Here is a 246,704-nt window from a genome sequence, read left to right on the forward strand (position 1 = left end):
TGGGAGCTGGCATTCTGGAAAGAAATGCAGACCGTGGTGGCCAGGCTCGTCAGGCAGTGGAGATCAGGCTCTGAATCTTGCAGCTGTATTCCTTCTCACTTCTCTTCTTGCTTCATAACCCTGAGCTCAGCCCCTAAGCTCACAAAGCTGTCGCCTTGCCTTGGGGGCACAGTGCCCTTGGGGACCACATAAGCTTCAGTTAAGCAGAGTATCCAGTTCCTGTCCCTGCCCAGGATAGGTCACCCCCGCAGATCTGGGGAGCTGGCAGACTCAAAGCAAACTAAAGTCTGGTCTCTGAGGCCACCCCCTTCCATCACAGGCAGAGTGCTCCCCCAGCTTTCCAGAGGAGTAAGCCCCCCAGATCTCTGTCTCTAATTCAGGATTATTCTGTCCAGATCTACCCCAAAGCCTTTTCATTTCAGGTTTACCTGGCTCTGTCACACTAAGGGCCACCTGCTCTTCAGCTCAAGCCTTGATTTCTTAGATGAGAGAGGACACTTCTGCCAGAATATTTCTCTCCTACCTGCCCTTACAGGTGGACTGGCTGTTCAGGTGGGGTGTCCAAGGAGCAAGCATTGTCCACTGACAGCATTGACCTCGGTTTATGTCACTTTCTAACTTTCCATTTCAACTCTGGGATGTTGGGGGGCAGGAAAGCCCAAGTACCTGCCCATCTAACCACTTTCCTGTGTAACTTGAGTGGGTCTGTTTGGTTTCTTGAGTCTCCATTTCCCATCTGTAAAATAGATGATGGGTGTTTCCAGTCATTGTCTGGGTCCCGAGGGCAGGTTATAGTGGTGCATTTTGTGAATCCTGAGCCTGCCTCTCAAACACTGGGCTTCTGAGCCCAGGACATGTCTTCCAGGCAGTCAACTTTGACAGGTAATGCTTGGAAGGCTCTTCCTCGAGGCCAGAGGGTAGAGGGCAGCATTCCTGGCAGCTTGCGGGTATGGCCTGCCAGATCCCCTGGCCCCGCCCAGCAGTGTTCCAGTTTCTGATGTCAATTAGTCCTGCTGACTTCATCAGGGAGGAAGCTTGGGAAGATAAGCAGGCAGGCCAGAGTGTAAACAAGAGCAGGAGCTCCTGGAGGGGAAGGGACTCAGGGCCCAGAAAGGACTAAATCAGAAGGTGCTGCAGGTGGCTGAAGACCTCTCCCATGGGTGAGCCAATGGGAAGGACACTCACGTTTAGAGGCAATGTGTGGGACTAGACAGGACCTCAGGAGGCAGGCAGCCCATGTATGAGAGAACACCCAGGAGAGAGGGTGCTGGCCACAGATTTACATGACCCGGACTATCAGGTCAAAAGCTGAATGCTTCCACTTGTAGACTGGACATATGATGGGGGCTGGAGGCAGGCAGTGTCTGGCTCAGGAGGGCTCCAGGCTGCTTGGGCTGAGCCTATGCCCCTGGTCTTCCTGTTACCCAGGGCCCCTCTAAATCTGAAGCCAGCTGTGCATGAACGAGGCCAGCAACATGCTGGGGCATCATTGGCTGTAAGGAGCCAGGCACAGGCGAAGAGGTGGCTGTGAGTAAGGCGGGTGGGTAGGAACCTCCCAAACAGACATGTAAGAAGGTGTTTGGACCAGCGCCCAGTAAGGGAAGAATATTCCAGTCAGGGACGAGATGAGCCAGGTAGCTTGGGAAGCCATCAGGGGAGTTGGTTGTGCATCCCAGTGTAGAGGCCCACCTCCCAGGGCTGATCCAGGCTGTGTGGGTGTTGCCAAGGTTCTGGCAGCTGCTCTGCCATCTGCTTTCACACCCAACAACTGATGAGCCCCAGGGAATTCACAGGCGGCAGGGGCCTGCCAGCTGTTCTGGACACAGCAGCCTCCCTCCTCCCTCCCTCAATGCTGGGCTCACTATGGTCCACAGCCTGGAGAGTCTGAGCCCGTCATGCCTACTGCCCATCTCAGCTGCACAAAGTGTGTCTTCCTAGAACATAGCCCTCAGTGGGCTGCCCTCCCCTGGGCAGAGGCTCCCCAGCCAGTCCTGGAACTGCAGCTACCCAGACTGGCAGGCTAATGCACTAGTTGGCCAGGGCCGCCACAGAACCGCTGGACCCAACCCCTGGTACTGTTTCCTGATTCTGGCTCACAGAGGCTGGGAACCCAAGACCAAGGGTCCAACCAGGCTAGTGTCTCCTGATGCCTGCAAGATGGCCATTCCTCTGGTGCTTTTCATAGTTTGTGTTCTGTGTACACAGCCCTGACATCTGGGTTCAAATCTCTCCTATACTACGTCTACTACTCAAACTGGATTAAGCCTACCCTGATGGTCTGACTTGTCTGTACACATGTTCATATGTGTGTAGGTGCACATATGTGGGTGAGTGTGTCTGGAGGCCAAGTGGAAATCTCTGTCCACGGACTAAGCTATTGCCCCACCCCCGAAAGGGCTCATTTAATCACCTCTTTAAAGGTCCTGTTTCCAAATATGTCACTAACTATGGCATTCAAACTCAGAGCTTCAGAATTTGAAAGGGGGGTACACTTCAGCCCACAGCAGCCACTGGGGGACCCTGGGTCTCATCAGTGGGCTGTAAGTCCACATAGGGACTCCTCTTCAGGTTCTCTGGTGTTTTGTGGTCTGTGTCTTCCTGGAAGGAGCTCCTGTAGGGCTAGCGTGAGGTCAAGTCCTCTTGGGGTACCCTGTCTGGCTACAGAATTCTGGGGTCAATGTGGACATTTATAAAACACTGAATGATTTTCCAGGCATGGTGGCTCATACTTTTAATCTCAGCACTTGGGAGGCAGAGGCAGGTGGATCTTTAAGTTCGAGGCCAGCCTGGTCTACAGAGAGAGTTCCAGGACAGCCAGGATTGTTACACAGAGAAACCCTGTCCAAAAAAAAAATAATAATAATAACAACAATAATAAATAAACCGCTGAATGATTAAATGTGAAGGGGCAGGAAGTCCAGAAGAAGAGGCTAGTGTTTTAGAGTATCTAGTCCTTGCTGCCCTTGCCTGGCACAACCCCTCACATATAACTGTGGTGGCATCACCCACCAGGTTTCTGAAGAGGTTTCATGTCCACATTCTCCAAGCCTGATCATGACAGCTGCGGAAGGAAAGAACTGGAGCAACCCTTGCTACAACTAACCACTGAGCTAGATCAGTTCCAGCTTGCTCAAGGGTGGGGCTAGGATTCTGCCTGGGCCTAAGCAACACTGTAGAGCTGTCCTGGAGCCTAGAACTGGGCTGGGCTTCCAGGAAGTGAGTGATTCATGGCTGTTACTGCCCTGCAGACGGCACTGACAGGATCAGCCCTGCACCTAAGCCACCCAGTACCAGGCACAGCAGCAAGGCAAGGTAGACTTAGCCCCTCTGTCTCAGTCTGCAGCAGCAGCAGAGCTGCGGGGGTGGGGACGACCCGTGGCTCTCTAGCCTTCTTGAAGGCAGACTCTGCTGCGAGGCTTGGCTCTGTCACATCAGAGCTGCACTCTTGGACTATGTAGCAGACTCTTCGCTGGTCAGATGTGAATAGATGCCATCGTGCAACCAACATTTGATTAATAACGCTATGTGCAGGGACCATTTTAGACATTGGAGACAGTAAGGAACAAGTCCATTTGCCTATGGAATTTTCACAGAAAGCAGCGGGCATGCTTTGAGGGCAGTGCTGAATACAGCCCTGCTGTGCCTTGGGACCCTTTAGCTGGAGGGGCGGGGTGGTGGTGGTGAGGAGTGTCCAGGGAGACAGACCTCCCTGAGGCTGACATGTTGAGCTTGTCCCACGTTAATTAGCATCAGGAATAGCAACTCAAGTTCCTTGGGCCTGTTAGAAAGGGAACGGTCAAGTGACTGACACGAAGACACCATCCCTTGTCTCTCTGGAGGCTGTAGACCCACATCCATCCACAGATTCAGCTTCCATGCCCGTGGAAGGTAGCCCTCATCCTCCTCGTCCTCCTAGCCTTCCCTTGCCTGCTGGGGCCAGCCTGCAGGACTCTTCCCAGCCGCCAGGAGACCAGGACCTAAAAAAGAGACGGATGCCCAAGGTCACATCGCTCGTGGGCACACACCGGCAGTTCCAAAGCCTCCCACCGCCAGCTCACGACTTCCTGGGCAGCATTTCTGCGCTGCTGGGGATTCTGCCTGTCATTACAGCCCTCCCCCGGCCGGCGCGCGTGCAGACCCAGCAGCGCCCAGGAGCAGCGAGAGCCACAGCCTCGCGACGTTCAGCGCACCCGGCCGCTTCGATCGCCTTCCCCACGCCCGGGCCCCTCTGACCCCTCCCGTTTCTTCCTGGGCCCTCCCCTGCTCCCTAGCCTAGGCTCCCTGGATCTTCTGCTCCTTCTCTGTCCCCCCAAGTCCAGCGTCTCCTGTCCTCACCCTGGTCACCTCCTCCCGGGTCCCCACACCCCGCCCCGGGTCCCCGCTGCCCTCTCTGCGTACCGGGTGACGCAGCGCCGCCTCCCGCTCCCGCCTCCCCGCGACTCCGCCGGGCTGACTGCAGGGGCCGCTAACGGTCCCGCGCCCCCCCGGCGTCCGCGCGCCCCGCGCCCGGCGGACGAGGCCGCGCCGGCGGCGATGGGCGCGATGGGGGCGGCGGAGCCGCTGCAGTCGGTGCTGTGGGTGAAGCAGGAGCGCTGCGCCGTCAGCCTGGAGCCCGCGCGGGCGCTGCTACGCTGGTGGCGGAGCCCGGTGACCGGGCCCTGCGCGCCCGATGCTAGTGAGTGTGGCGGTCCGGGGCTGGTGGGGCCGGGCGCTGCATCCACCCTGGGCCTGCGCTTTGGGCAGGCCGGGGTTGGGGGAACCCCGGAGGGACGAGGAGACTCGGGGCACCGGGAGAGGCGGCCAGGGCACCCGAGGCGCAGGGGATCCGAGGTGCAGGGCCCTGGTGCCGGGCGGTCTCAGAATTTCGCGGCCGCTGGCGGGGAACCGTCCCAGCGCGGAGGGCCCAGACATTCCAGGAACTGGGATGACAAAGCCTCTGGAGGTGCTGGAGGGGGAGGGGAAGGGCGAGCGTCCGCAGCCCCAGAGCATCCGCGGGATCCCAGGGGAGGTCTGTTGCTGCTCAGGCACACCTGGACAGGACTGGTTCTGGTCACCCCCTTCCTCCAATACAGTGAACCCAAGTACAGACACATGCTTCTGTACAGGAGAAGGCCAGAAGTGCCCTGGAGGGACTTCCTGTGCTTAGGCAGTTGAGCAAGGGGTTTTGACTTTCTATTGGGGTATGCACCATGCTCAGAGGTCCTTAGGACTGAGAGAAGAGTCGCTTAGATAAACACGGGAACTCGCAGTGGCTGAGATGGCACAAGGACTCTGGAGCCTCTCCGGACTTTGTTGCAGGTCTGTCCTGGTGGCCTAGGGATTGACAGAGGTTTATAAAGATGTCATTAAGTCCTCCTTAAAGGGAGGATTACAGAAGATTGTGTGTGGACACCAGGGGTGAGGGCACCCAGGGGTGGCCTTGTGGATGTATTCTATTTCATTCATTCATTGCTTTTTGTTTGTTTTTGGTTTTCCCTGTGTGGCTCAGGTCAGCCTCAAGCTGGGATCACAGACATGTGCCACCAAGCCCAGCTTTAGTTTTCTCTCTCCCTCTTTCTTTGCTGGGGATGATGGACTCCAAGAGCTGGCTAAATACAGACTCTACCACCAAACAGCAAGCTTGCCCTCCAAGCGTCCCTTGAGTGCCTACCTGCTAGGGATGAGCCTAGGGATCCTAGCCTGGGACACATGTGAATTCTCTGCTGCAGTGGAGGCCATTTTCCATTTAAGGAGGCACAGAGGGACACATGGGGATAAATGTGTCAGGACTTGGATCCTGAGAAGAGCCTCTGAGAGTAGGTATCAAGGGTCAGCCACAAAGGGACGGTCACTGACCAGTACAGGGTGGGCTGAGCAGGACTCACTTATATGATGGCATTTGCCCAGACAGACCTGGAGAGACTGAGTGCTGATATGCACATTGGGGGGGGGGGGCGGCTGATGTGCACGGGAGGGGAGGCTGATAGAGGCAGGAAGAATCTCAGGGCATGGGTGTGTCAGGGTCAAGGCTGATGGGGGAAACAGCTGAAGAACAGGGTCTAGGACTCCTGCGGCCTGGCTGGCTGAAGTGGGCACTGACCTTTATTGTGGGTGTCAAGGGACCCCCTGGAAGGTGGTATCCAGCTTAACTTTTTGCAAAGACTTGATGACCTCTTCAGGGAGAGAGAGGAGGGACAGGAGAGAGTGGAAGGGAGGCAGGCAACCCAGTCTGGGTGGAGATGGTGGAGGTAGGGAGGGTTGGGAGTAGTGGGATTGACCGTCGATTTGAGACGGGACCTGTGGAAGAAGGTGGATTTTTTTTTTTCTATTAAAAATTGTCGAGAGTGGGAGTAGTGTGAGTCAGGACCCCCTGGCGGACATTCTGAGTTTGGGCCGTCGATCATCCGTTCACTCATTCAATCCAGAATGGCTTTTTGGTGTCCCGTAGGTCGCTGGAGCTGTAAGTAGTCTGACCTTGTGCCGAGAGGCTCTGCAAGACTGAGCTTTGGGTAGGTAGGGCTAAGGTGGCCTCAGACTGGTGGCCAAGCTGGTTGCTGGCCTTGGGATCAAAGCAGCATTGTCTTTCAAGTGCCTTTGGATGGCTCAGTGCCTAGGCCTTGATTACCCTGAAGTCTTCCTATGTGCCCCCGGCCCCTCCCGGAGTCCCTTCTCTCTTGTTCTCTGACTTGACCACTGTTTTGCCTAGGCCTGAGGGGGCTGAGTTTCAGGTCAGCAAGCCCCCGCGGCCTAGAGCCTAGGCTTCGGATAGGGTGATGGCATGGGGTGCTCAGGATGTGCCAGCTGCTGGCCTCTGCTGTGTCGTACACACCCACCGGCCTCCGAGGTGGGGGAGTTTTACCGGCCCCCCTGGGGCTTGCAGCTGAGCAAACCCAACTCCGTGAGCCAGCGCTGCCTCTTTTGGGTCTGGGAGGCCACGAAGGCACAGGAAGGGCCCCGCCTCTGCTTCTTGAGCTGTGGGGGTGGGACATCACCCGTGGCCTGTTGTCAACGTGGGCACCGTTGTGGTTTCTGGTGCCCACATTCAAGGTTTGGTGTGCTGGCAGTGTCTACTTTTAGCCTGCTTGTTTTTGCTGGCAGGTGGCTTCCACAGCTGGCCAGCTCTGTGTCGTGAGTATTGTGTTGCCCCTGTGAAGTGTGTGGCTACTTTTGTATAGGCTCATCCACAGCCATCTGGTAGCAGTCCAACAGACCCGGCCTCTCTAGGACTGTTGTGAGGGGCCAGTGGGTAGGCTGCCTCAGAAAGTACCCTGCTCACTTCCCCTTCTCTGGTACTCTCCACCTCTCTGGAAGTAGAAAAACAAGTTGGCAAACTCTAGCTTATGAGGGAGAGGGGAAGGGAGATGCCTTCTCCCTCCCTCCCCTCCCCGTTTTCAGCCCCCAAAGAATTAGGCCTACTTTATAGAGGGAGGTGAGCTCGAAGTCTGTGGAGTCAGGCGATCGGGCTATGAACAGTTCTTGGCACATTTCATTCAGTTAGCCAGGGGCACTTCCTACCTGCCACTCCCCCAGGTGTGTCTGGACACACCTGAATTGCCTTGGTTGGGAACCATGGGCAGAGGATTGTGCAAAAACAGATTGTAGGACGTGTGAGAGGCTGGCAACCTTGGAATTCCAGGACGGCCCTTAGGGGCATTGTGCACCCAGCTGGGTATTTCATCAACTCTTTCATTCTATTCTGCTTTTAGACGTGCAAACATGGGCCGATTTGCTTGTTCCCTAGGTGCCTGGTGAACAGCAGGAGTAGGCTTTGAACCCAGGCACACACTCTTTCTGGGGCGGGTGTCACACTGGCTGCCAAGTGCCCAGCAACAGAGATAAGGACTCAATCTTGGGAAAGAGAGAGAGGGATCAGCACTGGAGGAAGCTGAGCCAGCAAGTGCTTCTCTAGACCGCAGCCTGAAGCGGAAGTGGGGGCAGACTGAAAACAGGAAATGGGGGGGGGGCTTCTCTAAGTGGGTCACTAGTTGAACTTGAGGCAGCCCGGAGTGATTGATATCTGGTCTTCTCCCCATGGCTGCAGTAAGGCACACTGTCACATTAGTTCTTTCAGAGTACGGGCTGTGTGTCTGGGTGTGCTGAGGGCTCAAACATGGCATTGGGACCACTGCCTAGGCTCCACCTTTGTGGGGAGAACCTCCTTTATCTTCTACCAGCCTCTACCAGCCTCCACTGGGGTGCCCCAAAGCTGGCAGTAAGTTCATGGGCAAGTCACTGCTGTCTTTGCCTACATCCTCATCACATAACCCTCCCACCATGGGTCAAGAATGAGCAAGCTTACAAAAATAAACCATGGGACCGAGGGTAGAGCTCAGCTGGAGAGTGCTTGCCTAGCAGACACCAGGCCCTAGGATGGGCCACCAGCACCCCCTTGCAAAAAAAAAAAAATGTGTGTGTTGATTTATTAGAATCTTGAAAGCAGAGGCTGGAGATACAGCTCCGTAGCTGAGAGTGTGTACTGCTCTTGCAGAGGATCTGAGTCTGATTCCCAGAACCCACGCCGATTAACTCACAACCACCTGTAGCTACAGCTTCAGGGGGATCCAATGCTTCTAGAGTCAGTGGCGCCTGTACTCACCTGCACTTGCTCTCACACACACAGTCATACTTTTAAAATAAAAAGAAATCTTTTTTAAAAAATCTAGGAAGCAGAAAAATTACTTTATAAATTATGCATACAAAGTGCTTAATGCTTGGTGTGATTGTGTATGCAAATATGTATGAAAGGAACGCTGAGGAAATAGCTATCGGCTATTTTCCATATTATCTTGCTATTGCCAATATGGTTTTTTGTTTTAAAGAGCAGCTTCACTGAGATCTGAGTCTCCTGCAATCAAATCCTCATATTTTAAGGGCACAGTTCCATGTGTTTTGATAACTCTGCACCTGTGTAAACATGGTCAAGATAGGGCACAGGAGCCACAGCCCAGAACCTTCCCCTCCCCTCCCCCTGTGCAGTTCTGGGGTAGATCTCTGCCCAGCAGTCTCCAAGGGATGGGTTTCACTCTGCAAGTGGTTCATAGAAATACAGCCACACAACTCATTTTACTGGTTTTACCTATCTATCTATCTATCTATCTATCTATCTATCTATCTATCTATCTCAAGACAGAGTTTCTCTGTGTAACAGTTCTGGTTGTCCTGGAACTCTGTTTGTAGACCAGGCTGGCCCCAAACTCACAGAGATCTGCCTGCCTCTGCCTCCCGAGTGCTAGGATTAAAGGTGTGCACCACCACCACCCAGCTCCTTACTGGTTTTAATCACCATGTAACCGTGATTAATTCTAATTTAATAGTTTAAAGTGTGTGTGTGTGTGTGTGTGTGTGTGTGTGTGTGTCTGTGTCTGTGTTCACCACATGCATGCACACACATAGCTTGTACATCGATGCCTTCTTGGACTTGTTTCCACCTTTGGCCATGTGAGTAAGGATTCTGGGATCCTTTGGGGGCATCTGCCTTCCTTTCTCTCATGTGCAACTTTAAAGGAGAAAGCAGGATCAAGGTAGATGGAAGAAAAGGACTGTGTTGAGATATGCTTTTTACTTGTTGTGTTTGAGTATGTGAAAAATCAGTACTACACTTTTGTTGTTGCTGTTTTGAGAGTGGGTCTTACTTTACAGGCCAGCCTGGTCTATGTAGCTCAGGTTGGCCTCACACTTGAAGTAGTCCACCTACCTCAGCCTTCCAAATGCTGGAATTATAGGCATGAACCATACAGGGCTCTCAATACCTTTGTAAATGATTAGTGGGAGGAAGTTTCTTAAAGTCAGAGTCCAGGGAATTACAGGTGTTTATATAAAAGCAAATTCTTACAAGAAACCTGAGATGCTGTGGATGAGGGACAGGTCTTCCTAGCCTACATGGAAACAGGAAAGGCTAAACTATATGACTACATGAACATTGTAAGACATCTGTAAGATGTTGGGCAACAGTGGCACACACCTTTAATCCCAGCACTTGGGAGGCAGGGTCAGGTGGATCTCTGAGTTAGAGGCCAGCCTGGTCTACATAGTGAGTTCCAGGACAGCCAGAGCTCCACAGAGAAACCCTGTTTTGAAAAACCAACCAACCAAACATATAAACAAAAAACTTCTGTAAGATACTAAAACTGGGCTGGAGAGATGGCTCAGAGGTTAAGAGCACTGACTGTTCTTCCAGGGGTCCTGAGTTCAATTCCCAGCAACCACATGGTGGCTCACAACCATCTGTAATGAGATTTGGCACCCTCTTCTGTATACTTAATAAATAAATAAATCTTTAAAAAAAAAAAGATACTAAAACTAAGAAAAAGGGGTGTGTGTGTGTGTGTGTGTGTGTGTGTGTGTGTGTGTGTGTGTGTGATGGCAAAGCTTAAAAAGTTAAAACCTTTTAAGCATCTATGAAAATTAAAGTCAGGTCTCATGGTACATATCTATAATCCTGGCACTTGGGAGGGAAGGGAATGACCACCAGGACCACCTTGGACTATACAGTGAGTCTCTGTTTCAAAACAAAGCAAAACTGGTAGGAAAGAAGAACCAGGTGTGGAAATACACACCTATAATCCCAGCACTTGAGAGATGGGGGCAGGAGGACATGAGTTCAAAGCCATCCTGGGTTACATAGTGAGACCTTCTCTCCAAAAACATTGAAAGACATAGACACTCCATCAGAGCAATGACAGTGAATGGGAGAATAGATGATAGACAGCTAGGCGACAGAAAGATAAATTACTGATAGATAAGTAGATGATAGAAAAATAGGTTGATAGGTGGTAGATAATTGATGGACATATTCATAAAAAGATAACTGATATATAATTGACTGATAACTTATTGATAGATAGGTAAATAATAGATTATTGATAGGTGGGTAGATGATAAATAGATAGATGATTGACAGATAGATGTCATTCACAGGAACAGATTCCAGAGTGGATGTCACAGGGGTGCTATCCTCAGCCTGTGGACTGGCTGCAGAGTTTCCCTGCTGACAGTGCTTCAGGAACCCACCGGGGTGGGCACAGTTGGAGGACCAGAGCAGTCACGGCTCTGCTGTTTTGGGAAAGCAATCTCAATATCTTGAAAATATGAAAACCATTGTCTTTGACTTAGCATCTAAACTTTTTTCTTTCTTGGTGCCGAAGGTGGAACCTAGGGCCTCACACATGCTAAGTGCCTGCTTTGCTGACGAACTACACTTGGCTCCACACCTTAAATTCCACTTTTGATTATGTATCCTAAGGAAAGCAAACATGAGTTTGTAGGCCACTGCTTGCTCTTGAAGATACAATGTCTGTGTTTGTTGAGACCTTGCTGATATTTTTTCTTTGCATTTCCCCAACCTGCCCACATTCTTATCAGCCCTCTCCTCTGTCTGGCAATTTATTAACATAGATTCTTTTGTTCTGAGGCTTTTCATTGGCAGCTGCCACCTGTCCAGTGCCTCTGTCCAGATCTGTCCCTGAGGTGGTTAGCTTGAGGACATCATTCTTAGTCCTTTTCTTCCATTTTTCAGCCCCTGTAGGGCTTGAGGGCCACACTCTAAGTGGCTAGGCCTGACAACGATTTTTCTGTGGACCGCCATAGATCTTGGTCTTGGAGCCAACTCCAGTACTGTCCGTACAGGCCCTGTGGTGTGGGAGTGCCTGGTGTGTGGAGCCAGTTCTCATCATAGGGAGCAAGTCTGTTATGTCTGGACAGCTTGACTGTGTCTACCCATCTGGGGACATGAGGAAGGCTGCCAGAGCTCTGACACTCTTGCTGGTTTAGCCTCTTACCGTGACTCCAGGCATCATATGGCCTCCACGCTGCCAGCCACGGGAAAGAGCTGTCTCTGCCGTCTCTTAAGATTTGGTTCCGACTGTTGAACTGGAGACAGCCAACATCTCACACAGCACGGGACCGTGAGCTGGCTGCCCTTGTAGGTGGGCTCTCTGTGTCGGCTTTCTCCGACCTCATACCTCCTCTCTGTTCTCACTGAACCCAGTTCTGTTCTTTTGGCCACAGACCGGTTCAGACAACTGCTGCCTACAAGTTCATTGCCCTCTAAGCTCTGACCTTGGCCTTGGATCCTTTAGGTTCTGTTCTCTGTGTCCTCCCCTTGGGACACTCCTGTGATGGATGAACTCCAGACATCAGGATGGGAAACTTGAAAAAAACAAGTCGGCCTGTTCCGTCCGCCCTGCCGGCTTGTCGGAGCTGTGGATGTCTGACATCCCTCCGTGGAAACACAGCTGCCCACCTTCCAAGGCTGCACCTTCTTCCATGACGCGACCCTGACCTTAGCTCACCTCCCCCTGCACCTGCTCCCCCAGCACAGCTGAGCCATTAGCGATGTCCTGGGTACCTGGCCCTTCTCAGCGTGGTCCTCTCTAACCAAGGTGTCCCCCGAGTCCGTCCGTCCCCGTCCCTCCCCCCATTCCCCCCCCCATCAGCCTTCCCCTCACTCCAGCCCAGTGTCCTTCAGGATTCAAAATGTGCTTTGCCCTCCAGGGGGCTTTTCCTCTGCTAGGCATTTCTTTTTGTGTCGTCTTTTGTGGTGTGTTCCTCTCGACTCCTTCCTTCTCCGGGGCAGGCTCCTTGCCAGAGTCCTCTTCCACCGGCCTCCTCACTCTTCAAGGGCCCCTCCGTCTGTCCGTCCTCTGAGTAGACGGGGTGTGAAGGACAGCTCACCATCCCTGCTCAGCGGTGCCCTCCCTCCGCCAGGAGGACTTTGGCCCCTGGCTCAAGTCCCCTGGTACTCTCTCGTCAGGGTGGGAGATGCAGAAGCTGCAGTGGTGGGGTGACAGAGGTCGTCACGAATGACAAGCAGGAGAGGGAAGGGGGGGGGGTTCTGGTGATTTCTTACGCCCACTTTCCTTCCCTCTGAAGCAGCAGTTCCCAACCTGCGGGTCGAGACCCCCCTTTAGGGGGTCAAACAACCCTTTCACAGGGATTGCACATCAGGTATCCTGTATATCCAGTATTTACATTATGATTCAGAACAGTAGCAACATTACAGTTATGAAGTAGCAATGAAATAATTTTATGGTTGGGGGTCACCACAGTATGAGGGACTGTATTAAAGGGTCACAGCATTAGGAAGGTTGAGAACCACTGCTCTGAAGGAATGTGGGTTGGAAGGCAGCTGGGTGTGAGGAGGCTGAAGAGTCTGTGCCAACCCCTGCACTGCCCTGGCATGAAGGGTGCTGGTGCAAAGTGCTGTCTGTGAGGTGTCGGCCTAACAGGGCTGTGCGGACTTCATTCATGTCCCTTTAGGAGGTCAGAAGCAACAGAAACGGTCAGTTGGCATAAAATCGATGACACCCACATTTCCTCTGCGTATCTGCACAGGAAATAAATGGCAATCGTGTCAACCTATGTCGGAAACAGTCTCCTTCCAGATCAGTCCGGTGAGCAGGGGAGACCTTTGGATCAGAGGCTTCTCGCCCGGCCGAGGCTGGGAGTCAGCATCCAGACAGCAGCCTCTGCTGATGTTTCAACGGCTCTTGAGAGATAACAGGTCTCAGCCGTCCTTGAATGGTCAGAGACTTGTAATCGTTCTGCCTGGGTTTCGTGGTTAGCTTTTGATGATCTAAAATAGGTCAGCACATGGGTGTGGCGTTCCCTGCCTACAATCCCGGCTCTCCCGGCCTAAGACAGGAGGCTTGAAAGTGCCAGGCCACCTAGGCCAGCTATGAGACCTTTTCTCAAATAAAAACAATGTGCCTTCAAGGCAAGCATTGTCTAAATGGAACTAACAGAAGTTTCTTTGGCTTCGTGGGCCATCCAGGTACTCAGCCCTGCTCTTTGAGTGTATAAGCTGCCACAGACACTATATCAACCAAGGGTCATGGCTATGTGCCAATAAAGCTTTATTTACAAAGGCAGCCAGAGGCCTGAATTGGGGCCGTGGTTGTAGGCGTCAATCCCTTGTCAGTATTTTAGCAAAGAGGGACTAACAGCATGTTTTCTTGTAAAAGCAGTGAATCCAGATGGCTAGAAACAGTTTAACCTAAAAAAAAAAAAAAAAAAAAAATCCAACAACGGATGTCTGGAAAAATTTCTGCTATTTGGGGGAACTGGTTCACTTGGGGTAGCTGTGGCAGGTTTCTACAGAGGATGCCAGGGTGGACTCAGCCCCTCTGAGGAACAGCACCTGTAACAGTGGGACCTTAGGCCCCCTAACACCTCTCAGGCCCCCTAACAGCTCTCAGACAAGTTCGGCTCATAGATACTTAAATCAATCAAAGTTCACAATCAAGGCGTAAGGGCACACAGAGCAAGAGGCGTCCCTGGTGTGCTGGGGTGCAGTAAGAATTTTCATCGTCAGGGGGACCTAAGTAATGTCACGCCTTCTCCTCATCAGGTCCTAATGACAAACCAAAGTCCACTGTACCAAAATTCACCCTGGGGACCCAATGAGCTTATTCGGTTTACTTAGAAAGCATCGGGGAAAGGTTATTGTCAAGAGTGTGCGTGATTCTACCAAAGCAGCCGATCTGGAAGGTCTGGACCCAGGACGGATGATGGCTCCCTCCCCCTCCCCTTACCTTCCCCAGCCTATACACTCTGGCCCCTCCCCAGAACCACCCCATCTTCCACCAGTTCCCATTGCAGCAAAATCGTGTACAAATGGCTGAATCTCTGGAGGGCTCCAATGACCCTCCCCCGCCCCCTCCTTCTCTGAGGAAATGTCAACCGTCCACAGGCACAGCTGATGTCACGGTGGTGGCTGTTTTGCTCAAGGGGGGGATAGCACTGTACAACACAAGGGGCTCCTCCGCAGGTATATTTTGGGGTCTCCTGCTTAGATAGATGGCTTTGAGAGACTGGGAGTGAGACAGACTCCCTGTTGAATTGACAACTAGAGAGAGAGGCCATGGCTAGGGAATCAAAGTGGCGAATTTCCCAGATGGCCGGCCCCTCCCTCAGCTTCTTCCTCACCCTCCTGACTTGAAACCGAAGTCTGGCAGCTTAAAACAAATCTTGTCCCTGCACCAGCAGGCCCCCGGCTTATGGACTGGCTCCACAAGTTCAAGGCCTGCGCAGGACATGTCACATGATAGTTTTGGGCCAATCAACCAGCGTAGCTTTCTTCAAACTGACCAACCCTAGAGTAGAGGAAGAAAATCCTTCAGAGGCTTTAACTACCCCCCTCCTCCGAGACTGGATTTGGGACAGAGGGTCTGTTTCTATGTGTTTTCTATGTGTTTCCCCACCCCCAATAATCGCCAATTTTCCAGTGCTGATTCTGCCTAGGGTGCTTGAGGTATCTCTGCTGCTACTTGTCTTGCTTCAAATTTTTCCCACCTTTTAATTCCTTAAGTGGCAGAGAAAATGAACCCGATCAAGACCCCCAGATTGTATCAGTTTGGGTGTACGTTTTGATAGCTCCCAGGAAGGATGTGTCCCGCCGCCTTTAGAGGAGCGTCCTTGAAGCTTGGAGGCAACGTCGGGTCCTGCCTGCTTTCCAGTCCATTGTTCTGTGTGTCATTGTGTGCGGGGGACAGTTAGAACTCATCTATTTCTCCCATCAGTTCTGTCTCCACCTCACACATTCTGCAGCGGTTTTTAATGCACGCACGGAGACTTGCCGCGTCTGTCTTCACACGATGGGCCCTCCATCTCTGGAGACTTTCTCTGGTTTGAAGTCTGTCTGCTATTATCAGGGCCACCCCTGCTTCCTTTTGACCACAGACAGTGTTTCTAGCTTCACTTCTAATGGGCTTACATCTTGAAGCACAGTTCAGCTGGCTTGGTTGGAAAAGGAGGGCTGGCCTTTTCAGTGGGGCGTGGTGGTTCTTGTTCCAGGCTCTTCCCTGAGAGGCCACCTCTGCCCTGCCCTGTGGCTGCAGGGGGCTGGCCTAGCTTGTTCTTTCTTTCTTTCTTTCTTTCTTTCTTTCTTTCTTTCTTTCTTTCTTTCTTTCTTTCTTTCTTTCTTTTGAGACAGGGTTTCTCTGGCTGTCCTGGAACTCTGTAGCTCAGGCTGGCCTCGAACTCACAGAGATCCGCCTGCCTCTACCTCCTGAATGCCGGGATTAAAGGCGTGCACCGCCATGGCCTGCCTGGCACGCGTTGTCTGTGTACACTGGCATTTCCAACTGTGGTTCCTTCCACTCCAAGTCAGAGCTCTGTGGTGCAAAAGAAAACCCACGGGTCCCTCTCCTGCCCTCGAACCCCAGGCAGCTGGCTTGTCCCTCTGCCTCTCTGAGCCTTCTTCTTATGTGAGTTTCCTATCTGACATCCAAGAGAGAAGAACAAGGAAAGAAGGTACATCCAGCCCATTCCAGGAGTCGAAGGTGCCTGTGTTTTCAGAATAGATTGTTCCCACTGACCCACTTCCTGGGCACTGCCTCTCCTCGTTGCTCCATATTCTGTCGCTGAGGCCAGCTCATAGCTTTAACCTTCAGACACAAAGCCTTCTTCAGCCCTGTAGTGGCTCTCTCCTGAGAGCTTCCCTCTGGGCACCTACTCAAAGGCTCCTGGCGTGCCTCAGCAGGTGTGGAGGCCACAGCCACGCAGAGCTTCCCTTTAGTGACCCCTGAGTCTGGTTCTCTTTGTTGTCTGTTGGCAGTTCCCTTGATGATGCAACAGGCGGAGCTTGCATCTGGATGGAAAAGCCCGGCAGCGGCAGCGAGGGAATAGACCGACTGGCCGCTCTCAAAAGGGAATTGTTACTCAGAGAGTCCGGACCTATGTGGTATTTCTGCATTCCCCGGGGCCCATGCGCGGAGTACTGACCTATGGTTTTAATGACGACCGGCTATTCACACTGCAAGTACTGTGGAGTGGCCTGTTGCCAGGGAAATTTGAGTCCTACCTAATTGCAGGGCAGTGAAACATGTTCCCCCATCCAGCTCTCTTGGGCACTCTTGTTGCTCAGGTGCCTATACAGAGTCGGTGCCTATACACAGGCCAGGGTGCTTGGAGCCACTTCAGACCTATTTTCCATGGGGATGTAGCCTCAGCTTTTGCATGACCTGTGGTAGGGTGCGGCTCTCTTGTCCCAACTCCTCTTCTCCCTCTCACATCAGAGTTCACGTGGTTTTTGTTTTTTTTTTTTTGAGAGCCATGTGCAGCACTTGTGACCTTGATAATAAATTTCTCATCCTCTTGCCTCCAATTCCCCAGGCTGGGATTACAGGTGTGTGCCATTGTGCCCAATTTGTTGTCTTGATCTCTATGCCCTGGGCTTCCCAGGTGGCCATGGGAGGCCCCACTGAGTGGCATAGTCCCATCATCTTGACCCTTGTCTGATAGGTGTGGGATTTCATGTGTGTGCACCTGGGTCACTGGTGAACCTTGCTGCCCTTGAGGCCTGTGGAAAACCTAGAGGCCTCTGGTATCACAGCTGACTGGCTGGCAGCAGACACAGCTCACTGTGACCACAGTGCACACTAACAACAGAACCAGCAGCAAGTGCTAGAAGCTCCATGAGGCTCTGTGATGACTGCAAATACCTCAGCAGGCTGTGGAGAAGGCACTGGTCAAGTCCCCCGATGACAAGAACCAGCAAGCCAGCCTCACCTGCCAAGGGCAGCTGATTTTTCTAGAATGGGATGGCTTTCGTTGCAGGGTGAGCTGTACACCCACATGACTCACCCTGGCGTGAACAGAAGGGTAGAAGAATTTGTCTGTTGTCAGCAAAAGTGTTCAGAGTTTTAGCCAAGATTCATTTACAGATTTGCAGTCCACGTTTGGGAAGGTTTATCAAACAGGAACAGTGTTGAATTTATGACATTGTCCTATTTGAACCAGTATTGCTTTGCTTTTTAATTTATTTGTTTTTATTTTATGTGCATTGGTGTTTTGCCATGGGTGTCGGGTCCCCTGGAACCGGAATTACAGACCGTTAGGAGCTGTCATGTAGGTGCTGGGAATTGAACCCAGGTCCTCTGGAAGAGCAGTCAGTGCTCTTAACCACTGAGCCATCTCTTCAGCCCCTCAGTGTTGTTTTTAACATGGATTGTCTTATTGTCAGAAGATGAACCGTGAACAGAAACGCTGTACAGATGCATCCAGGTTTAGTTCTGCTGTCTGGAAATGAGAAAGCGCTTAGCTGGTGTGGCAGGCTGTGGCTCCATCATGGTGGGAGACAGCTGTGTGGCAGGCAGTGGCTCCATCACAGTGGAAGACAGCTGTGTGGCAGGCAGTGGCTCCATCGCATTGCGAGACAGTTGGTGTCACAGGCTGTGGCTCCATCACCGTGGGAGAACTAGGCAGGAAAGAGAGAGAACAGCTCTTGGACTTGGGCAGACAGTTCTGACATCTCTGAGCTGAACTCCAAACGTGAAAACGGTTGAAAATACGGTTTTGTAAGATGTGCCAGGCCGTGTTAAGATAGCCCAGCCTGAAGTGTTATCTAGAAGAGTATCCTCGTAAGCAAAAACCTACGTCCTCCTGAAACAGAGACCAGACCTCCAAGCCATTTGCTGTTCTTCCCAACTGGAGTAGTGTTTTTGAAAACAAAGACTCTGTGCATGTATGCATGGCGGTGCAGGTGTGTGTGCATGTCTGTATGCATGGGTGCATGTGAGAGAAGCATTGTGTGAAGGCACACGTACATGTGTAGAGACCAGGTGTTGACATCAGACCTCCTCATTCACTCTCTGTTTTTTTTTTAATTAAAAAATTTTGTATTTATTTTATTTTATGTGCATGAGTGTTTTGACTGAATGTATGTTTGTGCACCATGGGTTCCTGGTGCTTACAGAGGCCAGAAGAGGGTGTCGCATCTCCTGGAACTGTAGTTAGAGATAGTTTTGAGCTGCCAGGTGGGTGCTGGAAACTGAACCCATATCCTCTGCAAGAGCAGCTAATGCTCTTAACCACTGAGCCATCTCTCCAGCCCCCCATTTTATTTTATTTTATTTTGAGACAGAGTCTCTTCCTGGGACCTGGGACTAGACTGACTAGCCAGTGAACCTTGGGGGTCTTCCAGCCTCTACCCACCTACCCCAAGCCTGAGGGTTATGAGTATGTGCCACAATAATCGGCTCTTTAAGTAGGTGCTGGGAATCGAACTTGAGTCCCTATGCTTGCCCAGCAAACCCTTTATCTATGGAAGCGTCTCCTCAGACCCCTGGAAGACAGTCTTCCTCACCCTGCTTATGAATTGTTTTGCAATTCGTGTCACTGCTGTGGTGGTCTGGTGAGAAGCTGGAGTGGTGGTGGTGGGGGGTTCATGAGGTAAGGATGTCTGAAAGGGGCCCCTGGGAGGAGGTGCCAAAGCTCACTTGGCCTGTGCAGTGGAGGCGGGAGGAGGCAGGTGGCACTCTGGCCGGGTGGCGCTTGAACCTCTAGATTCTGAAAGAAAAGGGTGTTTGGTAGATTTCTCCAAAGACAGTGCCAGGAGCTGAAACTTGCTCTGGCTTGAATGAAATAGTGACTTCTAAGTGCTTGTGTCCTCGTGACACCGGCAAGGAGGTGACACTCGGGGGTGGACCTCATCACTTTGACTAGGTCCTCTGGTCAAGTGTGTGGAATGGTTTAGACACCATTGCTGGTCATGAGGAGTCCAAGGCTGAACCCAGGGTTGGGCCAGGCTGACGGGGAGACATCCAGAGTTCCAAATGGGGCAGGCAAGGACATCTGTGAGCGCTTGGCTTCATCTGGGCAGTGTTTGGGCACTGGGGTTAGAGGGAAATGGCCCTGTCGCCACAGCAGGTTGGGGGCCCTGCTTTCGTGTCCTCAGGATGACAGCACCATAAACTGGCACCTGGAGCAGCACTGTGTGTCCCTGGGGCCAGGTGTGTGCCCAGCACAGTGAGTGGCAGGCTTGGCTGGGTACTGTGGGGCCTAGGTGGGGACAGGCAGGAACTGCTTCGTGGATGTTTGGGTTTGGTCCTGTGGGCTGTGGACCAGAGCATCTGTCATCCAATGTGTGTCTTGGACACCTCCCTGCTCCTGCTCTCAGGCTGACCCCGAGTCTGACTGTGGGACCCTGGGAAGGATTTTAATATCCTTTGTGACGAACAAGGACGTTTGGCTCCCAGTTACAGCAGGCCATTATTTTATGAAGGGAAAGGGGCTCATCTAACGACGGTCAACCACTGCTCTCCTGCGATCACAAGACCCTGGAGGAATACCACTCAGCACAGAAGCTGCCTGGCAAGCTCCGAGTGTGGACCAGGGAGGAAGGAGTGAGAGTATTGGCAGCTGTGGACACATCCCAGCTGCTGCTGCCTAGACAGTTCGGGACACCATCCTTGGACCAGATGAGCTATGCCTAGCCCTGGCTTTCTCCTTCCTTCCCCTTCCCAGATCCCCGCAGGGCGGCCTGTTGCCAGCGTCACGGTCACACAGACCCGAGGTTGCCTAGTCTGGGAAAGTGGCACTTCTCATTTCAGGCCTCTGTGGACCTCCTAACCTTGCTGGCAGCGTATGAGGACACCTACCAGAGAAATATTAGCACTGTCTAGGAACAGAAAGGGCCCAGAGTTCCCACTTCTCACTTATTTGCCAATGTTCCCCACCCTTTCTCAGTTGCTGTGGCTAATGTCATCAAGTGTCCACAGGGCCATCCTGGTGTGTGGACACCTCTCCATACGATCTAGAGACTGCGCAGCAGAGCTCATGTTGGAGGGGCAGTCTGCCCTGAGAGGACCAGCTACTGTCTCCTCCAATGCTCTCTCTTCACCTAATTGTCCCCATTGACTTTTATGACTGACAGTATCAGTTTCCTGTAACATGAGATTGAGTGCAGAGGTGGCCTTGTCTGCTACACAGAGATGCGGGCCTGCAGGAGGCAGAGCCCCAGGGCTAGACCAGTTTTCTGATTAGAAAGTCACCTGCCATTGAACTGTCCTTTTGAGATTGACAGTGCCTTACCCCTTACCTTCGGCTCTGCCCAGTCCCTAGCAGGGTGATGCTACTGTCTCATAGGCCCTATGTGACATCCCTGTCTCTGAGTCCCTCTGTCCTTGCATACACACACACACACACACACACACACACACACACACACTGGCTCCTTGTCCCTGCTACCTCCCCCCCACCTCCCCCCCGCAGCTCTCTCAGAACCTCCTGAGCCACCCGCCTGACCACAAGACCTCTCCTTCCCCTCCCTGCAGTGCTGGAGTCCCTCCTGACAACTCATGTGACTTACCCTAGTTCTTTATTTTTTGCCTCCCCGGGCACCCTTGGGTTATGCTCGTGGGTATCTGAGCAATGCTGTTTTTAGAGCTTTGTTCCTACCAAGGGACAGTGCCAGTATCACATGAGCTATGGTGTGGCTTGTGTGCCGCAGCAGCTCTGGAATGCTCGTGGGCTGCGTGGCTTTGTGGTGTCCCTGGTGCAGCATGGCCTTTGGGGTCTGGCCAGCAGAGCATGTGACACATTAGGACACTGTTCTCTTCTTCCTTGGGTTCTCCGAGTCTCCCTCTGGATCCTCTGAGTGTGTTGAGATGAAACATGATTCGTGGGCACTTTTTGTTGTTGTTTTGTTTTGTATTTTTGAGACAGGGTTCCTAGCTGTCCTAGAACTCACTCTGTAGACCAGGCTAGCCTCAAATTCAGAGATCCACCCACCTCCGTCTCTGGAGTGCTGAGATTAAAGTCATGTGCTACCATCGCCTGGCTCATGGGCACTCTTTTAAGTGAGTTGTCGCATGGGTCACTGGTGCCTTTTATTTTGTGATGTAATTCATGACCGTCACCTGCCTCTCAGTCCTCTGAATATTGGAAGCGTGTCTTTACTCCACTGTCGTGTTTAGCAGTTGTGACATCTGTCACCTGTTTCTTATGAACAGTCACCATGGTGAGGTGGAGATGCTTGAAGATGGAGACGTTAGAAGCCTGCTCTCAGGGATCCTAGATTCAAAGCACAGGTTGTTTATCAAATGGCCACTGCCTCACCACTGTTCTGTCCCTACTGCGGGGCACCTGGCAGGTGAGCCTGGCAGGTGAGCCATACCCCCTGGTGTGGCAGGAGGTGGACAGTCAGAGGCCAGGTGAGTCCAGGAGATTGAGTGCAAGGTTACAAATAGTGCAAGATCTGGAGGGGGCTCCGTGGGGCCAGGCCAACACCTCTAGAAATGGCGAAGGCAGGTAAACTGTGGAAGAATGGAAGGGTCATGTGGGAGAACTGACTGCTGGTGCCAAAGCTACTTGCTGTGTAGGTGTCCAGCTATCTGCCACAAGGGCTGTCCTGAAGAGCACTCACCTGTGCAGGTGTGGAGAGGAGCTCTGTGTGTGTGTGTGTGTGTGTGTGTGTGTGTGTGTGTGTGTGTGTGGTGGGGGCGGGGAGTCAGGGAGGGGAGAATGAGAAGCAGGTAAAAACTGAATTTTGGAGACGCGATGGTGAAAAAAACGGGAATCCCAGGAGGCAGCTGCCTGTGGAGAGCTGAGACCCAGGGTGGTACAACAGGCTCCACAGGGCTTGATTCTGCTCAGCTCAGCCCCTCCCCAGTGTGTGTGCCTCTGGGGATCCCAGGGACAGGACTACAATCCTTTCACAGCTCAGGTTGCACCTCCCCAGGTTCCGATGACCCAATTTCCACGGCAACAGCTTGGAGACTAACACAAAAGGATCAAGGCGCTACACAACATTCTTTGCTAATTTAGCTGTGGAAGAGTTGGGGAATTTTAGCTAGACTGCAGGGTTCAGAGCCAACCTCGGGAGCCAGCAGGCAATGTTCACCCATACAAAAATACACCATGATTCATAAAGAAGCATTCTGGAGTCCAGCCTGTGTTCAAAGAGGGCGTTACTGTCTATAATCTTCTCTGCCTTTCCTGACCACACCACTTGAGCCCACAGCTTCTGTCAGAACCTGTTATTTCCCACGGCTGCGTACCCAGCCAAAAGAACTTCCTTTTGATCCGAGCCAAATAATTGCGGCATGCTTCAGGCAAAGTTTGGGTCCCTCTGCCTCTCTCTGGGCTGCCGGGTTAGAGAGATTGTTTGGTACCGGGCATGCTGGAACGCACTTGTAATCCCAGCACTCAGGAGCCTGAGGCCGGAGGGTTTGAGAGTCCATGGCTAACCTGGGATACGTAGTGAGACCTTACTTATCTCAAAACAGCAGACTCAAACCTGAAGGTTGTTGGGGGCTGACATCCTCTTGATCAGTGCTTCTCAGCCTTCCTAACTCTGCTACCGTTTAATACAGTTCCTCATGTTGTGGTGACCCTCCCCAACCATAAAATGATTTCGTTGTTACCTCCTAACTGTAATTTTACTACTCTTATGAATCATAATGTAAATATCCAATATGCAGGATATCTGATATGTGACCCCCAAAGGGGTCATAGACTCACACACAGGTTGAGAACCACTGCTCTGTCTGGGCCCATCCAAGGCATCCTGTCTTTCTGCTTCCAGTCAGACCCCAGCCTCTCTGGAACCCTTTTCCTCGGGGTTCACCCTGACTCTCACATACTTGGTGGCCCTGTGTTATATGTGTCCCATCCCACTTGGGTTTCTTTTTTTTTTTCTTTTTTTTTTTTTGTTTTTGTTTTTTGTTTTTTTGTTTTTCGAGACAGGGTTTCTCTGTGTAGCTTTGCGCCTTTTCCTGGAACTCACTTGGTAGTCCAGGCTGGCCTTGAGCTCACAGAGATCCGCCTGGCTCTGCCTCCCGAGTGCTGGGATTAAAGGCGTGCACCACCACCGCCCAATCACCACTTGGGTTTCTAAGCCAGTTTCTACCCATCAGAGCAGAGAGCATGTCCAGAGCACATGTCACACGCAGTACAATGGTTGGCTCAGAGAGATCAGTGCTTAAATGGCCGAGGAGACCCCTCAGCACTTGTGGGTTAAATGGCTGAGCAGACCCTGTGAAAAGTCATAGCCTGTACCTAATCCTCTGATGACACCAAGCTACCTCTTGTTACTTAGCTCAGAGTGACACATCTAACCTACCTTCTTTTCTTTTAAATAATTACATTTTATTTATGGGAGGGGACTTATGCCATGGTGTGCATGTGGTTGTCAGAGGACAACTTGTAGACGTTGGTTTCTCCTTCCACCCATGCAGATCCCAGGGATTCAACTCAGATCCCTCAAGCTTGTAGGCAGGCACTTTGCCCTGCCGAGCTATCTCGCCAGCCCTAGCCTTCCTTTCTTTTGGGGGTTCCTAAGGAGAGTAGGAATGAGTATGCGCAGCTTTTGGAGTTGCAGGTGTCTGTGTCGCTCTGATGGGTCCTCGGCTCTAAGTGTGGTGTCTTTGCAGATGCCTGCTGCGTGCCAGTGTCCGAGATCATCGCTGTTGAGGAAACAGATGTTCATGAGAAACAATCCTCTAGTGGCCGATGGCAGAAAATGGAAAACCCGTTCGCATTCACAGGTGAGAGAGCCTGGGTGCTTGCCAGGCCCCCCCTTTAGCTCCATGTAGACTACAAAGAAGGGTACAGATCAGGTCAATGATTGGCTTATCTTCATAGACTCTTTTTCTTTCTTTTTTTTTTTTTTTTAAGATTTATTTATTATGTATAGTGTTCTGCCTGCATGTATGCCTGCAGGCCAGAGGGGGGCGCCAGCTCTCATTACAGATGGTTGTGAGCCACCATGTGATTGCTGGGAATTGAACTCAGGACCTCTAGAAGAGTAGCCAGTGCTCTTAACTGCTGAGCCATCTTTCCAGCCCCATAGACTCTGATAGCAATTTTTTTTTCTTCTGTGAAGTGAGGTCTCTGGTCTCAGGGTAATTGTTAGGGGTAAGTATCATACCTTTTAGCACATAGCTGATGTTCCTTTTTCTTTTTTTTTTTAAGCAAAGAGCCTTTATTTCCCCACCACCACCACCCCTTCCAGAGCTGAGGGCCAAACCCAAGGCCTTGTGCTTGCTAGACAAGCGCTCTACCACTGAGCTAAATCCCCAACTCCCGATAAAGATTTATTTATTTATTATGTATACAGTATTCTGCCTGCATGTGTCCCTGCAGGCCAGAAGAGGGCACCAGATCTCATTACAGATGGTTGTGAGCCACCATGTGGTTGCTGGGAATGGAACTCAGGACCTCTGGAAGAGCAGTCGGTGCTCTTAACCACTGAGCCATCTCTCCAGCCCCCTGATAGCAATTATTTAGCATCAACTTTCTGGGCTGGGAAGAAGGCTCAGCGCGTAAAGCGATTGCCATGGGTCGCTAAAATTCTTCCTCCTCCCAAGGTCCCAAGGACACAAACACAGGCAGTTTAGCGCCAAAGGTCGCTCTGGGGGAACCAATGACTTTATTGGGCATCCTTACAGAACGTAGGTGAGGGGTTACTTACAGGGGTGTGGGTGCCTCTCGCCCTGTGGGCTGTGCCGGGACAGCCTCATCCGACAGGGGCGAGGACTTCCCTCTAGCCACAGAGGCTGAGCCCCAGCTTTAGTTTCCTCCCCTTTATATAGCCTAGCCCCACCCCCTGGCCTCAGGCCACACTGCCAGGTGCTAGCGGGGCCGCTGGCTACCCAGGTGAGACGCTCTTGCCCTCATCTGGGCCTCTCCGAAGTGGGTGTAAACTCCCTACCCCGCCCAGCTGGGATGATCTTTTGCAAGGGGGCACAGCTGAACTCCCCGAGACGGTTGCTCGGTGCCCCCCTTGCACTCCAGCAGTGAGAGGACAGGCTGAGACACCCGTGGAGCTCCAGCTAGCAAAGCCCGTGGAGCTCCAGCTAGCAAAGCCCGCGAGGTCTCGCTTCCCAGAGCTGCCGGCCGAGCCTGCTGACCCTGCTAACCCGCCCGTGTTGGTTTCCGTGCAGTGCACTGTGTGAAGCGAGCGCGCCACCACCGCTGGAAGTGGGCACAGGTGACCTTCTGGAGTGCCGACGAGCAGCTGTGTCACCTGTGGCTGCAAACCCTTCGCGAGCTGCTGGAGAGCCTGAGTACGTGCGCGAGCGTTCGGATTTGTTGCCAGGCAGCACCGCTGTGGTGGCAAACGCAGGACTCAGTGACCTGACCCAGGTGGACGTGATGGATCCCTTTGATTTGTTTTTCTGTCTGCTACGTAGAGGGCCGCAGCGCAGCGGCGTCGCCGAAGTGTGTAGACTCCGCAGCCGGAGTCCCGGCCCAGCCCCTGCTTACCAGCAGTGAGACTGAGGCACATCCCTTAGGCCCCCCCAAAGCCTCAGTTTCTTTCTCTGTCAGTGGAGTGGATACAAATACATTCCAGGTACAAATGAGGACTGGCCAGGATGTGGGGGGAGCCACCTCCTGTCTTCCGGGAGTGTGGCCTCTGAAATGCAGCAGAGCCCAGTGCCAGGTTAGTGTGTGCTAAGGGACTATTTCTCTGTCACCTGTTTTTTTTGCACCTGTGACACCGGGTTATGTTATAACCTTATGCACAAAGGCCACAATTATGCTATAGACGTCGACTATAGATACAACATTGCACAGGTTAGCATTTCACCTTTTGGGGGTTAAGTTGGCATATGCATTTTAAAAAGTAAATTGTAGGAGGCCGGGCGGTGGTGGCGCACGCCTTTAATCCCAGCACTCGGGAGGCAGAGGCAGGCGGATCTCTGTGAGTTCGAGGCCAGCCTGGGCTACCAAGTGAGTTCCAGGAAAGGCGCAAAGCTACACAGAGAAACCCTGTCTCAAAAAAGCCAAAAAAAAAAAAAAAAAAAAAAAGTAAATTGTAGGGCCAGTGAGAGGGCTCCATGAGTAAAGGCACTTGCCACCAGCACACGGGACCTGAGTTCCACCCCCAGGATCCATGTGGTGGGAAGGAGAGAACCACATCCTTCAAGCCATGCTCTGACCTCCACGCATTCCACGTGTGCACTTGAGTGTACGAACTCGTGAGCACGTGTGCACACACACACACCAAATAAAGGAGTAAAAAGTGAAGCAAAAGCAAGTGAAAAGTGAATTGTAAAAGGCCAGCACGCGGACTGGAGAGATGGCTCAGAGGTTAAGAGCACTGACTGCTCTTCCAGAGGTCCTGAGTTCAATTCCCACATGGTGGCTTACAACCATCTGTAATACATAATAAATAAATAAATCTTAAAAAAAAAAAAAAAGGCCAGCATGCCCTTGTGGTTCCAGCCCTTAGGAGGGAGGCAGGGGGATTTCTAGTCCCACACTGGCCTGGACTGCCCAGTGAGACTATCTCACAGCACTGAAAAAGAAAAAGAAAGAGAAAAGAGGGCGGCCACCCGCCACCCGCCACCAGGCCGGAGAACTTCACTTCCGTCTCCAGAACCTGTCTGCCAGAAAGAGACTATTCCTTGAAGTTGGCTCTTCTCACTTCCACACATACATGATATAATAAAAGGGGGGAGGGAGGGGAGGAGGGAGGAGAGGGGAGGAGGGGAGAGAGGAGAGAGAGAACTGGGTTATAAGGTCTTTGAAACTGCTCAACTCCCAGGCCTATTCATGAAACACATCTCTGGATTACCGGAGGGTGGTTAGAACTGTTTTTTTTTTTTTTTTTTTTTTTTTTCTGAATTCTATTTTCCCCTGGTACTGGAGTTCCCCACCCACTGCCCTTTTTAAGATCACCCCGAGTTTCTAGATCTTCTGTTACCAGCTCTGTCCCTTGGCTGCTACTCTCTGGGCTGCCTCAGTTTCTCCTGCTTTCTCCCCTGGTCTCCTGACTCTTCCTCCTCCCTCCCCAGCCCCACCCCCCTCCCTGCTTGCCTCGCCTCCCACCAAGTCATGTTTCTACCAGGCTGGGTCATTAGTCAGGCTTGATCCTACAGGCTCGGACTGCCTTGGAATCCTGGAGAATTTATTATTTCTCTGTCGCTCACAGGAAACTCCCACAGCCATCAGATGGCACACGAGCCTCTACGATCAGCTGCTCTAGTTTTAGCTTCCAGTTGTTATCTCTGCATGTGTGTGCCTGTCTGTCTGTCTGTCTTTGTATCTGTATGTGTGTGCACAGGTCGTTATGGAGACCAGAAGACAACCCCAGGCGTCATTCCTCAAGCATCTTCCAACTTTTCCATTGGACAGTGTCTCTCACTGGCCTGATATTCACCAAATAGGTCGGCTAGGCGGCTGGCCCCCAGAGGTCTGCTTGTCTCCACCTCCTCAGCTCTGCGGTTGTGTGTGTGTGTGTGTGTGTGTGTGTGTGTGTGTGTATACCAGCACCTGGCTTTTGAAAAACTATGAACATGGACTGAAATGATCTTGCTGCTTGCTTTGAAAGCTCTTTACCAAATGCACTATCTCCCCAGATGTTTAATGTATTTTTAACATTCTTTTTACACTTTGTGTGTGTGTGTGTGTCTGTGTGTCTCTGTGTGTGTGTCTGTGTGTGTCTGTGTGTGTCTCTGTGTGTGTGTGTGTGTTTTGCCTGCTTGTATGTGGGTAGACCGTGTGCATGCCTGGTGCTCGAAGAGGTCAGAAGAAAGTGTCGGACTCCCCCTGGATTGGAATTATGGGTGGTCGTGAGCCACCATGTTAGTCCTGGGGGTTGAACCCGGGTCCTCTGCATGAGCAGCAAGTGCTCTAAACTAATGGGCCATCTCTTCAACCCTAGCCCTTTAATGTATCTTTTTAAAATGTTTTATTTATTTATTTATTTTTATTTTATTTATTTATTTTTTTTTGAGACAGGGTTTCTCTGTGTCATTTTGGTGCCTGTCCTGGATCTCATTCTGTAGACCAGGCTGGCCTCGAACTCATAGAGATCCACCTGGCTCTGCCTCCCGAGTGCTGGGATTAAAGGCATGCGCCACCACTGCCCAGCTAAAAATGTTTCATTTTTATTTTATGTATGAGTGCTTTGATTCCATTTATGTGTGTACAACATTTGTGCACAGTGTCCACGGTGGCCAGAAGAGGGTGCTGGATCCCCTGGCACTGAGCTACGTGGGTGCTCTGCCTATGCAGTACACTGGATCAAGCCAAATTGAAAAACTATAAGAACAAGTTTATTTGAGCAAAGCAACTCCCAGGCAGGTTCTCCAGTCCCAGAGATCCAGGCCGGAGAAGCAAACTAAAGCAAGGAGACTTTATAGGTTGTAGGTGAGGGGTGATGACGTATCCTCCACAAGCTGGGTTTGTGCTCAAGGATGATCAAAAGCCGAGCACTTTAGGCCGGGACTTGAGTGGCTGGCGTCTTCAGGGGAGGAAGCTGCAGTAGCCACCAAGAATGTGGAACTGGGCTTTTTGGTGCCTTTCCTTTGTTTGGGGACTCTCTGAGTGGGTGGGGTTTGGAGAGAGAGAGAGAGACAGGAATGGGGCTTTCCAGATTATGCAGGAGTGAGCTGGAGGATCCAGCTGAACACAGACACTTAATAAAAGTTCATGATTCTCCTTATCACACCTACTTATTAGTTCTAAGGCTTGCATGGACCACCTTCTTTTTCTTCCTTTCCACACATGCAGTGTGACCGCAACATTGGTGACTCAGTCCTGACTTTGGGGATACACCACAAGGAACGAAAGGGCTCCGTTAGCTTCATCACGTAGAGGGAATTCTCCTTTAAGGATCCCGATTTGACAAATCGGTTTGTTTGTTTGGTCGCGGGTGTTGGATTTAAGAACTGTTAGTAAAACGCCCTCAGGTCTGGTTGTTAACACTCTCCCTACTGCAGCAGCCATCTCGCCTGTGACCTTCAAATCCTTTCTATATCACTGCATCTGACTTCCTGATGCCTCATTTAGGAGTTCGCACCTAGGCTCAGGGAGAAGTAGGCTTGTGACTTCCTTTCTGAGACATCCCTGTCTGGCTTTGCCTCGAAGGTCACAGTGACTTCTTTCGAATCACTCGGAAATGCTTCTTTTCCTGTCCTTTGGAAAAGGTCACACATGATGGAGACTGGGTTTCTTAAGTAGTTTGAGGGACTTCCGTGAAGAAACTGTTTAGGCCTGGGAATTCTTAGTAGGAAGGCATTTATTTATTTGTGTGTGTGCACATGTGTGTGGAGGCCAGAGGCTGACTTCAGACCAGGGTTCTCTCTCTGTCACTCACTATTTTTGGAGACAAGGTCTCTGGCTGAACCTGGAGCTCGATGATTTGACTAGACTGGCTGGCCAGCCAATCCCAGCAATCCTCCTGTCTCTGCGATCTTCCCAACTCTGGGTCTTCACCTGGCTTTTTTGCTTTGTTTTGTCTTCTGTGTTTTGAGACAGGGTCTCTCTTTAGATAGTAGACCAGGCCAGCCTTGAACTCAGATCTGCCTGCCTCTGCCTCCCACGTGCTTGGATTAAAGGTGTGTGTCCCTATGCCTGGCACTTCACCAGCTTTTCTGTGAGTGCAGAGGATTGGAACTCAGGTCCCTCATATGTGCCCAGCGAACACTTACTTTACCAAGCTATCTCCTTGGCCCTGTACCTGGCTTTTCTGAGACAACTTGAAATGATAAAATATGAAACAAACCTATTCTAAGTTTCTTCATTTGGGATTTGTTTGTTTTTACCTGTTTATTTTGAGAGTGGGTCTGATGTACCCCAGGCTGGCCCTGAATTTTCTATGTAGCCAAGTCCGGCCTTGAACTTCTGATCTTTCTACTATTAACTCCCAAGTATTGGAATTACAGGTGTTGCACCACCATGCCTGGCAGATTTTGGAAACTGCATGCCCCCTGAAATTCCCTCCAGGTTTGGTTTACCTGCCTGCCTGCCTGCCTTTCTTTCTTCCCTCTCTTTCCTTTCTTTCTCTCCCAATCTCTTACCTTTTTTGGTGTAGAAGCGGAACCTAAGGCCCCGTTCAGGCTCCACAAGCACTCTGTCACGAGCTCCACTCCCAACACACTATATTTCCATTTTCTCTAGTTAGAAGAGCATCCTCCCTCCCAATTGGCTTTGTCTTTTTTCGCCACTAGAGTCTAGTGTAAATGGAGTCACGGGGGTGAGCTATCTTGTATACATCCTGGACCCCAGCCTGGTGCTTTTCACATCTGTCTACTTGGTGGTGCCCTACCTATGGGCATGTACCCCATGGTTAGTCGTTAACCACTCACCCACTCTCTGGGTATGTGCCCCACAGCTAGAGGTTAGTCACCCACTCATCCCATGGGTATGTGATCCATAGTCAGCTGTTCGCATTTACTCACCCCCTTGGATATGGGGCAGCTCTTGCTGGCTAATCTAAATAGTGCAGTGATGAACACCATGTCCTGGTTTGGACATAGACTTTCATCTTGGGGTTCCTTGGGCATCTTCCTTCATGTTACTGTGATTTGTTAGATGTACGTGGCAGAATATACTTGAATCAACCAAAATAGATGTATGGGTGTGTAGCAGGAATCTTAAAAGTTCTTATTAATAAAATCAAACTCAAGGCCAGTTATCGGGGTCAATGCTGGTAGATCAGAGAGACAGAATAAGCCACAGCTATCTCACCTTGCCGGATCCTCAGCTGGTCTTGTCTCCTCAGACTGGAGGCCTCTGAGTCCTCATCCGGAATGGGTCTCAGCTGAATTACTGCTCAAAAGCTTGAATGCTTAACCAGCCAAAATCTTAACCAGCCAAAATCTTCTAGTTTCTGGTCCTCACGCCTTATATATCTTTCTGCTTTCTACCACCACTCCCTGGGATTAAAGGCTGGCTTTCTGGGATTAAAGGTGTGTGTCACCATGCTTGGCTATTTCCAATGTGGCCTTGAACTCACAGAGATCCAGAGGGATTTCTATCTCTGGAATGCTAGGATTAAAGGTGTGAGTGCCACCATTTTCTAGCCTTTGTATCTAGTGGCTGTCTGTTCTCTGACCCCAGATAAATTTATTAGAGTACACAATATTTTGGGGAACACAATACCACCACAATGGGTGTTTCATAGGGAAATAGGGGTGCCTCAAGAAACCCAGATGTAGCAGGATTTTTCTGGGCCACCAACCAGCTCTCAAATCATGACATGGAGACTTATTAGTTATGAATGTTTGGCCTTAGTTTATGCTTGTTTCTAACTAGCTCTTATAACTTAATTTAACCTGTTTCTCTTCATCTACATTTTGGTTGGGGCTGTATGTCCTACTTTTCCTGCTACTTCCATGTCTGTCTGTCTGTCTGTTTGGCCCCTGGTGCCTTCTCTCTCTCTATCTCACCTAGATTCCTCCTCCTACTTATTGTCTCTGCCCACCAATCGCACCTATCCCTCTCCTGCCTAGCTATTGGCCATTCAGCTTTTTATTAGACCAATCAGGTGCCTTAGGCAGACAAGGTAACACATCATTACATTGTTAAACAAATGTAGCATAAATAAATGTAACATATCTTTACATAGTTAAACAAATGCAGTGTAAACAAATGCAATACACCTTTACATAGTTAAAGTAATATTCTGCAACATAAAGATGTAGCACATCTTTCCATAGTTAAAATAATATTCCACAACACCCAGGCACTGGCTAAGCCTGAAGGAAGGGCTGGGGCCAGGCCTAGGATGCTGTGGGAGCCTCTCTTCCCATTGTCTGCCCAGTTGACTCATCTGTCTCTCTGTGTGTCTGTCTGCCTCTCCTCCTGCCTCTCTCTGTATTCCCATCTCTTTCTTGTTCTCAAAAGCCTCGTCCTTCCCATGGGCAGACAGAGCTACAGCCATCCTTGCTCATGCCAGGCCAGGACCTTCCTGATGCCCCACATGTGTGCAAAGCCCCACCCTCATCTCAACGGCCGGTCACTTTTCTCCCTTGATGACCAAGAATTCTTTGTCAAAACCCATCAGCTCTTCACCAGCAGCAGGCTGATGGAGTTTGAATTCATTGCACTCATTGTGACTGACCTCTGTGGATGTTGTTTTGCAGCTTCAAGACCAAAGCACCTGCTGGTATTTATCAACCCTTTCGGAGGAAAAGGTCAGGGCAAGCACATCTATGAAAAAAAAGTGGCACCTCTATTCACCTTGGCTTCCATCACCACCGAAATCATCAGTAAGTGTATTGGGCATGGGGTGGGAGGGGGGTGTATGCAGAGGCCACCTTGAGAGAGACTCACATGCCACCGCTGGAGGGGACTTTAGCTTAGATGATCATTTCAAAACTCAGCTGAAGTTTTACTCTCAGCTGGAAGAATGCAAAAGAAATAATGTACTTAATGTACTTTGCCTATAAAGTACTCACAGGAACAACGAGATTAAAGAATAGAATTTGAGGGCAGGAGGTCCTTGCAGGAAAAGATACGAGCAATGAATGTCTGAGAATGTCACACATGGGTCATTTTGCAAAACATGCCTTAACCCCATGTCATAGCACTCCGTCATGAGTGCAATGCTGGCTTCAGAGGGGAGACAGACATGGTCCACTGCTCCTGCTGCCCTTCAGGGGCTTGCTACAATCCTGTTAGCAAGACACTTAGTGCAGCTGGCCCTGGCTGTAATCCCAGCACTCAGGAGGCTGAAGCAGGAGGACTAGGGGTTGGAGGCCAGCCTGGTCTCATAGTAAGACTCTGCATCCCAAAAAAAAAAAAAAAAAAAAAGCTCATTATAGCAATATAAGTCAAAAGTTTTAAAAAAAAAATGAAGAGGTTATCCCGATATCCCATGCTTCCCAAATCTGAGCACAGTCAGAAACACACCAAGACTGAAGCACTCAGGTATCCCAGCATTGCTTCATGATAACAGGATACTGGAAACAGTGCAGATGCCCTCAGCAGGAGATGTGAACATAGAATCATGGTGAATCCAGAGCAACAGTATACGGCAGCTTAAAGGGGCATTTTCAAAAGATTCTAAACCATGAAAAATTGTGATAGCCAGGTGGTCACACACACCTTTAATCCCAAACATTCAGGAGACAGAGGCAGGTGGATCTCTGAGTTCAAGGCCAGCCTGGTCTACACAGAGTTCCAGGATAGCCAGGGCTACACAGGAAAACCCTGTCTTGAAAAACCAAAAACCAAAAACCAAACCAAACAAACAAACAAAAAAGATTGTGATATGGGAAACTGCAGACACAGAATTGAGTGAGCAATAAATTTCACTAATAATTTTGCTTTATCACACTGAGTATAAGGATTGTGGGCTAGCCTTATCTTCTTCTTTTTTAAAGATTTATTTAGTTATTATGTATACAGTGTTCTGCCTGTATGCCAGAAGAGGGCACCAGATCTCATTACAGATGGTTGTGAGCCACCATGTGGGTGCTGGGAATTGAACTCAGGACCTCTGGAAGAGCAGCCAGTATTCTTAACCTCTGAGCCATCTCTCCAGCCCCCCACTTATCTTCTTCCATTCTGGTGCATTCTGAAAAGTTTAAAGTAACTCGTATACTAAGGAATAAGTGTAACAGAAGCTGCACTTATTCGAATTACTGTCAAATCAACTATTTGTTGAGGCTGGAGAGATGACTCAGTGGTTAGGAGCACTGGCTGCTCTTGCAGAGAACCAGGGTTCAGTTCCCAGCTCACAACCCCCTGTATGTAACACTTGTCTTGAGGGATCCACTGACCTCTTCCACGGGCACTGCTTGCACATGGTGCTCATACATACACACGTGCAGGCAGACACTCATGCACATAAGTTGAAAATAAAAACAATCAGTTGTTGACAAGCGTGAAGAATGTCAGGTCTCGCCTGGTAGAATGGATCCTAAGATGGGTGTTTCCCATAGAGGCTGCTTTACTCTTCCGTAAGAGGGAGTGAGGTGAGTCGAGATGGGACTTACTCTTATAAAATAACATCCGTTGGCAGTTTGCTTACACACGGGCTCCAAGATGTGAAGATGAACGGTCCCGTGTTATGTTTCCCCCACAGTTACTGAGCATGCCAATCAAGCCAAGGAGACCTTATACGAGATCAACACAGACAGCTATGACGGGTGAGTTACACTTGCTTTCCTCTTGGTCACAGACAGTGAATGCTAGGCTAGCCAAGACCTACCCTGTGGGAGCCTTCCCTCCACGTCCTGGGACATGTGTCCTCCACACACATGCACAGATTTCTCCATGCCTCTGTGCAATCATCCCTAGCCCTGGAGAGCGCACCAGAAAAACCTGTCCTGCCCACACCTCTTTCTCCCCTCAGCTTCCCTGACTCACTTCTTTCGCTTGGTCCCCTCTGCTCCTGTTTTCCGAGCTCCCGAGACTGTGCCCAGGGCTGGGGTTGACAACAGGAGCACTGGTCCCCTTTCATCTGGGGTCCCCTGCTGGGCACAGCAAGGCCGCCCAACTGGACCAAGAGAAGAGAGGGACACCATATGTCATCCCCTGCCTAGGAGAGCCTCCCAGCAGTAGGAATGCTACCACACTGAGGTGGTATTCATGTCCAGCAAGCTTGAATCTCAATATTCAGGGTTTTTTAACCTTTAATCACTATTTTTTTTTTCAGTACTGGGCACTAACGCCAGGGTTCTTTGTGTGCTCTGCCACTAAGATATCCCAGATCGAGCTATAGTTTTATTTTTTTAGTCATTATTTATTTTATGTGTATAATGGTTTGTTTGCATATATGTAGGTGTGTGTACCATGTGTGTGCCTGGTCCTTGGAGGGCAGAAGAGGAGATCAGATTCCCAGGAATTGGAGTTGTAGACTGTTGTGAGCTGCCATGTGGGTGCTGGGGATCGAACACCCTGGAAGAGCAGTACATGCTCTTGACCACTGAACTATCTTCCGAGTTCCCAGACCATAGGTTTTCGATGATGGCTGACCAAGGCTGGGCACATGTATACCTGCTCAGAAACCACCAAAATGCTACAAAATGCAGGGAAGCCAGGGTCTGTGAAGAATCCTGTTGTTTGGAAAAACAGAATAGGGGAGGCTGGCAGGACCTCATCGCATAGGGAATTGTTCAGGCACCGTTTCTAGGGGTCTGACAGGCCAGTCTTGCAAGCCGACCCCAGGACTCGAGGCTCCCAGCTGCTGCAGGCAGAGGACTGGTGGGCTTGACAAACCTGTGCTCCTCCTGCAGCATCGTGTGTGTCGGCGGGGATGGCATGTTCAGCGAGGTGCTGCATGGGGTGATCGGGAGGACGCAACGGAACGCTGGCATTGACCCCAATCACCCCAGAGCCGTGCTGGTGCCCAGTACCCTCAGGATTGGCATCATCCCTGCAGGTATGGTACACATATGGCTTTCTCCAGTCATATGGTCATACCCCCACCCCCTTCATTAGTAAAACTTCCCTAGGATTAGGGCTTCAGATGGGGGGATAGCATTCCTGGTTCATCCTTCATTTAAATTAGGATTCTGCAATCAGAAGGCAGAGAAGAGGGTCAGGAGTTCAAGATCATCCTCTGTTACATAGTGAGTTCAGCCTAGGCCACGTTAGACCCTGTTTTTTTTTTTTTTTTTTTTTTTTAAGGTGATTTTTATAATTTCTCATAACTATACTCTTTCTGTGAGATAAGGTATGAGTAGCAGAAAGAACACGACTGTGTATCTGGGAAGACCCTTATCCCGGTGCCCTGAAAGCCCAGCAGCACACAGGACAGTCTCTGCCAACAGTTGGAGGCCAGTGGGGCTGCCATCCTGGAGTCAGGAGAGGTACCTGGCACCCGGGGACAGAGACGGGTTATGGGGGTGGCTGTCTGGAAGAAGTGGCTTTTAATTGACCTGAGAGCTGGGATCTGGGGCTGGTGTGGGCTGAAGAAACCTGCCCAGGAGTCCTGGGACCTTGGGAAGGGACCCAGATGGGGAGGTAGTTGGCAGAACCCAGGACAAGACTTCGCTCACTTTGGGAGGAAGGTGTGGCAGCTAGGCTGTATCTTGAGGGTGTCCATCTAGCTTGGCATGTTTAATGCTTTTCTAGAAAGTTCCTAGTTCTTAGAAAACATAGTGTGATGATCTTGACTTTTATTTTTTATTTATTTTTTATTTTTTTATTTTTTTTGGTTTTTCGAGACAGGGTTTCTCTTGTGTAGCTTTGCGCCTTTCCTGGAACTCACTTGGTAGCCCAGGCTGGCCTCGAACTCACAGAGATCCACCTGGCGCTGCCTCCTGAGTGCTGGGATTAAAGGCATGCGCCACCACCGCCCGGCTGATCTTGACTTTTACATCCCATGGACTGAGAGCTTAGGAGATTGGGAAAGCACACTCCTGGGTGTGTCTGTGAGGGTGCTTTGAGGAAAGCTTTGGTGAGATATTTGCTGGGCCTGAGGGCGGAGCTTCATCAGCAGGCTTGATGAGAGCGTTACCAGAGACCCAGTCCTTTGAGATAAAGGCAAGCTGGCTGAGAGACCCTGAGGGAAGACAAGTTGGTTTCCTAACCAAAGATGTGGAGCCCTTACTGTTTGCCAGTCACTTACAAGTCATCCTTTGGCCATCAGAATGGCCTGTGGAGTCCCTGATTCTATGGAAATTGCTACTTGAATAGCATGTGATGCTATTCAAAGAGACTCAGGGAATTGACCTCTGCTTAGTAGGGGCCATGTCCAAACCACCATGTGCCACCAGGGCTGTGAGCTCCAGTTGGCTGCTGGCCTGCGGGCTAAGCAAGCAGAGAACCTCCCGCCATCCAGTGTGTAGGGAATGCCAGGTGTTCCTGTGAGCACAGATCATTCTTTTCAACCTGGCCCTCAGCGCTAAGGTCGCGCCGTCAGTAGGGTGGTGAATGAAAGCCCTCAGAGCCGCGTCCAGCCTCTTCACAGCAGAATCCTGCTAGCAAATGGACACGTGGACGTGTGAACCGCTTGTCCCTGGGATGAAATCTGAAACGATGGCTTTGTGTGACCTCCACTGGATCCAGCTGGTTCAGAAGTCTGATGTCTCTTTCACTTCATTAAAGCACAAAATGAGTTTCTCTGGTAGAACGCTCACATGGTGCCGAGTCAGCTCTGACTTCTGCCCAGCTCTGTTTCAACCAGGTGACAGCTCCCATGCTGAGTAGCACACAGGCAGCAGAGTCTCGCTTGACGCCACCGTGGGGACTGCAGGACAGTCCAATAGGGATGGGGGTGGACATGAGCTGCTGAACCCTTTTGCCCCTCAGCCTTGATGTCAAGGAAAGTTCTCAGGGAATTGACTATTCGGTGCAATCATGATCACCTGGGGCAAGGCGAGGCGCTGGTCAGGCTGAGCAAGCGAGGCGGGGCCAGGGGCCTGGGATGTGAGACTCTCTCTCCCCTGTGCGCCCAGCAGAAAGGATGGGGACCGTGCTCCAGCAGAGCTGGGGTCGTCACAGGCTCTAGTTCTAGTTACTTCTTTGTTCCCGTGGTAACACACTGTCACCAAGGGCAGCTTAGGGAGGAAAGGGTTGATTCAGCTTACACTTCCAGGTCACAGTCCATCGTTAAGGAAAGTCAGGGCAGGCACTCACTCAGGCAGGAACTGAAGCAGAAACCATGGATACTGCTAATTAGCTTGTTCATTGGCTCGTGCTTAGACAGTTTTCTTAGCCAGCCCAGGTCCACCTGCCTAGGAATGGGACCACCCACGGGGGGGGGGGCTGGGCCCTCCCACATCCGTTAAGGTAAAACCTCTCACAGACATGGCCACAGGTCAGTCTGGTTGAGACAGTTCTTCAATTGAGGTTCCTTCTTCCGAGGTGACTCTCGGTTGTGCCAAGTTGACAATAAAAACTAAGACCTTCACAGTTCACTTCGTTTGCCGTGGACTTCCCCATGACAATGCTCTGTGCCGGACTCCTGTTGTTCTCAAGGTCTAGGCTGGGCTGGGCAGCACTACTGGCAGCTACATAGGTGTGGGCAGGGGCCACACACCTTCCAGAGCTTTCCAAGGGAGGGAAGTGGCTGCCTGCATTGCAGACATCTCTTAGAAGTTCCAAGAGGGTTCGAGATGCTCTCTGTGTCCGGGTATGCTGCAGGCCACTTCATGGAGGGATGTGTTACCATAAGGCCACTTTTACTATTTTCAGCCTTCATGTTTCAGGTGAAATTCTTGTTTCTCTTTATTCTCTAGCTGTTCCAGGGTCACAGATGGGCAGGATCAGCAGAGCAGAAGTTAGTTATAGTTTTGGCCAGTTACATTAGCACTGAGAGCTTTCCTGTCCTCTTTGCAGGGTCCACGGATTGTGTGTGTTACTCAACAGTGGGCACAAACGATGCAGAGACGTCAGCTCTGCACATCATTGTTGGTGAGTCGAGGCTTATTTTCCTGAGTTTTTTGTATTTCATTTTATGTATATGAGTGTTCTGTCTGTGTGTACATCTGTGTACCACGTGTATGAGAGTGCCTGAGGAGGAGGTGAGCCTTCATGTGGGTGCTGGGAATCGAACCCAGGTCCTCCTCAACAACAACAAGTGCTCTTAACCGCTGAGTCAACTCTCCAGCCCCAAGTCCTGTCTTACACATGTGGCTGCCCCCTGCACAGACCCCAGGCCCCAGCTAGTGTCGTGTGGCCCTGCTGTCTCGTGTTCTCCCTTGCTCTCCTCCCTTGGCTGGCTGCCAGGACTAATCCTCATTGCAAAACACCTGCAAGGCTCCAGGCTGAGTTACTCCTTTGAGTGACAGACACACCCAGCCCCTGCTCCAGTCCCAAGTGAGAACCCCCCCCCCCCGGGCAGGGGGGAAGCTGTGGGGCTTCTGAGAAATGGCTGGTGTCCCTGCGCATCACTCTTTACAGGGTCCTGTTTTACTTACAGTCATGGAAATGCTTTATTTTAAAATAACTACTTGGGATTTTATTATTGGTTTGGGTGGTGTTTTTTGTTTTGTTTTTTGTTTTGTTTGTTTTTGAGACATGGTCTCAATATGTAGTAGTTCCAGCTGGCTAGTACTTATTATGGTGACCAGAGTAGTGTCAAACTCACAGGGGTCCTACCTGGCTCTACTTCCCAAGTGTAATTTTTTCTTTTTCTTTTTCTTTTTTTTTGAGACAAGCCTTTTCTGTATCTCCTAGGCTGGACTCAAATTCACAGTCCCTTGCCTCAGCCTCCTGGGTATGGGGCTTGCAGGTGTGTGTGTACCACCACACTTGGCCGATTTTGTGTTTTAAGTGTTGCATACCTCTTTTCAACCCCAAGCCTGCTCTTGCCTCCGTCCATGGTAACACGGACAGCCCTCCTGGACACGCTCTGTCCTGTCCCTTCAGAACAGTGCTCAGACCTTGCTTGGAAATAAGTAGGAGCCCAAACTTGTCATCGGGGGACTTGTTTAGAGGTTCCGGCACGTACCCTGGGCCCAAGAACGGTCCTCCCCTACCCAGGGAGGCTGTCCTCTCCGACCGGGAGGGATGCAGATGAAGCAATGAGGAAGGGGACACCCACCCAACCAGCCGGATAAGCTGAGTCCACCCCGGTGTGTGTAATGGTGTGACAGATGTCCCAGCCAGATAACCGTCGTCGTCGCATCTGAGTTTTTGTTGCCCAGATTGCTGCACTGAACGCGTTCTGTCTCCTGTGTTTGCAATAGGCAGGCCCCTCCTGTATGGGAGGAGGCAGGGCAGAGGAGGTCAGAGTGGGGACGGGGGGCTCCCTGATAGTTCTCCTCTCTCTCCCCCAGGGGACTCACTGGCCATAGACGTGTCCTCTGTGCACCACAACAGCACGCTGCTGCGGTACTCGGTGTCGCTGCTGGGCTACGGCTTCTACGGGGACTTGATCAAGGACAGTGAAAAGAAACGGTGGATGGGCCTCGTCAGATACGACTTCTCAGGTATGCGGGGTCCACAGACATTGCGTTCATCCCGGGGGGGGGGGGGGACCAGACTCCCGGCCTTGCTTTCCGGAATGGGGGCATGACCCTGAATCTGGCTATTGTGACCCCGATCGCGTCAGAACTAGACTGAGGGAGGAGGCCCTGTGGACTGGGAGCTTGGCTTTATCAGATGTCGTGTCAGTGGTACTAAACCCGAGAGATCAAGGCAGGTGTTTTCAGGGACCAAGATGTCGCTGTGAAGAAGGGCAGCAGCCCTGGGCATCTGCCCTTCAGACTCAGGCTCACTTCCTCCCTTCCCACAAATGCACCGGCTTCCCGAGCTTCTACCGCCGTAGCGGCCATCCGCCGTCCAGCTACACCCGTGAGCACGCGTAACTGAGCAGGACAGGAGAGGTCTGAGGTCTGCACCTGCTTCGGCGGAACTCCAGCAGGGACGGGGAGGACTGGACCGGTGGGTGTTCCCCTTCCTCCCTGCCCTCCTGTTGTGCAGCAGGGACTCGGTCCCCATTTCACAGTTGAGACAGCAGGCAGGATGCTTACGTGACTTGCCCAGGTCTGGTATCACTTCCTGCAGGTCACTGGCTCTCAGCGGAGGTAGGCATCAGTGTCCCTGGGAGGCTTGTTAGAGCCCAGACCTCACTCGGGACCTTCCCAAAGTACAGCTGGAGTGAGGCAGACCTGCAAACAGTGCCCTGGGGATGCAGATAGGGTCCCCGGTCATAGCCATGTCCCCTCTTACGTAGTCACCAAGCTAGGATGAAGGAGAACAGGTCAGCTTCAGGCTGCACCCAAAGTTACCACCTACTGGTTTCAGGTAGGGGGTGGGTACTCCTCCCACCCCCATTGGCTTTAAAGTACCAAGGAGAGGAGCTTAGGGGAAAAATGTGAAATGCAGGGTGTGGTATTCTGGTGGTCCAGGTGAATCCTTTTCCTGGGTTTAGTGCATTCCCCTTGTCTGGGCCCTGTTCTGAACAGTCTGCTTTTGGCAAAACTGTAAAATTTAATGACTCTGAGCACCAGAACCTACCCCTTTCACGAGGAAGGAAGGCAACCTCTGGTGTGGCAGAGATACAACATACCCAGCCCTTCGGAGAAGGACTCTGGGTGCTGGGCAAACTGACCATTTCCATATTGAAGTACTGCACCTGCCCCCATCTTCTGGGATGGGGAGCCCCTGCTGGTCCAGAGCCTCTGGCCGGTGCCTTCCTTCTCATTCCTTCTCAGAACACATCTGAGAAGCCCCATCCTTCCGCTCAGGTGGAGCAGCTCCCCTGGTCTTTGTTCCCACCGCATCACGGTCCTGAGAGAGCCACTTGAGGGTGTTAGCGCACACCACACGGGTGGATGTTGGTGTTTGGCTGCAGTGAGGTGGCAAGTTGTCCACTGTGCTGGGCAGCTGAGAGCTTTAGGAAGGACAGCAAGGTGTGAAATGAAGCATTCTGTCCTTCGGACATGCCAGGGCTGGCTGACGGCAGCTGAGGTGGGAACCTAGGGTTTGGAAAGAGGTCTCTGCTTGGGATGAGATAGCTGTCCCCAGTGTCCTATTAGAGCTCAGCATTGCACACCACACACAGCTACCAGCCTGCTTGCTGTGGGTCAGCGCCTCCAGGGCGCCGGACACTGGACATCTCCTGGGGCCCACAGGGAGTAAATAGAAAGAGAAGGTAGCTGGGCGGTGGTGGCGCACGCCTTTAATCCCAGCACTCGGGAGGCAGAGGCAAGCGGATCTCTGTGAGTTCGAGGCCAGCCTGGTCTCCAAAGCGAGTTCCAGGAAAGGCGCAAAGCTACACAGAGAAACCCTGTCTCGAAAAAACCAAAAAAAAGAGAGAGAGAGAGAGAGAGAGAGAGAGAGAGAGAGAGAGAGAGAGAGAAGGTGGTGCCAACATCCAGGCAGAGGCAACAGATGCCCCATGATCCAGAGCCACTCTCCACAAAGCTCCCCCTGGCATGCTTCTAGCACCCAGCCCCTGGCATAGGGGACAAGTACCTGGAGGGGCGCCCAGAATAAGGTGGGAGGAACCAGGACCCTCCTCCCCAGGGGAGGCTTGTGGCCTTGTAGGCGAGGCTATGATGAAGTGGGGCCTGGCCCCTGTGTGGAATGGGAGGGCTCGGTGTCCTAGGGTTTAGATGGGGTGGACTCCTCGCGGCCAGCATTACATCACAGCATAAACTAGACAAGGAGTATGTACAGGACCACAGCAAGCCCAGCTAGTCCCAGAGCAGGTGGTCACCCTAGGACATACCTGGACTCCCCTATGCCTCCTGCCCACTCCCTGCTATCAGAGGCCCATCGGTCCAGCCTGTCGGCCTTGCTCAACCTGACATGCACCATGCAGCTGGTACCATGGATAGCACCGCACAGTAGGCCCTTTAGCAGGCAGGCGGTACCACCGTGACCTGGGTCCTAAGGTCACCCAGGAGACCCCTAATGTTGTCGATGATGACAACTCTGGTGAGGGGCTAAGCACACAGGAAGCAGGGGGCATTGCTGATCGCATTGAAGAAGGGTGGTAGAAACCCTGAGCCATCAGGCCACACCACTGAGTTCATGCAAGGTCACTGCTGCCAAGTACCCTGCTTGGCAACTTGAAGGCAGCCTGGATATGTGGCCAAAGCCCCGACCACACCTCTCACCAGTGGTTTTGATGTGGTGCTGGTAGTTAGGCCATTGTGGGGAGGGCAGAATCTGCATCTCCTTCTGGTACAGTAGCAATGTCACCTGGTATGGTAGCAATGTCGCCTGGTATGGTAGCAATGTCGCCTGCAAGGCCCCTCCTGCCCCCTGCAGACTCGTCGGCTTCCTGTCTTCTTTTTTTTAAAAAATTATTATTCTGTGTGTCTGAGCATTACATAGATGTCTGGTGCCTACGGAGGCCAGAAGAGGGCGTCAGATCCCCTGGAGCTGAAATTACATATGGTTGTGAGCCAGTGTGTGGGTTCTGGGACTCCAACCTGGGTCCTATGGAAGGACAACCAGTGCTCTTTACTGCTGAGCTACCTCTCTCCAGACCACTGTCCTCGTGGTGGTGGTGGTGGTGGTGGTGGTGGTGGTGGTGGTGGTGGTGGTGGGTGTAAGGACACTTGTAACCGGGCACTGACACATGGGTGTTCTTTCTCCACTGCTCTTTTCTCCAGGGTTGAAGACCTTTCTCTCTCATCAGTACTATGAAGGTACAGTGTCCTTCCTCCCAGCACAGCACACAGTGGGATCTCCACGGGACAAGAAACCTTGCCGGGCCGGGTAAGCAGGTGCATTTCTGCATGGGTTTCCATTGTAAATCACTTGACCTATGCAGGGCTGTTTGGGAGCCTTGTTCCTGTTAGGACAGGGGATGCAGAAGGACTTTCTAAACACAGAGGGAAGACTCTTAAGTTTTGTGTGGGGCTTCCCAGTTCACAGATGCTTTCAGAAGAGCTGGCTCAGCATCTCCATCCTGGCCATGTGCATAGCAGCCATGTTCTCCCCATGGCGCAGGCTCAAGGCACGGGTCCAATACTAGGCCAGCCGCACCCACAGCCAGATGATACACTAAGTCAGTGGCTCAGCTCTGAGTTACTTACTGACCGGAGCATAGGCTCATCACACTTGTTACCTGAGATAAGGGCATTTTCACTCTAAGGCTGCTTGGTGGATTTTTCACATTCCCATTGATGCATCCCAAGCTAGGCAGGTGAGCCTGTCCTAGAGACGTTTGCAAGCCTTGGAGAAAGAAGCTGCTGATTGACTGATGTGAATTTCGGTCTAATCTTGAGAATTCAAAAGTGGTAGGCCAAAGAATTTCTGTTGAAGCCTTTGAAACTTGAGCCTTTCATCATCTGAAAAGAGCTTACATGCTTTTCTGTGTGTGGAGACCAGGGGCTTCGCTGTTGAAATGTGCTTGATGCATGCCCTAGAGGCGCGGTGACCATGCTGTCTTCCAGGTGCTTCGTGTGCAGGCAGAGCAAGCAGCAGCTGGAAGAAGAGCAGAAGAAAGCCCTGTACGGCCTGGAGAACGCTGGTAATCACTGCGTGTGTATTCTTGTGTGCGGCTCTCGGTGCGCGGCCTCCTCTGGCGGTCCAGCCTATCTCCCTCTTCGCCTGGTTAGAGTGTGTCAGTTTTATCTCTAGCTCTAGGCAGCATCAAGTCATTGCAGCTTTGGAGATGCTAGGGAACCTAGATATTTGTGGGAAGGCCTTCAGTCGCTGTCACAAGGCTGACCAGAGCCAAGGCTGCTGCTGTTCCAGCTACTGTGGAATAGGGATTGGCAAATATCCTCTTTGGGCCTGGCCGAATGAGCACCTTCTGCTATGGTCACCAAAGGCCTTTGTTACATCTCTACCCAGCAAGAATGACAGCTCCAGTGGGTATATAAGTGGGTGTGTCACCGTCCTAGAGCATTGCCTATGACCTCTGAGATTGGAGTTTTGTGTCGTATTCACACGCAAGCTATTGTTTTTCATTTTTTTTTAGACTATTCAAATCTATGATAAGCATTCTTGGCCTATAAGCCATATAAAGAGAGATGCTAGGCCAGATTAACCCCTGCAGAGGTCTGCTGCTGTACCAGGCTTTTCCTTTTGGGCCACCAACCAGCTCCCAAATCATGGCACAGAGACTTCTTATTAGTTATGAATGCTCGGCCTAGCTTAGGCTTGTTTCTGGCTAGCTCTTTTAACTTAACCTGTTTCTCTTTATCTACCTTTTGCCTCAGAGCATTTTACCTTTCTTCCTTCAGTATATCTTACCTTCACTACTTCTTGTGTCTGGCTGGCTGGTGGCTGCCAGGTTTCTGGCCCTGGGTGTGTCCGCCTTCTTCTCCCTCCCTTCCTCTCTCTGTGTCTCTCTTGTGCTTAGATTTCTCCTCCTATTTATTCTCTCTGCCTGTCAGCCCCACCTATCCTTTCTCTCTGCCTAACTATTGGCTCAGCTGTTTATTAGACCAATCAGGTGCCTTAGGCAGGCAAGGTGCAACAAACGTAACACATCTTTACATAGTTAAACACACACCCTTACATTGTTCAACAAATGCAGCATAAACAAATGTAACACACCTTTTCACAGTTAAAGTAATAGGCCCCAGCATACACAAATGTAACACCTCTTTGCCCAGTTAAAATAATATCCCACAACAGTCTGCTCACCCTTGTTAAACTGTTGTCCAAAAGTGCTCTTATGGGGAATAGGGAAATGATCTGCTCGGGTCCTAAAGTGAGTGGGTAGTTCCATGGCATGTCGTCAGGCCAGAATAAAAGCCAAGAACCACAGCAAGAGGGAGAGCGGCTACCGCCCCCTGCGGCTGTGCCACGTTGACCACGGCACCCATCCTCTGTCTTTCCCCAGAGGAAATGGAAGAATGGCAAGTGGTGTGTGGGAAGTTCCTGGCTATCAATGCCACCAACATGTCCTGTGCCTGTCCCCGGAGCCCCGGGGGCATGTCCCCGGCTGCCCATCTGGGAGATGGATCTTCCGACCTCATCCTCATCCGGAAGTGCTCCAGGTTCAACTTCCTGAGATTTCTGGTCCGGCACACCAACCAGGATGATCAGGTGAGGTGCACTCTTGCCCCAAGGTCAATTACATTTGGGCAATCCCTGCTGCCCTGGTTTGTAGGATCTGTTGTTAACTCCAAGGAAAGAAGACCTTTGGATGTGTTATCTTACTCGTTAGCCTCCTTATCGGTTCCTTCCTTCAACTCAGCAGTTTTAAGAGCACTGGTAGTCCTTGCAGAGGACCCAGGTTCAATTCCCAGCACCCACATGATGGCTCTCAATTGTAACTCCCATTCCAGGGTATTCAATGCCTTTTTCTGGCCTGCATGGGCATCAGGCAAGCACATGGTACACAGACACACATGCAGGCAAAACATACCCCCACACACATACAATTAAATAATTTATTTTTAAAAGTAGAGAATTCTGCCAATCACCACTAATGAACCACAGGATTCTTTCAAGGACTCATATCTGTGGAGGATTTTAAAAAATTGTGTGTGTGTCTGTCTGTCTGTCTGTCTGTGGATACGTGCACGTGAGTGCAGTTGTCTGTGGAGATCAGAAGTGCTGGATCTCCCTGGAGGTAAAGTTACAAGTAGCTGTGAGCCATCTGATGCAGGTGGGTGCTGGGAACCAAACTTGGGTCCTTTAGAAAAGCAGTCTGGGTTCTTAACCTCTGCGCCATCTCCCTAGCCTCAGACTTGAGATGTCAAAGGTATCAGCAGTTGTCTGAAGCTCCTGGGCGGGTAGCACACTTGCTGTCTGTAAGCTGTCACACACACGAAGAAGACTGGTGGCTCGGAGACACCACTCTATGTGTCTTCATAAGACCACGAGTCCCGGCTGGCTGAAGCCGCAGAGCCGGAAGGTTGGTCTCACTGACTGGCCGCCATGATGTTTGCCTCGGCAGTTCGACTTCACTTTCGTTGAGGTTTACCGAGTCAAGAAATTCCAGTTCACGTCGAAGCACGTGGAAGATGAGGACAGTGACCTGAAGGAACACGGGAAGCAGCCGTTTGGGCAGATCTGCAACGACAGCCCCATTTGCAGCTGCTCGACCTCTAGGAGCTCCTGGAACTGTGATGGGGAGGTCCTGTACAGCCCTGCCATCGAGGTCAGGTGAGTGGGCAGGACCCCAGCCCCCTGACCTGCCCAGACTGTCTGTCATGAGTGCTGTGTCTGCCAAAGTGAGCTCACTGGGTTTGTGGCAGAAAACAAGAGGCATTGTTTCCCCCCGTCCTTACGCCAGGCTGTCCTTACGCCAGGCGTGGAAGCTGTGTGTGGTCTGAAGTTTGCACGGGGCAGGTGTATTTTAAAAACGGCGTCCGGCGGCGCTCAGGTGGGAGCCGTGGGGAGAGGTACACCATGCAGACTGCACTCACATGCAGAATTTTATTGGGGTAAGGGAGAGAAGGGAGCTGAGGAGAGAAGACAAGAAAAGGAGCACGGGATGGGGCAGAGAGGAGGTGCAGACGCAACCTTGTAGGGGTGTGGGGGAGAGAAGAGAGGGGGAGAGAGAGGAGAGGGGGAAGGGAGGGAGAAGAGAGGAGGGGGAAGGGGAGGGGAGAGGGAGAGAGCAAGTCAACAGCCCCGCCCTTTTATAAGGGGACAATGCACATTGGCAGAGAGACCATACAGCAATGAGCGCTGTCGTCAGGACCCTGAGTGGGCCAAGGTATTGGTTGCCTATTGGCCAGGTGCCCGAGGAGCGGGTCTGAATGCTATCAGCAGGTGCTGACTTTGTGGTGCTGGGATTTGCAGACATGTTGATCCTCCTCTGTTCTGGTCTCTTTCTCTCCTGTACTCTGTATTCTGCCCCTGGTCTCTGTCATATTCACACACACACCCTCTCTCTAGTTAGAAGAATCATCAAAAGTAACTGGCTTCATGGGTACTTCCTAAGTCCTGGGTTCCCCCGAATGTATCTGGCCTCCGTGGCCAGGGATAGGTGTGCAAGCTAGGAATGAGCAGCACCAGGCAGGAAGGAGTCAGAGGTGTTGAGAAGAACATCCTGAGGCTATCGGGAAAAGAGGGAGGTGGAGTCTCAGAGGGACCTGTAAAGGCCACACAGCCTTGGTGACCAGCAAGGACATGGGCAAGAGCCCAGAGCCAGCTGGCTGGCTCTTAGTGACTTCACCCATTCAGTCACGTAGTTCCCCAATGGGAGCTCAGAGTCACTCTTAGCCAAGGGGAGGCTCACTCACACGCCCACTCTTGCTGGCAGGGGGCATTTCTTCCCCAACTTGTGGTATTGGAATAGAACCCAACCGAAGAGAGCAAAGCAAAGTCTTTCCCCATAGAAAGAATAAAGCAAGTTGTCTTTCGAAAACAGACTTATTGATTTAGTGATGTGCACATTCGGAGTCTAAGGGAGAACGGTAAGGTTCTGGTAGGTGTGGGGCTCAGGTCGGCTATGAGTGATGGAACACACGTGGAGTTTAAATGGAGCTGTTTGTCTCTGCAGGGTCCACTGCCAGCTGGTGCGCCTCTTCGCTCGGGGAATCGAAGAAAAGTCCTAAGCAAGCCTCCCAAAGCTGAGAAGTCGACCTTGAGCTTGGGGAGTGTGAAAATTACTTAAGAAAATTTCGACAGACTAATTATGTTGATATATCCATTTGAATTTAGAAATTTATTTTTGATAGGTAAATCTTGGTTTTTAGAAAAGACAGCTTTGTCAACAATTCCGTATACATACCTGGCACCCTCGCCTCGGTTCTATGTGCATCTGAGTCGCTTTTCACGTAACTTGTTCTCAGCAAATGGCACTTGCTGGTCCGGGGGTTGGCTTGCTAGATCTTAGCCATGCCGACCATGCAAATTTCAAGACAGCCCTTTCGTGGCTATACTGCAATAATTTTAGGGACATTATAATATGAATCCTTCCCAGGAATCAGGTTACACCATCTGGACACACACGGGTAATGGCCCGGTCACTCTGATCCCTTTGTGAGACTTTCTCTGGAGTTGTTCGTGACCAGGTTTGGGAAAGTAGATGGCTCTCTTTGCCTTCACTTTATGCCAACCTCCATTCATGATCAGGATGTTGCCACGTGGCCCCTGCTGTACGCCACAGCTGTAACGCGATACAGTGAGATCCTCTGCACAGCTGCGCCTCCAGAGCGAGGCCACGCCACTGCGAGAAGACCCCCAGGGTGACGTCTCCTCCTCAGGATTCTTCCCCACCTGGGCTGCCATCTGCTGCCATCACAGCTGCATCCTCTGAAACAATCCAGCCAAGTACCCACTGGAAGTTCCGTTCTGTCCACCCTGGTAGCCCGCACACTCTGGCCAGGGAAGTCTGTGAATCACTGGCCAAAGGGAGCCTCCATTTGGAATCAAAGCATTTGGCACAGCTGGGCTTTGGGGGGGGGGGGTTGGGGGGTGGGCAGAGGGCAACTGGCATGCACAGAGGGTATTTTGGAGATTCTAGACCACCTCAGCCTGAGTGTCACCAGTGGGATGGTGGATTGTCCCAGGTCGCCCCCAGGTACTTGGTGCAAGCCCTGTGTCCATTCCCAGGGTCCACGTCCATTCTTCCCTCACTGTGGGTCCTCTTCTGTGTATTTATCGACAGCTTTCTCCTTGTCTATCACAAGGGTATCTATTCCATGCCTTGGCTACTTGCTTTGTCTCCATGAGGGGACTGCTAGCTGCTCTGGCTGAAACCCTGGGCTCATGACCAGTTTTCTCTGAAGGCATTCCTACCCGGAGCTTCTCAGCCACACACTATGGCCTGTGCTGTGTCTCCAGACTGATGCATCTGAGAAGTGTGGACAAGAGTTTTATGTGAAATTGAAGAATATGCAGCTTACACTAGGCTTGCAAAGAGGGAGGGACGCTGTTACAAGAGTAGGTTTTAGGTTCTGTATTGGGGAAAGCGTACAACTCACGCAGATCCCATTAGTCAGTATGGAGTTCTGCAGGCTGCCCCTGTTTCTAGGTGCTCTTGCGTTGACTTCTATTTTGAAGCATACATGAAATTCTCTGTTTAGCATTCAGTCCCATCCAGACAAAGGGGCAGCTGTTAAGGCTTAGGAACCATGTTAAAGGTAATTATGGTAGTGGTGCTATTTAATGATTGATGGCCGAGTGAAAAGGCTGGATCGAAAGAGTAAATGCACCTAGCAATTTCTATCCAGGTCTGTTCCCGGGTGGGCAGAACCCAAAGGTGTCAGACTAGCAGCTCTTGGAGTAGGTAGGTAGCCCTGGAGCAGTGTCAGGGCAGACGCCTGGGTGCCCACCTCACTGTCCACTCACCCCTGGCATTCCAGAGGGGCTCAGGACGTGAGGCAGCTGTGGGTGCTCCCAGCTCTCAGGAACTGTACTCTCCCACAAATTCAGGTCTTCACTGGCCTTGCTACATGCTGCCCATGCCCTGGTCCACCCCCGCCACGGCCAGTTCTACCGGAGGGGTCTAGACAGAGGATGCTCTGATGGCGGTTAGCAGTGCAAGCCATGTTCAGAATCTCAACCTTGGCACTATCATGGAGCATCACGAGGGTCAGACACTTATGACCTTTGATACTTGTGCACAGGATGGGAGGGAGCCCCCCTGACATTCCCAAGCAGTAGACTACAGTCTCCATGATGCTTTTTAGATGCAATACCCCAACCCCAGGCCTTAGGCATTTTAGGAGGAAAAAAACAAAACAGGAGTAGAGATTAGACAGTGGCAACGTAGGATCCCGTAGGGGGTCTGGTCCACGTTTGAACTCCCTCTGGGGACCACTGGTGCACAATTAGGCAGCAGTCATATGCGGTAACTTATTCTTGTTTATCAAAATGAAGCCGTGGGAACGGGGAGCGGCTGGTTTCCCTGCATCTGCCTCCGTCCTCAATACGGTCGGTCTCCTGGAACCAGGAGCCCTGACATGAGGAGGGCCCAATATGCCTCCTGATCTTGCTGGCTTCAAGATTAGCAAGTGGCATATTTGCTCTGATATGTTTGAGATGACCAAAAAAAAAAAAAAATAAAGTTAATTTTGGGCAGAATTTGGCGTCACCCACACTCTTTTTTTTTTTTTTACATGCTCTTATTTTCAAAGCAGATTAAAAAAGAAAGAAAACATGGTTTGATGAATCTTTGCTAAGAGACTGAGTGATTGTACCCTCCCTGAGGAATCTACCCATCCCTCATCCCCTTCATGGATTGTTCTGCTGCCATGTTAACATTTGAGGAGTCCCTTCCTGGCATGTATCTCACATAGCATAATTACTTAGCTAGTAGGTCCTGCCATTTGCCTGAAAGAAACGCACCAGGTGTAGCTTCATGACTCAGTTTCAGTGAGGCCGCTGTGCTCCCAAAGTACAGCTGTGCCGGGTTGAGCATGAGCACCCTATCTCTGTACAGTCAGCCACGGTAGCACGTGTGTGTGTCTGCATCCATGTGTCCTCATCCGCTCCACCTGGCCTAAGGGAACCAGATGAGGGGCTCAAACAGGACTAGGCATGATGGTGCTATCCAGCTGAGAGGCCATGCCACCTGCAGGAAGGACAGCTGCAGAGGGTCAGGAAGGGTGAGTGACAGCGATTAGAGTGTCACAGTGGGGGAGAGCTCAGAGTATCTGTCTGCCAAGTTCCCAGGGAACTTTGTGCTGTATCCCAGCACCAAAAGCCAGTGTATGCTATGGATGGAGGGACAGAGAAATATGGATGGATGGGTGGATGGATGGATGGATGGATGGATGGATGGAGACACAGAGAAATAAGATGGATGGATGGGTGGGTTGTTAGAGAAAATATATGTGTATGGAAGAATGGATAGGTAGATAGATGAATATAAGGATGGGTCAGTAGATAGATGATATGTGGGTGGATGGACAGAACATGCAGATGCCCAACCTCCTATGGCCACATCCCTGAGTAGACACTGGTTCTAGGCCCCTTCCAAAGAGGTCTTGGCAGCTCCTGCTTACTGGAAGCTCATTTGGGGTAGGGGTGGAGCCAGGCACCATCAGTGTGCCTTTCCAGGTTTGATTCTCAATCCCTCTGTAGCCCCCCCCCCCCCGTGTCCAATGTCAGCATCTGAATCGATAAAGTCATAGTGTTGCCAGAGACCCTTCTGCTCAGGACCCCAGGCTGGCAGAGACCACAGCTCAACAGGACCAAGGCTTATACCGCAATCCCAAGGCATTGCCTGGTCCAGACTAGGCCCTCACATACCCAGGGCCAGCCATTTCTCCTCTGCCCTGTCTTCCGGGACTAAGGGACTACCTTCTGTTCCCAGCATCCTCCACACCAGGGGCTGCAGTAGAGCAAACAGCCTTCATTCTCCCAGGCATTTTGTGCTGAACCTTGCCGCAATGGTGGCCATGAGGACTCTGGTGGGGTGTGAGCCTGGAGGTGGGGGTGGGGGTTGGGAAGGGGTCACTTAGCTCCTCCAACAGCCAACATCTACACACTGCCAAAAACAGAGGCCCCCAAGCCTTAGCACAGAGCATTTTAGGTTTATTAAATAAAAATTATAATTTATACAAGACTTTGTATCTAAACAAGATTTTTCTTTTTTAAAAAAAAAGTGACAGATTTTTTTTCCCTATCAGTTCTTTATAGAATATTATCCTTTTGTAGAACAAAAGTTACACCAGTAACAATTATATACAGATCCAAAACAGACTCAAGCTTCAGACATACAAAATCAGACATTCTAGGTCAGTGATTAGTCAGAAATTAAACATCTGCTCAGATCACACAATCCAGTGCAAACTCCAGTGTCTCTGTAAGTATGCCTAGAGCCTGCATAGGGCCCTGGCCCAGCCCTGTCCCCCTGGCTCGTGGTCAGTCTTCATCTCTCTTTCCAAAAGAAAGAGACTCAAACTAAACCGCTTGCTCCACCCTAAAAGCCTATTCAGCTCAAGGCCTCTGTGTGGCACCCCAGTGGCATAATTCACCAATCTGGGCACTGCCAGGGTTCAGAAAGTGTTAACTACTATGTCTGGGCATCACCCATATAGTCATTCCCAGAGACATGTCAGAAGCCATGCTTTCTCACCTCTGGCATGTTGGGGATGCCACTAGGTCCTCCCTTATCACACTCCATGCTCTTCAGAGCATGAGCATATTACAGGGGCCCAAGCCACAGCCCTGGGTGGAGGAGGGTCCTGCCTCCATGTTCAGACTTCTCCATCCATGTACTTGGAGCTGTGCGGCCTTGGCTACACATCTGGGGTGGTATGTGTGCTTGATCTGGCTGCCTGGCAAGCCTTTCCCAACCCCAGTGTGTGGCCTGAAGCCCCTGGGAATGGGGTGTCATGAGCCCAAGCCACCAGGCCTCACACCCATACCAGCAAATGAGGATTGGAGCAAAGGTAAAAATTACATTTGAAAAATGATACAAAAATAAGAAAAACAGCTTGCTCTCTGTAAAAAATATAATCTTCTGTTTCTTCAAAAAAACAATCTCAGGGACACCTGAAGGGCTCAGGACTAGCTGAAGGAACCAGAGTGATCCACCCGGAAAATGCACGGGTGGGGTGGTGGTTGCACCCTTCAGAGGCCTGGGCCTGCAAGATCACCCACCCCTGCAGTCTCCGCTTTTGATGGGGCAGGAAGCATGGGTAGGGTGGGTCTGCCTGGCCCTTGCTGAGCATGTAGGAAGAGGGAATACTGTCAGATGTTAGAAGTACAGGGCAACTCAGGCCCCCAACCTCTAGGCTCTGCCCGCAGCTGTCTCCTGTGGCACAGGGCTTCTCCCCTATCTCCCTAGAAGCCCCTCAGGCCAGCTCCCTGAACCCACCCCACTACTCAGAGCGACTGCAGCCTGGAGGCCAAACGCCAGCCAGACCACCACGGATTCTCACTGAACAGCAGCAGCTGGAGTGGAGAGAGTGCCCTCCCAACCTTCCTGGAGAGTAAGGTGTGAAAAAGGTGTGCTTTTTGCCAACATGCCATTCTGGACCCTCGCTGGCCTGGTCTCTTGGCTGGAGTGTCAAACCAAGATGAGCCAGATGAGTTATGATAGCTCAGGCCCAGACACCGAAAATGGAGGGGGAGGTAACCCTAAACACACCAAGCCCCGAGAGGCCCTACCCACAGCCTTTCAGTGCCCACAGTAGGTCCAGCATGGAAGGAGGGTCTGGGGGCCAAGTGAGATGACTGGCCATTCTTCACCGGAGAGGGGCCTCCCCACCACTTCTCTCGGTGTTACCATCCTGGCCAGAAGGGGCCACATCCACTCCCAGCTATGGTTTTGATGGAATAAAGCCTCTAGCCTCTGGAGAACAGGGGTCATGGGATCAGAGAGCCTCTCCGGATGGCAGGTGCCGGGTCTCTACCCAGGCTGGGATGGAGAATGAGGAGCTGTGCTTAGCAGGGCCTGAGGACGAGTGTCTTGTGTGCCATCCTTCAAACAGGTTGAGAGGATCCTCTGCCCACCTGTGTCCCCAGGTGTCCACGAAGGGGCTTCACGCGCTCAGCATGGGCCAGCCCAGCACCATCCGTTGAGTCCCAGCCCTTTGGGTCTGCAGAACCCAGGCCACCATAACCAGCCACAGTCCAGGAGAATTATTGCCAAAGATCACAAGGACATCCCATCTGATCCTCTATCCAATGATTAGAAAGGATTCCAGCAACACCTTGCAGTCAATACTAGCTGTCACCGCCAGAGGCCGCTGCAGCCGTGATTTTCATGTACTGGCTAAAAATGGTCTCAAAGGCTTCATCTCTGTGCACCATGGCACCGAACACCAGGGGCTGGCGGGAAGAAATGGAGGGGGGTGGTGAGTGCTTCATATCCAGGCTGGGGCTAGAATGGCCCCTGTCAGATCAGGACAGCAGTCTGGCCGGGGAAAAATGACCAGATAGTTCTCTCACCCGGAAGGCTCCAGCCTATAAGAGGACTTAGCCTTTTCTCCTTGGATGAATGCAGGATCCATTCCTTCTGGAACTCACCAACCTGTCTGTTCTGTAACTATGGTGCCCAGCCAAGCTAAACTTTCTGGACCTTGACTCCATGCAGCAGGTTTCTGTGCTGGGGGAGAAAGGAGTCTCTACCCAAACTAAAACCACATCCCAGGGAGGCTCACTCAGGTGCCCTGGTGGCCGATGGGGTGGGGGCGTGGCAGGGGCGTGGGGGCGTGGCAGAGGTGGAGTCATCTGCCAGGCACTTACTTTCTGGGTTGATGGCGTTGATACGGCTATCCCCATGCCTGAGCCTGGGAGGACGGACAAGACTTTGTACTGAAAGACAAGCACAGCCATTACCACTAGCCTCTCCCAAGGACAGGGTGAAACCAGTGCCCTACATGCCCAGGGCATTCTCCTCTGCCAGGCACACAGACACCAAGACCTGTGGAGGCTGGTAGGACATACCAGCCACAGGAGGTAAGGGCTGCGTCTCCTGATTTTGTGGTGTCCCTCACCCACTCCCGCTGGTTGATAGTCTGTGTGAGGCCACACAGCATGGCTGATCCCTAAGGGGAGGCTAGGATGACCATGGCCCTAACTGGATGCCTTCTGATTACCTGGCAATGAACCTGGGGGAGTGACCAAAAAGCCATGGGCTAGCCAGGCAGTGGTGGTGCATGCCTTTAATCCCAGCACTTGGGAGGCAGAGCCAGGTGGATCTCTGTGAGTTCGAGGCCAGCCTGGGCTACAGAGTGAGTTCCAGGAAAGGCGCAAAGCTACACAGAGAAACCCTGTGTTCTCGGAAAAAACAAAAAAACAAAAACAAAAAACAACAACAACAACAACAAAAAGCCATGGGCTGAACTAAGGCAACAGAGGGAGAAGACCCTGTCTAGTACTAGAACTATTCATGTCTAGGCTGCTGGCCGACACCCAGCCCACTCAGTTGGGGAAGCTGATCATAGCCCCCAGGCCCGATAGATCCTTTCTGTTCCAGAGAACAACACTCCCCATGAATGCCCCCTCCAGGCACCGCACACTCCACATGCCAATCCTCTAGGGAAACTGCTGGGCCTCACTCCATGGATACAAATCTCTGTGTGCTCATTCAGAAGTGCCTGTGCCAGGAGCCCAGTGTTTCAGGGATGGGGGTGGGGGTGGGGAGGGGAGGGGAGGGAGAGGTCTCAGACACAGGTGGAAGGAAGGTCTGTGGCAAAACTTCTCAGACTCTCCCTTCAAGTCACGGCAAGGGCTGGGACGTAGCCCAGCTGGCAGAGTGCTTCCTTAAAACGCCCTGTCCCAGCAGCACAAAATAAACCGAGTTCCAGCTCAGCCTGGGCTATGTGAGATCCGTTCTCAAGGGGAGGGAGGGGAGGGGAGCATGGCAGGTCAGGCATACTTCGGTGCTGCTGCCCTCTCTGCATGCCTAATAGCGTCCAGGCCAGCTGCTGACTCCCAGGAATGTGGGAGGAGGGAGAGTGTGCCTCGTGGCCCCCCAGGTACACGACTACCTCAGAAGGAAGCTGACAGGGCTCTGCAGAGACTTCCAGAAGAACACTGCGGGTGGCAGCGCCCGAAGAAGTCTCCAGATAGCATCTCCCCCGATCCTGGAATCATATTCCGCCCCCAGGCTGGCAGCACGGCAGGACGGGTGGGCACCCACCTTCTGGATGTCTGTGATGTCCACCAGCTTGATCACCTTGTTCCTCTTTGAGGAGCCAGACTTGGAGCTTTCGAAGCACAGGTAACTAGAGGCGGGGGTGAGAAATGCAGAGGCACAATATGGCAGCCAGACCACAGGGGCTCCCGCTAAGCAGGGTCCTCCCCGGCTGCCTCCACAGCCCGGTGCGATGGTTAGTGACCCACCACACTCAGCACCTGGAAGAAACTCAACGCCCTGCTCTGTGCTACATCCCGGCCTTTCTCTGCCGGGAGATCCCCAGCGGGAGTTTCAGGGAGGTGTCCTGAAGCCCCACCAGGCTCTCTTGGGCCAACTTCTTTGGCAGGGTGAGGAAGAAGGGACTTGGTTGGGGCTTTGGCTACTGCTGCATGTGTGGGAGGCAGGATGGTAAAGGGCCCCGTGAGGATGACCGTATACCCTAACCCCGTGGTGACCCTCAAATCCCATGGGGGTACTGAGGCAGGGCAAGGACAAGGTGCTGTGTAGTCCCACATAGTGGGGAAATGCCAAAGCTACCTTCAACCTAGCCTCAGACAGCCAGTAGTCATGGACTGGCCATGGCTGTCCCCTTCCTGAGAGATTATACTCCTTGCCCATCTGAACAGCCTTGACCCGGCATGAGCATCCCGGATGAGAGAGCCCATCAGCCCACAGGAGTGGGGTGCTGCTGGTCCAGGAATGGGGTCAGGAAGGCCAGGCAGCTGGGTGGCGTGGGGGACAGAGGTTAGGCTGCAGCACTGCAAAACCAGCTTGCTGGACTTGGGCTTGTGTCTGGGACCTGGGCAGCGCCCTCTCCCACCTCCTCCCCGACAGACAGCCCCTCCTCAGTCTACGGCATCACTCACTTCTCTGTCACGTACAGAACCCCGTTCCGGATGTAGTCCGTGGGCATCTTCCGGTCTCGGTTAATGAGGCAGCAGCGCCAGCCATTCTCACACACTGAAGGAGAAAACGGACCTGGGGTTTCCTTCCTCTGGGAATACCCGAGCCTTGACCTATGCTGGCGCCTGTCTGCACCGACTTGTTCAAGATGCACCCACATCCACAAGGGTCCGTTGGAAAAGGTCCAAGTGTGGCCTGATCGGGGGCACAGTGCTCACCCAGCACAGGGCCGCCCTGGGTTCCATCCCCAGCACCCTGAGTCCACAGAGTCCACCGCTGGGGGTGGGAGGCCTGCCAGGAGTGAGATCTCTAGTGTCTGGGGGAACGGCCTTCCTCTCACGGTAACCAAATCAAGCCGGAGTCCTCACTGCTTCGACAGCTTTCCACACATCAGGCCAGTGATGTGTGGAAGACTCTCAAGAAAGGGGCCAAGGCCCAGAATGCATCTCGGGCACTTACTGAACACTCTTCCAGAAGGCTGACTGTCTTGAGGTACCTGTCACTGGTGCACACTCAAACCAAAGTGCCAGAACACACCTACGCTAAGGAACAGGCTTCGGGCTGGCACCTTGATGCTAAATGATATGGGACTCCCCAGCAGATGGGCAGGGCTGAGCCCCACTCCCTGGGGATTCCTGCTTCAAGAAGGTCTACCTGAATCTATGCAGATAGCACAGGAAATATGATGCCCTACCTCTTCCTGATTCCTGGAACAACCCAAGACCCTACTCCTACGTTGCCTCTCCTGGGAAGTAAGTGTGGGCCTTTTCCACACAGGTCCCTTCAATCTTGAGGTGGGGTCATGTCTCCTGCATGGGCTCAGACCCTGCTCCCATCTACTTCTATCCACTCCATGACTGGCCGGGTCACACACGGACTCATCACGCACTTACCTGCTAGTGGGCGCTCGTTTTCAGTCAAGTTAAAGATTTCATGGAAATTGCCCTTCTTGGTGCTGTGAAAGCGGCCAGCCTCCTCGTCCTTGCTCAGGCCAGCTGGAGCACTGGAAACATAGCTCCGTGACGAGGTTGTCTGCAGCTGCCAACGGCACACAGTCCTGATCAGGCTCTGGGGAGAAGCAGCTGGACCCGCCGCTGGTACCGGGACACACTGACCTCCCGGCCTGTACCAGGCGCAAACGGACTAACTGACAGGTTCTATCCTTTCTGGAAAATGTGAGGTGCAGCTCCCCCATAGGCCCCTCTCAGTGCTGGCCCAGCGCTAGATAAATTCCACTTGCTACCCCTGGGCTAGATGGGCGGGGTAGGCGGGGCGGGCATTTTCCCCGTGGAGATGCTCACGGTCTCCCCAGGCCCACAATGCTGGAACTAAGCCTGGGCCCCGGCACACAAAACACAAGGACAAAGTTGCCTGGCATGGGTTCTGCACCAGGGCAGTTAAGATTGACATTTCAGAAGTCAACTGGCCACACAACTCTAGAAAATCATTCACGCCACAGCAACGCCACAGCATCAGCTCACAGCAGGCCCAGGGGACTTGCACATGGACACAGTACCTTGTCATGCCCTGACAGCTGGCCAGAAAGGAAACAACAGACACACAGGTGACCATCACGAGAGGAAAAAAGGGGGCACACGTGATAGGAAGCTGTAAGCAAAAAGAGCTGCGCATAACTCAGCCCAGACACACGGGGCCTGCGGGACACAGGAGACACAGGGAGGTGGGGTGGCCTCCGCCAGGATGTACCAGCCACATCCTAGCTAGTGCTACATGGTCATAAGGCCTAGGAAGTCCCTGACCCAGCTACTCCAGGGCCAAAATAGGTCCTCAAGTTGTCCCAAAAGGCAAAGCTGTGTCCTGGGGTGACCTCTACCTGTGGGAAAAGAGTCAGCAGGGCTACTCCAGGCCTGGCTGCCTCTGGCCTCTGGCTGATCTCAGGTTCCCAACAAGCTATGCTGTCCTGGACCCCAGCGTATGCCCCTCCCAACTCAACTCAGTACTTCACTCCCACAAAAAGCTGGGGATCACTGGGGCTCCCCCTCCTGACGGAACACTCACACGGAGACCGTACGCTAATGTAACTCCTTACACATCCAGGGGAGCGCTGCTGGGCCTGAGCACCCCACCCACCCAAGACCCTGAGGAGGACACACCGGCCCTCTCCTCCCAGGGCTGGCTGGCCCTGACCTATGAAGGAGGTGGTGACAGGGGAAAACTCCACAGTACTTTCCACCATCCATCCCCAAGGCCGGGTAAGACCCGGAAAACACCAGGCTTCCGGTGAGCAGATGTAGAACAGGAGGCCAGGGTCCATCAGCTTCATAGTTCTGCTCGCACCTTCCTCAGGGTGCTGGGGGGTTGGGGAACTCACCCTGCGTGACACGGTGGCACCAGCCCGCTCCTTGAGCTGGGGGTCGGTGGGGAGGTTCTTCCAGATGATATAGGGCGTGTCGTACTTGGCTCGAAGTCTCGGGCAGCGTTTGAAGATAAAGTCGATCAGGAAAAACTTGATGCCAGCATAGAGGCCTGAGGGGAAAGCGGGGATATATCCGTGCAGACCAAGGGTGGGCACTCTGGCTCACTGCCCCCTCCTTGTGTGACATTCCCACTAACCATCTCCCGAGACAGCGGCGTTTTTTCCCTTACCGACAGCGAGCCCCACCAGGCGGTACGGGAAGAAGCAAGAGGCCAGGAAGGCGGCCCACAGAGCGACATAGAGCTTCTGCGTGATCTCGGGTTGCACCCACATGAACAAGCTGAAAGGAAGGGTGGGGGTCAGGTGGGGTGGTGCGCACCACCCTCGCCGCGGGGGGACAGCCACTTACTTCTTGATCTTTTCCAGAATGTCGGCCATCTTGCCAAAGAGATTCTGTGTGAGGAAGAAACCGCAGTGTGACCGACCACACACCCGGGTGCCTGTCAGTCACACAGGCACACCCAGAGGGCTCCAGGGAAAGACACAGCCCAGGGCCACCAGAACCCTGTGGTCCTGCCCCGCCTCCCCCAGGTCTGAGCGTGTCTGGTCTAAAGTTGGAAGTAACAAGGGGGCAGACCAGGCTGAACCCCGACTTCTGGGACTGCTCAGCCCTGAATTCTAGGGGTGCTGAGCCCTGGTGGTGAAAGGCTCCATCCACACACGGCCAGAGATTCATCAGGAAGCCATGGTCCCTTACTACCCCACCAGAGTAAGAATGACTGACTAGGACAGGTACGGAACTGCAGGTCAGCCTGCAGCAGCCACATGAGGGTTCCCCCCGTCCCGGGGTAACGGACCAGCTCAGAGGTGGTACCTGTGCTTTCTGGGCGACGTCCAGCACCAGCTGGAACTTCTCAGACACGGTCAGATCTTCCTTTGCAGGTTCCTTCAGTCAAAGGGGAGAGAGAATTTTCCACTGAAATTTAACAGTTCAGAAAAATTACCGACGAAACAGCATGAAGGCTCCCAGCCCCAGGGATCTGCGGGTCCCTGCTGTCCCCATACAGCCGGAGGACTGGGCGCAAAGATCTGCCGGGCTAAGGGTGGAATCTCCCCCTGTGCTTTGCTGCCTTACCCCAGTGCAGAGGGTGGACAGGCTGTGGGCCCCCCCACCAGGGGCAGCAGACCAAGGCTCTGACTCACTCTCCCAGCTCACTCCAATGGTATGTCCCGTCCGCACCGCCCCCGCTCACCCCTTGACAGGCAGGGTAACTGAGCCCCAGGCCTGTGTAAAGGTCATAGGACTATTGCAGTAGTTCTCAATCTGTGGGGGCACGAATGCTCATCTGGACTCGCCACAATGTGGCCCCAGGTGGTGAGTCCTGACTGATTAAGAGAGAGGGACGATGTGCCGCCAGGACTCACCACAGCTTCAGACACTTCCGGCACAATGCTCCACTGTATCCGCCAGCCCCTGAAAAACAGAAGCCACCCAAACCATGAAAACAGTAGCTAGCACCTCTGGGGAACAAAAATGGAGCCTCCAGCTGAGTTACAAGCTAGAGTAGGGGGCCATCTGCCCCTTCAGGGCTAGCCATACAGAAGAGACTCCTGGAGCTGGGCTGCTCGCCTCTGAGGCCTCACTGGTCATCCATGCTGGTTCCCCTCTGCTGGGGCATAGGCAACAGCAGCCGCTGGGTGTAGGGAGAAGTTCAGCACTGTGCTGGCTAGAGTAGCCACAATGCTTGTTGGAGCTCACTGTGTCCTCTGACTGGTGTGTTCATAAAGTTTTATTAACATCAGCAATGCCTCTTAGTGGATTAATGGTGATTAAGGGCTGTGGATGAATAAGGACTTTCTTCCTTTAAAGGCATTTCCATGTTTCCTGCAAAAATAATTTTCATAGGAATTCCTAAGGCAGGCTCAGAAGGGGAGGGAATAGACTGGTATGTGGACTTGTCATCTTCCGAGGGGCTGAGAGGAAATTTGGAGCCAAGGGCTCTTCCACAAGCCAGGGCAAAAAGCTAAGGTTCACTCCTAAGAGCAATCCCAAGTAAAGTCCAACCCAGAACTGCAGGCAAGGGTTCACCCCAGATGTGGCTTCCCCAGATGTGGATGTTCAGTGAGGACACAGAATAACGGAGGGAGGCGCCTCAGCCTCGGTGGAGTGAGGCGCCCATCACGCAGGAGTAAGGGTGCATGCTGCTTACACTGCGAATTCCAACTTGGCCCGCTCAGCGCTTCCTTCTCACAACCAAGAACCATCAGGACATTCATGGGGCGCAGGGCCCTGCACCTTCACCCACCCACCCACCCCAGGGTTGGGGAGAACTTCCTGCCAAACACACAGCACCCCAGGGAAGGAGGGGGATGGGGGTGCCGCTGCAGCTCAGCCACCCACTGCCTGCTCCCTAAAGTCTCCAGAGCCTCTCAGAGGACCCCCCACAGACAACAGGACACGACGGGACTTGTGTTAGAGCAGTATGGGACACAGCGCAGCAGCCCTGTGCAGTGCAGCCACACGACCGCCCGGCTCACCTACCTGGCGATGAGGTAATTGAGGGACAACCTCAAAATTGCTAGGAACAGGAACATGGGGATGGCCCAGCCATGCCATACAGCATTCATGTACACCTGAGGGTGGGAGGTGAGGGACACGGTCAGGCTGGCCAAACAGTGGTCTAGTACAAGATGTCCCCTGCCTGCTTCCTCCCAGCAAGAAGGAGACCCTTCCTTCATCAGGGAGACCAGTCCCAGCTCTCCAAACACCCAGGTTGTTGAACAAGGGCGTGGGGGGGTGGGGGGGCTGCTTCCGGTTTAAGAGAGAGGTCCACTCGGGCAGGCAGGGGCTGCCCTGTGTGAGCAGGGATCAGAAGAGGATGGCGGGGCCCCATGAAGATGCCTCGCCGGTCCCCAGTGTGACTCCCATACTCGGGTTTAGCTGAGAAGGAGGCTCATCACTGCTGAGGGCTGCAGGTGAGCTGCCATGGGGGCCCACACGGAGCCCGGGGCCCAGAGTAATACTCAGACGGGGCAGGTCAGAAGGTGGGCCTGAACAAAAAGTGTGTCCCTTAGGGAGACAGCATGTGGTCCTCAGGCGGGGAAACCTTGCGGAGCATTTGTGAGGGTGGCAGGGGAAGGGACCTGGGGGGGGGGGGTCCGGATGGGGTGGAGAAAAGTGCATGTCTCTCTGGTGGGCAGTGAGTCCCTGGGAGGGAACCAGGGGGCCTGACACAGGCTTAGGGTTGTCTTAGAACCCTCCGAGAGTAAGACTAACTGGGCAACCCACCCCCTACAGGTGGGCCTCCTCAGGAGGGCACGATCTGTGAATCCCTTGGAAGGTGCCCAGGCTGTGGCCCCCGTCTGGCCTGGAGGCCTGGGCAAGTGGGTGGGTTACCTGCAGCCTTCTGACACCATGCACTTGTCAGGAGCCTCCCTGGTCCCACCCTGGGGTCCATGTGGCCAAGCCTCAGGTCTTAACCAACCAGTGAACCAAGAGGCTTTTCTTGAGGACACTGCTTTGAGGTACATGCCATGCGGAGACAGCGGTCATTACATCCCCAGGGGCCTGTGATCTAATACTGCGACCACTACACACACCCATACTGCTGATGGAGAAAACTGAGGTTGAGCACATCCAGAGCCCAAGGAAGAGTTTTGCCTGGGAGCTGCCCTCTGGGGGCCTCACAGGGAAGACTGGCCCAGACATCCCGCCGGCCCTACCCAGCCTGTGAGAACACTCACGGTGAAGGCAATGGCAGAGGTGTAGATGGAGTACCAGTCGGATAAGGCAGACAGGTTCTTCACAAAGTTAGTGACCGGCTTGGCGCCACGCTCTGGGGACAGAAGAGACTGCAACGCTCAGCACGGTGCTGGCCCGCCTCTCAGCACATGAGCAGGGTCACATGGGCCCCCCAGCCAGAAGCAAAACCAGCTCAGCAGTGCAAGACCCCCAACCCACGGAAGGCCCCTGCTGCTAGTGTCCTTCCTGATCGTTAACCAGGGTCCCCAGAGGGAGATGCCACCTGCCCCTAGCACAGGCCCACAAGTAGCAGGGAAAGGGGAAGGGAAGAGACAGTGAGGATCACTGCCATTTGCATTCCGTGGGGCCCGAGGAGTATCAGAGAAGTGAGCCATAGTTCACCCTAAATCAGCAGTTCTCAACCTGTGGGTCTCGACCCCCGTGGGTGTCAAATGAACCTTTCACAGGGGTCGCCTAAGACCATCAGAAAACACAGACAATCATATTACGATTCATAATGGTGGCAAAATTACAGTCATGAAGTAGCAAAGAAAATAATTGTGGGCCGGGTGGTGGTGGCGCACGCCTTTAATGCCAGCACTCGGGAGGCAGAGGCAGGTGGATCTCTGTGAGTTCAAGGCCAGCCTGGTCTACAGAGCAGAGCAAGATCCAGGACAGACTCCAAAATGACACAGAGAAACCCTGTCTCAACGCTGCCCCACAAAAAAAAAAAAAAAAGAAAGAGAGAGAGAGAGAGAGAGAAGAAAAGAAAAGAAAAGAAAAGAAAAAAGAAAAGAAAAGAAAAGAAAAGAAAAGAAAAGAAAAGGAAAGAATTGTGTGGTTGGGGGTCACCACAACATGGAGAACTCTATTAAAGGGTTGCAGCATGGGGAAGGTTGAGAACCACTGCCCTAAATGCTGAGCAGGCTCAGCTCTCCATCAGCCCCTGAATGTGGTTATGTCTCAGACACACATCCACGACAAGCTTTTATCTCAGGGAGGACAGGGGAGGAGTTGTCCTTAGATGTTTTTCTGGAGAGTTCTGTTCAGCTCCCCTCTCCTCCCTCGCCCACATCTAGCCCCACAGTACTTACTCAATCGTCTCATGTTTTCAGTTAACCTGAGAGAGGGAGAGAGAGAAGGCTCGGTGTGGGGTCACCAGCATGCTGCGCGTGCCCCTCTGGGAAAGCACCGCTACTACATGGGCTGCAAGGGAGACATCCAAGTCCCTGGGACCCTCAGGCCTGGAGACGCATCGTGCACAGCGACACAGAGCTCAATGCTGAGTGCCCTTGCCGCTGGATCCTAAGTCACGAAGATGGGGGTGACTCCACAACAGACCTTGATGGTCCAGCTCTCTGGAGCCCCCGGGGTCTATGCGAGTGGCTGGTAAGGGGAGCCACTGTATACCGACCAGGTCCACGAACCATCAAGTGATCCATCCCTACCGTGGACCCTGGGCACACACGACCTTCACGTGACTTTTGTCACAGCCCACAAGTGACAGTGTGGATGTGATATGACTCCACTCTCCCACAGACCCTTCAGAGGAGGTGCCCCAGAAATATGGGCAAAGGGGGCTTCTAGGAGCTTGTGGCAGCCACTTCAACAGGATATCAATGCTGACCAGTCCACCAAACTTAGCGCAGGGCCCGGGCCCTAGCACACAGCTCCTTGGGCTTGGTGAGGCCCCCCTACCTGCGGGCGCTGAGGGGCTCCTCCGTCTCCACCGTGTTCTCCTCGGGCTGGAAACGGAAGTCTTCGACATACTCCCCAAACCTCTCATAGAACCACTTCTGTACACGGGACGACAGCCCCTGGCTGCGACGGTCTGTGGTAAAAAAAAGTAGAGATCAGAGAGGAGACTGCGCTGTCCACACGACCCCTTCTGAGGCTGGACCAGGGATGAGGCCTCACAGAAAATGCCAATGTCGGTGGGGATACCGGAAATGTTTAGAATGACGGTTTCACTGTGGAGCGAGATGTGAAGGGACCCAGCAAGAGAGGCCTTTGAAGGGCTCAGCTCCCTGAAGATACTAGGTGCAAACCAAAAACTGCAGGCCAGAGCCACCCTAGCCACAGAAACCCTCAAAAGCATGATGTCTCCATCCTCATACTTGACCCCAGAAATCTCCAGATCTCAAATTTCCAGCAGCCTTGGGCTTATGTCCAGGCTATGTCAGACCACGGTGAACACCCAAGTGGAAGAATGCCAGGGAGAAAGCTGCCCGGCCTGAGCCCTGTGGCACCCCCAGACTGCATCCTAAAGAAAACAAGACGTTGGAGGTCAGGCCCAGGAGTGGTGCACACCTTAGTCCCAGCACTTGGGAGGCAGAGACTAGCCTGGTCTACAAAGCAAGTTCCAGAACTGTTAACACAGACAGGGCTGTTACAAAGAGAAACACTGTCTCAAAAAAATGATAATAGGGCTGGAGAGATGGCTCAGTGGTTAAGAGCACCGACTGCTCTTCCAGAGGTCCTGAGTTCCATTCCCAGCAACCACATGGAGGCTCACAACCATCCGTAATGAGATCTGGTGCCCTCTTCTGTCCTGCAAGGACACATGCAGGCAGAACACAGTATCCATAATAAATAAATAAATCTTTAAAAAATGACAATAATCAATTAATTAATTAATTAATTAACTAAACAAAAGAAAACAAGATATGGGGTTGCCTGCAGGAGACACTGTGTCACCATAGTTTAAGAGAATGGGAATGGCAGGACATGGTCACCAGACACCAGACACAAACACATACAGCTATCATGTGTCAATTAAAACCTTAAGAAAACACACCAGGTGTGTTGTAGACCCAGGGCAAGCAGACAACAGTCAACATAGGCTCAAGGTCACTGGGCCTGGACAGAGTAGAAGGACACAGGCCAGCAGGGGATGAAGTGTGTGCCCCCTGGGGCTACCCAGGCAGGGGGCTCCTTTAGGCTTATCTGGCTCTCTCACAGTCCACCAGGGTTTTCAGGTGGCTCTCGGTAGGCAGGCAAAAGACTGGCCAGCATGGGCTTCCATTGGACTAGTTAGGGACACTGGACTCACAGAAGATTCACTTACTGAGAAATAATCTTCCTTATGTTTTCCTCAACCATTTAAAGACAATAAAAGCTATTTGAACATGTAAATCCAAGCTGGACATGGCGCTGAACATCTACAACCCAAGCACTCGGGAGTCTGATGCAGGAGGATCAGCCTGGGCTACATAGAGAGACCCTGTCTCATGAAACCCAAAATGTAAAAAAGGAAAACCAGACAGGGTCTGTGGTTTGTGGACTCCAGGTCCAGGGAACGCGACCAACTGCCTGAAGGGGGCAGTCAGTCTTCACCCAGCCCTAAAGCCAACCCAGCCGGGGAGAGCCTGAGCGCTCCCCCCCCCCCCCCCGCGACTCCCATTACCAAGGTGGGGGATGCTTTCTCCCATGCTTTTCAGGGCTAGCTCCTAGGAAGGGAAAGGCCTGAGGTGCTTCGTGACAGGTGAACACCTGAGGTTCAGGCAGGCCTGAGGCAGGCACACACCGGATGGCTGGCTTCCTTCATTTATCTTGGGAACGGCAGAGCTGGGGTACAGTCCCTCTCCCCTGCCACATCCTCCCTGTCTTGGGGGGTGACCAAGGGCCACGGTGTAGAGAAGGCACAGTTCCACACAGCCCACCACACCTGGAGACCATGGCCATCAAGAGAAAGGCTGGAGAGACGGCTCTGTGGTCAAGAGCGCCAGCTAATCTTCCAGAGGACCCAGGTTCAATTCCCAGGACCCGGGTTCAATTCCCAGCACCCTCATGGCAGCTCACACCTATCCCAAGAGGCCCAGTGCCTTCCTAGCCTCCTTGGGCACCAGTACTCATATAATACACAGGCTTACATTCAGGCAAAACACTCATACACACAAAATAAAAATATTTCTTTTTTAAAAATACAAAAAAAAAAGAGAGAGAAAGAAAAACTAGGCCTGGCCTTGACAAGAGGACAAGGAGTCCCCAGCCCTGTGAAGTGAGCTTCTGACCGCACACTTCTCCATCCTCACTGTCACCAAGCGCTAAGGCTCTCTCGGGCTGCTCCTGACTTGGTCACCAAGATCCACACGCTAAGGGCTCTGCATCTAGGCCTGGGAACCGGCCAGGCATCCTCCGGATGGCCCGAGGAGGCCACGTCCCAGGGGATGCCCCTGCCAAACCTGCACTGGGGCCGGCTGCCAGGGGGTGCGGTGAGGCTGGATCTGGGAAAACCTTAGGAGAGGCCTCCTCTCTGGGGCCTCTTCCCGATTGATGCAGGCAGCCGGAGGCCAATGACCTAAGCCACGGTGTATGCCAGGCTTGCTGGCGCAGGAAGCGAGAGCCCGGCGAATGGTCAGCATGCAGAAGGGACACTGTCTGTGCCCACAAGAACTGCACAGAGAATGGGTTCCCGTCTCCTCTGGAGGACAACTTCAGAAGGTGAAGTACGAGGCAAGATGGATGTGGGCACTAAGGCGGGACGCGAGGGAAGGAGAAAAGGCTTGCTCCCTGCCTGGGAGGTTAGGGCATTCCTTGCCATGGCCTGCCACAGTCCCCAGCTGGGATGGATGACTAGTCACAGGGAACAGGTCACCAAGTCAACGTACTGTAACCAGCGTGCCTTTGGGTACCCCTCAGGAGGCCGGGCCAAGCTAGACAACATGTCACATTTTGTGCAAGGAAATGAGATCACCTTTGGAGTGACTTGGGCCTGTGTGGTGACTCACAGGCTCACAGTGAGAGACGCTAACCCCGTTTTGATGGCAGGAGATTCCCACATGGGAGAGGCCTGGCGGGGGGGGGGGGGTCCCTACCTGTGCCCGCGCCATTGCTGGCCTGGCTCTGTCCCTTTGGCGGCTGCTGAGGCTGTGCCGGCTGCTCCTCCGACCTTAAACAGGAGAAAGGCAAAGCTTAGGAGTGAAGGCCTGCAGCAGCACCACATGGAACTCAACGTCAGCGACAGGTGGGGTCCGCCGGCCCCCGAAGCCCCCCTGAAGTCTGGAGCGCTGGTGAGGACAGAGCCCAGTACGTGCAAAGGTGCTTGCCCCATGGTGTACACTCTAGTTTTCAATGGGCAAGCATTGTCTCCTGAGCAAGAAGTTCACCTTTCCTATTCATTTTAACACAGTTACTCATTTAATCCTTAAGCTCAGGAAAAAAAAATAAAAAATAGCTCACTAACGAGAATACCAACAAACCTCTTTATCCAGCACCACGCGAGGCCACAGATGGATGATACCCCAACATCCCTGAGCTGGGTTCCACGCCAGCCATCTCCCTGGCTTCCTGCCCTCTGCTCGGTACAACATCATAATAGTCTTTACTGGGCCTAAGGGCCCCCTCAGGCTCTGCCTTCACCTGGAGTCTTGCCTGTCTACCTCTCTGAGCCCGACTGTCACAAATACTCAACTGCACACCCTGAGGGAGCTATACCCCCAACAGCAGGCTGGGTCACACCCCTTGGATGGCATCTCTACCCCATTTCTCCAGCCAGCGATGCCCTCCTCCGGAGTGTCATGGTATCAGCCATCTTGCCCTGCACTGGCTTGGATCACAGGCACACAGGAGTTGTTCCTGCAGCCCATAGTTCCTAGCCTCTGTCTGCAGCTACCTGCAGCTTCAGGGTGCAATGTGAGTACCCATACGTGTGTCTGTGGGGATGTGGGTGATACATGTACATGTGTTGTGTGGTATATGGATGTGTGTGCTACATGTCCCTACACAGCCTCTCCCTGACCCCAGTTCACTAACATGATTAGGAATGAAGGAGTCTCCACCTGGAAATGTCTCTCCCTCCAACCCCTCCACTTTCAGGCTTCCAGGAGGCTCTTATACCCTTCCCCATCCTCAGCATGAAGCAGGGAAGAGGCCCCCTTGGTTCTCCTAGGACCTTCCATTTCTTCTTCCTGGGCTACAACCTGGATGTTCCTTTCTCATCTGCATCTGAGTTGGACCCTCTTAAGTCCTTAAGGGCCTTGCAAGCTCACTCACCAAGGAAGGAAGGTGAGAGAGGAGGGCTAGATCCTTAGAGTGGGGGCTGGGGTTGGGGGAAGAGACGGTGGGCAAAGAAGCTACGGCTTCTGGGGAGGTAGCAGGGATGGGGTCGGCCTGGAGCTGAGTGCTCCTGCTAGGACCACCAGGGGTGGCCTGGCCTTCATGGGAAGCTGGGGAGGCAGCATGGAAAAATGGCATCCTATGCATAATGGAATGCCATTTGACTTCTGAATCTCTAAAGTCACAGTCCAACCCAGGAGAGTTCTGGCTGAGGCCTCTAGTGTGGGGACCACACTTGCAGCCAGGACTAAAAGGCAAGGCAGGGTCGTCCTCCTCTCCAAACAGGCCCCATGGTGAGCCCTACCCTTGATCTGGGTTCGGGGACAGGGCAGCCTGACTAACAGCTGCCATAAAGCACAGGAACTGTCACCAGGAAATGTCAGGACAGGGAATAGGCAGCTTCACTTCCCAAGACCTGGGCTTCTCAAAGCTGCTACTGTGGATGGAAGTGGATGCGGCCACACAGGAGCCTGGCACTCAAGACTGAGCTGTGAGCACTATGACCAGCCTGGCTCATACTAGAGGGGCACTTAGTCCCCATGGACAAGCGTGGTCCGGTTGGGGTATTCCAGAGGCCGTAGTGTGTGTCCCACAGTGCTGAGAGTCATTCTCTATGGCCTAGCAGGGACCAGGACAGGGGTTCAGAGTTCAGTGGGGTGAGGGTGGTGGGTGCCAAACTGGGAAAACTGGGGGTCCTCGGCCCGCAGCCTTATCTTCCAGGTGGCACTATGGCTGCTGTGCAGAGGGTGTGTGCCAGTGCCCACAGTTTGGTCTTGTCGCCTGTGTGATGCTCTGTATTGACACGCTTCCTGCCAGAGGCAGCCAAAGCAGAAGCCTCCACGCTCATGAGAGTGGTCATCGGAATGAATGAGGAAGGAGGCTGCGGGTATCCAGCGGACTAAGGGCTTAGAGTACTTATCCAAGGAAAAGCTGTCACCTGTAAAGATCACGTGCGGAAGCGGAGGCGGCAATGTCACCCACTGGGTGAGCCTGTGAGATGAGGGTGTGATCTTGGTAGGCTGTATACAGTGAAGGGGGGAGGGGGGGGCAGGGTGCTCAGGACCCCGCCCTCGAGCTGCAGAAGCAGTGAAGCCTCTGTGTGAGCCACAGGGCCTGGGCAGGGCTGCAGCAGCCTCTGGGGAAGGGTAACGAGTATAGAGAAACACAAGGCAGGGTCAGGGAATCAAGTGTCCCCAGAAGGTCCCAAGAGGCTCAGCCAGCCCTCTGGGGCTAAATAAAAGGGTCAGAACAGGGCCCACGGGTCAGGAAGCATCTTCTAGCCAAGACTGGAGGGTTAACTGATGGTCTGGTGTCTTTAGACCATCATGGGTCACAGCTCTCTACACAGGCCTGGCTGGTGACATGATCACCCACACTAGGCTCCCCACCTCCCAGAAAAACATTTTTTCCACACCGTGGCTTGGACAGGCTCAGGCAAGACTCAAACTTGGGGAGTGGGATCAGGCCAGCAACACAACTCACCTTTGTATCCCTTCAGGGACCAAGAACAGTATTTCTCAGATGGTCTAGTTCTCACTACTCCTGACCTATGGCTACATCAGGGATCCGAACTGAGGGTCCAGGAAACCCTGCCCCCTGAGGAGGGGTGAATGCTGTGGTTTAAACTGCAGCCTCTCTCTCAAGTGTTCATGAAGCTCAGTTCTTGGTCTGATGGTGAAGGGGTTGGGGGAACCTTTTAAAGACTGAGCCTGGTAGAAGGTTCTCAGGTCCTAGGAGCAGCCCTGGGAAGGAATTCATGTAGTTCTCTGGGACCCTGAACTAGTTCTCACCAAAGGGTCATTAAATGCGTTTGATCCTGCCCGGCCTCCAGGAGGATGTCATCTCTCTCCTGTACACTCTCCCACCATGAGCCACGAGTCCCCACCGGGGCTGAACCAATGGCAGCATCGTCTCCTTCGAACTCCGGAACCATGAGCTACATGAACATCTCTGTGCTTGTTAAGTACCAGACTCGGGGATATTGTTACAGTAACAAGAAAAGATGGACGTGGGTGTCACCTGGCCTTCAGCACCTCCTGTATTTTCTGTTCCAGTTCTATCCGGCGCTGCCGTTCCCGATCGAGCTCCTGCCGCAGCATCTCTGAGTTGGTCTCTTCTCGAAGCTTCCGGAGCTCCTCCTCTGTGGAGAGAGGAGCCGGGTGATGAGTACTTAGGCCCACTGTCCCCTCTGACTAACGGCAGACGGGTTCCTGCTCTGTAAGGGACCAGAGCACTTGAACTTCCTCACGTGTGCTGAGTGCTCAGATGGCAGGCATGCTCTGGTCCCGTTCTGCTGTCTGTGGGGACACCGGCAGCTCTCTGACCCCTTCTCTGGGGTATACACTGTGTGTATGTGTGTGTGTGTGGGGGGGTTCTTCACTGGGATTCCTTTCACACGAGGCAAGGCTGGGGCACAGCATGGACGAGGGCTTTTACTGTGCTCAACAATGGTGCCAAGGAGAACTACACAAGCCATCTAGCCAAGCCATCACCACACAGGACACCTTGGGGCGCACACTACCACGTGACTGGGTCAACACAACTGTGACAGGAAGGTTAAAGGCTCCAGGAGGTGCCCGTAGCAGAAAAGAGGCAAGGCAGCCTCAAGCCGCCCCAACGCAGAGGAGCCCGGGGCTAGTATGAGGTCTGGGAAGCGGGTGGGGTACCCCTGGGAAGACGCTCACTGGGACAGACAGGAGTCAAGCCCTGCATGAAACTTCCGGAGCCAGACTGCAGATGGCTGGGGGAGGGGTGTTAGGTGGAACCCTTGGTAGCTCGGAGGGCAGAGGAAGCCAGGAGCTGAGGCAGGCAGTGGCCTCCAACTGCAGATGTCAAGACATAAGGTCAAAGTCACTGCAGAATTGCCCTTTGTTCTGAGGACATGAGAACTCCCTCATGTCACAGGCTCACAACTGCGAGAGGAGTGTCCCCCTCCACTTTTTCCAATGCTGGCACAAGAAGAGGGGTCCTAGTTAGCACCCCTTTCTCTCTCTTCTTACATCCCACTCAGGATCACTCAGCTTAATTAAGGCAGCCAGGATTCTGGCGGTGACAGGCCATCACCCTCAACACACTCCTTTTGTGTGCTCAGTTCCCCTGTGGTCCCCACAGACAAGGCTGAGCCAGAAGGGAGTCTTGAGCGACAGCCCTTGGCCCTGCTCCTGGCAGTCTTGAATCCTAGCAGAAAGGTGGAGAGGAACAGAAACATCCCTCTAGGAGCAGTGAGGGTAGGGCTCGGGTAGAGAGGAACAGAGGTCCCTCTGCCCGCTGACCCTGCCCCACGGGGCAAAGGTACAATGCAGAATGGAATCAGGAGCAGAGTCCTAAGGTGTGCTCACCAGGCACCCTCGGCGTTCCATGATCCGTCACACGTGTAGGGAGACCTTTACACACTCTCCCCTAACTTTGACCACGCAGGATACTACCTCAGGGAAGGGAGGCGGTGATGCTCCTCAGGGCTCTGGGTGAAGTTTGCCAGAGACCACACAGGTCCTTGGAGAAGGACACAGCAAGCATGGCCTCCCTAAGAGTATGTCTCAAGTCACACATCTATCTGTCTCCATATCCATTCATGGGCTTCTCTGACTCCACTCCACCATCCCAGGAGGTTCCAGAGAAAGGACTCTACTATCACTGTCTGCTTCAGCCACAGGGCCTGGTCCAGCTCAAGATTTCAAGGATACAGTAAAAGGATGTCAGGTGAGAACTCAGCAACATACATAGGTGATTTGGTTACAGGGATACATACACTGGACTGGCTAGTCTGTAGAGGAGAACAGTGATGGTGGGTGAGGGATGATGTGAGTTTCACAAGGTCCATGGCCCTGACCACTTGAAGGGCATATGTATACAGCACTGCCAGGGCCCTAGACATCAAGCATGCTGACCCTGGTCTTGTACTGGGATTCTTGGGGACACTGACCCAGGAGAATGAGGGCACTAAGAGTCCATGATACCTGCAGAGGGCCCTGGGCTTTTGGGGGTCCACAGCCCTAGGCATCACAGGGCACCCCACACATCCCACTTCTAATCCTAGCTAGGAGGTAAGGCTACCTTGATCCCCCATTGCCTCTTGGAGCAGCCGTGAGGACCCAGCTACACCCAGTCTCAGTGGCAGACACTCGCTGAGTTCCTATGCCTTAGCCTCTGTCAAAGTTCCAGGGACACTAACTGGGGAGACTCTGATGCCCAGAGCAGACATCTGGGTGGGAACTGGAGAACAGCCTCAGGCATATGAATTAGGCCCATTGGGTAAGCCTAGATGCTAGCCCTTGCCTGCCTGGACTCCTAGTAGGCAGAGCCTTGCCTATAATGTGAGGGGAGACCATGTTAGAAAGCTAAGAGAGCCTGGGCCTCTTAACATGGAGACTGTACGATCACTTGAGATGGATAGGCCATGAGACAACCTCCACCGGACCCAACTCTCAGCTGCCTGGCCTCTCCTGCAGCCTGGGATAGATGCAGCAGAAGACCTACTGGGACTCACTAAATGAGCAGGTGGCTAGACCAACCATCTGCTAGCCTTCACTAAGACGGACCAATGAGCTTTCTCCCGAAGGTAGAAATCTACCTGGCTCAGCCAACTCAGGGCAGACAATCAGGCCAGGTCAAGAACCAGGTGTGCAAATAAATCTTTTTTAAAAAGGGGGGGTGGGAATGCCCGAGAGATGGCCCAGCAGTTAAGAGTGCTTACTGCTCTCGCACAGGACCCAGGTTCTGTTCCCAGCATCCACATCAGAGAGCTTATCACCACCTGTAATTCCAGCTCTAAGGAACATGATGCCCTCTGGCCTCTGGGCACCGCACTCATGTGGTGTACATAAACTCACCCAGGAACACATGGACTGTCCTGGTTAGGGTTTCGATGGCTGTGATGAAACATTGTTAGTGAAAAGCAAGCTGGGGAGGAAAGGGTTAATTTGGCTTACACTTCCACATCAGAATCCATCCTTGAAGGAAGGTAGGACAGGAACTCAAACAGGGCAGGGACCTGGAGGCAGGAGCTGGTGCAGAGGCCATTGAGGGGTGCTGCTTACTGGCTTGCTCCACATGGCTTGCTCAGCCTGCTTTCTTATCGAACCCAGGAACAACTGCTCAGGGATGGCCCCTCCCACAATGGGCTGGGCCCACCTGCATCAATAACTAATTAAGACAATGCCCTACAGCTGATATTATAGAGGCATTTTTCTTAATTGAGGTTCCATCCTCTCAGATGATTTTTAGCGTGATTTTAGATTTCAAGCTGATGTAAAACTGTCCAACACACCGTACATATAAAAATGATAAATGAATCTTTAAAAAAAAAATAAATTAGGAGAACCAGATGTGTGAACAGACTCGGCCTGGGGCATTCCTACCTCCTATCTCTGTTTCTATACAGACGATGCTTTCACCACAGGATAAACAGAGCTGGGAAACCTTACATCATTGGCTTTGCTGGGGGGGGGGAAACTGAGGGAGCTGGGCTGAGGCTGGGGGGGGTGTCTGATGCTTTCCTGCCTGATCATCTGATCCCTTACCACCCCCCATCACTCCATGGCCTCTTGGATCCCAGCCCATGTGAGGATCAAAGCAATTCTCTCTCCACACCTTAGGCGGCTCAGCCAGGAACAGGAAATTGGGCTTTCCTTAATTGGCCTCCCCTGAATGTCGGTGTCTTCCTGGTGTCACTAAATCATGAAAGCTCCTCACCATGTTCCACTCACGGCAGATGATTAGCCAAGGGCGGCCAGCAGCACTGCTGAGACAGATGTGGGCACTTCCCAAGATCCCTCCCCAAGATGGAGAGGGCGCACAGAACGTTCTTGCCAGGGTGGAAGGGCATGCGTGCAGCCCCCTAAGAGGAACTGAGGACCTATTTGTGTATTCCCTACCAAATACCTCTAGCCCCACCCCCAGGACCCCAAGAGCAGGAAGCTCAGCCCTGCAAGAGTACATCTGTGCCTCCATGTCACCTGCCCTCCCCAGCCATTAGAGGCTCAGCTGCAGGGGCAGGTCCACTGCAGCCCTGCCAATTTAACAAGTCAGCCTGTCTGTTCCCTAGAGAGCGCCAGAGACTTTGCACTTATTTCCTGGTGGCGCAGAGAGCTAAGCACAGAGAACCAGCTGGGTTTCTGAGCCTTTCTTCCCATGAACTCTTTCTCCCTCAGCTAATGGCTCCCTGTAAAGCCCTCTCTCTGCCACTAAAATGATGAGGCCCGGTGTCTGGGTAATGTGGGCCAGCTTCCACCCCACGGTGACACATTTAGGTCAGATGCGGCAGCGCAATACAAACCTAGTCATTGGTTTCTCCTGCTCCTCCCTTAGAGGAGGAACAGGGGAAGGCTGCCTGCCTGCCAAGCGGAAAGCGCTGAGCTGGCAGCCTGTAAGGCCATCCTTGCCCTGCCTCCCCATGGAATGGAGTCTCTTAGGACCATGAGGGCCATGGTAGCCAGCCTCCATCCTCAGAGCCTCTGCCTTAGAATTCTGACTGTGGCCTGTTAGCAGTCCCAACTTTCTTTGGATCCCCAGTACTGTAATTCTGTCACTGCCAGGACTCTGGGGTTCCCCAGCCTCTAATAAAACCCCTACTGTTCACAGAGGCTGCTGATGCTGGACCCACCTAGGACAGACCATGGAGATACGTGGCCCCTGATCCCTTAGTCAGGGGGTGAAAGTCTCCCACAGAGTGAGGGATGGGATGATGGAGTCTCTTGAATATCTAAGCATTTGTTTCTTGTGACTGCTACTACACGTTCTTACTTAATACAATAGTCACTATCTTAAGAGTTTTAATGGTGAGGAGATCAAACAGGTGTTCTGGGCTAGAACAGAAGTGTCAATGGCCAGTTCGTCTGGAAGCTGGTGGAAAGACTGGGCATATTCCCTCCTTTCCATCTTCCAAAGGAACATGCTCTGCTTGGCTGGTGATCCCCAAAGAGCAGTGACTTCGTGCTGATGCAACTCCACCCTTCCCAACTCCGTCTGACACCCCACACCCCCCACCCCAGCTTCCTCCTTGTGATTGCTCTGCACAGATAATCTTGGATCTCCTCACATCAGGCTGACAACTCAGTCACATCTGCCAAGGCATGGTCGCACGCATAGGTTCCAGGGATTAGGAGGCGAACACTCCTGCGGAAATCGAGATTCTACGTACCATGTTCTCCCCTGAGATAATACAGGGCAAAGGAGTCCCCAGTAGACAGAGGCCCATAGAGGACTTTCCAGCCTCGAAGTGTTCTGAGCATCGCAAAACAAGAAGCCCTCCTTCGGTGGGCATAATGGCCTTCCTGGGTTCAGGGACACCCCCAACTGGAAGGGTCCTCCTACCTCACTCTCTTGTCTCTCTCCAATTATGCCCCCAAACAAATTAAACAGGACTCCCCAGCACCCCAATGAGACAGCTCTGGCAATGAATGCTTACACAGACTTTCTCAAAACCCAGAAATGAAAGGAACCAATGATTAGGATATCACCAGAGGGAGGCAATGGGTGTGCCATCCTATAATATGCTCATATAACCCTGAGCTGTAAAACAGGAAGACACCTGCTCTCCAGTGCCCCCTGTCCTAGGACAGAGATGCATACAGACTCAGAGGCTGTGGCTGACTGTCCTGTCCCCCAGTTCCCACAGGGGGCTCTCGCAGGCCCAGTCAAGCAAGCAAGCCATATAGGGTCTGTGTCTGAGTCACAAGTGAGGAGTTAGGCAAAAGCCATGGCCTAGCACATAAGACCACAGAGTAGAGTCAATGCTGCACAGCTCTGAGACTGCTCATCACATGCCACCAATGGTGTGGCACAGCTCCTAGCCCAGGGTCCTGCTTTTCTCACAGGACTGGGTTCTGGCCATAACAGACTCCAGGCCCTTCCTTCTTAGGGTCCCTGAATGACCCAGGTTAGGAAGATGGCCAGGGAGCCTGCAGAAGGCCAGGGGAGTGAGAACACCTGCTGAAGATGAGTCAGTCCCCCAGATTTCCAAGCCCCAGGGGTGTACCTCCAAAGAAGAGTTCAGTGTCACCATTTAGAAGTCCCAATTCTAGACTTCTGCTCACACAACACCCATGCAAGCACACCAGCAACCCAATTACCAGGAAGACAAGCAGGATGACTCAGGTGCACAGGACCAGAGGGAACCAGGACAGTCCCCGAGGGACAAGGTCCACCCCCAATTCCCACCCACATAAGAGCTGTTGAGGCAGCAAAACGCATGCAGAGGAGAGAGAAGGCCAGGGGACTCTTTCTGTGTCTGGGTACACCCTTACATCTGCACGGATCTAAAGACACCAGGTCACCTGTGATAGCAACCTTCAGGGACCCTAAGAAGGAAGAGACATTCTGATCCCCGTGCCCAACCCCATTTGGAGACTGCCAGACATTTCCAAAGTCAAGAGGCAAAACGAACTCAAGAGTGTGAGCCCCTGCGGCCAGAGGGGCCTGGGATGGAAGAGCATGCCTTGAAGAGCACACCTGACAGAAGCTATGGGAGCCTGGCACAGCTGGGCCACCTGTCCACCCATCTGGTCCAGGTTTTGGCCTCCCCAGGGTCTGGAAGGTGAAGGGCAGGTGATTCATGGACCCCTGACCCCAAGAAACCTAAACCTTCCCTCTCAGTATGCTGATTCAAGGGGATGTAGAGAAGATACTCAATGCAGCCCATGGTCACGGCCTGCCTAGGTGGCGCAGCCTCCATGGCTCCTGGCCCACAGGGAAGGGAAAGGACTTCAAAGCTATTTTCAAATCTGCAAAAGCAGATCTCTCAAGCAGGAGTCCCTTTGGCACAAGATGCAACAGGCCCAGCCTCAGCCAGAGGTTTAAAAAAAAAATCAAATGATAAGGCTTAAATAAAATCTCTCCCCACCCAGCTGGAGCACACACAGAGAAGCCACCCAGAGGGAGAGAAAGCTGTCTCTTGCCAGGCTGGGCTGCATACCTGGGCACCTGAACAGATTTCTCCCAGCCCAATTTAACCTTCCAGTTATCGTGAAGGACTTTTCTAAAAGACAATGCCTTATCCTCCCCCAATGGACCAGGTATAGGTCACCTCCTGAGCTCAGGGCATACCTTTACCGTCAGCCCCAGAGAAGCAGCAGCTGTGTGAAGAAGCTTTTCTCTCCTCTGGCCACTCCACTCGGAGGGTGTCTTGCTCTCTAAGTCCGCCGCAGCCAGCCTGCGAGGTTTCCCAGCGCCTACTTATCTCTGTGTTATTCACTGTCCTGCACAGAGGTGGCATTTACCGCATGATGAACTGTCAACACCAAGCTTAATGATCCTTCGATCAGGCAGTGTGTGGCCAAGCTCTGGGTGTTTCACATTCTAACATGACAGGCTGCTTGGGCTTTGGTGTGGGTGAGTGTAGGAAATCAGTCATGGGACTAGGGTGGTGCCCTGAGATTTTTTTCTTTAAATGCAAAACAACAACAACAACCCAATAATGAAATAAGAAAGAAAAATAAATGGGATTCTAGGGAGAACTACTGCTCAGAAGGGCTGGCTTCCAGACCCACCCACCATAGCCCTTCGGTATGACATGGGGGGGACTGAGGTGGCATGCTGCCTCTGATCTCTGGAGCTGGACTAGCTCTAGAGGCCCTGGCTAGCACTGGACTGAGAGACGTAAAGACTCAAATGTGCCTGCCCTAAGGTCTGGAAGGAGAAGGGCAAGGGCTGGAGAGATGACTCAGTGGCTAAGAGCACTGGCTGCCCTTCCAGAGGACCCAAGCTTGAGTCCCAGTAAACACAGGGTGGCTCCCAGCTGTCTCTAACTCCAGTTTGGGGGATCCAATGCCCTCTTCTCGCCTCCATGGGCTCCAGGCATGCATGCGGCACACAAACATACATGTAGGCAAAAACCCATATATACAATTATTTTTGGTGCCTGCTCCATCCACTCCTGTGGATGCATCCCTCCAACCATGCACCAGCAGCCAAACTTTCTCCGAACATCAAGCTCACTGCTAGACACCCGATTTCTGCTTAGTATGGGCAGGAGGGCAGGCAGGAATAACCCATCACCAGCAAAGTGAGATGAGCCCCAGGGGCTCTGCTTGGGTACACATGCTAGGGAGCAAAGGCAGTAAGGTCAAACTGTGCCTGGGACCAAACACCGCTGGAGAATAGCTTTGGGAGGTGCTAGTAAGGTCCCAAAGGATGTGCAGAAAGGCAGGCCTGGGGGTAGGGCAGCACCTCCATCCGTCTATCCACTCATCCCATTATCTACCTGTCCATCCATGTGCTCACCACTAGTTGATACAGTCAGTGGTCTGCTGAATTATCCATCCATCCATCCACCCAGATGTGTACTGAGCACCCTGCAGCTGCCAGGCTCTGGGTCCTCACCCATACAGATGAGGTAGCAGCTGCCTTCTCTCTCTCCCATGAAGTCCAGTTGGTGGACGCCAAGGTGGACAGGTGATTGTGCTGCCCCCTACGGGGCTAAATCACACACCCCACAGGCCACTGGACAGTGTCTCTGCCAGATGAGGCTTCCCACAGGGGACCACTGGGAGCAGCAGAAGATGGAAGGCTGGAGGCCCAAGTGACTTCTCTCCCCCCACTGCAAACACAGAAGCTCTGTCACGCCACCTAGAAGCAGGGATAGGATGACATCCTCTCATAGCCCTGGGAGCTGATGCCGTGCTCACGGGGCAGGATGGGAGTCCACAGAGACGGACAGTGGCTTCTGATTGGAACACTTCCATGAAAATCAATTGTCATTGCCCAAAGCACTCTGCCAGACCTGGGACATGGAGCCCTCAGCATGACACAACAGATGAGCATGTACAGCCTATGACTTCATCATCTCACCCCCAAAAAAGCAGGAGCCCTGGCCCTGGGAGCGGCACCAGGGTATTTGAGTTTTTCCTCTGAAATATATGAGCTACAGGCAGAGGCCAGGGGTTTGGGGGGGCTCAGCGTCTGTGCTCAAAGAACTCCTGTCCTGGGCAATGGGAAGTCTTAGGGCCAAATATCTCAACTGCAGTGAGGACTTCAAGAGTTTGTTTTACTGGGCAACAGAAATGATCTAGAAAAGCAAAGGCTTTGGGGTCCTCCCCACCCTAGTACTGGGTACAGATCCCAGGGCCTCACACATCTTAGAAGAGCACTAAGCCATGCTGCCAGCCATAGAAATATGACACTGTGGACCTGACGGATCAGGTCCTCTAATTTTTCTTAGAGGCCAATGTCATCATTTTTCCTGGGAAAATGTCTACAGGACCCGTGTCTAGCTCATCTCGGTCTTCTGCCCCATTTCGTGACCTCTTCTTGCCACTGGCTACACTCCCTAGGGACAGAAGCAGACCCACCCAGGCCTTATCTTTGAGCTCCACAGCACTTAACTTGTAGGAAGAGGCAGAGGGAGGAGGACAGGAGGATAGCCCTCCTCCCCCACCCCAGCAAGAAGTCTGTCTGCTGGCCTGGGTCTGGAGGAGTGGGCCCAGGCACATTTGTCAATGGTACTCCTCGCTCTGTCTCCAGCTGGCCTCAGGACTGCTGCGACTCTTCAGAACACTGGCGGCACTCAGGTGGCTCGAGAGCCTCCTGATTTCCAAAAACTGACAGTGAGGCAGTCCTGCTGGTCTCTAATCACCTGGATCAGCCACCCCAGGTTTCCTTGTACTCCGTGCCCTGAAAGGCAAGCGGCCACCACCCAGCTTCTTCCGGAAGTCTTCCCACAGGGCAAGAGTCAGCCACTCTAGCCCCTCATGTGTTGAGCAGGAAGGAGGTGACCAGGAGTCTATCGACAGCTGTGGTGCAAAAGCCTCCCCCTCTCTGATCCCATGCTTCAGGAATCACCGCTATCCACTGTATAGGTGGCGGTGGCTGGAGACAAGGCACAGCCCCTAGAGGAGTCCCCTCTAGCTTGATCGGGGAGGTGTCAGCATTAGTGACCCCAGGGAGGCGTCAACTCAGAAGAAGGGACCTCAATCCACAAAAAGTTCTGCAGCCCAGCCCAATAACCAGGAGGCCCCTGAAAGGCCTGAAGCACTTTCCCCTCCAAAACCCAACCCCATGCCAAGGCGCTTTGGGGCAGAGGCTGCGTGCATGCTTTACAATACAGGCGGATCTCACTTCTCAGCGCCTGCGTGCGGCAAGTCATCAGCACACAATCAACACTCGGTGATAAATGCCTTGGAAGGAAATGCACTGGTGTCCAACAAGTGATAATCCAGGGAAATGGATCCCACTCAGTCACTTACGGTCTCTAACAAGCTTAGGGCCCTGCCTCTGGCCGTAGCTAAAGCACATTTCAGCTGTACCTTCTTCAGCCCATGTCATTTTCTCCCGAGAACATCTGTACCCTTCAATATTTAATCACCGAAGAAACCTATTGTGCACTCGGGCTATTTCTCTCCTCGCTGGAGAAAGACAGTCTGTTGTCAGAGAGAAAGGACAGCCGAGAGTCGAAGAGAACTTGAACACTAATCACTTGGGCACTTAGGGATGGAGCCAAGCAAGGCCTCAACAGCTCGTGCAGAGCTGTTAGGAAAAGGAGGAAATAAGAGCTGGAAGCTTGGGTCTCAGGGCCAGGCTGCAGTTCTCTCCACCCTACACACAGTGTTTCCCCTACGGGCCAAGAGGAACAGGAATGACCAGACCAGCACATGCTGTATAGGCTGAGTGACAGCCAACACACATTTGTGTGTCTCAAGACCCTACAACACTGTGTTACCCTGGGAACTGTGACGGATGCCATGCTGGGAGGAGGCACAGGCTCCTCTGTGCAAACTCCACCTCTGCCAGGCTTTTCTGCCATCTCTTCAGTCACTCGGCACCCACTACACCCAAGACGTCAAGCCTGGGGTATAAAAATAGGTCCCACCCTAGCCACAAGGTGCAGATGGCCTGGGAAGAGCTGCCTCTTTCTAACACCCGGTGCAGAAGGCTGGGGACGGTATAATCAGTCACCAACAGGCAACTAGATTGGCCACACCCACACTGGGGAGACAGACAGAAAACAGATCAGGGACTATCTCTGGTACCAACCTAGAGTGACTGCCAGGACAGAACACAAGTGTGTGCAAAGTGTGAGTGTGCTAACATTTATCTATGGGGGGGGGGTAATGACACAAAAATCAGTAGAAGGAATTAGTAAATTAGAGGAAAATTGGGACTCCAGAGAGGATGCGAGCGGGACCCAATTTCTCTAAATATAACTTGATAGTGCAGCCAGATAAAGCACGCTGTATTGTCTGCTTTTGAGATGGGGTCTCACTGTGTTACCGGGGCTGGTGTTGAATTCCAGGGCTTAGGTGACCTCCTGGCTCAGCCTCCCTAGGACCACAGGCTTACGCTACTGTAAATAGTTTTTTTTGTTTGTTTGTTTTTTTTGACTGGGTGTTTACCCCCTCTCCCAGTTCTGAGGAAGGCACCCAGGGCCTCCCTTGAGCATGCCTGGCAAGCCTTCTGCCCCTGAGCTACACCCCCAGTGCAATAATTTTAGATAGCGACAAGAATTTAATCTGACAAGGAACTCTTGGCATTGCAGAATGAGATGAGACAGTATCTTGTACCTCCTGACCGGCACTGGGGATGCACTATCATGTCTGCGACACTCAGGGCAAAACCCACATGATCTGAGTCTCTATTAAGCTACAGAGGGCATCTAAACCCAAGCCCATTCTATGGGCAACCGACCCGTATGCCTCAAAAAACACCTGGAAACAAAGGCTGAGAAAAGAAGCCTCAAGAGGCTACTCGTGACCAGAACTTTCTTGTGCTATAAAGAACATTAATAAGACGATAGTGAGGCTGTGATAAGGTCTCATACCAGATAATGGCATAGCAACATTGTTTCCTGGTTTTGATCGCTGCACACTGTGGCTAGATTCGGAACTCAGAAGCACTGTGTCTGAAACAGACCATCAGGCAGCTCAGAAAAAAAAATATAAATAGACAGACAGATGGATGAATGGATGGATAGGTAGGTGGATGAGAGATGGATGGGTGGGTGGGTGGGCAAGAGATGGATGTGGGTGGATAGATGTGTGACTGGGTGAGAGATGGATAGGTGTGTGGGTGGGAGGATTAATGGGTAAGTAGGAGATGGACAGATGTGTAGATAAATGGACGGAAAGGTGGAGAGGGACGGATGGATGTGTGGGTGGATAGATGGGTAGACAGATGAAAGATAGATGGATTTGTGGGTGGGATATGGATGGACATGTGGGTGGATGGACAGACAGAGGAGAGGTGGATGGACACGTGGGTGGGAGATAAATCAATGGGTTGATGCGCGCTCAGATATATATAAACATATGGACGGTTAGATGGTGGGAAGGGGGGCTTGGCGGATAAAAATCACTGACAAATAAGTGCGGCAAAATGTTACCCTTTGAGGAATAACCATGTGAAAAGTCCGCGGAAATTCTTTGTGCTATTTTTGTAACTCTCTTCTAAGTCTGAAATAAAGTCAAAATAAATTCAAGCAAAACAAAGGCCATCTCCATAAACACCAGGAGTGGGAGGAACAAACAAAGCTGGCCCGCTCTCCTTGACGGCAGGACCATGAAGGGGGAGGAGCCTTGCAAGTGGCATTCCCGTGAAGGAACTGATACTTCTGCAGTGAGATATCCTCTTGGGGACAAAAACAGCATGACCCACCCAACACAGGCTGGGCTCAGTGGTCCCAAGGTTGGCGGTGGCCCTGGCATTTTGTTTTATTTTTCAGACAGGGTCTCACTGTGTAGTTATGGCTGACCTCCAACACACAGCTGTCTGCCTCTGCTTCCTAAGAGCTGGTATGAAGGGTGTGTGCCGCCACACTGGGGTGTTTGCAGATGTTGGTGTTTGTTTTGACAGGGTCCAGCTCTGTATCCCAGGATGGCTTCCAATTCTACAGTCCTCCTGCCTCTGCCTCCTGAGTGCTCCTAGGGTATGTGTGTGTACCACCATGCCCAGCTAGTCCTGAGACCTGCATCTATCGTTGTCAGGTAAAACAACTGAGTAAGGCTGGTGCTGCCTCTGAGAAGTAGACTGTCATTACGTGTTGAAGACACAGTAAAGACCCACTGAGGTCCAAAAGACACCCAGGAGTCCTGGAGGTCTGCTCCTACAGAGTTACCTATCTGAACTCATATGGTCCAAGCCTTGGTCACTGTAATGGTCAAGGCATGGGGACTCACAGCTATAGGGCCACCCTGTAATCCTCACTTGTCCTCTAAAGATTACTTCCACTGAAAAGAACCAGGGCTGCCTTGAACAACGGTTATCCAGCACTGGGACAGGAAGTGTTTGTGAAGGGGCTCGAACATCTTGTCCTGCTGCAGGTAGGCTCAGAAGCCAAGGGCTGAGGGCATCTACAGCCCAGAAGCCAGACTAGGAGCACACACAGGCCGCAGCCCCATGATCCTGCTTTGTTACCGGGGCTCCTGATGACACTGTTCTAAAACACACAGCAGGCACCCTCTCTGGTCTCAGGTGAAATATTCTGTGCATATTTAAAACGGCGACACAAAGGGAGGAAATCCATGTACCCTGCCTCTCCCCCGCAAATCACACCTCAAGACGACCAGAGAGCAGAGAGAAATGTGTTTTCAGAAATGCGTTGGTTGGTCAACGGAGCAAGAACTACAGATGTACCAAAAATGACCAGTCTAAAACTCCAATGAAATGACAGAAAGGATCGGCATCATCCCAGGACACCCCAAGGCCAAGTTCTCAGCACAAAGGGGATTTATTTGCCCCAGAGAGACAGAGGGCAGGGAGTAAGAGACAAAGACAAGAGACAGAGGGTGAGGGAGAAGGGGAAGGGAACAAGGGAGGGGGCAGGGGTATTTGTACTGGGGGGGGGGCGGTGACAAAGGACTGCCTCTGGACAGAGAGGAGATATGCGGCTCATAGGCCAATGGTGGCTTACACAGGTAAAGGAGGAAACCCTGTGTGAGGATGAGGGGCTTCATTTTAATTCAGCATATTAATTAGGTGAGCCAAAGTGGGTTTTTGATTGCTGGACTTCAATACTTCGATAGCTGGACCTTAGGGAACAGACCTTGGTAACTAGCTTTAGGAATGCTATCTAATGGTTTTTAGCAAGGCAGAGGGAATAGGGGAGAAGGGCAAGGCCTGCCAGAGCCATGTCTGCCACACTCTAGCTGGCAAGAGTCCCTTCAATGACTGCACTTCGCAATTGCCGTGACATCAGAGACAGCATATCTCAGGCCAAGAGACAGCAATACCATCAAAGGTCTGCCCCGAAGACCAACCACAGCCACCACCGTGGAGGAGGGGCGGTAGACACGGGGAGTCCACAGGACACTATCCACAGAGTCCAGGGGGGAGCTCCAGCCTCGGTGAGCTAGCCACCCGGGGTGAAGGCATTAATAGAGAGCGAAGGCACCATAAGACTGGGGAGACACACCAGCCGCTCCCACCCACGGACCCTGATGAGTATCAATTCAGAGCTGTCGAAAGCCAGGAGCCTATCGGGGAAATCCGAGCTCCAGTCGGTCTCTGGTGCAATCAAAGAAAAGCTGTCTGTTGTTCTGCTTGCCATCTTGGTCTCTCAGCTTTTGTCATTAAAACATATTGAGCTATCTACTAAAATATTTACAGATGATGCGATAGAGCGCTGCTTGGGCTTCGCCCAACACACCCAGGGAGGGAGGGGAGAGAGGCAGCCTGGCTTAGAATCTGCTCCTACAGAAGCAGGGGTGAGGGTCAACAGGCGCCTCCGACACCCCCCTCTGCTCTGTTTCTGTTCATATTCAAAATCTTTCATAATTAAAAAAAAAAAAAAAAACCCTGCCCAGAGCTGCACACCCACACTGTCAGGGTAAATACCACACCACACCTTAAGAGTTACCAAGGAGGCCGGGCGTTGGTGGCGCACGCCTTTAATCCCAGCACTTGGGAGGCAGAGCCAGGCGGATCTCTGTGAGTTCGAGGCCAGCCTGGGCTTCCAAGTGAGCTCCAGGAAAGGCACAAAGCTACACAGAGAAACCCTGTCTCGAAAAACCAAAAAAAAAAAAAAAAAAAAAAGAGTTACCAAGGAACAGGATGAGACAGCTCCTTGGGCAACACTGAGAAAAGAATTGTAGGAAACGATCCTAGGATGCCAACGATGCTGTCCTACCGAGAAATGGCCGATTATGCACTTCAGACATTTTTCCTCATGATCCGTCACCCTTAGAGTCCCCCACCACCTCATCCCCATGGGCTCTGGCTGGTTCCACACTGCACCTTCAAGTTGTTCCACAGCAGCGTGAGTACTCAGGCAGCCCTACACTTTCCTGCCATTGGCCCGGACTCGGGTTCACAGTGACCAGCTCTGGGCCAGCAGGAATGACGCTTCTCTTCCTGGACTTGCTTCTCAAAAATAGCCTCAGTTCCTGCAGAGCATCAGCTGTGATAACACTGTCACACATCGGGGCCACGAGCATGAGCTCTGGAGCTAGCCAGGCTGGGTTAAGTCCTCACTACTCTCACCACATGGTAGGCTGACTCAGACATCTGTGCCTCAGTTTACTCCCCCCCGTAAGACTAGGAGGACATGGAAGTTAAGAGAAAGACCCAACATGAGATGCTATTGGGTTGTGACTCTAAAAGCTTCTGTTCTGCCCAAACCACCTCCTCCTTACTCCAAAGGTCAAAAATCTGGCCAGCAGGAGCCATGAGGAGAAGGCCGGCAGACAACTGGCTACCAAGTGCTCCCGTAGTCCCCCGTACGTAACCGAACAAACTGCTTCAGTTTCCTCCAAGAAGCTCTGAAAAGTCTGAGTTAACTGTACTCGAGTCACTAAAATCAACCCAGTTTTCACAGACTATGTCACGCCTTCCCCAGACTCCAGCTGCTCCCTCATCCTACCTGCAAAGCACAGGCCAGGGCTGGCTTCTGTGAGGCAACAGGCAACAGACACATATTCAGAAGGAAAATGTCATGTGAGGACAACCAAGTCCCCATCTCTCTTGGTCCAAGCCTATCCCCTGCACACATCTACGTTCGCATGCCTGCCCCCGCCCACGCCTTTGCTCATACACACCTGTCCCACGTCCATACTGTAGCACCCCCCTCCCCAGCTCGGCCCTCACTCAGCGGTGGCCCATCCCCCGCCCCCCCATAAGTACTTTCTTGTACTCACGAAGAAAGTGCTTTTCCAGTAAGGCGATTTCCAGATGACCCTTGATCTCATTCAGCCGATCGAACTCTGTCCTGCTAAAGTCCTGGACGCCTGCTGCCATGATGAGGGTCCCTGGACCAGCCTGGAAGGAAAAGACCAAGTGTTCAGAGGGCCTTGCTAAAGCAGCCTTGCCTGATCCCAGTTGGTCAGAGAGGGCCCCAGAGCCTTGCGATGGCAGCCGCCACCTCTGGTGTTTTACTGCAGATGGATCACAAGGAAAAGTATATTACAGTCAATACAATGGCCCTAGGGCCCCCAAGAGCATCCTCCTGAAGATATGGGATAAGGAAACATGGGCTCTACAACTGTGTACCAGCACACCCAATTACCTCAGGATCTCAGACAGTGTGGATCTTCTCAGCCCTGACACAAGGTCTTTTTTTTAAAGATTTATTTATCACATATACAGTGTTCTGCATGCAGGTATGCCTGCATGCCAGGAGAGGGCACCAGATCTCATTATGGATGGTTGTGAGCCACCATGTGGTCGCTGGGAATTGAACTCAAGACCCCTGGAAGAGCAGCCAGTGCTCTTAACCCCTGAGCCATCTCTCCAGCCCCCTGACACAAGGTCTTAAGAAATAACACAAAAATCAAAACCCTACATGAGGACAATGCTCAGTGGTTAAGATGCTCGCCACACAAGTATGAAGACAGAGTTTGGATCCTCCGAGGCTATAGAAATACCAGGTGGGCATGGTAGCCTACTTGTAATTCCAGCCTCAGAAGGCAGAGACAGGGAATCTCCAGGGCAGACTGGTTGGCAAGATTCACTATCAATGAGCTCTGGGTTTGACTGAAAGATCTTGCCTCAGTGAGTAAAGCCAAAGAGCAACGGAAGACGATTCCCGAGATCAACCTCAGGCCTCCACATGCACACATGGGTACACACACTCACACACATACACCAACACGTGCAAACATGCACACGCACACCACACATAACCACTTAAAAATGGAAAGGGAGTTTAAAATACTAAACAAAGCGTTAAACTTCATTTCTGTTGTTTTGGTTCTGAGATGGTCTCAGAATACAGTCCAGACTAGCCTCAAATTCATGATCCTCCTGCCTCAACTGCCTGGGTGTGTATCATCATGCCCAGCTGGCACTAAGCCTCTTGATGATAGCAATAATGACTGTGGTACTACAGAGGGGAAAAAAAAAAAACCATGACACCATCCTGGTTGGGATGCCTGGAGTACCAGGGCAGTTACCCTCCTAATGGAAGCCCAAGAGTGTCTGTCCCACAACTGAGGAGATCGGAGGGGAAAACAGTTTCTAAGCAAGGCCTGTGAGGATCCAAAGGGAACACACTCCACACCAGGTCCCTCCAGTTGGCTCCCCAGAGAGCAAATTCTACCACTGTCCTGTCCCGGCGGCTAAGGACTGGCTCTAGTCACAGCCCCCACTGCCAACGCCACAGACGCTGGACACAGCTCTGCATCCTGCTGACCACAGGGAAAAGAAAGCAGCCCCACCCAGCACTGCACAGCCTCCCAGGCCATAGTGGGAACTCATGTGGTCATCTCCACAGCTGCACCCTGCTATTGACATGACAAAAATGGCACCCAAGAGCCCTGTAAGCCACAGAGCGGAACTGACCACCTTGCCTGGGCCCCCCCAACTTCTCCTAGGCAACAGGACGTACGTACAGACAAACCAGCTGGGATAGCACTGTGGATATGTTCAGGGCCATAGCCTGGGATGGAGGGGGCTGGCAGAGACCAGGGGCTCTGCACAAAGCTCTCCAGTCCGTGAATACCCTGCCCGGGCACCTGGCCTGCAATTCTAGCTGTCTGTTTAGCAGGACACAAGTTTATGGGGATTTGGACCTTGGTACAGTGGCATGTGAAAAGTCTGGGGTGGCTGAAGACACAGTAACGTCTGTGGTATGATCTACCCAAGAGGCGCTGTGGGTATCACTCCCCACATCAATGCTGAAAGATGAAATCCAGCTAAATAGCACCTTTTCTAGAAAAGCTAGGAGCTCCTAAGTACCCCAGCACTCCAACACCCCTGTCCAGGACCAGAAAATTCCCAAAGAGGACATGCATCACCTGTCTTCCAAGTCACATGGACAGATGACCCCCAGCCTGGAAACACCGGGCAGACATCTGTCCAGAGGTGGTTCAGACCCAGTCAAGCCCAAACGAAACATACTGAGCCAGGAGAGAATCCACTGAGACTCACTTCGCGGGGGGCCTGTGTGCAGGACTCTATATACGCAAGCTATCAAACCTATGGCCAAACCCCAACATGGCTGCCTATCTCCAGCCCTTAACTGCTCCACTAGCCCCGGACACATCAAAGGCTGATGGGTAATCAGATGCCTGAAGTGGTTGTCCGTGAAGGGACCCTGGAAGTCACACAATCTCAAATGCAAACTTCAGGAAACGTGACTTTTTTTTTTTTGGTTTTTCAGGACAGGGTTTCTCTGAGTAGCTTTGGTGCCTGTCCTGGATCTCACTCTGTAGCTCAGGCTGGCCTCGAATTCACTGAGATTCCCCCTGGCTCTGCCTCTCAAGTGCTGGGATTAAAGGCGTGCGCCACCACCGCCCAGCATGTGACGTGCTCATCTTTAACCCAGCTCTGGGCCCCATGACCCATGGTCCTGGCCGGCACCTAATTCCTAACTCTCCCCGCTCCTCTTGATCTCCTACAGCTTCACCACCTCCGGAACAGGGAAACAACCACACGCTCCCTCAGAGTTTCTACGCGGGCTGGTTCTAACACGTGCACCCTGACTTCTTCTCTGGCCCGCTTGTCTATGCACCTTCTACAAGTTCTCCTCATTCTCTGTGTGTTTGAGTCACACCTAGCCTCCCTGCCCCCATCGTGTCAGGACAAGCCCTATCTTAGGAAGGAGGTCATCATCGATGCTGAACTGAAATGGGATCCAGCAGCCCAGGAGCTCTGCAGCCTCGTTCCCATCTCGTCGCTAAGAAATGCCCCACACTCTGACTGCAGTCTGATCTAGCCTACAAGGAAATCGTTAAATATTTCACTAGCTCCGCTCACAGCCCCGGCAGGCTTACGGCAGAAGTACTATGTTGGGCTTGGCAGGCCCGGCGGCTGCCCCATTTGTCAAGGACCCTACGTACGGCAGGAGTCTTCGGGGAGCCAGGCCACAGGAGTGGGCACAGCCCACGCAGGATAAGTGAGGCCCTGCCCAGGAAATACCCAGCTGCCGGGTAACTGTTACGAGTTATACAGCAGAGACCTCATGTGCAAGAAAAGCATTACCCAGCACAGATCATGCTAAGGGCAGTCCACCTACTCTGCTCCGCTCAAGCCTTGCCCTCCCTACAACTGATTCCTCCCAGGATTCCCTCAAAGGATGATGGAGGGAAGAGGGACCCTGGGAGTCCTAAGAAGCCAGTGGGCTTGGCCTCTGTCACCTGAGGGATCTGGTCTGGAGCAAGGACACTAACCCTAAGGAAAGTCAGTGGAAGGCTGGAAGCCCCAACCGGCCAGGTTCTGGAGTGAGTGTGACCTTCCTCTGATGGAGCTGTCACTTGGCTCCAAGTAGCCCTCACACAGCCATGTCCATGGGGGTAGAAGAAAGTGAGGGACCGTCAGTTGCTAGTGGGAACGAAGTTAGGATGTGTACCCGTGTCTCCTCATCCTAACCCCCCTGCTTTGACCATTGGGGGATGCCTTGGAGTGTGGTCCCAAGACAAACTGCTCTAGACAAATCTGTTCCCACGGGCAATACCCCAAGGCCCCAAATCAAAAGAATCCCCACCTATGAATAGAAGGGGATGGGACACAGCAGCTGGAATGGAGGAGAGGAGAGGGGACCCTGGGTAAGGGTCAGTATGTGAAAGGAGAGAAGAGTCCAAGAACCTCCAGACCCTGTGCTCAGTGGCTTATGTAGGGCTTTAGAACCTCATGCCTAGCCCAGCATGCTCCTCCATGGTAGCCTGTAGCATGACCTTGGGAGTAATCCCCACCGAGGGCATCAGTCTTCTTATCTAGATGAGGGTCCCAGGAAGGAGCCTCACTGTGCCAGGCATGGCACAGACATCCTAGAGCTCTTTATGCCCTGGGTGTATGCACTAACCCTCTAGCAGCGAGGCCAACTCCAGATCCCTGGCGGTCACTGTTATGGCGTCTACAGGGAATACCAGTTTTCAAAGCAGCCCAGGAAACCAGATTCGATGATGCCACTCTGTTCTCGGCACGTCAGGCTAGGAAGGGTGAATCCCAAGTGAAGAGAGTCAGAAAGAAGCTTGGAGAGCAGCCAGGGCCTCCCAGCCTGTAAGCCAACCTTCCTGGAAGAGAGCGGGGTAGCCACACAACAGGCAGGCAGCAGGTGCGGAGGCTGGCAGGAAGGGCAGAGGGGGCAGAGACAGATCGGTCAACCTAATGTGCTCAGCAACCTCCTGCCAAAAGCAGCCAGTTCATCTCTTGATGGCTAGCTACACTTGACTGCACCCATTTACATCCCTGAATGGGTATCCCGACACCCGGCCTCAGGGTTTCCACTCAGCACGTGAATTCTAGGGGCCTCAATGCAGAAGAAGCCACAGCTCAGGGGAGTCCCCTGACCCCAGCAGCAGTGAAGGTAGGCCTAAGGGGCCTGGCCGAGAGACCAAGGTCTCCAACAGGGGTAACAAGGCCCCAGGGTACTGTGCTGAAGTTCTGATCTGAATCCTGCAAGCTTCATGGCTCCCTAGCTATCCTTTCTCAGACTCAGGAGGAGTGACTGCGACCTGGAAGCCAGGGGCCTGGACATGAACTGAGGCTGGGACAAAAGCACTGTAAATGTAAATATAATCAAGTGAGTGTAAAAAGCCAGGCAAGCTGAAGTGTCATTTTTTTTTGCCTGAGTTAGCAGACACTGGAGCTGAAGGGAACCCAAGGTGGGGGCGAGGGAGCATCGGCCTCTGGGCCAGTCCTGGGGATGAACTGCACAGCCTGGAGGGGGGCCTCTCAGCAGCCATTGGAGGGCCCCCCATCACTCTCTCATAGGAGTGGGATGCGGCCTATGCGGGCATGTGACTCACAGACCAAGCAATACTACAAGCTGGAGGGCACCAGTGTCCCTCAGTGGGGAGGGAGGTCACTAGAAGCAGCAACACACTCCACAGTGGGAGCTTGAATGCCCTCGGAGTGAGGCAGATCAACAGCCCTCAGAGAGCTCCACAGAGCACTGGTGAAAGGGACGTCTGTACCACCTCGACCAAGGGAATCCACAGACCCCGCACTTGGGAATGGAAAATGGCCTCCTCCTCGTTGTTGTCGTCGTCGTCGTCGTCGTTGTCGTCGTCACCTGGGAAAAACATCATAGCAGTCCCTCAGAAGCACAGAGCCTCCACAAGACCCAGGGACTCCAGATGCAAACAGCTGTTTGTGAGAAACTACATTCCCAGCTGTTCTGTTGTTTGTCAGAGTCCCAAGGCGGGAACAAACCTAACGTCTACCAGCGTATGCGTGGATAAACAAACGTGGTCCATCCAAAGCCTGGAGCTTGTTTATTTTAGAGCTTTGTCATTGTTTTCTTTCATTTTTGAGGGAGAGTCTTGTTACGAACGTAGCACTGGCTGGCCCAGAACCTGCCATATCACCTAGGCTGGCCTTGGGGTAATCTTCCTGCTTTAGCCTCCCAAGTGCTGGACTTAGACACATGCCACCACTTCAGAAAAAAAAAAAGCATATGGATACACTTGGGATTGAATTCAGGGCCTTGTACATGCTAGGCAACCACTCCATTGCTAAGCTATATATACCCCCTGACCAAACCACAGAACATCATTCAGTCACAAAAAGGGAAAAAAAGAAAAAAAACAAAAAACAGATTCCAATGGCTATACACTGTGCCAGTCCTTTTACAGGAAAATGTACAGACCAGGCAACGCCCGGCCAGTGAAATGGTGCATCAGGAAAGGCACTCACAGCAAGCGTGACAGCCTGAGTTTGAATCCTATGGTAGAAGGAAAGAATCAACTCCCACAAACTGTACTCTGACCTCTATACACATGCCACGACAATCACAAGAACATACACACATAGATAGATGAATGGTGATTGATAGATAGACCGATGATAGATAGATAGATATTGATGATAGATAGATAGATAGATAGATAGATAGATAGATAGATGGTAGGTAGACAGATAGATAGGTAGGTAGATAGACAGATAGATAGATGTATATAGGCTGTTCTTGAACTCACAGAAATGTCTGCCTCTGCCTCCCATGTGCTGGGATTAAAGACATATACCACCTTTCGCTCAGTGGCGGTGGCACATGCCTTTAATCCCAGCACTCAAGAGGCAGAGCCAGGTGGATCTCTGTGAGTTCGAGACCAGCCTGGGCTACAGAGCAAAATCCAGGACAGGCACCAAAACTACACAGAGAAACACTGTCTCAAAAAAACAAAAAACAAACAAACAGACATATACCACCTTTCCTGGGGGGAAATTTTTTTTTTCCTCAGAGCTGAGGACCAAACCCAGGGCTTTGCGCTTGCTAGGCAAGCATTCTACCACTGAGCTAAATCCCCAACCCCAAAATTTTTTTAAGAATAGGCAAAGCCACAGAGACGCAGCAGACCAGCAGTGGGCAGAGCTAAGGCTGGGGGATCCACCAGTGACCATTAAAGCACACACAGTCCCTCTTGGGCTGCACAATATAAAGCATACATTGGAGCCCACTGAATCAGACTCACATAATGGCCCCCATAATACTGTGAGGCTGCGGCTAAGAGGCCGGCATCAAGCCAACCAACCACTGAGGCCTCCGTGCTGGTCCCTGGGCTCCCAATCTCTCCAGGAAGCTGCACAAAGCAAAGGACCGTCACCCCCAAAGGAGCAACAAGGGCGTGGGAGAATATTTACCACTGCACCCTGACCCGGCGGAGTCCCTGGGGAGGACTTATTGTAAGACCAAGGCCCTGCAAAGGACCTGGCCTGGGAGGAGCCTCTGAGCCACTAGTTTACGGGTGCTAATATCTACCTACATGGTAACAATGGGCCAACTAGTTACCAACCTCATGTAAACCTCAAACCAACAAGGCTAGCCTGGGCTACAGAGTGAGTTCCAGGAAAGGCTCCAAAGCTACACAGAGAAACCCTGTTTCAAAAAAAAAAAAAAAAGCCTCAAACCATGCCCAGAACAAACACCAACATGTCCCCTTTTTAAACTGTGGGTACTGAGGGGTAGGTTAAGGGCAAAAAGCATCACCTGGTCCCTCTATAATCAGTGACCTGACACTCTGTTAGGGCTGAACCCATAGCAGGGATTTCCCATGATTCCTAGCATCCAGGTCTCTGGAGCAGTTTCCCCACAGGGCTCCCCAATTCCAAAAGGTCCAAGAGCCTAGGTCCCAGGTCTGACCTCGTCAAGACCTCTGCAGTAGCTGTTCTCAGCTGCGGCCCAGGATGCCAAGCCTACCTCCCAAATCAATACTTCTCCTGGGACCTTCCCGCCTCACAGGGAGTTTCCTACACATCAGAGGCGGCCCATCCAACTAGCACCATGCCCAGGCATGTCCCTTCTTGCTCTTCTGCCACCCTCCAGAGCCCACATTCTCCAAACTATACCTCTAAGCTAGTCACCCTAAAACAACTAGCTTGGGCACCATCCCTCTTTCGCAGGGGCTCCTCGTAGCCCCTAAATCTACATACTCTGCCTCCGGTTAACACCCCCATATCCTGCAAGCTCCTCTCCCATTTCTCTCGTCAGCATAGCACCCACACCTGCTGAGCCAGCTCCCTTCTGCCTAAGGTCAACTCAGCCACCATGGCACCCCTGAGAGCTAAAACACACACAGGGACCTTCTCCTTGCGAGGTCAAGACAAGCAAGCTACGAAGGATATGCAAATTTTAAGGTCACAGGTTTACCTGCCTTCTCCACTCAACCAGGTGTCTCAATCTAAACAAATGTTGCCCAAAGTAGCCACAAAATCCTGGCCTAGAAGAATGTGCCACTTCCTACCTAACTACCATCAACTAATACCCAAGCCATGTCTGCCATGAGGGTCCCCAACCCTGCATGTGGCCATGGGCTTGCCACAGCTTCAGAATCTTCTGTAAGACCCACGCTTAGCCATGCCACCAGCAGGAGGTCCAGGGCTGGCCAGACGTCACAGGGTGGTAGACCACGTGGGGTAAGAGCACCTACAGTCTGTATAACAGGAAACTGCATTCTACCTAGACCCTGCAGCTGGTAAGTGGCCAAGTGAGCCTGTGACTTGGGGTGGCTCTCCCTGGAGAACCATATACCACTCTCTTCTCTTCATGCCACCTCATGTTACTTCACACACACACACACACACACACACACTTAGGTAGGTGGGACCAGGCCCAGTTCAACTCTACTACACAATCCTGGCTAGACACACAGATGGGCAGACAGAGTGACAGCCAGGAGAACAGCCTCTGAGTGGATTTCTTCTGACACTAAACTATGAATCTTGTAGCGCGCGCGCGCGCGCGTGTGTGTGTGTGCACGCGTGTGTGCGCGCACACACAAGTGCGTAGGCACACAGATGTGCATGCATGTGTATACATGCATGTATGTATATATGTGCATATATGTATGCATGTGTACATTTGTGTGTACGTGTGTGTATAGATATATGTATGCATGCTTGTGAATATGTGTGTGTGTGTGTGCGCGTGCGTGCGCACACACAAGTGCGTAGGCACACAGATGTGCATGCATGTGTATACATGCATGTATGTATATATGTGCATATATGTATGCATGTGTATATTTGTGTGTACGTGTGTGTGTATAGATATATCTTTGCATGCTTGTGAATGTGTGTGTGTGTGTGTGTGTGTGTGTGTGTGTTCACACAGGGCAATTCTTGAGCATTCCTGAGATGCTCAGCCCGAAGACTTTCATTGTCTTGCACACCTCCACACCAGCACTGGAGAAGATACAGTTTTTCTGTCCTCTATTGCTCTGTATGTCACCTACAAAAGGGGACACACCAAGCTAGATGCATGGCCTACCCCTAGACCAAAAACAAAAGGACTAGCCACGGCCTTTGAACTCTGGGAACAGCACCGGTCCAATATACCATGAGGCTGGGTAGGAAGGCAAATGGCCCCACCCCCCTGGCCAGGCAGTCCAGGGCACACAGCCAGGCTCTTAGGAGGCAGCGCTTGTAAATTATTAATCTTGCCAGGAGCGGTACACAGTCACCGTCCTATTATGAAGCATTAATAATACAGGAGCTAGGGGAAGGCCAGTGATCGCAGCCACATCTGGAAAGATTACCAGGCTCAGGGGCCGAGAGGAAAACCAATGTCCATTAAGTACACTCAAGGACTCTGGGGTGGTAGGGAGGGGATTGAGTAGACGCGCACACCACGGCCAGCCTGAGACTGAAGAGGCCTGTCCCGAGGAAAGACGGCAAGGTACGCACTTGCCCAGCTCGACTCCACACTCCCCTGCCCCACACACCCATGAAATACAAGCTCTGGAAGTCAGGGGCCCTCAGTTTGTTCACACCAAAGCCCTGCCCTGGCTAAGGTTCTCAATTGATATCTGATGCCTGGACAAACAGCTCCTTGCCACTGGCCACTGTGTGGCCCCGATGAGGGCTCAGCCAGTGGCTGGGTCAGTGACACACACCCTGGCATGGACAGACAAGCTGGGTGCCAGCAGCCTCACCCGGCCCCACCCCCACATCAATGTTCCTGGGGTGGGGGGGGTCAGGCCAGGCTACAACATTGTGTTTATATGAGACGTTTCCCAAACATCCAGAAAAACCCTCAAATAAGACAAAGCAATGCAGCCTCTAGACACAGCTTGGTCTAGAAGCCCCACCCAGACAAGGATCTGTCCCAGGGGGCTCTTTGGGTTGCAGTACCCAGGTAACAGGAGCCTCTGCATATGTGTAAAGTGCCTAGTCAGGCACGAATCTTCACATGTCCATCCTCAGCTTGGCCACCGATGAACTGGGCATCATATCCTTGCTGTCCACATCAAGGGATGTAAAAGACTCAGGGACTGGCACATACTCACAGGGTCCCTGAGCTCCTCACTGTCCCGGGGTGAGGGCCGTGGTGTCTTCAGAGGGATCTCGTCTCCACACTCGGTGTCCGAGGCATTTGGGGACTCGGCTAGGTCAAGGAAGTCCTCTCTCTTGTGGCCTCTGAACCTGATCCTATCCAGTCTCCTGAGCATGTTCAGCACGGCACTCCTCGGCCTCACCTGGACATGACGGGAGGGTTCCCTGCAAGAGAACAGAGCACATCATTGGCTGCCCGCTGCCTGTTAGCCCTGCCACGTTTGCTCCCAGCTCTGGATTGAGGCTCACGGTAGGCACCTGGCTCTACCGTGTTTGGCCAGATCTCATCAGACCAGCCACTACGCAATCACAGACGCCCTGCCCAGCTGCTGAGGTTCCTTCTGTACAAAGTCCTAAGAGAGCAGAAGAAAGCCCGGGTTCTCAGGGGGGCCCTCCTGGCCACACAGATGGTCCAGTCCGGGTCATGGTGGTGTGACAGACTTAAGGGCAGAGGGACAATTAGAGCTGGGAAAGAAAAGGTTGACCACTCTCCAAAATGCTAAGAGTTGAAACTGGAAACTAGTTTACATCCTTCCTGGGACAGTCCCCAAGGCTGGGCCCGAGGGTCACCTCTGCCTCTGCAGACACCCTGCAGAAAAGTGGGCAGGGAGGGACTCCATCCATCCTTTCGCCTGCCCAACGTTTCCCCCCTCACCCTCAAACACTGGTTTGGCCTTGGAGACTCGGCTCCATAACAAAGCCCTCCCAGAAACGGACTCAGTCAGAAGTTGGGCAAAGGCCTGGTGCCATGTCCTATTACACACTGTGTGCCGCATACAAAGCTCATGTAAATGAACAGACAATGTGTACCAAGTGACAGACACCCGCTGGAGTGAGGCCTGCTCTCCACCCCTCTATCCTAACTGGACCAGGAGAGCCATGGCAACCCTCAAAATCCCCAGGAGGCAGGGGGGAGGGCTGCTTTTCCCCAGTGTCCAGCTGGCCTCATTCCCAGGCCCACAGCAGGGCTGACTAGGCAGGGAGGGCCCCAGCGTCAACCACAGCTCCAGGTCTAGGGCTCCAGGTCAGGGCCCACAGGCTGCCCTTCCTACAGACCCTGCCCTGACATCTTCAAGAGCCCTGGGACCCCAGGGTGGAGAACTATGAAATGCCTGGGCTCCAGCCTGCTCCATCGCTCACCTCCTTTCTGAGCTGAGACTTTTGTCTCTGAAACAGAAATGATCCTGATCAGGCCAAAGCATTCTGGGAATTCAAGATGACACATGCTGAGGGCTTGACCCCAGGCCTGGGCCTAGGCCCAGTCAACCACAGGATTGTTTTCACGCAAGGAAAACCGGGGGAGTGAACTGGGTGGGTTCTGCGTAGCAAGGCGGGAAGAGCTTCCTGTTTGGAGCAGCAGCACGGAAGCCCTCAGTGGACAGATAAATCACAGCCTGGACACAGCCTTGCAACAGACAAGCCTGCCTGCTCAAGGCCTACGTCAAGACTTACTAATGGTGGAACCCGTAAGACCTCCGTCCGAGTGCCTCAAAAACTGTTCTGGAGGTCAGGGGGAAATAGCTCAGTTAGAATGCTTGCCTAGCATGGATGGAACCTTGGGTTCAGTCCCTAGCACAGTGGTGATACACGCCTGTCATCCTGGCATCTGGGAGACGGAGGCAGGAGGGTCAGAAGTTCAAAGTTATCCTCTGCTACATAGCAAGTTCGAGGCCATCCTGGACTCCATGAGAGATCCTGTCAGGAAAGAAAAAGAATTTGCTGTGCTCTGGACTGCAGAATAGTGTAGACGTGCAGCCTGTCAGAGGGCGTAAGTGCAAGCAGACCCCCAGGGAAACGGGATCTAGCCTCCACCCAGCTGTAGGCAGTGTAGTGGGTGGGGCAAGCAGTCACTCAGGAGAGGAGCACATGCCAGCCACATGGGAACATACACATACAGGAGCTAGGAATTTCAGGGGGATCAAAGGGACGTTAAACTCAAAAACCAACACAGCAATCACCAGAGAAGAGACAATGGTCTACATTGAGAGACAAAAAGTCGGGGCTGGAGAGATGGCGCAGCGTAGTTAAGAGCACCGGCTGCTCTTCTAGGGGACCAGTTCCCTGCACACACAAGATGGCTCACAACCACCTGAAACTCCAGTTCCAGGGGATCAGGTACCTTCTTCCGACCTCTGCAGACACCAGGCATGCACATGATGCACACACATACAAGCAGGCGAAATGCTCATATACATAATATGAAATAAATAAACCTAAAAAAAAAATTTTTAAGGAGACTGAAAAATAAATTCACAAAGTAAAAAAGTATACAGACTACTAGACAAATCTAAAAACAAAAAAAGCTCTAATTTGTTTAAAAGTAAAAGCATACACATGCTGTAGAGAATGAGGGTAGTCAATGTGAAGGAGAGATTCACATTTTCCAGGGCAGTGTGACTAATCGGGGGTGGGGTGGGGGACCACTTCCTAGCTCACACAAAAAATGACCGTCTTAACTGAACAGGAAACTAATGCACACTAATACTGCAGGCTCTTTGGGATCCTAGAACACAGATGTCTGCAAAGCCAACGGTCCACCTTGTGGGAGATCTGATCCCACCATCAAATGCAAGAGGAAGAGAGCACACCTTGTATGTGGAAATCCTCAATGTGTATCACCCTCACCCACTACCAGCCATGCACAGGGCAGGGGCAACGGCCTGTCTATTGTGGCCTCACACAGGACACCAGCTGCAAAGCGTCACAGCCCTGTGGTCACACTGTGCAAACAGATAAGAGAAGAGACATAACTCCACCGGGGTGCTGGCTTACAGTGACTCCAACAAGTGTCTCTCCAAATGCCCACAGTGCTTTCCAATGGCTTTGTTCCAGCAATGTATTTACTATGGTGAGATGTATACACCATAGAATGTACTAAGTACTTCTAAGTGTGCATTCAGTGCTGTCAACTATATTCATATATTCACCCATCCTAGAACGCTTAGTCTTGTAAAACTGCAACCACCTTCCCTCAGTGAACACCAGCTCCCCACCCCACTTCGGGGACTTCGGTGCCTATGGCTTTAATTGAAAAAAACTAAGATGGGGGGCTGGGGAGAGGACCCAGGGTGTGTAAGTGGGCTTGCTAACAAGCACAAGGACCCGAGTTCCAATCCCTAGCACCCATGGAAGAAGACCAGCTCAGCCACACGCACACCTGTGACCCTGGTGCTATGGGGGCTGGAGACAGGTCGCGCACTGGGGCTTGCTGGCTGCCAGTCCAGCTCCGGTTTTAGTGACAAACCTTGTCTCAAAGGAAATAAGGTAGAGTGTGACAGAGGACGACATCTGACGTCCTCCTCTGGCTTCTGCGCGCGCCTGGGTATACACACAAGCAGGCATGTGCACACACAAAAAGAAAGAGAAGAAAGGAAGCTGGACGGCAGAGCAGGTAGAAGGGAGGCTGGCAACCTGACGCGACCTCCTTTTGTTCTGGGAAGGCCCAGCCCCGTTTCTGCTGCTGGAGGCTGCAGAGAAGGGGGATGGGGGGGGGGACTGCCAAGATGCTGAGGCCATGGGCACCTGGATGCAGGAGGGCACAGGCTGTCTAGAGGCTGAAGAAGGCAAGAAACTCGCTTTCACGTGGAACTCCTGGCTCCCTTGAGGGCTCCCTGGAGAGGGCTCCCCTGTCTGAGATTCTGGAGTGCCTTGGACCTAGGACCAAGTTCTCCACTAAGCTTCAGTAAGCAAATGAGGAGAGGGGACAAGAGCACCCCCGAATCTAGCCTGCCGCCACCACCCCCCAAACGGAAGGCACGGCGGGCTGGCTACCCGTGGGAGCTCAGGCTCCCAGCCACCTGCTCCGCTCCACACACGTACTGTTCACACAGGTACTGAAGGGAGAACCAGGAAGTGTAGACTCTTCCCAAGCAAGGGGGACCAGAAGGCCTCTGCCCGGTCCCACTGCTCTCCTTTTGGTACCCCTGAGGTCCCTCAAAAAGATGAACTCCTCAGGCTTCAGTGGCAAAGGACTAAAACTCAAGCCACCAGACACAGGTTCCCTTCTGACCTGTGAGGGTTAGTAGACATGACCCAGCGAGAGACATCTGCCACGCCCACATTGGCGTGCCCTGCTGGCTGGAACACCTCCCCAGAGTGATCACCCCTCCTGGACAACAGCTGCAAAAAGACATGAATTGGAGGACACTGTTCGACTCCACACACCACCTGACTTACAGAGGAGGAAGCCTGGACCAAGGCTGCCCTGGGGCTGCCCACGCTCCAAAGCTGGGTCTTGATGCCAAAGGCACAAGCATGGCCCCCCCAAGCCAACATGGTGCTCAAGCCTCACCTACTGCCCTGATTTCAGCTGCCACACACCCTCCACACGTCCCTCAGCCCTCCCCATGTACATCTGACCACCACCCCTAGGCCATGGAACGGTGACTCTGGCCTAGAGCCTGGCTGCTCTCCCCACAACGGGACCCTCTCATGCATCCACAGGAGCTCTGTGTACCCCAGACCACACACACACACCCCAGTGTGCACCCCAGTCCTCTCTGCAGCCACCTCACACCCTTCCCCTTTGTCCTGTCAAATTCCGCACAGTGCCACTTCCTGAGACGGGACAGTTCCTTTGCTGGTTCCTTTGGTGCCGCTAGGTTCTCACAGGGCCTCTCCACCCCTCCTCAGGCTTCTCCCTAGGCTGCTGCAGACTCTGCCCTGACCAACTGACCTGGAGGGGAGTGTGCCTTTCCCTCAAGATCAAGATAGCTCCATACGAGCAGGTGCCCCCTGGAACTCAATGCCCCACAGCAAGTCACAGACTCCCTCAAGGCAGTGACATACACTCCAAGCGCAATCCACCATGCCATCAGCCGGGCCATCACTGCACCTCTAGCTGGAAGGGGGCGTGTTTAAACACACCCCCAGCTACAACTGTTCAGGTGCATGTCTCAAGGACACAGTAACTGCCAGCCTCGGAGCTAACTTGGCACCAAAGGTTTTGATGACCCAGGATCTGCAGACCCTAGCAGGGAGGACGGTCGGTGCTCTCTGCTCTCCAGGCTCCTCCAGCTCGGGTGACATCCTGCCAGCCGCCCAGCCCCACTCTGCAAGTGAGCCCTGGAGTGTTAACTCACACCGCATTGGAAAGCCACTGAATGGCTTCCAGACACACAAAGGAGCAGTGTCTGAGAACCCCGGCCTTGGGAACCACAAAGGGCTTTATTTCCCTTCCCAAGCCCGAAACTAAGAAAATAAAAGCGGCTGCCAGTCTCAGCGCTTGCCTTGAGAGCTGCTCTGGCTCCAGCCTTCCCCTCTGAATTCAGAGTCTGAGCTTGGATACCCAGGTCTGTAACCCACGACCCACGAGCTGAGGCCCGGCTACACACTTCAGCCCTTCCTATCTGGTAGCTTTCCCCCAGATCCCGGGATAAACCACATCCTCTTTCCCATTGGACGCCAACCCTTGCTCCTGCCTAACAATCCCAGGAGCCCCCAGCTGCTGAGCAAGACGGAGCCACCTGGCCCTCGGCCAAATCTCTGTCTTCTTGGGAAGGTGGCCCCTAAGACTCGAGAACATGAAAAGGGTTAGACTTCCCATGGTCAGGCAACCACATCAGTCGGTGATGTGAAACGCTGTCCCCAGAGCCTAACAGCATGGCATCTTCAGCAGAGCAGCTGAGACTACTAGCAAGGGAGCCTTTGCTGAGCTTCCCTCACAGAAGAGGGTGGAGAGGGTTGCTAGATCACCTCAGATTCCACCAACTCCCTTCTGCACATACCTCCAGCTGTAAGCCATTCAGCCCAAGCTGCATGTGATCCTGCGGTCTAGGGAGGTGATAGCATATAGAGAGTAAGGAAGCTTAATTGAAAGGGAGACTCCTTTTATGCAGCTATGGAGAAACTGTCATTGGTTCTGGGTTCAATTCCCAGCACCCACCTGGCAGCTCACAACCATCTGTAACTCCAGCCCTTGAAGGATCCAGCGCCCTCTTCTGGCTTCTAGAGGCACTGCATGAATGTGATATACAGCTATGCATGCAGGTAAACACACACACACATATAAAATAAAAGAGAAAGAGCCGGCGGTGGTGGCGCACGCCTTTAATCCCAGCATTCGGGAGGCAGAGGCAGGCGGATCTCTGTGAGTTCGAGACCAGCCTGGTCTCCAAAGCGAGTTCCAAAAAAAGGCGCAAAGCTACACAGAGAAACCCTGTCTTGAAAAACCAAAAATAAAATAAAATAAAATAAAATAAAATAAAATAAAATAAAATAAAATAAAATAAAATAAAATAAAAAAATAAGCGGGAAAGAAAGGACGAGACCAAGCACATAACGCCTCTGCTTGTGTTCAAGTTTCCAGCTCACAGAGACATTTGGGTGACATAGCTGTTTAGAGGTCACCCACACTCTTGTAGGCAGTAACCCCTTCCCCACAGTCTCAAAGAAAACCCAATAAACTCATTGGCTCACCAGGCTGGACCTTGGTGGAACTGTAACTTTGTTTTGTCATCGGTGGCCTATCTGGGGAGAGTAGTATTTGTCTACGTCTCTCCAAGAAAATGTCCCAGCAGCAACTGGAAGGGAGGGGGCGGGGCAACAGTGGATCTCTGGAAGGGAGAGGGCGGGGCCACAGTGGATTTTCTGGAAGGGAGGGGGTGGGGCCACAGTGGATTTTCTGGAAGGGAGGGGGTGGGGCCACAGTAAATTTTCTGGAAGGGAGGGGGTGGAGCAACAGTGGATTCTGAGGCTCTGCATGGTAATGGGGTCAAGGAGCAAGCAGTAGGCAAGATAGGTTCTAATTCACCTCCCAATCCTACCTATGCCTTGCTGACTGCCCCTGCAGTGACAGACACAGGCACCCCAACACACACACAAAGCTACCAACCAGCCCATCCCCCCCTAGACCAGTATGCATTCCTTAGGCCAGCGGGCCCCTAGGGTATTATTACTCAAGATCCTGTCCATACACTCCCATCTGCCCCGGCCACTGTCATTCCAGTACCAGGTTTCGGATGTTGACTCATACCTAATGGCCTTCAGGTCTGCCCAAGCTCAAGGTGCATCAGGGAGACACCTCCTGCACCCTAGATTCATACTTTGGCCCTGTAAGCTGGGCAACTGATGCGAGCCCTAACGCACCTGACTTGGCCCTGAAGTTAAGCTGCTGGCCCTGTTGGAGGAGGTGTTATCATGGGCAGGCTTGGAGGTTTCAAAAGCCCAAACCATAGGAGCATGGTGGCGAATGCCTTTTATCTCAGCACTTGGGATCTCCGTGAGTTCCAAGCCAGCCTCGTTTACATAGTGGGTCTCAAAACAATACAAATTACATAAAAAATAAAAAACAAACAAACAACCCCCACACCATTCCCCGTTAGCACTCTCTGCCTGTGGATCACGATGTAAGCCCCAAGCTACTGCTTCAATGCCATCCTGCCTGCTTGCCGCCATGCTTCCCGCCATGATGGCCATGAACTAACTCTCTGGAACGGTGAGCCCCCAAATTAAAACACTCCAGGCTCACTGCACAGACCCCAGACAGAACCTCTGTGGCTGAGCAATGGGGACGACAGCATGTTTAGAAATCCTAGCACTGTTCTCACCTCCTCCAGGCCTCCACGGTCCCTGAAACCAAGTGGCCTGAGCCCAAGGAGAGAACCTTCCTCCAGTCTTCAGAGACTACAACCCTCTTCGAAACTTCAGCAAAGCAGCTATGGTTGGAATGTTGTTGATATGCATCGTCACTCCAGGACTTCTATCCTTGAGCCTGAAGGCCAGCATCTCACCTGTTGGTCCCTTTCTCAAATGACAAGAAGCAGAACAAGCTCCCCAACCATCCATCCATCCCCCCCACATCCACCAGATCTCCTTTAGTCCTGGTCACCACACTGAGGGTGGCGGGCTACCGCTAATCCAATAGACAGACAGGGAAACAGGCTGGGGAGGCAGACAGGGTAAGAGGTACTTCAGCAGTAATGGAAGTGGATCCCAACACACTCCAGAGCTCCGAGCCCAGACACCCCTTCCCAGTATAAGCCTCTCCTGACGCATCCACCCCAGGTCCCTCTGCCTTGGAGACTGAGTGGGAACCCAAGCAGAGCAGCCACACGCAGGTTCATTTGAGAAAACAAAGCTTGCGGGAAAACCTGCATTCCCGCAGGTAAGGAAGCAAAATCCCCTCTTACATAAGTGATTACGCTCAGCAACAGGAAACCCACGCAAGAATTCCTCAATAGGGAAGCATTCTTTCCCCATCTCCAGCCATCCTCCAAGCAACCAGGACCGGGGAGGATGGAACCGATGAGACATCTGGAAGGAGACACCATCTGCAGTTCCTGGATACAGCCTGTCTCCCCGCCATGGCCCCGGGCCCACATTCCAGAAAGCAGACTGTTGCAACACCCTTGATCTGAAAGAAAGCCATGCAGCTCTCTACAGGAGCAGGGCTCCACAGATGCTGATATGCGAAGCCCAGTGGCCAGGTGGGATGGGGGCCATCCAGCCCCTGCCCAATATCTGTCACTGTGCCAACAGGCATGGCTGTGTGCCCAATAAACATTTACAAAACCAGGCAGGATGCAGGTAGCTACACATACCTTCTGTCCTAGACCAGTGCATCTGTGAAGAGCAAGAACTCCCACCAGGGTCCTAGGAGTTACTGACCCACTAAATGGGTAGGTAGGCCAGCAAGAACCTCAGCCCCGTGACCAGCACTAGGGTTCCACTTTTGAAGGCCTGAGGAACACACACACCCTGAAGGAAAGGAGCAAGGCCAGGCGTGGTCAACATAAATCCAGGCCACACCGAGACAGAAGAATCCAGTAAAAGCTCACACGCTGCCACTTACCCTCTCATACTTCCTGCGCTGTGGGCTAGATAAGGAAGCAAGGGAGCCTCTAAGAACAGCGTCAGTCATGGGTGCAGGGGGGGACAGACAGCTGTGGACAGTCACAGTGCCTGAAGGTGACAGGGGCTGTGTCTTACTCTCTCAGCCAGTCACACAGTAAAGAAGACGTCATGAGACCCAGCCCAGACCAAGACAGGACAGCCACTTGAGGGTTCAGTCAGAGGCTGGTCTACTCAGGGTTGACCAGCGCCTTCTCAGAGGGCCAGCTGGCTCCTCTGTTCACGGTGGCGGCATATGTTGGACACCTGCTAGTCAACGAGGTCCAGAAGGGCATTGGCTCAAGTGCCACCACTTGGAGACTCCAGGCCATGTTTCCGGGCCCCTGCACAGGCTCTTCCATGTCCCCAGGGCACACTGACTGGCCAACTGGATCCAATGGCTTGTGGACCTGGCCAGCTTCCCAGTGTGCATCTCTCTCTCTCCAGGTGTTATGTAGAAGATTGGAAACACTCCCTTCTGCAAGGAGGAGGGAGGTTTGTGAGACCCAAAGCTAATGTAACTCACACTGTTCAAAAAGTTCAAAGACTCATAAGGCCCCTCTCAGAGGTGGTAAAAGCAACACTTCCTGGGGAGTGGAGACTTTCCAGCTGGCCAAGCTGTCTGCGCTGTGTAGGGAACTCCCAGCATGGTAGCTTTCTTCTGAGTCACCACCATGCTGGGGTGGGCTTTTTGATGATGCAAATGCCTTTGAGACACCCCTGCTCCTGTAAGTAACCCCAATAAATTCACTGCTTCACCACGTGGGACCATTTCTTCGGTCTTCTGTCCACGCCCTATCCGGGGTGAACAGAGGTTTGCTCAGGTCTCCTCCTATACAACCGGACACAGGGCTAGCACCTGGTGAGTGAGGAGCCAGGTGGAGTTCAGAGCAGGTCCAGTGAGTCCCTAATTGAACCGAACTCCAGCCTTAAGCAGCTTCCCAGGTGAAGAGCCTGTGAGCCCCCAAATGAGGTTCTTCCCCTCCACTTACTCCCGATTTTCTTAGCTTGGCTCAGCTGTAGCCAGAGGCCATGCCAGCCTGAGACTCTCGCACAGATCACGCTTAGACTCACACCCAGATCAAGCCCTGAATATACACAGGCCCAGCACTGCCAGCATAGCTGTTACCAAATATTACATTCTAAAACAACACAGGGTAAAGGAGGTTGATTCCCGCCTGCCTGGCAGCCGGGGACCCCTCAGCACCCCTCACTTCTAGTCTCAGGCTTTAAAACTCAAGTTCCACAAAAAGGAGGAAAGCTGAGAAGCAAATTTGCGAAGCCCGGCAGGGAAGCCTGGCACCTTCCAGTCCAGGTAAGTTGAAGGCTGCATGATGCAATCGGGCTGGCCTTAAGGCAGAGAGTCTTCTGGTGGCCTGAGGGCGGGTGGCTGGAAGACACCGATCCGATCTGTGCCTGCAGCAGGCTGAGCAGAGACTGCAGAGGCCGCCCCCAGCCAGCCAGAAAAGACAAAGGAAGTGGGTGAGAAGGCCACTGCGCAGGAACACTAAAGACAACCACCTAATAGGTGCTCTGGGTGCACCTAGTAATGCCAGGCAGGCTGCTGCTTTTTTTAAAAAAAATTGTCCTTGTTTAAGGCAAGATCTCACGATGGAGCCCAGGCTGACCTGTGCTTCAGACTAGCAGCAATCTTCCTGCCGCCGCCTCCAGAGTGCCAGGAGTAGAGGCATGAGCTTAGGCACACTTGATTGTTGGTGCTGGGGTGTGGACAAGGTGAGGGTGATACTCCTGGAGCTGTGAATGCTGGTCTCAATAAGGAGAAGAGCACTCCTGGCCTGACGGATAGACAGTGAAAGCCGGGGGGGGGGGGGGGGGGGCACCTTGCGCAAGGCCATGCCACTGAGGTAAAGAGCCAGGCGGTGGATACCCAGGGAAGGGAGTGGCCAGTGTCCTCTTACCAAAACAAACCAGAGAGGAAATGGCAGAGGTAACTTTGTCAAGGATTACTGTAGTGGGTAGCCATTCCAGCTTTGACCTGGAAGTTCCAACCCCCACTGAGGCTTCAATAACGGTCACGCCTACAAGGCGGGGCTGAGAGAGGATGCTGAAGACCAGAGATCCAGATGCACTGCCTTCTCTTGGTTCCTGGATCCTGGATGCTGGAGGTAGACGGAGCAGAGTTCTCCAGAGAACACTGCTGGACTGTGCCACACCTTTCCCAGACCGTATAACTTATCCCTTCACTTGTAAGTTACCCCACAAAATAAACCTCCCTTTTAACTACGTGGAGTGGCCATAATAATTTCACCAATAGAGATTATCTCACTGCAAACACAGCATGAGAACCAAAGTGACCTGTGACCCACAGTGGAGAGAAGACAGTGGTCCCCCCAAGTGACCTGTGACCCACAGTGGAGAGAAGACAGTGGTCCCCCCAAGTGACCTGTGACCCACAGTGGAGAGAAGACAGTGGTCCCCCCCAAGTGACCTGTGACCCACAGAGGAGAGAAGGCAGTGGTCCCCCCAAGTGACCTGTGACCCACAGTGGAGAGAAGACAGTGGTTCCCCCAAAGTGACCTGTGACCCACAGAGGAGAGAGGCAGTGGTCACGATTCAGGAAATGAAACACAGGTGGTGGACATGGGTCCAGCAGGCAGCTCGGGGGTCATCTGGGAGGCTCAACCAGACTGCACAGGGCAGCAGAGGTGGCAGGCATGGACCACAGATACTCACCCCATCCAGCCTTCAGCAGTTCCTCACCGCTGGGGACAAGTACCTGCTTGGCATTTCCCAGGCCATGCCTCAGTGAAGCCCATGGGCAGCTGGTTCCTGGCGCCTCATCTCTGTCTCTGGATCCGACACTCACTAAGAAAATCCTGGAACTTTCTGTGGTGATTCTAGTCACCTTCCTTTTTTTTTGTTTTTTTTTGGGACAGGGTTTCTCTGTATAACAGCCTTGGTTGTCCTGAGACTCCTTTGTAGACCACGATGGCCTGGTCTACACAGAGATCCACCTGATAAAGGCATGCACCACCATGCCCGGGGTGGCCTTCCATTTTAAAGAGATGAAGAAATAGGACCCAGGTAGGGAAGACACAGCCATCACAAGGTAGAAGATGGAATCTGGCCTTGCTGATCTAGTCCTCCTCTGGGGCCCAGCCAAGATGCCAGTTCGGGTGTGAGGCTGGCAAGTGGTGGAGCTGAAGAGCCTGTTTCTAGGCAGCTGCACTGTGGGGGCTTCTAGAACACACACACACACACACACACACACAGTCACAACCACAGGGGACCGTGAAGAGCATCAGGAAGGCGGTCCCTCGAAAACTGAAAGACCCAGTGACCCAGCAAGCCGATTTCTGAGTTCATTTTAAGCAAGAGAATGGGCAGCGGGGGCTGAGGTGCACGCACACCTCTGCTCACAGCAGAACACCCACAGAGGTGCAATGGCCATCCTCCAGCCTCCGTCACAGAGGACCCTGTGGAGAGCTGTCGGGCACCCCTTCACTGTTTTCCTTGTCTCTTCTGTCAGTGAACTTGTGCTGCGTATCCGACCCATAATGCGGCTGTTGTGGACATGTTTCAATAAGCTAATAACTATTTTTGAAGTACCTCTAGTTTTCATTTCTGGTACAAGAGGTAGCCAGAAACACAACCCACACAAACACAGCCCTGGAATGTCCTCAGCCCCTGAAGGCTGCAAAGGAACCAAGGCCGAGGCGGGGACGAGCAGGAAGGAGTGGGAGGTGGGAGGGGTGGAAGGCAGACTCGGGCCTCCCAGAGAGGTGCTAGGCAACCACTAGACAGCCCACCAGTGACCTCTGACCCGCCACCTAGGTCTTGGAGGGCTGAAGCGGGTCCCACAAGGGGCCGTATCCAGGTACAATCTCAGAGAGAAGACAGTGTCAGGAGGGTCTTACTTTATAGAGTAGGAAGGTAGAAGAGACCAAGAATGTCACTGCTGTCCCAGGGCCAGCTAGGGCAGCCATCTCCTTTCCGGTCACAGCCAGAAACAGCCCTGATCCAATCTCTTAAGTTACTAAGATATCAGGCCCTCTGGTCTGCCTCATGTACCTAGCAGGGGACCCAAGGGTCGGGGTCAAGGCGGGTGGGTGGGTGGCTCTTTGTACAAACTTCACGGTAAATGTCCTGTCAAGAAGGACACAGCTCAGGTTGGCTCAGCAAGTGGCCACCGTCCACAACACACGCTGATAGGCAGAGCCCGGGAGAAGCTGGCACCCAGGGGTGAGGCCAAGGAAAGGTGGGTGTTAGCCTGGAGGCCAGCAGGTGGCTTGGACAAAAACAGATGATGCCCGGATGGAAACTAAGGGGGGTGGAGAAAGTGTCAGGGCCAGGGCACCTCCCTGTCCTGACCCGAGATCACTGTGCGTAAGGGCTTCTGGGAAGGCGAGACATATCTGGGACACCTCCAGGTCCTCAGTAACCCCAACTTCATCCTCACGTATCTACCTGACCGAAGCCACCCACCTCGCCCATTACCAAGAAACGGAACACAGCCCCAGCGAGACAGGACAGCGTCCTCCTCCTGGTCAATGCTTCAGGCCTCCACCCCACAGGCTCCTGGCCCCGTGGACCTCATGCCAGTGCTCACGAGCCTTCACCCTCCTAACCACAGCGTGTCTTTGCTCCTCCCTAACGCGAAGGCCAAGGGTGGAGACCCAGAAGGGCAGGTGGCCCCTCCAGACTTCTGGTTATCGTCCATGTCACCACCTGCACACAACGGCGGACAGACCTTACGCTGACAGCCCTATGCAAAGACACATACCCCTGCTATGCGGAACTGCCCCTTCCTCCTGCCTCCCCGCACAAGGCCTCTCCTCCAGGAAGTCCTCCCTGACTCCCACAGTCCACACGAACCTCTTATCCTCGGTGCACAGCAGTCCTGAGGTGCCTGCACACCTCTGTGGGCTCCTACACCTGTATGGGGTACCTCTGTGGGCTCACTCAGCCATGTGGCACCTGCTCCCTAGCACCGCGCTCTCTTCCACATCCTTCCTATTGCCTGCATTATGCATCTGCCCAAGCCCCACTTCCAGCATCCTCCCTCTCAGTGAAGACCCAATGCTTTCTTTCCGTCACCAATTACCTGCCCACTGTGAGGGGCTGCCACTCTCCAGCTCGCTCTGGAGACAGCAGCCGTAACTGTAAGTGAAATCCAGCCTTTCTGAAAAGGGGCAGTACAATATAGGAGCTGGGAAGTACAGCCGTCCTGGGAGACAGGATGGATGCAGACCAGGATGAGGCCGGAGATGAGACAGGAAGAAGCCGCAATAAGGAAAATGGGGGACCAGAGACCTTGGCCTGATACCCCATGCAGCTCCATGCCCACCCTTCTCACCCTGTGACTCCTCACATGGGGGCAGGCCCTAGACAGGCTCAAGATGCGGCCACCAGAAGAAGGTGACAGCTCTGGGCGGCAACTTCAGGAAACTGTTAAAATGTCAGTGGGAGCATATTATGGCGGGCACAGTTATGGCTAGCCTTAAGTAACTGGGCAGGAAACAGTCAACTTCCAAAAACAGTTTGAGAAGAACGTTTTATGAATAAAGAGCGGGACTCGCTCACAGAACCCCTACCCATTGCCTGTTACAGGGCACTTTGGCCCATAAACATCCTGCCTCAGTTTCCCTATATCCCAGTGAAATTAGGAAATGGAAACTGGCAAAGAGCAATGGGTTTATTCAGAGTGATTTAACAAGAGGGACAAAGAAATCTAAACCCCACATGTGTGATCTTATGATTTACAGAAGGTTTGAGGTAAAGGCCGGAATGTAGGCAGACATGGGCAGAGAGGGGTTAACAGCCCTGTCTGGTGGGGGAAGACACCTGCACTCCAGGTTGCCACAGAGCTGTTGATTCAAGTTCAAACCAAAGGAAAGAGAGCATTAAAGATTCCCCCAATCAAGAAAAAATTGTGGGGCTGTTGTAGGATATTTGATTGCAGTGAGACTCCGAGACTGTTAGTAAAGTTTAACCTTGAGGGGGCAGAGTTAGCAAGTAGCTGACCAGAATTAGCGACAGAGGTTTTGGAGGACCCAGGATACATATAGAGAGACACAGGAAGTAGTAGAGAAGGGCTTAGAAAGATTCACAGGCCCTTTTGGATAGGGGAAGGAGACAGAAAGGAGGTCACTAGTTGCTTCTCTGCCACTTCTCTGACCAATCAGGTTTTTACCCTGATATTTGACTCCCAAGTTTTATTAATAATAAAAAATTTAGAGAAACTCTTCATCTGGCAGTTCAGCCTAACAGACTAACCCAGCCAGGATTTCAGATAAGCCCTGCACTTTCCCATCACTGAGACTAGACAACAGCCAGCTCTCCCAAGACTTGACCATTATCTCAATTTTCTCAGGGTCCCCCAAAGATGTTGTTGCCCCCAGACAAAAGAAAGTAATTTTTAAGAACACGACACCCACATTCCCAAAAGGTAGGGTTTGGGGCCTTTTGGTGAGTTATGGATGTTTTTCAACATTTGGGGAGGTTGGTTGCAAACTGTTATTGGTCGTGGTCAGGGAGGAAACTAAGCAAAAGAGATTAGATTCAGGGATCTCATTCTGAACGAAAAAAGGGGTGATATAGAAATAATAGAAAAAAGAATGGATTATTGAACCTACTTTTAAACAAAAAAAAAGCAACTATTAGTCTTAGATATTTTACATTGGTGTGAATTTTTGTATACTGATACAAATTTAAGGTTCTTTTTTCTTTTCTTTTCTTTTTGTGGTTTTTCGAGATAGGGTTTCTCTGTGTAGCTTTGCACCTTTCTTGGAACTCACTTGGTAGCCCAGGCTGGCCTCGAACTCACAGAGATCTGCCTGGCTCTGCCTCCCAAGTGCTGGGATTAAAGGTGTGCGCCACCGCTGCCACCACCACCCAGCCCTAAGGTTATTTTTTCTACACTGTATATGTTTCTACTCTTATTAAAGGTATTTTTGTATATTGATACAAATTTAAGGTTATTTTTGTTATATTGTATATATATTTCCTCTCTTGTTTAAGGGATTGTACCTACGCATCTCATCTAACAATGTAATATATTATTATTAATATAAAATTATTATTATTATTATTATTATTATTATTATTACAAACTATTTAGGATAATTAAGAAATGCAGGTTAGTAGCTAGTCATCTATAACAATCAAATTTGTGGCCATGTTAGGTATGTTTTCAAGGTCAAACAAACATATTTTAGATAGATGGATGACCTTCAAACACTTCAGAGACCTACAAAATATGGCATTTAAGATGTTTTAGTAACATAAGACTTTTCATGACAGTGAGACACATCTACTCCTGGCAGAACCAATTTACTTCAAAAACGGATGTTGGGCATCAAAGAACCTCCATATGGAGTTTTCTTTCACTGTGGCAAAGTTTTCCATTGGGCAAGAAACTGCCCTTGCCTTGACTGCTGACAGTATGCTGTCCAAATTGGACAAGCAGGACACAAAAGAAGGAGACTGCTAAACTTTGCCAAGACAGTCCTTTAAAATTTCTACTTCACAGAAGTCTCCCAGATATTCTAGGCCTGTAGGCCAAAGATGGATGCCCCAATATTGCAGAGGAAATTGGGTGATTGTCCAGGTAGCCACATTTCTCTGTCATTTCTGTAGTTTTGGAAGTTTGCTCTGTACTTCCTGATTTCCCAGGTAAAGTTATATCCTTCCCGGGCCTCTCATGGGGTTGAAGAACGGATAGGTATAGTCATAGTTTCCCTTGTTTCCAAATTCAGAAAAGAAACTCAAAAGATATGTAAAAGTTGCAATATAAAAGCTTAAGTTGTTTATCTAAGAATATGTTTTAAGGTCTAAAAAGATAGTTTTAGGTTGGTAATGCAAGTTATGATAGAAAGTAGCTTAGGTATAAAACTCTGAACTTACCAGATAAGATAAATAATAGAATACTTTCTCCAAATTTGCCAAATACAGATAGGCTGGACATTGTGAATGTAATTCTTACCTGATAATTGTTCTTATTGTAAATAGTTTTATTATGTCAGAGTTAAAAAACTTTCTTTTTTATTTAGACAGAGAGAAATGTTGAGGGATATTTGATTGCACAGTGACACTCCAAGACTGTTAATAAAGTTTAACCTTGAATCAGGGGGCAGAGTTAGCCACAGAGGTTTTGGAGGACCCTGGATACATATAGAGAGACACAGGAAGTAGTAGGGAGGGGCTTAGAAAGATTCACAGGCCTTTTTGGATCGGGAAGGAGAGAGAGAGAGAGAGAGAGAGAGAGAGAGAGAGAGAGAGAGAGAGAGAAGAAGAAGAAGAAGGAGGAGGAGGAGGAGGAGGAGGAGGAGGAGGAGGAGGTGAAGGAGGAGGAGGAGGAGGAGAGAAGGAGAAGGAGAAGGAGAAGGAGAAGGAGAAGGAGAAGGAGAAGGAGAAGGAGAAGGAGAAGGAGAAGGAGAAGGAGAAGGAGAAGGAGAAGGAGAAGAAGAAGAAGAAGAAGAAGAAGAAGAAGAAGAAGAAGAAGAAGAAGAAGAAGAAGAAGAAGAAGAAGAAGAAGAAAGGAGATCATTGGTTGCTTCTCTGCCACTTCTCTGATCAATCAGGTTTTTACCCCGATATTTGGCTCCTGAGTTTTTATTAATAATAATAAAAATTTAGATAAACTCTCCATGGGGTTTATGGGAATGTAAGATCCCCACCTGCCCTGAGTCTGGCAGTTCTTTGGCCCTTGGTAAGTGTGGAGTGGCAGCCTTTTGCATCTTGTGTGGAGATCAGCTTTAGCTCCCCCATTCCCGTAATGTGGATTCTAAACAAAGGCGAAGGAAAACCACAGGAGACAGTCTCACTTAAACTATCTCCTCTCCTGTCAGCGCTTCACTGACACTCATTTCATAAGCAGCAAGCTCTCCAGGCACAGTCCAGGCTACAGAGAGAAAGGTCGCTGATGGCCAGACACAGCTGAGAGGCTCACTAACTTGCTGGCTAGGAGAAACCCCACCCTCCAATGGGAAATCCCTGCCTAGCAAGGCCTATCACACACCCACCCACACCTTTGTCCAGCCAAAGCCAGGATGGAGCAACCCCGAGATAGGTGGGGCTATCTCACTGCAAGGGACTGATGATTGACATGTTCCCATCTTCCCTAGGGCACTGAATCTTATGTGAAAGAACAACGTTCATTTGGTTAAATTTGGGTTGCCAGGTAATCCTGCGCTAGGCGGTATTAATTCTTTAACAAGGTGACTACCTAGACAGGAAAGCCAACAGCCAGCTCTGCATCAGTATCCCACAGTGCGCAGCTCCCAGGGCACCAAGGACCACACCCACGCAGCTCAACACCCCTCAACAGGAGAAAGACCTGCCCTGCACCCCTACAGGCAAAGATCTCCAAGGGCCTACAGCTTGTATGCTCTGGATTCTCTTAAGGTCTTGGACCACGCTGACCTGACCTCACACCATCTCCTGTCCCCAGGATTTTCCATGCACACCTCCCGTGGTTCATTCACTCCTCCCTCAGTCCCAGCCTGAAATTAGCCTGAGAGCTGGCAAGGGTTGGTGCTTCAAGATCTCCTGAGTCTCCTGAGTCCACACAGCTGTGGCCTTGACTTTCAGCTCCTGTTTCCGTCTCAAGTAATCCTGCTCTCCAGGAGCTCAGCGCTTCACCAAGGCCCTATCACCAGACGGTTCCCCTAGCCTATGCTTTTGGGAACTAACCGACCCTACATACTTCACCCTACACCCAGAACATCCACAAACCAAGACCCAGCAGCTGGCAAATCCAAAGCTATACAGTGTTACAGAGCTCCAAAGTAAAGACGAAAGAGTACCTCGGGGCTGGAGAGATGATGGTTCAGCGGTTAAGAGCACTGGCTGCTCTTCCAGAGGATCCGGGTTCAATTCCCAGCACCCACATGGCAGCTCACAACTGTCTGTAACTCCAGTTTCAGGAGATCAGACACCTTCACACAGACATTCATATAGTCAAAACACCAATGCACATAAAATTAAAAAATTATTTTTTTTAAAAAAAGAGAAAGAACAGCTCATAGATCCAGACCAGGACTAGCCAGGACTACCTGGACCATGTCTTGAACCTTCTATAATTAGAGCCCAGTGACAAGCTGCAAGCTGACACCTCCCTCCACCATTACCACCCCCCTCTCCACTCTACTCTCTCTCCACCGGCCCCCACCGCCCCTCCACCCGCCCCCACCGCCCCTCCACCCGCCCCCATCGCCTCTCCACCCACCCCCATCACCTCTCCCTCCAACAACCTTATCCCCTGGCTCCCCTCTACACAGCAGCAAGAGGAGCCCAAACATCTTAAGAGTCATCCACATCTCACCAGAAAAAGGCCACCACACCAAACCCTAATAAACTAAACTAAATAAATAAATAAACTAACCAACTAAATAAATAAATAAACGCATCTGACCAGAACGGGCAGCCCTCTGCCTCCAAAGATAAATTCTACAGGCAGAGGCAGGTGACGAACAGCAGCTGGAGCAGAACAAACCCCGTGTCTCAGGTAAACTTGTCACAGACAGTAACTTCAGATTTTTTTAAAAAAAAAAAAAGTGCATTTGTTTTGTCCCAATGAAAACTACTCACGAAGATCGGCCCGAATGGAAGGGGGGAGGCAGGAGAGGAGAGATCTCTGCCAACAACACCCAAACTCACCACATTGTCTCATGTCCACAGGCCTCGGGGTTAAGACTGTTCTCCGCCTGGGAAAACCCAAGCTCTGAAGCATGAAAAGCCAACTGTCACACAGCCTTGCCTCCTGGCATGTCTCCTTCCAGAATCACCCCGCAGCTCCAAGGCCACACCTGGCGCCCGGCGGAGGCCTCCTCTCTCTCTTTCCGGCAGGGACAGCCCCCCGGGGCCAGGAGCCCAGAGCCCAAAGGTCTGGCCCTAAGTCCCAGGGGAGGGCAGGTCTCAAGAAAGCAGACGTGAAGACCTAGCTGGGCCGGATGAACAGGTTCAGGAGAAATGTGGAGAAGGGAGGCTTCCACCAGACAGCAGCTGAGTCAAGCGTGAGGCAAGGAAACCTTACAAGGGGAGGTGGGGGGGACCATGAGGAAAAGGTCCCGGGATGCCAAGAGAATGCTGTGGAGCCTCACCTCCCAATTCCAAAGGTCCAATTAAATAAATCGCTCAATCAATCCTGCCCACCAGTTAGTTGAAATGGGAAGACCAAAAAAGCTGGGCTGGTCACACACACCCTGAAGCCAGAGAGGTAGTCGCCTCCACTCCCAGAGGGGATGGGTACAATACTATATCATGCTTCACATGGTCCTACATCAAGGGTCCTATCAAGGCTGGACCAGGTGACACCTGTCATCATGCCACATGCATACCTGTAGAGACTGATGTCCGACTCAGAAATGCCATCTAACCGGCTAACTCCACTCCCTGGGTTTCCAAAGTGCAAATCGAGTCCTTACAGGAGGCATGGAGCTGGGCCTGCTACCATGTCCTCATCATCGGCCCAGGCACCGGCAGTAGAGAGAAACTTCAGTCTAGTGGCCTCTGACTTCCCCTGGAGGTGCCAATCAGGGGCCGTGACCATGAGTGCAGCAAGCCACCTCGATGTGCAGGCTACCAGAACTATCATCAGGACGGTGACATGAGGAACCCTCTGCACACCCCACAGCCAGCTCCTGCCCACTCCCGATGTCCACCTCTTCATCCCCTGGATGAGCAGTGAGGTAGGTGGTCGAGGCATCCAAAGGATAATGAATTTAGGGTCAGGAACCTGAAGAACACAGAATGCACTAGCCATGGATCCCTAACGACCCATGTGTCTCTCTGCCCTTTACCTTGCAGACAGGGTAGCCACCTGCCATGTGTTACAGGCTTTGTGATTCTTTAAATGTTCCTCTCTTTGCCTCCTGACAGGGCACAGCTATTCCTCTCATGGCTAGGAGGGGGCTCTGGGGAAGGGCCTGGGGTGTGGAGAAGGAAGAGGGGTCCCCCATGTCTGTGCAGAGGCCGATGTCCCACAAGGGCTGAAGTGTCTCAGTCAGAAGCCCTCCTTTTCCACTCAAAATCCATAATTCTCTGCCCTTAAGACGCCAGTGTCCCTAAGGGCCACTGGCCCAGAATATCGGGTGTCAGCTCATTTTTCCAGGTCCATAGCCTGCCATGGTTGAGAAGAAAGGGTTGTTGAATAAACTTTTTCTAGGGAAGACATAACCAAATGTCTGCTCCCCACAGATAGAGCACCAACGACAGACCCAAGTACTACTCTACCAGTGTCCAGCCTGAGGAACCAATGAGTTTATTGGGCTCACAGGGCATGGGTGACCCCAAAACAGCCACACACTGGAAAGTCTTAGCTCAGCATGGGGATGGTGACTTGCCCATAGCTGCATAGGTGGCATCCCCCTAGAATTAACCCTCCGTCCCCAATATACTATAGCCCCTTCCCAGACTACAATGCTACCTGGAACCGGGGCAAAAATCCTACACAGAGCTGGCTGGAGAGCACAGGGGTGGCTGGGATCTCAGAGTAGGGTCCAATGGCTCTCCTTACTCCCTTCTATACAGGAATGCCAACGGTCAATAGGTCCTATCTCAGGGGTCTCTTGCAAGTGGTCCCAGCCGCTGTCTGAAGATGATGGCTGTTACACTGTGAGGATAGTATTCTACACGACGGGCCATGCAGGTAGGGGTGTGTGTGTGTCTGTGTGTGTGTGTGTGTGTGTGTGTGTGTGTGTGTGTGTGTGTGTGTGTACGTATGTGTGGTGGGGGCGGTGTTCCCATCTCATGTGGCATTAAAGAGAGTCACAGAGCAGAAAGCCAGAGTGGGAAGAGATATTTGCTTTGGAAAGCAATTAGGTTAAAAAAAAAAACCTGCTCTGCTGGCTGATACCACACACCCAAATCACCTCTGGGTGGCTGCTCCAGGTGCTGTGAGCAGAGTGAAGTCCACCCATGAGTGGGTGTCACTCCGACACAGGGAAGGGGACATTTTCTGGGCCTGGTGCTGGGGGTACAGAAGCCTGCGTCTCTCACTCCTCTGCTCCACGGCTGTGTGACACGGAGCAGACGGGCACAGGAAAAATGGAGCTGGAGCTAGATCCACACCAAAAGGTCCTAGTTGCCTGGTGTGTACACACATCAGAGGGCCACAGGACGGCAAAGTAGGGAGCCCGAAAGCCTGCCTACTCCCCCCAGCCTGGTTCCTTATGCCTTTGCATTCTGGGGGGGGGGGTCTCAACTTTCCCCTAAGGGAAGAAGTTCCCAGGAGATGCTGTCTCATGAGGGACCAGAAGAACCACAGGCCTCCAGTCCCATCAGGGCTGACTGCCCTGCATCTAACTTTGCTGTGTCTCCCCAAACACCTTGCCCTGCCTAGAGCTGCCCGCAAGGTCTCTCCCTGACCCAGAGAACATCTCTTCCTCTGCCGGGAGTCCCAAGAGACCTGGAAGCTTCCCTCTGACCCTTCAGCTCCCCACTTAACGCCTCAGGCCATCCACCCCAAACATGCCTACACATGCCTGGTTCCTCCATCCGCAGGCTTCTACACCTGTCCTGGCCTAAAATGTCCCTCTCTTTCCCTCGCCCAGCCAGCCCTGTCTTGAGGAGACCATGTTTGCCGCTCTCCAGCAGGAAGGAGCAGGGAGTGGGGCCAGCCAGGTGGGAGGAAAGCCGACCAGGCAGGCGCCAGGCTCTCCAGACAAGCTGTGATATGTACTGTGCATATAGAGGCCAGAGTCTGACTCTGGGTGTCTTCTTTGATTGCTCAATTGAACCCAGAGCTCACTGATTTGGCCAATCCACCCCACCCAGCTTGCTCGAGGCCCTGTCTCTGCCTCCTGCCCACTGGAATTCCAGGCTGGCTCCGTTCCCTCTCACATGTATGTGGTGCTGGAGGTCCGTGCTCCAGCCTCACACCTGCATGGCAAGCCCCTTATCCCCAGGGCCATCTTCCCAGGCCCAAATCTCTTTCTTTCTTTTTGGGGGGGCCGTTTTCAAGACAGGGTTTCTTTATGTAACAGTCCTGGCTGTCCTGGAACTCCCTTTGTAGACCAGGCTGGCCTCAAACTCACAGAGATCCGCCTGCCTCTGCCTCCTGAGTGCTGGGATTAAAGGCGTGTGCCACCACCGCCCAGCTCCCAATCTCTTTCTTAAAGACCTGCTCTACCACTCTAGGCAACTCTAGGTGGATTCACCTACACCTGCCCTGTGGGCACTCCTCAGAGGGCAGGAGGGAGGGAGTCACCACTTGCCCTCACATGGGGTAGGCCCCACAAGTGTGAGGCAATTGGAAAACAGCAGAAAGTGCCACACATTCCCTTTCCTCACACATTGCCTCACTTTCTATGCCCTGTGGAGGCTGGAGACTGCCTGCTGTGAGAGCATTCCAAGAAGGCAGATGTTCACACTCAAGGTCTGGGGACAAAGAACACACTGGTGAGGAACCAGTGAGAAACCTTGGGTCCCTCAAGTCGGGAGGTTATAGCACTCCAGTTAGATTTCCTTTGTGTTCCTGGAAAAGAGAAAACACCAACAAATCGAACAGAGGTAACAAGCTCCAGTGTTACTTAAGCAACTCCATTATTCCCCGGCATCTGGGAGCACGGTAGATAAAAATCAATCCCTTTCATGGTTATTCAAACACTCTCCTCTTTTGAAAACACCTGCAGAGATAGCTCTAATTTAGGTTATGTTGGTGAACCAAAATAATGGCCGAGCGGGCGTTTCCACTCTTCTAATTACACGGAATTTAGGACAAAATATTCGTGTAAGTGATTCCGAGATACTCGATAAATGGGTCATAACGAGTTCATTCGGCTGCTGAAATCCTTCACGCTCAGCACAGCAGAAGTGACTCCCATATCAGGAAGAGGTGGCAGGCGATGAGGCAGGAAGCCAGCAGCCCGTCCCCGCCTCCTGCAGGCTGGTGCATCCTGGAAGTGAAAACCAACTACAGCATCCATGCAAACCACTGGACCCGAAGTCCCTTGTGGTGGGAGGCGTGCCTTGACCAGTGTAGGGGGCTGAGGCTCCCCCCCATCCACCCCCAGGCCTATGCAGTCAGCCAATCCCGAGATGAATGAGCAAGGCCTCAGTGCAGCGTTCTGAGTCACAGCAGCAACACCCTGCACTATTTTCAATCCTACCATTAAATACTCAATTACAAAAGAGAGAGAAAAAAAAAATACACCCTCGCCTACCTTAAAGAACAATACTTATTTGTCAATTAGTAAGCGGTTGGGGATGGGGTATGACAGGGGAAGTTGGGCCTCCATCCCCTGGCAACAGGATCCTACAGAGACTCAACCATACCTGTTGCACAGCCAAGACAAGCCCTGGTGGCCTGCTGAGCCAGGCCCTGGGGACAGGATTTGTACTCAGGCAACTGGCACCAGTGGGTTCTCCTCAGACATTACAGTGTCCTCAATGTCTGTCCCAGGCCCTCGGCCAACTGCTGGGAGGAGGGGAGGAGGCACCTGCCTTGGCGGCGCCTGCTGCAATGGGAAGAAAGGGTGGCAAACTGGCCAGTCCCCAGGTTGGGGCGAGGCCCGATAGCCCATCAGGGTCACCTGACGCCTCTGACCGTGCCCGGCTCAATGGTGAGGGCTGGGGATGGCCTTTCCGTGGGACGTAACTCACAAAGGTCTGAACGGGCTGGGAGGTTCTGGTGAATCCAGGTTTCCATCGGTAAAGTCCTTTTACCCCAGGTCATGTCAGTGGTGGCATCTGGAACTGGTGGCTGAGCATCTCCCAGAATCCCTCCTTTCCTCCAAAGTAAGTCCTATGACAGCCTCTAGTCTACACCAGCCTCTGGCTCGGCCACTCAGGTCGGCAGTGGGGACACACACAGGCTTTGGAGCTCCCGCCCACACAGCTTTCTGGCTATCTGGCCTTGGGGAAGGAACCTGACCTCTCTAAATCAGTCCTGCAGCGTCACCTACCATCAAGTGCCACAGGTCACAAGCAGTGGGAGGGTCCTAGAAAGGAATGGGAGATCATGGGGCGGTCTACCTACCACGCAGACGCTGTCTGCTAAGAGGTTCCCCAGGGCAGGGGAGGGGAAAGAGGTTCAGGCAGATACAAGGGGGCCTGCAGGGGCGACTTGAGGGTTATTCCTCAAGGCCAGTGCCCGAGAGTAAGCGTGAGGCCAGGACTGACCTTTGGAAATACACAAACCGGATGGGTCACTGGATGACAAGAGTGTGGGCCTTGCCAGAAGGCAAGGTGGGACCTCTCTGATACCCACTTCCTCACCTGCAATGTGGAGACCACACGGCACCTTTGGGGGTCATTGGGGGGCGGATGGCAGCCTCTTCCATGCATCCTCTGGCCCCTTGCAGGTGTTACTATTACAGAACCGCCCACCCACTCTCTGCCTTGGGCAGCCTCAGGCATCCCTCCCCCGGCCCAATCAACCCAGCCCCCATACTGCCATCTGCCCTTGGGCTACCTGGGGCAGAGATTCTGCTATCTAGAGCTCCCTAACATCCAGGGCCCCCCAGCAACCAGGACTCTTCTTTTATGGAGGTTCCGTGGCTTCGGTCGCTGCGGAAGAAGGTCCCTCACTGTGGAAGGGCTCACCTCCACAGCACTGTAGCAGGTACCTTGCTCTACCCAGCAGCTGCCCTGGATGGCTATGGACCACCAGGCGGTAGACCCGGGCTTTACACGGTCTCACAGCTGACACTGCTCGGGTGGGCACTTTCCACGTGACATCTCAGTGCCTACAAGCACTCTGCAGTCACGAACCTCACTCGGGACAAAACATGAGAGACACTCAGAGAGGCTCGGCCACTTGCTCCAGGCCCCACCACCACGGCATGACTTAGGACAGAGGGCTTTGGCAGCGGTCAGTCAGGGCCAACGGTTGCCACCCAGACTCATCCGATCCAATACTTTCCCCACACCTCGTGGGAACACCAAGGCCTAGCCCAAGTGACAGGCAAGGAGGGGCAGGGGAAATGTCACTAGAGTACCCCAGGGTGGGAAAAGGGAGAGGCCCGGGGCCTGGAGGACCCGGAGCAGGCTAAGCAGTAGGCCAGAGGAATGATTGGCAACTTTACAGCTTTGAGGACCCCAACCCCCAGGCCCATTTGTGGATGGCCAGTCCTGAAGTGCAGAGCTGGCTGGCTGTGCGGCAGCAGGTCAGCTGGGGTTTTTAAAAGCCCACAAAGTAGTTGGCCAGAGCCCAGCTCCCCTTTTCCTGCCTATAAGCATCCCACCCCGCTCCGCTCCATATACATCAATCTAAACAGAGCACCCACCCATGGCTATGCTGGGAGGCAGCCAGCCCTCCCCTCGTCCACACAGCTTTGCCGGTCTCCAGGGGCTGGAATGCTTGCCTTCCTCTCCGGGGGCTGGCCTTTGGGCCTCCCCCACCCCCCACCCTGATATTTAATAGCGACATAAGGCACCTGTCACCTGTTGGCACTCAACTGTCCTGTGCAGATTTAGAACCAGCAGACCTGGACCACAGGGCCTGCCCCTCCCAGGGAATCCCATCTAGTCCCCAGGGCCATCCACTCTGCGAGTCACAGTTCTGGATGTCCAGCTCAGAGAGCCATGCTCAGACGGCCCGGACCAAGCCTGACACAGCCTGACCTCCCGAACCCAGAGGACTAGATACCACCCACTTCAGCCCCCTTCTCTGCCCTGGTGCCCCACCTGACCAGGCCCTGGTCTCTTGCTATTGGCCTTCCAACCCAGTGAGGGAAATGGGGTTCCCAGCAGGGCACGCAGAGTGGGGGGGTGGGGGGGTGTAGGAGGCCATCCAGGCCATCCTCCTGGGGCTCCACCCTGGTGCTGCGGTGGCTGACTCATGCTTCATTTCCTCTCTACAAAGACAACTATGTGTGTGGTAAAGTCGCACGTGGGCCGCTCCCACCGTTGGGCAGTGGCCCTGAAGACCAACAGCAGACACTGACATATGTCATCGCTCTGAATTCTACCTCCAGCACCTGTGAGTCCCCCCCTTCTTCCACACCCTCCCCCCACTTCTCAACTGTATTTAAACCTTCTGACGGAAATGCTTTCTGAAGTGATTCACACACCCCTGCACTCTTCAGCAAGCTGTTGAACAAAATGTCACCTCCTTTCTTAATCCAGGATCTACGAAGCCTGCCTGTTCCACGTTCTTTAAGGCCACACCACCTCTGACCTCCATCCCATCCCCATCCCCGCTTCCGGCTCCCCCCACCCCCATCCCTGGCCACCTCTCAGCACTGCCTTGAGAAATGACACATGATCCCTCCCTTCTTCTATCAGACCCCTGACCATTAACTATGGGTAAAATGGGTAAGGAAGGGGCAAGCTCCAGAAACCAGCCGCTGAAGCTAGAATAGGACCCCAAAAAGGCATAGTCTGAAGCTCTCTAGGGCACAGACAGCATCGCTTTCTCCTATGCTGAGGGGTGTCACTCTGGACAGCTGGGCTTCCAGCCAGCCTCCCAACCATGCCCACACACACTCCAACCTCAGGTTCCACTTCTCCTCAGACTTGTGAAATGACTCATACACCTCCCTCTATGCCTAGCAGTGGCTAGGGACAAAAAAAAAAAATAAAATAAAAATAAAAAATAAAAAATCATCTCCTCTGGCTCAGGGTCCCTTCCCCAAGTCCCTGGCTCATCAAAACCCAGAAGGGTCTTTTGTACGTGACTGAAAACTTCTCTGGGGCATGGATTAATCCATCCTGTTAGAAGTCTATGGAAAACAAAAGATGGGCACAGAGCGAGCCAAGAAATGCCTCTTAGCTCGTGGCTTTGCAGCCACTCCAGGGGCAGCTAGCTGGAGCAGGCCTCTTCTGAAAACAGAATGGGTTCTGTCACACTGACGTTGTGTGGACATATTTATTTATTTATTTTTAGTCTGTACTGAGTATTGAACCGTGGAGCCTCATATATGGTAGGCGACAGCCATACCACTGAGCTCCATTTGCGGCTCACTGAATTTTGTTTTGAGACAGGGTCTTCCGGTGTAGCCCAGGCTGACTTTGAACTCAGTCCTCCTGCCTGAGCCTGAGTCTTTTTTTTTTTTTTCTTTAAGAACTTGAGGTGTTTTTTTTAAAGATTTATTTATTTTTATTTTATATGTATGAGTGTTTTGCCTGCATGCATGCGTGGTACCTACAGAGGTCAAAAGAGGGCATCAGATCTCCTGGAACTGTAGTTAGAGACAGTTGTGAGCTGCCATGTGGGTGCTGGGAACTGAACCCTGATCCTCTGCTAGAACAGTGGGTGCTCTTTGTCCCCGAGTCTTCTCTTCACCCTGAGCTTCAGAGTTTTAAATGCCAAACTGTTCACTCAATGGACCACCTGGAGTAGTATGCCTGCCTGACATCATGGGTCCCATCCCAAGTGTCCTCTGAGCTACATGCCTCAGCAACCTGCCTGGGCTGAGGAACAGGACAACTAGGTACCTTCCATGAAGGACCACAGACCTTCACTGGCACAGCCATGCTTACCAGGTCTGCTTTCTCAGGCCACAAACAGGCCACCATTCTTCCTCCACAGGCCCCCAAAGGACAGTGGTGACACTCAGTACTCTCTAGTGTCCAGCATGGAGCAGGTCCTTGATAAACATGTCCAGAGAAAATGCTGGGTGTGCAGATGAAGCTAGGATCTTTTGAACCAGGGCTTCTTTTTTGTTGTTGTTGTTTTGTTTTGTTTTTTGTTTTGTTTTTCAAGACAGGGTTTCTCTGTGTAGTTTTGGTGCCTGTCCTGGATCTCACTCTGTAGACCAGGCTGGCCTCAAACTCACAGAGATCCACCTGCCTCTGCCTCCCGAGTGCTGGGATTAAAGGCCACCACTGCCCGGCCTGAACCAGGGCTTCTTAAAGTGCAACCAGAAGCTCTCCCCCTAGATCAGTATTCAACAGTGGGAGAAAAAAAAAAAATCCTTCTAAGATCCTAAAAAAAAAAAAAAAAAAAAAAACAAAACTATAGAGAAAACAGAAGTCAACATGTATAGACACCAGTGTACATTCCCTTCCCTGTGATTGTAGACAGTACAGATCACATACGCACACACCCCATCCCTTCTATTACCTCCATGTCCATCAGGGATAGGGGTGGCATCTACCCCTGGACACACAGGGCTCAGCCTACATCACGCAGAAAATAGAATCCCAACCCCTGAACGGTGTCATTGAGCCCAGCCCAGAGTCTTCTGAGTATCCTGTCCCACTTCAGTCAAGGGGACAGCGATATGAAATAGAGGTGCTATCCAGGCATCTCCTGAGGCTGCACAGGTAGGTGGCAGCTTTCTTCTGAAACATCAGCAGCATCCCTCAGCCCTGCTCTCGGGCCCTCATCAGGTTTGGGACCTGTCTACCCATACCTACCCACCCATTCAGCTTGTACCCGGCTCACTTCCAACCTACACAATTTCTGTTTCAATAAGCTCTGTGTGTGCATCCCCCCTACCCTGCTACAGGCACCCGCTGCTGATGACCTGAACTGGGACAGGGCAGTGACGACCATCGAGTCCACTCTAAAGAAATGGAACCAAGCAAAGCCCAAGTCAGCAAAGACGGAGTGCCCACTCTGTTCCCTTTTCCCGCCATGGGAGGCCAGGGTGCATGTGTGGCACTTCCCCGGATGGTAGGCAGGTGCACCTTCTGTGCTCAGGGAACCATTCAAAGACTCCTCCCTGCTGAAGTGGCAAGCTCAGAGGCAGAGAGGAGACAGACCCAGCCAGGATTGAAGTCAAAGCTCTCTGAGCGACAAAGGAGCCAGCCCTGACAGCCAGACTATGGGGATTCCTTCGAAAGTGGGGCCCCACTCTGACAATTCAAAGGAACGTCCCAGTCTGTGCCCATCCCACAGCCAGGCTGTTAAGCACAGCAGGGAAGTCCCTCCTCACACAGTTACCCCCCCCTTGTCCTCCCTCCCATCACAGAACCAGTCACAGAAGCATCTCTGGGGAGGTGGCTGCCCCTCCCTAGGCTCTGCAGGTCCAAAGTGCATACCCTCTTCATGGGCTGGGAAGGCTCTGGGTTGGCAAACTCGCCTTGAGCACTGTAAGGTAACAGCTCTGATCCCCAACTTGTGAATTCTAACACTGAAGGATTAAGCATATGAGTGGCTAAGGGAGAGAGAGCCTAGCTCCATGCTGCTACGATGGAATGGTATTGATTGACCCACAAGGAAAAGAGACCAGAACCATCCATGGGGTGACCAGACAGAAGCTGGTCATCTGTGAACACAGGTCCCCTGTTATAGATGCAGATGGCCATGCATAGATGTGTGTTCATGGACAGATGCAGGTGCACGGGGGTGGGGAGGGGGTGGGGGGTTGGGGGAGTGAGAGTTCACACATGCACTTCCTGTTCTTCCATTTGAAGGGGCCTGGAAGGAACCAAACTCCAGGAGCAGACAATGCCCCCTACCTAGATCTGGGTTTCTGATACTGGTCTCCAGGGAAGGAACCTGGGCCCCTATAGAATGGGCAGACTCCAGGGCTGAACCTGGAGCAGCCTGTGGGCCAAACGGCAGTGAAGTGCTCAGGCTCTCCCAGGGATACGGTGTCCATGGGACCCAGGCAAAGAACAGCAAGGAAATATGGAGTGGAATCTCATGGTGAAGTGTAAAATAAGCATCAACACGAATAGAAATCAGTAATTAGTAAGCAGCTAAGTGAAGAAGAAGAGACAATTCCCAATTCCACAAATAATTCAAGTACTTGAACCTTCAGCGGGTAGCACGGAGTCCCTTTCGCTCCTCAGTTGTGGAATGCACTGTGAATTCCCTCTCAAGAGTGAGGCAGGGAGGGCCTTGACACAGAGGCCCCCTTGACAACTATACCTAGGCCAGGGGTGCCCCAACAGCGATGAGTCACACTGAAAGACAGAACCCAGGCATCGAGAATGCTGTGGCCCTTCCCAAGCCCATCAATCACCTCAGGCTCATCATGACAAAAACATCTACATTTCAAGAGAGGATTCCCAAGAGATACGCAGACTCCAACACGTAACCCTGCACCCCACCCAACTCCTCCAGGAGTCACCCAAAGTCTGAGACAGGGTCACAGTCAAGAGGAGCCTAAGGAGACGGGACAACTAGACATATGTGGGACCTGGATGGGGTCCTGGGACAAAAGCAAGGACATGGGGCGAAAATGAAGACAACCTGTCAAGCAAAGGACATCGTTAATAACCATGTATGGGGCTGATGGCAAGATGGCCACTGACCCTGGTGACCTGAGCTCCATCCCTAGGGACAGAGACCTACATGGCAGAAGGAGAGAACTGACTCACAAAAGTTCTCCTCTGGCCTTCACATGGAGGCTGTGACATTTGGTACCCACAAATACAAACACAACTAAATGTAAGACACCGGTCCACAAGCGGTAACAAGGGAACCACACCAGTGGGGTGGGGGTGGGGTGGTCGCAACAGGCACAATTGACACCACACATCCACAATGAACACGGAAAGCTGACCCCAAGAGCCACCCCGAGTGTGATCGCAGGGACAGGAAGAATCCACAGATAACCTAGCATGGTGGTGGCCTCCGCTGGGGAAAGAGGCAGTGGGATGCCAGCTAGCTGGTCCTTGCCTCATTCTGGAAACATCCTTTAGCTTGTGATGATGGTTGACAAGATCATGAATGGGTTAGAAAGCAGTAAATTGTATCTACAAAGGGTGGGTAGTGTGGTGTGTGAATTACACCTCAACAAAGACACTTGAAAAGAACAAACTCTCTCCTGGGCTTGTTCCCTCCCTGCGGCAGCTGCCAGAGCGCCCGGCCCCTCCCGGCCACACAGCCGGGCTCAACTATGAATGGACCCGCCAAATGACCCAGAGAAGACAGAGCACAATGCCCCCTCGGTGCCACGACAGCTCGCTAGAGGCTGTGGGACACCAGGGACATGGTGCTAAGTGGGAGCGGAGAGACTCTGGCTTTGAAAAGCCCACCTTCCTCTACACAGGAGGCAAACAAGAGGTGCCGTTAGTTATTGTGAGATGGAGCCCACCCCAGCACGACCTTCAGGAGTTACAAAAATAAACCACGAGAACGTCTCAGCAGAATGTCACCAGGCCCTGCGAGAGATACGGCCGTCCCTTGAAATACCACATGACCCCTCTAAACTCAGCCTTACAGGAGGACTCCCATGGGGCCCTGGGGCTGCTGTGCCACAAGCCACCCCGCGAGCTCAAAGCCTAGCTCTGCGACTGACTTCACCAGCACTTTGAGCAAGCCCGCGCCCCTCCCTCTCCGTGCCTCAGTTTCCTTACCTGGTGACAGGAGCGAAAGTGCATGGGTAAGGCGATCCTTGAGAGGCACACAGGGCGGGGGTGGGGGTGGGGTGGGGTGGTGCGTAGACTGACTGATTTCTCCTACTAGTATTTTTTTTTTTTTTTCTCAGACAGGCCAATACTTCCTGTCTTCCTGTATAACCACAGGGGACTTTAATCACAGGCTTAAGTCTAATCACAACCCTGGTTATAACTCAAACACCAAACAGTCTTAACAATGGTTTTTAGATGTCAAATATTATCAGCGGTGACTTACAGCCTAAAGTCCCTCCTGGGCCTTCTGTACTGGCCACACGCAGACACCCCAGGAGAAAAGAACATTTTTCTACAATTAGGGAAACCCTGGTCTGTCCCATCTATTCTTCTGCTTTATAGGACATTTCTCCACCAGCCTGAGGCTCTTGCCAGGTACAGTTGCCCTGGGCCCACCCCACCTGGGCTGGGCTGGGCACAGAACTCCTGGCCTCCTCCCTGCAGCCAGCCCATACCTGGCTGAGGAAGACTTGGACTTTCACCCCCGTCCTAAGCTCTGTTTTCTAGTTCTGCCCAGAATGAAGAGAAAGCAGGAAGAAGCCACCAGTGCCAAACCAAGGAGACAGCAACCCCAGAGCCACTGGGGTCACCAAAAAGCCCCCAACCAGCTCACAGGGCTCACATACCAAACCTTCCAGAGCCTACATTTATGGTCAAACAGCCCTGGGGTGTCGGCCTTCCTGGAAATGGCCACCTGAGGCCATGGAAAGAGGATCTACCTCACAGCAAGCCCATCTGCATTCACCTGTGACTCCCTTCACATGGCTCCCATCTTATCTCCCTGGATTCATGATTACGGCTCTCCATGGCAGACACTCTTGACACAGTGCAAAGCCGTCAGCGGCTGTCCCAGCAGCCACCTACACCGGCACAGACACGCCTCCCACTGCTCACAGAGCCGGGGCCGCACCCTCGAAGTCTACTTCGCAGGGAAGAATGTAGGAACTCTGAAAAGGTGGCCGGACCACTCGCCAGTCACAAGCATCTCCCACTAACAGGTGCGCGCCACCGCAGACACTAAGGGTCCCCATCCTGATATAAAAAGAAAGCCAAACACCAGAGCAGAGAGGCCAGGGCCGCTCAGGAGGAAAACCTACCCAGCTTCCCAAGAAAGGATGACCCCCCAAACACGAGCCTCTGGCTGGAGATACATCAACCCAGAACGAGCATTCCCAATCCTATAAAAGGCTGGTGGATCAGACTTCTAGAGAGAAACCCTACCAAACCACAGGGAACCGGTTGGGGCTTCCACGTATTGTCCCCAGAGAAGGAAGGGACACCAGGTAGGTAGCACAGTATGCCAATCAGAACACTGAGCCTTTGGTTCTCCAGACGTGGATTCTGATTCTGTCCAGATGTGGCACGGCTGGAGCTGGTGGTTCTAAATATCTGTAACTTCCCTGCAATCCTCTCCTCACAGAGAGCTTATGCTGAGGCCACATCCCCACTGCCAAGAGCATGTCAGGGCCTCCAATGACACTTTCCATTGTGCAAGCGCTCTATTGTGAAGCAGAAATGTTGATTCAGGAAACAGGTCTGAGTCTCCTCTTTCTAGGTGGTGAAGGTGAAGCCCGGCGAGAATGAGGACAGCAGAGGCCATCGCTGCTGGCACTGCCAACCGCTGTGACTGCTGGCGCCACTCCGGGTGAGCCGGGATAACAGATAACAGAGGGTACAGGGGAGGTTTGGAGAGAGACACCATTGGTCCTTCCAAGGCACCCCTGCCAAGCCCCTCGGCCTGCCTGGGATAAACAGGTGCCCCAGATGGTGTAGAAACAGACCTCAACTCTGAGACTGCCCCAGGCAGTTTACGGGAAATAAGTCCAAGCATTGACTCAGACATCACTGGGACCAGTGGGGCCAGCCACGCTCCCTACCATCAGTCAGAATGGCAGAGGGAAAACAAGCGGAGCTGGGAAATGGTGGTCCGCAAAGCATGTGATCCCGGGCATCCAACCGCCCAGTCATCAGCACCTAGCCCACACTCGCTGCGAGTTCAGTAGTCGGTATCCCAGCAAAGGCAGGGGATTGTTCCAACATCCAGAGAGGCTTGGAAAGAAGGAACAGGCATACTGACTGAGATCCCCAAGTTGGGGTGGCCCAGAGAGCATCTGTGGGTTGTGGTTTCACCCTAGCATGGGGCAGGGATAATAAATAAAACACCCTCACAGGGCCAGACTGTGTGTCCCCATACCGGCCTGGGAACAGGTTGGGCCATGACAGAATGAGAGAAGGTCCACTAAGGCCACCTGAGAGGCAAAGGGCAGGACAGCCTGGCCTGACTCTTGACCTAGGGTGTGTCTGGCCAGCATGGAACCCACATCATAGCATCTTTAATCCTCTTATCTTAGCCTTCGTCACTCACTGATGAGGAAACTGAGGCAGGGGACGCTCACTGCCTTGCCCAATGTCACAGAGCAGGTACATGAGAAAAACTACCTTCCAACTGTCCCTTACTTCGAACCCTACAGAGCCCAGACCATGACCCTCCTCCTGGATCTGGCCCTAAAGCAAGGCCCTCTGCCTAGCTGGGCTTCAGCGACACTGGGGAGGGCTGAGACTCAGGACCTCAGAACTTGAATTTTGTCCCTAATCTACACAAGGCAAGGAAGGAAGAGAACCCACCCTGAAAAAGGTCCCCCCCAAAACTGAATCTCTCCGACCTCTGGAAATGGGGCAGCTCCGAGGTGTACCAGCTTGTCTCTGGCCCTGGAAGCCTGCTCTTCACCCTACCACTGGGCCACAGGTAGGGACAGGGGAACGAACATCCAGACTGGCCCCTCTCCACCGTTCAGAGGTGCTAGTCTCGCTGTGGACAGGTGAGGGCTTAGGCTGGGGACTGCCACACAGCACCCCACCTTAGCGGTTGCAATAAACACACAGGCCTAAGCTCCAGTCAGGTGCCAACTGTCCCCAGAATCCCACAGGCTAATGTCCAAATGAAAGGGAAAAAGCCACACAGAAAGCAGGGCGTGGAAAAGGGAGCAAGCGCCCACAACTTTTCCCCGGGTCATCTCTTGAGCCACACCGGCCTCGAGAGCTCTCCTCCTTTCCAGTTCACCCACCCCCACAAGAGTGGGTCAGTAGGACGACATTTGCTGCTCCCTCATCCTGTCCCCCGCTAGCGGCCTAGGCATGGTGACCCATCCAATGACTCCCCCACACCGTAGTTTGGGCCCTGCGTCCCATCGCCGTCTGCCTCTCGCCCAGCAGGACCCTGACCCGCACAGCGCCCGTGGTGCGCGCGAGGGGTGGCCGTGACGCGCGCCCCGGGGGCGTGTGTGCGGGACGCGCCCGCGCCGGTCCCCGTCCCCGAAGGGAGGGTCGCCGCTGTGGGCCACCGAGTGCGAGCAGCACAGCGCATAGGGTCGCGGCCCGGCGGCCGGGACAGAGCGTGGCGAGCGTCGCCCAGGTCGGTGTAGGAGTCCGCGCGCGCGCGCCGCTTACCCTGCGGGGAGATCGGGGCCAACTCTCATCCACCCGCCGCCGCGGTGCCCCCCTGGCCGGCCACCCGGCCCCGCTGCACCTGCCGCCCTCCCGGGAGCCCAGCGGCGCCGGGGAGCGGGGACTACGCGGCCCCGCGGGTGCCGGCCACGAGCGCGGAGGCGGCGCCGCGTCGCGCGCTCACGTCCTGCTGCGCGGAGTCTGCGCGCTCCCGCCCGGGCCTGCGCAGCCGCCGCCCCGCCCCGCCCCGCGCCTCCCAGCCCGCCCTACCGGGTTCGCGCGCGCGCGGGTCCGATCACGCGGCGCCGTCTTTGTTTGGGTGACCCACGTGGGTCCTCGCCGCGCGTACCCACGCGCACGCGCGGCCGCCTGCCAGTCGCAGCCGCGGACACAGTCGCGCACAAGCATGCACGCCACGCCACGGTCGCTTCGCTCCGGTGTGTGGGCTTGACGGTTGCTGCCAGTGGTGACCCGCACTTGGAGTGGAAAGACTTGTCCTGGCGTCGCCAGGCTGGACTCAGAGCACGGCTCCACTTTGAGACAAGGACGTGGAACCTGCACCGAGAGGGCCAGTGAGCAACTGTCCTCCCCCACGCAGTACCTAGCCGGGAATGGTTCCACACACCTTTAAATGTCTTCTTAGCCACAGGAAGCCTCATTCAGCCCAGGCATTTCCCTTGGAAACTGAGATCCTCTAATAGACACCTCCTCCTTTTGACTCACCTTTCAAAAAACAAGAGTTGACAAGCTCCCGGAAAGATAACTAATGGACCAGGTAAAGACAGCGCCCTCCAGGAACCCAGGCCCTAACCTGGTTGGAAAACCAACCATCAGCACCCTATGGGGTCTGACCCAGGAGGCCAGCTGCAGAGTTGCACGGGAAGGCAGGAGAAGCTGACAGAAGGCACACCGGCCTCTAGGCTTGCTCTGCTGGCTTGGCCTGCCTCCCTCCACCAGGGTCATGCAGGCAGAGGCCTGATGCTCTACCTCCCTCCACCCTTGGTCGCTGAGCTTGCTACAATCAACCTCCAACCCTCTCAGTCCAGAACTGCCCCCCACTTTATGTCTCAAGCACCCCAGCTCAAGGGCTCCTGAAGCTTCCTGGGGGCAGGATTCCAGGCCCCTTGTGTCCTCCAGCATTTCCTGCCTTCCAGACAGCCCTTTGTATCGGGGTGAGGGGCTGGCATTCAGATGGGCTCCAGTGGGTGAACCCTCTCCTCCCTGCAGAATGAGAAGCAGTGGTTTCCGAAGTACCCGTGTGCAGCACAATGTGGGGTCTATCCCATAGCTCTTGGCTGGCAGCGTGAGGTGCCTGGGTAAGCTGCCCGCAGGGCTTTGGTCTTGGCAAGATGAGAGCTACTTCGGGCAGGAACCTCCTCTGAGTCACCTTTGTGCGGCATCCCAGCCCAACACCATGCCAATCTTGCTGGCTCCTCCTGTCCCTGGCTTTTCCTGTCTCCTCTTTATCTCCCAGCAAAACAGGACTCCGGTCCCCCCCCCCCAAAAAAAAAAAACACAAGCTCGACTTTCCTGCCTCCAGACCATTGCCTTAGCCATATCCTCCCGGAGAGAGCTTCTCTACTCTGACCCTTACCAGCCTGCTAGGCTAACTCCAAAGATTCAGTTCCACAAAGCCTACCTTGGCCAGCTGGGTCAGAAAACAGCCATAGCCTTCAATGAAGCCAGAGTTCCCAGGAGTCATTTCCCCAGCCCTCTCCTATGAACTCAGCTGGACAGCGTCTACAAGGAAAAGCCCAGCACATTTGTATAGGTGTCCCTAAAGGCACTGCATTACAATCTTAGTCCCCAGTGCAGTGTGGTGTTGTGTTGATTACTTTGAAGGGCTCTGCCCTCAGGATAGTTTTAATTTGTTTTTGTTTGTTTTGGTTTTTGTTTTTCAAGACAGGGTTTCTCTGTGTTGTTTTGCACCTTTCCTGGAACTCACTCGGTAGCCCAGGCTGGCCTCGAACTCACAGAGATCCGCCTGGCCCTGCCTCCCGAGTGCTGGGATTAAAGGCGTGCGCCGCCGCCGCCGCCGCCGCCGCCGCCGCCGCCGCCGCGCCGCCGCCGCCGCCGCCACCGCCGCCGCCGCCGCCACCACCGCCCGGCTGGTTTTAATATCGGTGCTGGTTTTACATGACTGGGCTCCTGATGGAATGTGTGGTGCTTTGAACGATAACGGCCTCCATGGGCTCATATGCTGGAGTGCTTGCCCCCCCCCCCCCCCCCCCCGCATGGTGACGCTGTTTAGGAAGGATTAGAAGGTGTGGCCTTGTTGGAGGAGGGTTTAAGGTTTCAAAAGCCCACACCATTCCCAGTTAGCTTTCTCTCAGTCTCATGGTTGTGTCTCAGGGTGTTAAGCTCTCAGCTACTGCTCCAGCACCATGCCTGCCTGCCTGCTGCCTGTTGCCATGCTCCCTGTGAGCCCCAAATTAAACACCCGTCTGTAAGTTGCCTTGGTTGTGGTGTCTCATCAAAGCAATAGAAAAGTAACTAAGACGGAAGGGCCATTCCCTGACACACACTCCTACACAGCTCTCAGAAGGATCACACAGGGACATGCTGAAGCTGGCCAGTAGAGGGCGCTCTGCAGGGGGTTACAGGAAGGCCCGCCCCTCACTTCCACTCACTCTCTCTCTCTCTTTCTGACTTCCTGTTCCTCCCTCTGTCAACAGGCCCTGCCCCGAGCTCCTGACCCCAGTGACCCCAGGGAGAATCGTCCCTGGCTTTATTCCTCTACCATATCTCATTCTCTGCTGTTTCCGGCTCAGCCCGAATGCAGCGGTGGCTGGGGGGGCTGGGGGATGCTGGGATTTCCTGACAAGCTGAGCCACCTGAGACCAAAGCAGCACCCCCATCGGGAAGGGAGCCAGCAGATACACGTGGCAGCCCCCACCCCGGCATAATGCAGAGGAGGCGCCCAGAAAAAGTTCTTTGCCTGACTGGCTAGGATGAGGAGATAAACAAGAGCCCAACAAGGCAGACAGACTTCCAGGGCCTCCCCAAGATCCCGATCCCTCTCCTGCTGTAGACAAAACATCCCTTGAGGGCCCACTCCCAGGCACTTACTGGTGGGGAACAAAACTGGTCAGTAAGTGGTGCATTCTAGAAAGACAGACTTGGACATACAACTGCCCCCCCCCCCCCCGGAGAACTTGAGGTTACTATGCCCATCATGTACTCAGCGGCTCCTCACAACCATGGCCCCTAGTTTACTGATAAGGGTTATTGTGGTCTGGACTGTGTCTCGAAGATCTGGCTATTGAAGTCCTAATCCACCCGACCTCAGAATGTGACTGCATTTGAAGGCGTGGTCTTTACGGAGGCCGGTAAGGCCAGTGGGATGACATGGGCCAGCTCCAGTCTAGTCCGCCTGGTTCTTATAAAAGGACAATAGGATGCACACACACACACACACACACACACACACACACACACACACACACACACACGGAGGGATGGCCCTGTGGAACAGGGAAGGTGGTGACTCCAAGCCCTGGAGCAAAGAAGCTTGCCCTGCTACAGCTTGACCTTGAACTTCGCCTTCAGGGCTGTGAGGAAATCTCTGTTACACCAGCCGCCCTAGAGGTCACTTGATGCCAAAGGCCACACACTGAGAACCAGCGATGTCACCACTGACGCGAGCTAGACGTGGGGGACAGCAAAGGTCGGAGCCACACCAGCAGGTACTGCCAAGCTCCCGAGCCTCATTGGCATCTATGGGAAGGCAGCTAGAACCTGTTTACACTCTGTGGCCAGCTGGACCCTCTTGTTCCCTATCTCCTCGCCTCAGAGGTCTGAGGAAGGAGAGTGACGCCATCTTCTGATTTCGCAGCATAAGAGAACAGCGTAGAGCGAGAGAAGACAAACTCACTTCTACAATAACTCCCTGGGACAAGGACAAGCCCAGCCCACCAGACAAGCCCAGTTTACAGCTTATTCCATATTCTTACTCCTCAAGAGAGACCAGTGAGCTTGATGTGACTCAGCTCACACAAAATCCAGAACCCTTAGAGCAGTGGTTCTCAGCCTTCCTAACGCTGCGACTCCTTACATACTCCTGTTGTGGTGAGCCCCAACCATAAAATCATTTCATTGCTACTTTATAACTGTAATTTTGCTACTGTTATGAATTGTAATATAAGTATCTGATATGCGGGATATCTGATGCGTGACCCCCCCAAAGGTATCGTGACCCACAGGTTGAGAATCGCTGCCCTAGAGCCTCAATTTCTGTCTATAAGGTGTGGAAGTGAACGGCTCTCTGTAACCAGATGGCAACTGGGACTGGGTCTCAGTCTCTATTCCCACTGAAGAGGTAAGCCGCAGCCTGTGGGGAGATCAGGGCTCAGGGTCTCCAAGAAAGGGTTGGGAACCAGGAAGCCTGTGCCGTTAGGGCTGCAGTCTGGTGGTGCCAAGCAGATTAGTGTGTGTCTGTTCCTCTCCCCATCATATGCACTCAGTGAGTAGGGGCCCAGGACATGATCAGATGTCATCTAGAAACCCAATTTACATATTTTCTTGACTTTAAAATGCCCTCTGGAGTGAGAGGTCCCACCAACATAACAGCTGTTTTTTTTTTTTTTAAGAAAACCCCAAATCCTGATGTGTTGAGTACACTCCTGTTCTGGGTTGTTCCCATGACAGCATGACAAAGAACTACCGGGCATCTTGGCTGAAAGGAGCATAGACGTGATGTGACATGACCGGTGGAGGGCTCTGCTCTAGATTCCCTGTACCCCCATTCTGGTTGTGACCCTTAGAGACTCTGCCCCTGGAATAAAGGGTGTTCTGTACGACCTTGCCAGGCCTCCTTGGGGTGGCAGAAGGAGGCTCTGAGTTGCCAGCCTGGCAGGGGAGCTGGAGGTAGTGAGCCAGTGCAAAGGAAGGGGATGAGGGAGCTGGAGAAAGTGAAAAGACAGCCCCTTGGAGCCAAGTTCTGAAGAAGTTAGGCTTCTGGCTTCAGAGCTGAAAGGTGCTCCACCTTGTGGCTGCAGGTGGTAGCACAGCACAGGGAACAGATGTCACTTTTCCTGGATGGCTCACTGTGGGGTCATGTACCAACTCCTTTACCCTCTCCCTACCCAACAGCCTGCTAAGCTCTGGCACTACGTGGCGCCACTTGGCAGGCTCTCTCTCTCTTTTTTTGTACCTCTGTCTCTCTCCACATGGGGACAGACTGCTGCTTCTGATCTTGTGTAGGTTCTGAGTTTCACCTGCTCGGTGACCTTGGCAAGTAAGTCCCTGTAAGCTCTCAGAGCCTTAGTTCTTTTACTTCAAAGGATGGTGGCTGCCTCCTTACTTTTCCCCTATTCTTTTCTCCCTCCACAGTCATGCACAGAGGCCCAGGACCAGCAGAGCTGGCTCCTGAAGACTTTCTGAGGATGAAAGACCAACATGTGAACCATCTGCCACATGCTCACTAGGACTGGAGGACTGGAGGGATGGCCTGTCCTGGTGTGAGACTTGGGGCTATCAGGAAAGGGAATTTTAAAACCTAGGAAGGCATCTGAGGAGGTTAGACCGTGGAGGGGTGACAACCTTCAGAATCTTTAGGTTCTCGGGGTGGACAGGGTGCAAGTAAGACCTGGGCTTGGGGACCTGAGCCAGTGCATGAGCAGGTGAGGCAATTTGGACATTAAAACAGTAGTGTGAGGGGCTGGGGGCAGTGAGTCAGTGCAGGGGTGTGAGGGGCTGGGGGCAGAGAGTCAGTGCAGGGGTGTGAGGGGCTGGGGGCAGTGAGTCAAGGCAGGGGTGTGAGGGGCTGGGGCAGAGAGTCAGTGCAGGGGTGTGAGGGGCTGGGGGCAGAGAGTCAGTGCAGGGGTGTGAGGGGCTGGGGGCAGTGAGTCAAGGCAGGGGTGTGAGGGGCTGGGGACAGTGAGTCAGTGCAGGAGTGTGAGGGGCTGGGGACAGTGAGTCAGTGCAGGGGTGTGAGGGGCCGGGGACAGTGAGTCAGTGCAGGAGTGTGAGGGGCTGGGGGCAGAGTCAGTGCAGGGGTGTGAGGGGCTGGGGGCAGCGAGTCAGTGCAGGGGTGTGAGGGGCTGGGGGCAGAGTCAGTGCAGGGGTGTGAGGGGCTGGGGCAGAGTCAGTGCAGGGGTGTGAGGGCTGGGGGCAGCGAGTCAGTGCAGGGGTGTGAGGGGCTGGGGGCAGCGAGTCAGTGCAGGGTGTGAGGGGCTGGGGGCAGTGAGTCAGGGCAGGGTGTGAGGGGCTGGGGGCAGAGTCAGTGCAGGGGTGTGAGGGGCTGGGGGCAGAGAGTCAGTACAGGGAGCTAAGGAGCAGTGAGCTGTGGGGGAAGTGAGAGGTTACACAGAGAACGTTGGAGGAAGTTGGTACATGGAAAGGATGAGAAGGCAAGATGACAGGGGCCTCTTGAAAGGCAAATGTTAGGAGCAGGTTTCATGGGCCCTGTACCTGGTTGAGGAGGGGACTTCCTGGCCCGTGGTTCTTGGTGGTTTGGGGAGAGCAAGGTACAAGATCTGTCAATATGGACAGTCTAGGCATGGAGGACCCCAGACATGATTTCTTTCCTAAAGATACATCCTTGCTCAATCCTCCCGTACAGTCTATTTAGAGGCAAACAGGAATCACAGGGGCAAAGGAACAGGGCCGTCCAGAAGCAGAGAGGAAGTGGGCAGACAAGACAGGTCTCCAGGACAAGAGCCTCTTGTCTGTGGGAGAACTACAAAGGAAAGAATGAACAAGAGCAGGGGCGGGGAGGCGGGGAGGTGGGGAGGTGGGGAGGTGGGGAGCCATGGCCAGCAAAGTCTTCCTGGGCCCTGTGATCGCTGAGAGCAGAGGATGTAGACGTGAACTGCAGCTGGGCAGTAGTGCACACCTTTAGTCCCAGCACTCGGGAGGCAGAGACAGGCAGATCTGTGAGTTCGAGGCCAGCCTGATCTACAGAGTGAGTTCCAGGACAGCCAGAGCTACACAGAGAAACCCTGTCTCAAAAAAAAAAAAAAAAAAAAAAAGCAAAACAAAAACTAACCAAAAACAAAGAAAGAAAGAAATGAACTGTAGACAGGATGGTAGTCCATTCTATAGACCAGCACTATATTCTATAGAAGTTTCTAGCATTACAGACGTGTTCTACAGCTAGTCTTGTCTATAAGGTGTACCCACTAACCACATGCGCTACTGAGCAACTGAAATGTAGCTAGTTCAAGGAATGGGGACTTGCAATTGTGTTTCCGTTTAACAGATTCAAATGCAAACAGTGTGTGTGGGTAGTAGAGGAAGCAAGCCTGGACATGGAGTAGAGCAGAAACACCGGACTCCTGCAGTGGAAACTGGAGCCAAGGAAACCTCGAAAATGATGAGTCTGTGAAGGGACAGCATGGTTCAGTGCGAGAAAACGAATGAGCCGATCAGAGGAAAACTGTACACTGGAAGAACAGGGAAATAATCAGAAATGAACAGGGAAATACTTTTATAATGCATCAGTGAAAACAGAACGAAAGGAACACACAAATGAATAAACACATTACGCCGTACCTTGAGATAGAAAAAGCCAAAAGGGAGAACTTTTAAAAAAGAGATTTATTGTATTTTTTAAAGATTTCATTTATTTATTTTACACATGTGAGTGCTCCATCTGCATGTACACCTTTATTCCAGAAGAGGGTATCAGATCCCACTGTAGATGGTTGTGAGCCACCATGTGGTTGCTGAAAATGAACTCAGGACCTCTAGAAAAGGAGCCAGCGCTTTTAACCATCTCTCCAGCCCCCGACTTACTTTATTTTTAAATTATATGTATGTGTGTTGGGTGTGTGTTGGGGTGGGGTATGTGCATATGAATGCAATTTCTGAGGAAGCCAGAAGAGGACATCAGATCCCCTGGAGCTAGAGTTCCAGGCAGTTGTGAACCAAACTTGGGTCCTCTGCAAGAGCAGCAAGTGCTCTTAACTGCTGGACTATCTCCCCAGTCCCAAGTTTGGAGGTTCTTTTTTATTTTATCCTTTGATCTCATTGTTTTTATTTTGTGGGTATGAGTGTTTTGCCTGCGTGTATGTATGCATACCAACTGTGTGCATTACCTGCACAGGTCAGAAGAAGGCATCTGGTCTCTTGAAACTGGAGTTAAGCATGATTGTGAGCCACCATGTGGGCACTAAGAACCAAATCCTGGTCCTCTGGAAGAGCAGCAAGTGCTCTTAGCCACTGAGCCATCTCTCCAGCCCCTCATAGTTCTTGACACAGTTCCTAATCCCCAAGATGCTTTTCAGTGGTTGGCTAGAGAACTCACCTGGAACTTCAGGACCAGCCTGAGATTGTAGAGCACAGCCATTGGTGTGCTTCAGGAGGCTGGCAAAGTACACCCGAAGTAACATCCATGTGCCAGCACACCAGGAGTCACCAGGATGCCCAAAGACGTGTAGTCACCTGGCCAGATATACGGAGAGTGGAAGTGAAGGTAGGTTTTTGTTTTTGTTCTTCTTTGTTGTTGTTTATTCTTGTTTTGTTTTTTATGAAGCTAGCTTTAATGGCATTTTGTAATTTGTTTTGCAACGTTCCTTTTTTTTAAAGATTTATTTACCTATTATGTATACAATGGTCTACCTGCATGTATGCCTGCAGGCCATAAGGGGCACCAGATCTCATTACAGATGGTTGTGAGCCACCATGTGGTTGCTGGGAATTGAACTCAGGACCTCTGGAAGAGCAGCCAGGGCTCTTAACCTCTGAGCCATCTCTTCAGCCCCTGTAACATTTTTTTTTTTTAATTTGTGATTTTTTTCTATAGGAAACTGCTTATAATAAGCTGCCTTGTGTTTAAGTCACTCTGGATGAGTGGCGTGAGCACTGGGTCTCAGCAGGAATGAGTAACTGCTTTGCAGAAGGGATGGTGGCATCTCTTGCTTCTGGTGACGCCTGTTTCTGTATGTTAATGACTTGAAGGGGAGCCATGAAGGACTGAAATTGATAAATAACTATGTACAGGCTGCCTTTTTTTAATTGGTCATGACCTGTTACAGATGCTGATCTGTAACAATTGGGACTTGGAGTCTGATCCTAAAAACTGTGAACTTGGGGGGCTGGAGAGATGGCTCAGAGGTTGAGAGCACCGACTGCTCTTCCAGAGGTCCTGAGTTCAATTCCCAGCACCCACATGGTGGCTCACAACCATCTGTGATGAGATCTGGCGCCCTAAAATAAATAAATAAATAAATAATTTTTTTTAAAAAAACTGTGAACTTGGAAGCTACAGACTACATCCGGTGTGTTTATAATAGCTACTTTGTATATCATAATGGCAACATTTTAGATGAAATGTTTTACATTCCCAAGTGGTAGGGAGTCTTGTCACTAGCTGGGTAACTTAGAGTCCAGTTGCCTTTTTTTCCTAACTGGACTGCACTTGTTTTCACAGTAGTGAGAGACTATGCTTTGCATAAATCCTTATTCTAACGGTCACTAGCTGACAGTGCAAACACTCATTGGGGCTTCTGTTTAGAGGGAGTCCAGAGGAAACTCTGACGTTCTTCAGTCAGCTTACTTAGTGCAGCGTTTCCCTGGGCTGTGCTTGATCTCATATCTAGCTTGCTTCTTCTCCAGAGAGGAACTGTGGTGCTCGTCAAAACCAATAGCCTCGTGTAGAAGAAGGAAACTGGATCCTTATCTCTCACCCTGCGCAAAAGTTAACTCCACATAGATCAAGAACCATAAGACCCAATACCCTGTCTCTGAGAGAGGAGGAAGTCGAGAATAGGCTTGAACTCACTGGAACAATAAAAGGACTTTCTGAACAGGACCCAGGGAGGGCAGGTATCATCAAGACCAACAATTAATAAACAGGGCCTCATAAACAAACAAAAAAATCTGCACAGAAAAGGACAGCCTCACTCCAGTACAGTAGCAGCCTACTGAATAGAAAAACAAACAAAAAAGCTTTATCAGCTAGGTGTTTGACAGAGGGTTAGTATCTAGAATATATGAAAAGCTCAAAATCTTAAACAAGAAAACAAGCAAATAATTTAAAACAGGTCTTAGAAATAAGCAGAGTTCTCACGAGGTGAGTTATAAATTGCCAAGAAACACTTTTTTAAATGGTCAGTGTCCTTAGCCAGTGGTTCTCAGCCTGTGGTTCTTGACCCCTTTGGGAAGTCAAAAGACCCTTTCACAGGAGTCACATATCACAGATTTATATTACGATTCGTAACAGTGGCAAAATCACAGTTATGAAGTAGCAACGAAAATAATTTTATGGTTGGGGGTCACCACGACATGAACTGTTTTAAAGGGTTGCATTAGGAAGGTTGGGAACTACTGTCTTTGGCCATCAGGAAAAGCCACAAAGCTTCTTTGAGACTTCATCTCACCCAAGCCAGAAAGATTAAGGTTGAAGACAATGGTGACAAATGCTAGCGTGGATGTGGGGAGAGGGGAATGGCAGTGTTAGCATAGACGTGAGGAAGGGAAAAAACGTATTCCCTGGCGGGAAAGCAAAATGGTGTGGCCACCATGCAAATCAGTGTGGGGATTCCTCAAAAAGCTAAAGCTAGATCTGCTATAGGATTCAGCTAGCTACTCTTGGTCGTATACCCAAAGGACTCCATATCCTGCTATAGAGATACCTACTCATCCATGTTCACTGCTGCTCTACTCACAATAGCCAGGAAATGGAAACAGCCTAGACATCCATGGTGATAAATAGATATGGAAAATGTGGCATAGTCACACTGTGGAATATTATTCAACTAGGAAGAAAAACAGAATTATGTAGTTTTCAGGTACATGGACGGAGCTGGAGACAATCGTTCTGAGTGAGGTAACCCAGACCCGGAAAGACAAAACACCGTGTGTTTTCTCTCATCAGTCGATGTTAGCTTTAAATCTTCAGGGGTGTGTGTGTGTGTGTGTGTGTGTGTGTGTGTGTGTGTGTGTGTTTCATTTAGAGTATCCAGAGAGGCCAGGAACTACTAAAGAGTCATGGAGATGGGTGTGTAAGGGCAGGGTAATACATAGTATAAAGGGTTAAAAGGGAATAATAGAACAGGAAGTGTTATACTGGGCAGGTTAGAGGAGGAAGTGTGGGGAGGGATAAATAACACCAAAGACCTTTCAAAAATACATACAGAAACCTACTACTGTAGAAGCAAGCTTCCTGGAAATATACACACAAACACACTATATATTATGTATATACATACATAGAGAATGAAATTACTCATTTTTTAATTTTTAAAGTTTTTTCTCATTTTTAAAAGACTTACTTTATTTTTTTACTTATGCTCATGTGTGTCTATGTGTCTGCCACATGTGTCTCCACACATGTCTGTGGAGGCAGGGAGAGGGAGGGCATCAGATTGCCTTGTAGCTAGAGTTACTCTGTTCAGGCCTCCAGCTCCTGCCATGGCCTGAGGGCACCAGAAACTAATTGCTGCTGAGAGCTGAGCTGGAAGTCTCAGACCTGCCCAGGCAGAACCTAGCCCTGGAGTCAGCGTGTTATAGCGGTTCTCTGGAAGACATCCGGGATCTTCAAGGGGTTGCCGGGAATACTCTCACTTCCAGCTCACTATGACATTGGGCAAGAGCAGCCATGCTATTCCCTTCTGTGGGGAGCCTTTCTGACCCGCAGGTGGCCGAGATCTTCCTGGAACCCCCCAGCCATGGAACCTTCCAGTGCTTCATGGTGGATTAAGAAAGTATAGATGAGCCGGGCAGTGGTGGCGCACGCCTTTAATCCCAGCACTCAGGAGGCAGAGGCAGGTGGATCTCTGTGAGTTCGAGGCCAGCCTGGGCTACCAAGTGAGTTCCAGGAAAGGCACAAAGCTACACAGAGAAACCCTGTCTCGAAAAAACCAAAAAAAAAAAAAGAAAGTATAGATGAACCTCACAAAAAAAGAAAGAAAGAAAGAAAGAAAGAAAGAAAGAAAGAAAGAAAGAAAGAAAGAAAGAAAGAAAGAAAAAGAAAGTATAGATGAGGCTGGAGAGTTGGCTCAGTAGTTAAGAGCACTGACTGCTCTTCCAGAGAACCTGGGTTCACCTCCTAACACCCACAGCATGGCTCACAAATGTTTGTAACTCCAGTCCCAGGAGATCCAGCGCCCTCTTCTGGACTCCATGTGTACATGGCACACTCATGGTGCACAGACATACATGCAGGCAAACACACCCATACACATGAAATTAATTTAAAAAAAAAATTATAGATCCAGCAGCTCACACTGGCTCCATCTGAAACAACTTTATTTATTTATCTATCTGTTTGTTTATTTTTGGGTCTCAGTCTTACTACATACACTGAGATCCTATCCAGCTTTGGCTGTCCTAGAACTCACTATGTAGACCAGGCTGGCCTCAAACACACAGTGATCTGCCTGCCTCTGACTCGAGTCCTGGACTGTGGCCTGAGAGCTGGGGAGGAGAAGATATGCAGTGAAATGGAACTGACCACACCGCAAGCCCAGCTGCCCACCTTGTGTAGCTGGCAGGGGTGGTGTGCAGAGACCGTGTGTCCACAGATGCCAGCACAAACAAGGACTACAGAACAGGGGGCTTTGGCTTGTGTCTCAGGGTCTTTTTTTTTTTTTTTCAAGACAGGGTTTCTCTGTGTAGCTTTGCGCCTTTCCTGGATCTCGTTCTGTAGCCCAGGCTGTCCTCGAACTCACAGAGATCCACCTGCCTCTGCCTCCCGAGTGCTGGGATTAAAGGTGTGTGCCACCACAGCTCGGCAGAATACTTTTTTTCTTTTTTTCTTTCTTTCTTTTTTTATTTTTTATTTTTTCCTCAGAGCTGAAGACTGAACCCAGGGCCTTGTGCTTGCTAGGCAAGCACTTTAACACTGAGTTAAATTCCCAACCTGTATCTCAGGGTCTTAGCAAACTCTGTTCCCGCTGCCTTTGCCTTCCTTCCTCACCCCTTAGGACTGCCTCACTTTGTAAGTCTGGAATCCGGGAACTCCACTTAGATACATCCATGCTCTCTCAAATGACCCTCCCTGCCTCCTTCCCTCACTCTTATCCTCTTTCTATGATTTACACTAGGCGATTTCTACAACTTCATCTTCCAAGTCGCTAATTCTCTCTTCAGCTGTTCCCATGGTTTCAACACTTATATTAGCACTCAATTCTCAAGACTCTCAGGTTCTCTTTAAAATGTAGTCTTTCTCTAATATTTTTCCCTTTAAAATATTTTTTTCTTATTTCATCTTTTATAACTCCATCTATTTCAAATATTTGAAGATTCCTAAGTGCAAATCTACTATTTCCGTTGATTTTCTACCCTGGGTGGCTTGTTCTTGTGTTTGCTGTTGATTTTATTATATTTTTGTTTTTTAAACATGATTCGTTTTTAAATATTTATTTTAATTTTAATTAATTAATTTTCTTCAACACAGGATCTTTCTATGTAGCCCTGACTGGCCTGGAACTCACTCTGTGGACTAGGCTGGTCTCAGACTCATAGAGATCTGCCTATTTCTGTCTCCCGAGTTCTGGGATTAAAGATATACATCATATTTGGAACTAGTTTATTTTATTTTATTTTATTTATTTATTTTATTTTATTTTATTTTATTTATTGAGTTAGGGTCTTTCTATGTAGTCCTGACTGTCTTGGAACTTGCTATATAGACCAGGCTGACTTCAACCTTAACAGAGATCCACCTGCCTCTGCCTCATGAGTGCTAGGATTAAAGGTGTGCGCCACCATGCTTGGCCTATTTTATTTTATTTGTGTGTGTGTGTGTGTGTGTGTGTGTGCTTGAATGTATGTGTATACACCGCCTGTTTACAGGTACCTGTAGGGGCTGGAAAAGGGTGTTGGATCCCCTGAAATTGGAACTACAGATGGTTGCATGTTACTACATGGGGGCTGGGAACCAAACCCAGGTCTTCTGTAAGAGCAGCGAGTACCCTTACCTACCAAGCCGTCTCTCCAGCTGGTTTCCTTGTGTTTGGATTCCTATGAGACCAATCTTTGTTGGGAGAAGTCTGAGGCCTCCCTGGGGTCTCTCCAGGAAGGGCTCGTGTTTACTTCTGCCGGTATAAGGGAGTGCTTTCAATCTGAAGCCACTTTAATTTCTTGAGTTGGGATTTCCCTGCCTCTGAGCAGTGAGTTTTGACTTCCGCAGGAAGAATAGAGATCTGGCCTATGATCGCACATTCCTCAGGGAAACTATCGTCCTTTTGAAGTATCTTTACCTAGGGTTTGGAAGCAGAGGCCCACAATTCCTGGAGGGCTCTCTCTATTGACAGGCAGGTTTGGGAACCACCAGGTCCCTAAGAGATGACACTCTCCCCCACTTTGAAGTTTTCGGTTTGACACAGGGGTTTTGTATCCTCTCCCTAGCCCCCCACCACTCTGCTTTGCAAAAAGAACTGCTTGTCACTTGTCTCTGGCTCTAGCTGTTTCTCTGGTGTCTTCCTAGAAGGCAGGCTTTTGTCTGACAATGCTACCTGTGTAGACATTTGCCTATGTCAGGGGAGGAAGCACTCACAGGGGAGAGATTCTCCTCACTGTCAAATGTCAATCAACTCAAGGCTCACTCTGGGCATGGTAGGAAGGTGTTCTTGGCTGCCAAGACAGCTCTTACCTTGCTTGGAGCAGATTTAACTTATTGCATTTGTTTATTTGTTTTGTTTGTGTGTGTGTGTGTGTGTGTGTGTGTGTGTGTGTGTGTGCATGCAATGATGCACATGTGGAAGTCAGAGGTCAACTTGCTGGAGTCGGTTCTCCCTTCACTATGGGTGTCCTGGGAGCTGACACCTTTCCCTGATGAGCCATCTTGCCAGCCCTGGAGCAGGTATTTAAAGTGAACTCAGGATGTGAGTGTTTGTGGGTGGCCTGTGGAAGGGGGCTGGTCTGTGCCTGCTTCTTCCTCAGTTTTGGGCTTTGGCCTGCCAGTGCACCCTTGCTGGTCATCTTGTGGACACTTCTGAGGATGCTCAGGACCAAGGAGCAGCTGGAGCACAGGAGAAAGAACCGTGGATGACTCGCGATAGGGGGAGAGTCGTAGGTTCATTCCATCTGGATTGGACAACACCTGAAAACCAATAGCTTCATTCTCTGTTTTAGTGGGTGTGTCTGTGACCAAACGGAGCTCCTTGGAAGAAATGTCTGTGTCCCACCCTTAGGGACAAGCCCAGGCTCTGCTTCTCCTGAGCACTCTAGCCCCACCCTACACAGTTCTTCCTTCCATCTCAGGCTCATGCTTTCTCTGTTCATTTGTCTCAGCTTCTCAGAAATGGCTCCCCTAAGGCTTGGCTGCCTGGAGGCTCTGAGTTCCAGGTTGAGCCACGGCAACAAAGAAGTCCACACCAGCTGTGGTGCTCGGCATGCCTCGTCTCCATCTTGTCCCCGTGCCTCTTACAGCTCACTGACCAGGTTACCTTGATGCCCTATGTTTGAACGACACGCTTCCAGAAGATTCCAACAGAGGCAGCCTCAACCTATCTTCCAGCCTCTGCCTCACTGCCACAAGCATTGCTTCTCTGCCTTCCACACCTGGCCAGGGTTTTGTTTCATGAAAGGTTGTTGTGGCCTGTGAGAGCCCCCATCCCAGGGACAGACCTGTATGTGGCCAGTGTCTCACCCCCTTCCTCCACCCTGCTTTGGGTCCTAGCTTTGCTCTAGGGAGCTGAGGAGTTCTCCTCAGCACCTCTAGGTGGTGTTTATGCCTTGGTGTCTGAAACCTGAGCTGTTATAGAGCCAAGAGTCCCTCACAGGGGATTCTCGTGTAAGGCATGTTTGCATTGCTCAACAGCTGACTATGAGACAGACAGGGGAGGACCCTGTGTTGTCTGGATGGGCCCAGTGTCCAGAAGGATTTGGTCTGGTGAAGGAGGGAGGCAGGGGCCAGCTTCAGGAAGACAAAATATAAGATTCAACTTGCCATGGCTGACTCTGAAAATAGAAGAAGGCTCAGGGGTTGGGGGGAGGGTAGTGCTGGAGAGATGGCTCAGTGGTTAAGAGCACTGGCTGCTCTTCCAGAGGACCTGGGTTCAGTTCCCAGCACCCACAGGGCAGCCCACAACTGTCTGTAACTCCAGTTCTAGGGGACCCAACACCCTCACACAGATATACACACAGGCAAAACACCAATGCACATGAAAATAAAAATAAATAAATTTTAAAAAGAAAAAAATGGAGGAAGGGGTCAAGAGCCAAAGAAGGCAGGTGGTTTCAGATCAGAAAGTTGGACAAGAAAAGGTGTTCCCTCCCTCTCAGGCTGCAGAAAGGTAGATGGCACGCCTGACATCTGATGTCTGTATTGGCTGAGACCCATTGCAGAGTGCCCAACCCCAGGACTATTAAATAATCCAGGACTATTGTGTTCAAGTCCCAGGAGTGTGAGATTTTGTTACACGAGATACAAGAGATGGAGATGGAGGCCCAGAGAGAAGAGAGACGTGCCTGAAACCATCATGAGAACTGTTTTAAGAATTATTTTTTATTTATATGTTTGTGTGTGTGCTTGTTTGTCATCTGTCTGTGCAAGGTGCATGCAGGTGCCCAAGGAGGCCAGAAAAGGGTGTTGGATCTCCTAGAGCTAGAGTTAACAGGTGGCTGTGAGCTATCCAGTGTGGGGGCTGGGAACCGAACCCAGGTCAACTACAAGAGCAACAGGTGCTCTTAACTGCTGAGCCATCTCTTCAGCCCTACACAGCCAGGTTTTTCCGCTGCTACCAGCACCACTCTTTCCAGAGGGCAGGGACATCATAGGCTTCACCCACTCTTTCCAGAGGGCAGGGACATCATAGGCTCCACCCACTCTTTCCAGAGGGCAGGGACATCATAGGCTCCACCCACTCTTCCCAGAGGGCAGGGACATAAGCTCCACAAACAAGTTCATTGTTGGCTCTGGGAGGCCAGAGGATGGACTTTGAGTGGATTCTGTGGCCAAGAGAAGCCAATGGGCCCTCAGTCATGTAAAGAAGGCAGTCAAGAGGCTGGGGAGATGGCTTAGTGGTTAAGAGCACTGACTGCTCTTCTAGAGGACCTGGGTTCAGTTCCCAGCACCCACATGGCAGCTCACAACTGTCTGTAATTCCAGTTCCAGGGGACCTGACACCCATGGCAAAACACCAATAAACATAAAGTAAAAATAAATAATAAATAAAATTTTAAAAAGCCAATCAACCAACTGCAGCAGAAGTCAGAATTTAAAGGAACCAATCCCTCCAACAATAGCTTCCTGGGTTCCCCTCTCCCTCGCAAATGCCATGACTGTGAGCTTGGATGTGCAGTTCTGGCTCCTCCAGCACTTAGAACATGTACCTTCTGGCCCCCAGAGGCTGGCTGGGGGCTCGAGCCCATTTGTAGTGTCCTAATCCATCTTCTTCTCTTTTGATCAGGGCAGGGTCTGAGCGTCTCTTCCAAGCTGCAGATCTCAGCATGCTCAATAGCATTCCATCTCAGCCTGACTCATTGTTTGTGCCCCGTGGGACCACGGCCTCTGCCAGCAATGCTGCTGGTTCCCCGGGGCTCCCCCACTGCCCAAATTTCAGCAAGCTCTGCAGACTCTGTGAGGCAGTCTTCATGATAAGAGGGCCTCTTTAGCCTGCCTCTTCTCCCTGGGGAGAGCTGCATCACGGAGCCCCTAAGCACTGGTGGTTCCTCAGGGTTGGTATTTCTTGCTGGGAAGCCATGCATGGCCAACCCCTGCCCCAGTTCTTTTCAAACTGGGGGTTCTCTTTTTCAAGGGCCTCTATTCATGCCGACAGCCAAGCAGCCTCTTGGACTTGGTCACATGTTCTGTCCTAGCATTTTGGAGAGGGTGGCCCTTGCCTGTACTTGGCAAATGTCCTCTACCCTCTCCGTGTGATCAAAGTCAGGAGGCCTGTGCTTTGTCTCTGACACATCCCTGTAGGGCGGCTGGACTCTGGCACTGAGAGCTGTGAAAACGGGAGTGGAGAGATATGGGAAGGACATTCCCTGGTGTGACAGAGATCCAAACAGCCAGACGTTTTTGGTCACTGGAGCTGACCTGTCACAAGTGTTTGTCCTCCTCCACCATGCCTTAGTCTCCTGGATATGGCCACCAGTGTCCCAGGAAGGGAACTCAACAGTAGCATCAACAGGAGTGGTTCTCAGCTTTGAGACCAGAGCACTATGGTTCTCATTGTGTGTGTGTGTGTGTGTGTGTGTGTGTGTTTATTTTTATTTAGTACAAAGGCCTCTCTCATGCTAGGCAAGTGAAGCACTACTGAGCTACATGCCTCAGTCCTCTTTTAATTTTTATTGTTTTTGAGACAGGGTCCCACTCTCGTATAAGCTGGCATTCAGTTCACGATCTTCCTGCCTCTGCCTCTCATGCAGCTGGGATCACAGAGCTGTGCCACCAGGCGTGTGTTCGTATGTGTGTCAGGGCAGTGTCTGAGTAGTCTAGAAGAGGGTATGGGAACCCATGGAGCTGGATTAATAGGCAAGTGTGAGCCACTGGAACTGAACTTGGCTCTTCTTGGAAGAGCAGCATTTAACTGCTGAGCTGTCTCTGCAACCCTCATTTTATTTTTTTTTTTAAGCTGCTGTAATTACAGGGTTGGGATGTAACTCAGTCAGTGGAGTGCTTGCCTAGCATGCATGGTTATATCTCCAGTATAAATCAAACGTGGTGGCAAATGGTTGTAATCTTTAAAAGCAGGGCGATCAGAAGTTCAAGTTCATCCTCAGCTACAGAGTGACTGTGGAACCAGCCTGAGTTACGTGAGACCTTAACACACACACACACACACACACACACTAAAATTCAGATATGGCTGTCAACTTTACCTTTTCCATACTTTCCCCATCCTCTGTAGAACCACTGAGAAAATTATTCCTGCCCACATCACCTATATTCCAGAAGTCTTACCAGTTGAACCAAAGAAATCAACAAGAAAGGGCCATCACGTGCATGTGTCCAGCCATGTCTTCCCTGCAGAAGCAAGTAGGTATTAGTCAAATTTTCTTTGAATCACCAGCTCCCAAACGACACAGAGACTTTTTATTAATTCTGAAAGTTTGGACTTAGCTTAGCTTAGGCTTGTTCCCAACTAGTTCTTATAACTTAAATTAACCCATTTGTATTCATCTATGTTTTGCCACATGGCTCATTACCTCTGCTCAATACCATGCATCCCACTTCCTCCATGTCTGGCTGGTGAATTCCCCCCTCTTCTTCCCAGAGTTCCTATCTCTGCCTGCCTGGAAGTCCTGCCTGGTTTCTCCTGCCAAGCTATTGGCCATTCAGCTCTTTATTAAACCAATCAGAAGGTGCCTTGGCAGAGACACATCTTCACAGTGTACAAAAAAATATCCCATATTTTCCCCTTTTTGTCTAAATAAAAAGGAAAGGTTTTAACTCTACATAGTAAAACTATATACAATAAGAACAATTATCAGGTAAGAATTACTTTCACAATGTTCAATCCATTTGTATTTGGCAAATTTGGAGAAAGTACTCTATTACCTACTTTATTTTGGTGAGTTCAAAGTTTTATACCTAAATCACTTTCTATCATAACTTGTATTACCAATCTAAAAATATCCTTTAGACCTTAAAACATTTTCTTAGATAAACAATTTAAGTATTTATGTCTCTCAACCTTATTCATGTTACATCTCTTTTGTAAGTTTCTTTTCTGAATTTGGTAACAAGGAAAAGAGTAAAACTATAACTGTGTAGGTTTCAGCCCCCATCAGAGACCCCAGAAGGATAACACATTGCCTGAGTAAACAGGAAGTGCAGAGCAAACAACTTCCAAAACTACAGAAATGACAGGGACAGCTGGCTGCCTGAACAGTCACCCAAGGTTCCTCTGCAACATTGAGGTATCCATCTTTGGCCTGCAGGTCTAGAATATCTTACAGACTTTTCTGTGAAGCAGGAATTTTGAAGGACTACCCTACCTTGTCTTGGCAAAGTTTAGCAGTTGCCTTCTTTTGTGTCCTGCTTATCCAGTTCTGACAGCATACTGTCAGCAGTGGAGGCAAGGGCAGTTTCTTGCCCAGTGGATAATTTTGCCACAATGAAAGCAAACTCCATATAGAGGTTCTTCAATGCCCATCATCTTCTTTGAAGTAGATTGGTGCTGCCAGGAGCAGACATGTCTCACTGTCATGAAAAGTCTTATGTTATTAAAACATCTTAAATACCATATTCTGTAGATCTCTGAAATGTTTGAAGACCACCTATCTATCTAAAATACATGAGGCTAAATAAAGCCAATTTCTGCCTACATCTAAACTCTTACAAGTTTGATTGCTATCTTAATTAACCTAAACAGTTTGTAATAATAGCTTTCAAGGATTAAAATTTTACATTACAATTTTAAATGAGTTGCATAGTCACAAACTCTTGCAGTATGTTGTAACAAAAATAACCTTAAATTTGTATCAATATACAAAACTCCATGCCAATGTAAAATATTTAAGACTAGTAGTTGCTTTTTAGTCTAAAAGTATATTCAATAATCTACCCTTCTATCCTATCATTACTATAGCTCCCTTTTTTTCTTTTCAGAAAGAGATCCCTGAATCTAACTTCCTTTGCTTAGTTTCCTCCCTGACCATGACCAATAACAACTTGCAATAATCGCCCTAAACAATGACAAACATCCATAACCCACTGAACAACCAAAAGACACCCACCCCGCCTCTCAGGAAGGTGGGCATCATGTTCTTAAAATTACTTCCTGTTGTCTGGGGGTGATAACATCTTTAGAGGACCCCGAGAAAATTTGGATAATGGTCAAGTCCTGAGAGAGCTAGCTATATCTTTTTTTTCTGTCCAGTCTCCATGTGATAAAACGTGAAGAGCTTATCTGGAGTCCTGGCTGGAGTAGTCTGTGAGGCTGGACCATCTCAGCTAGCAGCTTTTTTTGGAGACAGGATTTCTCTGTGTATTTTTGGTGCCTGTCCTGGATCTTGCTCTGTAGACCAGGATGGGCTTCAACTCATGGAGATCCACCTGGCTCTGCCTACGACTGCTGGGATTAAAGGCGTGCACCACCACCACCCGGCTCAGCTAGCAGCTTTGAAGTTGTTCTGGATGCAGATTTTTGAAGAAACTGCAACAGAGGCATTCTGAGAGGCTAGCTCACCTGGGCTGCTTGTCTTGTCTTCATTGACATCTGGTCCCTTTGTTCTGAAAACACACAAACTTTTAAAGGTGACATAGATATCTGCATTAGTACAAGTATGAAATGTGCAGTGTGCACAGATCTGCTAAGGATGATTCTCTGTTCTATGTTTGAGCAGGTAAAAGGCATCTGTTAACTTACAAGTCCATTTGGACTGAATAACCAAATTATAATATAAATCTCCATCCATGCCATGTGGAAGGATGGCATGTAATAAGTCATGAGGACTCTGTAGCCAACAAGCTTTATCATATCTCATCCAGTCTCAGAGCTGTTCCCATGTAGAGGGATCAGCATATACATCACCTGTCTTGTAGTTTTTCTTGGTTTCTTCTTCTATGTCTGCAGCCAAGATTTTCAGGTTTCCCCCAGTCAAATCTGATCTTTATTAATTTTGAAGAAATCCTAGCTTTTCATTTCTTGCAGAAGCAAAGGCATACATAGCCTCTCCCCTGACACAATACATGTCCTGACTTCCATTCTGAAGTTAAGACATCCTTAAAATATATAGGATGATTTAATTTAGTATTTTTTCCCACAGTCTAATATCTCTCAGGAGCTGTTGCTTTTTGTTCATTAGTATTTAAAAATTTTTAAAATAATAAAGCACTATATAGGATGCAGACATCCTGTGTTATAATATTTCTCATCTTTACACAGCTCATTCTTTTTATAATTACTTTATTCTCTTTATTATTTTTAAACTATTTATTGTTTCTCTGTGGCTGTCTTTACTCATTTTCTTTTCTTTCTTCAGCACCTAAACACATTTTCAAGCATACTGTATCTGATCAGATGTTTTCTTGGTTTGGATCTGGCTTTTTTATGTGGCTTTCTGCCTGTGTGAGCCAAGCCTTAAAGGGCCAGGATACCTTCTGTATGGCACTGGTGGCTGGCTCCGCCCCCCTCAGGTGGGTCCATCAGGCTACCCCACTGGTTCTGGGCCACAGCCACTGTTTGCCTTTCCATGAGAGCCTAGCCTCATGCTCATGGGCACCTGCTGGGAGCCCTGTTTATCCACCTGGGAAATTGCTGGGCTGAACTGTGGGAGGCATTTCTACCTAATCTCCCCCACCCCACCCCCACCCAGAGTATTGAATCAGCTGCTCACAGTCCCTATGCTTGGATTTATGGGCCTCCATGCTGGACACCAAATGTAGTCAGATTTTCTTTGGACCACCAGCTCCCAAACAATGACACGGAGATTTCTTATTAATCATGAAAGCTTGGTCTTAGCTTAGGCTTGTTCCCAACTAGTTCTTTTAAATCAACCAATTTATATTCATCTATGTTCTGCCATGAGGCTTGTTACCTCTGCTCAGTACTGTGTGTCCCACTTGGTCCATGTCTGCTAGGCGAATCCCCCTCCCTCCTTCCCAGAGTTCCAATCTCTGCCCAGAAGTCCCACCTATCCTTTCCTGCCTAGCTATTGGCTGTTCATCTCTTTATTAAACCAATAAGGAGATGCCTTGGCAGAGACACATCTTCACAGTGAACAGAAAGATTATCCCACAAGTAGGCTATCAGAGAACCCCGGCCGGAGACCCTTGGGGGCCACTCCACCTCCTCTGCATCAGTGGGTAGGAAGGATGCTTGAGTGAATTGTCACCTGATACCTGCAGGGCTTCTGCAGAGACAAGGCTTCTCCACTGAAGCACCAGTGTGTGCTAGTCACAGGGTTAGAGGGACAGGGGAAGGGCTTTAACATCTGGCTCAGTGACCTAGACTCTGATTGCTCTGTCACCACCCAAGATGGTGAGGGACCCTTGATGTCTCACTCCACAAGCAAGGCCCACTGAGTTGTCCTAAAACTCCAGCCCAAATATGACCATTTTTATGTTCTCCACAGTCCCCTAAGTCCAGCCACAAGTATCAAGGACAGTTGATGGTGTGGAGCAGGAGGCAGCTAAATCCCCTCAGACACCACCAGCCTGCCTTGCCTTGGGTCAGCTTTAGCATTCCTCTGTGTGCCCGTCAGGGACAAAGGAAAGTCCCCAGGGTAAGTCCCTGATGGAGTTGTAGCAATAAAGTAAAAAATGGGAAAATAAAGAAATTCAAAGATTTTCATGTGCAATTTTGTACAGAGAACAGTATCTTGTTCTTTTTGCCACACTCAAAAGGAAGGGAGAGTCAGGTGTTGCGTAATCCTAGTACTTCAAAATCGGAGGCAGGAGGATGGTGAATTTGAAGCTAGCATGGAAGGAAGAATAGGAAGAGGGAGGAAGAAAGGAGGGAGGAAGGGAGGAAAAAAGAAGGGGGGAGGGAGGAGGGGGAAGGAAAGAGGGAAGGAACAGGAAACTAAAAGAAAGGGAAAGATTACTCCAAACAGTTAACATTAATTAATTAATTAGCTAATTAATTAATAATTAATTAATTAGGGTAGAATCAATGCCCCAGTCCACTGATGACTGGCTAATTGGACCGTGGAACACCCACACCACAGAGACTAAGCCTTCAGGGAAGGATGTAAGAGCGGATGTCGCACTGAGGGACAAAGACTTGGCACACAGGCAAGCGTCAAGAGCTTACTATAAAGCTTCTGGACTAGACGGATCCAGACAGGAGGTGGACCAGCAGGTCTGAGGGTGGAGGGGGATTAGGGTGTGGAAGATTGGACTTGATTTGAGGTTGCCTGGGGTGATGAAAATGTTATGGAATTGATGGTAAAAGTAGCTTAAGCTGGTGAATAAGTTCACACTCACCCAGTCATAAGCTTTGAGAAAGGTGAACTTCTGCCCACATGAGGTCTTTTCTTTTTAAAATGTTAAGATTTTACTTACAAAGCTTCTTGTACAGCGGGCTAAAAAACATTAGAATCGTCATGTAAGTGGTAGCTGGAGACATCACCTCGCCCATCCTAGCTACCATGCTACAGCAAGTCTTAAACCTCTCTTCACCCAAACGGGAAGTGCGGAAGGAAAGAACACCATCAAGCAAGACAGTGGTACCTCTCCCATGTCAACCTCACGGGTGTGTATTTGATGGGGACTCGGAGATAATAACAGCTGTAACACCAGGGACAGGAATACAGGGACGTTCGGTCCTGGGACATAAGCAGGGTGGTTGAGGCTCTGATTGCATACTGCCATCTTCTTTCTGCAGTTTCCAATCCATCCCAGATGGCTTTCCTTTGTGTGGTTTCCCTCAGCTGCAGCAGCTGACCCTTCCAGGTGCTCTGGTACATTCCTTCCTCGGGCTAGCAACCAGCTCAGACAGCCTGCAGTACACTCAGAGCCTCAGTTTGCCACTGTTCACAGTAGAGCTGGGCACCCTTGGGCAGCAGGCAGACCTTGAGAGGCTCAAGAATCTCTGGAGCAGGGGCTGCATGTTCAGGGGATGCTTGAGATGCAGGTTTTCGCCCCTTGGAGTGCACACTCCATCTGGAGTGTGGTTCTCAGTGCAGCAGCCTGGAGCCCAGGCTATTGTCCTTGCCATCTCCATGCGCTCCAGGGCACTTGCAGGGAATAGGAGATGACGCCTTGGAATATTCTGAGAGGCAGAGACATCACTCAGCCACTAGGGGCCAGTGCAGCCTGGAGATCGGTCCTATGCAGGGTGTACTAACCATGAATATTGGGGACCTAAGGAGGCAAAAGCTAGGGAAGGTGTGCAGTAGGGGTGAGGAATACATTGTCTTCCCTCTCCACCCAGAGAGATTACAAGGAGGTTCTGGACATGAGTTGAGTTGCCCTGTATTCACCCCATTTACAGTCAGTGGGAAGACAGCATTTCTGCTTAGGCCGTGATCTTTTTTGAAGCTTGGGTTTCCCTAAAAGTTATACAGGTGGATAAGGGGCTGGCATCTCAGGGGACACCTGAGAGATCCAGTCCCATCGGTCCTATGCAGGGACCCGGGGTAGCCACATCTGTGATGAAGTAGAATGGTGGTGCTAATGTTTGGGCTGGTTCTGTGCCTTGCTAGCAGGACATTTTTTTTCCTTTTTTGTTGTGAGTTATCCCAGTCTCTGAGAAGCCAGGCCAGAAGACACGGGTGATTAGGATCTAAATCCCTTCATTCTCCTGCCTCTATTAGCATCCTAATTAATTCAGGGCTCAGTTTTTGTTGCATGTTGCAACTTTCATGATTTTCCATGAATCGAACCCCACCAAACCATGAGAGTGCCAGTGCCTGGTGGGTGGTGGATGGACCCAGCTCTGTTTTCCCAAGAACAGAGGACTCTAAAAGCAGAGGAGTGGATCACACCGCACCTGGACTGGCCCTGCAGGATGGTCTTGGAGGGGGTGTGTGTTTGCTGTTCAAAAGCTGGTTCAGAAATGCACCATGTAAGGAACCAAGGCCAAAGTTCATGTGGGTCTCAATTCAAGCCCCCCCACAGAAAGTACTTTGAACACACACTCAACTCTAGAAATTCATAGTTTCTGCTTATTATTTTTTATTGTTTCTATTTTTAAAAACACTTGAGTTCATACAAAATACCTTGGAGTGCTTGCAAAATAGAAACATCAGTTACAGCCCCCCCCCCGCCGGGGGGGGGCGTTCCCCTGAGGATGGTGGCAGCAATCTCACACATGTCAATCATCACGAACAGGTGGCCTCATGTAGTCAGCTCAAGGGGTCAGCTCAAGAAGGGCATGGCCCGCTCCAAGGCTTCTCTTCAGCCTCCTGTGTCACCAATACAAGGAGGCCCTAAGAGTCGAAGGAGGCCGCAGAGGGCTTGCAATGTAAAGGAGAACACCTTGCTCAAAGCCAGCTTGAAAACCAAAGACATATGAGCAAGATAGTGGCCAGCTAGAAACCCAGGCTAGGGGATATCCTCCAGCCTGTACCCGATGAGGCCACCTCCCACTTTATTCCACATCCCTCTACAAAGCCCCAGGCGTATGCCTTCTTTTCAGTAAGTACCTGGGTGACTGGATCATGGCCTAGCATAGACTCAGTGGGAAATGGGATGAAAGCTTAAAGCTATAGCCTCCCTCTCCTTGGTCGTGGACATATGATAAAGTGTGTACTCTAGCATGTAGCCATATGCCCAGGCCCCGATAGATGACATTCATTTTCACAAGGAGTCTGCATATTTTATTATTATTGTTATTATTATTATTATTATTATTATTATTATTATTATTAGTGCTGGGACTAGAAGCCAAGGCCTAGAGCATGCTAGGCAAGCGCTCTACCTCCACCACTGAACCACACCCCATTTCTGTCCCTAGGATGCTACTGGACCTCCCTGCAACCCCACCACAAGCCACAGCCTGTCTGTTTATCCCTCCCCTTTACACTCTTTACCTGTGCACGCTGTGGACCTGAGTGTGCACAGGGAAAGAGTGTGCAGCACGTGCAGTTGGTGGCACCATGAAACCAACTCTGCCCGGACCTGCAGGTTCAGAAAAGGGGCACCCGCTGCCCCCACCCGATGGACGGGGGCTTGCTCCTGATCTGTCTGAGAACAGAAAACTCTTGTCTATTGGCTTCTGCTGACAGCATTTCAATCCAGTTTGCCCTTGTGGTCTGGCCTGGTCGCTGGGACCAGGAAATGTTAACTTGCAGCTTGCAGGTGTCCGATTCCAGGAAAAGCGCCCACACCCAACTTACTCGCTACATTTGAATTCCGTTTATTTAAACCCAACCCACCCTATTTAAAGCCCTATTGCAACATGCACTGCGGTGGCGGTGTGTGTGTGTGTGTGTGTGTGTGTGTGTGTTCTCCAGCTTTCTCCCTCCCACATCTGGGAGCTCTTCTTCTTGAGGTTCCAGGACCTTGACTTTATTACCAGTCAAGTGCAAGTGCACACCCAGTAGTCGGCTGGGGTAGAGTGGTCCTGGTCCCGTCCTTTCCCGTCTCTCCTCACACACATTTCTAGAACAGGGCTCCCAAGCTTTACAAGGGTCCAAAACAACTCTATTTTTTTTAAGGTCAGTATTATGTCCTCAATTGTTGCCAGTGGGAAGAAAGGATCGTTTTCAGCAACTGGGGAAACCTGGAGGCACATCTATGATACGTGTTATAAATACTGACGGGAGATCCCTTGACTCATTTCTAAAGCCATTCTGTCCTCTGTTGCCACCATGCTGGTCCCTGACTGCATTGAAACCCCAACTCTGATGGTGACCAAGCAGCCTTCAGAGTCCTTCCTTCAACTGCTCCCAGGAGGAATCTTTCAAAGGCAAGAGGCCTGCCCCAGTGCGTCCATGACTGGGGCTGTTGTGGGCTTGGACCCCATTCAAGGGGGTGGGGGAAATGTTGCAAAGCTCCGCCTCTCCGCTCCCAAGTTCTAGGCACCGCCTCCAAGGTGTGCTCCTAAAAAGTCTGGGCGTTGTCTTGCATCTCTAAAGCCACGCCCCACCCTTTCACGAAGAGCGTGAGTGATTGTCTCATCTTCACAGGCTCTCAGGCCCCTTCCCCTTGTTTTCCTCAAGCCCTCATAAAGCTTGCCCCAGCGTGGTGGCTTGTCCCCTGATGGGCAGTAACTAGTAGTTTGGTGACAGGTGGTGGCCTCCACCAAAGTTTAGCCCCCACAGCATGCGCTGTCACCTCCAAACCAGATTCTTTTTCTTTCCATTTAAAAGTTAAACTTTAAAGTGGGACCCGAATCCGGTTAGCTGCCCATTAGATTTCAAAATCTAAGGAACTTTGGCCCGGAGTCAAGCTTTTTAGCCACCATGTGTCTCGAATCTAACAGTCCCCAGTCCCCTGCTACCGCCTAGACTACCGAAGTCCTCCGGCATCTCTGTGTCTTGCAACCCTGGGTCTAACCCTCAAGACGCCAGGGACGGCTATCTCGATGATCAGCCCTGCCAGGTGCGGTGAGAGGCTTTGGACCGCACCCGGCCCCGGGAGGAACTATGCCAGCGCCTCAGTGGCAGACACGGTCCGGGACCCTAGGGCAGTAGTTGAGCGCCAGTCTCCCAGGGCCCCGCCTCCCGCGGAGGCTGGGTGGGGAGGCCGCAAGGGAGGGGGCCGAACCCCAGCCCCCGCCCGGGCCGCGCCCCCACGTCTCCATGGAGATCATCCGGGCGCGCACCTCCCGGCTGCCTCCCGCTCCCCACCACCTCCATTCCCGGCCCAGGGCTGAACAATGAGAGACTGGGAGGGGGCGGGGCGGGGCCGGGGGCGGGGAGAGCGCGGGCGGCGGGGGCGCAGGCGAAACACACCGCCCAGCCAGCAATCCGCCGCCTAGGTCTGCAGGCCGTGCGGTGCTCGCAGCCCCCGCCCCGCCCCGGGCCCGCCCAGCTTCCCACGCCCGCCCAGCGGAGTCGGTGCTGGGGCCACCTGGAGCCGCCTGGAGCCAGCGCTGCTGCAGGTTGATGCGCGGCGCCCTCCCGGGACGCGCCGAGGAGCCATCTTGAAACCAACTTGGCAAACTTTCGCAAAGTGCTCTCGAAGTGGAAGCTGCGCGGGAGGCCGGGCGCGCGGCCCCCGGTGTCCTCGCCAGGGCCCCCGGGGAGGCAGAGCGCGGGCCGCCCCGAGGGCCCGGCGCCGGGCGCGCGGGAGCCGCCCCCCGGCTGTGCCGGGTGGATGCGGAGGTGCGCCGGGTGCATGGATTGTGCTCCGGCGCCCGGCTCGGGCTGCGGCTCCGGGCCATGGCGCCGTCACCGCCGCGCGTGCTGCCCGCGCTGGTATTGCTGGCCGCCGCCGCCCTGCCTGCTCTGGGGCTGGGAGCAGCCGCCTGGGAGCTGCGGGTGCCCGGCGGGGCCCGCGCCTTCGCCCTCCGACCGGGCTGGATCTACAGGTTGGATAGCGCGCGCACATCTCGGGAGTTGCTGGACGTGAACCGTGAGGGACTGGCGGCGGGTCGGCGGCGTGGGCCAAGCTCGGGGACTCGGGACTGTGCGCGCTTGACAGGGAGGCTGCTGCCGCTGCAGGTCCGGTTGGTCACCCGCGACTCCCCGACGGCCCCGAGCCTGGTACTGAGGGCGCGCGCCTACGGTGCCCTCTGTGGGGTCCGGCTGCGGCGCCGCTCGGTCCGCGGTGCGGAGGTGCGCTCTCGAGCCGTCCGCTCCGTGCCCGGGCTCGGTGATGCGCTCTGCTTCCCGGCCCCAGGCGGCGGCGCAGCCTCGCTGTCTTCGGTGCTCGAGGCCATCACCACCTTCCCCGCCTGCAGCTGCCCGCCGCTGGCCGGGACCCGCTGCAGGCGCGGACCCATCTGTCTGCCGCCGGGAGGCTCAGCGGGCTTGCGCCTGGTGTGCGCCCTGGGCCGCGCGGCCGGCGCCGTCTGGGTAGAACTGGTAATAGAGGCGACCTCCGGGACGCCCTCAGAGTCGCCGTCGGTGTCGCCATCGTCGCCTAGCCTGCCCCAGCCCCGGGCGGGGGCGGTGCGACGGTCCAGGCGGGGCGCGGGCAGCAGCACGAGCCCGCAGTTCCCGCTGCCCAGCTACCAGGTGTCAGTGCCTGAGAACGAGCCCGCGGGCACTGCGGTCATAGAACTGCGCGCACACGACCCAGATGAAGGCGAAGCCGGACGCCTGAGTTACCAGATGGAGGCGCTGTTCGATGAGCGCTCCAATGGCTACTTCCTCATCGACGCGGCCACGGGCGCAGTGACCACAGCCCGCGCCCTGGACCGCGAGACCAAGGACACTCATGTACTTAAAGTTAGTGCTGTGGACCACGGCTCCCCGCGGCGCTCAGCTGCCACCTACCTCACCGTAACTGTCAGTGACACTAACGACCACAGCCCAGTCTTTGAGCAGTCTGAGTATCGAGAGCGGATTCGAGAGAACCTCGAGGTGGGCTATGAGGTGTTAACCATCCGTGCCACCGACGGGGATGCGCCTTCCAACGCCAATATGCGCTACCGTCTGCTGGAGGGCGCGGGTGGTGTCTTTGAGATAGACGCACGATCGGGTGTGGTGCGCACCCGGGCTGTGGTGGACCGGGAGGAGGCGGCTGAGTACCAGCTGCTGGTGGAGGCCAATGACCAGGGTCGAAACCCAGGCCCACTCAGTGCCTCAGCCACCGTCCACATAGTGGTAGAAGACGAGAATGATAACTACCCCCAGTTCAGTGAGAAGCGCTATGTGGTTCAAGTCCCGGAAGACGTAGCTGTCAACACGGCTGTGCTTCGGGTCCAGGCCACTGACCGGGACCAGGGGCAGAATGCAGCCATACACTACAGCATTGTCAGTGGCAACCTGAAGGGCCAGTTCTACCTGCATTCGCTTAGTGGGAGCCTGGATGTCATCAACCCCCTGGACTTTGAGGCCATCCGGGAGTACACCCTACGAATCAAGGCGCAGGATGGGGGCCGGCCTCCTCTCATTAATTCCTCAGGGCTGGTCTCAGTGCAGGTGTTAGATGTGAACGACAATGCTCCCATCTTTGTGAGTAGCCCTTTCCAGGCTGCGGTGCTGGAGAATGTGCCCCTGGGCCACTCGGTGCTGCACATCCAAGCAGTGGATGCGGATGCAGGGGAGAATGCCAGGCTGCAGTATCGCCTGGTGGACACCGCGCCTATCTCGGGGGGCGGCAGTGTTGACCCGGAGAACCCTGCCTCTGCTCCAGACTTCCCCTTCCAGATCCATAACAGCTCTGGTTGGATTACTGTGTGTGCAGAGTTGGACCGTGAGGAAATAGAACACTATAGCTTTGGGGTAGAAGCTGTGGACCATGGCTCACCACCCATGAGCTCCTCCGCCAGTGTGTCCATCACAGTGCTGGATGTAAACGATAATGACCCAATGTTCACACAGCCTGTGTATGAGCTGCGTTTGAACGAGGATGCAGCTGTGGGGAGCAGCGTGCTGACCCTAAGAGCCCGAGACCGTGATGCCAACAGTGTGATCACCTACCAGCTGACAGGCGGCAACACCCGGAACCGCTTTGCACTCAGCAGCCAGAGTGGTGGTGGCCTCATTACCTTGGCCCTGCCCCTGGACTACAAGCAGGAACGGCAGTATGTGCTGGCTGTGACTGCGTCGGATGGCACGCGTTCACACACTGCACAGGTCTTTATCAATGTCACTGATGCCAATACCCACAGGCCGGTCTTCCAGAGCTCCCACTACACGGTTAGCGTTAGTGAAGACCGGCCCGTGGGCACCTCCATTGCCACCATCAGTGCCACAGATGAAGATACAGGAGAGAATGCCCGCATCACCTATGTGCTAGAGGATCCAGTACCACAGTTCCGAATTGACCCGGACACCGGCACCATCTATACCATGACGGAGCTTGACTATGAAGACCAGGCTGCCTACACACTGGCCATCACAGCTCAGGACAACGGCATTCCTCAGAAGTCAGACACCACCTCTCTGGAGATCCTTATCCTCGATGCCAACGACAATGCGCCCAGATTCCTGCGGGATTTCTACCAGGGTTCTGTTTTCGAGGATGCCCCCCCATCTACCAGTGTCCTCCAGGTCTCTGCTACTGACAGGGACTCGGGCCCTAATGGCCGCCTCCTGTACACTTTCCAGGGTGGGGATGATGGTGATGGAGACTTCTACATCGAGCCCACGTCTGGTGTGATCCGTACCCAGCGCCGGCTGGACAGAGAGAATGTGGCCGTGTACAACCTTCACGCTCTAGCTGTAGACCGGGGGAACCCTAACCCCCTCAGTGCCTCAGTGGAAATCCAGGTGACTGTCTTGGACATCAACGACAACCCCCCAGTGTTTGAGAAGGATGAGCTAGAGCTGTTTGTGGAGGAGAACAGCCCTGTGGGTTCAGTGGTGGCAAGAATAAGGGCCAGCGACCCCGATGAAGGTCCCAACGCCCAGATCATGTATCAGATCGTGGAAGGCAACGTGCCTGAGGTCTTCCAGCTGGACCTACTGAGTGGCGACCTCCGTGCTCTGGTGGAGCTGGATTTTGAGGTCCGGAGGGACTATATGTTGGTGGTGCAGGCCACATCTGCTCCTCTAGTAAGCCGGGCGACCGTGCACATCCGTCTCCTGGACCAGAATGACAATCCACCCGAGCTGCCTGACTTCCAGATCCTCTTCAACAACTATGTCACCAATAAATCCAATAGCTTCCCCAGTGGCGTGATCGGCCGCATCCCAGCCCATGACCCTGACCTATCCGACAGCCTCAACTACACCTTTCTTCAGGGCAATGAGCTGAGTCTGCTGCTGCTGGATCCCGCCACGGGAGAGCTTCAGCTCAGCAGGGACCTGGACAACAACCGGCCTCTGGAGGCCCTCATGGAGGTGTCTGTGTCAGGTGAGTGGCCTGTGGGGAGGAACTGCTCCCTTGGGCCTCTTAGAGAGCCTCGGGGACCCGCCAATGGCCGCCAGGGCATGCCTAGACACATTTGGGCAGGGCCCCGGCAACCATCCTGGCGTTTGCGGTTATGATTGGTTGCATGCTGGGGGTGTGCTCCCCACCCCAGGCCCATGGAGGAGGAGGAGGGGGAGGCCCCTCATTGCCTCCCTCAGCAGTTTTTTCAGGGAGCAGGCCTGGGCTACTTCAAGTGCAGGGCTTTCCTGTGCTTTTCCCAAACCATGCTGTTAAAACCTGGCCTCGGGGTTATCCAAGTTGTCTGGTAAGCCTGCTGCATGCATGGCTGTCTGGAAGGATCAAAGGTCACTCCCTGCTCCATGTGCCAATTAGTTCCCCGGGTGGGACCGTTGGAAATTGCTGGATGGTCCCTGAGTCACCCTGTAATATGGCTGGTGTTCCCTTGGTCTAGCTTTTCTGTCTCCTCTAGATAATAACAATCGGGCTCATGTGTGCTGGCTGCCTCTGGGGTGGACTCTTTGAAAAGCACAGCCCTGTTTGATCTCGGCTCCTGTCCCTGGACTCGGGCTTGTAATTTGGGAGTTTGTTCATAGGCTGGTCGACTTAGTGTGAGAACCAGCGAGCCTGCCGGGGAGGGGCGGGAGGATGGGCGGAGAGGAGAGGAAATGTCAGCTCAACCATCACGGGCTGTGACAGAGCCTGGGTGCCGGGAGACCCAGCGGGGAGAGGGTTGAGCAGGGGCTAAGGGACAATGAAAGGGCCCCAGTGACTCTGGGAGGGGTTCATGGGTGTAGATGCTGGTTCAGGTAACTGACCAATATACCAGAAAGTATGGCTCAGGTGTGTGGACTCCTGAGTCCATGTTTCATGTGGGCACTAAGTTATGGGATATGGTATCTCCATGGGAACAGGGAAAAACTGAAGGTCGATTTTCTACTTGTCTCATCAAAGTGTTGGCTGATATTCTGCCCCTCCCCGCCCCCACCCCCGCCCCCGAGACAGGGTTTCTCTGTGTAGCTTTGGTGCCTGTCCTGGATCTCGCTCTGTAGACTAGACTGGCTTTGAACTCACCGAGATCCGTCTGGCTCTGCCTCCCGAGTGCTGGGATTAAAGGTGTGCGCCACCACCGCCTGGCTTGGCTGATATTCTTATGTACTGGGGGCTGGGGGTGACTAGCTTCCCTTCCAATGGTCTCTTAATACTATCTGGGACATCAGGGCTTGGTTTTGAAGCAATGGTGACCCAGCATGGCTTTGGTCACAGTCTTTTGGGGAGAAAGTGTAGAGATCACTACGGAATGTGCTTATAGGTTATTAACCAGGGTTGTGGTGACTCTTGGCAGATTCTGGTTTCCTATGTGGCTATATATCTTCTAGATAAAGCAGAGTAGAAAATTTGGCAAAATGGTCAGGCTTAGATTTGGGGAGAGTATAGAGTATTAATGGGGAGCAGGTCCATGCTGGGAACAGAGGCATTTGTGTGTCTGCAGTGCCCCCCCCCCCAGGTGTTGGCATCTGTGAGACTCGAGGACAGGCTCCCATGAATCGACTCACAAGAAGCTGGTTCATAGGACACGTGTGGGTACATAGTCTGACCACAGCTGTGGCTGTTCAGGGCTCCTACTGCGTGGTGACCATTGGTGATTTTTTTCTGAGGTTGCTTTCTGCTATGAACCTGTGTGCCTCTCCACATCATGTGTGATAATGTTTACATCTGGCTCTGGCTCATACCTCTGGCAACTGGAGGTTTACACACCAAGACACTGAGGCTCAGTGGTGTGAAGCCACACCTTCACAGTGGAGCCTGGGCTTGTGATCATCATGAAGCCACCTCGTCCTTCCCCCTTCCCTTTCTTGCCTGAGCTGCTGAACTGACTTTATTCCGCTGTCATTGGGGTGTTCTGTTGGGATATGCATGCTGCCATGCCGCAGCCCTTAGACCATTTGGCTTGTTCCCTTCTTCAAAGACTGCAAGGCCTGCAGGTCTCAACAGCAGGCCCGCGAAGAGACCTAACCAGGCCTCGGTTCCCCCGGAGGCGACTCTTATATTTTATTAAGGAACAGTGTGGGAAAGCTGTTGATTCAGCCTCACTCAGCACTGTTTTCGGTGCCGAGTAATTGGCTCCACAGGATTTACAGCCATGCCCTAAAGCCTTTGAAGCGCTATTACCGCCCTGGAGTGCTAGATGTGAGGCCTGGCAGTGATTGGGTCTTGTGGGAGCCCTTCCTGGAAGGGCTGTGAGCCCTCGGTCAGGAGAGGAGACCCTTGGCTTGGGGAGGTGTCTCTGGGGGCAGGACCCAGAGGATGTGCAGGATGTTTCCGGATGTGCAGGGGAGGGAGCCCTGGGTCTTGCATGGTCTTTTTGGCTGGAAAATGCTTGTTGATGGTTTTGTGGCGCTCCTTAAAGACAAAACAGTTTTTAAAAAATATTTGAGTCTGTATATGATCATTCAAACAGCAAGCATTTTTGTATGTTCTTTCTAGGTGTTTATTTTCTATGTGAATGTTTGGATGCCATTTTCTGTCCTCTGATGGGGACTTTTTCTTATGGGCACTGGGGAAACCTGTGTTGGCCTTTCTCTAGTAGCTAGCCAAGAAGCTCAAATGCTGAGGACTTTCTCCTCCTTGGTCTTTTAGTGATGCTGACATTCCATTCTATTCCATTAGTTAGTTAGTTAGTTAGTTAGTTAGTTGTTAGTTAGTTAGTTAGTTAGTTAGTGTGTGAATGTGTATGGGTGTAGGGTGCTATGGTGCCCATGTGAGTCCCAGGAATTGAACTCTGCTTGTCAGTCTGGGTAGCGAGCGTCTTTACCTGGCGAGCCTTCTCATAGGCCCCCAACACTGACATTTCTAACACACCTGGAACGTGTAGGTGCCTGTAGGTTCAGGGACTCAACCTTGCCTTGGAGAACCTGGCTGTTGGCAGGAAGGCACAGTTCCTGCCGCTGCTATTAATGTGTGTCACGGACCTGTGGATGTGGGAAAAGTAGCATTCGTGGGGTAAAAATGAGTGGCTGATGAGTCATGTCAGGCACGTTAGAAGACATCAGGACTCAGCCAAATAATGGGGTTGGGTAACCTCACTATTTGCCCTAGTGGGGAGTGCACGGCACAGAGCCGACTAGGCTTGATCAGCTTTCGAGAGTGTTTGCCCCAGTTAAATACGGGATATCGAAGTGACTTTTCTATAGGAGATTACAGACAAGGAAATGAGCAGATGATTGTACCAGGCATGGTCTGGACACGCTGTGCTGTATTTCCCCTAAAACTCAACAGTTAGCAAAGAATCAGAGGCACTTAAACCACCCCCTGGGCAGAGCTGGCCTCACCTGCTGCCACAAACCACCAGGAAGAGTTAGGCACTTTGGGCAACCAGTTAACTGTTTGAGGACTCTGATAACTTGGAGTATTTGTTTGGGACTGAGTCTCTCTATGTAGTCCTGGCTGTCCTGTAACTCATTATGTAGATTGAGACTGGCCTTGAACTCACAGAGATCCACCTGCTTCTGCCTCCTGAGTGCTGGGACTAAAGGTTGGCGCCACCACGCCCAGCTAGTGTTTATTATTGAATACCTACTGTGTGCAAAAATCTGGATGAGTCAGTGTAGCCCCAGACCGTCTAGAGATGGATGGAGATGGATAGGCACAGAGGGCAGGGAGGACTGGAGGAATAATGGAGGAGAGGGCAGTGTGGACCGGGCAGCAGATGCCTGGTGGGGAGACCTGGAGTGTCATGCTTCCTTCCATCTGGAGAAGGCTGACCATAGACGCCATCAACCTTTTTCTAGGGCATTTAGAGCAACGGCTGTGCCATGTCCCACCTGCCGCTGCTGGGGATATGAAGGAGACTAGAGGAAGTTCAGGAGGCTGGTCTCGCCCCTTGAGGGTGCGCCCGTGGAGTGTGATGGGCGGGGCAGGGATGTGCCAGGCTAGGACGTCAGATGCCAGAAGACGAGAACGTCAATGGCAGTTGGCTGCTCTGTGTCGGGAACTCTCTCTCCAGGCCTGTCAGGGCCTATTCCGTTCTCAAGCTGCTGCTTCATGATGCAGACAATACTGTCAGCTTCCCATCCCAGAGATAAGCAAGGGCAAGGCGCACAGGGCGCTTAGCCTGTGGCTGGCAGTAGGGTCTGGTAATACACAAGATGTGTATTCAGGACAGGGCCCAGGCCTCCCTTTGGGAACCACAGCCTGAGTGGACCGGCAGCTTAGAAAGGGCTGTGTGAATTGGACCAGGAAGGGACACACAGAGAAGAATGGAGGGGGGGTGACCAATGGCACATGGAGTCAGGGAGTCGAGGTTAGTGGTATGGCTAAGGTGAGCCCGGTGCAGGTCCTTGTATTTCCGTAAGAGCTGGTGAATAGGGGACACCATTTCTGGGGGGTAAGGTATAGAAAGGGTTAAGTCTTGGTTGGGGGTGGGGGTGGGGCACGATGCCAAAGTGAGGTCAAGAAAGGATGACAGCATGCACAGGCTGCCATGCAAATGTTTACCTGTTGAGGGGCCTGGCAGTACCTTCAGGGGGTTTGGGAGTTGGGGTACCTATCACTGCTGGGGAGTAGTGCTGTGTCTCTTTGGGTCATTGCATAAGGAGGAGGGGCCTGGGATGTGGCCCAACCACCAGTCACAGGGAACCTGGATCCATTTGGACACTTACCTCAGCACTGGGTATAGTGGCAGGCAGATGGAACTCAGTGGGGTGACCTTATGGCCCTTGACAGCAGTCAGAGAAGGATATGGTGAGATGCCTCGAAAGTGGTCCATGCGCCTGGAGACACCAGGACTCACTCAGGATCTGCTGTCACCGTTGAAAAGACCACTTGGGTTTGGGCTGACGCACTTCTATCAGGATCCTGTTGGGGAAGTAGATGGGTGGAAGGTGGGGGCCCCTGGCAGCAATGTGTGTGCCTGGGGCGTGGTGTGTGGCCCTGTGCCATGGGCCTCTGTCCCTGCCAGCACTAGGATTCAAACAGGTAGATCTTATCGTGTGAGGCAGAGCATGTGGAAAATACTCATAAGTTTGGCATGACTCTTTCAGCTTGTAGCCTTGGGGGAAATAGTTTACTAAGTTTTTTTTTTTTCCCCTGTAACTTGAACACAGGTTCAAATAAATGTCTAGAATTAAATTCTTGGTTTAGTGTGGGGCAGGGGTACAGTGAAAGGTCTTGGCTTCCTGCTGCCTCCCAACATGGCGACCTGTGCTTGAATGGGTAAGAAGAGGCCACCGGAGGAGACATGGAGGGCTGGATCCTTCACTGCAAGGGTCTGAGAGACCAGCTGCTCAGCTAACCTGTGTGGATTGTTTCTGGAATGAGCTAGCCATGCATCTGAAGGGGTTCCAGGGCAGAGCTCCTGCTAGGTCAGGGATCTGCAGGCCTCCACACGGGGGATTGAAGGCAAGGGTACCCCCCCCCAAGACATCTTCAGTTCTTCTTTGTGTGCAGGGGCACTTGGCCATGAAGGACAGGGCTATGCATTCCCTCCCCCCAGGAAATGGTGGTTAAATCTCATACATATACTTCTGGTAAGAACCTGGGGACACTTTGGTCCACTTACCTTTGGGGATGTGACATTCCAAAGGTACGAAAGTCCATACCATCCCCTTGTCACAGTCGCTGCTATAGGGTCTGATCTCTTGAAGACCAGGAGAAAGGCCAGGGGTCATTGTGTACACACACACACACACACCAGGGTCCACTTTAGATAGGGTCCACCTCAGCCATTCCAACACAATTTTAATTCCTTCCAGTGGCAATGAGGGGGGGGGGCAGACATTCTGCAATCCTGCAGAACACAGAGGGTTTCTGGGAGACAGTCTCATTTGGGGGCTTGAATGTGTCCCCAGTACCTCAGGGTCCCGTATAAGGGAAAGGAGTCATGTTGACTCCTAGCTCCTTAGACTGGTCAGCTGACATCAGGTGTCAAATGTGCACAGTATGTGACATGTCACATTCCAGAGCTGTTGGAATAGGTATATTGTCTTTGGGGGCATTGTGCCTGCATTTTCCTGGGGTGCTGCTGCTGGTGAAAGTGAACTTTGGGTGAGCAGGCGAGCCCTGAGTGCCTGTGGCTTTTCCATCAGAGTGACAGCTTAGCTCCCTATTCTCTGGACATGGAGATAGCCTCATGCCCCCAGGTCGCTATACAGATGTTGCGAATGTCAGAGGACAGATAAAGCATGGCTCACCCAGGCCATACCAGCCTCTTTTCTCTGTCCCTGCATTGGGTTTTCCTGGCTTCCTGTCAGCCGTGGGGTTGCTCTGCTGGGGTGTTTGGATGTTGCTGGTCCCCACCAAACACAGGAAGCTGTGGATCCTGGTTTGGGGATTAGTGGCTGCTGAGGTCTCAGGAGAGGGCAGCTCCCTAGGGTGGGAGTACTGCCTTTCTTGGACCACATCCCTTTCATCTCCAATGTCCTACCATTTTACCTCCCGCCTGGATTCTGGAGCCGGGAGGGTGCTGCTGATGGAGGGGGAGACAGGTAGCATCTGTCATCTCCACCCAGACCTGGGCACAGGGAGCTGCTAGCCGTGGGGAGGTGGGTAGAGGACAGAAGTTTAGGAGGTGGCTCAGAGATTGGTGTGTGGCTGCCTCTCCTTTGGGCCTTTGGGTCCACTTTGCCCCCTGGCTCATGTGGCATGTGGAGATCAGGGTCTGTCTTCCTGAGGTACCTCAGTTACCTCAGTGCAGCAGGACTGACAGGCACCATCTGTAGGGGTATGGTGAGGGCTGCTAGAGGTGCTAAGATGTGATGGCATCAGGGACTGTGGGTGCCACACTGACTGGACTGAATGGGAGGGGCTAAATTCCTTCCAGTGGCAATGGGGGTCTGGTGAGCAGTCTGTGGGGACTGCTCTCCCTTACTGCTCCACTCTCCCATCTTTGTGTCTGTCTGTCCTTTCTGCTTCCAGCATGCCAGGACCTCAGGGGTGTCTGTCCACTCTAAAGAAGCCTCACTGGCAGCCAGCAGAGACCTTGGGCAGTTAGAATGCCCCTTGAGCAGAGGTCGTGACCACAGAGCGAGGGAAATCGGCTTGGTTGGCACCGTTTTGAAGAAGGGTTGGTTCTGGGACCTCTCTGCACCTGTGTTAACTTGTACTGAAGAGTGTGGTCCAGCTGAGGGTGGCCTTGGCATGGCTCTGCATAGCAGTCTGCTATCAGTGGTCCAGAAGGTGTGGAGCAGGACCCTGTGTCTCAGTCCGTGGCTTCACACTGCTTTCCAGCTCTCCCTTCACTGAGCTAGCATGGGGGGGGAGAGAGAGAGAGAGAGAGAGAGAGAGAGAGAGAGAGAGAGAGAGAGAGAGAGAGAGCGCACACGCGCGCGCACCCGTCTGTCTGTCTGTCTGTCTCTGTGTCTCTGCGTGTGTCTGTTTGTGTCCATTTGTGTGTGATAGATGACATTCTATCAATACCAGAATATAACATCCCCTCTCACTCTCAGGTATAGCCCCAGGTACTGGGTGATCTTGTCTTCCGCCCAGGTACCTGGTGGATGCCTCCGCCTTCTTCACTCTGCACCCCTTTGGCTTGGTCTTGCCCTTGGCACAGTGCCCCTTTCCTGCCCCCTGTACTCTCCCTCCCTTCCCTGACGCCTCATGGTCATGTGGTCAATGCCTGTCTTTTGCAGAGGGGGTGGTCTTGGCAGGATCGCAATGGGGGAGGCTGCAGAGCTGGGTAGCATGCATAGATGTAGCCCCACGGTATGAAGTGCAGAGCTGAGGGGCTAACACTAGAAAAGGGGGTCTTGGGGAGTTGACTCTGTGTCTCTGTGCGCACTTGTTTGAGGAACAGCCATAGGAAGCTGTGGACTTCTGGGTGGAGGCACCAGGTACAGGGGTGCAAATTTCTTGGTGTGGGGCAGCCTTTCGGCCAGTGATGTTCCTTTTGAGGTTTGAGGAAGCATACCCAAGTTCATGCTGAGCTGCACAACTGCCCTCTGAGGCTGTCTCCCTCCAGACTGTGAGCCCCTCCTTTTTATATTTGCTTATTTATTTATTTGGGGGGTGCATGTGCATGCTGTGGCATGTGCAGGTCAGTCAGAGGGTAACTCGTGGGGGTCAGTTCTCTCCTACCATGTGGGTCCCAGGAATTAAACTCAGATTAGATCATCAGATTTGGTGGCAAATGCCTTTACCAGCTGCTCCACCCCTTCTTCTTGTCTTCCCCCCTCCCTCCACCTTAGTTACCTTTCTTCCCTTTCCCTAAATCTCCCTCTCCCTCCCTCCCTCCCTCCTTCTCCTTCCCTCCCTCCCTCCCTCCATTCCTTCCCTTCTTGCTTTGTCCAGGCTGGTCCAGAACTGACTATATAGTCCAGGCTGACTTCAAACTCCAAGCCATCCTCCTGCTTCAGCTGCACAAATGTTGGATTAGAGGTGTGAACTATTATACCCAACTTATCTTTCTTTCTTTTTTTAATAGTCTTTCCTCTGCCAGTTCTGTGTTTTTATTTAAAGACAGTTTCAGGATGTGGTTCATATCTAATCTAAATGACGCTTGGTTAAGGTAAACTAACAGCTTCTAACGCAAATAAACCCATAAGGGGTGTGTTAGCGTTAGGAGATAAGCGTGCTCCTGCAGAGCGGTGACCAAAAGCAGTGATCTGGTGGTGGCCCACGGTTCCCCTGAGGGAGACTGCTGCACCACTCACACTCTGGACATTGCTCTGTAAAGCCCTGTGTGTGTGTGTGTGTGTGGGGGGGGTGTCAGAAGCCAGACTGTGCAGGCTCCTGGAGAAAGTGTCTCCTGGTGGGAGGAGATGTGGGTGGGTCTTTAGGAGATGACTTCTGGGCTGTACCCTTCTCTTTGTCCCTTGCTGATACCTCTGGGTCTCATAGGGGCTGGTGGTTCCCCTCCCCCTTCCTGCCTTTCTCTAGGGTAAGAATGAGCAAAGCAGAAGCCTGCAGGTGGCCCACTGTGGCTTGGGAGCCTGCCTTCTTAGTCCTGTATACTATAGGTGCTAATGCATCTCAGGAGAAAACTGTTGTAAGGGCTGGAGAGATGGCTCAGTGGTTAGGAACGCTTCCTGCTCTTCTGGAGGACCCCCGTTTAATTCCTGCCACCCTCATTGGGTAATTCACAGTGCCAATAACTCCAGCTCTAGGGGTATCCCATGCCTCTGACCTCCAAGAACACCTGCGCTCATGTGCACATACCCCCCCCTCCATAGACACACACGTATAATTAAAAATAATAATAACAAATCTTAAAACCTGCTAAGAAACGTTTGCAAACTGGTAGGTGGTGAGGGAATAGCAGGCAGAGTGTGTAGAGAACGCCAACCCAACAAGAAAGTAACTTGATTTTAAAAATGGATGGAAATGGTAATCGACATTTTTCTAGTGGGTGCCAATAGTCCGAGACCGCCCTGTGCAGGCCTTCACTGTTGCCGGCTCTCCCCACCTGTAGACCGAGTCCTGGGTTCCAGAATCCCTGGGAATGCATTCTAGTTGATATTTAAAATATTTAGCAGTTTGGCTCAGTGTTCCTGGAGCATGAAGACCAAGGGGGCTTCTCGGGGCACAGAGGGAGGAACCTGTAAGCTTGATGTCTGAGTCCTCCTCCACCCTTGTCCTCCCCTGATTAGAATGAGTGTCCCACAGCATCAGTTCCCCATTGATAGTGTCTCCACAGACTTCCCACCCCCTAAATAACTCAGGAAATGATGGTGCTCTGGGTTCTGAGGGAATATTGTGCTTCCAGGTGTCCTGTAGGGCGGGGATGATGCTGGTCACATGGCGGAGAGCATGGGAACGGTGCGGGAGCATTTAGGACAGTAAATGTGCCCTCCCTGTGTCTGGAAGCCAAGTTAACCCTCTCTCTTAAGCGTGGAAAAATTCTGATGTGGTGAAAGCGCCTCCCATCTTCAGAGCACAGAGAATGGAAAAATATGAAGGTTTATTGTTCTCAGACATTTCCTGTCTCTCTGGCATGTGGTCACCAGAGGTCAGGGGTACATGCATGTGTACAGGGCAGGAAATCCAGGGGGGAAAGTTATGGCCTGCTGCATGCGCTCCCCAGTGTGAACACTTGTGCCTGGGAAGGCGGCACCAGGAGCCAGGCTAGGGCAGGCAGTGACCAATTCTGCCTTCTGGAAACGACCTTGTGCTAAAGGGAAAATGACCAGTGCCGGATGGAGTTGTTGGGGACAGCAAGCCAAGGTGGCCTCTTAGGCAGGAAGCTGGTGGCTTTAGGGTTGTCATAGCCATCTAGATCCCCGGTTTGGTCTGGGAGATCTATGTATTTGTAGCAGGAACTTTGTTTGTTTGTTTGTTTTTTGGCTCATGGGCCTGGTCTCTTTTGAGCCAGAAGCTCATAGACTAGTGTGAGCATCAGGCTAAACTTTTCCATGGCTAAACTTGTATCAGGCAGAGCCCTTCTGTCCTCTGCAGCCAGGGAACTGAGGCACCAAGGTTGGGAAGGGTGTCCCTGGGTGGGAACTGCCTTGGCCAGATACCAGGGATCTATAGATGGCATGATGAGGGCACAGGAACTGATGCCTGGAGGTCAGAGTTAATCTGTGTGTCTTGTCCAGTGGCCCATTGTTTGGCTTAGCATGGTCTGGGGCCACCGATAATGACATTAGCAGTTACTAAAGGACTGACTGCATTCACTATCTGAATTTTTGTTTCTCTCTCTCTCTCTCTCTCTCTCTCTCTCTCTCTCTCTCTCTCTCTCTCCCCCCCCTCCCCTCTCTCTTGACTCACTTATTCTTATTTATGTGTCCGTGTGTACGCTTACTCATTTGTCTGTATACCGCGTGTATGCGGGTGCCCGCAGAGACCAGAAGAGGGCATCAGATCCCCTACAGTTAGAGTTATAGGTGGCTGTAAACAGCCTGATGTGGGTGCTGGGAATGAAACCTGGGTCCTCTGAAAGAACAGCGAGTAGTCATAACTGCTGAGCCGTCTCTCCAGCCCCACCCCCTCAAATTTCTGATTCCTGAGGCAATCCAGTTTACCTCTAATTTTAAAAAAAGAGATTTATTTATTGTGTATAAATGTTTGGCCCATATGTATGTCTGTGTACCATGGGGGAGGTTCTGAAGAGGGCATCAGATCTCCTGGAACTGGAGTTACAGATGGTTGTGAAGCACCAGGTGGGTGCTGGAACAGAAAGTGCCCTTAACCATGGAACCACCTCCCTGGCCCTACCTCTCTGTATTTAACGGTGGCTCAGCTAGCAGCTCACAGAGCCATCAAAAGTGGACAGTGTGGAGGCGGTCAATACATTCACATGTTGCATGGGCCCCAGCTCCAACTGAATACCTGCTGTGGAGGCCTGTGTTCTCCCACTGTAGATCCCTGAACTCAGGGTCATCTGTGTCCTCTGGGCCTCACTTGTCTCTGGGATACAGGCTGCCTATGTTACAGAGTGGACTCCTGGACCAGCATATATCTGTTTCCTCTTGTATCTTTTATGGGCATCCTGCTTCATCCCCTCTTTCATCCATCTGATCTTTCCCAGCCATCCATATAAGGACATGTCATTTCTGGGACTCCTGGCAGCCTTTGCCTCCCTAGAGTTGGGCACTCATGTCTGCTGCTCACTGTCTCTGTGCTCAGGAGGTGCTGGGATCAGGCCAGACCATGTGAATGTGTGCTTTCTGAGAGCCTCTCTTACCAGATAGAGGAAAACCCCATTCTTCAATGTTTCCCACACTTCCCTTTTTTGAAAATCTAACTTTATCAACTAGGTCCAGTAGTATGAATCAAGCCACTGTAGGCACTTATTTCAAGAAGAGAGGGGTTCAGGACTCTCCTCACCCTTGGGCAGCTGCCCTGCAGGAGGCCCGTGGACTCCCTGTCTAGCTCCCAGCAGGCCCCAGCAATCTGTTCCAGCCACTGGACTATAGCCACAGCCGCAGTAGAATGGCTTCACTCTTCCTAAGGGGTAGCAGTGTCCAGAGGACCTTCAAGTCTACAGCCTGGCAGCTTGTAGATCTTTAGATCCCTGCTCTGCAGAGAAGCACAAGGCAGGCCTAGCACCCAGGTCCCACTGGGATCAGCAATAAAACACTAACTTTTGTGCAACTAACACAGTAACGTAGGAAGGAAGAGCCTCTCATCCTTCTTGCCACCCAGGAGTAATGATTATGAACACAGTGCATCTTAACAGATTTTTTTCCCTAGATACTTATTCATATGGGTGTGTGTGTGTATATTTTTTTATAAGTCATCTTATGTAAACTGTTTTGTGACTGGCTCTTTTCACTACAAGTCTACCGTGAGATTTCAGTGACTAAGTCTCTGTCATTCCCTTTCAAATGATGAAATGGCATCTCTCTGGGCCAGTTTTTAACTAATTGCTAGGATCCATGTCCTCTGTGATGGTAACTTCCTAGGAGTAGACCTGGGGGGCGGGCAATACTGATCGTTTTCTGTTCCAGCTTTCATTTCTTCATCCTTCCTTCCCCCTCCCCTCTCCATGCCCCTCCTCTTTTTGAGTCAGGGTCTCAGGTAGCCCAGGCTGGTGTCAAATCCACTAGGTAACTGAGGATGACTTTCAACTTCTGATCCTCCTGCCTCCACCTCTGGAGTGCTGGGATGACAGGCCTGTGCCATCATGCCTGGTTTATGTGGTGCTGGGGATCGAACCCAGGGCTCTGTGCGTGCTCAGCAAACTATCTGCCAACGGAGCCACATACCCAGCCCTCTGGTCCTGCTTTCTTAACCCATTGACTATGCCATGGAAGGTAGCTGATGTTGGGGACCTTTGGAGAGGGCTGACTCTTCTAGTCGGTCCCATCCCAAGGGCTGGCCAGCCCATACTGGCTGCTGTGAGCTTAGTAATTATGTAGATAATGCCTGCCTTCTGGAGGAGGGCCCGGTAGGATGTACAAAGCCTTGTCAACATCTGTGCCCTGAGTCTTCACTCTCCTTAAGGGCTGTATGTAGATGGAGCCCTGTCCCCTTGTCCTGCACCCCCCAGCTTCCATCCTAGGCCCAGGGCTCAGCCCTTCCAGACCTCTTGCCACCAGGAATCACAGACCGCCCAGCTTTCTTGTGTTCTGTCTAAAGATGTAATGGAGTAATGAATGGAGTTTGTGCTTGAGATGAACCTGTTTCTTATCTTAATGACCCACCCTGGACCATATGATTTGGGACAATCTGCCAATAAGCCATTTGGCTCCACAAACTCTGGGACCAGCGGTGTGTGGTCCTAGCTGCCCAGGCCTCTCCTGGGGGGTCAGGTGAAGGCCAAGAGTGGGTAGGCAGAGACCTGGAGTTTCACTGTCTGGCCAGAGGACTGACTGACAAGCGAAAAGGTTCTCTGTCCATCTTGTGCACCAGGAACGTGCCCTTGGATCTGTCCTAGCATCAGCCAGGGCCACAGCTGAGCGGGTGCTGTGTAGAAGGGGCTACCAAGGCCGTTAGGGTGGGGCTTAGGACAGAGCCAGCACCCTGGGCAGAGGTGGGGTTTGGAGGAGATGCCAGGAGGCTCCGAGTAGGTCTGGGATGTCCACCCCCGAGTCTGAGGGCAGGATTGCTGGGGTACAGGCAACACCCACCCCCTGGATGAGGGGGAGCCTCGGGGCTTTCTTGCTGTAACTTGCGTGGGGATGACTCAGAGAGGTGGGTGAGGCGGGAAGTTCATTCAGAAACAGCTCTTGCTGCAACGCTGAGGTATGAGGTGAGGCCTGGGATTCAGCTGACCTGGAATAGAGATTCTTCCAGAGGTTTGGATGACCTTTGACATAAGGAGGAGGGACCACGGAGCCAGTGTGGCCTGAGGAGGAGCTGGCAGACACTGGGTAATGACACACAAATGCCGTTGTGGTATCATCAGGCCGTGTCCTCTATCACTCGCGCCCCCCCCCCCATCTCCACCACTCTAGGTCAGACTGACAGGCAGCCGGCCAGGCACAACCTTGGCCTCCCCAGAGGGAGGAGGACCTTGGGCCTCACTACTTATATGTTGGTGGCAGGCAGGCTGTGGTGGAGGTGCAGTCTGGAAGCCCTGGCCCCAGGAGCTTTCTGTGCCTTTATCCTGAGCCCTGGGGGGACTCCCACCAGATGCCTGCCCACACCTCCATCTGTCTAGCTCTTGGGTCTGAGGGTGGGCACCTCAGACATTCACTCCTCAAACTAAGCTGAACAGGGCCCATTGGGTAAAGGGAGACCCATGGTCAAGGTTGTGGGCGATCCCAGCCTTGACATTTCCCCAACAGGAGTCCGGAGAGGGATGTGAACAAATGAGGGAAAGAGCTGTGGCAGCTTACACGTTACAAACAGTAGTTCACAGTTTACAGAGTCACTGTGATTCCAGCCGCGCGTTAATGAGCTTTCCTACAGGGTCGCAGTGCAGCCAGGGTTCATTGGGAAGTTCTTTGTGCAGGTGAAGTTTGAATGCCCACGTGGCATGTCTACCATGGGTCTGGCCCCTCAGCAGGGCGGAGAATGATACTAATTACACTGCCCAGGGGCAGTATCAGGTTGATCTTGCCTCTCAGATTCTGTGGCAGAGGATATTGTTCACATGCTCCAGCTGTAGCTGATGGGTGCTGGCTCACTCTATTTCGCTGTACATGGTTTTCTGTCACCATGTTTCTTTGGACACCTTGGTGTGGACAAGGATCTGTAAGACTCGGGGCCCTAGGTAGGGATAGGTAGGGATGGTTTTGAACCTGGGTTTATTTGTTTGTTTGTTTGTGTTTTTGAGACAGAGTTTCTCTGTGTAACCCTGGCTGTCCTGGATCTCACTCTGTAGACCAGGCTGGCCTCGAACTCACAAGAGATCCTGCCTGCCTCTGCCTCCTGAGTGCTGGGATTAAAGGCGTGCACCACCAATCCCCGGTGAGCCTGGGTTTTAAGTCTCCATGGAGAATCACAGAAGCTCTTCCCGTTGGGTGTCTGCTATCTAGAGGGACAACTGTTGTTCCCCTCAAGGGACTCACTCTTATATTCTCTGTCCCTGTTACAGTGCTGGGTCCCAGTTTACTCCCAGCCTGGTTGGCCTGAGTGGTGTGATTCTGAGACGTAGCTGTGGAGGTGCACAGACCTCAATTTGGTTGAAGCTCAAGGTCGCCACTCAGTTCCCCCGCCTTTTGTTCAAGTTTATTTCTTTTTATTTTATGTCTATACGTGTTCGTCTGCATTTATGTATATGCACAATGTGTGTGCAATGCCCACAGAAGCCAGATGAAGGGCTGGACTGGGGGGGCTCGTGGCTTTGAGGACCCTAGGCCCTGGATGAGTTGATGTCTCTCCAAGAGTTGGCAGAACACAAGGAGAAAGTCAGAAGTGACTGTCTTAACATTTTTGTGGCCCTGGCAGAGGACACTCCTCTGTGCTGTGCTGGGCTGAACAGTAAACAGAGAGGCCAATAATTGTCTGAGAATTGCTCTTAGAGATTGCACGTGTATTGGGCATGATGCCTCATCCCGGGGCCACCCCTGCTGCCCTTGACCCTCCCAACCTGCTCTCAGCACCTCTCCCCATAAGGTCATCACACCTGAGGCCTTCTAAGGAGCCCTGCGTAGGCTCTTTAGCCTCTAAGGGGCTCTGTGTAGCCAATCCCACTACTTACCCTGGGCTTCTTGTGGGCCGACTTCCCATGGTTCTCTATGCCGTAGGTGCCGAGCCCAAGTTTAAGGCGCAAGAAAGACAGCAATGGTGTCATCAGCCCAAGAGAGGGTGGGTTTGCTCACATCATGCTGTTTGGGAGAGCTCGGATACCCGGGTAACCCTGATGGTTCCAGTTGGGATTTAAGAACCTTGGGGGTGTGTGGGGCATGCATGGCAGGTGTCCTGGGCTGCTTGCTGGGAAGCGGGCTAGATGGTCTGTGTCACTCTGCTGAGTGGACTGCAAGGCTTGTGGGTTCACTGGCCATTGCTTTGTCCCATGACCTGATTCGGGAGCCTCCAGCTGGGCGTTTCCGGCCCCTCCCTGCTCTGCCCTACTGCACTGTACACTCTCAGGTGGAAACCGACGGGGGGGGGGCGGGGGGGGGCGGGGGGTGCTGCAGGGTAAGCACAAGGTGGAGAGGCCCGGCACTTCCTGTTTGTCATTTTTTTTTTTTTTTTTTTTTTTAGGGATCGATTATGACCCTGCAAGTTGTTCTTTGTAATATAAATAGTTTGGGTCTGCTCTGTTCGTAAAGATAAGCATGTTCACGTTAGAAAACTCCACCAGCTCTGTAAGCGGGAAGCAAGAAGTTCCCCAGCTAGTCTCCAGGCCCAGAGACAGCTCTTGTGACTGTTGATCTGTCTTAGGCATCAACTCCCCAGGCTTCATAGGCTGCGTTCTTGCTCACGTGATGAAGGAGACCTTCCTGGCTTCGGCTTCTGGGGTGGGTGGTATCCAGGGGTGCATATAATGTTGGCAACTCCTCTGTTGCTTTGGAACTCAGCCTCCTCCAGGCCCTGGCAGCAACAGGGGTTGCCATGGTGATGGGCCTCTCTGAGCCCATGGGAGGCACCTCAGGGGGGGCCCTCACATTGAAGAGCTGGTCTTTTGTCCAGGAACAGTGGGGCCCTGAAGGGCCGTTTGTATATCAAGCTCACTTTAATTACCTCCAAGGGGCAGCCCAGGAAAGGGGTGTTCTACCCTTCAGGAACGAGCCTGGTGGGTGTATTGGAATGTTCCAGCTTGGAGCTCTGGTCTTATATCAATGACCTCATACCGGAAGACTTAAGTTTGTAATAGACTCTAGGGAGCTACCTGCAGGTCCTCACTCACTGGGCCCAAAGGACAGAGCCAGCCTTACTGGGCCTGTCATCTTCTGTCTCCACCTGCCATGGAAAGGGACTCGTCTTCCTGCCTCTGGCTCTCTCCCTCGCCTGTGCCATGGTCTTCGGAGCACTGACCGTAGATGGGAAGGTGGCTTTGCCCTGGGAGGGGTGAGCACTCTCAGTCTGTGTACCTGAGCGGGTATCGGGCTAAAAAGTGTCCTTGGTCCCTTACCAAATGAGTCGTGTTGTGTTCAGTAAAGGACCTACGGACTGCGGGTCACTGGACCAAGCCCTGTCTTGTGGGGCATGCCATGTAGCACCTTCCCTTGTTAGGTCTGTCTCCTCAGTTCCCTGGGGACAGTTCCCCATGTGCCCTCAGGACCACTTCCTTCCCCTCGCCCGCTCCTCTGTCTGATCCTGCGGCAGGTGTCTCCCTCGGCACTGTTAATGCCAACTGTGGGGCAAGTGTTGTAGGCACTGTAGAATGATGAACAGTGTAGCAGATGCCAGTAGCCATGATAACTCGAAATACCTCCGTATGTTCCCAAAGCCCCACTTCCCCCTTACCTCCCCCCACTGAGATGATTATCACAGAACTGAACTGGCACTCTGAAACAGAGTCCACTCTCATGCCTGGTATAGCTCCTGGCGCCTCCAGGGCACCCCAAGACCACTGAAGGTCTAGTACAGATGGCCAGTGGTTTGGGTTGGGACTGGGGGACTAGCCTGGAGTGATTGGTGCCACCAGACAGTGTTATAACTTGTGGGTCCTGGGCAGAGGGAGGCTGGCTCAGTCTGACTCCACCTGGTTGTGTGCTTTGAAATGTCCGTTGTATTTTCATCCCCGGAAGAATGTGGTAAGTGTCACCTTGCAGGTGCCGTGGACGCACAGGGTCATTGGAGCATCCACTGCAGGTCTGCACCCCTACCCCTCTGGCCAGCTTGGGTCCTTATCTGGAACTTGACCAGGGTGGACAATGGGGTGTCCTTGTCTACCCAAGCCTTCTCCCACTGATTAGAGTTGGGACAACAGGCATGCAATAGGATAGAGGGAGGTCATTTTTATCACATGGAACAGGGCAGGGAACTACTGAAGGGGCCTGCCCTCAGCCAGAACTATACAAACTCTAGACCTGGTAGAGGGCACCACCCCTGTGCTGGAGCCTCCCAAGAAAGCGGAGTTCACCATTCACATCCGTCTCTGGCTGGGATGGAGGAAACAGCTGGATCCCACACAGCTGGCCGTGTCACCTATTATCATCTCTGTCACCATCTCCGGATGGGCGTGTCAGCATCTCAAAGACCTGTCCCACCTGCAGGGGTGTGGCAGTGTTTCTGTGGGGGATGCTGCTACTTACAAACCATTGGACAGACTCATTTCTAAACAGACATTTCTAAATTCACACAAACGGAGCATCCTGCAGTCTTCAAGGGAGGCCACAGATAGAGCTCTGACGCTCAGTGAGGTAGCCTCCAAGGATGCCCGCGTGAGTGGGAATGAAGAGGTGGGAGGTTACTCGGAAGGGCCTGTGGGAAAGCTGGGGTTTGGCGAGGAGGTAAAGGTTATTTCCTTGGGAGAGGGGCTGGGCTTGTGAGAAATGCCACACAGTGAGAAGGCTCCTGCAGGAGGCAGGGTGCTGGGCAGAGGATGTGTGAGCAAAGAGATGTCACAGCCACCAGTGTGGGCTGGCGTCCACTTGCATTGCACGGCTCCTCCGATTGGTCCTTGGAGCGCCCCCTCACAACTGACATGGCGTCTGTAAAAACAGAGCTGGCCTGCTTCCCGGAAGCCTTGGTCAATGTCCAAGATCAGTTTGCTATTCTGTTTTTTTTTTTTTTTTTTTTTTTTTTTCTGAGACAGGGTTTCTCTGTGTAGCTTTGCGCCTTTCCTGGAACTCACTTGGTAGCCCAGGCTGGCCTCGAACTCACAGAGATCCACCTGGCTCTGCCTCCCGAGTGCTGGGATTAAAGGCGTGCACCGCCACCGCCCGGCTCAGTTTGCTATTCTGACTGTGGGGGCAGTTACAGTTAAGAGCAAGAGCTGGGTGGTAAGGTCTGGTCCGGCTGGTTGGGACCCAAGGCTTCCTGAGGTCAGGACTGTCACTTTCTTAAATGCCCATGGAGCTCCTGTGAGTGCCCAGACCCTGTGTGTGCTAGAGGACTCTGCCAACCTATGTTCTGCACACCGCCTTTCCTGGGGACTGGGAGATGGATCCTCAGCAGAGAGAACATGGGTGTCGTCCACCACAACATCAGGCTTCAGGCTGGGGGACTGCACCTCACTTGCTGATGCTCGTGCTGCTAAGGCAGAATGGGGCCACCCAGGCCGGAGCCTGGTCATAGACCCTGTTCATCCCACACCGGGCAGCTATTTTACAGGCCTCATGAATGCCCAGGACTACTGTGCTGACTAGTATGGCCTCTCCTTACACCTGGTGGGTCCCATGTGTGGTTTTTTGTTTGTTTGTTTGTATCTGAGACAGGGTTTTCTCTGTGGAACAGCCCTGACTGTCCTGGAACTGAGTCGTAGACTAGACTGGCCTTGAACTCACAGAGATCCACCTGCCTTTGCCTCCTCAGTGCTGGCATTAAAGGTGTGCACTACTACCACCCAGCCCTGTGTGTGATTTTTAAGTGAAGTGTGGCTCCCTCTGAGCTCTCAGCCACAGCTTAGAGAAATCCCACCTTTGTTTTTTTGAGTTTGGGGAAAAAATGCTTCCCGTACACAGGTGGTACATTGGTACGCGGCAGCCTGTTCTCTGGCGGGCAGTGAACCTTCCCTGGAGCCCTGCAGCACCCATTTCTGCTCGTCTCAGCTGCTGTGCCTCCTTAGGGCAACAGAGCCCTGAGTCAGTTTCAGAAGTTAAACGTGGGATGGTCTAGAAGCATCCTTCTTCAGATACAGTATTAGCAGTAAATGGGTAGGGAGGTAGGACAGGTGTCTGGAGGCGCTAGTCAAGGGCACAAAAGGAGAGACCTGGGGGCTTGGTAGGTGGGATACTAGGTGATGTCTGTTATGCTTCGGCCTGGTGCCAGGACCAAAGATGAGGTTGAGGAGTGGGTCTGAAAAACCAAGGGAAGCCGGGCAGTGGTGGTGCACGCCTTTAATCCCAGCACTCGGGAGGCAGAGCCAGGCGGGTCGCTGTGAGTTCGAGACCAGCCTGGGCTACCAAGTGAGCTCCAGGAAAGGCGCAAAACTACACAGAGAAACCCTGTCTCGAAAAAACCAAAAAAAAAAAAAAAAAAAAAAAAAAAAAAAAAAGAAAGAAAAACCAAGGAAATAAAGAAAAGGAGGAGAAGGGAGGGGCCTCTCAGTGCCATGCTTGGAGGCACCACACTGGATGCCTGTCAGAGCCACCCAGAACCCAGCAGTTGTCAATGATGGTTTCCAGGGGAGGGCATGGATGGGTAGGATAGTGGGTTATGTTTAGAAATCCACAAAGATCTTGTTAACTCAAAAACCAAAGCCACCTTGTAGGCACCCAAACGAGTACAGGCGCACAGAAGATAACTCAGCGTTTGTGGGCATCCTCACACTTTACAAGACATCATCCAGTCTGATCATGTACGTTTCATCCCGGGACTCACGTGGTGGAGGCAGCAAGCCAACTCTTGCAAGTTGTCATTACACACACACACACACACACACACACACACACACACACACACACAGTGGCATGCATGTGTGAATTTTCACGTGCACACACACACACACACACACACACACACACAAACAGGATAGGCACAAAGCTACACAGAGAAACCCTGTCTCGGAAACAAACAAACAAAAACCTAAAATCTTGAACAAGTGTGGCTGTGTTAGTGGTCTAACACGGCCTGGTTGTGTATCACAGCTCCACTTCCCCTCACACGGGTAGGATGTGGTCCTCAGTCAGTGCCCTCCTGCTGTATGTATGCTTGTTTCCACATAGCGTTTAGTGAACACGCCTGTGGTGTGGGCACATGTGGAGGCCATGCTGAATAACAGATTCCCGGGAGGGAAATGATGGGTACAGTTTTGAACACTCCGAAATGAGGTGACCTTGGTCGAGTGGCCTTGGGAAGATTTGCACGGTTTTTTCAGAGTCAGCAGTGCGTGGAGCCCTCCAGATCGGAGGAGACCAGAGGCTCCCTTGTCTTTTTCAGCCCTCTGGGGTAAGTGTCCTCTCCGCCTGATTTGCATGTCTCTCTTGAGTGGCCGTAAACAGTTTTTATTGGCTCTCATCCTCTTAACACTGCTGTGAACTGCCTGTGTCTTTTCAGCCAGACACTTATCTTTTATTAGTTTACATTTCTCTTTGTAAGGTCTTGTTGTGTAACTCACTGCAATTTTTTTTTTAAAATAATCACAGAGTTTTCCTTTAAGTAGACAGTATCTTTTGCCATGTAGATCTAGTACGGACTTTACTATGGGAAGTTTGTCTTTTCCGTCTGTCTCTAACTCCAGCTCCGGGGGATCCCACACCCCCCACAGGCACCTGCACTCACATGCGTACAATTCCCCATACACCTACTGAAAAATAAAATAGCAAATCTAAATAAAAAAGGAAGAAGGAGAGAAAGGCAGAGGCACTCAGCAGTGACTGCTGCAAACCGTGTCTTCTGCCAAGAAAGGGAAAGCTGGAAGCCGAATCCCCGAATCCCCGGCACCAGCTCTCAGCCCTCAATGGCCGCACAGACAGTGAAAGTGTCTCGTAACTTGACACCCCTGACAGGTTGGATTCCCGAGTGCCTGCTGTTCCCAGGGAGGGCAGGCTATAAGCCTGCCAGTTCTTAGATCCCATTTCCCTCCCATGGAATTGTTGTGCTGAGAACTCTCCACCCAAAGCCACCAGGGGAAAAAAAAAAAAGCCCCTCCTTACCACTGAGTGACAGAGGCCCTGGAGCTGACGGGGCAGAACTGAGGGCAGCTTGCACGTTGGAAGTGAGACTTCCCGGACAGTCTCGAGATGCTGACAGAGTGCAGCAGGACTCAAGTCCCCAGTGGGGACCCACTCCTCAGGTGTAGCCACTCATCGCCAAGAGTCTGAGGTTCCCTTATCTAACGTGTTTCTGATTTCAGAATTTTCCAGATTTGGGAGTTTTCACACAGTTGAACCTCTCGGCATCCGAAATCCAAACTGCTTCACAATCTGCGGGGGGGGGGGGGGTACTGACATCCATAATCCGAAACTTTGGGGGTACTGACACTACATTCTGATGCTCAGGCTTTGGAACATTCTGGACTTTGGATGTTTGGATTAGGAATGTCCAACCTGTACTGCCTCTTTGGGAACATACATTTTTTTATTTAAAAAGTGACTTGTTTGTGACTTAAAGTTAGTGGGGCAAAAGTCAGAGAGGCTGGAGATGATGAAGCTGTGACTGGGTCTGTCACAGACCTGAGACCCTCGGGTGATAATGAGGTAGTGGGGACTATTCCACAAGTGTTTGCAAAACGCAGTGGAGTTAGCTCACTGTCATTGATGAGTGGCCTTGCCACTGATTTCCCTGATTGACTGTTCTGTGTTTGTTTGTTTTTTGAGTAGCTGATAAGAATGTAATGGTTGGGTCTGGAGAGATGGCTCAGTGGTTAAAAGCACTGGCTGCTTTTCCAGAGGACCCAGGTTCAATTCCCAGCACCCACATGACAGCTCACAACTGCCTGTAACCCCAGTTCCGGTGGATCTGACACCTTCACACCAATGCACATAAAATAAAATTAAATAAATTAAAAAACGAACGTAATGTTCTTCCTCCATTCCTTCAGAGTAAAGGAGCCACACAGACGCCCTTCTCTTCAAGCTTAGGAAGTTTAGGAGTAGGAACAGATCACAGAACAGTTCTTCCTGAAGAATTACTCTGTGAGTTGGGGAAATGGTTTTTCCTCTGAGATGCTCAAATGTCAAAAGAAGTGATGTGATTCAAACTAATATTAAGCTTATTTAAAGTAATGTAAAAACTAATATTTGGGGCTGGGGAGATGGCTCAGCAGATAAGAATAGTGACTGCTCTTCCAGAGGACCCAGGTTCTATTCCAAGAACCCACACGGTGGCAGACATACATGCAAGCAAAACATCCATACATGTAAAATAAAATACATTAAAAAAAAACAACCCCAAACTAACATTTGTCAGCACACACCTTTAATTCCACCCCTCAAGAGGGAGAGGCAAGTAGATCTTTATGAGTTCAGGGCCAGCCTGGTCTAGTGAGTTCTAGGCCAGCCAGGGCTGCATAAGACCCTTTCTCAGGAAAAAAAAAAAAAAAAAAGATAAATAAATAAAAGAAAAAGCTAGCATTTTTAGGCCAGCCATTTGGTTCAGCATGTAAAGGCACTTACCACCAAGCCTGACAAACGGAGTTTGATCCCTGGGACCCACATGTGGAAGGAGAGAACTGATTCCTACAAGTTGTCTACTGACCTCCATATATATGCAGTGGTAGACACACACACACACACACACACACACACACACACACACACACACACACGATAGATAGATAGATAGATAGATAGATAGATAGATAGATAGATAGATAGATAGATAGACAAATGGGATAAAAACTAACATATTAGTTCCACCACAGGAGGATCTTAAACAATTTGACTGTAACAATGTTGCATGTAGACAAACTGGCCGATTCTCAGCGCCTGCTGGCCAGCATAGTTCGGTGGCCACAGGGCTGGTCCACCTATGGAATGTGAAGCTGTGTATTGCAGTAACTTAGTTTAGTAAGTGGCCAGCCATTGGCCACCCGGCTGATTTCTGTTAGAGAGACCCGGGCTGCAGAGACGGGGCGGCAGCTGAAGGGAGAGACCAGATAGCTGTTATAAAGTACACTTGCAGAAAAATGGCATCTGACAGAGGCCTGCTGAGTCATTGTTGCGAATTCTGGAGAAGATCAAAAAGCACAGGTGTGGGCCAGCCACCGGCCTCTGTTCTTTTGTGACAAGTTATGGGTGTCATTTACGCCCCCTTTGGAAGCTGCCGGAGCCCCTGTCATTTTGCCACTGGCCTTTGTGCTGGCCCCCATTCAGAACTGGGGTCATCTGAATAAGCGCAGAGGCGCTGTCATTGTCCCGGTGGTTACCCATCAACCATTTATCGCCTGCACCCGGCTGCCTGTTTCCATGGTTACCGCCACTGCTGTCAGTGGAATCTGAGGTTTAGGGGCAGGGGGCCATCGGCAGCTACATGTGAAAGGTCATCTGCAGCGGGGGCGGTGGAGCAGCAGCAGGCTTTGCTGGGTCCCTGGCCTGTGAGCCCAGCTTTTCAGAGATCACTGGGGTTGCCAAGGCCCTGTGTGGGCTGCTAGGGGAGATCATTGTGCCCTGACTATGAGTGGAGGGAGATGGATGTTCCGGGGCAGAGAGAGGCCATGGGGTGATTGTAATCACCCCCCAAGGCTGGTGGGTTTGGAGGAGAAGATGGGGCATAGTTTGGGAGGTATTGGTTGGTTGGTTGGTTGGTTGGTTTGTTTTAGGGACATTGATTTTTAGGCAATGGAGAGGTTTTAAGTCCTGTGTCTGAAGGATCCAGAGGGAGCCGGCTGAGCCAGCAGCTGCCAAGACGGTTGGCACCTGATGCTTGCAATCTTAGAGGTGAAGCCAGGGGATGCTGGGAGTGACCTGGAGTTAGTGGGAGTGGGGTGAGGGTGGGCATGGGGGCTCCCTGGATACGGTGCATCAGCAGTCACCACCAGGCACCTGGCTTGGGGCTGAGGTCAATGGGGGTTTAGGCTGTGTTCTATCTCGTGTGTTTCTTTGTATCCTAACCAAGTGACTGTCCTTGGGACGAAGGCCTCTGTATGTATCCCAAGATTTCTTGAGGATGCATGTGTAGACATTCACTTGCCGCTCTGTGGGCACATCGTGTTTAGATTTGGATCAAATCACTGAACGGCCTTCTGCAAACGCTTCGCTAACTGACATTCTTGTTGCCGTCGGCTAAGCGTATCCATGCGTACCCTCTCCAGCTTGCTCTTTACCTTGTCTGATGGCGAACAGGACGTACTGCACTTCCCCACGTGTCTCTGCTTGCCTCAGGTGGGGCTGTTTTTTCAGCCTTCTTTCCTCTGAGGTCAGCTGGCTCCCACCCGCCTTGCTTTTCCTTGGTGGCTTGGGTTTTGAGGGTGAACTAACTGAACTGGGGGGTGTCACCTTCCCCAGCGCCCTGTGCTGTTCTTGAGATCTATCTGTTGGCACCGTGCCGACTCCTTCCCTTATGGAGTTAACTGAGAGTCGGGGTGGAAAGTGACACTCCAGTTCTGTAAGTTCTATGCGAAGCCCCCACCCCCACCTCTCCCGAAAATGCCACCTTTGTCACAGACTGCATCCCACAGGCACTGAGGACATCTCACGGGGCTGTTTGTTTCTAGCCCACAGTGCCATGGTGCCTCGGCTGCCGGTCACATTCCAATAGATTTGGCGGGGCACTGAGAACACATTTCCCGGGGCTCACCATGCCCTCCCTGCTCTGTTTTTCTCAGGCTAGTCCTGTGAGTCCTGTGGCTGCTTTCCGATAAGGACTTATAAGGGTCTGTTGGATTCAGAAAGCACCCCCACCCCACCCCGGCCAGCCCAGAACTTCTGTGAGAATAGCGTTGGATTTAGGAATTACTCGTGTAGTGAGTTGCAGAGAGAGTGCTCAGCCTGAGACAGGCCCAGAACTTAAAAGAGACTTTTTTTCCTTTGGAAAAGGGATTTTTGCAGATATGTTTAAACCGAAGATCATTCCAGAGTAGGGTGGACCCTAAGTCCAGTGGCCTCTTAAAGGAAGAGATGGGTGGGGACAGAGCTCAGTAGTGGAGCATCCGCTCTGCATGCTTGAGGTCCTGTATCTGTCCCTGCCCTGGGAAGGGGTGGGGAGGGGTCAGAGATAGAGGAGAGAAGCTATGTGAAGATGGGCTGAGATCAGGAACGCCCAGGACTCTTGACTCCCACCAGAGATGAAGCTTGGATGGATTGTGAAAGCAGTCTGCCCACGGCTTGAACTCAGACTTTTCAGCCTCCACAACTGCCAGCAGGATTTATTGTTCTAGTCTACCAAGTCGCTGGTAATTTGTTACAGTAGCTGTAAGAAACTGATACCCTTTGGGGACATAGCAGCTCTTTCCTAAAATACCTTTTCTTTTCTTTTCTTTTTCTTTTTTTTTTTTTTTTGTTTTTGTTTTTCGAGACAGGGTTTCTCTGTGTAGCTTTGCGCCTTTCCTGGAACTCACTTGGTAGCCCAGGCTGGCCTCGAACTCACAGAGATCCACCTGGCTCTGCCTCCCGAGTGCTGGGATTAAGGGCATGCACCACCACCGCCCGGCCTAAAATACCTTTTCTGTTTAGAAGCATGGTGTGTATCTTCTTTGTTTTCTTTCTTTCTTTTTAAAATATCTATTTGTTTGATGTGTGTGTGTGTGTGTGTGTGTGTGTGTGTGTGTGTGTGTGTGTATACAGGTGCCACAGTACACATCTGGAAGTCAGAACACAGCTGGCAGGAGTTGGTTCTCTACTGTGTGGGTTCCAGGCATCAAACTTGGGTTATCAGGTTTAGAAGTGTCCACCTGCTGAGCCTTCTCACCTGCTCGATCTTTCTTTTTCTTCCTCCCCCCTCCTCCCTCCTTCCCTCCCTCCTTCTCCCTCCCTCCCTCCCTCCCTCCCCCCTCTCTCTCTATTTATTTATCGATTTATTTATTTATTAGTGAGGTCACATTATATAGCACAGTCTGGCCTGGACCTTGCTATGTAGATCAGGTTGGCCTCAGACTCAGAGATTTGCCTGCCTCTGCCCCCTAAATGCTAGATTAGAGGAGTTGACCGCCATACCTGATTTGTATCTTTTCTTTAAAAAAGGATATTATTAATTAGTAGTAGTATTTTATGTGTCTGTATATATGCATAGATGGGCACCATATGCAAGCAGTTCCTTAGGAGGCCAGGAGAGGGCGTAAGATCCCCTGGAACTGGGGTTATGGATGCTTGTGAGTCACCACGTTGGTGCTGGGAACTGAACCCAGGTCCTCTGGAAGGGCAGCCAGGGCTCTTTACCGCAGAGCTGCCGCTCTAGCCTTTTGTCTTGTTGTCTTTTGTGTACTTTATTAAAACCAATCATGTTCTCCATTCTGGGCTGATTTCTAGGAATTCTATGGCTTTCATTACTGTTATAAAAAGGACTCTTGGCTGGGCATGGTGGCTCACACCTTTAATCCCAGCTCTTGGTGGCAGAGGCAGGTGGATCTCTGTGAGTTTGAGGCCAGTCTGGTCTACATAGCTAGCTCCAGGACAGCCAGAGCTACATAGACTCTGTGTCAAAAAATAGAACAAAATATTAAAATAAAAATAAAAGGGACTCTTCTTTTTTTCTTTTTTTTTGTTTGTTTTTAATCACGTTTTCCAGCTGCTCTGTTGGGGGTTAGAAACCACTGGTGCTTTGTCTGGTGGTTTTGTACTCAGCCTTCCCATCAAGCTTTTATTAATTAAGATAGTTCCCCAATTGAGTTATTCATAGCAGCTGCCAAATCGACTCGAAATGATGTAGATTTTATTCCTTTCCTTCGGTTATTATCTTTTGTTTTCTTTTCTTTTTTTAAATTTTGTGGTCAGATGTTCTATTTTTTTACCTGTTAGGTCATGTACGGCCCATTCTCATTTGATTATAAGCAGGGGTAGGATTCCCTGGTCTAAAGTCCAAGAGTCCAGGCTTGCTCCCTCCCCTGTCCTCCCTACTCTCTCTGAGACAGGGTCTCACTATGTAGCTCAGGTTGGCCTGGAACTCTGGACCCTTCTGCCATGGCCTTTTTAGTGCTGGGATCATAGGCATGTGCTGTTACACAGCCTTGTAGCAGGCTTTCTTGGACTGCCAGCCCCAAATCATGACATAGAGACATTAGTAATTATGGACACTCAGCCTTAGCTTAGGCTTGTTTCTAGCTAGTTTTTTTAAACTTTAATTAACCCATTTCTATTAATCTCTGTGCTGCCCTAAGACTCATTGACCTCATCTACATACTGTCCATCCTGCTTTTCTGCTTCCTCTGTGTCTGTCTGTCTGGCCTCTAGCTGACTGGCTAGCTCCCCTTTCCTCTGGGCCCACCAGCCCTGCCTATACTTCCTCAGCCTAGCTATTGACTGTTCAGCTTTTTATTATACCAGTCAGGTGCCTTAGGCAGACAAGGTAAAACAGCAACACATCTTTACATAGTTAAACAAATGTAACACAAACAAATGCAACGCATCTTTACATAGTTAAACAAGTATTCTATTCCACAACACAGCCTGAAGGCTAACTCCTGCCCAGAGACTCTGTTGACAATAGTTGTCAGGAATGAGTAAAATCATTTCTGATACCTCGTGAGACCTAAGTTGTTTCATCAGTTAATATTTCTTTAGCTTTTATTGTTTACCAGACTTTTTACTGAATCTCATGTTCACTGTGGTTGTATGGGAAGTATGCAGTAAGACAAGAAAAAAATAGATGTAACTGTTGGAAAGAGGAATGGACAATGCTCTTTTTTCTTCTTTTTTTTCTAGACCTGGTTTCTCAATGTAGCCCTGGATATCCTGGAACTTATTCTGTAGACCAGGCTGGTCTTGAACTAGATCCACCTGCTTCTGCCTCCCAAGTGCTGGGATTAAAGACATGCGTTACTACATCCAGCTAGAATGGACACTGCTCTTATTCACAGATGATTGGGGCTGGGCTGGGTGTTTTCAGGTCTTAATGTCCTCTTCTAGAATAAAATAAGGACTCATACAGAGTGTAAAGTTTTGAGAATTCCAGGAAGCCTCAAGTGAGTGAAGTCCTGAGTGAATGTGTGTTGTTGACATGAACACAATCCTATGAAGGACCCCCATAGCCTCAGGCCCACGGGAAAATGGCGAGGCCTTACTTCTGTCCCAGAGATTGAGGCTCGGAGGGATGACAAAGCCTTCCTCTGACCCATGTGTGGGATGTTGACTGTGTTTGTAGACTGTATCCACCATGGCTTTATCCCCCCCCTACGTGTTTATGGCCTGAAGACTGCACCCCTATAGAGACCCCTCATACTGAGAGAAGCTAAACCTGTTTCCTTGATCCAGTTGTCTATGTAACTCCTGCCTCCCCATTCACCTGTCTGCATTACCTCCCTGTTCAGCTCTGTATAGTGAACACGCTGAGCTGCCTGAACGCCGCCATTTCTTCATCAGAGCCCAGTCCACTGAGGCCATTTTCTCTGTGTATGGTTGTTTGTCTCCATTCCGATGCTTACTCAGGTCAACTCTCTGGAGCCATGCAGGGACTGGGCAGAGAATCCTTTACCAGGAAAGCAGTGGTACAGGTCAGAAATCCACTGTCAAGATTAACAGCAGGCTGCATGATTAAGGGCATTCCAGGGCTTACTGGGTTATTGCCTGGGGCTTCTTCTTATGGGGAGTTTGGTTACTAGGAATATAGTTTGGGTGGTTATCTATTTGATTGACAGACTAAGTGTCTCATGTCCCCTCCCATAATATATCTGAGTTTAGACATATGCATACCTAGTCATGCATAGCCATCAGATGGTAAATAAGAGCCTCTCTCTAAAAGTTCACTTTGAGAACACAGTTTGCCTGATTACTCCTCACCCCAAACTGTTGGTCAGGTCAGCCTTCTAACTCTAGTTCCAGAAGTAAGCTGAGTAAGATAGAATAGAATCTAAGTTGGATGATCCTTAAGGGGAGAAGAACTGGGACTGGAGAGATGGCTCAGCAGTTAAGAGCACTGGCTGCTCCTCCAGAGGACCCGGGTTCAATTCCCAGCACCCACATTGCAGCTCACAACTGTCTGTAACTCCTGTTCCAAGGGATCTGACACCCTCACACAGACATATACACAGGCAAAATACTAAATGTACATAAAATAAAAATAAATAATTTTGAAAAAGGGCAGGGGGAGAAGACCTACTCCCTTGTTCCAAGTGGAGTGTGCTGTGCATGCAGAGTGTGTGCAGGTGAGGGGCCCGAGGTGCCAAGTGCATCATTACAAGAGCCATGTGTGAAGAACCCGAAGCAATCCGAGTCCACGATTCCCCATGCTTGCCCACCTCTGCTGCATACCAAGACAATCCAAAAGAATAAGCACACAGCCAATGCAAGTGGTAAGTGTGCTGAGCCGGATCACAGGATACTTAGCTACTATCTAAAGTGGGTTGTGGGGCCTGAAGAGATGGCTTGATGCTCTTGAAGAGGACCCATGTTGGTTTCTCAGCCTCTAGGTCAGGTGGCTCACAACTGCCTGTAACTCTAGCTCCAGGGGATCCAACATCTCTGGCCTCTGAGGGCACTTTACCCTTGTGCACAGACACACAGACATATACACATAATTAAAAATAAATCTTAAAAACATAAAATGAGATGTTTCCCTAAATGGAAAATGAAACAATGTATAATCACACACAAGAGCAAACATCTAAGAGTAAATCTAGTAAAAGATTTGTCAAAAGATAATGAAACCGTTACTGAGAGAATCAAGATGGCCTGAGTAAGTAGGGTGCTGCGGGGGTGGGGGGGTGGGGGGTGGGGGTGGGGGCAGTTTGCCACATTCCTGCATTGGAAGATGTAGTCATGGGAATAATGTCATTTCTTCCCAGGTCAGTATATACATTCAGTGCAGTGCTAATCAAAACCCACAGCTTTTTAAGAGGACATTGAACAAATTGACAAACTTATTCTAAAATTTATCTGTGTGAGTAAACTTATCTGACAACAGGCAGGACCACCATGAACAGTGAGGTGGAAATGGTTGGCCGGATGTCATGCTTGTTACGAGAACATTGCAGGGGCTGAAGAGGTGACTCAACAGTTAGGAGCACTCACTGCTCTTCTAGAGGACCTGGGGTTCTGTTCCCAGCACCCACATGGAACCCCATAGCCATCTGTAACTCCAGTTTCAGAGGATCTAATGCCCTCTTCTGGCCTCTGTATGTGCTGCATGCATGTGATACACAGACATACATGCAGACAAAACACTATACACATAAAATAAATTAAATAAAATAAAATTGCCAGGCAGTGGTGGCCCATGCCTTTAATCCCAACACTCCAGAGGCAGAGGCAGGCAGATCTCTGTGAGTTCGAGGCCAGCCTGGTCTACAGAGCTAATTCTAGGATAGCCAAGGCTACACAGAGAAACCTGTCTCAAAAACAAACAAATGAACAAAAGGGAAAAAAGAAAACCATTGTGATCATGAGAGGGGCCAAGGATGCTTAGAGATGAGTGGGATGGAAAAAGGCCCAGAGGCAGGCTTGACATGTTTAATGTAACAAAGTAACAAAGTAATGTAATAAGTAAAGTAATAAGTAGCAAAGGGAAACCCACTCACCCGACTGGGTCTACCTGTGATCTAGTGAGTTCTGAGTTTTTTTTTTCCAACCAGCTTCATTATGAATATTCTCTTTTGGAGTTTTCCCTCCTTTTCGGTTTACTTCCTTTCTTGTCACAGACTTTAATCTATTCCTAAATTCTCCTGTGGAGTTCTTGATTTTGGTTGTTGTGTTATTCAGTTCTGAGTTTTCCTCTCGGTGTGTTTCTCAGTGTGTTTCTGATCCGTGTTCTTTTTCTGTGGTCACCTGAGATTCGCAGACCCACCTTTTACTTTCTTGAACTTGTAGACATGATCATTCTTAGGTCTGTGCTTTGACTCTTCTGCGGTCTGTTTCCCATTGTCTCAGTGTGTCTGTTGAGTATCTTTCGGGTTGTTTTGTCTGGTGATGTGCCTGGTAAATTATGATACCTTATTTTATTTTATTTTATATTTTATTTTATAAATTTTTGTGTGCACAGCCTGGTCTACAGAGTGAGTTCCAGAACAGTCTGGACTGCTTCACAGAGAAACCCTGTCTCAAAAAAAAAAAAAAAGAAAGAAAGAAAGAAAGAAAAGAAAAGGAAAAAAGGAAGGAAGGAAGGAAGGAAGGAAGGAAGGAAGAAAGAAAGAAAGAAAGAAAGAAAGAAAGAAAGAAAGAAAGAAAGAAAGAAAGAAAGAGGGAGAGAAAGAGGGAGAGAAAGAGGGAGAGAAAGAAAGAAAGGAAAGTAGGTAGTTGAGCTAAAGCCTAGGAGCATGAGGGTAAGAATGTTCCTCCAAGGTCTCCGCTTGCATTCTTGACTCGTTTTCCCTTGATGATGTACTTACTGTCTTCTATAAGCCAAAGAAACACTTCCTTGAGTTGCTTTTGGTCAGTGTTTATCATAGCAACTGAAAGCAAACTAGCACTCTGTTATTCCTAGCAACCACCAACAAATGTAAGTTTCAGCATGGGGCTGGAGAGATGGCTCAGCAGTTAGGAGCACTGGCTGCTCCTCCAGAGGCCTGGGCTTCAATCCCAGCACCCACATGGCAGCTCACAACCGTCTGTAACTCCAGGATGCAACACCCTCACACAGACAAACATGTAGGCAAAACACCAATGCACATAAAATAAAAATAAATCAATTATTAAAAAAATAAGTTCTAGCGTGGACTCAGGCCAGGACAGTTTTTAGTGTAAGTGTGTACTCTTCTGTGGGTGACCGCCATTATGAAAGTCCCTCTGTCTACCCTCTTCCCTTTCCCCACAAACCATAATGGAGGTCAGCGGCAGATGTAACCGTCACCGGTCATGGCTTCCACAGAAATGTGGTCCTGCTTTTGAATAGAGGCTTTCTACAGACATGTTCTGAGGACAGGAGTGCAGTTGATTTGCTGAATTGCTCGTAAGGACAGCCCGAGCCAGTGGAATGGTCAGGGGCTTGAGTACTTCCTCCATCTCCCTTAGGCCTATCTGCGGCTGCGGCTGCAGGGATTGCTGGGAGTGTCAGAACCCCAGCACAGCCGCCGCAGGCTCAGGAAATCGAGCTAGTCACTGGGCTGTGACCCCGCGCTCATTTTTAACAGGCATGAGTTAAGGGTGCCGAGACCCAAAGAGTCAAAGTTACAGCGCTGGTCTTGCCGGGGTCTCAGAGAGCTGTGTCGCTGCTAACAGATGCCCGGGCACTCACCACGGGGCACAAGGCGCCAGGAGAGACGCTGTCTCCTCTGCCTCGGGTTGCTATGGCAGCGAGCATGGCATGGCTGCTTTGCCTAGCGATCTCATGACTTGGCTGCTGGGCTGAAATGTCCCACGTTGAGATTAGTAACTAATTATCCTTCTGCCTGGGAGACCCCTCAGTAGATTGGCCAGCTTCAGGCACACGCTGTGCTGAAGCAAATCTAGAGTTTTCCTGCAGCGTCCCCAGGTGCCATCTTATTGAAAGTATGAAAGAACTCCCTACCAGAGTATTATTCTAGAGTGGTCCCCAAGGCTGAGCCCCCCCCTCTCCTGGATGGAGCCTGAGGTCTCCCTGAAATGTCATTGGCAGGCTCAGGAACTGGGGCTGTGCCCACAGCCACCTCTTTGTCCTCATATCTGAGACAGGCTAGGAAAGAGATGAGTCACCCAGAGAAAAGAGTGAGCGTGGTCTCCCAGAGTGCAGCCTTTACCTAGACCGGCAGAGCCTGCACCCGCAGTGAAGTCTCCGGCGGTAATTACTTTTGGAATTTCATATACCTGGGTACTCATGCCAGAAGATGACGCCTGTTTCCTGTGACCAGTTTGTCATACTGTCCCTGAATAGGTGTCGGTAGCCCGCAGACTGTTTTATCTGAAGGAGTCATAGCACTTCCCACAGTGTGCATAGGAAAAGAATGAGGGTGGTACCCAGTGACCTTGTTTGCTTGAAAAAAAGATTTTGTTTAGACTGGTGGTTCTCAACCTGTGGGTCTAGACCCCTTCGCCAAACCTCTGTCTCCAAAAATATTTACATTATGATTCATAACAGTAGCAAAATTACAGCTATGAAGTAGTAATGAAAATAATTTTATGGTTGGAGGTCACTGCAACATGAGGAACTAACTGTATTAAAAAGTCGCAACATCGGCCGGGCAGCGGTGGCGCACGCCTTTAATCCCAGCGCTCAGGAGGCAGAGCCAGGCGGATCTCTGTGAGTTCGAGGCCAGCCTGGTCTACAGAGCGAGATCCAGGACAGGCACCAAAAACCGCACAGAGAAACCGTGTCTCGAAAAAACCAAACAAAAAGGTCACACAGCATTAGGAAGGTTGAGAACCACTAGGTTGAGACCCTGTGCAGTTCAGTTTTTGTCAACTTGACACAAACTCGGGTCACCTGGGAAGAAGGACCCTCAGCTGAAGAATTGCCTACATTAAATTTGCCTGTGGGCCTGTCTGTGAGGCATTTTCTTAATTGCTAGTGGATGTGGGAGGGCCCAGCCCACTGTGGGCGGTGTCATCCCTAGGCAGGTGGGCCTGGGCTGTATAAGAAAGCAGGTTGGGCAATGCAGGGGGAGGAAGTCAGTAAGCAGCATTCCTCCATGGTCTCTGCTTCAGTTCCATGCTCTTTTAGAATCCTGCGTGAGTTCCTGTCCTGACTTCCTTTGATGATGGACCGTGCCTTCGAAGTGCCCATGTTAGCCTTTTCTCTTCCGAATGGTTTTTGATCCGTGTTTTATAACAGCAGCGAAAAGCAAACTAAGACAAACTCTCTCCGTCCGGGGATTGAACCCACGGCCTTGTGCATGCTAGGTAAACACTGTACCCATAAGCTCCCAGCTCTGGACTTTGTTTCCCACCCAGAAAAATGTTGAATTTTTCCAGTGTCCCTCTCATCTGCTTTTAAATCCTTTGTTCAAGGACCAGGCACCCCTTTCTTATCTAGATAAAGATGCACTCAAGTGGGAACAGCACAGGCTGTTGGTTTAAAACAAAGGACAAGTTTCTAAGGAAAATAATGGGTGGTTTTTTGTTCATGGTGGGAGTGAAGGCAGGCAGACCGAGGAGGAAATAGAAGCAGGCCCCTGCTGCTGAGGTAAGGCCACACAGGTTTCCTTCTCGCTTCTTTGTGTAAATGCCGCCCAGGTGCAGCCAAGACCAAGCATGGCTGACCAGTTTCAAAGACTCCTTCTCTAATGAGATTGTAACTTCTGTTTTGAAACAGGGTTGGTAGGTGAACTTGGGGAGCCGCTGCCTTCCAGGGACCGCTGGGAGGGGCACCTGAGGCTCCACGTGTCTGGAACCAGGGGAGCTCCCTGAGGTGGCAGCTGGGCTCTGGGGCTCTGGTCATCACTGCTCTTAGCATCCTTATTGTCCTCTGCTTCCTCTCCACCTCCAAGGTGTCCAGACCACCGTCTAGGCAGCTTGTCCGCGTGTGCATTTGAACTTGGTCTGGTCACCCATTGCCACACACCTGTCAACAAAGGGGAGGGAGACCCAGAGAGCCTCCTTACCTGCGAATATTAAAAACAGAGGGACTTTCATTTCTCTTCCTTTTTGATTGCTTACAAGAAATTAAAATACATGTTTTTGTTGTTGTTGTTTATTTATTTATTTATTTTGGCTAGGTATCTATAGCATTCCATTTTTGTTTTAATTTATTTTCAATTAGTGTTCAAAGTGTAACAAGTCTCTTTATGGCACGTTGATACCTACTGTGTGTTGGTTGGTTCAGACCTACTGTGTGTGTGTGGGGGGGGCTGGTCCTCTTTCCCTGCCCACTGCCCCTTCCACCCCAGTAATCCTCTTTCCATTTTCCCATCTTAGCTTCTCTGCCACCCCCCACCCCTCCCCCTCCTTAAAGTGTCCTTCCCCTCTCAAGGTTTCCTTTTTATTTTAGGGCCTGTATCTGCACTCAGTTTCTGTCATGGATATGTACCACATTCTCACTAGCCGTTCATCTGTTGATGGGCATCGAGACTGGTTCCGTTTCTTTCTGTGGTGGTTTTTAAGTGGGAGTGATTTTGTAGCCAAGTGATAGTTGACCGTGGCTAGAGACATTCTTGCTGTCATCATGCCTTACTGGTATTTCATGTGTGGAAGCATGGGACACAGCTCAGCGTCCGATGATGCATAGGACAGATGCATGCATGAAGGGATTGGCCAATCTGAAATGTCCCTGGTGCAGAGGCCGGGAAGATGCTGGGAGTCCTGTGTTGCTGGCAAGTGTGTGTCTTGACTGCAGTGCTGGTGAGTGAGTGTGTGTCTTCACTGCAGTACAGGTGAGTGAGTGTGTGTGTGTCTTGACTGCAGTGCAGGTGAGTGTGTGTGTGTCTTGACTGCAGTGCAGGTGAGTGTGTGTCCTGACTGCAGTGCTGGTGAGTGAGTGTGTGTGTCCTGACTCCAGTGCAGGTGAGTGAGTGTGTGTCTTGACTGCAGTGCAGGTGAGTGAGTGTGTGTCCCCTGACTGCAGTGCAGGTGAGTGAGTGTGTGTCCCCTGACTGCAGTGCAGGTGAGTGAGTGTGTGTCCCCTGACTGCAGTGCAGGTGAGTGAGTGTGTGTCCCCTGACTGCAGTGCAGGTGAGTGAGTGTGTGTCCCCTGACTGCAGTGCTGGTGAGTGAGTGTGTGTCCTGACTCTAGTGCTGGTGAGTGAGTGTGTGCCCTGACTCCAGTGCAGGTGAGTGAGTGTGTGTCCTGACTGCAGTGCAGGTGAGTGAGTGTGTGTCCTGACTGCAGTGCCGGTGAGTGAGTGTGTGCTCTGACTCTAGTGCTGGAGATTAAAATTTACTGGGAGATAAAAATTCTTTGTGTGCAAGAGGCAGTGGTTTTGGTAAGTGGTGCAGAGGACCCAGAGTCCTGGCACATTATTAACCAACCACACGACAATGGACAAGTTGTGTGACCTTTTGACCCTCTGGGGCCTGGTCTGTGACCAAAGGGAACTGAAGCCTGTCATGTAGGGTCAGGACACAGTTCCTAGAGAAGGTGGCTGGCTGCTCCTGAAGCAGTAGTGACCCCAGAAGGCAGTGCCTGGGGCAGTGGCTGCTGGAGGCACATTTGTAGGGCTCTGAAAAGTGCAATAATGGAAGTGTAGTATAGTCTTACAACTTACTGGAGTACACAGGTGACTCTTTATTTTTTATTTTGTCTTCCGTAACACAGAACATTGTGTACATCCAGGTTTGGCAGGAGGCCCCAGGTGATGCTCCCAGACCCCTGTTTCCCCAATCTGACTCGAATCCCTCTGTGCTCCATCATGTCGGATCTAGATGATGCGCAGGACCCAGTGAGTCAAGGCCTAGGTTGGTTCGCTTTTTTGCCAACTCGACACAAACTAGAGTTATTAAGGAAGAGAGAACCTCAATTGAGAAAATGTCCCCATCAGATTGCCTTGCAGGCAAGTCTGTGGGGCATTTTCCTGAGTCATGATTGATGTGGGAGGGCCCAGCCCACTCTGGGTGATGCCACCCCGAAGCAAGTGTCCTGGCTTCTGTCAAATGCAGGCTGAGAGAGCGTTGGAGAGCAAGCCAGTGCGCAGCATTCCTCCGTGGCCTCTGCTTCAGCTCCTGTCCTGACTTCCCTCACTGGTGGACTGTGACCTGGGATGTGTACGCCAAACAGAGTCTTTCCTCTCCAAGTTGCTTTTGGTGATGGCCTTCACACAGCAATAGAAAGAAAACCAGAATAGTACTAAGAGACTAAAGCCTTGAACCACACTCTGAGGGGCCATGCTGGGGGCTCCTGGACCTCTTGGCAGGGTCTCGCACAGGGACGCTTGTTTGATTTGTAGGGTGGGTTACCATTGCAGGGTGAGCCGGCTCAGACTCTGGGCCAGGGCTAGTTTCCGCATGAGCTGGGCTGAGCAGCACTTTGGCTCATGGAGGTTCCCAGTTCTTGCAACGCGGAGTCCACAGAAAGGAATGAAGTGGATTTCCTGGCAGAGGCAAGACTGCCCCAGTATAGGCCCCGTCTCTTCTCGGAGTTGAGGGGAGTCACGGTCCCCTGTAGGCCTTGGGGCCAAGCTGTTGGAAGGTGTGCTTGTACATGTCTGGGTGCTCGAGCCTTGTCCCCTGGCTTATTAGCAAATGCTTCGCAGTGCTGAGCTGGACTCCCTCCACCTGGAGCAGAGGGTGGGAAAGTCTCGCTTGAGTTACTAGGTAAACATACCGTGGTCAGCAGGCGCAGCGCCCCTCATGCCACTGAGCTGGGAAGAAACGGTCTCAAGGTAATTACCGGCCAGCTTATTTGGCTGTGACGATTGGAGGAACTGGGGAGAGCAGCCATATGTTGGTTTAAGATACAGAGCGATGGGAATGCACTTACATAGCCCCGAGACGGCACAAACGGAAAAGCCGAAAGTGAGTGCTCGCTTGGGAAGAACAAAGAGGCTGATGTTGCCCACCCCATCCGTATTTATGACCTGCAACAAGGTAGCCAGCCTGGCCGTTGGTGTGGGTGCTGTGGCCCTGATTAACCTACCCCTTCTTGCCCCTTGGCCCCGGGTGATGCTTGCTAAAGGGATGTTCTGAAGAAATGGCTTCTGGAAGGCTTGCAGCATGGAGCTGGGATGGGATGTTTGTTTCTTCTGTGACCCATGGCCAATCCTATGTGGCATTGCCTGGCTTCTCAGGCCTGGGCGGAATCTTGACTCAGGTGTGAGTGATTCAAGCCACCTTCCATGAAACAGTCTCAGGTGTGCACACAGGTACATACATACACCTTTCCGGGCACACATACACCTTTTCATTGGCACCCAGGGACTCCAAGGCAGAGTGCGTGGACTTCTGAGTGGGACTGTCATTCCCACATTGTCCCCATGTCCCTGAAAGGCTGAGTAGAGAAGGCACAGGTTTGCTGTGTATCTCTGGGTACCGTCTAGAAGACATAACATGTGTCGTCACTAGTTTCTGCTGTCACCATGGACTTCCAGTCCCATCAGGAACTGGCTACGATGGTTTTCACCTTCACAAAGCTGCTGCCCATCCCCTGGTGCCCTTTTATGCAACTAAAGGGAAGAGTAGGCATCTCCCACATCTCCCACATACACACTGGGTATCCTCCCCATACCCCGTCAGCTTCACTAGCTTCCCCTACCTCCCGCTAGTGCACAGCTCCTCTCTCTTTCCTCTTCTCCCATGGGCACCTCCTGCCAGGTAACTGTGTGGCTCATCTGCCCCCAGCAGGCTGAGGCCGTCTTGAGGGCACCACTGTTAGGCTTCCTCTTGGCATCCTGACACCTCACCTGGCACACACAGTGCTGCAGATATTTGTTGAATTAATGAGTGACGACATTTTTAATTAGAGTTCCTTTGAGTTTAGGCTGCAGATTAGAATCTTTAAACACTTTATGCCAGATAGTTTTTAATTGTGAATGAGTATACCTGGAGTCAGCTGCAGTAATTATGGAGCCAACTTTACCCACCGTTTTCAAGACCCTGGAGGGCGGGGGAGGGAGGGTTCTGAGAGGGAAATCCAATTTGTTTCTGCTAAATCTTCCTTTAACCTCTTAATAAGAGGATATTGGATATTAATCTCTCCCATCTGTTCAGACTCGGGCTGGAGGTGCTGCTGGAGGGGTTTGTCACTGACGATGCCCTTGGGCCACCTTAGACTGTGGTGTGAGAGGGTGCATGTCTGGGTGTGAAGACTAGAGACCATGTACACAAGAGGCTGACCAAAGGAGTGTACAGTAGGAGGGACCTCCCAGAGCCCGAAGGTACAGGGGTAGGGGCAGGGAAGACCTGTCAGACCTCCTGGAGGAGAAGCAGGCAGATAAGGGTGAGGGGCGGGGGGCCTCTCAGAGACCTCCTCCGCAGACCGCTCTGGTATGCGACTGTAGATAGAGACAGAGCCCTGGAGCAATTAGGAGTTGATCACAGAGTGCCACTCAAGCTTGTTAATGTCATAGCAAAATCAAGCAAATTTGATGCCCAGAGCTGGCTCTCAGAAGCAGCAGATGGTCCCCTCTGTCCCAGCCTACATAGCCTCTCCTCCAAGGTTGGTGCTGTAGCCCTGAGCAGCCCACATCTGGCATCACAGAGGGGCCCTAGGGCAGTGCCGCTTGTACCAGCCCACGTGGGCGAGCGTGGAAGAGGAGCCTTGGTGGCTGTCTTTGAGCCACACACGCTCTCTGTCACAGGAGCAGCGTGGAGGCACTCAGAGTTAGGGTGAGCGGTGGCAGGGGACGCCCTGGCTGCCAGATTGTGCCTATGGCTTCACTGCAAAGCTCCCTCGGCTCCTCAAGTCCTGCTAATGAGCTGGGTGAAGCTGCTGAGTGGTGTGGGCACTCTGCCCACCCCAGCCGCCAGAGCCCACACAGGGGGGTCCAAGTCCAAGCTTGGATCTTTGCGCTGGCTGACCTCAAAATAGGCCCATCTCATTAGTTTCATGAGGAAGGAGCCGGGTGGCAACAAAAACCAGCGAGAGGACCCAGAAACCCCTGTGACATGGAGCTCGTCTGGAGGCAGGACCAGTTTGAGGTGGGAAAGGGCTTTTGTTCCCATCTTTGAATACCAGAGACTAATTCCACCATCTGGAGGAGGAAAAAGAGGCCTGGAAGACGTACATTAAAATACTCAGCCATAGAAAGCCGGTCATGCCTCCCTAAAGACATAGTATGTTAGAACTCACATTTTCCCTTTCGCTTGAAGAGCCCTATTCACTGGGGTGGGGGTGGGGGTGGGGGTGGGGCAGCAACCTCTTATTTCTTCCACCGTCTGCCGTTAACAATCTATAACTACTCTTGTACACTCTTCCAATGCCATGCTGAATCAGTCTTTTGAAATTTAGGCCTGGAATTTTGTTAACAAATATTTAACTAGGGGGAGGAAAAAAAAAAAAAACCTGCAGTAGCAGGTTGTGAGCCCGACTCTGGGGCCAGCTTTTGATCTGCTTCCCAGAAGAAAAGCCCACATGGGCCCCTCCTTCACCAGATTGCAGGAGGCTGTCTCTGGGAGTCATGGAGGTGAGCTACATGCCTTTAGTGATGGAGGGGGCTGTGTGGGTACTTGGGCCCCCAGCATCTGATGATGTGACTTTGAGTACCCACTCCTGTACTTCTGACAGCCTCGGTGGCTTGGGGGCAGCAGGGAAGGATAGGCTGAAGGCTTTCAGGTGTGTCCTGGGCTGCTGGCTCTGACTTGTGGGGAGAGGGGGAGTTAGGGCCTAAAACAGCCTCTAAGGGGTATTTGCATTTCAAAACAGAGCTCAGTAAAATTATTCTGGAAGTCACCTAAATGGTTCCTAAAGAGCTTGGAGCTAAGAGGGATGGTGGCTCCCTGTCCACATCCCTGTAGGGATGATGGCGCCTGCCATGGCTGGGCAGAGCTCTAGGAAATGAGCCTCTCTGCTGCAGGTCTTCTGGGGGCTTCGTGGTCTGGGCTGCTGGACTGCATGCAAGCTGTGGTGGTTAGTACCCCATCCTCACCTCTGAAGCGGGTTCCTGGCAACTTCCTCTTGCCTCTTCCTTTGGTCTTCTGGGGTGAGGGGTGTGGACAGTGCCCCTGTAGGTGGGTCTAGGAACCAGGGTGCCCTGTGTTGGTATAACCGCTGGTGGTGAGGACTCACCTGGCTGTGGTTCCTGATACTACTGCGGGTGCTGGCCACCTTGGATGTTGCTCTTTTGCTTGTAGATAGGTCCAAGGTCGACAGAGTCAAGGCTGCAGCTCCCTGCACTTATTATAGTTTCCACGGATGATTTTTTTTTTTCCTTAGAAAATGTTAGAGTAAGACAGCTAAAGAGCCACCTGGAGCTGGGCAGTGGTGGCGCACGCCTTTAATCCCAGCATTCAGGAGGCAGAGGCGGGTGGATCACTGTGAATTTGAGGCCAGCCTGGTCTACAGAGTGAGTTCCAGGAAAGGCTCAAAGCTACACAGAGGAACCCTGTCTTGGCCGGGTGGTGGCGGCGGCAGCGCACGCCTTTAATCCCAGCACTCGGGAGGCAGAGGCAGGTGGATCTCTGTGAGTTCGAGGCCAGCCTGGGCTACCAAGTGAGTTCTGGGAAAGGCACAAAGCTACACAGAGAAACCCTGTCTTGAAAACCAAAAAAAAAAAAAAAAAAAAAAAAAAGAAAGAAAGAAACCCTGTCTTGAAAAACCACACACACACACACACACACACACACACACACACACATACACACACACACACACAGCACTGGAGCAATGCACATGACAGGTGTCTTTTGGACAGCCATGTTCCCCAGTGCCGTCCCTGAGCCCCTCTCTTGTCCATGTGCCTCATCCTCAAGGGAGCAGAACTGCTTTATGCCCTCGCTGGGCTGTTGGAGGATCAAATGTCACAGAAAACATGCAAGTCCTTCCTCATAGGAGGGCAGAAAAACCAAGCTTCTAGTCTGATTTTCGAGGAAATGGAGACAAGGGCTCTGTTAGCTTGCCTGAGTCCTGGAGGAAGTGGGTGGTGCAGTGGGATTTCGGAAGCTGAGATCCTTGGGCATGTGCCGTCCCTGAGCCCCTCTCTCTGTCCCATGTGCTCATCCTCAAGGGAGCAGAACTGCTTTATGCCCTTCGCTGGGCTGTTGGAGGATCAAATGTCATCACAGAAAACATGGCAGTCCTTCCTCATAGGAGGGCAGAAAAACCAAGCTTCTAGGTTTGGCTGATTTCGAGGAAATGGAGACAAGATGGGCTCTGTTAGCTTGCCTGAGATCCTGGAGGAAGTGGGTGGTGCAGTGGGATTTCGAGCTGAGATCCCTTGGGCCACTGTTAGATACCTCATGGTTGTCCTGGACATCCCTGGGTGATGGATAGCATGGCCTTTTTCCCTCCCCACCTTCATCCTCTCCTCTGAGCAGCTGGTGAGGTCTTGCACTTGCCTGCCCTGGCATTTTTATCTTCTAAACCTGAATATAATTGTCCTTGAGCTCCTAAAATTCTTCTATTAATGAGACTAAAGTCCCAAAGAAGGGGGCGTGGCTCCCCTGCCACTTCCTTGTGTCTTCTGTCTTACTACTCTGTTGCCATGGTGATGATTTTGATTTTCTTTTGCTGGTGGCGTGTCTGGGCTGGACAGCATTTTTGCTTTGACTTTTGGTGGTCTCCCCCAAGAGGACATTGATCCATCGCTTTGGGTTCTTATCCTTAGACACAGAGCTCTGGAAACCAAAATCAGTTTCTGAAAAAATTCATTCAGCAGCAAAACATGACCCAGACCGGATAAGACCAAATTTTCCCATCTGTGTAACATTTGCTCTTGCTGACTTTACCACCTGCTGTTGTGGTAGGCAGAGCATATTTTTGAGGTACTGGTTGCTATAACAGATACCTAAGAGAAACAGCATAAAGCAGAAAAGGTTTTGTTTGTTTGTTTGTTTGTTTGTTTGGATGCACGGTTTCAGAGGATTCAGTCAGAGTCATCTGGCTTCGTTGCCCTGAGCCTGAGGTGAGGCAGAAACATGACAGGGAGAAAGCTGGAAAGGCTGCTTACCTTAGGGTGGCCAGGAAGCAGAAGAGGAAGCTGAGTTATGATAAATTCTTCAAAAACACACCCCAGTGACCCTCCAGTCAGGTCGCACCTCCTGTGGCTTCTCCCGCCTCCCATGGCTTCTCCCTCCTCCCGTGGCTTTTCCCGCCTCCTGTGGCTTCTCCCGCCTTCTAGTAGTTCATTCAGTATGAATCCATCAATGAGTTAATGTACTGATGAGGCCAGACCCATCATGAACGAGTCGCCTCATCACCTACTGGGCACCAAGCCTTCAGCACGTGAGCCGTGGACTTCAGAACTCCTCACAGATGTCAGATGAAGGATGTGTGCCCTATCTTGGTGGCTGTGTCCATGGTGGCAGGCTCAGGGGTAGAGAAACAGCTTCATACTGCTGCCTACAGCAGCTTGAGGAGTTTCCCTAAATTTTGGGGGACCTGAACTCGGGCCATACCAGGATTTGTGGTTTGATGTACAGAAGAGAAGGATTTCAGGACTATATGGTAGGAGGCAGAATTGGGGGCTTAATAAAGGTATTTTAATACAGACTTTAAGGAGGAGAGTAAGAGAAAGAGAGGCACTTAGAAAATAATGCCGGGCGGTGGTGGCGCACGCCTTTAATCCCAGTACTTGGGAGGCAGAGCCAGGCGGATCTCTGTGAGTTCGAGGCCAGCCTGGACTACCAAGTGAGTTCCAGGAAAGGCACAAAGCTACACAGAGAAACCCTGTCTCGAAGAAAAAAAAAAAAAAAAGAAAGAAAGAAAAGAAAATAAGACACATCCGAGAGCATGGGTGCGGGCTTTTCCAAGAGAGAGCCAGTTTGCTAAAAGATACCCTTAACACAGAGAGACACACTCAGGGCAAGAGTAAGACATACCCAGGTATGGATATGGACTCCTCAGGAGATGCAATTACGTGTCTTAGCATTAGCCCTCTGTACCATTTGGGTGGCTCTCAAGTTACAGTTCAAAGGTTGCTAAGACCCCCCCACCTCCCTTTTTCCTTTTGGTAAGTGCGATTATAGAGTGTCTCTAGAGGTGCCCTCAAAGAAATTATAATCCGATGAGATAGAACCAGGAGCCACTAAGGCCGGGCAAGGCTGGGTTTCTGTGAGAAAATTGCAGATTGACAGCTGGGACCGGGGTGGGGGGCGGGGGGCTTTTAAGCGGTTAATTGTGCTGGCATTCTTTCTTGCCACGGTCTCCAGGGTGTGAAGGGCTCACCTCTCGGGTCTTTCTATCCTCCATCAATCCGATGAGGACCCTTGCTGGGTTAGTTAAGAGCCAGGACTGTTCCAAAGCCCCTCAGAGCCCTAGGTGAGTGCAAGCTGCTTCTCTGTAGGAGAGAACCAGGCAGGGCTGAGGAGTGCGCCCCGCAGGGGTGGGGTGGGGTGTTGGTTAAAAGCTCTCTCCTCTTTGTTGTTCATTGCCCTCTTGGGCTGGTGGCATGTCTGGGGCTGGAGAACATATGGCTGTCCGTTGGCAAGTGCTCAGGGCACCTTGTTATGCCGGATGGCGTCATCTGGCTTAGAACCAGGCGCTCACTTAAGCCTTCATTGTTGGTTAATCTTTGCCTGGGGGAGCTTCACCCATTTCACGAGGAGGAGGAGGAGGAGGAGGTAGAAAGGTGGCTTTCTGGCTGTGGCAGAGTGAAGCTGGATGGCTCCCCACTGGCCCAGCCAGCGTCACCTTTGGGGCCCAGCTGGCAGAGGGAGCCCCAGACAGTGCTGCCGGGAGATGTGGAGGGCTGGCCTGGCAGTATCTGGGGCGCTGAGCCAGGAGGACCCCCCGCCCCCCCAGCCCAGCTGCTTCCTACGCTCTGAGTGCTTGAGAGCCTTAGCTTAGAAGAGCCTAGATTGTGTTGTTTCCCAGAGCAGGGTGGTTGCTGGGCACGATTCTGCCCCCACAGACATTGGACAATGGAGATGGGTTTTGGTTGTGACAACGCAGTAGGGGAGGCGTGGGTACTATCGACTGGGTAGAAGCCAGGTACACTTCGCCACGTCCCACAGTGAAGCCACCACCTGCAGGTCCCCGGTGTCAGCCCTGCCCTTTGAAGCTGTCATTTGATGTCCTCCCAGAAGGCAGGTTAGAGGACACAGACTTTGGGTCCTGTTCAGCAGAGGAGTTGGTACACATTTTTTTTTTTTTCACAAGCACTGAGATCAAACAAGCGGGGACAATGCAAGGTCCCCAACCGAGTCACCACACGGTTCTAAGTGAAGCCCTAGAAGCCTTGGGAGCGAGGCTTCTCTGTGGGCACTGAATGCACCTGCCTTTGGGTTTCTTGCACAATGTTTAGCGAGCTCCATAAACAGACCGTGGTGGCTTTGGCTCTGTGTGAGCAGTAACTCAGCATTCCTACAGCCAGTGCTTTTGGTAACCCCGTGGTTAGCAGGTGGCCACCCAGTTCTTGAAAGAGAAGGTGGTTCTGCCACTTACAATCAGTCTCTTTATCTCCCCTGACTTCATTCTCCATCTGGGTTTTAAGGAAGTCATTTAAGGAAGTTTTCCCTTACTAAATACTAAAATATTCCCTTTCTCATACTAAAATAAAACAATTTGTATTAAGGATCATAATCGTTAACTCCTTTTTAAAAAAGCTTTTCAAAAATAGACCTTTCTTTCTTTCTTTCTTTCTTTCTTTCTTTCTTTCTTCCTTCCTTCCTTCCTTCCTTCCTTCCTTCCTTCCTTCCTTTCTTTCTTTCTTTCTCTCTCTCCCTTCCTTCCTTCTTTCTTTTCTTGTCTTGTCTTTCCTTTCCTTTTCTTTCGACAGGGATCCTCTGTGTAGCCCTGGCTGTCCTGGAACTTGTTCTGTACACCAGGCTGGCCTTGGACTCAGGGATCCACCTGCCTCTGCCTCCCAGTACTGGGATTAAAAACATGTATCACCATGCCCAGTTTGGTGCTGCATTTTTATAATCTAGTTGGAGACAGGAAAATCTGAAGTTTGGTGTCATCCTTAGCTACATAACAAGTCCAAAACCATGTTGAGCTGCATGAGATCCTGCCTCAAAAACAAACAGGGATTGGAGAGATGGCTCAGTAGTTAAGGGCACTGGCCGCTCTTGCACAAGACTCAGGTTAGGTTTAGTTCCTACCACCCACACAGTGATGCACAGTGATCTGTAACTCCAGTTTCAAGGGATCCAGTGCCATTTTCTGGCTTCCATAGACACTGTGTGTATGTGATACACAGATATATATGCAGGTAAAACACCTATACACATAAAATAAAAATAACCTAAACTATAAAACTTTTTAAAACTTAAAAAAAAACCCTGAATTGTATAAATTCACATGAGATAAAACAAGCCATTTAAAGTGAGGACTACAACAACGTATGACATCTCTATGGTGTTCAGCCTCTGTCCAGACCCAAAATGTAGACCCGTGGGGTTTAATCACTCCCTGTCTCCCTCCTCTTGCCTCTGTGGCATTGCCCATTTGGGTATTTCCTGTGACCTTTTGTGTCTGGCACCTTCCATTTAGAAGAAGGTTTTGAGCTACCTCTTCCTTGTAGGAGGGTCAAGACCTTGTGCCCTTACACACTGGAGTCCTGCCTGCATCACTGGATGGATCCACTATGTTTTTCCATTCATGATGATGGTCATTTTTGTCCATTATGCTGGGTGTCTTTGGGATGAGCATTCACCCACATGCTGGGTGTCTGAGTATTTTCAGTTCATCTAAATCACACATTGGAGGGGAACTTGGCGTCCTACGTTAATTCTATGTTTGGCCTTTTAAGGAACCAACCCTCAATGCATTCATGAATTTTTTTTTCTCATTAAGAATGTTCCTTCTGGTATCTAAGCCTACAATACTTGTAGCTAGGAGCAGGCTGGCTACTATGGGGTAGGGAGCCTATTAGGATTTCAGGAATTAGGCATAATCATAACAAGTCTGTGTGTGTGAGTGAGTGAGTGTGTGTGTGTGTTTGTGCACATGCAGGTATATATGTGTTTATGTGCATGGGGAAGCCAGAGCATCACATCGGATGTCTTTCTCAACTGCCCTCCACCTTAGTTTTTGAGGCAAGGTCTCTCACTGAACCTGGAATTCCCCGGTTCTGCTAGGCTGATGGGTCAGAGCCCCAGAGAGCCTCTTGTACACTGCCACACCTGGCTTTTTACCCGGCTGCAGGAGATCTGAACTCAGGTCCCCCTGCTTGCACAAGCATTCTATAGACTGTACCATCCCCCCAGCCCCAAGCTAAGTTTTTAATGGAATAAGTGATGGTTCAATTTTTCGAATTAGATGCTGCCTTCCGCCTTGGGGTGGAGCCTCATTTTCTATGTGAAATCAGGAAGAACATTCCTTCCTCCCTCTTCTTCTCCCTCTTTTCTTCCTTCCCTCCCTTCCTTCTCCTTTCCTCTTTCCCTTTCTCCATCCTTCTTTCTCTCACTTTGATGCGGCATCTCACTCTGTATCCCCGATTGAATTGGTACTCACTCTGAAGGCCAGGGTGACTCTGTATCCCCGATTGAATTGATAGTCACTCTGAAGGCCAGGATGGCTGTGTATCCCCGAATGAACTGGTACTCACTGTGAAGGAAGGCCAGGATGGTTCTGTACTCACAGCATCCTCCTGCCGCCTCAGCCAGGATGACAGGTACCAAGCTTCAAAGAGAGCATTTCTAAATCAGTGTTGTTGAAGGCCTGTGGCTTTACTGAAGATAGTCAGTGTGGGAGCTGAGTGGGGTCTCTGGGTGTCTTTGTCTTGTGTCTCCTCATCTCCCCCTCTACTTGTTTCTTCATTTGTTTGCTCTTTACCTGTGGTAAATTTAACAATACTTAAACTTTGCCACTTTAACCATTTTATGTTACATTTATGTGTGTGTTTTGGGGGGGGTGCACACATGCATGTGCACACTGGAGGTCAGAAGGCTACTTCTGGGTGTGAGTTCTCTTCCTCCCATCATGTGGGTCCTGGGGATCCAGCTGGGGTTGTCAGCCTTGGTGACAAGCCCTTGGCCCGCTGAGTCATCCCTCCAGCCATGCTTTAACCGTTTTTTGAATTGGTGGCTTGAGGACATCAAGTCCACTGTCACTGCTGTGCGGCTGGTACCATCGTCCGCCTCTAGAACGCTCATCTTCATCTTGTCAGATGGAAGCTGGCACTGTAAAACCGCCAGGCCACCAGGCCAGTGACCTCCATCCACTGCCTGTCTCTGAATTGGCCTCTTCAGGAACCTCTTTGCCGGTGGACTTTGGCTTTGACTGCTAAGCCTGATGATGACCCCAACTCCCTCCGGGTCCATGTAGCACAATGATTCTAACGCTGCGACCCTTTAATAAAGCTCCTTGTGTTGTGGTGACCCCCAACCATAAAATTATTCTCATTACTACTTCATAACTGTAATTTTGCTGCTGTTAAGAATCATAATGTAAATATCGGATATGCAGGATATCTGATATGCGACCTCTGTGAAAAGGTCATTCAAAACCCCAGGTGGGCCGTGACCCACAGGTTGAGAATCAATGGTGTCAGGCCTTGCCTCTGCAGTCTCTCCGTTTTTTGTGCTACCCGAAGTTGTCCTTTCTAGGACATGTAATGTCTTTCTTGAGCCCTCCAATGGCCTGGGATGTCATTTCTCCTCGGGGGGGGGGGGTCTTGTGAGAGGTATTTACAGTCTTAAGTTTTAAGAGCAGAGGGAGGTGCTAGGTGACTTTGTCTTGGAAACCAAATGAGTATGGAGAGCAGTGGGTGTTTTGTTTGGACGGGTGGATTTGAAGCTCTGAAGCTTCAGGCACTCACCACAGTGCTCTTAGCTGACTGTTTCCAAGCCTGGCTAAAATCTTGCTCGGAGTAGTGGGAGGAAGGATCTGCTGCTGGAAGTTCACAGGCCACACCCACTGGGGGAGCCGTGCAGCCTGAGCGCTGGCTGGGGTTCTGGCAGTCATAGGTAGGAAGTCTCCTCACGGGTTGGATGTGGCCTCGTTCGTTCGTGGCAGCGGTGGCAGCCGAGAACACTCCATACACAAACTGGGCTGGAGTCTGCCTTCTATACCTGACTTCCCCCAGCACCCACTGAGGCCGGTGCCATCATGCTTAACCCCTTAGCAGAGGTGCCAAGGCTTAGACCTGGAACAGCTGACCTGGTTCTCTGTGGAGCGAACCAGAGGTCAGGATGGGTGACGGCTTGTCAGCTCCTGAGCCTGGGCTGTCCCCAACCTGGGACCAGATTGTCTTGCACATCATTTAACTTTCCTAAAAATCTTCTCTGGCACTAACATTCAGATGATTGCCCAGTAAAGAATGTGCTGACTAGTATTTTGTTTTGCCTATGTGTTCCCAGTAGAGAGGTTCAGGTGTGTGAGGCCCACGCTGGCTGGCTGGGGCATGTCATGTGCGCAGCCAGCCCTTCCCGAACTTTAGCAGGAGGCAGACCCCCATGGTGAAAGTCTGAGGGTGCAGAAGATATACTGTGGGTTGGCAGCTGGCAGTCTTACCTCTTGAACTCCACATCCTGTGCTTTGGGGGAGTGTGTCAACAAGCCCAGGATTCTCCTGTCTCTGGGTGGATCAACTCATCACTATCCCTGAATTCTCAGGAATGGGACAGCCTACGGGAACTCCTGTCCTGTCATATCTGCAGAAGGTGCAGAGGACTAGAATCAGACAGGCCATCCTGGATGTGCAGGAGTTGCCTCTGTCCCATGGCGAGTCCTTGTCCTTTCAGACACTTAAATATAAAACCAGCAGCAGGAGTAATCTTGGGGCTGCCTTCCCCTGTGACCCCGAGTATGTGGTCTCACATTTAAATAAGACAAAATGCCTCAGTGGATGTTCTGGAGGTGGGGGTTAGGGTTAGGAAGGAGGGGCAGGCTGCTATGCTGGGGGGCCCTAGAATCTTCGACAAGCAGATGTTTGCTGACCAGCTGCCTGGCAGGTGCTGGGAGGTAGGCTGTAGGGAGGTCACTCACAGCAGGGAGATGCCAGATGGCCTGAGGGACACTGTGCTGAGGCCTGGCTGCCTCCTCTCAGGGGCACAGGTCATGGGGGACCCAGGATTAGGGTGGGGGTGAAACCCAAAGACATTTTAAATTAAAAAGAGCGTGTTGAGGGACTCCAATGTTCGAGTGGGGATGCTTACCATGGCCAGGATTCTAAGGCTGGAATACAGACTTCTCTACAGAAGTGTGACCCAAAACAGGTGGAAGGCTCTGAGTAAGTGTGCGACGTGAGTAAGTGGAGACGGGAGGCGCTGGACACTAGCAGACTAGCAGTGGTGTGTGTGTGTGTGTGTGTGTGTGTGTGTGTGTGTGTGTGTGTGTGTGTAGATTCGCTTCTGGCTGCCTAGGTTTTGGTGCAAAGATTCAGTAGGACCAGAAGAAGAGAGCATGTGTGGAGACCCCTCCTCCAGCTCCAGGGGACAGCCATGGAGAAAATAGGATGTGGGTTCCAAATAGGAAGAGACCCTAAGTGTGAGTGAATGGGGATGTGGGGGAGTCAGGAGAGACCAGTGAAGACAGGACCCAGCAGCAGGGGATGGAGGAAGGGCCACTGGCTTTGTCCTCTGGATCCCTGGCAACAGAGGTCCTGCAGCGGTGGCGGCAGACGCCTGTGGTGCCCTGTGCTTTGACTACAAGGTTAACACTGGTCTTTCCAGAGCCGCCAGCACAGGTGGCCTGCTTTGTCATGGCACCGGCGTGTGGAACCATTCCTGCCCGCCAGTGTCTCCATCCTGATGCTGGGGATGCGGGGCACCGTTGCTCCTCACAGATGGACCAGAAGCAGTGTTCCCATGCCACCGTGACCATGCCTGTCCATGCCCACCACCTAAGCATTGACTCCACCCTGAAAGCTCCTGTCAGCTTGTCCCCTGACATTCAGCTTTTGTTTCCCAGGGAGAAGGGAAAAAAATTAAAAAGGTGCCCTGAGGGCAGGAGCCAAAAAACACCTGCTGTCTAGTCGCAATCTGGACCCAGATCCCTCCCCTCGTGACTCCAGGGGGAGGCACTGGGAGCCACAGTTCCCAGGGGCCTTGTGCCTGTGGAGTCCTGGAGAAACAGGGGCTGGGGACAGGAACACAGCGTCTGGCTGTAATCTGTTGGTAGTTGATCAGGCATCAGGCTCTACCCCCGTACTGTGGAGACCTAAACTTCTTCTAAGCATTGAGAGCCCCTGCGGGCGGACACACCAGAGCCTAGTGCTCTCTGCCTCCTTCCTGTTGGCTGGGGCAGTGTAGTGACTTCTGAAGTTGCATCGGGCCGCTCGAGGGTGCTATAACTTTGGGCTGCTTGAGGGTGCTGTAAAGCCTGTGGTAGCTGTGGTTGGATCCTGTCCCATTCTCACAGCTGTGGAGGACAGTCCTCGGCACTGATCTGGGGAGCTGTATAAGCCCAGAGCTTTCCAAAGTCGAGCGTCCTGACCCTGCACACCCAAAACTGGTCGCAGAAAAGCAAACAGGCGAAGGTACGGAGAAGAAAGTTAGCTCTCTGCATCCGTGCATTCAAAGGCTCAAGCAGTGTCCATCACTCAAACCACCAGGGCCTGGGGCACAGAGAGCCTGAGACACTGCCACAGCCCAGAGGCTCTGCGCCTGAGTGTCGTCTGGGATTCTGGGTGGGGACCTGGACAGGAAAAGAACAGTGGGTAAAAACTGAAGCGAACCTGCAGGCAGCGTATGCTGTGGTTAGTAGGCATTGATATGGCCCGTGAATGCTGACAGTTGGCCCACACTAATGCTGTGATGTGGTTAATGGGGAGAGCGGGCATGTGGTGGTCATGACCTCTGTCTTCAGACATTTTAAGCAAATCTAAAGCTGCTCTAAAATAGTTTATTTAAAGTCAACAGCATAGACAGAACCAGTGTCTGCTTGGCAGAGAATAGCCAGGTTGAGTTCTCTGGGCTCATGAGCAAAAGGGACCTTGTTTGATCTTGTGTAAAAGCGGTTGTTTCCTCTCTTCTAATGTCATGTTATCTAGATCTGCCCTGTTGACTGGTATTTGTCCCTATCTTGTTTTCATTGTGTGGTTGGCCTGTCCTTCATTTCAGTGATGCCTTGGTGACAGGCATTTGGGTGTGTGTCCTGAAGGCAAGGTAAGTTGCAGGTTGGCCCAGAAACCCAACCCAGACCACCGAAGCCACACACACACACACACACACACACACACACACACACCCCGGGCTCTGGGCTCTTGGAAGAAAGTTAATATCAGGGCTGGGAGTAAGGCACACAGGCCGTGTTTTTAGCACATCAGTACCGAAAGCTCTCCAGTTGTGTTTGCCTTGCTCCTGAGTAAAGATAGGCGTCCCCTAGGCTGTGGCTCCTTGTTCTGGTGTGTTCCTCTCTTCTGTGACTTCCTGGATTGCTCCTGTAAGGGCCGAGGCTTGGAGTCCCCACTGCACCCTGGGTCCGATTAACACAATGCACTATGAGGAAGAAGGTCTGGGCTTAGCTTAAAATCATATGACCTTTAACATCCTAGGCCAGGACAAACAAACCCCTGTGTGGGTTAAAGAATGTTTTGTAACAGCTGCCACCAGGAAGCAAGCACTGTCCTACTCAGACTACTGTGACAAAACCAAATCAAACAGCTACGAAAATGTGGCTGGGTGGAAAGCCGTCTCTGGGTGTTTGTGCATATGTCAGTGCTGGGGGTGGGGTGGGTGGAAGAACCAGCAGGTTCCCACTCTCTGCCCTCCCCCTTTGTCCACACTTGTTTATCCAGAAGCTTCAGAGTACAGGGAATGTTCTAGAAGTACCAGGGCACACAGTACTTTATATAGGCTACAAGCTGAAAGTTCTTGGTCTAAGGACTCTGTGAGATAAACAGTGGGAATAAGTGAGATCATGGCCACTCCTGAACAGGAGCAGAAGTGGGGATGTGGAGATTCTGAGGGATGTTCAGCATGGAGACCCTGGGAGGATGCTTAGCATGGAAGCATCCCAGTGAGGGACAGGCGGAGTAGGAGGGCATTCAGAGTAGATGTTCCTAAATGAGGTGCAGGTAGATGAGACCTGGGTGGTGAGGGGGCAGCCAGGGGCTGATGAATACATCACTCCAGGTAAAAAAATCAGGACATACGCCAAGTCCCTGAGGCAGATTGAGAGATCGCAAGATGACAGGCGGTGTCATATGGTGATGGGGAAGGACCCTGGGCACAGATTGTGAAGTACCAAGGTGGGGTTTCAGGCATGGATTTTATTCCAGGTGTCATTAGTAGCCACAGGGAAATGGGGTGATGTAGCTGCATTTTAAGACATTCACTGTGACTGACAGGTGTGAGGATGATGGTGGAGAGAAACTGAGGCAGGCAGATCTGGAGATGTGTGGATCCTATATGTAACCTAGTAATACCCCTGGGTTATAATCAGGCTTTAAATTTTTTAAAATTTTGTTAATTACACTTAATCATAATCTTAATCATTTAAAGAATATATCTTGGTGTCATTAAGAATGTTCACATTCTATTAAAATGTTATTTTAAGTATATAGATGTCTTGCCTGCATGCACATGTGTGCACCACATGTGTGCCTGGTGCTCACAGGGCAGACAGAGGTGTAGATTCCCCTGAAAGTGTGGAGTTATAGGAGATTGTGAGTCACTATGTGGGTGCTGGGAACTGAATCCAGGTCCTCTTCATGAGCAGTCAGTGCTTTTAAACACTGAGACATCTATCTAGCTCCATCACAAATTTTTGAGAGAGAACATGAATGGGACTATGCGAACTCATGCAGGCTTACTGCAACTTTCATGTGGAGATCTGGTCAACCTGAGGAGGTAGTGCTCCCTTTCTGCTGTGTGGGTCCCTGGGGATCAAACTCAAAACATCAGGCTTCATGGCCAATATCTTCCAGTCTCGTGGGTTGTTGAAAACCTACAGCTTCAGAATGTTTCCCTTCCCCAACTGAAACCCTGTACCTGTCAAATGCCCGCTCCCCACTGCGGCCTCCCCCCCAGCCTGGCGGAGCACCTGTCCTGTAGTCTGTCTACAGATTTCACTTCTCGGAGACCTCATGGGTGGGGTCACTCTGCAGCTCTGTGGATGTTAGTGTGGAAGGTGGCGTGCCCTCCTTGTGTTTCAGCGACATGAGTGCAACTTGCACGTCCCAGGTTCAGTCTCAGGGTCTCCTGAGGACCCAATGGAGCCTTGGGCCTGGCTGTGACCAACAAGTAGCTTGTGACTTGGGGTATTGCTGAGAGAGTTGGCCTCTCCTCTATCACAACTGTGCTCTTGGGCATAAACTTGGCCTATCTTGTTTTCCTCATCTGGGAAATGGGGACAAGGCCAGCGCTATTGAACCTTGGGCTCGCTGTGGTAACCAAAGTATCTGGATTCAGTTGTGACTTCAGAATGGTGATGTTTCTTCCCTGTAAGGACAAGTGACATGACTAATGGTCCCTCTGAGAAATAACTGTGGCTGCTGGTGCCAAGAGGAGCGGCATTAGGACCCTGAAGTTGCCATGGGTATTCCCTGCTGCCACAGAGGCGCCTGGCTATTGCTGTGCCTTGTCAGGACAAGGTGGCTTCTGGGCTTTGTCACTTGACAGCAACCTCCCAGTGATCTCCACCAGGCTGTCTCACCATTTGCCAGAACCAAGTGGGAAGAGGGGCCAGTGCCCTTCCTGGCTTCTGCCTTCTGGGTGGGGCTCCTGCCAGAGCTGAGCGCTCTTGGGGAGCAAGAGAGGGTTTTTCACAGAAAGGCGCCTATGTCCAGGAAAACCAAGGCAGGGCTTGTGGCGGAGCTACAAGGAGCAATATGGTGGGTGGGTAAGGATCTCTGTGTTCCAGGGAGCTACGATTCTAAGATATGCCAGGAAACATTCCACTGGGCAGATGTTTCTCAGGTTTGAGGTGCACCTAGGAGGCGAGGAAGAGCCCACCTGGGTAGAGTCCTCCATTGATGTCCTGTGTCTGGAGAGCCACCAGTTACCATGGGTGTCCTGGGGACCTGTCATGGTATACCTGTCTCCTGATTCTTGGCTAGGAGTTAATGTGCTTTGGTTCACAGCTAGAGTCTTCTTCTCATTCGGTTCCAGAATCCCAAGTACCTGTCATCATGGTGTGGTTCTGGCGCTGGCCGAGATTCAGCGTCTGTCATCTTGTGACCTATTTCCTGAGGTGGGAGGAGTTTACTGTGACTCACAGTTTGAGGGGATGTCAGTCCATCACAGTGGGGAAAGCGTGTTGGCATGAGGCACCCGTGTTGGCCAGTGAGCAGGAGCTGGCTGGTTACGTAGCGTCTGTGGTCAGCAAGCAGAGATGAAAGCCAGCGTTCGGCTTGCTCCCCCCTTTCTATGCCTCCTGTTTTTCGGGTGAACCCTTCCCTCTTTAGTTAATCTAATCTAGGTAATCCTTCACACGCATACCACGACTGACCCCCATGATTCTAGAGACTGTCAAGTGGAAGTTAGAGCTATCACAAGTTCTTTCCTATCAATTTGACACCCAAAACATATCACTTTAAAGCCGTAACCTTCAACCCCCGTCCTCCATAGGCTTTTGACCATCACATACAAAATGCATTTAGTCCCACTTCAGGGGTCCCCACAGTCTTGGACAACTCCAACAACAGTTCGAAAGCGGAAGTGCCGAGTCTCTTTTGAGTCCCTTAACTGGGACCTCCCGAACAATCAAGAAACAAGTGCATTACTTCTAATATACAATGACATAACCTAAACATTCCACTCAAAAAGGGGGGGAAAATGGAGGCACAGCAGGGAGTGATCAGACCAAAGCAAGACTGAAGCCCAGCAGGGAGAACTCCAAATCCTGCAACTCCGTGAATAGCTTACAGGGCTTATGATGGAATCTTCTGGGCTCCAAAGGGCTAAGGTGGAGTCTCCAACATCTCTAACTCTGCTGTCCACAGCACACATAACCTCTTTCTTGGGCCAGCTCCGCCCCATGCCTGTGGTTCTCCTCAGTGGACATCCCATGGTTCTGTCATTTCTGACCCATTATACCTGTAAAACCAGTAGCTTGTGGACGCTGCTGCAAAGTTCTGCTTCCAGTGTGGGGTTGAGTTTGGCTCCCTTGGACCATCGTTGCATTGACCTTTGTGTGCTGACCAATTCAGAGGGATACAGTCTATTAATGGGGACAGGGGAAGGTATGGCAGTGGTTGGGCGGGGCGGGGGGCAGGTGGTCCTATTGCACTGGCAGTTATGAAGCGGATACAGATGAAGCTCTTAGTACCCTTGTAAGGCAGTGTTTCTCCAGCATTCCTGCATGCTGGCCATGTAAAGGTACAAGTGGATAAGGCTAAGATAAATTAAGCCACAGCATGGCACATTGGGTAGAGCTGTTGCCTGGTGGCACCAGTGTTGACCTACTGGTGGAGTTTGAGCTGACATGGAGGATCATGGGAAGAGTGTGGTGGGTAGAGGGCATGATAGGACAGGGTGAGATGTCCAGGTTGCTGGGGTGGAATAGAGCGGATACAGTCAAGATCCCAGGTCTCACATGACTAGAGAATAGATGAACGGGGGAGTCCTGGGTATTAAGGGGCTGAATCATCACTGTCTCTGGAGTGCCCTGGTCTGTGGTTTGGGACCACTGAGGGTTTCTACAAGAAAAAGGCACCCTGGGAGCTGTGATTTGGGATGGTGAGTGTGGGCAGTAGTGTTAGCAGAGAATGGGGCTGAGGAAGGAGGAGGTCAAGATGGGGAATGAGATTGGGGTACCCAGGCTGGCTTCTCCTTTGCTGAGTACATCTAAGGCTGTTCTTTGGGTGGGGTTGTAGGAGCTTTTACTGTCTTGGGCTTTGTAATGACCCCAGGTCTCCTTGTGTCCCATAGACGGCATCCACAGTGTCACGGCGCTCTGCACTTTGCGTGTAACCATCATCACAGATGACATGTTGACCAACAGCATCACTGTCCGCCTGGAGAACATGTCACAGGAGAAGTTCCTGTCCCCGCTGCTGTCCCTCTTTGTAGAAGGGGTGGCCACAGTCCTGTCCACCACCAAGGATGACATCTTCGTCTTCAACATCCAGAATGACACCGATGTCAGCTCCAACATCCTGAATGTGACCTTCTCGGCGCTGCTCCCCGGTGGTGCTCGTGGCCGCTTCTTCCCTTCAGAGGACCTGCAGGAGCAGATCTACCTGAACCGGACGCTGCTGACCACCATCTCTGCCCAGCGCGTGCTACCCTTCGATGACAACATCTGCCTGAGGGAGCCCTGCGAGAACTACATGAAGTGCGTGTCTGTGCTCAGGTTCGACAGCTCGGCACCCTTTATCAGCTCCACCACGGTGCTCTTCCGACCCATCCATCCTATCACTGGCCTGCGCTGCCGCTGCCCACCGGGCTTCACCGGGGACTACTGTGAGACTGAAATTGACCTTTGCTACTCCAGTCCGTGTGGTGCCAATGGCCGGTGCCGGAGCCGGGAGGGTGGCTACACTTGTGAGTGCTTTGAGGACTTCACTGGTAAGTGTCTGGAGCATGTGGGGACAGGCTGGCAGGGGCTGACCTCTGCTTTGCACAGAGGCTCACAGTGCATGTGTGAGGTGTGAGGGTTTCCAAGAGGCACGATGTTAGAAGACAGGTCCTGGGCACAAGTGTCAGCTCTACACATTTTAAGGCGACCTCAGATGGCAGTTTCCTTAGCTAGCAAGGGAAGCTGCTTGCTGCCAGCCTCCTGGGCCTCATTCATCTTCCCTGGGGGGACTGTGCCTCTCCCTTCATTAGGAGGGAGACTCTAAGTGGGACCTGCTTTTGATACCCAAACGCATCAGATACCATGTATGCAGTTAAGTGGGTTCTGTTGTTTTGAGACATGATCTGTCTCCAAAGCCTAGCCTGGGATGGAAATCATGGCAATCCCCCTGCCTCAGCTAGTTGTGAGTGGATTTAAAGTTAAAGCCCTTTTTAGTCCAGATTTCCAGTCTAACTGAATTGTACAAAACTGTGTAGCTAGGTCCTGAAAGAAGCTGCCAGTTTAGTCATGCCTTGTTGTGTGAACTGATTCACCTTCCTTCACCTCTGAAGATCCTCTTAGCTCAGCATGACCTGACCAGTCTTGAAGACCAGCCTCTTTGAATGCAGCCACTTTAAAAATAAAGAGGCATGCTGGGCAATGATGACTCACACCTTTAATCCCAGCACTTGGGAGGCAGAGCCAGGAGGATCTCTGTGAGTTTGAGGCCAGCCTGGTCTACAGAGCAAGCTCCAGGACAGGCTCCAAAACTAGTGGAGAAACCCTGCCTCAAAAAACCACAATAAATAAATAAAGAGGCAACTGCTGAGAGGGGTATAAAATGCCGTGTGCACCCACAGATCTCCTTATGGTCTTTGCCCCCCTGTTATGTACAGTTACAGCCAATTTGGAAAGCCAGTTCCCAGTAGGTTTAGTGGTGAACAGACCATCTTTCTGGAAGGCTTTCTGGGGATCAAGTGGGACTTGATTTGGACTGGAGGTGACTTGGAGTTCCTTTTATCTGTACTTAAGGACTTTAGTATGATCTTTAGGGGTCTTTTTAGGGATCTCTGTCCTCTCGTGTGGGAATCTTATCTGCATATAGCACACATTTATTGTGCTTACCTTGGGGCCTGTAGGTATTAGCAGGTGTGTGTGGAGCAGGAAGAGAGAGAGAGAAGATGTAGGCAGTGAGCATAGAGAGAGGAAAGTGGGTAGCTGTGGGTCTGTGCATCCAAAGAGGAGGGGACGTCACCAGGAGAGCTTCACAGCCCATGAGATGAGCTGCCGGGTTGGCCCATCGGCATCTCAGGCTGGTTATTGTCTGGAAATGTGGAGGAGGGAGAAGGACATTTGGCCGCCCACCCCGTTCTGTTCCCCTCCCTGTCTGTGGCTGGCTGCCAACAGGATGCGGGTAGTTCTTCCTGCTGTCTGGCATGTGTTGATCCCAGATTCCTGCCTCTCAGGTGCCTGGTGGTGAGCAGGAAGGGAGGCAGAGGCCTGGGAGAGGCTCTAATTGCCGGTGTGCACTAGAAGTGCTGGGCAAAGTGTACGTACACCCGTGTGTGTGTGTGTGTGTGTGTGTGTGTGTGTGTGTGTATGGGGCTCCCCTCCACTGCCTCTCTGCTCTGAATTTAGCCAAGTCTATTCTTTGCCACCCCCAGGACAAGGGGTGGTCATTCCCTCCCTTCCCTTCCTACCTCCCACCCAGGCTTCAGCGGGCATCTCTTTGGAGATGTTTTATGAAACCCAGCTAGCCCCATGGTCAGCTCCCTCCTGACAGAGAAACACCAGCGTGAGCCGGCTCATTCCCCAGTCCCTCCCTGTCGTCTGGCCCTGTGTGGAATGATTTGTAGACTCTTGCTTCAGAGAAGCTGAGGCCACCATTGCAGGGAGGATTGGTCCCTTCCAGGGAGTGAACAACACCCATCTTCATTATGCTCATTCATGCCACAGGCATTTACTGCGCTGAGCACCTGCTGCGGACATTTACAGAGTGCTTGCTGTATGCCAGACCAATGTTCAGTCGAACTTTACCCTATCTGTGTGGGCCAGTGATCCATCACTTGATGCATTCTCTTTAATTAATATTTAGGACCCTTCCTGCCTTTCCTTATCTGTAGGGTGGCATGTAACAGCTTCGCCATCAGGCTTCATCCCTGGGGCTACCACAGTTGACCTGTTAGAGATACTTAGGGTATGATGTGGCCATGCTGGGGCAGGTGCGTAAGGCCACTGTGGATCTGTGGACCCTCAGCTCCTCTGCGATGATGGTTGAGCCATTGGATGCAGCCAACTGACTTCTGAAGCTCTCAGGTTTCCTCTTCATCAGCAAAGTCATTTCTAGAAGGATGATAAAGGGACAGTGGCCGCATCTATCATCTAGTGAGATGCGGTGATTGACATGAGGCTAATTTGATTCTCTTTGGGTACTGGAAAGCATCGTGCTATTTCCCTTGAGATAAAACTAATTAAGACCGATTGCTTCTCCTCGATCCTCTTCCTTCCCTCTCCTCCGTTCAGCCTTTGAAGCGCTCTCTTTTCTGCGGGGAGGTAATTGTGCTCATTTATTCCCGATGAAAGCCGCGCTGTCGTCACACGGCTTTCATTTCTCGCTTCCCGGTAAGCTGAGCTGGAGCTCTAGGCCTCCTCATGGTGAGCTTGGAATTGGCCCAACTGCACTGGGAGCCCTTGGCTTCCTGTGTTATGGGACAGGAGGTTCAGCAGGAGCCGGCAGAAGGAAGGCATCAATTAATCTCGGGAAAAGCTCACCGAATTCACCAGGGAACGTATTCCAGATAGCTCTCCTGGATTTCTGAATCCATCCTGGCTTTAGAGGTGTGCCCAGCCTAGGGCACCTGGCTCCCATGGTTTTTGTCAGGGGAAGGGAGCAGCTGGCCCCTAACGGTGTGTCCCTGAACTGGGACCATGGTTGGGGTCAGCAACTATCTCATAGCTGGAAAGGAATGTTCAGATGTGGGCACTGGATGCATGTTGGCGAGTCTCTAAATTTCTCTGCCCCACTGGTGAGATGGCCCAGTGGGTAAAGGCACTTGCTGCCAAGCCTGAGGACCTGAATTTGATCTCTGGGACCCACGTAGCGGAAAGAATGAACCAACTCCTAAAAGTTTTCCTCTGAACTCCACACACTTTCTAGAAATAACAAAAGTAACTTCTCAAGCCCATAAACAAATACTAACTTGTCCCCCCTCTCCCCATGCCTGGCCTCTCAGTCTTCATTTGGGGGACACGGTGTTTGGGTTTTTGCTAAATACTTTTGTGTGTGGCCATGAACCCCCATGTTGCCCCTCTTAATTCAGTCTGTTCACACTCATCTCCCAGCTTCCACACCTGTGGTCTTCCTGTCTGAGTGTTCTCCCTTCCTGTCCACCTATGTATCCTATGCACCTTCCCCTGAATCCACTGTTCCCTGCTCTAGGAAGGTTCTGGAAGGTGGTTTTGCACTTCCTTGACCGTCCCAGGTGCCCTCTCTAGTCACTGCTCCACTCTCCCAAGGGCAGGCTTCCTCATCTTCTTGTCTGTCCTCAGTCAGCAGTGACTTGGAGCTCATTCCTAGTGAGCACTTCATATCCTCTGGTAGAACGTTGTTTCCCACCCTGAGGGCTGCAGGCCTAAACGCCAGCTGCCCCTTCCTCGCTTTCCTCACTCAGGTTGTGCTGGCCTTCCAGTACATGCTGGCCTCTCTCACCACAGACCCTTGTATCTCAAGTGGAAGTCGCGGTTCCCCCACCCCAGCCACCGCCACCACCAGGTTCCCTAAATTTCCCTTCCCACCCCTGTGTGGCTCTCTGTTTACTGACACCCCCCGCCGGCTGTGTGTGACCTATGGGGGCAGAGGCACGTGCAGATGGGACCCTGTAGGGAGAGCTGCTCCTATTCCACAAGGCTGGTGACATGTCCTTGCACCTGCCATTTGCCATATGCCATGGTCAGAGTGAAACTTTCGCTGCTTTTGGTCCTTAGTGGGAAGAGACAGAATCGTATCTGTCCAGTGTCCCTTCCCCGGCACTAAGGTCCTCCCACCTTTGGGTTTCAGGCCTGTGGCCAAGCTCTGAATTGAGTTGGGACCCACCACTGCAGGCTCCTGGGCATTTCTAGGAAGGCTCCCCCTCTCATGTCTCCCTCTCATCTCTCTCTCTCCCTCTCTCTCTCTCTCTCTCCTCTTTAGAGAGACCTGGGAGTAACTACCTAATCATCACAGATCAACATCTCCCCTGGGGTACATTCCTGAATGACAGCTTTGATGTCAGCAGGAGGGATAGTTCAGCTGCCTCCAGATCTGGGAGGGGCGGGGTGGTCACTGTCGCAGCTAAAGCTAGCCTTGGGTGTCCTTCCCAGAGGTGCTCATGGGTGGAACTTCTTTGTTAGGGTCAAGTTCCTTCTTGACCCTAATTTGGTCTCTGTTCCCGGGGTGTCCCCCACCCCCACCTCTGGCTGCTTGTCCTCATTCAGCGTGTTTCAGCAAATCCAAGCAAATGGTGCTTGCACAGCTGCAGAAACCGCAGCCCTGGGCCATGCATGAGCTCTCCTCTGCCCCCAACCATGGAGCAGCGCTGGGTGCTCCCTAGGAGGAGGTAGAGCTTGGGGAACTCTCAGTGGTATTCACTGTGAACTTTGTAACCACTCCCCCAGCATCCTCCCACTTTGCTTTAAGAGCCTCCCCAGACTGCAGGACCCTCCAAGGCCCCCTGAAGCTGAGGACGTTTTGTGTAGGTTCGGGGGGCCAGAGAAATTACTTGATGCAAAAACCCAGTCACCTGTCTGCTTGTGGGAAGGTTAACCGCTGGCCTCCTCTGCCCCTGTTGTAAATACAGACATTATCCAGCTCCATTACTGTTTGAGATAGAGGGCTGGTGTCCCGGTCACCATGGAGGATACTAACATGCCAGGTGCTCCCCGTCAACTTCCACGCTGTGTGGTGCATTGCTTCTGAGCTGTGTCCTGGTCCTACAGAGCCACCTTCTTGGGCACAGGGAGGACAGGGAGGAGGGCGCCCCGTGCACTGAAGTCTACAGGGTCTAGCGCATCTGCACTGGGCGTGGTTCCTAGCACTCTGACATTAGTCCTTAATGTGGGGGATAATTACCAGTTAAAGTGGGGATTCTTGCCTTGCCTGTAATTAAAATCTCAACTAGAGCAGTGAACACTCTCAGACATCGGGGAGAAGACGTTACGTTTTCTCCTCGACATTGCGTACTTACCTGCGGCTCGGGCTCTTTCCACAGAGTGGGTTGCAACACACAGCGTTTCTCTCCTGGGCTGTCCCGAAGCTAGGTGTTACTGCATTTCTGGGTGACCTTGTTTTTCACCAGGTCTTGTCCTCAGGGATCCAGGTGTGGGCAGAGCCAGCCTGGAAGCTCCTGTGAACTTTAACCCCCAAAGCCAGGGCTAGGACTGAAGGAAAACGTGAGGTCTCCCCTTAAGTCTGAAAGTGTCCGCTGCTCTGGTTGAGATTTTAATTAGAGTCAATGTAATGATTCTCACTTTAACTGATAATTATCCCACACACATCATGAACAAGTGTCAGGCGTAGCTGAGGGACCACCAGGATGATCCCCCACTTTCCCCACATCCTCTTGTGGATGGTGTTAATGGAACTCAGGTTGAGCATCTCTAACCCAAATTTTGAAGTCCAGAATGTTCCAAAAACCCAAAACTTTGCATGCACCAACATGATGCCAAAGTGGAGAATTCCGCACCTGAACTCACGTGATAGGTTGCAATCAGAATGCAGGTGTGTTAAAAAATTTGTATAAAATGACCTCGAGGCTACATGTAAAAGATATATGTGAACCATAAATAAATTTTGTGTTTAGACTTGGTACCCATCCCCAAGATCTCGTTATGTATATGCAGATGTTCCAAAATTAAAAAGAAAAAAAATATGAACTCTAAAACCTGATCCCAGGCATGCTTTTAAAAAAAAAAAAATTAAGGTCTTCTGGGGAGTAGAGGTAGATGCTTGAACTCATGATCCTCCTACCTCAGTCTCCTGAGTGCTGGGATTTCAGGCTTATGCCATCATACTTGGTCTTCCAGGTATTTTGGATAAGGGATTAGCACAGGTGAGTTAAGACAGTTGTGCTGTATTCCTTTATGGTTCTAAGGCCATGGTCAAGGTGTCCCCAAAGAGGTGTACCAGCTGAAGGCTCCAGCGGTCGGCACTTCCTGCCTCTTCTCAGCTTCTTAGCTCCTTGGTCTGCAGCTGCCTTGATTCAGTGTCTGCTTCCTGTACCTTGATCTAAATTTCTTGGGCATTAGCCACAGGACTAAAGCATCCCCAATCCAACATGACCACCTCTGAACTTGGCTTTACCAGCAAGAGCCTATATCCAAGTAAGGTCTTACTCACTGGTGCCAGACTTAGGTGGTACTAGTCTGTCACTTTGAGGACCATAACTCACTCTGTCCCAGGATCCCTCACGCTTCTTACTCAACTGCTTGTCAAGGATCTGTCTGGGTCAGGGGTACTCCTGTTAAGAGGCAGTCTCCCGAGCCTGGCTTTCCTCAGGGATCCTCACCAGAAGGAGGGCTAGCAATCAGCTTGCAGATGGCCAAGACAAGAGTAAGTGAAGAGAGAGAGTTAATAAGGAAGTGACTGACCAGTCAGTGCTGAGAACATAGTTGGCCCTGTACTTGGTGTCTCTGCCATTGGTGAGATGGGGCCTAGCTCCCTTCACCTTGATTGTGGGTGTCTCTGTGTCACCCACTATTTGCGCCAGAGGGCTGCAGGTCTTCACAGATGGACTCACTTGAGGATGAGCAGGGTGTCAGGCTCTAAACTGAAGGTTTGGGCCAGTCTGCCTCCTCTTGGAGGCCCCGGTGGAGAGCCCGATTTCCTTCCAGAGTCTGCAGTCACCTGTATTGCCCTTTACACCCTCTGCCCTTGCATCCCACACCCTGACCTCCCAACCTGCCTCCCACAGAATCCTGTGATGGCTCTGTCTCTTCCGCAGTCATCCAGGGTGACCTCCCTCCCATGGTCCTCAATGTGTCCCGTCTTCAGAATGCCTTTTGCAGTGTAGAGGTCCAGTTCTCAGGTGTTGGGTGCGATCTTCTCTGGGTCCATAATTTTGTGATTACTCCGTACTCTGGCCCCACCAGCATCTGGCACCCCCTGGGCTGTCAGTAAAAACTTGCTAAGGGCATAAGAGAGCTGGCAGGCCCCGTGACCTCAGCTTGTCGGTCATTGTCCACCCCCCCACCCCCCGTTTTAATGCTACTGTGGAGCTCTGACCATCAAGCTTCACTGGAGAAATTGAGCCTCTGACCTGAGTGGTGACCCCAAAGGACTTTAGGGAATGCATCCCTCTGCCAGTCTCCGCCCCATCCATTTTCCCCATTGCATCAGACAAAGCCCCTCTGTCTTGCCCGGGACCACAGGGGCCAGAGCTAGAGCTGTGAAGGCATTGACTCCAAGCAAGAAGTTTGCACAAGACCTGTTCCAGGGAGGGTCTCCTCAACACACCACTGTGTGGGGAGGGGTCCCATGCCAAGGGAGGGAGGTCTTCAGCGTCCTTGTTGGGGTTGGGTTCATGCTCCTGAGGACTGACATACACCAGGGTGTCCTCCTCAGGCCAAACATTTGTGTACATGAGTGCGTGTGCGCGTGCGTGCGTGCGTGCGTGCGTGCGTGTGTGTGTGTGTGTGTGTGTGTGTGTGTGTGTGTGTATGTGTATGTGTGTGTATCCATATCCATCTGTGTCCTGGGTAGTTCTGTCTGCGGAGGCCTTAGAGTTTCCAGTGGGCTGCTGCGCTCACCCTATGTAATTCAGGCTCCCAGCCAGACCCTCACAACCACAGGACAAAGGCCCCCCAGTCTCAAGGTCTTCCTTCCCTGCCCCCTCCTTCCCTCCTATCTCTGTCTGTCCCTCCCTTTCTTTCTGTCTTCCTCTCTCCTTCCCTCCCTCCCCCTTCCTTCTGTCTCCACGTCTCCTCCATAGCACCCTAACTGATAACTATTAGATTGCGTTAAAGGGCCAATGAGATGGCCCAGTGGGGGAAAGGCGCTTGTAACTCATGCCTGGCCATTGAGTTTGTGTGCAGAGGTGGAAGGAGGGGCCACCTCCACAGTCTCCTCTGACCTCTGCACATTCACAGAAGCATGTGCGCTCCCTCTCTCTCCTCTCTCTCTCTCTCTCTCTCTCTCTCTCTCTCTCTCTCTCTCTCTCTCTCACACACACACACACACACACACACACACACAATTTTTTTTAAATTAAAAATTGTGTTAAAACAGTGGCTCTCAACCTTCCTAATGCCACAACCCTTTAATACAGTTCCTCAGGTCGTGGTGACCCCCAACTGTAAAATTATTTCATTGCTACTTCATAACTGTAATTTTGCTACTGTTATGATCGTAATGTAACTATCTGATACTCGACTCCAAAAGGAGTCGCTACCCACCGGTTGAAAACTGCTGTGTTAAAAAAAAATTCATTTAAGAGGCAGAAGCGAACGGATCTCCAGGTTCGAGGCCTGTTCCTTCGATGTTCGTTTAAATTGACAAAGAGCACACTGCTTGTGGTTGTTTGGGTCCTTCACCTCTGGGTCAGAGTTTTCCTATCTCAGTGTCTTTACTCTGAGCTCCTCTTGCTGGGTTCTAGGGATCAGGCTGTGGGCGTGTCCTCTGGCAGCCATTCCGTGTGCCACACAAGGCAGATTATCTTCTGGCCTCCCCAGCCCACAGTGGCTTCAAGGCTATGGCGGTGGCTTTATTCTGGGGCCGAGTTCCAAATGCCATTGCCGTACAGAACCCCTTTGGAGCTGCTCTGAACACAGAGGCTTGGTGGGACACCCCCATCCCCCTCAGGCTCTGCGGGCCTCAACCCTTAGCCAGGCAGGTGGCTTCTCAGGGAGTAGGGTGGGTGGGTGGAGATCTGGTTCCTTGCCACTGGAATGCGTTTTTTTATTTATATTTAAGAAAAAAAAATGGGTGTGACTGGAGTTCTGAGAATTTGCTTCAAAGACAATGAAGTCATCAGAAAGAGACAGACCCTGGACAAGCCCCAGCACTGTGGCTTCTCCTGGCCTCAGGGGCTTCCTGCTCCCCCCTCCCTTCTCACAGGAGCCATGCATGGGGAGGGACAGCAGGTGTCTGGGCCCTCTGCTGAGACCTTCTGGGTAGCCTGGCCAGCAGGGAGGGGCTGGGCCCCCTGAGTTTGTGACTCTGGAGACTGGGCTTCAATCCCCAGGAGGTGAGAAAGCCAAACAAATCTGGCAGCTCCCTAGGGGGAGGGGAGGAGGGACTGGAGCCTGGCTGGCTGCCTGGCGTAGGGAAGAAGAGGGACTGGGGCAGGGTGGGTGAGGAGTGGGGGCCTGGAGGAGGAGTCAGGGGCTGGAGTGACAGTGGCAGTCCAGGACCCTGGCCAAATGAGTTCTGTTCCCTCACCCAACCTCTCAAGTGCTGGAGATGGCTCTCGGACACGGTTAACTGGACTCCCTGCCTCCAGGATAGCCAGCCAAGCAAGAGTCACTGGACTGGTTTTTGGCCAGCGAACCTCTGCCCTTGGCAGTGGGGCTTTGGGGTTTGATAGACGACGTGAGGCCCTTACCATCATCTCCCGACACCCTCCTACAGTGGTTTCAAAGGCTGATCCTGGATGTTTACACACTCCAGACCCATCCCTGCAGACTCCATACAGACACTGCTGGTGCCCCTTGTGATCTGGCACATGTTCTGACCCTCTCTGAGACTCTCACACATTGAGGCCCTGCCTAGAAAGGGACGGTACTGATTGGTCTGTGAGAGGCGACTGCTGCCACGGTGGTCATAGCACTTTTCAGCCCTCGCTGTGGCCCTGGTCCCAGCTAGAGAGAAAGCATCAGGCTAGCCCTGTCTATCTGCTGGTCTCTGTGGTCTCCTTTGCAAAGCAGACCTGCAGGATGCTCTCTGTCACACCTCTGCTGCTGGGCTGAGGACTTAATGCAGATTTTGTTTCTGCACTGGAGCCTCGTGTCCCGGGCACTGGGTTGGTCTGAGTGACCACTACACAACCCCCGTGTGGAGTGAGGCTTTGCTGACGTGATCTTCGTTCCCACCTCATCTCTCCAGAAGCATGTGGAAAGAGGGGAGAGGGAGGCTGCTGGGTTGGCACCAGGAGAGAGCCTCTCAGCTGGTCTGTGGTAGGGACTATTTTGCACGTGTGTGGGCTTCTACATGGGCCGTGCTTGAGGCTGGAGGTTCTTCCTCAGATCTGCTTAGAATCTGTGGGCTTGGCAGGGATCCCAGGTCCAAATGTAGCCTCCTGACCCACCCCCTGGGGTGTCAAGGGTTTGCTCGGCCTGAGCCCTGTAGCCTGACCCTGACACCCTCTCTCTACCTCAGCCCTCACCATTCCTGCCTCCTTATCACTTTCAGATCTGCCTTAAGACTCTTAGCACGTCTTTTTCTGATTTTGTAAACGTTTGGTCTGTTTAACTAAGAGACTCCACAGCTGCACATGGCGGTTCTGTTCATTCTTGTAACCTCAGTGTCTCAAAGTGTCCTGTGCCGGGCAGTTCATTGCATGAATTGATGGACGATAGGCGTGTGGTTGGGTAGAAGTTTGTATAGAGGGATGGGCAGCTAGATGGTAGATGGATAGATGGCTGAAGGGATAGTGGATCAATAGATGGAAGAAGGATAGGTAGATGGTGGATGGGTTGATGCATAGAAGGATACAGATTGCTGGATGAAGGAAGGATGGGTAGATGGAGATGGATGCTTAGTTGATTGGGTAGAAAAAAAGATGGGTGAGTGAGTGGAAAGATGGATGGTGTATAGATGAATGACTGAGTGGAAACATGGAAAGGGTGGGCCAGTGTGCTTAGTGCTCAGTGACTTCTGATGGACATGTGCCTTTCAATGCCCCGAGGGCCACTGCCGATCCCAGCATTCCCTATGGTATGCTTCTGCACCCAGTTACACAGTGGCTTGCATCTTCTTTGCTAGGACATAAGGTTCCTTTCTGGGCCTGCGTTCTGGTGGGGCTTCAGGCCACTCTGGGGCTCCGTGTGTCTAACCTGACTTTGGATGATCGGTGCTCAGATTCCAGCCCCGCCCCCAGCCCCGCCCCCACTACCTTCCATGCTGTGTTCTCCACCTGTCCTGCTGATCCTCAATTCTGCAGGGGAACCTCGAGCTTCCAAGTGTGCCTTTTGTGTGTTGGGTCTGAGCTTTACTCTTGGTACCTCTGGAAATTCTGGTTTTTCTAGTTTAAAGCCCTTAAGTCTTTATAAAGGGAGAAAGGATTGTCTTTTTATTTAGTTAAAAACTTAAGTTGGCAAACCTTTACCTGCCCTTCCCTTCCAGGGAGTGCATCCCACCCTCTTGGAAGTCTTGAGGGTCTGAGCACTATGGTCCTCGAAGCTGGGCCACGCCTTCTGCATCCCTCGTCCGTCCCTGTGTGTGGTGACTGAAGGGGGTCTCACAGCCAGCAGCTCCCCAGCTCAGACCGCCATTCCTTCTCTCAAACTGAACATGATTACCCTCTGCTCTGTGGCTTCCCTGAACCCGTGTCCTTTCATTTCCTAGAGCCTCCATTCTGAGCCCAAAGCCTTTTGACCTGTCTTCCTGCCTATGACAGGCAACCCATTTGCATCTTACGATGCTGAGTCTTTTGCTGAGACTGAGGGTCAGTGGCTCTGACAGTAGCAGCTTGAGTCTCTGGGCCGACAAGACATTACTCACCCACATCTGGGTAGGGCACTTGTTCAGTGATGGGACATGTATGAAATGCAGGGCTAGGCTGGCCTCAGCTCCAGGGTGTTTGTCTGCAGAACTTTCTCTGGTCTTTCCATGTGGGTGTATGTGTCTGCAGCCTTAACCAGGCTGAAGCCAGTGTCCCTCGTGGCCAGGGACCTTATGGCATGCTCCATGAATTATTGAGCTCAGCGATCAGGTTGCCCAAGCTAACCTTACCCTGGTGGGGATGGAGGGGCTGCTTATGAAATGGGGATGCCGGGCAGAGATGGGGAGGCATGTTCCAAGGATTGAGAATGATTCAGCAGCATTTGACTCCAAGTAGAACACCTGGATATTCGGGGAATGCCAGATACTGAACCGTGAAATCTTAGCAAAGGACAAAGTTAAATCATGACTGTAAGCCCTGAGAAGATTTATTTCATCAAAATGGCATTGCTCGGTAGGTGTGGTGGAAGGCTAAGGATGGAGCGCTCTGGGTCATAGAGTGACCCTGTTTCAGAAAGGAAAAATGATAGATCAGAGAGGGTTCAGCAGATAAAGGCACCTGCCACCAACCAAGCCTGACAACCTGAGTTTGACTCCAAGACCCATAGAAAAAGCAAGCAAGCGCCGGGCGGTGGTGGGGCACGCCTGTAATCCCAGCACTGGGGAGGCAGAGACAGGCGGATCTCTGTGAGTTCGAGGCCGGCCTGGTCTACAGAGCGAGATCCAGGACAGACACCTAAACTACACAGAGAAACCCTGTCTCGAAAAAAGCCAAAGAAAAAGAAAAAGCAAGCAAGGAAGGAAGGGTGGGCTGGAGATGGCTTGGGGGTTAAGAGAGCGTGCTGCTCTTCCAGAGGTCCCTCCCGAGTTTAGTTCCTAACCCCAGGGGCAGTGGTTCGCAAAGGCCAGCCACTCTAGCTCCAGGCAATCTAACACCCTCTCCTGCCCTCCACAGGTACATACATACAGTACACACAAATACACACTCTCTCTCCCTCCCTCTCCCTCAATCTTAGAAAAGACCGAAGTGAAGCAGGTCTCTTTCAGTGGCTCTGTGAGAGAATTAAGGATGCAGGACTCACATACTGGTGCTGTAAATGGAACTGGGAGAGATCTGAAGTCCTGGACTTGTCCAGAAAATAGTGAAGCTTCCTATGGGGCGAGCCACAGTCAGGGACAGGCTTGGGGAAGGGACACAGTGTGGCCTCCAGAAACTGAGGGAAAGGAGCCTCAGATCAGCCATCATTGGGTTTCGTCATCAGTGCTGGACAGCTGCAAGACTCCTGTAGTCATGCACTGGGTCCTGGGATCCTGGGTGGAGGAGCAGCGTGGCTACATTCGCCCCAAGAATGTGGGGCAGATGAGCTGGGTCTGTGCTTGAGGGCCAGGGGCATGGTGGGGTGACATCTTTGTGGAGTAGTGGGGTACTAAACCAGTGGGACCAGTCTGATCAGAGACCAGCACTGTGGGAAACTGGTGTCACAGGCAGAGCAAGTGGCTCTGTCAGTCAGTGGAACTGGTAAAAGCTGCATGTTGGGGGTGCTTGGGTGTAGGTGAAGGTTAGGGCCATGGGATGAGAGCCCAGGAGGTGAGAACGGTAGAGGAGTGTTGAGGGAGGTGAGGGGTGTTGGTGGCTCCAAGACTCAAAGCCTACCTCCCTGGGCAGATGGTGGAACTCCTACCCTAGATGGGGGGACCCAAAGAGAAGCAGGCTGGAGGGAGGAGGTCTAAGCTGGAGGCCAGGAGACGACGGGAGGAGGTTGGTGCTGGGGGGGGGGGGTACGCTTGTTGGGAAGAATGAGAGTGGCTGCAGGCTGAAACTGGGTGGGTGCCGAGATGTACCACCTTCTGCTTGGGAGGGGAAAAGTCAGGGGGACCATCCCCTGAGCACTGGAACACAGCCTGGGAAGCACCCCTCCCCACACACAGTCTCGGGTGGACTTGCTGTTGCAGAGGCCACACTGGACAGACAGCAGCTCTCAGACAAACAGAGCTACGATGTAGACTGACAGCTCCCCACATCCTATCTTTACAGACACTCAGAATGTGGCCTCACTGGGAAATCAGGTCTTTCTAGATGCAGCCAGACACTTGAAGAGAAGTCATGTAGGACTTAAGGTGGACTCTTTCATTTTTCAGGGTCTTTAGAAGATAAACTATGTGTCAGGGAACTAGATACCCCTGGGGCCTCTTCTGGGTCTTAGAGAGGAATTCCTGGGCTCTAGGAGAGGAAGAGAACCCCATGCTCAAGTAGCAGGACAGGGCTGCCACGTTGCAGTCCCACGGCCAGGCGGGACTGGAGATAGCAGGGTCTTACAGGGCAAGGCTGGCTTTCTTTTCTGATGGGAAAGTTTAGATATTCCCTGGAGCCTGAAGCCTGGAGCCTCCAAGATGTGCTACTCTCAGGCCCTTGCTGTGGGCAGGGTGATGGCAGGGCCCTTTTTCTCTATGGTTTAGCAAGTATAGAGCCAGAATGTCTCCTGGGCAGTTTTGTTCACAGGAAAGTGCTGGGCTTGACTGCTCATGGGCTAACCTGGAATATAGGAAAGCAACACTCCCGAGGGAGAGAATTTCAAGTGTCCGAAGGAAGAGGGATATCTCAAGATGAAACTGCACATCAGTGATGGGTACTCACAAGGGATGCATAGAAAGCTGTGAGCACTGACTGACGTGTGTGTGGGGGGGGAGTACATACATATATGGTCTGTGAGGAGAGTGTGCAGCTACAGGTGTGTGTGTGTGTGTGTGTGTGTGTGTGTGTGTGTGTGTGTGGTTGAGACTGAGTCTGAGACCATGGATGGTAAGGATGTATGTAATGGCATGTTTATAAACATGCACATAGACATGTTTGTGAGGATATAATGGTTTGAGTGTGTCATCTGGTGTATATGATGGCGTGCGTGTGCAGGTGTGCATGCAAGCACGTGAACTCCAAACTTCCTGCAGAGCAGCCAAGCCCCGAGCTATGACAGGCAGGGCCCTGGGATCCAGAAGTGGCTGGAAGATAAAGTGTCCACTGTGATGATCCTGACATGACCAAACTAACTGGTCCTCACTCACTTCTGCACACTGGCAGCCTCTCTCTGTCCCTGTTTCTCTGGGCCCCTCTCAGCCAGTGCAGAACCAGTAGGTGGATGAAAACACACCCTCCCTGCCTAAGCCCAGCCTGGCCTGGTACCCGAGGCATGTAGGGTCCTTCCATGGCCTGTGTGGTTATAAAGGTGTGTAGCGAATTAGCGATCCCAGCTGCCTTCTGTCTCAGCGGACTTGTTCTCTGGACTCGGTGGGACTCAGCCCCAACACATTCATCAGAGGAGAACTCCCAGGGCATAGTTTAGCCCTATAACCCATCGTCCTTGGGTCACCTCCAGAGCAGGGTGTTTCTGAAGCTCTGCCGAAGATCCAGGCCCAGGTGTCACTGTGGCATCTAAGCCCCCCAGCCTGAGCCCTCTCCAACAGCTGTCAACTGTGTGTCTCAGGGGACATCCATAGTCCGCTGGCTCTCCCTTAACCTCTGTGCTGGTTAGTTTATGTCAACCTGAAACAAACTAGAGTCACCTGGAAATCGAGGACTGTAATTGAGGAACTGCCTCCATTAGCTTGGCCTGTCAAGGGCATGCCCTTGATGATTGATGATCATGGGAGGCCCAGCTGACTGTGGGTGGAACGATCCCTGGGTTGTATAAGAAAGCAAACTGAGCAAGCCCTGGAGAGCAAGCCAGCAAGTATCACTCCTCCGAGGCCTCTGCTTCAGCTCCTGTCTCTGGGTTCCTGCCTTGAGTTCCTGCTCTGGCTTCCGTTAACGATGGACAATAGCTGAGATAAACCATTTCCTCCCCAAGTTGCCTTTGGTCAGTGTTTACCACTGGGGGGGGGGGGGGAGCGGGGAAGCAGGGAAGCCAACCAGGACAGCCTGTGTGTGACCTCTGCTTTCTTCTCCAGGGGAGCATTGCCAGGTGAACGTCCGCTCAGGCCGCTGTGCCAGCGGAGTATGCAAAAACGGGGGCACCTGCGTGAACCTGCTCATCGGAGGCTTCCACTGTGTGTGCCCGCCCGGCGAGTACGAGCATCCCTACTGCGAAGTCAGCACCAGGAGCTTCCCACCCCAGTCCTTTGTCACCTTCCGAGGCTTGCGGCAACGCTTCCACTTCACCGTCTCCCTTTCGTAAGTGCAGCCCGTGCCCGTGAGCATCCCTTGGGAAGGTGTCACGGGGTCTGCGCATCTCAACTCTCTAGGCTCCGGATGGTTGGTTGAGGAGGCTTGTTCGGTGCTAGCTAGCTGCCGGGCCGGCTGCTCAAGGGTAGGACCGTTGCCGTGTTGATGAGGGAGGAGGTCATTTCTGCACAGTGACAGCAGAGCATCAGTGCCAGTGCTTTTGAGAGGGGACAGACCAAATCCCAGGCCTGGAAACTAACCTGGCTACTCAGGTCCTGCCCATCAGCCAACATGTGGGCGTTGCTGACCTCTCAAGAGCCAGTGGGGCAGGCCGAGGAATCAGACCTCCGTGTGTGTGTGTGTGTGTGTGTGTGTGTGTGTGTGTGTGTGTGTGTGTGTGTGTGTCTCACAAGGCAGGCTGCTGCTCAGACCCCAACTCCCCGACCCTGGTCCTGATCTGTAACCGGCTGATTATCTGCTGTCCATACCTTCTCCCCCAGAAGAATGGAGATGCTATTTTAAAATGTTTGAAGCTATCATTTGGGACTGGGGAGATGATTTAGTTGTTAAAGTCGCTGCCATGCAAGCATGAGAACCCAAGTTCAAGTCCCCGGCACCCATGTAGAAGGCCAGGCACAGTGGCCCATACATGTAATTCCACAGCTAGGGAAGCAGAGGCAGGAGGACTCCAGGGCCTTCCTCTCCCACCCGTCCAGCTGCATGAGTGAGCTCTGGGTTCAGTAAGAGACCCTTTCTCAAAATATAATGTATGGAGAGTGATCAAAGACACCCGATGTCAGCCTCTGGCCTCTGCACGCATGCACACATGCTCCTGCACACACATGGACAAACATGCACACAGGGTACCAAATGAACTTCACTGGATTCTAGGCAGCATGAGCCTGTGACGGTCGCTCAACTCAAAGACAATCTGGACTTTCCACTGAAGATTTCTGCTAAGTTCAAGTTAGTTGACTAGGGCGAGGTTTCCGCTGGGTCACTCTCTGCAGCCACGCTCACCAGCCAGGAGTGTGGCAGTCTCTGTCCTCCCCTGTGGGTCGCTCCACAGCCTCAGTCTTCACTGAGCTGCCTGCGGAGGACCAGGCCTCTTAGGATGGGCTGAGCAGGAGCCTGTCCCTGGGTTCTGCCCCAAGGATGAATCCCTCCAGTGATGTCCTTCTGACCACCGACAAGTGACTTCTCCTTGTGACTCATCTCTCGTACAGTGGGTTACCCAGGTCCCTCCCATTGGTGCATGGTGGGGAGGTCTGAGGATGTGGGGTGATGTGTGTGTGTGTGTGTGTGTGTGTGTGTGTGTGGCAGCTGGGACTTTCTCTTGTCCCCCCTACCCTCCACTTGCCTGATAAAATATGAACAGTGTCTGCCTCAATGCACAGTACACACTCAGCCCTGTATATCCAGGCTGGGATAATTGTTCTGGTTGCCTGTTTGTGTCAAGACTCTGCTCTCCATCTAGGAAGGCTACCCCTTACCACACAAGCCTGCAGAGCAAGGGTCCTGCTGTGGGATCCCCTGTGACATCGTATCTGCAACAGAGGACTCCCATGAATAGCCCCCTTCCACATCAGAGGAGTCTCGTGTCCCCCGGTGAATATATCACAGCATATAATGGGTGTGAGCAGCTGGGGTCACATAACTCTGGAGTATAGTCATGGCTGCCTCCCACCTTGGTATGGCCAGCAGCTCACAGTCACGTGCACTGTGGTGACTTTTGGTGGCCTTTACATATGACTGCCTTGAAACTCCAAGTCACAAAAAGAGACGACAAGAAGGTCCCCCAGAATGCTCGCAGAAGGGCCGTGGACCTCCAGGCACATAGTTTCCTAGGGCACACATCCTGGAAGCGGCTGAGGCTGCGGTCCCTCTTCCTGTGGAGAACTGCCCAGCCCGGCGGAGTCGCCTTTGTCTCAGGTGGCTTCTGTCAAGGCTCGTCTCCTCTTTCTAGTTTCTGTTTGCCAAGCGCTGGGGCTCCCAAGTGGGCCCCGCTCCCAGCTGCCTTTCATTCCCTTTGTTCTTGGCTCCTTCTCCTCTGGCCCCTCAAGCCTTGGTTTCTATTTCTGTCTTTCCTCATTTTACGTGCATTGTTCCCACCCTCCCCTCAGCCCCCCCGGGGCGGGGGGAGGGAGGCCGTCTCCATTTCTCCGTCTTTAGCAGTGGACGAGGGTGCTTGCCAGGAGGGTGCCGTGTAAGAGGGGTTAACAGAGTCCAGGATCTGATGGTCCCATCGGTACAAGAGGCTTAGGACATGGCACCTGTTCACGCAGAGACATTGGTGCTAAGGGAGAGCACCTTGGGGGTCTCATCTGATCCATAGCAGAAGATGAACTACATGTGTTCTGTCTCCAGACATGCTTCTAGTCGGTAAATGGGCCGTGTGTCATCCTTTTTTTTTTTCTTTCAAGATATGGTTTCCCTGTGTAGTTTTGGTGCCTGTCCTGGATTTCACTCTGTAGACCAGGCTGGCCTTGAACTCACAGAGATCCGCCTGCCTCTGCTTCCCGAATGCTGGGATTAAAGGTGTGCACCACCGCCACTTGGCTTGTCATCCTTATTTAAACATGTTGTCTGTCTGTCTGTCTCTCTCTCTTCTGTGTATGTGTGTGTGTGTTCACGTATATGAGTGCACGCGGAGGCCGAAAGTTGATATTGGGTGTCTTCTCCAATCACTCTGCACTGTATCTTTGAAGCAGGGTCTCTGGCTAAGCCCAATGCTCCCCATCTCCAGATAGTCCCACTGACCCTGAGGATCCCCCATCTCTGCCTCCCGAGTGCTGGGATTACAGGTGGCTACCATACCTGCCTGGCTTTGGTGCCTGGGTGCTGGGGGAATCTAAACTCTGGTCTTGACATTTGCACCACCAACCTTGACCCACGCAGTCCTTTTGCCCAGCCCGCCTGGAGTCCACTCACACTCTGCAGGCCATCATCACCGTGCTCCCGAAGGCTCCGAGCATGAATCAGGTTTGGTGGGCCGCCAGCATCTCAGGAGTGCTGGGGCAGATGCGCTCCTGAACCAAGGCCCTCTGGGCTCACTCCCTTAACTGGCTGTGTCACCCCTGTCCATCTTCATGGCCCCGGGGTCCTTCACTTGTGTGACAATGCCGCTCACCCACAGGTTTGCCACCCAAGACAGGAACGCCCTGCTGCTCTACAATGGCCGCTTCAACGAGAAGCATGACTTCATCGCCCTGGAGATTGTGGAGGAGCAGCTGCAGCTCACGTTCTCGGCAGGTGGGGCCTCCTGCGGCCACGGAGTATCTCCCAGGCACTTTATGGATTAAGTTTGTCATTGTCCTCGCAGCAGCTCCCAGCTGCTCACGCTTCCAACCCGAATTCTGTGTCTAGGCATCTGGCCTCTAGAAGAAATCAGAGTGCAGGAAGGTGACATGATTGCAGTGTTCCTTGTAATGCTAACAGCAGGCAAAGCCTATTTCCTAAATCAGAATGAAGTTCAGTGATGGGGGTGGAGAGATGGAGAGCTCAGCAGATAGCTCAACAGTTAACACTTGCTGTTCTTGCAGAGGACCTGGGTCCGGTTCCCAGCACCCATGGGGCAGCTCACAACTGTTCATAACTCCAGTTCCAGGGTATCCAGTGCCCTCTTCTGTCTTCCATGTGCACCTGGCACATATACAGTACACACACACACACACACACACACACACACACACACACACACACACACGGAAGAAAAACACTCATACACATAAAAATCAAATAAATAAATCTAATAATAAATAAAGTGCAATGCACCTGTAAATCAATGTGATGACTTATACCAGCGTGTGAGGACCAGGCAGGCACAGATATGAGGACTTGAGAGTGGGGGCTAGTCTTTTCGGACTCAGGGTTCCTCTTTTTTTTTTTTTCCTTTTGGGAATCTTGCCACCTTTCAGGTTGAGGCCCTCGATGTAGTGGGTGGGTCGGGGATGGCTTCCAGTGGTGGCTGTGCTAAAGAAAAGGACACACAGCCAGTCTCTCTGGACAGCATGCCTACCCTGCAGCCCGGGTGCCTGATTGGAGGCCCCCTAACCTGTTTCTCTCTGGATCTCCCTCTCGCTGTGCAGGTGAGACCACGACCACGGTGACACCGCAGGTCCCTGGAGGTGTGAGTGACGGGCGGTGGCATTCAGTGCTGGTTCAGTACTACAACAAGGTAGGCGGGTACCTCGGTGCCTCTTCACCTCCCACTCAGGCCAGCCACGGTGGCCCGGTGGTGTTTCCACTGAAGATGGTATTTGTACTCTGCGATGTAAAATCAAGCACTGTTGGAAGGGAATGAAGGGTCTGATCTCAATGGAGGGTTCTGTGAATGTAGCCAAGCCTTGAGCTGGAGCCGTGGGGACAGGCAGGGACTCGGCTACACGAAGACGGGACACAGAGAACTGGTTTATCTGTGGCTTCCTTCAGTTCTAGGCTGCTCAGACGTAGCCCAGATGCGGAGCTGCCCTGAGCTGTGACTGAAAGGTGCGTTCCCAGCTCTGAAGGTGGGAGCTGTCTCTCATGGAGCATAACCTCTGCAGCCTTAATGCTGATGGAGATAAAGGGAAGAGTTACCAGGGCCTGGGGCCAAAGACTCCCTGGGGCCCTTGAGGAGCACCAAGCTGGTCAGCAGTACTTGGATTGGGGTTTGGACTTCCCCAGGTCTATCCCCAGGGGTGGTCATGGTGTTTCACAGGGCACAGCTGCCAGAGAGAAGCGTCTTGGCAGTCCACGCTGTCCTATTTCAGAGACTTTGATTTGATCATGAAGCGCTGGCCCTGTGCACTTTGGGGGCAGTCATTATCCATATAAGGGATGCTGCTTGCACATCCCCTGACTGGCTCCCAGTAGCTCCGTGAGAAGCAGGAGGATGTGGGTCTCTCCCCTCTCTTCTTGCCTCCCAGAACTCACAGTTGGACTGGGTTTGTGTTCCTTTCTGTGATGTCTTAATCCCTCATTGTTCTCAGCTATTTCTTTGAGGGTGCCACCCCCATGTTCTCCCATGGCGCCCCACACACACACCGTGTTCTGCATTGTAAATCAGTGATTCCCACCCTGTTCTTACCCCAGAGAAAGCGCAGCCTACACCCCGTCCATCCTTGTTGTGGCTAAAGGATAGTCCGTGACCTCTGGGCACACAGGTGAGGGCTGAGCTCCCGTGATTGAGACACTGGAAGCCTCTGGAGCTTGGGACTGCTTTTCTGTGTCCCTGTGGAGAAGGGCATGGTCACCTGAGATGCTCAGGCACTTTGAGTGCCGTCTGTACTGTCTGGATAGCTGGCCAGATGATGACAGATACAGGCAGCAGAGCTCGCAGGAAGTGGAACACACTTGGCTCGAGGACAAAGTGTCTATGGTTTTGTGTGCCCCAAATGCACCCTTCCTTGGGTCCTGATATTCACATACTTTTTATTGTTTTTTTCTTTTCTCTCTCTCTTTCTTTCTTTCTCTCTCTTTCTTTCTTTCTTTCTTTCTCTTTTTTCCTTTCTCTTTCTTTCTTTCTTTCTTTCTTCCTCTTTCTTTCTTTCTCTTTCTTTCTTTCTTTCTGCTTGTTTGTTTTTTTAAGGCTTTGAAAATGTATTTATTTTATACCTATGTGTGTGTGTGCCTGAGTATATGCAGCATGTGCATGCAGGTACCCTCGGATGCTAGACCAGTGTTGGATCCCCTGGAACTGGAGCTCACAGGCAATTGTGAGCTGCCCACTGTGGGTGCTGGGAACTGAACTTGGGTTGTCTGGAAGTACAGCAGCACTCTTAACCACCTAGCCATTCACCCAGCCCCATGTTTTTTGTTTTGTTTTTTAAGACAAGGTTTCTCAGTATAACTGTCCTGGCTGTCCTCGAACTTACTCTGTAGACCAGGCTGGCCTCACACTCAGAGAAATCCACCTGTCTCTGCCTCCGTAGTGCTGGGATTAAAGACGTAAGATTTTGAGTAGAAAGAATGACAGATAATCCCACAAAGGGATGCCCTTGTAATCCTGCAAAGGGGTGATGGCCTTGCTGACCTCTGCTCCCAGAAAGAACATCCAGGAATATTCACCCTGTCACCTTGTTGCACCTTGATCCTGTGGCTTCTCTTACATGTTCTTCCTGCCTCCCAGACCTTCATACCCTGGGTGGACACGCCCAGTAGCTTGTGCTTCCAGAATGTATAGGCCTGTGGGAATGAACCATAGGAAGCCCTGAGGTGTCAGGGAAGCTCAGTGTGTATGTCCTTTATTTCTTATGTCAGAGATACCTCCAGACTGCAAGCTTGCTGCTGAGGGAGGGGTGGGTGTGGGAGGCTGCACCAGCCTTGATTTCCCCATTAGAAGCCTCTCCATCTGTCTGCTGTGGTTGATTGGGCACCAGATCAGCACCCAGCATTGACCTCTCAGCCCCATTGTAAATTCTCTGTCCTGTGAGCCAGCTCAGAGAAGTGCAGCATTACAGAAGGCTACCCCAAATAGCCCAGAGGAAAGATGGCCCCCATGCCACAGGATCAGCAGGTAGAGGTGGATTACTGGAATCTATGCTTCCCTTTCCAGGGCTGGGTCCTTTCAACAGCTCCCTCCACCTCCCAATGTGAACAAACAGAGCCCTGAGCACAGGATTAGGTCTTTGCTGGGTTGTTTCCTTCTCTTGCCAGAGGGTATTTTAGGGAGGAAACCAAGCAGTCTCCCCTATATCCTTAAGCCTCCGTGTGTGGGTTGAGCAGGCCACACAGCAGGGAATATTAGCAGAGATTACAGTACGTGTCTGTGGATGGCCCTGATGTTTCTATATGATTCTGCCTCTGAGGTGGCTGCTTTTGCCAGTCCAGGTGCAGGGACAGACATGCTTTGGATCTGTGGGGGCCTAGGAAGACCTGTCAGGCTGGGAATAATGTATAGACTGATTGGGGGCAGCAGCCTGAGGTCACAAGTACTCCAGTCTATAAGGAACAAAGGAGACTCTGAAAGTGACCTGTCAAAGCAAGTCACTCTGTTGGGTCTCTGTATCATGCTGTAGTCATCATCGTCATCATCAGTGGTTCTAGCGAGGTCTTCTCCCAGGCAGGCATTGCTCAGCATCTTCCCCCAGCCTTTCTCCGGAAGCACTAGGGAGGTTTGGCTGGATGGGGATTTGTGGTTGGGGACCCACTGTAGACTCTTTTCCTGAGGCTTTTGTAAAAAACAGTCAAGCATTTCCACTTCCAGCCTATGATGGCTGACTTCAGCACAGAGCATTTGAAATCATTTCTTTGCACTTGAAACTCAGGGTTCAACGCTGGGTTTCCTTTTTAAGTCACCTTTCAGCACCCAGGGGTGCTTGTGGGATTGGGAGAGGCATGCTACCCATTTTCCAGCTCAAAGTAGCATCTGGCTGCTTCCAAAAGAGGGCGCTGTTTGGCGGCGAGGACACCTGCCTGCAGCCACTGGACGCTTGGTCCTCTTGAGCAACTCTTTTGCTTCGTGAAGGATTATGGCTATACCTTGTTTTGCTCAGGGAGCCCCAGTGGAGGCTGGGAATGCAGGCATACGAGCTTCATCCTTTTGGATGTCTCAGGGATTGACCCTACTGGGGCTGACATATAGACACATGTTCAGAAAAGCTGAGATCAGGTAGGCTGTGCTGGCTCTGATGGAGAGCATCAGCTGTGACCTAGAACTCCAGTGTGCGTGTGCGTGCATGCGTGCGTGCGTGCGTGCGTGCGTGCGTGCGTGCGTGTGTGTGTGTGTGTGTGTGTGTGTGTTAGTTTTGTTTTTTTTGAGACAGGGTCTCTCTATTACATTGTTCTAGCTGTCCTGGAACTTGCTATGTAAACCAGGCTGGCCTGGAACTCACAGAAATCTACCTGTCTCTGCCTCCCAAGTTCTGAGATTAAAGACATGCCTCACCACCCAGTCCAGCATGTATATCTCAGCCATCTGAATCAAGGCAAGTTTATGGCATACAGCTGCACAAGAAAGCAGGTTTAGCTAATAGAGATAGAGGGTCTCTTCAGGGAAGCAGTCCCAGGCTCCAGTCATCCCTGAGGAGGAAGCCATGGTCAATGGTTTCTATACACACTGTTAATATTCCCAGTTGGACCAGAGGGACTTTTCTGTCCCTCTGAGCCTCACCCAGGGAAGGCTTTGCCACTCCCATGGACTGAGTGAGGCATTGGGGTCCTTGATATGGCCATGCCCATGTCAAATAACACACATCACTCAGGACTCCATCTGTTCTCCACATGAGGAGCCATTTAGTGGGACCCTCCTCACTGCCTTGGTTGGCAAATCAGGGGTGTCATATGGATTTGGCTGTTCCCACCTCAATTCTGAGACAACCCCCAGCCCATTGGGGAAGTGTGGATGTGCTAGTGAGGTTTGTGTGTCCAACTTGAATACATAGGGCAGTGTGGTCTCTTCTGTGGAGGTATGTGCTCAGGATGTGGGCAGGAAGT

General features: G+C 51.8%; 3 protein-coding genes and 1 long non-coding RNA gene across 11 annotated transcripts in view; 2 read left to right on the forward strand and 2 right to left on the reverse strand.

Moving 5' to 3' along the window:
- Nucleotides 1-2,951: 2,951 nt before the first annotated feature.
- Nucleotides 2,952-50,787, forward strand: Cerk (ceramide kinase). Of its 4 annotated transcripts, none has more exons than XM_037197464.1 (13): nucleotides 2,952-3,312; nucleotides 24,132-24,245; nucleotides 25,644-25,766; nucleotides 32,577-32,702; nucleotides 34,523-34,586; nucleotides 35,676-35,821; nucleotides 38,725-38,799; nucleotides 40,167-40,319; nucleotides 43,458-43,563; nucleotides 44,244-44,320; nucleotides 45,644-45,849; nucleotides 46,706-46,914; nucleotides 48,260-50,787. In XM_037197464.1, exons 1-13 carry the CDS (start codon nucleotides 3,228-3,230, stop codon nucleotides 48,312-48,314), a joined length of 1,539 nt encoding a protein of 512 aa, XP_037053359.1. In that variant the 5' UTR covers nucleotides 2,952-3,227; the 3' UTR covers nucleotides 48,315-50,787. The 4 variants fall into 4 exon arrangements, with proteins under 4 accessions (XP_037053359.1, XP_028733989.1, XP_028733990.1 ...); XM_028878156.2 differs by lacking the exon at nucleotides 2,952-3,312 and adding an exon at nucleotides 3,971-4,675; XM_037197465.1 differs by lacking the exon at nucleotides 2,952-3,312 and adding an exon at nucleotides 16,643-16,660.
- Nucleotides 3,508-4,470, reverse strand: LOC119086357. Its single transcript, XR_005089623.1, has 2 exons — nucleotides 4,399-4,470; nucleotides 3,508-3,977 (listed from the first exon to the last, which is right to left on the reverse strand). It is a non-coding gene; the product is annotated as an uncharacterized LOC119086357 (long non-coding RNA).
- Nucleotides 50,788-54,198: 3,411 nt separating the features above from the next.
- On the reverse strand, nucleotides 54,199-133,163 carry Gramd4 (GRAM domain containing 4). Of its 3 annotated transcripts, none has more exons than XM_028878155.2 (19): nucleotides 133,000-133,163; nucleotides 97,464-97,674; nucleotides 87,438-87,558; nucleotides 71,398-71,518; nucleotides 68,139-68,212; nucleotides 65,020-65,152; nucleotides 64,416-64,441; nucleotides 63,324-63,415; nucleotides 62,122-62,213; nucleotides 61,005-61,053; nucleotides 60,454-60,525; nucleotides 59,989-60,032; nucleotides 59,810-59,919; nucleotides 59,535-59,689; nucleotides 58,096-58,240; nucleotides 57,166-57,259; nucleotides 56,303-56,387; nucleotides 54,904-54,972; nucleotides 54,199-54,486 (listed from the first exon to the last, which is right to left on the reverse strand). In XM_028878155.2, the coding sequence occupies exons 1-19, from the start codon at nucleotides 133,026-133,028 to the stop codon at nucleotides 54,382-54,384; spliced, it is 1,827 nt and encodes a 608-aa protein (XP_028733988.1). In that variant the 5' UTR covers nucleotides 133,029-133,163; the 3' UTR covers nucleotides 54,199-54,381. The 3 variants fall into 3 exon arrangements, with proteins under 3 accessions (XP_028733988.1, XP_037053356.1, XP_037053357.1); XM_037197461.1 differs by lacking the exon at nucleotides 133,000-133,163 and adding an exon at nucleotides 116,959-117,148; XM_037197462.1 differs by lacking the exons at nucleotides 97,464-97,674; nucleotides 133,000-133,163 and adding an exon at nucleotides 91,541-91,796.
- Nucleotides 133,164-161,569: 28,406 nt separating this feature from the next.
- Nucleotides 161,570-246,704, forward strand: part of Celsr1 (cadherin EGF LAG seven-pass G-type receptor 1) — a 138,608-nt gene continuing 53,473 nt past the window's right edge. For 2 of the 3 annotated variants that reach the window (XM_028878152.2, XM_028878154.2), the window contains exons 1-5: nucleotides 161,570-165,196; nucleotides 221,814-222,452; nucleotides 238,076-238,298; nucleotides 241,426-241,541; nucleotides 242,378-242,466. In XM_028878152.2, coding sequence (XP_028733985.1) covers nucleotides 161,611-165,196; nucleotides 221,814-222,452; nucleotides 238,076-238,298; nucleotides 241,426-241,541; nucleotides 242,378-242,466 — 4,653 coding nt within the window. In that variant the 5' untranslated portion in view covers nucleotides 161,570-161,610. The remainder of the gene's footprint in view (nucleotides 165,197-221,813; nucleotides 222,453-238,075; nucleotides 238,299-241,425; nucleotides 241,542-242,377; nucleotides 242,467-246,704) is intronic. The other variant, XM_028878153.2, reaches the window with a different exon arrangement.

This window comes from Peromyscus leucopus, chromosome 20 (genome assembly GCF_004664715.2).
Source record: "Peromyscus leucopus breed LL Stock chromosome 20, UCI_PerLeu_2.1, whole genome shotgun sequence".
Lineage (NCBI taxonomy): Eukaryota > Metazoa > Chordata > Mammalia > Rodentia > Cricetidae > Peromyscus > Peromyscus leucopus.

What these genes read in the sequence shown, in the direction of transcription:
- Cerk (XM_028878156.2), top strand. Translation starts at nt 4,534, where the DNA reads ATGGGCGCGATGGGGGCGGCGGAGCCGCTGCAGTCGGTGCTGTGGGTG. An exon ending in ACACCAACCAGGATGATCAG is followed by an intron (nt 45,850 to 46,705) that starts GTGAGGTGCACT and finishes TTGCCTCGGCAG; the next exon opens with TTCGACTTCACTTTCGTTGA. An exon ending in AGCCCTGCCATCGAGGTCAG is followed by an intron (nt 46,915 to 48,259) that starts GTGAGTGGGCAG and finishes TTGTCTCTGCAG; the next exon opens with GGTCCACTGCCAGCTGGTGC.
- Gramd4 (XM_028878155.2), bottom strand. Translation starts at nt 133,028, where the DNA reads ATGAGAGTTGGCCCCGATCTCCCCGCAGG. An exon ending in GGCCCCGATCTCCCCGCAGG is followed by an intron (nt 97,675 to 132,999) that starts GTAAGCGGCGCG and finishes GTTCTCTTGCAG; the next exon opens with GGAACCCTCCCGTCATGTCC. An exon ending in CAGCAATGGCGCGGGCACAG is followed by an intron (nt 65,153 to 68,138) that starts GTAGGGACCCCC and finishes TTTTTACCACAG; the next exon opens with ACCGTCGCAGCCAGGGGCTG.